The following is a 257,952-nucleotide window of genomic DNA, read 5'->3' on the forward strand; positions in this document are numbered from 1 at the left end:
GAGGGCCAGGCTGTCCTCACTGCTCCCGGGATTCCACCTCCACGTAAGCGTCACCCAAATGTCACCATTAACATTGAGATCAAGTATCTTCCGCAGAATGGGTCTACAAAACCCACTGGGGGGAAATTAGAAGGTTGTCTTAAATATCTTGTCAGAAGCCTTCCTGTCCTCTGGGGTCGAGAAAAGTGACTGCCCCGTGACACCGGTCGGTAATTACAAGGGGTCAGGAGCACAGCTCTCTCACTTAAGTTCTCCCAGGTGGGGCCTTTCGGTTCTCGGCCTCCTGCATTTTGAGCACCTCGTATGCCAGGCTCTCGTCCGAGTTGTGGGCAAGTCGAGGCCCCACAGCAGCCAGCCTTGTCGAGAGGGAGAGTAAAGAAACGGCTTTCTGGGCCATAGCAGCACCGTGGTGACAGAGGCCCTGAGGCAGGTGCAAAGAGGTCAGAAGAATCCTGTCCGTTCCCGGAGGGGGGGCAAACCAGCGTCCCAGCTCCACGCATCTGCCCATCGGGGGGAGGCACCAAGATTCGGGAGGGGTGAACATACGGTCCCTCGGGAAGTCTGGGTCTCGGGTCTCAAGCTCAGTGGACTTTGCCCGCCTGTGGGCAGTGAGTCCTGTCTGCTCCGACATTTCCCCGGGTCTGCTGTCCCAGGACTCGACACCAACAAGAGTGTGATAAAGCTTTTGGTTTCCATGAATCCAGATTTCAGTTAAGCTTTCCGTGCCCATGGTGATTACAGCATGAAATGAACTTTAAGAGAACATCCAGGGGCGCCTGGGGGGCTCAGTGGGTTAAGCATCTGCCTTCGGCTCAGGCCATGATCTCAAGGTTCATGAGTTTGAGCCCCACGTCCAGCTCTGCGCTGACAGCATGGAGCCTGCTTGGGATTCTGTCTCCTTCTCTCTCTTTGCCCCTCCCCTGCTTGCACATGCTCTCTTTCTCAAAATAAATCAACTTAAAAAAAAACAGTATCTTGTTCAAGAGGCAGGATCCCCTGGGAGGCTGTCCTGCCCCCGCTTTGCCCCCAGGTCCTCAGCTCCTGGCTTGTCCACCCACCCCTGCGTTCTGGGCTGTGGGTCCCCAGGACTGAAGAGTGGTGGTCCCCAAACCACATGCACGTGTCAGCCCCCAAAACCTGTGAGTGCAGCCTTCCTCGGAGAAGGGTCTTTAACAGATGTAGGTTAAGGATCTTGACACACCATCATCCTGGATTGTGCAGGTGGGCCCTGGGCAGTGACGAGGGTCCTGACAGGAGGAAGCATGGGGATGTCTGAGACAGACTGGAGAGGAGGCACCGTGACCGTGGAGGCACAGAGAGGCGTGATGCAGCCAGCAGGTCAAGGAATGCAGACAGCCGTTAAAGCTGCAACCAGGAAAACGCAGACCCTCCCCCGGAGCCTCCGGAGGGAGCGCAGCCCCTGCCAGCGCCTTGATTTGGGATGTCTGGCCTCCGAAGCTGTGAGAGAGTAGATTTCTGTTGCTCTGAGCCCCCTGGTTTACGGTAATTTGTTAGGACAAACCTGGACAGCTACTACAGAACGCTTCGCCCCAGGCTGGGTCCCAGCTGTTCCTGTACATGCTCACAGCACGCAGCTTAGTTTTAAATGAACAGTCTCCTTTTCCAACACAATCGCAGTAAGTGAGAACAATTGCTTAAATTAAGGTGAGGACATGGTCTTAGGTCAGCCCTGGGCATTCGTGGAGTGTCCCCATCTGAAACCTCTCCCGTCCCCAGAAGCCCTGTGGGCTGGGGTCTGCCCTCACCACCCCAGGCCCACAGCCAGCCCTAACTCGGCCCCGAAGCGACCCTCACGTGCCAGCTAGCCCGTCCCCACCACCAACTCCCGCCCAGTGCCGGGCACCTTGAGGTCCCGCTCAGCCTCACGCAGAACCTGCCGGTGGCTTCACAAACATCCCCACCGCGGGGGCACACGGTGAAAATGCTGGGGCTGAACAATCTGGCTGAGACCACGGAGTCTCCACGTACGGCACCCCGAGTGAGCCCAGGCGGCAGGCTCTGCGGTGGGAGTCTGTTTGGCTGGCCCCTCAGCCATCCACTTGGGCAGAGACCCCTGGACCTTCAGTGATGTTTGGAGGCTGGTGCTGGGGCTGGTTCCCGTGTTGGAGGCCATCCCACGGCTTTGCTGGAGGGAACAAGGACTTCTAAGAAAGAACTTGTGCTGGGGTCACTGTTTCCTGCTCTGAACATTCCTTCAAGGGAATGTATCCTCCTGACTCCTGTCCACTCCACTCCACACGCACACGGAAGGCACCAGGGCCATGTGGTCTGCTCCGAAAGGCATTTAAATTGTGTGATTCTTGTTCCGCTTGGAGGTAAACACAAGCTGATGTTGATAAGAAGTGATTGCTCAGTAAACAGGAGCCCACATTTCTGTGCTAGGACACGAGGCTCGTGAGCTATGAAAGTCTGTGTGGAGGCAAAAAGTGCTCATCGCAAGCACGACAGAGGGAAGGCCGGGCCCCGGCTGTCAGCCCCAAACCTCGCCGTGTCCCCCGCCACCCGTCTCCTCCTGCGTTGGAAGCACAAATCCCCGTGGGAGGTGGGACGCTTCCCTTGTGGGCTGCATGGTCCCCAGTCACCGGGCAGACACCCACAGACAGTGGGGGGGAGGCGCTGACACCGGGGCTGTCCCTCGGCCCACAGCCCAAGGTCCCGGGCCGGCGGACTGCTTCCCGTGGGGACCCAGCAGGACTTCTCTCTGCCTCGGCTCCTTGGAAGGGCAGACTGTGGGCAAGTGTGAAGTCCCAGCCGGGTGGGGGCTTCTTTGCAATTTGAGGCGAGGAATTCTCAGGAACGCATCGAACACGGACATCCCCCAGACTCAGCAGGGCTCAAACCACCGCCATTTCCACGCCCCGTGGTTCTCAGGGCTCAGCTGGAGGCTCTCCTGTCTCTGCTGGGACTCGCGCTTCTGCTTTCAGCCTCGGCCGGAAAAGCTCGTGCCCGCCACGCAGGCCCCCGTCCCCTGGCCACCGGCTCCGGCGGGCTCGCGGTGTCCCAGGGCTCCAGGACGGCGGACAGGAGCCACAGGCCGCGAGAGGCTCAGGCCAGAACGGGTATCACATCACAGCCGCCACAGACCGTTCGCCAAAGCTGGCCACCGGGGCAGCGCAGATTCAAGGGTGAGAGGAACCACGGAGCCCGTGGCAGAGAGGCATGGACAGGGGAGAGGCTGCAGCCGTTCCCAAAGACGACCCACCACAGCAGGTGAGGGTGCGGATGCTGGTCCTGAACCAGAGCCTTGGGCAAGGAGCCTGCGTGTACCTGTGCACCTGTGCAGGCTGAGGGCACCTGGTAGCTGTCCATCTCCGGAGACAGTACCTCTGCCAGCTGGGGGTCGGGAGACTTCTGCCCTCTCCTGTCCTCCCATCAGCAGCCAGAGCTGACAGCCTCCAACCCTTCAGACACAGACGCCCTTGACCCCATATGCCCTGCAGTCACCCCTCGCCTCTCCCCACTGCCCAGCCCCACAAGCTGAGGCAAGGTCCCTCTGGCCCGACTGGGACCAGGCACTGAGGCAGACAGGGGCCTTGCTGGGGTCAGAAAACCACCCCAGCCATGTCCTCTGGCACTTGCTTTGTATCACCAGGTGAAACCTCTCTCGACTCGGCAGCCACAGGGGCCCCAGTGGGTCTTTGCAGCCAGCCTGCCCTGCCGTGAACACACGCAGCTATGTCCTGCTCGCACGCGGCGTGCCGCCTGGACCCCGCTCAAACACGTGGCAGGTGCAGGGTCACAGGGCAACTGTCCTGCCAGAGATGAGAACACGGGCCATCTGGTTATAAACAAAGTGTGGCTACGGGAGTCAAGGAAGGAGCTCCCGGGGCAGCTGGCCCCGAGGACGGGGTGGAGGGAGGGGGGACCAGAGCTGCGCGGAGTGAGGCCGGGCGCTGGCCTGACCACACGGTGCCCGAGCCAGAGGCCAAGCTTCTCGGGGCCTGTTTGGGGCATCTGGTCGCGGGCTGGACTCCCGTGTGTCGTGGCCTCGTCTGCTGTCTGGAGAGGCCAGCTGACGGCTCGTGCTTCTCGGCCAGACTCCACTGGCCCCGCCGACCAGCCACTTGAGTCAGGCTCTGGGCTGCCCACGCAGCCACGGGGCCCTGGGAGCCCACCACATCTCTGGGAGACCAGGAGAAGCCGAAATACCGTGCAAGCAAGGATGGCAGGGTTGGGGGGCACAGCACTGTCCTCCGAGACCGTGGGTCTTTTCTTCAGAAACAACTGCCCGGGTCCTTGATTTGGTGGGTCTTTAGGAATTCTGTGCACACACCTCAAGTCCTGAATAATGAATCAAACCACCCTGGCGTGATTGATTTTTTAAATGAGCCATTTGCATATTGTAATTAATCATGCTGTCCCTGGGGGCGGGGGCTGGAGGAGCCATCGGGAATGTCAAATGTCGGCTCTCGTGTCCTCCGCCCGACCCGGGGCTCGGGAAGCAAACGCGAGCCCAGAACAGCAGCGCTTCCCAGGGCAGCTGCTGGACTGAGGCTTCAGAGACGGGGTGGACGAATGTCGAAAGGCAGGGCACGGCGGCCAAGACTTCCAGGAACCAAGGGTCCAGCACTGCCACTCTCTGGGTGTCCCCGCCCTGGGGACAGACGTCCTCGGCCGGGGGCTGGGTCCTCCAAGGCCTCTCACAGCCCCAGGCTGGTGCTGGCCTCCAGACTCTCAGCCCAACTACCACCCAGGCCTCTCCTAAGCAGGACCAGGGCCCGGAGATCGAGGTGCCTCACAGTGGTTGGGCCGGACGGCAGCCGTCCTGGCCTGGGGCAGCCAGGAGACCACGTCTACCTTCAACACTGGACAGTTGTCCCTGAGACATGGACCGAGGCCAGACCCTCGGGACAGGAAGGAGCCAGGGCCTGACCTCAAGTGTGGGTGTCTGGGGAAGGGGGCCCATCTCCCCATCGTGCCAAGGGCAGAGTAACAGTGGAGTATGGCTGCCTGGGAAGAGCCCCCCGCACAGCAGCACAGCCCCGCCCCGCCCCAGTCCTGCTGGCCTGTAGTCCTTCGGACACATCCTCTGGGCGAAACCTGCACCATAGTGTCCCCACTTGAGTGGGAGCAGGGCGGGGCCTATGCCCCCCGGGTACATTTCCACAGACACACGGCAGGCGTCCAGGGTGACAGGGGTCCCAGCATCACCACCTGCCCAGGGTCCGTCGGTGCAGACATGTGGGCAGGAGTCCCGGGGATGGGCTGACATCTCCGACGAGAGCCCTTCCTGGTACCGCGTGGGTGGGACGGGTGCCGCAGGAGAAGACGGCAGTGATCCTGGAGCCTGAGAAGCCGCACAGCTAAGACACCCAGATAAACCTATTAGCACATTTTAAACCATTGATCAAAGCAGAACACTGCAAAACACCCTGGGATTCCACCGAGCACGTCATTAATTCGAGCCTCGCGGCGGAAGTCAGATCGCACCCGAGGAGACTCTAACGGGTGTTGGCCTGGAGACGCCGGGCCCGGCACGAGCCTGCAGGGCCTCGAGCCTGACGCCACTTCTCACACCCGAGTGAAGTTCCTGGGAGGCAAAGCCCAGACGCCGCCCTCCCTGCGAGCCCGGAGGCCGCCCTGCAGAGGCGCCGGCTGTCAGGCTTTGCAGTAAGTCTGCAGCCTGCACGGAAGTCCTGAGCTCAGGAGCTGGTGGGGGACGAAGGTCTCCTTCACTCCCTCACGCACGTCTTCTGAGTGTCCTGGGTGCAGCAGGGGCCCCGCCTGCAGGGTCTCCAGTAGCGGGGAATGGAACGGTGGGGCCCGTGCGGCTAAGGGGAGGGGGGCTGTGCTGGACCACGGAGGGGTCTGAGGCCCAGAGCTGCAGGTATTCATGGGCGGCTGAGACGGGACGTTTTTGGGAGTGTGGCAGAGTGGGAGAGCGCCCACCGGGGCCTCAGGGTGATAGGACGCGCTCCGTCACCCTCTGTCGCTGTGTTCACCCACTGCAGGTCAAGCCAACCCGTATTCAGCCATGCCACAGCTTTGGTGACTCTGCCAGCTGCAGGGTGGGGACGTTGTCCAGCAGCGTGGGGGTGTGAGCTAGACAGGGTCACCCTTGATCCCACACAGGAGCTGGACAGGCTCGGAGGTCTCCTCTGCCGGCCACAGGGGGCTCGGTCCACCACCATCCTGCACACAGTTCAATGGACCCCCGTTCCCTGGCCGTCAGGTTGTCTGTCCCTGTCCCCCACCCCCAAGGCCAGTGCCAGGGGGTCACACGGACACGAGAATGACAGGATAGTCTTGGGCCCGGGGAGAGCCGGCCGTGGCCCGCCCACCCACCTGCCCACGCTGGCTGCCGGGGAGCTCCGTGCCCGGGGACCCAGAAGCTTGTAACGGATGACACTCCTCATCTGTGACTCTCCGGGCCTCTGTAATGAGCAAAAGGTATCTCCTTGCCTTGACACGTTCTCAGATTTACTCAGGAGACGTTCTGGAGCCACAGCATCGCAGAGCCTGGGGGGCCCCGGCCTCACCCTGTCCAGCGCCCGGGGTTAGTCGCCGGGAGGCCTGAGATGGGGCCCTGGCCCGGCCACCCACCCTGGCCGGCTCCTCGGTGCTGAGCTGAGCACCGATCTTGCCACGAGCAAGTCATAGGCAGGCCTGTTTCTAGAACTTCTCTCCTTCCCACATGCGTCCTGTGACCTGCAGGCTGAGCATGTGGCCGGAACATGCCTGGGCCTGGCTGGCCCAGGCCATCACCCCACTCTTACCGTCTGCCCCCGACTTGTCACACAGGCGGTGACAAGCACGCAACTTTGGGGTCTAATCAGGGGTCAAATGTCCTCTGCCGCCTGCCCATTCAGTGATCCCGTACTGAGTCCGTGAACTTCACTGGGCCATAAAAACGTGGGGAGAAACCCCAGCAACAGCCGTGACGTGGGTGACAGCCAGGCACCGTGGGTGCAGGGAGGGAGACCCTGGGGTGGCCCGTCCTGGCCCCGCTGCCACCGGCGGCCCTGCCACGTCCTCCTCCTCCTCCTGGTGGCTCCAGGTCAGGTGGCTGTGGCCTCGCCCTTCCAGCAGCCACCAGAGACCCGCCTGCCCACGGGGCAGAAGCCACGCTCACAGCAGCTGGAGTTGACGAGCAGGGCGGCCCACGTTCCGAGTGTCCTGGCCGCTCCTAAGGAACGCGTTCCTCGTAAAACTCGAGGGAAAGGAAAAGCCCGGGGACAGAGCAGACTGTTGGCCACTCTTACGTGGGGAGTTCATTTCCCACCACGCGGCGTGTCCGCCCGGCCGTGGCTCTCTGGCGGCTCCACGTCGCCGTGGCTCGCCGGCCGGCACCGCACCGAGCTCGCTCCCCCCGCTCCCCGCGCCTCGTCTGCCATCCAGCCCGCCGGGGCGGTGACGATCAGGAACCAGATCCAGACGGACGATGCCACCCTCGGAAGCCGCTTTCGCCAGGTGGTTTCGAGGCGGCCTCCACAGAAGTGCTTCCAGGAACCACGGCCCCTTTCACGGGCAAGGATAATGCCAGGTGAGTGCCGTCGACAACGTGACGCGAGACCCGGGGCCTGTGGCTCCCGGGCGCCTCTGGCACGGCATCCTCCCGGCGGGAAGGTGGGTGGGAGTCGAGCCCGGGGGTGGGGGGTCGAGTGCTGGGCTCCCGGGACCCCCACTGCTAATGTGAGCAGCTTTGAAAGAGCCACGAGGGCTGAAGCGTCCCCGTGCTCGCCGAAGGCCGGAAGGCCGGCATTTCTCAGGGCTGACCGGGCAGGAGGGAGAACACACGGCGGGGCCCGTCCCCTCCCCGCGGGGCCCCCCCAGCCGTCCAGGCCGGCTTCCAGGCAGGCTCGCTAATGCCAGAGGGTGCCGGACGCCGTGTCCCCAACTCTCCCCGGTCCGTGCCTTGGGGTGCGCCTGGGGACAGCGCCACGATCCCGTGACCTGGCGCACCCCCGCGGCCCACGGTTAGGCCCTCTGTGCCGGGCGGCCCGGGACCCTGGCAAAGGGCACGCTCCCTCATCTGATTCCCCCTGCACCTTGTACTTCAGCTTGTGCTTTCAGCAACCAACCTCTGCCACATGCCTCTGCAAACCCTTCCAGGGGCCCCGAGCACGCCCCACAAACTGCTGCACTTCCGTGACCACACAGGACAAGATGCAACCCCTGGGAACAGCAGGCGAGCCTCCCCGCCGGTGTCCTGAGAGTGGCTGGGCTCATCTCGCTCACCCTCCTAGGGCTTTTCCTCCTCCTAAAGGGGGAAATCCCATGGGATCCAGTAAGATGACCCTGTTTGGCGATGAGCCAGGCTCTGGGCAGCAGGAGGGAGAGCCAGACAGAGGGACCGACCACGGCCAAGGCCGAGGGAACCCCAAGGGGGTGCAGCCATCTACAAATCTACAAGGTGGGTTTTTGTCAGGGATTTTGCCCCCTGGGACAGCGCCCGGTGCCTGGCCACCATAGAGGACACAACCCAGGTGTGGACACTACCAGGCATGCGATGAGGGCACCGGGCATGTGACGTCCCAGGGAGCAGGCCCCGGACCCTGGCCTGGACCAACCTCCAGGGCTAGAGCGTCAGGTGACGGCTCCCTGAGCACCTGTGGGCAGGGCTCTCTGCTGATCATCTGGCTGAGACCAGAGACCAGAAAGAGGCCACCCTCAGGCCCTGTCCCCAGGTCACAGCCCAGTGGCCCTCCCTGCAGACACCCAGGTCTGACCCTCTGGATTCAGAACGGGCGCTGGCACAATGTGCCTCTGAGCAGAAGGAGCGAACTCTGCCCGGGCCCTGGTTTTGCTCTGTCCGCTTCTCTGGTTCCTAACCTGTCCCCAAGACAGGTGCTCGCGTCTGCACTTGCCATCTGTGCGTCCTCACAGACTGCAGACACGGCTTCTTAGAGAATGAGGCCATCGCGGGCGCCCAGACAGTGCTTCTCCTGGGGCGGCCCTGTCATCCAAGAAACAGGCAGGTCTGAGGGCAGGTGCAGGGCTCAGTGCCGGCCTGGCTCTGCGACCTGGGGGTGGGGAGGCATGAGTCCAGAGTCACGTCATTAGGCTAAGACATTAGAGAGAGACGGAGAGGACCCAGGATGGGCTCTTCGTGGCTCGGTGGGCCCAGGCGAGACACAGGCAAGCCAAGGGCACAGGCGGCGAGGCTGGGCCCTCCACACCAGAGAGGCTGCATGGCTCTGAGCAGGGGCATGAGGGTCTCGGGGACCCCGCCTCGGGAAGCATCTCAGAACAGCACTGAGCAAAGGGTTTCGGGAGGAGGACAAGAGGGACCCCGGTTTCCATGGCGAGCCCCAAGAGGGCTCCTCCTGGGGTCCCACCGTGGCCTTCCGTCCCGGAACCTCAGGAAGGGGCCCGGGCCGAGCCTGGCCTTTGTGGGAGGTAAGGAGCCTGGGGCGCCTCCACAGGCCCGCAGACCAGACGCTGTCCCTCGGGCATGGGCTCCCTGCCGCAGGCTGGTGGCGAGCTCCGACCCGCTCCAGCCCCACTCCGAGTCAGCACAGAGACCAGCCACGCCAAGCCCGCGCTGCCAGACAGGCCAGGACTCGCTCGGAGCGGGCCTGAGCATCACCTAGTTGACCCTGTGATGCACGTAGAAGCCAGGGGCTTGAGTGCACAGGCCCTGGAGCCCAAGGTCACAGGGACAGACCGCATAGGAGGGTGGGGCTGTGAACTCGCTGTCCACGCCGGGCCGGCGTCTGCACCCAGGGAGAGGGCGCGAGGGCAGCCTACAGGGGTGACAGCAGCAGGTGGGAACGATGGTGGAACATAGATCCCATCAGAGTCGCAGACCACTGCTCCCAGAGCGTCCTTGCAAAGGCTTTCGGGGAAGAGAGCTAATTTAGAAGGAATAGAATAGGTGAGACCGACCTTGGTGAAAACCTTGTGCAGAACAATCTCCTTCCCGGTGCCCACTCCCAGGAGCCCCTGGGGCCCAGGCTGAGGCGGGGGCTCTTCAGGCAGGGGTCCTTGAGGGGCAGCCTCTGTGTGTCCGTCACAGGCTCCGCAGGCAGCTGTTTGGGGGGCAAGCATTTCCCGCTTTCCGATGGCCGTGGCGTCACACACACAGGGAGCCCATCTTGCCCCTCGGTCACCATGGGTTCCCTGTGCCCTATAGGCCTGATGGGTGGCAGCAGAGGTGCCGCAGGGGCAGGACAGGAAGCGCAGGGATGGCCGGGCCCCCCGAGCCAACGAGGAGCCAATCGTGAAGGATGGAAGACAGTGGACACAGAGGAGGACACGGGGGATGGGGGGCGGGCAGGACGGAGGTGCAGCCTGCCTCCCACAGAAGCAGGGGGCCTGCACGCTGTGCCCGGGGCTGGGGCTGCCCCTTCTCACCGGCAGCATCAGGCAGGGGAGGTGGAAGGTGCGTCCGCTCCAGACAGGGCTCCCTGGGTCCAGCCCACGAGCCGTCCGAGTGCCCAGGGCCGAGATGGACAGGCTCATGGGACGGCTCCCTGCAGTTCCCCAAAGGGCTGTGATGACAGCAGGTGCATGCCCCTGGCCTCTGCGCGGACTGTCTCCGCACAGAAAGTAGGGAGCTAACTGGACATCCAGTCCAGCACAGAAGGGCTGTCACTTTCCCCAGCCCAGGCTCAAGTCGGGGCAGAGGCAGAGTGGCCTCCTTGCCGGACGCCGAGAGAGAGAAGCAGCTGGCCTTGGAGAGTCACCTCCCGTCCCTGCATCTAGTGCAGACACCTCCTGAGGGGCCAGTGGCTTCTACACGTTGAATATGATGGCGCTTAAAAAATAATTCTGCTGTTTGAATTTGGGGCCTGAGAAACGCTCGGTCGAAGAGGGAGCCACGGGCTCCAGGCGGGTACCGGAGCCCCGACGACGTCAGCCACTTTGTCTCACCGCCCGCCTCACGGTGCTGGGGTCAGGGACCTGGCTTTCCACAGAGGTGCCCATCGGGCCAGCGCAGCCGTGACTGCGCACGGACACCGGAGACCTGACCCCTCGCTGCCTCAAGGCACCTCCCCACTTTCTCACGAGAGGGTTTCTCTCCCCCGGGAACCCATCTGGAGGGATGGGCCGGCCCTGACTTGGGGGCATAACGTGCTCACGATGGCGTTCTGTCTCCAGGGCGATCCGAGGCGTGTGGGGGCGCCAGCGCCACCTGTGGAAGCATCCCCTTCCCGGCCTGTCTTGGGGACGCCCTTGAACCGTGAGTGGAATTGTGCAGCTCGTTTCCTGCCTGGAGCGGGAGGCCTCGTGTGGCCCGCCACACGCCTTCTAACTGCCGCGTGGCCCCTTATGTGAGCGCACCACAGCTGGCCCAGTCCACCCACCCCGTGAACATGAAGGTGCCTCCGATTTCGGTCTGTGAGCGGCAGCGATAGGAACACCCCTGGCCTTCCTTGAAGACGCGCCAGTCACTTCTCCGGTCACTCCCAGGGCTCCCAGGGTTCAGCCGATGTGCAGCCAGTGGGAGATACTAGGAGGTTTAGTGGAAGGAGTTGGCTCATGTGGTGAGGGCTGGCCAACCAGCTGGCCTTGGACAGACAAGCTGGAGGGATGTCTTCTCCCCAGCAGGTGTGGGGAGTACTGGGCGGAGCATGGGGGAGGGGGGCCTGGGAGTTGACCAGGGTAGAAAGTGGGTCCGAACCCCCAGGTGTGTGAGAGCCGGGCTCGGGGTCTCTCTGGAGGTGAGTGATCTGACCCCAGACCCGGCCAGGTTGCCTTGTGTTGGGACCCTTCCTTCTGTTCAACAGAAGGAGACCCCAGGACTCCAGGTGGCGGTCCCCTGACACCCACCCCAGGCCAAGGGTGCCAGTTTTCAGTGTCCCCTGGGGACAGCCTGAGGGAATTTTGTCCCGCATTGCCTGAGGGCATCTTCCAAGCACCAACTCCCACAGAGCTCCCACAGGGCCCTCCTACCCCACCCTGGGAAACGCAGGTGGCCTCAGGCAGAGGGACCCTCTCTGGGGCCTGGGACCACCCTGAACCCCACTGTCCTGACTGTGGCAATCTCCTGGCACTCTAGGCCACTAGACAGGCAGCACCCGGCAAGGTCCGACCATCAGAAAAGCCTCCTCTTGGCCTGTGGGAGCCAAATTCCAGCCCCGCCCCCCATAAGCCCTGTTCCCATGGCCCCAGCCTCATATATTCATCCACACAGCCCCATCCCCACTGGCCCATTTACATAGATCCCTCCATACCGACCCATCCACATAGGCCCATCCACATTGATCTGTCCACATAGACCCATCACCACGAGACCATCCCCACAGACCTCATTCCCCTTTCACATAGACCTATCCGCATAGGCCCAACCACATTGATCTGTCCACATAGGCCCATCACCATGAGACCATCCCCACAGACCTCATTCCCCATTCACATAGACCTCTCCGCATAGACCTATCCACATAGGCCCATCCACATTGATCTGTCCACATAGGCCTGTCCACATAGACCCATCCGCATAGATCTATCCGCATAGATCTATCCACATAGACCCATACACATAGGCCCATTCACATAGACCCATCCACATAAACCCCTCCACATAGGCCTGTCCACATTGATCTGTCCACATAGGCCCATCCACATAGATCTGTCCACATGAACCCCTCCACATAGGCCCATCCACACTGATCTGTCCACATAGGCCTGTCCACATAGACCCATCCGCATAGATCTATCCGCATAGATCTATCCACATAGACCCATACACATAGGCCCATCCACATAGACCCATCCACATAAACCCCTCCACATAGGCCTGTCCACATTGATCTGTCCACAAAGGCCAGTTCCCTGCATTTCCAGAGGCTCTGGTTTCCAGGTGCTTTGCTCTATAAATTAATACATGACAATTATGACTCTCCTGTCATTCTCTAAAGCCGGGTCTGGGCTTCAGCGGGAGACAGGAGAGACTTTCTCACTGTGGAAACTATCTCTCAAATGGCACCTGTGGCCAATGTGACTGGTTTTTCATTATTGCGAAGTCTTCACTGACCTCTCATCTGCTTCAGACCAAAACTAATAACACATTCATTTATGTCTGAGTGATTTGGCCCGAAGGTCTCCGGGCAGTCCTGCGGCCGGGGCATCCCTGGGGGGACCCAACCATGTCCTGCACGGGCCCAAGCCCAGTCAGGGCTGTGCTCTTGTGCAGAGAGGGTGTGGCTGTCCTCGGCCCTGGGCCGGCCTCAGCTCCTGCCCGCTGCTCACCCTGTCCCTGGGCCCCTGCTGGGAAGGTCTGAGACAGGGACTTCCATCTAGTGTGCCACCAGCCTCCTGAGCCCTCAACACGTTTGCTCAACCCCAAATGAAGAAACAGAAAAGCATCCAATGTTTTCTTAGAACAGTGAGAAACCTACTCGATGATTTTAATTGTGTTTGCCTCGGGGCATTTAAATCATCCCAGAGCAAGGTGTGAAAATCTGCCCCCATTGGTTAGGGATTGAGCCTTGACGGGAGCAGCCCCTGTGGAGTGTGGTCTCGGAGCAGAGGCCTTCCTGCTGGACTCTTGTTGTCCAGCCTCTAAGAAGGCCTCATGATTGGGAGCAGAGCCCAGTGAACCCGGTGGGCTGGGGCAGGGGTGAGGGACCAGCGGCCTGGGCCCTGGGCTAGAGCACACCCTGGAGGAAGGGGTCCTGTGCCTGAGATGTTGGCAGCTTCCCAGTGCCTCTGAGAAATTCCCTTCTCACTGGCCTTTGAGACGTCCAGTCAGCCGAGTGTCTCTGTGCCATTGCTCACGGCCTGGCCAGACCAGCCACCTCTGCAAACACAGCGGCCCGGCCTGCTCCCCGCCAGCCACGAAGTCTCTCCCTGCTCGGTGAGGTCCTATTCTTCCCTCAAGACACAGCTCAAAGGCTGCCTCCTCCAGGAAGCCCTGCCTGCTGGCTCACCCTGGACAGTCAGACTGCTGGCCAGCAGCCCTGTGACCCAGTGCTGTCCCTCGTGCCTTAAACGGCAGCCATTTCCTCCACCGGCTCCAAGCTCTCCAGACCTGAGCGGAGGGCCCTGCACCCCATCTCTAGGAGCGACCTGGCCTCTCCATAAGGGGGGGACCACCTGCCAGGATCGATGCATCACCATGGAAACCAGTTACCGTGAATCCGATGTCTGCTGCCAAGAACACAAACCGCACACGAGTTCTCGTCACCAAGAGCACGTGACTTGATAGTTGCCTGGCCGGCCGGACACAGGCCAGGACATAGTCGGGGCGCCCAGGGACAGACGGACGGCGCCTCCAAGGACAGCCATGATGACTCCACCAGAGCAGAGGTTTCTGAGGGGCCTGAGCCCCCAGGCCCCCCCAAACCCGAGTTCGGCTGTGACAGCAGCCACGGGGCGGGTGCTGGGAGGGGGGGGCGGGGGGGCGGGTAGGAGGGCTTCTCAGACCCTCCTTCCAGCTCCACCCAGGCCCCTCCAGGGCACAGCCTCCCAGGGAGGTTTCCTCCCCAGGCCTCCCATCTGTCTCTCTCTGTCTCTGTCTCTCTGTCCCTCTGTCTCCCCCTTTGTCTCTCTCTCTCTCTCTCTCTGTCTCTCTCTCTGTCCCTCTGTCTCTTTCTGTCCATCTGTCTCTCTCTCATGACCAGCAAGGCCTTTGCCTGTGACTGTCCAGAGGGGTATGGCTTGGGCCTGGCATCAGGAGTCACAGCAGGAGAGGAGGGAGGACGGCGGCCCTGGTCCTGGCCCCCACGGTGCCCCCAGAGGCCCAAGAGGAGAGCGTGGGCCTCGTGAGGGGCAGGACGGCCGGCGAAGCAGGGCCCCTGGGGCATGGAGCCCGTGGCCAGGAGAGGTGGCCAGCAGTAACCTGTTCTGTGAGACAATTAAAGTCAGCCCTCGAACCAGGCACCTGCTGGGTCTAACCTGGGAGCTCAGCGCCTCTGACACGTGGGAGGAGAGGCAGGACCCCCAGGAGCTGGCGGAGGACGGTGGGAACCAACGGCCTGTGCCTGGAGAAGTGACGTGCTCCCAGAAGTAGGCCTCCTCCCAGTTTCAGAGCCTGGGTCAGTCCCCGCCCCTGAGAAGCCTCCCGAGGCAGGACGTTCAGGTGCGGCGGGCCGGGTCTCAGATGGGCCTGGTTTGGAGCCTGCAGAGGAGGCTGGTGACGAGGGCTCTCGGCGAGGGGAGGACCAGAGAGGTCACGGAGCGCTGCTTACAGGTTGGCACTGGGGGTCCTGGAGACCTGGAGACGCAGAGCACACGTGAGCCTCCTCCTGAGGGGAGCTGGTCTCCGTCAGTTTGGGGGGCAGACCACAGGGGTGAGGACCTGCCGTCTGGAGCCGCAGCCACGCCCCAGGCAGCGACGCTCGGCTCGCAGACACGCTGCACGGGAGATGGGGCTCCAGGGAGAGGCCCGGGGGCTGCGTGCCGCCTGCCGGGGACGCAAGGGCCTGGCCACGGACGCATCAGCCTCGCCGCAAACCACCCGATTTACACACGTTTCTGATGCCTCATCGAGAACTTAAGAGCCATAGTATCTCCTTCACAGAATCCAAACATTAAGCTTTTCGGGTTCATTTCCAATTTAACATCCTCCTTCCAAAATGTCTCTCTCCTAACACAGTCTGCCAAGGCCAGAGAGGATGCTTGGAACCTTCCAGCACGACACCCCTCCTGGTGCACGTGGGGGTCTCAGCACACGGTTTTGCTAACCGCCCAGACGGCAGCCGGGAGGTCATACGGAAGGAGATGCAGATGTTCAGAGTCTGTGTTTTTCCTGAGTTTTCTAAGCAACAGATAACCAGGGTCCAGCCACTTGCCTGGGGAGTGATTCCAGGTGCAGCGTCCTCTTTGCTTCTGTCTGGTGTCCATCCCTTCCCCATCGGGGTGGCGATGCACATGTGTGGGGCCGGCCCGGAGCTGGGTCTCTGCGGCTGCCTGCCGGGGAGGGGGGAGGGGTCAGAGGCGGTGGTCTTTGCACACAGCTGGGCCCTCCGGGGGCCCACGGGAGCTCCTGGTCAGGAAGTGCCACCAGCTGACACGGGCCAGCCTCCCCCGGGCACAAAGCACCTCATCCTTATGACAGTGACCTGGGCGGTGCCGGGCAGGGGTCTGGTCCAGGAACAACCTGGGCCCACCCGCCCTTCCCCCACAAGCACCACCCACGAAGGGCCCGGGACCTGGGTGCGCAGGGCCGTGGAGAGGCACCTGCACCCACACCGGGAACGGAGAACAGGGCGGACGCTGAGGCAGGTTTCAGAAGTCATCTTGAAAGCCTGATTGATGGATCCGGCTGTGTCCCAACTGCATTTGGAGAAAACTGCTCAATGGAGAATCTTTTATTAAACCCAGGATTAAGAAGGCTTGTTTTATCAGAGTTTCAGAAGTGACAGAGGATTAAACCAGCAGGATGGAGGGATTCGAAGTAGGAGACAGGAGGTCTCTGCAATGCTGCGCCCTCACGCTCCAGGGGGCACGGGGGTCCTGGGCGTTGCAGGCCTTGGCCAGACTCCCTAAAGATGGTCAGGTCTGGTCCCGGGGCCTACACGGCCCGTTCTCCACCCGGTGCGGTCTGTGCTTGGCCATCACTTCCCCGGGTCACCAGCTGCAGGACAGGCACCTCAAGGTCAGGTCGAGGCGGGGGACACAGCTCCCGACTGCTGGGCGGCCCCGGGCCCTGCACTTCGCACCCCACAAGCCCAGGGAGCCAGAGCATCCTGCCCTCTGCAGGGCCTTGAACCCCTGAGCCGGGGCAAAGGGTGCAGCCTGCCCGGAAGAAGGCTGACGTGAGCCTGCTCAGCAGGGACTCCCGCCCGGCCGCCCTTGGGGTCTCAGGGCATCTCTGAGGAGGTCTCGTGGAGGGAGGTTCAAGCCCCTCCAGGTGCCGTGGGTCTGGGCCTGGAGCAGGTCCAGGCTGATCGGCAGGGGCAGCTTGAGGGCGAGGAGGAAAGAGGCCAGCATGGCCCATGAGCCCCGCCGAGGGAGGGGAGGGAGGCCCCTGGGCCCCACAGAGAGAAACGGACGTCCAGGGGGCAGGGATGCTGGGGACAAGCTGGGCCGGGCTGATGGCGGCACCCGCAGCTCGGCTGCGCCAGTGGGGTCCTCCTGCCACGGACGGCCGCGTGTGCCTTCTGCTTCCTCCACCCACCTCCCACTCACCGACGTTTTCCTAAGTTTTTCCTTCTCCTGCTGCTCTAGCGGGAAGACGTAGAACATCTGGGCTTACCGGTCACATAACTGTCTGTGAAACGCACTGTGAAATTAATGAGGGTCTGAGCCTTTACAGACTTCCGGGAGCCAGAGAAGCAAGCCCCCTTGGGAAAGAAGGACTCCCAGTTTGGGGGGAAACCAGCGCTGCCTAGCAGCACAGCCAGAGCCACGGGCGCCCGGCCGCGACAGGTGCGTTGGAGCACGAGCGTGACCTGGGGCTCGGCATTGACTCTGTGGTTCCGTCCCCGAGCAGACACGGTTCCCGAGAAGCCTGCGAGTTTCTGGCAAGGCCACCCTTGCTCCCGTCCTCACGGTGCCCGCTGTCCTGCACACGGTCGGTTCCACGTTGGTGTCATCAGAGACCCCGCGGGGCCCAGATCCAAGAGCGCCAAGCCCTGCCTCCTGTAGGACTGTGTTTGGGTAAATGTTCACTATATTCATGAGTTCTTCCTCAGGATTCCAGTGGCTTTCCACCTTTGTTCCACGATGTTTGCCTTCTACTCATCCCTTGGGGGGGGGTTGGTGTGTATAGAATTAATTTTAGTTATGTCTCCTATCCTGCTTTGTGATCTAGGCAAACAGTGGAGCCGACCAAATGACCACAATAAGGAGCTAATTGAAAAAATCTAAATGTTACAACTATAAAAACATCACGTCGTTTGTTATTGTTCACACTGATTTTGTTGGGGGTTTTCTTTACCAAAAAAACCTACATAGACTCAAGAAGGTAATTTCTGAAAGTATGGATCCAAAACAATAAGCTGACCAACACTCATCACCCTGCCCGGCCTCGGGCACCGGTACCAGTGCCCCACGGTGCTCTCGGCCGCCTCACTGCACACGCACCTGCACACGCACACTGTTGCACACACGTGCACATGTATACACTCCGTGCCTCACTGTGAGGTGTTATTCCAATCCTGCCCCGCTCTTAGGTGCCCAGATCGTCCCAAACCTCTGCTGTTCCAACAGCTTAAAGCAAGAATATCTGGCTGACAAACTGTTGGAAATTAAAAATAAAGATTATTTTTATGCTTAAGGATATTTTAAAAGGAGAGGAAGAAATGCTTCAAGATATCAAGCACTAGAAGACTGTCTTGTGGTGTGCCAAAACTGCTAATACCAGAGAACCAGTGACTCGGGAATATTAATTTTCAGACAAATCATTATTTTAACAGAACTGCCAGGCGGAACAACTTGCTTCTGACCACGTCTAATCTGGTGAAATTGCTTTGGCCCAAGCGCAAGAAGCCTTGGCAGGAGGCACCAGGCGGCAGCGAGGAGGAGGCTGGTGAGGCCGGGCTGAGCCGGGCCGCGTTGGACCGGCAGCCTGGCAGGGCCACGTGCCCCAGGACCTGCGCAGGCCAAGCAGGTCAGACGGCGGGGCCAAGAGGCTGGAGCCGGGTCGAGGGCTCCTCGGTGGCTGATCTCCCGGGCCGGTCGCCAGGAAGAGGCTACACCCCGCACAGCACAGACACATCCCCTCGGGCGCTGCACGGACTGCTCTGGGCCTGACCCTCACAGACACAGGGCACCAGGGGGTGACAAGAGACGGCAGCAGACGCGGGTGCTGGACGGAGGGCACGTGCGAGGGGGCAGGACTCCCAGGCTCCTCTGAGCAGGACCCCGAGCTCCGCCTGCGTCGGCCACCCTGAACGGGGCTGCAGGGAACGACCCTCGTAGAAGGGGACCCCCGGAGCCACCCCACCCACAGGGGCCCCAGATGGGAACCTGGGCCCACAGAGAGTGTCAGGCCCCAAGACACCGGCCCCCGTCCCAGCCGGCCCACAGTCTTCGGGAAGCACTAACTTCTGGTTAACTGTTCAGGTCTGGAAACTGGACTAGTCCTGGTGTAAAACCATCGGAGCCCTGGGTGTTCCCGCTTCTGTCTTGGTCCCGTGTGCAGCCGCGATGCCAGCTGGGCGGGAAGCAGTGGTCTGACCGGGAAAAGCCCACACACAGGCCCTGGTTAGGACGGCCGCACGTCTGCAGGAGACACACACCCTCCCGTCTCCACGGAGCCAACTCCGGGCTGGTGCCCTGCCGCCCCTCCTGGCGGCCCCGACCCCCAGGTGACCAGCTCTCACCCTACGAACACACTGCTGTGTGCGAAGTTCCCCCCAGCAGACTCACCCCGTGCCTGTGGCTGGGGTTCTGGGCCACCGTCGAGCCCAGGAGGTGTGGGTGCGGCTCCCTGAGTTCCTGGTCACGGACAGCACCCCTGGGTGGTGCCCATGTGGCTGCTGTGTGTCCTACCCCTGGGGTCAGAAGACTAAGAAGGGGGAGAAAATGTGATTTGAGGGAGACGAGACTAAACATACAAGAGCAACCTGGGGGCTGCTGCGTGCCCCCCCCCACCGCCTGCTCCCCAGAGTCTGCAAGGGGCGAGGGCCCAAGGAGCCCTGGGGGGGCCCTGCTCAGACTACCCCCACCCTGGAGCCCGACCCCACAGGACACCTTCCAGAGGTGAAACCTGAAAACACTCCACTGCCTGCCGACTACGAATGATCTGGTAGATGGGAGGTAGCACGAAATGTCCCGTGGCCTCCCTGTGACCTCCCCGTGGCCTTGGTCAGAGGCCTGACTCCTCCTGGGAGCCCGACAAGTTTGTTAGTTTCATTGTTTGGGTCTCAAACTAGGCTCCACTTCAGGGCAGAATGAATCTGTTGAGGCAAATCTTTGTTAGAAATGGTCTGCACAGATGCAAACTGACGCCTGAGGGGGCGGGGCTGGTTGCCACGGCAACGGGAGAGCCGGTTTTGATTCTGCTTCGTGAGCCTCGGATGCTAAGTGCGCCGAGAGCGGGCGTCCTGCACCCCCCAGGGCCAGGCTGCGCTCTCACCCGGAAACACGTCGCCAGCAACCGTGGGCTTCTGCTTTCGGGTTCCCAGGACCCTTGCGGTGGCTGGAAAGCGGGTACCCGCAAAAGTCCCCAAAATGTTCTGAGAGGAGGCAAGTCTGGGCTGAGCCATTCTAGCCACCTAATACCTGAGCTGGCGCTCCCCACGGACAGAGGGAAGTCAGCGCCGGAGTTTCCCCGAGCCCCTCTGTACTGGCTCTGTCACCGTGCTGACACCCCCAGCCGTCCGTCACCCTTTGATTCCATCCACTGTGAGGCTGGTCTTGAGGCGGCCCCACCGTCCTCCCCAGACTGTTTCCTCCTGTCCCGTGAATGGCTGCCGGTTCCGGAAGCCGGCAGGTGCAGAGAAAGGCCACCCCCCAAGCACGTGCCCTGGTCGTAGGGACCCAGGACACTGGACACTGGCCGTTCAGCACGGCAGAAGCATCCAGCCAGCTCGATCCGAGCAGCAGGGTGGACTCGGCCCCCTGGGGCTACGCTCCCTGACTAGGCAAACCCCTAGTTGGAAGTCCCACACGGGGCCTGAGCAGGCCGCCCTGCTGTCCTGCACAGAAAGCCCCAGCCATCCACCTCTGAGTCAGAAGCAACTTTCCCCCGACAAAGGAAACCACTCTCAGTGGAACGAACAGCTCAGGCAGCGGATAGGAGGTCAGGGCTGGACGTCCGGAGGTCAGTGTTGCCTCCCACACGGACAGAGTGCAGACCCACGCCTGCGGTGAGCCCTTCTGTACAGAGGCCTGAACTCAGAATGTGCCAGAACCCTGGCCTTCCTGCAGGAAGCGGAGCCAAGAGCTCCCTGGGGAGACGCTGGTCCTGGAAAGAACCGAGGCACGCCCCCCCACCCCGCAAGTATCAGGAGCGAGTGCCTGGTGCCGTAAGAAGGCCTGAGCCCCAGAACACTTGTTTCACTCAGAGTCTTTGGCGCGCTGGGAGCGATGAGAAGTATGTGACAACTGTCTCTGTGGCCCCGATCCTCTGAGGCCCCAAGAGCAACGTGAGGGCACGTCCCTCCCGAGCAAGCATGGTGCCATGACTTCCGTGCAGCCACATCGAGCAGGGTCCCTCCTTGTTCTCCAAGCCGAGGACGTTGTCTCATTAGAGAGAAGATCTGAGGCTCTCCACAATGGCCGGTCACACTGAGCCCTGGACCCACAGTCCCTGACCCTCCGGGGGCGGGGGGGGGGGGGGCAGGGGGACGACCAGGCAGGCTCCGTGGAACGACAGCAAAGGGAGTCTGACCGCTGGTGCCCCTGTTTCCCCATCTCACAGCTGTGCTGCCCTGTGCTGGGTACAGATGGCCTCTGGCATGTGTGAGGGGATGCCGTGCCCCGCCCCCACCTGCTGCCCCAGGCCTGGGTCTGTAACAGATGTCCTGCCGTGTGCAGTCCTGAGGCTGTGCACCGGGCACCCGGAGGGGCGATGGCAGGGCAGCTGTGGGCGGGCGGGGGTAGCGCTGCCCCTCACAAAGCCAGAGGCCCTCCGATGAGGCTCCTCCGACAGCCCTCAGTGTGGGGCAGCCCAGCGATTCCAGAGGGACACCTGCACCCAGGTGTGGATTCTGGGTGTGGCCCCTTGGATGCAGGCCACAGAGTGCAGGGTCTGGACGTGCCCTTCGAGGGCAGCACTGAGGCCTGGCTAGAGGGGCTGCTGGGGGCGTCCAGGACTGGGCTGGCCCGGTCCTCTGCCTCCCAATAGCCTCTTCTGTAAGTTCTCCCAGAAGCTGCCTTTTTGGGATTCAGGAGGCCCCGATTCTGGTCCTACCGCCTCTGCTCTGAGGCCAGGGCAAATCACAGGCTCTTGGGACAGAGCACAAGGCTGTGCACAGAGCAAGAGACTGCCGGCGGCCGCCAGCAATGCCCCTCCTCTGTGCCCTTCCCACCACCCTTCTGCCATCTCCGGGCTGGGAGCCCTGGTGAGGGATTGGCCCGTGTTCATGTCATGCCCTGAACGTGGACAGTCTTTGTGAAGGGATCGACAGGTGGACAAGCCCCATGGGGCCGCCCAGCAGTCTGGGCTGAACCCTGAGCTCACAGCGGGCTTTCCCACCTTCCTCCTTGCCCCACTTGTCCAGAACAAAAGCCGGGGCCCCCCACCCCCAGGGGAGCAATCCCGGAAAGCTGGGGCGGGTAAGGGCTTGGGGACGGACACCCACATTGCCGCACACTCTTCACCCCTCTGGCTTTCACATTCCTTGTCCAAATCCCAGGCCTCATCACTGTATCCACAGAGAAGCATGGGGAACACAGCCCCCAGAGGCAAGGGCCACGAGCTGAGAAAGTCGTGAATCTTAGTGATGCCCCAGAGTCCAGGCCCAGGCCCTCCAGAATCGGGGGGGGGGGGGGGCTCTCCCGAGCAGGCACCAGTGTCCTGACCTTCCAGCCGGGAGGGAAGAGCGTGGGCCTCCCCCAAGCTCACACGTGTGTGCCGAGCACAGTCCCCAGGCCCCCCAGCCGCACCTGACTGGGGGCACAGAGCCAGAAGCCCTCACAGGGGTCGTGCTGGCTGCAAAGCCCACCCGCGTCCCCGGGTCTCACCTGTCCTCCACCCCCCAGCACCCGGCCCGACGGGGGGCTGGGCCAGGACCCTGGATGGGGACGGGGGCCTCTCTGTGCAAGGCCACGGCCCACCCACACCGGCAGGCAATTTGGATCTGAGAATATTTTAATACAAGGACTATGAGAATTCCTCTGAACTCCGGTTCCTTGCTCACATTTCTGTTCCTGGAGCCTTCAACGGACGAGGATTTTCTTTAAAAATAAAGTGAAATCATCCAGTCCTCCTTCCGCCTCCTTTCAGGGAAGTGCTTTAATGTGAGTTGTCCGATTCTGTTGGAAGCGGAGGCAAAACCTGGCCGGTTGTCTCTTTAAATCGGCTCTGCAGTGTGCCGGGCGGCCGGCGGGGCTGGGAAGAACCATTCTGCCCTGCCGCAGGGAGCCGGGCCACAGCCCGCCCAGCGCCATCAGCGCCTCCCCCATCCCCATGGTTACGGCTCCTGCTTCCCGGCCCGGTCCCCGTGCCCGGCTGTCGCCCGCCCTCCGAAGCAGGCGCAGAGGCGGCTGGCGGTCCCCACGCGGAGCTCTGGAAGCCACCCGCGGAGAATTGCATTGAATGTCTGCGGGTCCTGGCTCTGACTCACTCTCTCGGTGCAGTGCCCGTGGCGCCGTGGCCGGGCTGCAGTCTTGCAATCTGTTGATAACTCCACTTGCTAGCTCGGAATGGAAAACTGCTCCCCGACACAGAGAACTCGCCACAGCCCGTCGGCACCGCGCGGCGCAGCGCCGGGGCTCCCGCTGCCTCTGCCTGAATAGGTGAGAAGTTGGGCTGCGTTTCCCGGGGCTGCGTGGCGGGTGGGCCCGGGCAGGGAGGCAGCGCGGCGGGCAGGGTCGGAGCCCTCCGGCCGGCCGCGGCGTCCACTCCCCCAGCCGTTGCTCGGGCAGCAGCGCCGAGCGGGCTGGGGCGGCTCCTGCTGTTCCGGAGGCAGATGCTGTATAACTTTGGGTTCCGCGGAAGGCGCGGAGCCGCCACGGAGATGGCGCGTCCGGGGGGCGACGCCGGCCCCTGTGTCTGCCGGCCCGGGGCTGGCCGATCGTGGGGACGGCGAGTCGAGGCTTCTTCGGTTCCCTGACTTAAGCTGACAGACATGTTTCGGGGCCGAGCTGCGTGTGCTGGGCGGCGAGCCGAGGCCGGCTCCCAACGTGGGGAAGGCAGTGCTCCGGGAGGGCTGCCCGAGGTCCCTGCGGCTCCTGAGCCCCCGGCCAGCACCAGAGCCCGGCAGACACGGCAGGCCCCCTGCGTGCCCCTGGCGACGCAGCCCCCGGCCCGACGCTCCGACCGGCTGGCCGGGTGGGATGGCCACGGGGGGGGGGGGGGGGCGACGCCGCCTGGCTGAGGCCCCGGGGACCCTCCGCCCTGCCCTAACCGTGCCCTGTCTTCACAGATGGGGACAACCTCGTGACCCTCACCCGCCCCACCGTCGCCCTGAGGCCCCTGGCCCCGGGCTGGACCCCACAGCCACTGTGTGGGACCTTGACCTTCGGGACGGCCATGGAGGCCGGCGGGGAGGAGGGTGCCACATAATCGGCTCGGCGGCGACCCCGCTCCGTCCGCACTCTGGCTGCAGGAGCTTCGCAGGGCTCATGGTGAGTACGCGCCCCCCGGGCAGCGGGGCCCGGCCACCCCTGTCCGTGGAGTTACCACGTGGCCAGTTAGCAGCATCGGGCCCCGGTGTCCAGGGCTGCCCGCCGGCTGCTCTGCTGTGGGCTTGCTCGGCGTCGATCATACTAATTAGTGGCAGGCATGCTGCAATGTGGAGCCATTTAATCATGGGAGGAGATACGGCCCTGGGTCCCTCCCCCAGGGCTCGGGTGCAGGACCGGGGAGGCCCCCCCTGGCCCCTGGCCGGGGTCGCTGCCCCTCCTGTCCAAGGCCATCGTGTGCAGCGCTCCCAGGGCAGCTCCGCCAGCCCCTTCCCGTCAGAAAGTGGGCTGCACGGCAGGGAGACGCGGGTGGGCTTCGGAAGCACGTAGAGCAGACGGGGGCAGGACGCCTCTGTCACCAGAAAAGGGGGCACGGCTGCTGTGGGCAGGGCCATGAGGGGACTCGTCCCGGAGGCTCGTGCAGCCTGGATGTGGCCGCTGCCGCTTGCGTTCCGGGAAGGCTGGTGGCCGGGTAAATAATGCATTGTGTGTGTTTGTGAAGGACGGTGGTGGGGGGCCCAGCGCGTGCAGGGAATGCCGATGGCCACAGGACACGTGGCCGGCAGCAGCCGTGGCTTGGACGCCAGCAATGACTCAAATGCACACCGATTGTCTGCTTCATGGGGCGGGGGGGGGGGGGGGGTCTGTCTGAGTCACTTGTTCGTTTCCTTCCTGTTCTGCTCAAGACGCCCAAACAAGGTCGGGCTTGTGGCCAAGACTCAGCATTGTGCATGCCACTGCTCCAAGCCTCGCCGGCCCGGAGGGTGACAGGCAGCCTAGAGGTTGTGCGTCCAGGCTCACCACTCCTGGGGAGGCTGCCGGCCTGGCTGGGGCCCCAGCTTTTCAGGGGACCCAGGGTGCCTTGCCCAACAGGGCTGCCCCCCCTTGGTATTTTTCCAGCTTTCCACCCTCAGGTTAGAGCCTTATTTGCAAATGGAACCTGTCATTTGCAGACAAAGGGTGAGCTCAGAGGTGTTTCAGGAGGCTGGGGGGGGCGGGGGCGGGGTGGGGGGGGGACGCTGCAGCAGCTTCCCTGGCCTCTCCGAGCACCGCTGGGTGACCCTCCCCATGTCCGCTCTGCGTCCCGTCTACACTCTGCCTTCAGTCCCCAGTGACTGTGTTCTGGTCCCAGACGCTGGACACTGGCCAGCCCAGGACAGTGAAAACTGGCGGGTTACACTTGCCCGGAGGGTTTGGGATCTCCGCAGCTCGTTGGGCTTTGATTCTTAACAAATAACGTTTACACTGGAGAGTCTCCAGAAGAAATGGAGAGCCCAGCCCAGCGTGGGGGCCGCTCTGCTGCAAACGCTTCCCTGCGTGTGTCCCTGAGACTATAGTGCGGACACCTGCGTGGCTTCGCCCCAGGGGCCCAGGGCACAAGGAAGACCAGAGGCTGTGGCCAGCAGGGTAGCCCGCCCCTGCCCACCCACACTGCTGCACTCACACCGCCAGCCAGACGTGTGCCCGGGCTGGCGGTCCGCTTCCCTGACACCGAGGCCAGCCACCCGCTTTCTGGCTCCTGAGCGTGAAGACGCTCGGTCTTGCGGAAGCGCTTCGGGGGCCACGCTGACGCCTGCGTTACACTGAGGCTCTGTCCTCCCTCCTGGACAGGCGCCCCGTCTGCTGTCAGCGTGCCGGCGAGACCGTGAAGGCACATGCAGCCCGGACGCTCCCCTGTGGGGCCTGCAGGACACAGGCCACCAGCACGGCTGTTAGCAAGCAGGGCAGGTGTGGACAGTGGCCCTGTTGGTATTCACGTCCGAGCAGCTGCCAGACGGGCATTGCTTTGCACCCCATGGCCTTCTGTGATCCGCACACTTTCCTCCTCAAAGCTCGGTGGCATCTTGGAAGGGAGTAAGAGGTTGTCCGAGGTTGTGTGCTTTCTTCCTGTTTCCTTTCACAGCGTAGGTCTCGTGGTTCACCCGACAAGCGGCGTGGTCGCTGTGAGGGAGGCCACGTTCATTTTGTACAAGCTCTGCCTTCCCGGCCACACCCCCCGTGGCTGACAAGGCGTCGTGGGGACTCCTCTGATCACCGGGACATCAAGGGGACCTCAGAGGGCAGGTCCGTCCGCTCACTAATGTTGAGCCCGAGAGGCAGAGACCCCCCTTCAGTGGCTTCACTTTGGTATGACCCAGACCCAGCAGGTGCCAGCGGCTGCCAAGGACCCCACGGAGCTCACACTCGCCCTGAATTCAGGGCTGACCGCAGTGTCATCAGACTATCCTTTGTCACGTCCAGCAGAGGCTGGAAGCCAGGACAGGGTGAGAAGCCAGGCCTGCCCCCAGCTCTGCTTGGAGCAGAGGAGTCCCAAAGACACAGGGCGCTCAGGACACCCCTTTTCTGCACATCAGCACCTCACATTTGAAAAAGCAACAATGGAATTAAAACCCCTGAAAAGACCATGGACGTGGAGGCCTGAGGGGCAGGGACCGGCGCAGTCCCTGTGCTATATTTCCCACACGGGGAAAGTATGAGAGAAACATGCACCAGCTGTACAAATGTGACGTCCAGTGAGGATAATTTGTGCTCCGGAGGAATAAATTACTTACCTTTTGCCTCTGCGGCCCCCCGGGACGCTGCCATGGACGGACCAATAAGATACAGTGATCATTAAAAACTCAGACAAGGGGCGTTGGGGGCTAACAGCGAGATCAGTCTCAGTCGGTACAGAGCAGAGGCAGAGAGGACGGCGAGGAGGGTCTGCGCCTCCTGGGGAGAAGAGCCCCTTCCCTGCACCCCGCGGCCGGCCCCTGACTTAAGACCTCCCTCCTCCTTCCTTCCTGTCTCTCTTAACGTCTAGGTGATTTATTTGCAAAACATACCAAAAGACACACCCAACTAAAATAATAATAAAGCATAAAAAGGGGTAAGCCTCAGGACCAGGGGAAATGCCCGCAAACCCCAGACCAGGGCTCTGCGCCTCCAGGCTCCACGGAGGACGCAGGCCAGCCCGTGGGACGATGGAGCCTCGGTTTCCCGGAAGGAGAGACATGGCCACGCAGCTTGGAAAGGCAGAGCAGTGAGCAGGCACGGCGGGCTGGGGGCACGGCGGTGGGAGCGGCTGTCTGGACTGAGCCCAGCCTCTCGGGCGTGAGGTCCGTTCTGGTCTGAAGGGCCCCGGAGGGATGTGTCCCGGGGAGTCAGCCCCGCACACCACGAGGATTTTGTCCGTGGGACACTTGCAGTGCAGGCCCTCCGGGAGGAACCTGTGTACGTGTGAACCCTAAAATATAAAATGGTGTCTCCCTTTTGCCTTCCCTACTTTGAGTTTTAAGCGTCATCTCTAAAAATGTACAAGGGCACCCTTGGTCACTAACTTGCAGGAAGAAAGCAGAAGCCGAAAGGAAGTGAGGCTCTGTTTCTGCGACAACTCACTTGGCACAGCTCTTCTGGGATCAGAAGCCTCCCTTGCTGCCTCGCTCAAAGCCAGGCCCTCGGATGGGAACGCATCCCTGAAGCAGGGTGACCTCGGCCGTGCGTGAGCTGGCCCGGGCGCCGCGATCGGGACACGCTGCGTCTCGAACTGACCTCCCGACGCGTTTGCCTGTGGCGGGAACGGTGGTCTCATTTCCCCTGGCTCAGCATGAAGTGTGTGTGGATAAGACTTGGAGGGTAGGATGCGCTCGAACGTAAGCTCTGTGATGAGGGTCCTGGCCACCGGACGCACTTCTCCGACCCTGGGCACACATGCAGGGCGGGGACGCAGGGCACCAGGCATCGCTGCAGACTACGCCTTCCTCTCCCGCCATCCCTGCCCCCACCTCCAACCAAGAGTCAGGGCTGCGAACACGGCAGGAAGGCGGGGGTCTCTGGGGGAGTGGTGACGGAGCCCCAAGACAGGGCACGAAGGGACTGCGAGTCCCCAGAGGTGTGGGCCCACCCCAGGCCTCAGCCCGAGGCGTGCCGAGCACACTGGTGAGAAAACACGCTTGGGTCGGGCTCTGCCGGCGGCTTGCTCACATGTATGCGCACAGGAACCCGGTCCCGGCAGCCAGGGGGCTCCAAGAGAAGTGCCAGTGTTTTTTAGACACCAGGGTAAAAGCCATCGTCTTTGTGAAAAGAACTAATCATGCACACGAGGGCCCGGGCACGTCTGTGGGACGCGATCAGGCCTGACTTGCGGAGAGCCTGCCGGGCCCACTCCACGCCTGTCAGCAGTGTCCAACTCTCAGAAGAAATGGACCGTGAGAAGATCATCCGATATCAGGATCTGACCACAGAAACTTGCTTTCCTCGACTTCTGCAGTGATTTTCCACTGGCTGGAAGCTGGCGCTGGCCGCCTGTGACAAGTGTCAAACCCTTGGGGCTCTCCGGAGCCACAGGGCGCACCCTTCCCACCATCACGCACGGCAAGCGCTCCAGAACTTGGGATGCCGGGTGTGTGAGCACTTCCAGTGGACCGGGACACCAACGGGAGCCCAGCAGGCCCGTTCAGCTGTGACGCCCGGCCCTGCTCCACCTTTCTTATAAAACACTTACTCTTGGGGGGCCTGGGTGGCTGAGTCAGTTGGGTGTCCTACTTCGGCTCAGGCCATGATCTCACGGTTCATGAGTTCGAGCCCCGCGTCTGTGCTGACAGCTCAGAGCCCGGAGCTGCTTCGGATACTGTGTCTCCCTCGCTCTGTGCCCCTCCCCCACTCGTGCTCTGTCTCTCTCTCAAAAATAAATAAAAACATTAAAAAATTAAAAACAAAAAACACCTGTTCTTTCTTCACCAACAGGCAATTAAGTCCCACATCACAGAAACCTGTCCTCACACGGACAGAAGTTCTGTGTTGCAGGATGGAGGGCCCAGCAGGTGCCCGCCCCAGCCATCGAGGCCTGCCTGACGTGTGTACCTTAGGAGGAAGCCTCCATTAGCCATGGGTTAGTGGCCAGGGTGGGTAGCCCTGCAGGGACCCAGGCCGCAGACCCTTCCCCCGGGGCTGAGCCTCGGTGTTGGGGGGGGGGGGGGGGCCTGGTCAGCTGCATCAGGGAGGACACTCACTTCCCCAAGAGGGCCCTGGAACCCTGTCACCTTGAGGCCGGCCTCCTTGGCTGTCTCTCCTCCTGGGCTCGTAATTTCATGGGAATTGGAGCCACATGTGCAGCACGGGTCCTGCTGAAACCCCAGTCGTCCCGACAGGAGTCCTCGGTGTTCTGTGCACGTCCACACCTGCCCTTCAGGCTTCCTGGCCGAAGGACAGTCAGGACCATAAGGGGATCACCACGGTGTCCAGCCCACGGCCTGCCGAGTGACACAGTGCCCCTCCTTCGGTCACATCGGGTCATCTGCTGGGCCAGGGGTGCTACTTCCGGCTCTGGTAGTCAGCTAGATCCCTCAGCGGCCAGACAGGGAGGAGTCTGGGTCGTGTCCAGGTCACTTGGAACCTTTTCCCTGGTGACAGGATCCCATCTGCTATCATCATGGCAGCAGAGAGACCTCCTTGGAAAAGTCCCTGGCAGGAGCAGATCAGGGGACAGAGGCCATGGCTGGACACCAGGGTGGCCCTTGGCTGTCCCCCGGCTGGCCAGGGCCTCATCTCAGCTGGACTGACAAGAAATTATCCCCCAGGAAATGAAGCAGGTTGAGCTCTTGGACACAGAAGCTTCCCGGCCATGGCGAGGCCAAGGGCCCTGCAAGGACGATTTTCTCTCGATTTCCCACGTGACTCAGGCTGGGCGCCTTCCTGGAGGACCACTGGCCACCTCCCGCTGCGCTGACCACGCATCTAGACACGGCCCAGGGTGGGCACATCCACCACGGGCACGGCTGCTGACAAGGCTGCAGAACCCCCACCCTGACCACAGCCTGTCCTCACAGCTGGGCAGCTCAGCACTGTCTCCCCGGGGTTCCCCAGGGCAGCCGCCATGGACACAGCCCTCACCTGCCCTCACCTGCCCCCCAAGCCTGGCAAGTACCAAGGCCATGCTGGTAGAGCCCACGGTTCAGAACATGAGCTGAGGGGTCAAGACCTGGGGAAGGGGGCGGAGGGGACACAACCAGCACCCTGGGCTGGGGAGGGGCCTTAAAGTGCCCGGTGAGTGGGAGGGGGAGGGAGGGGGAGGGAGGAGGTAACCAGTGCCCCGGGAAGGAGTGGGAGTCCATCTCCAGAACCCCTTGGGAGGCCAGGGGATCTGCAACCAGCACCCCAGACCGAGCAGGTTAAAATACAGAATTGTCTTTCTCTCTGTCCTGGAGCCTGGAAGTTCAAGATCAGATGTCACAGGGCTATGAGAAATAGCCCGCCGTGTAGACGGCTGCCTTCCTGCTGTGTCCTCAAATGGCCTTCCTCTGGGCAGGTCGCGTCCAAGTCTCCCTCTTATAAGGACGTGGGCCCTGTCGAACGAGGCCTCACCCTATGACCTCTTGTGATGGCCATCACCTCTGTGACAGCCACCTCCACTAGTCACATGGGGCACAAGGATGTCAGCCTGTGCTTCCGGGGACTTGGCTCAGTCCACAGCGGGGCTTCCCTGTGACGCTGCGAGTTACAACACAGCGTTGCTCGGGGGGTCAGAGGGCAGAGGGCAAAGATGCACGAGGCCAGGGCTCCTGACTCCCAGCCCGTGGAGCCCGCACAGCAGACGAGGGTCTGTGCACCGGGGGCCCCTCCTCCAGGGCAGAAACCTCCCGGCTTTGGAGCTTGGAGCGCAGGCCTCGCCAACCCGCCCACATGACCATGGGCTTTGCGGCCATTTTTCCTGTCGCTGGAGTTTGGGAACGTGGTCCTGGCACGTAAATCTCGTGCCAGGCGGGTGCTGTCCTGAGGGCCTCGGGGCCCTGCCGACCTATCGCGTCAACCGCTTTTCCTCCACCGACCTGAGTCGGCTCCAGGGACTCGCTTGACACAAAATTCTCCCGGGGGATCTCGTAAAGCAGGATCTTGATGCGCGTGAGGCGGGACATCTGCACGGCTCCATCCGGACCCTCGCGCGGGCGGGTTTGGGGAGACAGCCGTGCTCCGAGGAAGCGGGGCGCCCGTCACAAACCTCCGCTCCACTCAGGAGACACCTCCGGCCGCTTTCAGGGGAGAGGCCAGACCCGGGGGGAGCCAGGTGGCTCCGCCAGGTGCACAGTTCCTCGCCACGTTGCCCACTCGTTCTGCTCTGTGCTCTATCCAGGATTTGAAAACCGTGCTCTCCCTGCCCCAGGACCCAGGGGAGTTCCTGCACCCCGTGGTGTATGCCTGCACCGCCGTCATGCTGCTCTGTCTCCTCGCCTCTGTCATCACTTACGTCGTGCACCAAAAGTAAGGCCCCACTCGGCACCAAGACTGCATGCTTCTACCTTCAAATGCAAACCCTGAAACGAGACCCTCCCCACCCCACGTAGTGAGAAGTCCCTGGCAGGTACTTCACGGACCACCTGCCTACGTGGCAGGCGTGGCCAAATCCTCCGCCGAGTTTTCAGGGACAGCCATGCCCTTCCGCTCCAGGCCTCCACCAGGGCCACCTATGTTCTTATCAAAAGGGGTGAAATAGGTACTTCCTCCAATGGCCCAGGGTCAGTTCAGGTGCTCCAAGGGCCCACAGCCTTGGGAAGTTAGCATAGCTCGCGGAACCCTCACACACCTTTTCGTTGTGCCTCTTAATCTGGGGCGGGGCAGGGGGGCGTCTAGTTGTCTTTCTTCTGAGCTGGTTTCCTGGCCACCTCTGCCTGTGCAGGGAAATGACCTGGGGGTGTCTGCATCACTTGAAGATGCACTGTGAAATGTGAGGAGGGGTCTCTGTCATGGTCAGGATCAAGCCCATAATCAAAGTCATGAGCAAAGCCTAGACTGTGGGCATAACCAGTGATGAGAAGAGGCTTGGGTGTGTCCAAGGCCACAGTCATGGGGAGAGTGTTGGGCATATCCAAAGCCATGATCATGGGGAGAGGGTTGGGCATGTCCGAGGCCGTGATCATGGGGAGAGGGTTGGGCATGTCCAAAGCCGTGATCATGGGGAGAGGGTTGGGCATGTCCAAAGCCGTGATCATGGGGAGAGGGTTGGGCATGTCCAAAGCCGTGATCATGGGGAGAGGGTTGGGCATGTCCGAGGCCATGATCATGGGGAGAGGGTTGGGCATGTCCAAAGCCGTGATCATGGGGAGAGGGTTGGGCATGTCCAAAGCCATGATCATGGGGAGAGGGTTGGGCATATCCAAAGCCATGATCATGGGGAGAGGGTTGGGCATGTCCAAGGCCATGGAGAAACTGTGGCCACCATTACAGCTGTAAGAATAGGATGAGTAATCTCTACCATGGCCGTAGCCAGGGTGAGGCCAAGTCATGGAGGTGGTCACAGCCATAGGCAAGGTCCTAGGCCACAGACTACAGGGGTCTTGCTTCCAGTCAGTCACAGTCATGCCCTCTTCTTGAGGTACCAGACATCTGCTCAGAGAGGGAAGAAGAACTCCATCCTGGGAATCAGGAGGTGTGGCCAGGTGTGTCCCACCCTCTAGCTCTGTGACCAGACAAGGCATAGAGTCTCAGGTTTCAGTATTAGCATCTGTCCAATGACCAGGTTCGAGATTTCTCAAAACCCTCCAGTCTAGCATTCCAAGTCGATTTAACACAAAAACGTCCAACAACCACACACTGAGGGTGCCACACACACCCTGTGTGTTCCCATCCATCTGGTCCTTTGGGTGGGCTCCCCCGGCCTCTTTCGGTGACACCTCGGGGGTCTTCAGCTCTGTCCCCACGTGGACGGAGCATGGCAACTGGGGAAGAGGGCTGATCTGTGCACCTCGCTCTGCGTGCTGGGTCCTGATGGGACATCTCCGTCTCCCACAGTGCCATCCGGATCAGCCGGAAAGGCCGGCACACGCTCCTCAACTTCTGCTTTCACGCGGCTCTGACCTTCACAGTATTTGCCGGCGGCGTGAACCGCACCAAATACCCAATCCTGTGCCAGGCGGTGAGTGCCATCCACACCCTCATTTTGCTACAAAATTTAAAGTGTTTATCGCCGCTCCTACCAAAAGGGAAATGTATGATAATTGTCTTGTTTATGAAAAAACACTCGAGTATTTGTTCAGATGTGTCTCCTGGAGGGAGTAGTTCAGCATCCAGGGCACCTGTATTACAGCCTTTTTGCCACGTGAGGCTGACTATTCTGCTCAGCACTGGATCGTGTCAGGTACTTTGCTTTTCGCTTGACCAGGTGGCTCCGAGGCGTCTGGTCACATGCGAACTGGACGCTTCCCGTCCGGCAAACGGTGCTGGTCCCCGGAATAGGGTCAGGAGCTTCCCGCCTCCCAGAGACTGGCCCAGAGACAGGAGCACAGAGAAGGGGCCAACTGCCACCCCCCGCCACCGCCGTCCAGGTATGCTCTGGCACCAGAGCAGGTGGCTGGGGAGTCCAGGCCGCAGAGGCCCTGCCCCACACATGGAGCTCACTCTGAGAGGCTCTGCTCCCATCTCAGGTAGAATAGGGGCTTCTGAACATCGCAGCATTGAGAACAAGTCACCAAAGGGCCTTCTTTCCACTCCATGGCCTCACCTGACTTTTCCTTCAAAAGGGGGGAAACGCCCTTTGGTTCTGACAGAGCTCGGAGGGGGCCTTCCCACCAGCAGCACCTGCTTCCTCCTGCTGCTCTGTGCGGCCCTGGCCCAGGACAGGCGGCCCCACACCCAAGTCTCTCTGTTGGCTCCGCCCTCCAGAGCCTCACTCAGACCCCTTGCTCCTGGCTCCAGCTCAGCCCAGGTGGATAGTCACCTCTATGTGGACAGTGACCTCCAGAATGAACAGCGATCTCCAGGTAGAGTTTCCTGTGATGTGGACAGTAGTCTCCAGGTGAACAGTGGCCTCCACGGGCAGGGTAACCTCTAGGTGAACAATGACCTCCAAGTGGACATTAACCTCCAGGTGGATGGTGACCTCCAGGTGGACAATGACCTTTAGGCAGTCTCCTCCAGGTGGACAGTCTGCTGCAGGTGGATAGTGATCTCCAGGTGGACAGTGACCTCCAGGTGGACAGTGACCTCCAGGTGGACAGTCTCCTCCAAGGGGACAGTGACCACCAGGTGGACAATGACCACCAGGTGAACAGTCTCCTCCAAGGGGACAGTGACCTCGAAGTGGACAGTGACCTCCAGGTGGACAGTCTCTTCCAGGTGCACAGTGACCTCCAGGTGAACAGTCTCCTATAAGTGGACAGTGACCTCCAAGTGGACAGTGACCTCCAAGTGGACAGTGACCTCCAGGTGCACAGTCTCCTCCAAGTGGAAAATGACCTCCAGGTGGAGAGTGACCTCCAGGTGGACAGTGACCTCCAAGTGGGCAGTGACCTCCAGGTGGACAATGACCTCCAGGTGGACAGTCTCCTCCAAGGGGACAGTGACCTCCAGGTGGACAGTGACCTCCAGGTGGACAGTGACCTCCAAGGGGACAGTGACCTCCAAGGGGACAGTGACCTCCAGGTGGACAATGACCTCCAGGTGAACAGTCTCCTCCAAATGGACAGTGACCTCCAGGTGGACAGTCTCTTCCAGGTGGACAGTGACCTCCAGGTGAACAGTCTCCTCCAGGTGAACAGTCTCCTCTAAGTGGACAGTGACCTCCAAGTGGACAGTGACCTCCAAGTGGACAATGACCTCCAAGTGGACAGTCTCCTCCAGGTGGACAGTGACCTCCAGGTGAACAGTGACCTCCAAGTGGGCAGTGACCTCCAGGTGGACAGTGACCTCCAAGTGGGCAGTGACCTCCAGGTGGACAGGCTCCTCCAAGTGGACAGTGACCTCGAAGTGGACAGTGACCTCCCGGTGGACAGTGACCTCCAAGTGGACAGTGACGTCCAGGTGGACAGTGACCTCCATGTTGACAGTCTCCTCCAAGGGGACAGTGACCTCCAGGTGGACAGTGACCTCCATGTTGACAGTCTCCTCCAAGGAGACAGTAACCGCCAGGTGGACAGTGACCTCCAGGTGGACAGTGACCTCCAGGTGGACAGTCTCCTCCAAGTGGACAGTGACTTCCAGGTGCACAGTCTCCTCCAGGTGGACAATGACCTCCAGGTGGAGAGTGACCTCCAGGTGGACAGTGACCTCCAAGTGGGCAGTGACCTCCAGGTGAGCAGTGACCTCCAGGTGGACAGTGACCTCCAGGTGAACAGTGACCTCCAGGTGGACAGTGACCTCCAGGTGAACAGTGACTTCCAGGTGGACAGTCTCCTCCAGGTGGACAGTGACCTCCAAGTGGACAGTGACCTCCCAGTGGATAGTGACCTCCAGGTGGACAGTGACCTCCAGGTGAACAGTGACCTCCAAGTGGGCAGTGACCTCCAAGTGGACAGTGACTTCCAGGTGGAAAGTGACCTCCAAGTTGGCAGTGACCTCCAGGTGGACAATGACCTCAAGGTGGACAGTCTCCTCCAAGTGGACAGTGACCTCCAGGTGGACAGTGTCTTCCAGGTGGGCAGTCTCCTCCAGGTGGACAGTGACCTCCAGATGGACAGTGACCTCCAAGTGGACAGTGACCTCCAGGTGGACAGTGACCTCCAGATGAACAGTGACCTCCAAGTGGACAGTGACCTCCAGGTGGACAGTGACCTCCAGATGGACAGTGACCTCCAGGTGGACAGTGACCTCCAAGTGGACAGTGACCTCCAGGTGGACAGTGACCTCCAGGTGAACAGTGACCTCCAGGTGGACAGGCTCCTCCAAGTGGACAGTGACCTCCAAGTGGACAGTGACTTCCAGGTGGAGAGTGACCTCCAAGTGGGCAGTGACCTCCAGGTGGACAATGACCTCAAGGTGAACAGTCTCCTCCAAGTGGAAGTGACCTCCCAGTGGACAGTCTCTTCCAGGTGAACAGTGACCTCCAAGTGGACAGTGACCTCCAGGTGCACAGTCTCTTCCAGGTGAACAGTGACCTCCAAGTGGACAGTGACCTCCCGGTGGACAGTGACCTCCCCGTGGACAGTGACCTCCAAGTGGACAGTGACCTCCAGGTGGACAGCGACCTCCAAGTGGATAGTGACCTCCAGGTGAACAGTGACCTCCAGGTGGACAGTCTCCTCCAATTGGACAGTGAATTCCAAGTGGACAGTGACCTCCAGTCCCCAGGCAGGAGCCAGATGGGGGCTGCCCCATGGACTGAAGAGCCATCTTACCAAGGACTCCCCTCTTCGGTTCTGCCATTGGTGGTGTGTGTCTGCCGGGGCCACGTGGCGGGAGGGTCTCAGCCTGGCATCCACGGCGCTCGTGTCGCTCCCCTTATAGCCTCTGTTGCTGTGAATCCTACAACCATTTACTGATGCTGTGGAAGCTGCTGAGGCCTAATTATCTGACACTCGGGTGCACCGGTGGCGACCTCGATGGCAGTCTGTGCACACAAAATGACCTGTCCCCTGCACAGATGGCAGGCGACTCACCCTGGGGCGGGAGGGTGAGAGGCTGTTCAAGCAGGGGTGGCATGGGGAAGAATCGGGCTGAGCTCCGGCTCCAGGCACCGGCCACCAGACAGCACCTCGTCCCAGGGCCCAGGCAGCCTGACATCCGGCTCGGTTCCCTGCGAATCCCCGTCCAGGCCGTGCACCCCCCCGAGAACCGGATTCTGCCATCCACGCTGGAGCCCCAGCTGCAAAGCCGCCAGCAGGTGACTAAAAACCGCACTGAGGGGCAGTCACGCTTCCTTAAGCCTTTGGATAGGCACGGCAACAACCACAGCACATACCCCGGGAAACCCAATCCGTGTCCTGCCTGGAGGTGCCTGCCGAAGAGCGGAGCCCGCCGAGGGCGGTGAAATGTCGCGCTCGGCCAACGAGGGCTCTTGCGCCGGGTCCCTGGCGGCGAGGAGCCGGCTTCAGCACCCCCTCCCCCCAGGCTCCGCGGTGCCGCTGGGGAGCCCACCCCCTCCCGAAACCCGGGAACTGTGTCCATGCTCCAGCCTGGATGGGGGTTCCTGGAGGCCAGGGACCTCGTTAGCCAGGTGGACACCCTAGGAGCGTGGCAGGTCGGGGAGCGCTCCGGGCCTGGAAGGGTCCGGGGAGGCAAGGTCTGCAGAGGTGATGACGGTAGTGTGAGAAACGGTTGGTTCTCCTGTGGTGGCCACCCTCAGGAACCCCGTCGGGGGAAGCCAGCCTATGAGCTCCGGAGTAGATCCCACCCTGACCTCCGGACTACGTGTCCCCGGGAGCGGGGCGTGATACCTTCGGTCATTCATTCGCGAATTTCGAGCAGAGCCGTGCTAACTCTGGCTGCACTGCCCAGCTTTCCGGCAGGGGAAGAGGGACAGAGAGCACCATGTGCACGAGAGAGAACAGTGACCTCTGTTCTCTGGACAGAGATGGGAGACGCCTCCCAGGTGAGGAGACGGGGCTGCAACCCCAGCGAGCCCTCCAGGTGGCATTCTTGAAGTGACTCCCCCGACATTTCTCTAAGTCGGGCCTGTGCCTTGCAGACGAAGACAGAAACGTCGCTACTGTTATGGAGGGTAACCCAGCATAGACACCCTGTCCTCTGCCCACCGGAGAGGAGGCAGGCCTGACGAGGCACAGCTGGGAGACCACAGCGTCAGAAGCCGGGACAGTTGACTTTAATGTGGCGATTTGACTGATCACGGGGCCGACATTTGGCCGACATCATTCTGGGTGCGTCCGTGCGGTGTGGATGCGGTCAGTGCTGGAACCGGTGGGCTGGCTCAGGCAGGTGCCCTCCCCATCATGGGGCTCATCCTCTCCACCAGGGGCCTGGGGACGATGACAGAGGAAGGAGGGACTCTCTCTGTGCCTGTCCAGGCTGGGACATAGGTCTTGGCGGGAGCCACAGTCGGGTCTCCTGGGCCTCCAGCCTGCCCACCACGAGCCACGGGTCTCAGACTTCTTAGCCTCCACATCTCCACAAGCCAATTCATGGTAAATGTGGTTTTCCTCCAGGGGGCAGCCAGGCCTGCCCCCACGCTGACAGGGGACAAGCTGGCGACCACCCTGGCACCTGAACACGGGATGCCCCCGCCAGCCTTCCCTATCCAGGTGTGGCTCACACTCATGCTCTGTGGCCCGAAACTTGGTCGGCTGGAGAACAGATGGTTGCTATGGCAACAAGAAGATGACCGGGCACCTCATTAAAGTCCTAAGTGACATCGTGAACACAAACGGCCGGCCGCCAGTGGCCCCATATGATGATGTGCGTCAGTGCCGGGTTGGGGCCGAGAGTGGGGCAGCCTGCCGGTCCTGGTGGCGAGCCGAGGTGGGGGGTCCTATGACCTCTCCACGTGTCCGGCCCAAAGTGGCGTCTGGGAGGGGGAGGCTGCAACCCCCCGGCAGGCGAGGCTCAGAGCAGCCCATCGGGAGCATAGCCGGCTCTTCCCACCCCCTGCTGACCCTGGGGCTTCTCTGTGGACTCGGTGTCTGTTTCCAGTCACCTGTGGTGACGGCCACGCTGCTGTCCCCTCAACAGAGAGCCCACGATCCTTCAGTTGAGGGCCAGACGGACACGCCCCTTCCTTCCTCCTGGTTCAGGTGCAGAGTGCCTGCCCCCCAGTTCCCAGGCTGGGGTGAGGTCCGGCACGCGGGCACCCACAGGAGGCCCAGGCCAGGCTGCGGAAAAGGCCGCGGAAAAGGCTGCAGAAAAGGCGGCACTCACCAGGCGTGTGCAGGGAGGCCCCTGAAACCACAAACAGCTCCGGGGCTCCCACCCCACCCATCCCGTTCCCCTTGGTTATTTGAGGTTTTCTAATAAGTGAAACTTGAATTCCAGATTCAGTAAATCATTGTAATGCAATGTTAGCTTTATTCAGAGAATCACCTTTCCGATCACAGCCACGATTTACTTGTCATCGTGAAATGTCAGGTTCTTGCTTCGTAGGTAACCTCGTTTTCTAGAAGCAGGTGGAGACAGAGGAGCATGATTAGCTAACACAGTAAGTGCTGGGGGAGGGGTAAAAGCTCGGCCAGCAGCTCCCACAGCAACCAGCAGCTGCGCCTGTGGGAGCGGACGTCAGCGGCTGATCCTGGAGGTGCTTTATGTCACACGCAACCCCAACACCAGCCTCGTGGGGAGACCCTGCTGCAGGGCCGCCCGCCCCTCAACTGGTGGCACCCGTGTGGGGCCCAGCCCAGAGGACGTCCTCCCTGGAGCCCTCGGGTTCCCGCGTCTGGGCCAGGCTGACCATGGGCACGTTGGCGGGCACTGTGCACGCACAGAGGGGCACCTATGGGGCCAGCCTCTCGCGGACCGCCCAGGAGGTACCGTGTGTGCGGGCCCGGGGGTCCCCGGCCCCATGTCTCCTCAGGACACAAATCTCACCAGCTCCAGAGTCCTGGAGGCCCGGGCAACTCCCTGTGAAGGGGACATCGGCGCTGAGTGAGACCCCCACGTGCCCTCCTGCGGGGCTCATCCCCTGTCACTATCAAGCTGAATCCTGAGGACGCGAAGGGAGCAGGAGGGCCCAGGCCCAGGCCTCGGGGGGCACACGGTCTCCGGGGCAGCACGCTGGGGGGCGGCCCTCGGAGGCGCTGCTGACCGGCCTCTCCCCGCAGGTGGGCATCCTGCTGCACTACTCCACGCTGGCCACCATGCTGTGGATCGGGGTGACCGCCAGGAACATCTACAAGCAGGTGACCAAGAAGGCCCCGCCCTGCCCCAGGCAGCCCCTGCTCAGGTACCGAGCACGCACACCTGGCCACCTGGTCTACCTTCCGGGGGGTCTCGGCACACCGGCTCAAAGGGAAACGGGGTCCGGGGACAACCCGGTCTGCACAGGTGGCCAGGGCCAGGGCGGGTGCTGGGGGCAGGGTGGGGTGCCGGAGAGGGATGTCGGGGTGCTGGGGTAGAGCTGGAGCCAGATCGGCAGGTCCGGGGGCCGATGTGTCCCCCTGGGGGCTGGGCGTGCCTCTGTGCTAGAGAGCTCTGCGCCCCTGGGGCTACAGCAGAGACGGCCCTGGGTGATGGGTCAGTGCTCCGGCCTCGGCGACAGTTCACTCACGAGCCTCAGTGAGCCAGGGTACCTGCTCGTTAGCTGGGAGAGACCCAGGTGGCTCGGTCGCTGACCCCAAGGTGACCCCGTGGCCTGGGCCTTTCAAGGCTGGTGGCAGATGGGTCTGGAGAGGGGCCCCTGCTCCAGCCAGTGGACTGTTACTTGGACAAGCTGGGAAGGTTCAGGGTGGACAGGTGGTCCCTGTGAGGGGCAGCGGATGTCCCTGGGAGGTTGTGGCCTGGTCCCAGGGCCATGGACACCCAGCCCCTCGGGCTGAGCTCTGTCCGGGTCCAAATTTGAAGGGCCACCTGGGAGTACCTCTGTGCGCCTAAAAACCGTCAGAAGAACTCATTTTGAGGCAGATAAAACAATGCCTCATCGTTTAATAAGCAAGGTGACCTTCCCCAGAGGTTTTCCGACACCGTCTGATTTTCGGAAGCTAGCAGACCCCTGACCACGCAGCTGGTGCTTCTGCTGCGGGCAGGGGCCAGAAGGCAGGACTTCAGGGCCTCGTTTCTCCTGCCGGGGAGGCCCCAGGTCCCCAGGGTTTAAAAATCACTCTCAAAATGAATTTCCTGGCCTATAATTGATTGAAACGCTGCCTGGCTTTTTGAAGAATGAGATGGAGGCCACGGAGCATTCTGGCACTTGTCTCTCTGACAGCCTCAGAACGCGTGTGACTGAGCGAGACTCCCAGGGGCTTCCAGGAGCAACAGGTCTGTGGCTCATGGGCCTGTGCTCCATGGGCTGTGGGCTCCAGGGGCCTGGGGTCTTGTGGCGCTATGGGCTCGGTGGGCCTGTTCTCTGTGGGCTGTGGACTCAGGGAACCTCGGGTCGTGGGGGTCTGTGGGCTCAGAGGGCCCGAGGCTGGGGTTACATGGGTTCCATGGGCCATGAGCTCGAGGGTCTCAGAGCACCCGGGTCTAGAGGGGTCTGGGCTCGGTGGCTATGCACTGAACTGGCCATGTCACAGAGACAGATAACTCTGAGATACTTACTCCTTTTGTTGTGTAGCCTAGAAACCGCCAGCACCTCTCCCCCACGTCCCCTTCTTTGGTGCAAAAAGCTGGACACTGGGGGGGCGGGGGGACATGGCGATGTGATCCCAACAGCACCCTAGGGGACTGACCTCTGTCAGGTTCAGACTCAGGAGGGTGGAGACATTGACTCTGGGCTCTGCGGAGGGCCCGTCCTCCCCCGCTGCCTATTCAGGCCACGCCTGGCCTGGGGCTTGTGATGGGAACCCCAGAAGCTGGGGGCCAAAGTCTTTTCCTCCCAGAGGCCCCTCGACTTGCCATCCACGCTCACCCTGCAGGCCCAACACCAGCCGGGGCCATTCTTACCAGCGATGGCTCTTCCTGCTGGCCCCCAGGAGGCATCCTTTTATCTGGCCCCTGACCCCATGCCCAGCGCTGCAAAGTAGCCTGTGTGTGCCCACGTCAGCACAAATGTAGTTCTGGAGTCTTCTGGGGAGGGAAGGGCCCCCGGGCCACACCGTATGCTGAATGCTGAGCAGAGCATCACATCACGTCCTGCTGACCCTTGGCGAGGCCCGGGCAGCGCTGGCAGCGACCAGAGCTGGTGCTGCGGTCTGCAGACAGGGGCCCCTGTGTCCTCCCTCTGAAGTTTTCCGATGAGAAGTAAAAAGAAAATAGTTGTGGGTTCAAACCTTCTGTGTGAACTCAGAGCACACAGCTTTTTGAGAAACAAGGGGCCGATTGTCTAATTTCTTATGTTGGCCCGGCGGCCAGTTGGCCACAGAGATGCCACCAAGGGGTCTGCCGCAGGGGAGTCCGTCTGTGGGGCCTGAGAGCCCGCACTGGGGTCTGCCCGCTTGCTCCACAGGCCCCTCTGCTCAGCCTTGGGGAAAACCAAGCCCATTTGGAGATTTCAAGGAAACCACAGCCACATAAAATTTTACAGGACTCTGGAGTGGAAGACATCTCAGGCCAGATTCTCCTTCCTGCCTGAGCCCCGGGGGTGATCCCCACTCAGCAGAGGGGACAGTCCCCACTGAGGCCCCCGCTCCGGGGGTCAGGCTCACCACCCTCCCGTTAGGGCCGGTTCCAGGGGCAGAGAGGACAGATGGATCTTGTGTTGCAAGATTGGTCTGGCTACTCATGGTCCCCTGCACATGAATATTTGGATCAGTTCCGCACACACGGCCACTGGAGTTTTGATGGAAGCTGCCTGGCATGGAAAGAGCATGGCACATTAACATTCACAGCATCACGCAGTAACACAGGACATCTGTCCCTTTATTGGGGTCCGCGAGATTTCTGTCGGCAACATTTCTGGCTCTCAGCGCACGCGTCTCGGGCCGCCTACGGAGGACTTTTCCCGAAGCATTGTCTTCATGCTGTTGTGAATGGGATTGTCTCCTTAATGTTCTCTTGGGGTTGATTCTAGCTCACGAGTAGAAACACAGCCGGATATCGTGCGGTCTTCCGTCCTGGGGGTTTGCTGAATGTGTCCAGGAGCTTTCCCGTGGATCCCGTCGGGTCATGTCTGTACGACCGCGACCCGGGCACTCCGGGACTGCTTCCTGCTTCCTGTCCAGTTCTGGTGGCCTTTACTTCTTTTCTGGCCTAATTGCTCGGGCCAGAACTGCCACACAATTCTAGTCCTCTCTCTCTGTCTTAGTCTGTCTGTTAGACATTTCTGCCGATGAGTCTGGACATGCTGCAGGGTTTTTCACTCATTTTAAGTATTGTCTGATTTTCCTGATTGTTTTTTCTTTTTCTTTTCCTTTTCTTTTTTTGGCCTGTTGGTTGCATGAAAGCGTGCTGTTTAATTTCCATATATGGTTAGGTCTTGGGGTGGGGGGGTCCCCTCGACACCTGTGCACTTCAGTGGCAAGCTGAGGGAAGGAAATTCCAGCTCGACCAAGGTGGCTGGCGGCCTCAGGGGGAGGTCCCCATCACAGTGACAGGAGCACACAGCCCCTCGTTCCTACCCTCATCCCTGCCCCGGGGCGCAGGTGTGGCGGGGCAGCCTCGAGGGGTAGGTTACACTGCTCGGCCTGCTGGCTGAACCCCCGAGGCCAGGCTGGCCGTGTGGGCTTTCTCCGCATGGGGTTGGGGGGCACTGTGGGGCTGCGGCCCAGTGGATACTTCCATCTTTAGGGAGCACCTTGGCTGAGGCCGTGGCCGGCCCCAGGCATCACCCACCAGAGCGCTGGCCCTTCCGGTATGTCCCCACAGGTGTGGCTGTGCACTAAGTGTGAGTCCCATCCCTGTCCCTCAGTGGTGCCTCCGTGCCTCTTGCCAAATGTCACTGCCTGGAACCAAGGGGTAAATCTCACCAGAAGTATTGTCCCATGGCCTCGGAGGTGCGGCTCGGGGATAGGACAGACTCAGAGCCTCAGCTTGGGGTGCAGGGTCCCAGCCCCAGGGTCTGGCTTTCCCACGCAGGAGGGCAAGACCAGTGCTAGGCAGTGCGTGTTGAGAAGCGATGGCCTTGAGGAGAGGGGATGCGAGGGACAACAGGAGATGAGAGGGGTCAGCCCCAAGAGGCCAGCTACTCTGTGGGGTCAGGGCTGGGTGTCAGACAGATTCCAGGAGCCCACCTGATGTCTCCACGTGTCCCCCAGGAGCTAACCCCACCCCACGTCCCCCATGTGTCCCCAGGAACTAACCCCACCCCACGTCCCCTGTGTGTCCTCAAGAACTAACCCCCACCCGATGTCCCCCGTGTGTCCCCAGGAACTAGCCCCCACCCCACGTCCCCCATGTGTTCCCCGTCCCACCATTCATGTCAAAGAGCTATCGCTGCTCCTGATGGTCCCTGTCCCCCGACCCAGATCAGGTGGTCCCCAGTCCCTGACTCTGCCCCAGTCTGTCTCCAGCCCGCCCCCCAGCCCAGTCTACGGACCCGGCCGCTGCGGGCAGACTGCGCTGCATGTGTCCCAGACATGCCCGCCGGCCCCTGCTCATGTCCGAGCACGTGGTAAGAGAAGGCAGACGGGCCCAGAAACACTGAGACAAGAACAATGCTGCGTGTTCTCTGCGCCAGCCTTCTCCACAGAGAACAGGACTCATGAACGGCTCCCACGTCTGCGAGGTCGCACCGCGCTGAGGGCTCCAGGCCAAACCACCGCGGGCCGTTCGTCACTGCCTTGGATCCCTTTAGCTGCTACTCAGATGTCTTCTCTTCCCGCGTCTGTGCTTTTCCAGCCGGCCTCACCACCTCACCACCACGGTCACCAGTACAGACAATTTAAGGACCACAGCCCCTCACTTCCCGCACAGCGGCTCTGCGGGAGCAGCGTCAGCCCTGAGCACGCTGGAGCGTGGCGGGGAGAGCAGTGCACGCCCTGGGCAGCAGTGCTGTGCTGGCCGAAGCCGTGGTGCCCCCAACGGCGCTACTCAGCCCCTTCAGCAAGGTCTCTCAGGAGACAGACCTTCTCAAGGCTTCCACACCTTCTGTTAGGTCTCCATCCGTGCTGGCTGCCTTGACACAATGCCACCGACTGGAGGCTTATAGACAGCAGAAATGTGTCTCACAGTCTGGAGGCTGGACGCCTGGGGTCAGGGGCCAGCACGCTCGGTTCCAGTGGGAGCAGACTTCTTGCTTCACAGGCAGAAGGGACAGGGGGCTGTCTGGGGTCAGACCTTGTCCATGAGGGCTCCACTCTCACAGTGCACCCACCTCCCCATCACCTGGGGCTGGGGCTTTGCTGTGTGGGCCTGGGGACACACACGTTCAGCCCCTCGCAGTTGGCCGGGGGAGGTGTCTCCTAATGAAGCCGGCCTCCCTGCTGTGATTTTCGAGATCCTCAGGGCCAGTTCCCAATTTAGCTGCCTGTGATTATGCCCTAATTTTGCAGCCTCTCCTGGCCTTTCTGATACAGTGCACCAAGGTAGGTCACTATTATTTAAAGCCTGCCGGTAGTGTTTCTACCTGAAGAAAGCTGCACTAAAACCCAGGCACTCACGCTCTAGACGCCGCGAGCCCTGTGGTGAAAGGCGCTAGCTGGCCCGTTCACCCAACATGCAGCTGGTGCCGAACTGGACCGCCCGGCCCGGCGGGGGGAAGGTCCCGGGGCTGCCTCTGCAGGAGCCCCTTCCGCGACGGCAGTGTGTATGCTGAGAGACGGCACAGATCGGCACTTGCTCTCGGCTTCTCCGCCCCTTTGGCGCGGCCGCGGGAGCCCCCAGGAAGCCCATGCAGGGCCCAGGTGGGAGGCTGTCCTGCATGGGGGCAGGGGCTCCAAGGCCATTGGCGAACCGAGCCGGAGCCACCCTGGCTGATGCCCGTGGCCTCCGGTGACCCCGCGATGCTACACGCGGGGGGCAGAGGTCCTGCTTCACAGGCCGAGCTTCAGAAGTCAGGACCGCTTCTCAGGCAGAAGTGGCCACGCGCCCCCGGGGCTGGCACCACCAGGGCGAGTCCCGGCAGGCGGCACTGTGGTGTTTCTACGCGGAATCTTGGAGCGTCCCGGCCTCACGCTACATGTCAGGGCACATTTCTGGACGGGACCCCAGGCAGAGTCGTGTGCACACACACTGTGCCCTGTGCTCGGCACAGACATCGCTCTGGGTCTCTGCGTGAGCCCCGGGGTCTCGTCAACAGCCCCCCTCCAGGCACCAAACCCATGTGGCTGTCGCCGCCACTCGCCCTCGGTCGGCGCAAGCCGTGGGTGACTGTGCCGCGCATCTCCAAGGGCACGGTGGCTTTACCAGCAGCACACTCAGACAAGTGTGTAAGTGCTCTGTGGTCTCCGACGAAACCATCGATCTGGTGGCACGGAGTGCTAACCGGACCCGGAGATGGGCGTCTCTCAGATGGATCCCGGGTCGGGGTAGCGCCTGGGCCCGGGTCCCGCAGCCCCCACACCTGCCCATGGCATACGCGTGGTCCTCAAGCTCGCTTGGGCTGCGTCTCCTCGTGCCCAAGCGTGGCCTGGACGAACTCCCCGGCACATCGAGGGTGCTCTCCTCCCTGAGTGCCGCAGGGCGGCCCCAGGGCCAGGCAGTCCCGGGGGACGCTCTTCAGGAGAGGAGGTGCCTCTCGTGGGGGTGGTTTAGTCGGGTCCAGCCCCCGGAGGGGTTCTGGGCCTCTTTCTGTGACTGAGCGAGGCCGCACCAGCCTGCAGGCCGGGGACCACGCTCCCGTGCCCCTCCCGCCCCCTCGCCTCCCTGGCCTGTGTGGACGTCCCCTCGGGCAGGGTCCACCTGGTGGTCGGCGGCAGGCTATGGGACACACTCCAGAAGAGAGAGAGGCGTCCAAGGGCTCGGAGTCTGCAGAAGCCGGGCCCCAACTCTGGACTCAGCCGGACGCCTGGGCCCTTTGGTCTCCGTCCCAGCAGGGCCTGCGGGATGTACTTAGCGCTCAGCCTCCTCCATGAAGACTTGTTGCCCGTCCAGGGAGGAAATGCACTAAAAGCCGCCAAGGAAAGGCACTGACGGGCGTGCAGGGAAGACGCCCGGAAGAGAGGCCACGAGGGTGTAACGGCCGCCAAGCCGAGCACCAAAGGGCTCCTCGCGTCCGGGGGCGTCCGAGCGGGCTCCCAGGGCCTCGGGCTCCCCGCCTGGGCCGCCTCCCCAAGGCTGCATCCCACCCCCAGCCCATCCATCCCCCAACGCGTTCCCACAGCTGCCTGTCTCCTCCTTCAGAACCCAGGAGGGCCTGGCAGCCAGGACCCCACCGAGAATCCCAAATATTCTCCTGTCCCTGCAACTCACCTGCAGGCTGGTGACTGTCACGCCCAATAGCAGTGCCTCTGGCTGTGCTGGGGTGGGTGGGGGGAGAAGGTCTCAAGTACGGCTGGCCAGTGGACAGAACTGTCCAGGAGGGCAAGGTGGGCTCACTGCCCCCGTCCAGCTGTTGGGACCCCGTCACGTGTCCCCTGCTGGCTCTGAAATCGGGGGCTGGGGCTGCGGGGAAACTGTCTGCTGTGCCCGGTCTCTCCTGTGGCCCCCGAGACTCCGTCCGGCATCGCTCACGGATGGAGGCAGGTGCCCGGGTTCTAAGGTCAGGTTTTCCCGCAGCTCCGGAGGCTGCGAGGCTCGCTGGACACACACGCACACAGAGGGAGCCCTCAAATGGCCCGTTTATAGCATCAAGGCCGGCTCAGCAGGGCTGGTGGCAGGAAAGTTCACGTCTGGCAAAGCATCGCTGACAATAGATGCTGGTGAGTGGCGTGATGTGTGGCACCAGAGACGCATCCTCCTGGGCCCTCACAAAGAGGGACACCGCCACGGAGGCCCTGCTCCCCTGCGTCCACGGCTGCCTGTCCTCTGAGAGGCAGACAGACACCTGTGGACAACGACCCTGTGGACTCTGTGGACCCCGTGGACCCCTGGACCCCCAGCACAGGCACCACCCCGGGGAGCCGGCCGCAGATCAATGCGGCCCCCATGCCCCCTGCCCCCTGCCCCAGGTGGCTGGGCCCGGGGCCACCACTGACAAGCGCCGCTTTGGTGGCAGAGAGGGAGTGAGCCACGGATGGGATCGTGGAAGGGGTCGGACTGTGTTGCAGCCACACCTGCTGACCTCGGCCGACCCTGACACAGGCTTCTGGATCATTCTCTGGTCTCTACCTCCAGAACTCCCGGGTTTGCCCTTTCATTAAAAGCCCGTGCCCGCTGCCTGGACTTCTGCCGTGTCCCGGGAGCTGGTTCGTTCCTGCTTCAGCCCTGGTTCCCGTCGGCCGCAGGCGAGTCAGGTGCCCACGTAGGAGCCGCGCTCGCTCTGCCCGGGCCACGGCTCCGGGAGACACCTGCTCCTTTCTGGAGTGTTTGTCTTGTTTTAGTAGAACATTTACACCAAAACATGCCAAAAACATGCGTGCGAGCTTACGAAACTTGTCACGTGCCTTCAGGGGGAGAAACGGAAGCTTCCCCTGCCAGACGCCTCCAGGGTTGTGCCCACTTGCAGCCCACACCCCCGTCCTGGCTCTTGACTTCTGTCTCTTTCTATGGCTTCACCAGCCAAGTGTGAGCCCTCCAACTCCAGTTTTGTCTGCAGGGACTCTGAGCTGTGTATATGTCGCTCGCTTTATGTTGTTTCTACCTGGTTCTTCCACTGCACCGTCCACGTGACGTCCACGTTGCCGTCTCGCCGACTGAGCTGGGCTCGGGCCCAGGGCTCGGCTCAGCCGCCCCTTCCTGCAGCCCGGACGCCCCCGCTGGCCCTGAGATCTCGCCCGCACAGGCTCCCCCTCGCCTGTCCTCCACTCACTCTGTCCCCTGCCCCAGCTGGGACCCTGTGGGCACCGGGCTTTCTCTCCGTGCACTGCCTGTTCTAGCCCCTTTCTCATTTTCCGTCGGGCCGTCTGTCTTTTCTCGGTGAATTAGAGGAGTTCCTTGTACGCGCCTCACATGAGCCTGTGGCCGCGTGTGTCACAAATAGCTTTTCCTGCTCACAGCAGCTAGAAGCGTGTTTGCGCTTCAACGAGCCTGATCCTCCCCAACCCACCTTCGCATCCAGCTCGGTAATTCCCCCTCCCGACCCGCGTGGTGCGGTGGTGACATCAGAGCAGAGTGTGGCTGGGAACCTACATGGCAAGGTGGTGACATCAGAGCTGTGTGTGTGGCTGGGGACCCATGTGGCGGTGGTGACATTGGAGAGGTGTGTGTGGCTGGGGACCGTACTCTCATTCTGCTCCTGATGTGACTTAAAACAGCACACTATTTCATTACCGTCCTGGTGGTCAGAAACCCGGAACCGGTGTCCTGGGCCGCGTCCAGGTGAGGGCAGGTGGCTCCTCTGAGGCTCCAGGGGACACACGTGGTCTTGCCTCTTCTGGAGGCACCACGCTCGTCGGGGGCCTTCCTCTGACTCACAGCCAGCCATGCAGCGTCTTCCCTCCTGTCTGACCTCGACCTCCCTTTACGAGGACCTCTGTGATGATGTCAGGCCACCCAGGTCACCTGGACCATCCCTATCCCTGTATCTGTCCCTAACCCTAACCCTAATCTCTTTACCGTGCAGGCGGCACAACCCCGTCCTGGGGGCCAACGTTAGCCCGCGGCAGGGACAGACTTCACATACCTGGACGTGCACATCACGTGCCCCGCTCCACTGACCCCGCGTGACGCTTCGCCCTGGGCCGAGTGTCCTTGGTTCAGGCCACCACTGGGCTCCCCGATCTGCCCTTCAGTGGGACACTGTCCCCGTGCTTCTGGGGGAGCCCAGGCCAGTCAGGCAAGGGCCCCCTTCCGCCCTCCTCCCCAGGTGCCTGCATCTCTGGGCCCTGTGCGTGTCCAAGGGCCTCTCGGGGTCCAGCGTGGTGCCTCGGGGTGGCAGCTGGGGTCCCACGGAGGGTCAGCTTCACCCTTCTTTCTAAAAACGTCCCCCTAGAGGAAGAGACAGGTCTGGTCCCTGGGAGCCACGTGAGCTCCCAGAATCCCAGCTGACTTGCCCTGTGTGGTCCGTGTGGGGACACAGAGCACAGAGACGTGGCTGGTCTTAAACGTGCCAGTGTCTCCTGGGGTCACATCAGGGGACGTCCTACAGTGAACAGGGGTTTCAGTGCCACCAGAGCTGGCCGGTCAGCGACAATGCCAGATGGGACGCCCGAGACTGGGCTTCACGCCTTATGGGGCGGGAGTGGCTGGAGGGCACTGGTGACCAGGCCCAAAGGGTCCCCGGCCACCGGGCGAGCTGAGGCTGGTACAGGGCAGCCCACCTCGGGGACGGCCGGGGCCCCGCAGGTGTCCCGCATGCCCACGCCGCTGGCTGCCCACAGCCGCAGTGAGAACGGCCATCCCAGGTGGGGCACCCGAGGGGCCACCGGCACCCTCTGCCCACACAGCCGGTCCGGCACCAGGAGCCCAGCTCCCCGGCGGTCCCGTGGGCTGGCGACTTGGGGCTGGAGCCGCTCGGGCAGAGGCAGGGAGAGCCCCAGCCGAGGACGAGGCGGCCGCCGGCCTGAGGGGCCCGGCCGGAGGCAGTGGGGGCTGTATCACCCTGCAGGATGTGTGAGCCAGGAGGGCTTGGAGGACGCAGTCCCCCTGAGCCAGGGGTCCCCTGGGAATGGTCTGTGGCCACTGGAGCTGGACAGGAGTCGAGGGGCCACACTGGCCTGGGGGGACCACAGGGGGCTGTCCAAGGCAAGCCACCCACGTGGGTGCAGCTTAGCAATGCGGCCCCTTTGTCTTCCCAGGACACAGAGCGACGCGCTGGGGGCTGCTACTGCTGCTGGAGCAGGGCGAGCGCCACGCTGCTCCCGTCTCGGCGCTCCCACGTCACCTCGTGCACTTCCTCGCGCATTAAAGGGGACCTCCTGGCCGGAACCCCAGGATCTCTGTCTCCGTGGAGGGCGGAGGCACGGCTCGGGGGACGGCGACTTTCTGCAGGTTCCAAGGGGCTCTCGAGCCTGGTCAGCCCTGGGAGCAGAGCCGCCGCAGCCAGGCGTGGCAGGCGACGTCACATGACGTCACGCGTCCCAACCGGCCGTGGACTCAGCCCAGGCCGGCGCCTTTCTCCGTACTATAGGCTCTGGACCCCAGGCCAGGTCCCCAAGCACACGCTCACCGGCGGCATTTTCCTCCAGCCATCGAAAGCAGTCGGGGACATTTCCCTCGCAGCTTTGCCGAGCTTGGCTCACTGCCCCGCCTTTTGTGCTGTGCCGGACCTCACAGGGTATCTCCGCCTCCACCCGCCTCGCTCGGGCCCCTGGGCCGGCTGCTTGCAGGCCCGGGAGAGGCACGCGGAGCCCCTGCCTTACGTGCCGCTCGGCAGACCCAGGAGACTCCGTCCGGGCCGAGCTTGCTGAGATTTTTCATGACGAACGTGTATTAAATCCTGTCAGGTGTTGTTACTGCATCTACGAGCCAATCGTATGTCCCTACTGTGCTCCACGACGAACTACGTCGATTTTATGAAGAACACGCTTTGCATTTCTGCGATAAACTTACTTGTGATATTTTATCCTGTGCATTAAGTCCTCGATTCCATTTGCTGATACACTGTTAGAGGGGCTTGTGTCTGTTCAGGGGGACACTGAGGGCAATTCACTCTTTTCTCATGCATCTGTCTGGTTTTCCTACCGGCTTCTGCTGCCCTGTAAACTGAGTCAGGAGGTGACCCTTCTTTATTTTCTGGAAAAGCCTGTAGAAGATGGATCGGTGTCGTCTCTTCCTTAGACGCGTGACCATACGCACTGCTGACGCTCGAGGGGCCTGGAATCTCCTCTGCTGGATGTTTGTGAATGTTGGAACCAACCATTTTACCAGATACAGAGTATTCTGATTTCCTAATTCTTGTTTCGATCTGGCTGATTTCTATTTTTTTCAAGGAATTTGGCCACTTCATCTAAGCTGCTGAAGTAATGGCCACGGCTGTTTACAAATCGCCGTCCCCGCCCCATGGGAGTCTGGTTCTCTGTGGCCCCACTTCCTGTCAGCCCGGGCAGGCGGGCACAGGGTTGTCGATTTTCTGCGGAAATCGACGCTTGGCTTGCTGTTTTTCACTATTGCTCGCTGTCTGCTCTCCTCCATGTCGTCTCCTTCATTCTGGTGACTCAGTTTACCCTGCCCTCTTCCTTTTCTGCCTCGTCGAGTGGAGCCCTGGGTAGTGAATGTCAGGCCTCCCTGTTTTTCCCACAGAAGCATTTGCTACTATGAATGTTCCTCTGAGCCCTGCATCCCAAAAATAGGTTGTTCCTTTCTCATCGTGTTTAAGACGTTTTCCAGATTCCCTCGTGACGTCTTTTTAGACCCACGAGTTATTTAGAAGTGTGCCGTTTCACCTGCAGGTATTTGCGGTTTCCCTAGTTTCCTCACTGAATAATTATTAATTGTTAATAGGACTTCATGGAGGTCAGGCCACAGGCTCTGGATGATCACAACCCTCTTAACCTGACCGAGGTTTGTTTCGTGGTGCACACGTCATCCGCCACGGTGAGCAGACCGCGGGTACGGGGCACGAACGAGCGTCGTCAGTTACCGGGTGTGATGGTCCAGGAAGAGCATTTGTGGGGAAGTGATTCATATCATTGTTCAAATCTTCTATTTCTCTACCGATTTCTCGCCTAGCTGCCCCAGCAACTGCTAAGAGAGGGGAGTTTAAATCGCCAGCCGTGATTTTGGAGTTGTCTGTCTTTCCCTTTACTTGTGTCCCTTTTTGCCTCCCATATTTGAATCTTTTCTTGGGCCGCACACGTGTGCGCCCGCGGTGTCTTCCCGTGAGCCACGCTGATATCGCCATAACACGGGCCTCTTCAACTCTTCCCCTTGAAGCCCTTCTTCCCTGGTATCAGGGTGGCTGCCACAGCCTTCCTGGGCCCCCGTCTCCATCAACGTCCAGAGGCTCTGCAGCTCCGCACGGAAGGTGCTCCCGCCACGGACAGGGCGGTCTCAGCATGCCGTGGCGCACCTGCCCGGCCCACCTCTGCGTGAGCTGGGGCATTCCGTCCCGGAACGCTGAGCGGAGTCAGGTCTCCATTCCACCACCTGTCTTCTGCTTTTACTTCTTTTTTTTTCCTTCTCTTCCTCTTTCCCTGTCCTATTTTCTTCTTTCGGATTATTTTTTTTAATGTTTTACATTTCATTTTAATTTATCTATTAACTTTTCCCTATCAATGTTTCGTATTGCCGCGGGGATTGATGTGCACCAGCTCTCCGCACTGTCTTTGGTCTGACAGGTATACGCGTCCATGTGAAAGGTATACAGAGATCCCGCCCGTGAGGCTGTGCCCCCGCCATCTCGGTGCTAAAGACACAGCATCTGCTACTCAACATGGATTATCAACTCCCCTAGGCAGCATTAGAATCTTTCTTTAAGCAATCATATATTTTTTTAATCAAGAAGAAGGAAGACCTTTTATATTTGCCCCAACATTTGGCATTTCTGGCGTCCTCCATTCTTTTGAGTTTCCATCTGGTGTAATAGCCCTTTAGCCTGAAGGACGTCACTCAGCATTTCTTGAAGGTCAGCTGGCAACAAATTCACTCAGTTTTATTTTTGTCAGAAAATGTCCGTATCTGTCCTCGTTCTGAAGGACGCGTTCTCTGCATAGAGAACTCTGGGAGGCACAGAGTCCCCAGGTCACCCTGCTCCCACCCACAGTCCTGGGACCTAGGCCATTCCCCTCATCCAGGAGGGTGGCGCCCGCTCCCTGTGGTCACCATGAGCTGGTGCCTTGGTCACCGTGGCCCCTATGGTGCACTCGGTGGCCAGGCGCTCGTGGACCATGTGCTTGGCCGCTCCTCACGTTCCCAGGATCCAGCTCACTGAACCGGGCACTAGAAGGCCCTCAGACGGAGCCGCTGGCTGAGGCCCCGCTGGCAAAAAGGCCAGGCCAGGCCCAGAATGGGGGTCAACTTCCATCCAGATGGGTCCCTGACCTGAGGGGAGTGGGGGTCACAGGTCAGAACTCCCCCCCAAGGAACTGAGAAGCCAGGCTGCCAGGCGGTGCACAAAGATGTGAGGGGGGGAGGGACAGGGGAAGGGGAGTGGAGGAGGGGAGATGCTGGGAGGGGAGGAGGAGGAGGGAGGAGGGAGAGGAGGAAGGGGGAGGAGCGAGGCCGGCTCTGGTGGGGGCTCCCCTGTTGGGTGGGTGTTTGTCAAGGACATGGGGCCCCTCCTTTTCGGGAGGAGAGCTAGTACAACAAGGTCATCCTTGGGGGGCTCAGCCGGTTTCTCAGGCCATGAGAGGGTTTCTCTCCTCTTGTAGGTTCTACCTCATCAGCGGAGGGGTGCCCTTCATCATCTGCGGGGTCACGGCCGCCACGAACATCAGGAACTATGGGACAGAGGATGAGGACGGGCCCTAGTGAGTATCTCCCCGTCAGTGGAGGACGCCCCAGCCCCCCCCCCCCCGCAAGCCCTGAGGCCCGGAGCACCGCGCTGTGGGGGGTGCCCAGCAGGACCACCGCCTGCCCCCCACATGTCCCCCCCGCCCGCCAGCAGACCCCTCCCGGACACTGAGGGCCACATCTCCGGGGCCAGCTCAGAGCGTGGACAGGTCAGGAGCAGCACCCGGCACTCGGGCCCTTCCGGTCGTGCCCCCAGAAGGTCGGCCCTGCTCCCTTGGGGCTCCGGCACTGGGTCTGAGGCCTTCCGGGACAGGGAGAGAAGGTGTCACCGAAGAGAGGTGGGCGCGGGCCCCACACAGCCCCGACTGCAGGCGGTCCGGGTGCCGGCAGGGTGGCGGGCACGGCCGAGTCTGCGTCCCTGCCGTGTGAGAGGCCTCGCGCTGCAGAGAAAGTCTCCCCGTGAGCTCTGGGAGGCAGGGACCGCGGGGCCGCCGGGCACTTGGCCCCAATGCCACGACTCACTGAGCCCTCTCCTCCCGCAGCTGCTGGATGGCCTGGGAGCCCAGCCTGGGCGCGTTCTACGGGCCGGCGGCCTTCATCGCGCTGGTCACCTGCGTGTACTTCCTGGGCACCTACGTCCAGCTGCGGCGCCACCCAGAGCGCAGGTACGAGCTCAGGCCGCGGGCGGAGGAGCAGCGGCGACTGGCAATGCGCGAGGCTGGCCACAGCCCCGGGGCTCCGCCCGGCACGCCGCCCGCCTGCGACGCCCTGGCCGCCTCGCTGCTGCAGAACGAGCACTCACTCAAGGCCCAGCTGCGGGCCGCCGCCTTCACGCTGTTCCTGTTCACGGCCACCTGGACCTTCGGGGCGCTGGCCGTGTCCCAGGGCCACTTCCTGGACATGATCTTCAGCTGCCTGTACGGCGCCTTCTGCGTGACGCTGGGGCTCTTCGTGCTCATCCACCACTGTGCCAAGAGAGACGACGTGTGGCAGTGCTGGTGGGCCTGCCGCCCCTCCCGCGGCATCGCCACGCTCGGCGCCCACCCCACGCTCGACACCAACGGGGACGCGCTGGGACCCGTGGCCTGCCGGCGGGACTCGCCGCATCCGGGCAAACCGCGGGGCTTTGGCGCCCCCCCCGCCGGCCACTGCAAAATGACCAACCTGCAGGCGGCCCGGGGCCACGTCAGCTGCCTGTCACCGGCCACGCCGTGCTGCGCCAAGATGCACGGTGAGCGGCCGACGGAGGACGCGGCCCACGTCCACATGCACGAGGAGGACCCCTTTGGGCACGACCCGCACCTGCACGGCTGCCTCCAGGGCAGAACTAAGCCCCCCTACTTCGGCCGCCACCTGGGGGCCGCAACGCAGGAGTGCGCCTACCACGTCCCGTCCAGCCCGGACGGCAGCCCCCGCAGCTCGCGCACGGACAGCGCCCCCAGCTCGCTGGAGGGCCCGGTGGGGGCACACGCGCTGGCCTGCTGCGCCCAGGGCGACCCCTTCCCCCTGGTCAGCCAGCCCGAGGGCAGCGACACGGCGCTCTACGGCTGCCCGCGGAGGCCAGCCAGGGCGGTGGCCCACGGCCCGGCCCACTTCGAGATGCTCCGGAGGACGCAGTCCCTGCCCTTCGGCGGGCCCGGCCAGAACGGGCTGCTCCAGGGAGACATGTGTGAAGTCCTGTCCTTCAGCGCGGACGGCACGGGCAACATCCGGACAGGGCCATGGAAGAACGAGACCACCGTGTAGCAGCCCCTGGCGGTCCCGCCACGTGAGGCCGGTGGGACGTCGCCCCCCACAACCCCCTTCTCTGCGAATGACCCACGCGGGAAGACGCCGTGGGTCACCTCCGCGTCCACCGGCCCTGAGGTCAGACAGGCCGTCCGTGTCTCAGTCACTGGCTTTCCGACCCCCGTGCCCAGTGTCCGGGCTGGCCCGGGAACAGAGCAGGGGTTCCATCAGGGGAATCACCCTCGGCGCCTGGCATGTGCCCCATCTGCCCCACCGGCCTGGTCACAGCAGAAGACGTACCACCCACGTCTTCCAGTGGCCGGTGTGTGTTTCGTCGAGCTTTGTTCCAAGACGCAGGTGGGCCTGCTACTGCCCGGTACAGGGTGCTCTGGACCTGGGCCGTCACCACCAGCCTCTCCGCCAGCCGCCGTCTGAGGCAGAAGGCCACGTCGGCGCCTCTGCTCAGCACCTGTCCTACCTGCGGCCCCCACAGGCCTGAGAGCGTCACGGACGCCGGGGCTTGTCACCACAATCCGGGAGCGTGTGGGAACCGGGGCGGGGGCGGGGGGGGCTGCCACTGTTCTCCAGGGCGCCGGCTGGGGCCTTCGAGGGGGCCCGCGCCTTCCGAAACGCCCCAGTGTCCTTCAGCAGACTTGACCGTCAAAGCCAGCCACTGTTGGGACCATACCCCGCCCCAACGAGGGCATTTGGGGCCATAAAGTTCCCTGCCCCGAAAAGAAGGGGCTGGCATTTCCGTGAGCACCTGGGCACAAGCCCAGACTCGGTTTTGGTGAGCCTTGTGTGCAGTAAGGGGCCCGTCCCCGGGCAAGGGAACATTCTGAGGAACACGTGTGTGAGACTGTGCACGGCCGTTCTGTGGCACACATACGCGCACATGTGCACACGCATGTACACGCATACCACACACCGTGCACACAGAGTTCACGTTGCCCAGACATCCGAGCACCGGGTCCCACTGCATAGCCGTCATCTCCGTGCCTCCTCCGTGTGCCCCGCTGTCTGGGCAGGGGTGCTTCACCAGGAGCAGGCCCTCCTAACGCACGCGGGGAGGCGAGGGGGCGTGTCGGGGGTCCCCAGGGCCGGCAACGCTCAGTATCTGAGCACAAGGAGCCTTGCTTCCCAGGATTCTTGCAAACCTGACAATGTCCTGGACCAGCCACAAACCCGCGTGTCCTCACAGGTCAACCAGATGGGCAACCAGATGACCGCCGGGCAGTTTCTGTCTCTGTCCAGCCTGCTCGCCTGCTTCCATAGCCGATAGGAGCCAGAGACCCGACGCTGTGCTGTGTACACGCTGTAGATGCAGAACCTCACACGAAATACAGTATTTTGCACTGTTTGCCTTTGTGAGGCTGGTTAATGGCACCCGCGTCTGTCTCTCATCCGCGAGGGGGCGGGCCCGCCTCAGTGCGTGGCTCCCGCGTCTGCACCGGGACCCAGCCGGGACCGGGGAGCCCAGACAGGCTGTTCTCCCTGGACACCCCGGTCCTCTGGAGGCACCCACCGTGGTCCTTTCTGCCCCCAGCAGCCCCAGCAGCTCCGCATTCAAACCAAAGAAATTCAACACTAAACATTAAACCTCGTGTGTTTCAGTATTGATTCGGCCTCCTGAGTCCACTTGGGACAGTGTTGTGACATATCCCATCCGCATGTAATGTTCTCAGAGCATAAATCCACAGCTCACCGCAGCACAGACACCCCACACGGAACACACTTCCAGAAGGATGCGGGACGGGAGGTCGGAACCAGATCCAACGTCTCTGGTCTCGTGGTATGTCACCTCCGTCCTTTGTGCGTGAGTGTGTATATGTATACGTGTGTGGGTTGTGAGAGTCGGGCGCGTGTTGTCTGTGTGTGCATTTGAGCGTGTGTGTGTGCACGTGTACATGTGTGCAGGTTGTGACAGTTGGGCGTGTGTTGTCTGTGTGTGCATTTGAGCATGTGCATGCGTCCACACGTACACGTGCGCGGGTTGTGAGAGTCGGGCGTGTGCTGTCTGTCCGTGCATTTGAGCGTGTGTGTGTGCACGTGTACACGTGTGCAGGTTGTGACAGTTGGGCGTGTGCTGTCTGTGTGTGCATTTGAGTATGTGCATGCGTCCACACGTACACGTGTGTGGGTTGTGAGAGTTGGGTGTGTGTTGTCTGAGCGTGCACGCGTGCACTTATGCACGTGCGTGTGTGAGAGACGTGTGCCTGCCCTTCCCAGAGAGCATGTGAGACACACAGCGATGCCACGTGGGGGTGCATCTCACTCCCCCGGGGTAGAGGGACACCAAGCTCTCCCCATCAGCAAAGCCTCTGGAAGCCAGACACGTCTGGACCGCATCCCTGCCGCGGTTCGAGCCGAGACAGATGGCGGCCAGGGCCAGGCTGTGCATCTGCCGCTGCTCTCCGGACAGCATCTGCTGCGGCCTCGGTCGGCTGCCCCCGCGGGACCCTGGGAGGCCCGGTTTGAGGCTCGGCCCTCCTCCGGGCATAGCTGGCGCTCCGGGCCTGGAGAGCACAGGCACAATGACAGACGAAAGGCACCCCCAGCCCTCTGACTCTCCCGAAAGGCCTGCTGAGCCACCTCTGGACGCCGGTCCCCTGGGGAGCCCCTGCCGGCTCTGTGGGGTGGGGGCTGGGTCAGGGATCCGGGCTCAGCAGCCCTGCCCCTCACCCCATTGCCCCATGCCCTGCCTGCCTGGCTGGGACTCTACAGGATGGTCAAGGGTAGCCCTGAGCCTCAGGGACCCACCTTGGGACAAGGATCAGCTCGAGGGTGTGAGCTCAGGCACCCAGGAGCAGCCTCTCGGGTGGGGGCCTCCCGAGAGGGGCCAGGCTTTGTGCTGGGCTGGGGCGGCCACCTGCCCCCCGCACTCAGGGCCCCAGACAGGCACGTAGGGGGCCGCACGCAGAGGTGGTGGCTCCAGCCCGGCCGTGTCCGCCCCACGTGCTGCCCGTGCCACGCCTGCCATCCTGCCACTCACCCTGAACCCGCAGGGGTTCCAGGGTGGGAGGGGGACAACGCGGGCCACGGCAACCAGACCCGCCCCTTCTGAGGATGGCACCACCTCCCGGGGCAGCTGGGCCCGCCCACCCGCACGTGACCCTCTCACCTCCTCACCAGGCTGTGTCGACCACCCAGAGGCTGCGGCAGAAGGTTTCATTACACGACTTATTATCCAACAGGCACTTGGGGTTAAAATTTTGCCCACTGGATCCAAGATCAAAGAACGTTCTGCCGCCCACAGGTCAGGGAGGAAGGACATCCAGGTCTGATGTGCAGGGGTGGGCATGCCCGGACGGTGGGGCAGGAGACAGGACCAGAGTCCCCAAGGACACGGGGCACAGTGCACAGGCACACACACACAAGCACATGTGTGCCCACTCGCTTATACACGTGCACACACGCTTACACACGCTTACACATGTGCACATGCACAGGCTAAAGGCTTGATCCCAGCCCATCTTCCCCCAGAAGCTGGTCCCACCGAGACCCCACCTCCCATCCCACGGGGCCAGCGGCCCTCCCTCCGGGGTCACTGGAGAAGGGAGCCCAGTTCCCTGCAGGGGTCCCCCAGGCACAGCCAGGCTCCTGCCCCCCATTCCTGCCCCAGGGGCTGGCCTAGGGCACCACCGCCCCACCTCGGAGCGCTATGGAGGCCGGATGGGGAGTGTGGCAGCCCCTCATGCCGCAGAGGGATGTGGTTAGAGCCAGGAAGAATTTCCCTCCAGAAGCCCTGGCTGCTGGGGAGCTGGTGTGAGTCCCAGTGGACCCCACTCAGCCGGGCTGGTCCCGGGACACAGAGCAGAGCAGACAGTCTAAGGGCTGACACCCCACAAGCTCCCACAGGTGGCATAAGCAGGCGGGGCGCGTCCACGTCGCCCCTTCAGGCTGTGCAGAACGCAGCCGCGTGCTGTGAGGTGGGCAATCAAGAGTAAGGAACAGACCAGGAGCAAAGCCCTGGGGTCCCCTGTGTGTGCAGGCGCCTGAGGGAGAGTGGTCCGAACGACACCGATGCCTCACAATTTCTACATGGGTCACCCCCAAACCGAACATGTCCCCACGTCAGTGGGCAGAGGCGACCTCAGGCCGTTCCAAGATCCCCAGGTCTCGGGAGCAGCTCGGAACGTCGCACAGCAACAGCCTTCGAGCCTTGGCCAGATTTGAGCCCACGGAGCAGACTGCACTTCCGTGCCCCGTGCACACCTGGAGCCGCCTCCTGGTGCCACCGTGGCTGCAGGGGGATTTGAGCCAGCACCGCAGACAGACAGGATGGTTTTGAACAGAAGTCGTGTGGATTCTGCAAACACAGGAACCCCCACCGGCACCTGGGTCGGAAGCACGACCTATGACACCCCACAAGAGGATTCCGCACCCGCAGGAGCACGGTGGCCTTGGGGGACCGCCCCCGGCAAGCCTGAGGGAGCGGGAAGGGGCCTGGCTCAGGGTTACTGCGGCAGGCGACGGGGCCGGGTGAGGGTCTCCACACGCAGGCGGGAGCTCGTGGGGCTTGAATCTCCCCCGGCACCCAAGTGGAAGCCCTTGCACAGGTGTGGGTCAGACCCCATCACACGGCACCGCCATGGCAGCCGCTCGGGGACGTCACGGACAGTGCTGAGGGCCACGCCAGCTTCAGGGGCACACCGTTGGTGTGGGCTGCTAAGAAGGAGTCCGGGACAAGCGCTCGCGTGGCCCAGGGGGAGAGGCCAGGCTCTGACATGGGGGGACGGCCAGGGGAGGACTCTGGGCCCCAGTGGATAGGTCTGAGCCCCGCACCAGGGGTCTGGAACAGCGGGAGGATGGTCAGTCTCTGTCCCCAGGCAGCTATGTCCTGGGGCTGGAGGGCCCCCACCGTGGGGCCGGGGACCCGGCAGTGCTAGGAGCAGAGCAGCACCTCCCCCCGCCCAGGTCGCAGTCTGGCCCCCCCACACCCCACCCACCCCTCCAGCACTGGCTTCTCCATTTGGCCTCAAGCAGGATGATGTGCAGAGGACAGAGCCAAACCTCGTGGGGCTGGTGGGACGGAACGCGCTCTCTGTACAGAACATCTGGGCTTCAGAAGCAGGTGCAGAGGCTAAGTGGCCAACTTCAATTTAGTCCAAATCTAACCAGATTGAAAATTACTCTAATAAGATCGATAAAAAATGAGTTTTAGGACGCCTGAGTGACTCAGACGGTTAAGCGTCTGACTTCGGCTCAGGTGATGATCTCACGGTTCATGGGATCGAACCCCACGTCAGGCTCTGTGCTGACAGCAGGGATCCTGCTTGAGATTCTCTCTCTCTCTCTCTCTCTCTCTCTCTCTCTCTTTCTCCCCCGCTCATGCTGTCTCTGTCTCTCAAAATAAATAAATAAACATTTTTTAAATACTTAAAAAAAACAAGTTTCTGCATAATGAGTAACTTGGTGGCCTTGATAATTTACCACAGGAGCCTGAACACACTCGGGGACTCTCGTGCTTGGAGGAGGCTTGCTGAGCCCAGAGCCACCCACTTGCTTGTTCCGCACGTCCCTGGACCTGGTGAGCCCGGTGAGGACAGTGCCCCGCATCCCACGGTGTCCTCTAGGGAGGGCCTCACCCTCTGCTCTGGCCTCCTGCTCCTAGTGTGCAGGTGTCCTTCCTGGCTGTCCAGTGGCACATCCCTCCCCACGCTATGTCTCCCTTGAGCCCATCCACTGCTCCCAGAGGACCCCCTGCCCCACTGGGCCAGCGGGACGGCTGTGCCCACTCCCGTGCTGGCCTCCTGATGTATCCACGCGCATTTTAAATACACACAGCCCAGGGTTTGTCAATTCTACTGCAGGGGAGGGCGAGGGTGGGTGTGGGAGAGGGCGGGGGGCAGGGGCCACACTTGGGCCTTGCTGCGTTACGACATCAGCTGCTGGTGGGAGAAATGGACCAAAGACGGACATGAAAGGCTCACTGTGGGCCAGAGTGGGGAGGTACCTGGGGCCACCCTGAGAAGATGTGCTGGGCCCCTGGCAGAAGGGGTCACCAGTGAAAGTGAATGAAGAAAAGTTTGTGGCCGTGTTATGTCTCCTGGGCCTCAGATGTGCGGGGGCGCCCTGCTGCTGGACCCTGGCGGGGGGGGGGGGGGGGGGAGAAGGGGCACAACAGCCATCCTCCCTCCCGAATGCTGGGGCCCCTGGGCCTTCCAGCCTTTTCCATCTGGTTCCACACGCCGCATTTGGTAATGGGCCATCCACCTTACGCGCCTTCGCAGCTGGCACACAGGTCAGAGCCGTCATTAAGGGGATCAGGAGAGAGGAGGCGGGCAGACCAGAGAAACCGGGACCCTGGGCATTAGCCAGCTCCTTGCGCCTCCTGCCTGGGGGAGCTGGGCCTGAACCACTTAGCTCAGGCTCTGATGAAGGAGGGAAGGGAGGGGAGGGGAGGAGGGGGCCAGCTCAGGCCAGGCTGCAGCTGGGGGCTCTCACGGGAAGAAGCGGGCCCTGGAGTCAGCCCAAAGCCCTCCAGGAAGGAGGAATGAAACATTCCAGACCAAGGGATGAGTCCAGACCTGGGGGTGGGGGAGGGCAGGGTGGGCCTGGGTGCTCCACCCTTCCTCTTCACTCTTCCAGCCTCCCTACTGTGTTCAGACAGGGATTAGGCTCAGGTCCCGCTGCTGGCCAAAGACAGAGCCAGGACCTGTGAGCCGGGGCCTGCCAGAGCCCAAATGCAGCACGGAACCCGGTGGCCCCCTGGCTCCTCCGCCGCTAAAGCATGGCCTGGGGGGGGGGGGGTCCGTCGGGACCACTACAGACCCTGCACACCCCAGGTGCCAGCCCAGGCTGAATGGTGGCCACGGCTAGGCATCCGAGAGCCCCAGGGCCTGGTCCACTCCCGTAAGGTCCAGCTCCCCGGCAGCGAGCTCAGGCCAGGATCCGGACAGGAGGCAGACCCTCACTGGGCCAGGTACAGAGGCAGGAGCCCCTGGCCGCACTCCACCGCTATCCTGGGGACCAGGGTCCACGTGGGACCCCACAAGCTGTGCAACAAGAAGCCTCTGCAGACACACAGCAGGACAGTCTGAGGTCGCAAGGTGTGGGGTCACGAGCCCAGGGTGACCAGGGTGACCCAAAGGCCCGTCCCGGATGAGGGTCCCTAGCAGGAGACCCCAGCGCCACCAACCCCGGGCCCTGTAGACCCTGCTGGACCTCCCGGGGAGGGCCAAGCCGCTTGTCCTTCCACAGAAGGGTGTGTCCCGCACAATGCAAGTGGGCTACACAGTAGGTGCTCAAGAAATGCTTGTGGAGTTGAAGTAAGTGGACACCAAACACGGGGCTGTGGCCAATGGCTGCAAAGAGCACCAGGGGAGCGGAGTCCCCTTGGGGCAAGGTCTTGACCAGGTCCTGGACCTGGGGCTGCCCCGTAGATAGCTGTGGAGCACATGCCCCTCCCTGGCAACAGTGGGGGCTCCTGACAAAGCGAAATCATTGAATGACATTTACATTCAGGGTGGACTGCGGCGGGGTCTTGCGGGGGAGGCAAGAGGTGAGGCTCCCCCCCAGGACGGCATGGGCAGACGGGAATCTAGGGAGCGGGGCAGGTCTGACGGAGGTTCTCTCCTCGGCCAAACCTTCCCCGGGCCCATCCGGTTGCAGCAAGAACACCGCCCTCCAAACCTGGCCACCCTGGGCCGCCCTCAGCAGGAATCCTGGGAGGTGGGTGTGGCCAGAGCCCCCAGACCCAGGGTCTCCTCCCGGTGATTTCCCCCCGCCAACCTTCCTTGGCCGTCACCCCCTGTGTCGGTGGTGCCTTTGGAATAGAGCCCAGCCTTCCCCACTCAGTCGCCCTGAAGACAGGCGCCCACACTGCCGCGGCCTCTGTCCTGCTCTGCTCTCTCTGCCAGGGTTGGGGACGGATGGCCACTGAAAGGAAGAGTCAGGGGGAGCGGTTTCTGGCTGAAGTGACCGAATAGGGTCCCTGTGAGAGGCTGCCGGGTGATGGCACATCACGGCAAAGGAGGAGGGGCCCAACCCGCGGCCGGCGTTCTGGCCAGACTAGCTGGCAGGATTCTCACTAAGAGGGGATGGTTTGGGGGCGCCCGGGGGCACCGTAAGTTGAGCATTGGACTCCTGATTTTGGCTCAGGTCGTGATCCCAGGGTCGTGGGATCACGCCCCAAGTCGGGCTCCTCACTGAGAGTGGAGCCTGCTTGGGATTCTCTCTCTTTCTCTGTCTACCCCTCCCCCACTAGCACTTTCTCTCTCTCTAAAAAAAGATACACATATATATGAAAAATCTAAGTTGATGCACAACAGCCCTTTTGAGCCGCCTCCAAATCTTAAAAAAAAGACAGGACAGAGTTGCTGCTGCCCTCCCCCAGCTCAGGTTCCGTGCAGCACCCGGGTGCTGCTGGGGGTGCTGGCCTGGAGCGCCCCCCAGGGCAGCGTGACCCACCTGGGTCCGAGGAACAAGGTCAGCGAAAAGTGAGCGAACCAGGTAAGAACAAGAAACCACCTGCAGACACGGCCACACCCAGCTCGCCTCTTAAGCTGCACACAGGCCCCCAGGACCCCCGCACTGGAAACTAGACCACAGGGAAGGCAGAAGCTTGAGGAGAGGCCACGGGTCTCCCCCCCGTCCCTGTCCCATCGCTGGGACCCGAGGCCCAGGAGGCCGAGGGCCCCAGCAGGACGCGCCACACTCAAGAGTTTACAAAGTGCTGGCGGCTGTCCCTGCCACACCCCACGTCTCACGGCCTGAGCTGGGGCTGCGGCGAGGGAGGCACTGGGGGGAGGTGGCCCGCCAAGAGTCTGCGGCCCCTCCAGCCTTCCCTGGGTCCCTGGGACCCTGTCAGCAGCAGGAGACACACTGAAGTCACAGCAGGCGTCGGCCCGACCACCCGGACCCGCTCTCCCCCCGCCCCCACGACCTCCACAGCAACCAACTCAGTGTCGGGAGTCAGCCAGTGACGGCCGCCTCTCTGCCCGGGTCTTTCCCCCACCCAACTCAGGAGCGGTGAGTGGGGAAGGCCGAGGACCGCGTCCCAGCCTCCAGCAGGGCGCCTGAGCCCCCTTTCCTCTGGGGACTCTCCCACTCCCTGCCTGCCTTGGGGTCTCTGCCCAAGACGAGAGTCGCGGGACCCCCGCGCGGTGCGCTCGCCGTATCAGCCCCTGCCGTTCTCATCCGGGGGAGCACGCGCCCTTTGCCAAGTATATTCGGAAGCCCCGGGCCACGTGCCTTTCACGTGCCACTCGTCAAATGCTGACGTCGGCCCCGTGAACAGGCTCGGAGAGGTCAAGTGACCTGCCCGGGACCACACGGTCAGGGCGCGGCAGCCTGGCTCTGCCGGAACATCCGTGAGCCACGTGCCCTGCCGGCAAAGCCCTCCGGCCGCTCCGAGGAAGCAGCTCCGAGGCCAGCACTCACCCCGGGCCCAGCCAGCCTCCGCCTCCGCCCCGTACCTGCGGGAAGGAGGGACGGAGCTTCACCTGCTGCGCAGGCCTCTCTCCTCTGTCTGCGTCCGTTCCCACACGACGCCCCTCCTCACAGCGCGCTCTGTCGGGGCCCCAGCGACCACCAGGGCCGACAGCACGGGGGTGGGCAGAGCAATGTGGAGGGACAGCGTCCCGGACGAGGGCAGTGGCCTCAGTCACGTCCTGAAGGTAAACCCTCTTGCACGACGACGTGCACACTGAGCTCAGGAAGCTGAAGGCAGCAGGGTTAGTTCCCTCACTTCCCGCAGATGCACCAGAAACAGAGGCAAGTGACTATGAACACCTGGGGAGACGGCATTCTGGAATGTTCATAAACACGTGGAATTCGTTCCAGAGCTGCGTGGAACCATCCTGAACAGAGAACGTCAGCCTGAGGCCCCGGGAGGCCACGAAGGGATCTCTCCCTGGAAGAGACGAATCGGGAAACGGAGGTGGTGCCTGCCTCATGGCCAACAGCCCTCAGACGAAGGTGGGGGAACCCACCGGTGTTTCGGGGTAAATGATAAGACGGAAGTCCCGGCACAGAAGGAAAAGCCCATTCACAAACCTGCCCGTGAGAAACACTGAGCGTTTGGGGGGCGAAGGGGACCCCTGAGAAGGCCACTGAGCTCGGCCTCGGCCCCAGGGCTCTGTGGAAAAGTCGCCAAAGCCGTGGCCTGAGAAGCTTTGGGAAAGCCGGAGAGCACAGGTCACGGGACGTCCACGAAAGGAACACACTTGCATGCAGTTCGGGGCAAAGAGGAGAGGGAGACCCCAATATGGCAGGAACGGGTGTGCCTTACCCGAGGGTCCGGGGCCCCGGGGCGTGGCTCCCTGCCGGAGGCCGTGTTCATCGGGATCTGAGTCTCAGATCTTTTCCTCTTTTTCTGAGAAACGTTTCCCAGTGAAGTGAGTGAAATGGAGTATTTCGTTATTTTTCAAGAGACATAAACATCCATCCGGGAAAGATGTAGCATTTTAGCATTTCATCGATAGGGACCCACAGCGTAAAATCAGTTTTGCTCTCCATGCAGGAGGGAATACCATAGCCAGAAAGCTCTTGGCGATTTCTCCTTTAAACTGGCTTTAGTTGAATTTAGTCTGGAATTTGGTTTTTAAAGACCAATGTTTGTTTGTAACGGGTTAGGGTTAGTGTACTGGCCAGAGAAGCCTCAAGTGGGCCCGGGGGCCCTGGAGAGAGCGAGCTAACTTTATGTTACACAACGGCCACCGCCTTCCTCTGGCTGCAGACTGACCCACAAAAAGCCCTATTTGAAATTCGGTTCCACGAATAGAAACAAGGAAAAGAAGTGCCAGTTCCCAGGCCCAGGGCTTCCTCTGCCTACAGACCCAACCCCCAGCCACGGAGAAGGGCTAAGCCTCGCAGGGACCCTCCAAACGCACCCCAAAGCCCACACCGAGTCACTGATGGCTTTTTAATTACAGAGAATCCTGGGCAGCTGAGGGAGGGGAGAGGTGCCAACAATAACAGTGGGGGGGGCGTGGAGAGGAGGCATCTGGTGCCCCCAACCCACAGCGGGCAATCCCGCCCCCCCACCACCACCTGCTGGCGCTGAGATGTCAGAGTCAGAGCCGCCCACGCCTGCATTTGTCCTTGGCAGAAATCACTCATGAGCGGCATGCGGTGAAAACACAAGCTACCACGCCGCAGTGGGTTTGTCATTAAACCTGCAGTTAGCACAGTGGCCGCCCCGCCCGGGAAGCAGCCGGGCGCTCTGGAGCCCGGAGGAGGGGCGCTGGCGCCCGGGAGCTCCACTCAACACCTGGGCCACCAGGTGCACCGGCCCACGCCGAACAGGGCGATCCCCCCCGACCCCCGGGCGACACCACATCTGTCCCTTCACTGCACGCAGCAGGACACTCGCTGGCCGGGGTCCTCCAGCCCGGGAAGGCTGTGCCACACGTGACCGTAGCCCAGGAGAGGCTGCTCTCTGAGGCTCTCCCGGCCGCAGCAATGGAAACGCAGACACACGCGGCCAGCTCAGGGGGCAAGGAGGGCCGCATGTGCCCAGAGCGGCACGGGGACCTGCCACGAGCCGTGTGCCCGCCCGACACCGCACTCCAAGTGGCAGACACGCTGCTCTCGGCCCCAGCGGAGCTCTGAGTGCAGTAATCAGGCTCCCAGGGGCGAAAACAGCTTCTTCTTGGTCCCGGGGCCAGCTCTGAGGACAGGGTTGCGGGTGGAACTGTGTTCCCAAAAATGACATGTTGAGGTCCTAGCTCCAGGTACCTGTGTGACCTTATTTGGAAATCAGTGCTTTGTGGATATAATCCAACATGACTGGTGTCCTTATGGAAAAAGGGACAGCCACGATAATAGTCACAGAGTGACAACCACAGGGTGACAGCCACAGAGTGATAGCCACACAGTGACAGCCAGAGTGACAGCCACAGAGTGACAACCACAGAGTGACAGCCACAGAATAATAGCCACAAAGCGGCAGCCACAGGCTGACAGCCACAGTGGCAGCCACAGAGTGTTAAGAGGGCTCAGGCCCCTCCAACAGGAGCCATGTCAGTGGCCCGCCACCCTTGGGTGTCTGCCTGCAGCCCCAGGAGAAACATGGTCGTTTACTTTTCCAAAAGACTCCATACTGTAAAATGAACCCTATGGTCACGGGAAACAAAAGAAAATTTAAATGTTTTTGTTTCTTGAATATTTGTGGTGTTTTTAAGTCTATTTATTTATTCTGAGAGAGAGGGAGAGAGAATCCCGAGCAGGCTCCACAGTCAGCGCAGAGCCCAATGCAGGGCTTGAATCCCATGAACTGTGCGATCATGACCTGGACGGAAATCAAGAGTCAGATGCTTAACTGACTGAGCCACCCAGGCGCCCCAGTTTATTGAATATTTGGTTTATGAAACACTACATGCGTTTTTGTTGCAAAGATGTGTAATCGGGGTCTACAGACACTATGAAGCATGAAAAGATATCACAGGAGGATACAATTCTGGCCACAGTTTGATGTCTGTAATTTAAGGGAAAATACTATGATGAAGATTTTGGACTGGTAAAGAACGCGTTTATGTGATTTCTTAAGTGACTGACATGTGGTATCGACACCTGGCTGGCACCGTCGATGGAGCATGCGACTCTTGATCTGAGGGTCGTGAGTTCAAGCCCCATATTGGGCATAGAACCTACTTAAAAATAAAAGTGTAAAAAAGCAAAACCATTTTGGTATTTAGCTTCTTGGGTACATTCACAAGAGTAACAGCTTTATTTCAAAATATCAATATTTACCACACCAGAAATTACATTCTTTGCATTATTTACATTTGTGATTTCTTTAACAATTTAAATGTTGACTTTGAAATGTTCAAACAGTTTGACAGCTTTTCAGAATTCATTTAAGGAAAGTGAGAGCCAGGACCCAGAAGAGCCCACTCCGCTCACCTCAGCACACAGCCTGGCCATGCTGAGTGCCGACTGAGCACCCCAAGACCCAAGCGAGCCCCCATCCGAAGGAGACGCCCAGCTCAGAAGGACAAGGCAGAGTCCTGCCAGTGTCTGTGTAGGACAAGGGCCCAGCAGTCAGCACGGAGCTTTGCAGGAAACAGCGTCCATCAGGGATGTCCTGACCTGACATTGACCAGGAGGGAGGTCCATGGAGGGTGGAGGGCAGAGGCCAGAGGCAGGGAGGGCAGCTCAGGCCAGGATCTGCAGGGGGGGTGGAGGAGGGGGGGGGAGTCTTGTGGGAAAGTGAGGTGGGGCAGAGAGTGAGTAGAGAGGTCAGGGAAGGCCACTGAGAAGGCTGGGGCACCACCACGTCATGGCCTCGGACCTCTGACATCACCCCAGAGGCCTCAGGAAGAAGGCTGGGCATGGGCTGGGCACACTGGGGTGGTGGCAGGGGCAGGCATGGAGGCCAAAACTGAGAGGCTATTCCAGTGGTCTGTTCGCCAGGGCTCTTGGCCCTGAGTTTGGAACTCTTTTCGAGTGGACATCCAGGGGCCACCGGGATGTCCTCACACCCAAGTGTGTTGCTCTGGGGTCAAGAATCATGCCTCATCCAACATTAACGGAGCATCTATTGTGTCTAAGGCACCAAAACACAGAGCCAACACCAAATCCTTCCTTGGACCAAAGCTGGCCACAAAAGCCGGCTCTATGCAAACACTCGGACTAAGCAAGCTTCCAGCGGGGGTGACATCACTCACTGAACAAGACCAATGACGACAAACTTTTAAACGAAGGAAGGATAGCAGTGTGGCCTCAGCCCCACGGGGTCTCCCCCCCCCCCCCCCGCCCCCCTCGGCTCCTCCCCTCAGCTGCTCCCCAGCCCCTCCCCCGCCCCTCCCCCCCAGCCCCAGCTCCTGCCCCCTCCTCTCCCCTCGGCTCCTCCCCCCGCCCCTCCCCCTCAGCGCCTCCCACCCCGCCCTGCCACTCCCCCTCAGCTCCTCCCCTGACCTCCCCGCGGCCCCTCGACCCCGCGCACCCTGGTCCGTCTCCTCCGAGCAGCCGTCTGACCAAGGAGCCGGGAAGTGTCCACTAGGCGCCTTCAGGCTGCAACAGCCAAAGCTGAGTGAGCCGCATCAAAGCCTGTCCGTCACCCAAACTGCACGCACCTCTTGCTCAAGTAGACCGTGTGTCCTCAGACTCAAGACCGCTCCCCAGCTGTGGGATTATCTTTACCCTCCCAATCGGCGCCTCAGTCCCCACCCCTGACCCCTGGCCCAGGGGCGCAGCCACCGCGGAGCCAGGTGACAGAGCCCACACGCACCCCCGTGAGGTCCCTGCAGCCCGTGGGGGCGCACGGGGCACCTGCGCTGGGCGGCGGGTGAAGGGCATCTCCAGCCCTCGGCAAGGGAAAGCGCGGCCAGGGGGAGCCCGCGGGCAGGGGGCTCAGCTCTGTGGACTCGGAGCCTGGAGCGGCCCGCCTGCCACCCTCTGCCTCCTTCTGAGGCCTGGGTGCTGCCAGCTGGCCCCCACCGCACAGCTGCCAGCTGGCTTCTGCAGCTCCAGCCACGGCCACCCACCCCACCCTGGCTGCTGCCCTGAGCTTCCCAGAACCCCCAGAAGTGGGGAGCGGCACCCACAAGTCTGCTTGACTTGGGTGGCTTCAAGGATCAGCATTTTGCCGCGGGTGAGGCCGGCCAGCACCCACCTGGCTGCCAGCCTGAGGCCTATTTCTTTGGTGACTCGGATGGCCCTCGCATGCTTGGGTGTCACGTGCCAGGGCCCAGGGTCACAGTGACCTGACCTGGGCACAGAATGCTGGGAATCCGTGCCCCAGTGCTTGCTCGGACTTGGCAGGCCTTGCCACAACACCTGCCTCGTTCACGCGAGAATTTGGGGAGCACCCGCCGGTGCACCTGGCGGGGGGGGGGGGGGGGGGGGGGGGGGGGGGGGTTTGCTGGCTACATGTGCACATGTGGAAACCCACAAGCCTGGCCAGTAGCACCTGCTCTCCTACCAGGGCTCTGGCCCAGAGCTCTGCTGGGAGCCCGGCGAGGACGACGTCCACCAGGGTGGTGAGACTGCCACCCACCCTCCCGTGGAAAAGGTGGTAGGGGGTGCTGTCTGGCCCTTTGCCGGCCTGTTTGCCAACCACAGGCCCCAGGTTGGGGCAAGGCTCACCCCGGTGCTGTGCAAAGTCCAGCCACTGGACCACAAATGGGGCGACGGAGGGGTTAATCAGGAGGCAGCAGGACCGCCAAATTGTGGGGAGGGGCTGTGTGGCGTCTCCTACGCCCCCAGGCTGGCTGGTAAGGTGTGGATGAAGCTGTAATCCTGCCTCCGCACAAGCATCCGGGAGACCCTCACTCAAGCGAGGAGGCAAGGCCAGACCCCAAGCTGCCCAGACCGGCCCCCGCCGGATCTCCTGCCCCCTCACTCCCGTCTCCCCTTCCCCCCCCCCCACAACCGCGCGCCTCCGCAGCCGCCACCCCCAGCGAGGACTGCGGCAGCCGCGCCCCTGGGCGGCGGGGGGAGGAAAGGGGGGGGGGGGCGGACGGAGGGTCCACGTCCCACCCAGAGCCCTCCTGGGAGTGGGCCACGGCCCTCGACCTCGGGGCCCCAGGTGGGCGCAGACCCAGGCAGCAGCCTGCGGTGGCGTCGCTGAGGACGCCGGCCACACGAGAGGCCCCGCCCCAAACGGTGCCAGCCGCTCACAGGCCGCCGGCTCCGTGCAGCTGCAGAAGCAGCCAGCGTCCCCGAGGAACAGAGTCCCCGAGAGCGCGCAGACCCCAGTCGCGCCCAAGCGCCCGCCAAAGTGAGCCCGGCCTGGCGAGTGCCGGGACCCCCGGTTCCTCCCGGACACCCCGTCCCCCGCTCGGGTGACACTGCGGCAGGCGCGCGGGCGGCGCGCCGAGGGCGGGGCCGCGGGGGGCGGGCGCGTTGCCATGGCGGCGGGGCGCGCGTAGCCGGAGCCGGAGCCGGAGCCGGAGTCCAAACCGAAGCCCGAGCCCGGCCGTGCGCGGAGCCGGAGTCCAAACCGGAGCCCGAGCCCGGCCGCGCGCGGAGCCCGGCGCAGGGCCCGCGGGAAGGCCCAGGCCGGACGGGCGCGGCGGGGCAGGGGCGCCGGCCGGAGCGCGGAGCGCGAGGCCCCAGCGCTGGCCGAGTCCGAGGCGCCCCCCGCGCGCCCGCACGATGCAGGCCATGGACGCGGCCGTGGCGGATTTGTACGAGGAGGACGGCAAGGACCTAGCGGGCTACGACTTCGAGCCGCTCCCCACTCTGCCGGAGGACGAGGTGAGCCCGGGCGCGGTGGGCCCCGCCTCCCCCCACCTGCTCCTAGGGAGAGTACGGGGGAGGGTGCCCCGGCTCCCAGGACCCCTGCCCCTGGCCCAGGTCTTGGAGGCCGCTCTCAGCAACGCCCCGTCAGCCTTAACATTTTCGCCTTGAGAGGACAGGACCCTTGGAATGTCAGCCCCACGGGACAGCAGTGGGTGGGTGGTCACTGAAGAAGTTGGGTCCTTCCGCGGGGAGGGTGGGGGCTCCTGATTATAAACGTTGGATGGATGAGTGTGGGGTGGGGCGTCGTGAGCGGGAGGGGGTGGAGCACTGTCCTCCTCCCTGCCGGCACCCTAGGAGGTCAGTGGGAGGCACTGGCCAGCAGAGCGCAATCAGGCCGGCCTGCTCAGGAGCTGGGTGGGGGGGAGCCCCCGGGACTGAGGGCCGCCGCCTGCACACAGAACAGCAGAGGCCTCCGCCCAGCATCCCGAGTCCCGAAGCATCCCCCCTCCCAAGGCTCAGAGGGACCAGCAGTCTCCGCCACATAGAGCTTCTGGTCATTAACTGGACAGGTGCCCACAGAACCGATTTGCCTGCACCTCTTGCTTCCCCACGGCACCCGCAGGCTGAGGCCTGGGGCCAAATCAACAAGCCGGGTCCCTCCATGTGATAGGTGGCCCCCCGAGAAGGCAGCCACTCCCAGGAAGACCCAAGGCTCTGGGGTCTTGGCAAAGGAGGGCCTTCCAAGCCTCCAAGCAGGCAGATGCCCCAGTCCCTGGGCTTCTGTGCTCACTGTGGAGGGATCCTGGCATCATGCAACCATCCACGGAACGGGCTGTAACCGGCATGTTGCTGATGAGGACCCTCCAGTGCCCACGTGGGCGAGACTGGTGGCCAAGACTTAGACACGGCCACCACCCTCCTAGAGCAGATAAGGGGGTTCCTAAGGACCTAGCCACAGCCCCTAGGGCCCTCTGCCTTCTGCCTGCCATTCCCCCCACACACACACACACTTTTGCAAGAAGGCTGGCTGTTAAGGGCAGGGTTCATGACATGGTGGCCCTGTCCTTCTGGGGAGCAGAGCCTGCTGTGGGAACCCCGTGGCTGGCTTGCCAAGAGCCGCTGAGGCCGGACCCGAGGGTTGGTGTGCCCCCCCCCCCCGCCATGGTGGCCTGGATTTGGTGAGAGACAAGGCTGCAGAGAGGGAAAGCTAGAGAATAAATAAACCTCTGGGCATTTCCATGGCTTTGATGCAAAAAGAAAGGGGGCGCCCAGCCCACAGCCTTCAAAACCTCCCCCAGAGGACACATTTCAGTGTGTCTGTTAGAAGATTCACCTCCTAAGTCACCGTCCAAAGCAGATGGGGAACGTGGATCTTTGTATCAGCGACCCCATCCTCTTAGGGCCTCCTTCGTGCCCTGTGGCTCGTGCCAAACAAACAAACAACAGCAGAGCCGGGATTCAGAGCCAGAGCCGGATCCCCGCCCACGGCCTGTACCCCCGTGGCCCTCTGCCTTCGCTGGGTTGGAGGGTTCCCTGGTGCCCCTCTGGGTTGGAGCAGCCCCCTAGCTGTGCACAGTGCATACGGCTGCGGGGTTCCCGTCGTCCTGTGACCGAGGCCTCCAGATGAAGTGGGATGCCACTGGGTTAGTAGCATCCATTGGGAAAGCTCAGATGAGCCCTTCAAACTTCTTTCACCTTTTGGGGGAGACAGGCACCGTCTTTGGGCATGCTCCCGTAAAACAGGAAGCCTGTCCAGCTCAAGCCTTGGAGCCAGACCAATGTCCTGTGCCTGTGAACACACCTGATCCAGACTTTATGCTTCCTGCATACGTTCAACTCGGTTGGTGTTGAAGGTTTTAAATCCCCATCAGAGTCGTGTGACTGTACCTGCTAACATTATGGCGTCAGGTTGCACCTGAAAAGCCATCCCGTGTAAGGTGAGGGGGTAGCCAGACTGCAACATCACCCATACTGACGGAAACCCCGGGAAGAGCCAGGACAGAGAAGACATGGGGCATCTTCTCACCCATGGAGGGGTGGTGGGTGCCAGACCCAGGACATGGACAGACTGCACAAGACATGGGAATTCACCATTTTTATAGCTGATTATAACAACAGACTGCACGACAGGCCAGGACTCCCCACGAGCCCCAGGGAATGTCCTTCCCTGGTTGTAACCCCAGGGAAAATCCAAATGGCCAGTGAACACATGAAAAATGTTTGACTTCATCAGTATCAAGGAACGCAAAATACACCGCCGTGAACACCTGTCCACGAGTGCTAGATGGCAAAAACTGAAAGACTGTATGGTGGCCACGTCAGCAGGGACAGGCATGGTGGCAGACCCCCTTGCTGGTGGCAGTGTCCCAGCGCTTCCACTCTGGGTGTGTGCCCCGGAGGGTTCTCTCAGCTGCAAACCCCCCGGGCCCGTGGTGAGCGGGTCTGAGGCCCTGGGGGCTGTCGCCCCACCTGTCCCGCTGCACTGGTCGCAGCAAAGGTCAGGATGAGGGACCAGGCAGAGCAGCGGCTGCCGGAGGGGCAGATGCCAGGCCTTCTGGAGGCAGGTGATGTCGCCCTCAGGAGCCTCCAGGGGACAAGGACAGGGCAGACTTGGAGGTGAAGTTGGCACCGGGGCAGGGCATCTCCGGGTTTCTAGACTTCCCTGCGGTGTAGGGGGCTTTCCTATCCCTTCCGGGTTCTGTGAGCATCTCCCCAGCATCCATGCACCGGGCGCCAGGCTGGGCCCGGGGATGTGAAGGTGGGTGGGGGGCAGCCTGTGCTGCCTGGAGGCACCCACGGCTGTGGGTGCCCTGTGAAGAAACAGATATTCCCACTGGGCCCTCCGGGTCCACGTGATGACCCCACCCAGACGACACAGAGCAGCAGGCGACTGGGGAGGTGAGGAGAGCTTCGTGCTGGGTGACAGTCCGGAGTTGGAGGGGGGCGCTTTAGGGCAAGCACCCCCAACGGGGTACTATGCAGACCTCCCCAGCTTCCTCCAAGCTGCCAGCAGGCCCCGAGATTGTCCACAAGTGTCCTCAGCAATGATTTGGGTTTGTGTTGGGGGTTCCCATCACGATGCTCCAGGGTTGAGAAAAGTAACATACGAGAGTATGTTTGAAATGGACAATAACCATCCACGGTCCCTGTGGGTCCCCACGTAACCCTGACTCACAGGGTTATCTCTGATGGGGTGGGGGGGGTCTTCGAGGCACAGAAGCTCCTGGATGGACCCACTTTGCTATAACCAGACAAGGGTCGTCAGGTGGGAAGCCAGCCCTGCCCTGTGGCTGGTGAGGGGCTTCCCTGGGGACCAGCCTCCCTGAGGAGCACCCCTCCTCCCAGCCTGGACGGGACAGGGTTTGTGTCTGCACAATCTCTAGGGAAGGACAGTTCACAGGCCTGCTCACAGCCGAGGCAGCACCTTGCTGGCCAACAGTGAGGGGTGGGGTTCCAGGCCCTGTGGGCTCTACTGGGTTTTGAAGAACCTTCTGGGCCTGCGCTGGAGTCTGGGTCTGTACCCGAGAGGTAGAGCCACCAGAGGCTGCCCAGCAGCGACAAGGTCAGGTCACGCTGGCAACGGCAGGGGACGGCTGCGGTGTGGGAGGCCACGAACCCTCTGGCCTGTCACAGGCCCTCATGGGTGCGGGTCTGTGGCTGTGCTGGACGGGGGACTACAGACAGGCATCAGTGGGAGCTGCGGCCGGTGTTTCTGTTCCCAGCCCGTCACCTCCTTCCGAAACGTTGCCGCGGCCAGTGGAGCCGCGAGTCCTGCCCTGGGGCCCGTGGTATCCGGATCCGGGCCCCCCTGGCAGCAAGGCTCAGAGCCCGCGGGACCCGGAGATGGGCACAGACGGGCAGGACGCCCATGTGGCTCTTGTCTGTCAAGGTGGCTGGGGGTTCTGGTGGGGATGTTCGCTGAGGGAGCAGAGTGGCTGGCATGGGCTTCCCCGTCTCTCACCCCTGCCCGGCCCATTAGCCAAGCCTCGGCCCTTCTGCCCTCCTTGGGCCGTGGATTCAGGCAAGGGAGGGTCATTCCAACAGCCAGGGCTGGAGCAGGCGGAACGGAAGGGTGGGTGGCAGGCCCCAGAGGACAGGTGACCAGGGAGGCCATGGGTCAGGGTCCCCAGCACTTGGTGACCCCCCCGCCACCATGCTGGTATATCGGAACCAGCGGCACATCTCAGCCCCGCCCTGGAACCGTGTGTCAGCTGAATTGTGCCTTCCCGTTGCAACAGCTGGGCTTTGGAGGGGCCGAGAGCATCTTGTCCGCGAGTGGCAGCTTCCGCCGTGTGCCGGAAGCAATGACCCACGGAATCCACCCCGTAAAGTCGCACAGAGAATCCGCACCCCACCGTTTAGATGCTCCCACCGTGAACAGGCACTGGGGGTTAGGGGCCTCCCCACTCACGGGGCATCTTCCAGCTGGGCCGGGGGCCCTCGACCTGAACAGGAAGTCAGGCTCTGGGCCGTGAGATGCCCCCGGGGAGCACCCGACCTGGGCTCCCTTCTCCTGGCGGCACATTCAGTCAACAGCCGCGCAAGCTGGTGCCTGCAGCCTGTGCAGACACCGCGAGCACAGCATCAACAAGGTGCCTGCGGTGGGGACCGGCTCACGCTCGCGCCGTGGGCTTCACTCTCCTCAGGAGCATAAACCCAGAGTCTTTGGGTTGTTGGTTAGTGTGTGTCTACTTGTGTGGTCGCGTGCATGTGCGTGTGCACGCGTGTGTGCCGTGTGTGCACGTACACACTGCCAAGACGCCTCTTTAACGAGGCCCCACGAGCATCACTGGGCCCTCCTGCGTCCTGGGGAGCCCACGTGCTGCAGCGAGGGCCCTAGACTGAGCCAGATCAGACAGACCTTTCATCCGTGGACCTCAGAGGCTGGGAAATTCAGATTTTCCGGTTTGCCAGCCTCCTCCACGCCCGAGTCTAATCCTGTGCTCTGCTTTGTGCCCTCATTCTCCTTTGAAAACTCCCAGACCACCTTCATCACAGGGCCGCACCCATTTCTGGAACCTGGCTGGCAGCTCTGACTTGGATGTGGGTGAACCCCGTGGCCCCGTCTTCTTGAACCAGCTTCCAATGGGCTGGCTGCCCTTCCCTCATCCATCTACCTCACAGAAAGAGCTGGAAGGGCCTGGGGAGTGACGTGGAGACCTGTGCTGAGCTCTGAGGAGGAAGCAGATGGTGGGATGTGCCAAGTCACGTGGGCACAGGCAGCCCAGGCCCGGGTCCCCTCCTGTCACCCGCACTGCTGAACCCCAGAGGTTTGGCCAAGGTGCTCATGGGGGCCACTCCCTGATTTTTCCTTCTTCTTTCTTTCTTTCTTTCTTTCTTTCTTTCTTTCTTTCTTTCTTTTTCTCTTTCTTTCTTTCTTTTTCTTTCCTTCTTTTTCTTTCTTTGTTTCTTTCTTTCTCTTTCTTTCCCCCTTTCTCTTTCTTTTTTCTTTGTTTCTTTCTTTCCTTCCTTCTTTCCTTTCTTCTTTCTTTCTTTCTTTCTTTCCTTCTCTTTCTCTTTCTTGGCTTAAGCTCTTTGTCCCCTTTGTCTGTGGTTGTGGGGATTCCTGCAATACAAATGGGGGAAATTCAAGGGCAGGAGCTAGGAGACTTTCCAGGCCTGGAGGGCTTGGCCACATGGGGAGAACACTCCTGTGTGCTGGGAGGGCTGGGCAGCTGAGGCTGGAGAAGGAGGGGGCTCCGTCTGTCTTCTACACCATCTCCCCTACCCTCCACCTCCTCTCCTGACCCCACGCACATGCTTCCTGCAGGCTCCAGCTCCCAGCCTGGCTCCCTGAGCTCCTCCCTCCCGAGGGCCAGTGGAACACAGTCCCACAGATGCACAGAGGTGACTAGGGCATTGAACAGCAGGCCAGATTAGGGCCTCAAGATCCAAGGTGTCTGACGTGTGGCAGTGTGTGTGTGCACACTCAGGGTGCACGTATGGGTCTGAGTGTGTGCACACAGGTATGTTGTGCACGTGTGAGGGTGTGTATAGCGTATGTGTGAATGTATGTGGGTGTGTGTGACTCGGGATTGCACAGGTGTGCATTTAAGTGAAAGTATGGGTATCTGAGCGTGCGTGAGACTGTGTGGCATATGCCTGACCACTGAGGACACATCAACTCATTTTTTGAGCGTGTTGGTACATGTGTGATTTGCATGTGTGCATGTGAGTGCACATGTTGGTGTAAACCCACGTGCGTGCATGCACAAGGGAGGTGTGTGCGTGTCTGACAGCGTGCGGGTGTCTGACGTGCATACATTCGGGGTGCGTGTGTGCGTGCTGGTGACATAGTCACAGCGGAGTCTAGTCAGACGTGAACGCTGAGCCCGGCACAGGGAGGCCTGGGGTCTGGCCTGCAAGAGAAAGCCCCTTGACCTGGGTCCTCCGTGGACTGACTGGAGCACCTGCTCTGCTATGGGCTTCCCACACACTGTGCATTTGTACACGTCGGCTCGTCTCCACCGGTGCCCACGGCTTGCTGACGACCTGAAAGCCCTCGGCGTGCCCACCGAGCCACGGGTGGTGAGCCTGTGGGCCGGGTGCCTCCGCCAGTGGGCTGTGGGGCGGCCAGAATTTCTGGGACAAAGAGCTAGGTCCCGACCGCAGGAGTAACACCTGTTCCCAATGATATGCTGGTCATTTTGCCAAATACTCTGTGGCTTCTGGCATCCAGGGAACAGTGGGCTGGGTGACATTCTGGGTTTGTTGTTTTTCCTTAAAAAGCCTTTGCCTACAACCCTGTTTCTGACGTAAAGTGAAACGTCGCCGCGTGCTGTCTGCTTCCCTGGAATCGGTCTCGACGTGGGGGTGCCGGGCCTTCCCTGGGGAGGGGGCCCTATGGCGGCCTGGGCCCGTCCCCAGACCCGTCTCAGCCGCGGCCTGTCTTGGCAGGAGAACGTGTCCCTGGCCGACATCCTGTCGCTGCGGGACAGCGGCCTCAGCGAGCAGGAAGCGTGGGCCGTGTGCCTGGAGTGCAGCCTGTCCATGAGGAGCGTTGCCCACGCGGCCATCTTCCAGACCCTCTGCATCACGCCCGACACCCTGGCTTTCAACACCAGCGGGAACGTGTGCTTCATGGAGCTGCTCAGCGGTGAGCCCGGGGCGGGGCAGCGGGGGTGGGCTGCGGAAGGTAGCTTTGGGGCACAGTGTGGACACGGGCGCCCTGGGCCGGCCCAGAGCAACAGAGCCCAGGCCTCCCTGGTCCCCTGGTGGGATCTCCAGCCCCGAGGACCGCTGAGGGAGAAGGAGGCGGGAGGGCCCTCGTGCACGGCCCATATGGTCCCCGCAGGGACGAGCTGGGGGCTGCCAGCTCCGAGGCATCCGGTCCTGCTGGCCCCCAGGGAGTGCACGTGCAGAGGGCATCGTAGCGGGCACAGGAGGCCGCCTGACATCTGCCTCCAGTGTTCCCGTGGCCTCCCCTCCCCGCCACTGTGCTCTTGGGACCGTTTCCCCACACTTAACAGTGAAGAGTGAAGTTTTCCCTCTCAACCGCTGTTTCCTCAGGGACGCGGGGACAGAAGGGGGTCGGGAGAGAGCCATCGGCCCCCGGGAAGCAGGAGGCGACGCGCCTCCCTCCGGGCTGGCGGGTTTCTCTTCACCCTGGGCGTTGTGGGCGTGTGACCAGAGCCTTCTCTCTTCCGTCCCCAGATGACCCCGAGGGTGCCTTTGTTCCCCCCGAGTTCGATGTGACCGGGAACACCTTTGAGGTGGGTGGCCAGGCCGCTGGGGCTGGGGCACCTCTGTGCAGGGTCGGGGGGGCTGTCTTGGGACACCCACCTTTGTCAGACTCAGGGTCCCGATGGGGCAGCTCGGCTCTGGTGATGGCTTGCTGTCTGGATGCGCGCTTGTCATGACAGCTGTAGGGTATGTCTCCCGAGTGCGAATTTACTGGATTTAACTTGCTAAAAGCGTCTGGAACTGGCAGTGGCGGCTGGCGGGAGTCACAGTTTCTCGGGGAGAATTAGCGGAGGGTGGGTCGTGGCATCCAGAGGAAACACGTGGCCTCTGAAGCATCAGTCCCCAGGGGGAGCAGCAGCCACAGCAGGCTGCTGTGGGCCAGCATCACCAAGGTCCCCCGGGCGCCCCCCCGATCCTTAGAATGGACCCCGGGGCCCTGCTGTGTGCAGGTGCGGGAGGTCCGGGTCGGGCACGAAGGAAGGGCTGGAGAGCCCAGCTTTCCGCAGAGCCCCGGCCCCTAAGACAGTGGAGAAAACGAAATCACTTGTTAACAAGTAAGTGTTTAGTTACAAACTCAAACTGTAGATGAAAACACATTAGCTTAGTGACGTTAGGCTACGTTTTCAGCCCCAAATGAGAGTTTTAGGATTGGCTCCTCCTGTGCCCAATTTTCCTTTAAAATAAGCTGGAACCCAGCCCCTCGCTGAGAGGCCCTTGTCCCAGCTCCGCTGGCAGCAGGATGCAGGCCCGAGTCGCTGGTGGGTCAGGTCCCTGGCTTCCCTGAAGGGTCAGCACCAGGCCCGCGTGCCCTTCTGTTTGTGGCCGTTCCCGTCCCTGGTCTGTGCACAGGCTTCTGCCTTTTCACTGCATCTTTAATGTTTATTTTATTTTATTTTATTTTATTTTATTTTATTTTATTTTGAGAGATAGATAGATAGAAAGAAGGAACAGGGGAGGGGCAGAGAAAGAGGGAGACACAGAATCAGAAGCAGCTCTAGACTCTGAGGTGTCAGCACAGAGCCTGACGCGGGGCTCGAACGCACGGACTGCAAGGTCATGACCTGAGCTGGAGTCAGATGCTGAACTGACTGAGCCACCCGGGCGCCCCTTCACTGCATCTTTAGATCCGGACCGGACGCGACACTAAAGCCCAGAAAGTAGTGATGGCCTCCGCCCCCGCCCCCGGTCCGCCGGCCAGGCTCCTGCACTCCTTCCCTGTCCCCTCGCGGCTCTGTGCCTAAAAGCAGTATCGTTTCGTTCGCGCTGTTTTTAACATTCTAAAACGAGCATCAGCTGCGATGCGTGCCATCCTCTGGAACTTCCTTTTACGCACTTCCACGAAGATTCATCGGACCACGCGCGCTGTCGTTGTCACCCCTGTGAAGTAGCGAGCCTCTCCGCCCGCGCTGCGCCTTCTCCGTGGGTCTGGGCCGCAGCTCCTCCGGGGCGTGAGCCCAGCGACGCGGCGGCCACACGTGCGCTCCGGCCGCCCGCAGGCCCGTCTCCTCGTGCTTTTCTTCAGAGTCTCACCGTCTTGCCGGGACCGTAAAGGTCTCGTCTGTAACTTGTCTTCACACCGTCTTTAAGGCAGCGAGCGGCTCTCAGCCTCTTTGGCTCTCGGGACCCTTTTACGCCCCTGCAAATCGCAGAGCAGCCAGAGCCAGAGAGCTCCTGTTTTTGCGGGTTACGCCTACCGGTCCGTGGTGTAGACCAGGGCTGAGACGTGGGAAGCGGTTACCTGGTAATTCACTTAAAAATAGCAATAAACTGCTGACTGTTGACACACAGGCCGTATTTCTATTAGCAATAGCAGCATTTTCCCAAGAAAACAGCGAGAAGAGTGGGGCTGTTTCACACGTCTGCAAGCCCCGTAGCGCCCTGCTCTGTGGAAGCCAGCGTGGTTTCCACGGCAGCGTGCGGCCTGTTGCGATGGCACCGCGGGTGTACCCCGGAAGGTCCAGGGTGCGCTCGGACCGCACGACACAGAGGCGGCAAAGAGCATGACCCGGTCACCCTGAAAACCGTTCGCCCCAGGAGGGGCCCCTTGGAGGTCTCCTGCCTTAGTATAATCTCCTCTCAGCCTTAATATAGTCAAATTTATTCATGTTTTCTCTCGTTGTTAGTACTTGTTGTACCTTAAGAAACCTCGCCACCCCCAAGGGCTAACAGAGACGTGCTCATAATTTCTACATAATTGACTTTTTTCTGTAGCTGAGGTAAGGGCCCGGTTTTATGCGTTTCCCTGTGGATACCCGCTCCTGGACCTGCCAACCCCGATGCTGGCCACAGCCGCTGTGCACCCAGCTCTGGACAGCACGGTGGGCTTCCCGGCTCCGTGCTCCCGGCCCCTGCCCCAGACCCAGCCCTCCCGGCTGGGCACCCGCCCCTGTCCTTTTTCAAGTGTTCTGACTCTGCTCAGCCTTCACTCTTGCACGTCAATCTGAGAATTAGCTATCAGGTTCCACAAAATCCTCTGCTGAATCAAGGGGCATCTGGGGGGCTCATTCGGTTGGGTGTCCAACTCTTGGTTTCGGCTCAGGTCACGATCTCACTGTTCATGGGATCAAGCCCCACGTTGGGCTCTGTGATGACAGCACAGAGCCTGCTTGGGATTCTCTCTCCCTCTCTCTCTCTACCACCCCCCCACACTCTCTCTCTCTCAAAATAAATAAATAAACATTAAAAAAACACCTCTATTGAATCTGTCAGTCACTTTGGGGAGAATTCAGTCGTTATAAGTTCTTCTCCATAAACACTTCTTCCTTTTCATTTATTTAGATCTCAGTAACATTTTTTCACTGTAGGAGTCTTGAATATCACTTATTAGTTTATGCTCTGGAACTGGATATTTTCTGCTTCTATTCTAAATTGATGGTCATCTTGTCATTGCATTTTTCTGCTTGTTTGTTGCTAGTCTTTGGAAACACAACTCACTTATTATCTCAATCTTATGTCCATCCACCTTGCTAAACTCTTTCGTTATTTCCCATAACTTACAGATTCTTTAGCTTTTCTATCTAAGTAACCAGGTCACCAGCCTGTGCAAAGGTTTTGCATCACGTCTCCCTTCCCATCCTGCTCTGTGCCCACAGGAGCCGCAGCAAGGTGCCAGGTAGCACAGTGTAGCGGGCCCGCATCCTGCCTCAGGGACACGGGGCTCAGAAAGTGCTGCTTCTCCCCTTCTGGGGGGAAAAGCCAGGGTGGCGTTTGCTACGTGCCTGCCTTCTGTGCCGTGTCCTATCACGAATGTACCTTAGGCTTTACGAAAATGTTTCTGCACCCTTTGAATTGATCATTGAGATTTTTAATACTTACGCATTTATTTTCTAATGTCAATTCATCCTTTCCTGTTTAGAGAAACCAGGCCAGCTGTCTTATCTTCTTGGTGCACTGTTGCACTGGATCTGCTGGTGCTTACTCTGGGGTTTTGTGCCGTTTCCGACTGGTACTGGGGGCAGGGCCCTCTCAGTCTGTGCGAGCGCCCCTGCCCCTGCCTGGGAGGGTTTATGTAACAACAGGGCACACCGCTCCTGGAGGGCCGGTCCCACTTACTTATGGGGCCACCTGTTCCCTTTGAAGGAAGTTCTTTCAGTGCTGCTCAATTTTTAACAGTTACAGGGTCCATCTATTTTGTATTTCTCATTGAATCAGCTCTCTGGTAAGCTGAATATTTCTGAAATGTACCCATTTTTAATTGTTTTTTAAGTCATCAGCATTTGGTTGTAGACAGTGTCCCTTCTTAGTCCCTGCACTGTCTGTGGGACATTGGATAATTTAAATTCTCTTCCCTTGCACGTGTCAGTCGCATTGGGGGGTTTTACTTTGTTAGTTTTTTCAAAGAGCCCACTTTATACCACATGATCTTTCCTGATGTGGTTTCATTTTCTTTTTCGACTGATTCTGCTCTACTTTCCATTCTCTTTTCCTTGTTTTGAGTTTGGTAAGTATTCCTTCTCTAAAATAAGTTGGACACTCAGCTCGTCTGTCTTCAGCCTATCTTCCTTTCTAATATGAGCATTTATATCCAAGGCTATGAATTTCCCTCAAAACATGGGTTTAGCTGCATCCTGCAAGCTTTGCCTCGTAGCATCTGCAGTATTTTCTACTTCTAAGTATTTCTTTTAATTCCCACTGGGATTTCTTCTTTAGCCTATGAGTTGTTTGGCAACAAGAATGGGTTGAGTTTTTTCTGCCTTTTTTTGAGGTGTAATACACATACAGAGACACACATGTCACAAGCATGGCAGCACCCTATGGGGTGCAGGGCCAGGTGGGTCCATGATAGAGTCCACAACCCAGCCTGTCCACAGTGACAAGCAGGGTTCCCAAGTCTTAAATGCTTCACATCTCTAAAATCTTCCTATAATGAAAAGTCTTGTTTTCTGAGTTATCTTAATTCCCAACGGGCGATAGGTGATTTTCTTTGTTTTTCTGTCCATGGAGCAAACAATCCTTCTTACCTGACACGTGAAAGGGGACTGCAGAGTGCACTGATGCCTTGGTCCCAGTGTTTGCATGGGGTCCCATGCATCCCCCATCAGCCCTGTGATTCCAGGGTCTCTGTTCTACTCTTGTATTAGCTTCATGCTGGTGCCTGTTCCTGGGGCTGTCAGAACATCCCTAAGCGTCACATCTGGAGGTCTCCAGGTCTCCAGGAATAACTGCACATGTCACATGGGCTCGTCAGGCCTGCCCAGGCACCTGCTCCTGCCTGCGTCCTGGGGTGGCAACCCCCTGCCCATAGGAACCATGGTGGCAAATGTGTTTTCTTCGTGCCACTGCTGCTGTTGGCACCAAGACGCCTCTGGCCCTGACCTCTGTGTCTCTGCACTATTGCGCGGGTGCAGCCCGTTGGAACACTTGCTGGGCATGTCAGGACTGAGCCCATCCCCTTGCCCACCGCACGCCTTCCAGACCTGTAGCTGGCACAACTCATGCTGCTGCCCACCAGCCCCTGCCGGCCTGGTCTTGCCCCCACATCTGCCCCGGAGAGAGGACAAAGATAGGTAGCAGTCCTCAAGTCCTCATACTGAATTCCCCCTTGTGACCCTACCCCACCACCCACCCACTGCTGGGCTGACCCTTCAGTCTCCCTAAAACCCAAGATGCATGGAAGCTGGCCCTCCTGGGACCATCCTCTGAACATCTCAACCCTTGCTCAGGAAACCCCAGAGATGGGCTAGTTTCCAAAAGCTAAAACTATGACCCATGACCAACATTCAAGGCCTGCCCCAGGCAAGCCCCCGACTGCTACAGGAGTCTTCTCTGGACCTTATCACCCTGAGTATGTTCGGGTTCCAGTGGAGCCTAGCCAGGATGACCTCAACATCCGCCACCCGCTATTACTGCCCACTGCCATTTGTCCACAGACATGTATGTTAGGCCTCACAGTGAACAGAACAGATGGGCTCCTGCCTCATGGGAGTCATGGTCTTTCACAGGGGATAGACTTGATGTAGGCAGTGGGCTGGGTCCTGAGAGAGGAGAATGGGGTCTTTCAAGGAGATGACAGGGTCCCCAGCCAGGTCAAAAGTCCCTGGAGGCCACTCTATGAGAAAGTGATATTCAGGTTGGAACCTGAAGGGTGAGTAGGGTTCACCAGATTGAGACCTGGGAGGGGCTTCCAAGACAGAAGGAAATGTGCAAAAATGCTTGAGTGGCAAAGATGCTGATATTGGCCAGTATGTCATGGACAGTGTCATCCAACAACCAATAAGAAGTTTATTTGCTGAGTTATTGTCAAACTAAAAGATATGGAATGATGGATGAGTGGATGGATGGATGTTTGGGTGGGTGGGTGGGTGGGTGGATGCATGGATAGATGTGTAGATGGATGGATGGATGGATGGATGGATGGATGTGTGGGTGGGTAGATGGATGACCATAGACAGGTGGTTGGATAGATGGGTACCAGTGTTCCTGAAGGGAAATAAGGAGTGGTAAAGGCAGAAGCAGATACCCTGGCCTTGCAGGCACAGAGACAGGTTTTATTCTCAGAGCTGTGATGAGGGTGGTGGGCAGAACTGCACCCCCACAGCTCATAGTCCCGGCTGGAGTCCTACAGGTAGGGCCTCATAGGGTTTGCCTCTCCTTCTACGCCAAGCATTAGCAACCAGCAATGTCCCTAAAACAAGGCATCTGCCCGAGTCCTTGAAGCCCCTTGACTTAAGTTTGGCCCCTTCAGGAAGCCCTGGACACTGGCTGTGTGGGACCCCAGGCAGGGGCCCCGGGGTGTGATCGACATGGTCAGTGTGTGAAAAGAGAGAGAAGGCTGCCCTCTTCTTGGGGACCAGGGCTGGGAGTTCTAATGTCTTCTGTGAGAGGTGGGGTAGTGGCCCAGCGGCCCAGCTTTGGGCATGGGGAGAGTGGATGGATTTGGGAGTCATCAGTGCAGCTCAGCCATGTACATGGGGGCCCAAGCAGGCAGCGGGATGCCAACACTGATTGGTGTGTGGGGTCAGGGGACAGGATTGCCTTGTCTGTAGAGAGCAAGTTTGTGGGCCTGAAGTCTAAGAGGCTTCAGTGGAAAATGACAGAATAAGAGGCTTCAGAGGCCAGGTAGAAACAAGATACATCCCAAAAAAATAAGTAGCTTCTCTTTGTATTGGTAATTACTGGTTAGAGATGAAATGGAAAATGTTTCATTTATAACAGCAACAACAACTATAGAAAGTCCGGAGTAAATACAGCAGGAAGGATAGAAATGTAAAGTGAACCGCTTTTCCAAAGGTAAGAAAATAGGATGCGAGAAAAGGAGGAGACAGACCCCATCCCTGCATCTGAGTTTGCCCCAGCTTTTGGGAGGCATAACTGACGTATGACGTTGCACAAGTTTGCGTACAAACGAATGACTTAATACATTTGTATCTTGCAAAATGATTCACACTACTAATAGGGTTAATTAACACCTCCATCACGTCATTACCATTTTTTTGGTTGTGAGAACACTTAGCATCTACTCTCTTAACAACCTTCAAGTGTATAATACAGTGTTGTTCACTGTAGTCACCAAGCTGCACGTTGGATGCCAGGAACTTACACATCTTATAAGCGTGAGTTTCGGTCCTGTCTCCAACATCTCCCTGGTTCCTCCACCCCCAGCCCTTGGCAACCTCCACTCCACTCTCTGTTTCTGTGAGTCTGGCTTTTTTAGATTCCACGTAGAAGTAAGAGCACCCAGCATTTGTCCTCCTGTGTCAGACTTATCTCACACAGCCTAATGCCTTCACGGGCCATCCTTTCGTGTGGCTGAATGATGCTCCTTTCTTTGCTGATTCTTCCAAACACAGACAGGCTGCTTCCACTTCTTGGCTTTTGTAAGCAAAGCTGCGTGAGCATGGGGTGCACACAGCTCTTCGATTGCCTGATTTCACTTCCTTTGGACATGTACCCAGAAGTGGGATGGCTGGATGATAGGGTTATCCTGTGTTTAATTTTTGAGGAACCGCCGTGCTGTTTTCCACATTGGCTGCACCAGTTTGCATTCCCACCAGCACCACATCCACACCAACACATATCACCCCTTGCCTTCTCAATAATAGCCATCCTAACAGGTGTGGTTTTGATTTGCGTTTCCCTGATCGTGAGTGATGGTGAGCATCTTTTCAGGCACCTGTCGGCCATGCGGATGTCTTCTTTGGGAAAACCTCCATTCAGTCCCTCTGCCCATTTTTTAAATCAGATTGTTTCCTTGCTGTTGAGTCGTCTGAGCTCCTCATATATTTTGGATATGAACTGCCTGTGAGGCAGGTGGCTTACAAATATGTTCTCCCTTTCTGTAGGTTGTCTTTCCATTATGTCGACTGTTCCCTTCACTCTTCAGAAGCTTGTTATTTGCTGTCATCCCACTTATTTGTTTTTTCTTTTGTTGCTTGTGCTTTGGTGTCGCATCCAAAAACTCATTGCCAAGACCAATGTCTCAGAGCTTCTTCCCTGTGTTTTCTTCTAGGAATGTTATGGCTTGGGGTCTTATGTTAAGTCTTTAATCCATTTTTTGTATATACATACATACATAGGATTATATAAATAGATGAATCATTGACGAGTAGATAGGAGATGATGATGATAGATAGATAGATAGATAGATAGATAGATAGATAGGAAGGGAAGGGAAGAAAGAAGGGTTATTTCCTCAAATTCTCCCATGGAGTAGACAGATACATTTTGTAGCTTTGATGGTATTTGTGATCTCACAATTTGGATAGCACATTGCAAGTCAAAAGCCCCAAAGAGATAACTTGGGCATCGTGGGATCATGCTCCATGGGATTCATACTGAAATGTATCTCTGCATGAGAAATTAGTTTTCCTTCCAGCACCTCCCTAGGCAAAGGCACTAGGCAGAGGTCACTGCATGTTCCTCTCCAGGCCCATCTTGTCCAAAAATACACCTGAACCAGACCCTCCTCCCACACCACTCCGCACACACCGCTATTAAGTCCTTGGTTCATTCTGCTGATTGTTTACTTGTTCATCTGCCCCTTGGTCCATGACTTCTCTTCCTGTGCTCTGACAGTCAGGATCATGTCTCTTCTCTTCTTGATTTTTGAATTTTTCCACAATATAATCATGCCCACAAAAACATCATATTAAATACACTTTGGTGGTAAGAGCTGTCGTAAGGATACATGGCAGTCACTGATTGCCATGTCACCATATGCCTCCTTCTGTGAAGCTTGGTTAAGAAAATCAAAATTGAGAAATCCAAATGTATAGCATCTAGGATTCTGCTCAGGGCTAATTGTCTAGAACTAAATCCTCAAGGTCTGCTTCTCTTGGTGCCCTTTTGTGACCTCTGCCTGACTCTAGCCCCAAGCCTTCAGTCTAGATCTTTCTATATTAAGATTCAATCCAAAGAAGATAATTCTGGGGGCACCTAGGTGATTCAGTTCATTAAGCGTCCAACTTCAGCTCACGTCATGATCTCACAGATTGTTGGTTGGAAACCTGTGTCGGGCTCTGTGCTGACAGCTCAGAGCCTAGAGCTGCTTTGGATTCTGTGTCTCCCTCTCTCTCTGCCCCTCTCCTGCTCACACTCTGTCTCTCTGTCTCTCAAAAATGAATATATGTTAAAAAAATTTAAAAACAAAGAAGGTAATTCTGGTCGGCTTTGATCTTGCTGAAAAGTCTCAAGCACTTTGGGATTCTCTGGTTTTGTCTGAGATTCTGCCTATTTTAATTTTTTTTCTCATGTGTGAACAAGAGTGCATATCACACTGTTATCACTGAAATAGCATTGGAGGAAAGGTGATCAATTATCTTTGCTTTTATACATCTTTGTGCAGCAATGTTCCAATTGTTCCAGTGAGATTGCATTGCTATTTTAATTTCAACAGCTCAAATAAAAAAAAAAAACTTTAAATTTTTTTTTAAATATTTAATCCATTTTGAGTTCATTTTTGTCCATTTTTGTAAGTGGTGCAAGATAGTCCAGCTTCTTTGTTCTGCAGGTAATTATCCAGTTGCCCAACATTTATTGAAGAGATTGTCCTTTCCCCATGGAGTATTACTGGCTCCCTTGGCAAATATTGGTTGACTGTATAGACTTGAGTTTATTTCTGGACTCTCAATTCAGTTCCATTGGTCTGTGTGTCTGTTTGTATTCCAGTACCATGCTGTTTGGACTGCTATAGCTTTGAAATCAGGACATGTGATGCCTCCAGCTTTATTCTTCTTTCTCAGGATTGCTTTGGCTATTTAGGGGTCTATTTCTTTCTATTTCTGTGAAAAATGCCATCAGAATTTTGATAGGGATTGCATTCAATCTATAGATGACTTTGGGTAGTATGGACAAATATTTAACAATACTAATTCTAAAAGTACTAACAATACCAATACAAAAATTTAACAATACGAATTCTTCCAGCCCGGGAATATGGCGTCTCTTCCCATTTATTTGTGTCTTCTTTAATTTCTTTCACCAAACTTTTTTGTTCTTAAACTTTTTTTAAATCTTTTTAATGTTTATTTATTTTTGAGAGAGAGGGAGAGAGAGGGAAAGAGCGTGAGTGGAGGAGGGGTGGAGAGAGACACAGAATCCAAAGCAGGCCCCAGGCTCCGAGCTGTCAGCACAGAGCCTGATGCGGAGCTTGAATTCACAAACTGTGAGATCATGACCTGAGCCAAAGTCGGACGCTCAACCGACTGAGCCACCCAGGTGCCCCAAAGTCTTAAACTTTTAAATGTACAAAGTTTTCACTTCTTTGGTTAGATTTATTCTTAATTATGTTTTTGACGCTATTGTGAATGGGATTGTTTTCTGTATTTATTTTCCTATATTTCATTGTTAGTGGACCAAAGATAACTGGCTTCTGCATATGGATTTTGTGTCCTGCAACTTTACGGAATTGTTGATCCTTCTAACAGGGTTCTGGTGGACTCGTCAGGCTCTTCTGTATGTAGGATTATATTGTGTGCAAATAGAGACAGTTTTACCTCTTCCCTCCTGATTTGGATGTATTTTATTTCTTTTTCTTGCCTGATTGCTCTATCTGGGACTTCCAGGGCTGTGTTGCATAGGAGAGGGGACAGTGGGCACCCTTGTCTTGCTCTGATCTTAGAGGAGAAGGACTCAACCTGTCACCGTTGAGTGTGATGTTAGCTGGAGGCTTGTCACATGCGGCCTTTGTTATGTTGAGATATGTTTCTTCCCCACTCAGTCTCTTGAGAGTTTTTATCATGAAAGATGACGAATTTTGTCACATGCTTTTGCTGCACCTACTGAGGTGGTCGTACAATTTTCATCCTTCATTCTACTAATGTCGTCATCAAGTTGGCTGATGTGCAGGTGCTGAACCACCCTTGCAACCCTGGGACAAATCCCACTTGACCATGGTGCGTGATCCTTATGATTGTTGTTGAATTCAGTTTGTTGACATTTTGCTGAGAATTTATACATCTATGTTCGTCAGGGATATTGGCCTATAGTTTTCTTTTGGTTCCTTACCTGGCATTGGTATCAGAGTAGTGTTGGCCTCACAAAATGAGTTTGCAAGTGTTCCCTTGTCTTTAATTTTCTGGAAGAATTTAAGAAGGATTGGTATTAATTCTTCTTTAAATATTTGGTAGAATTCATTAGGGAAACCATCTGGTCCTGGGCTTTTCTTTGTTGAGAGGTCTTTGATTACAGATTCAATCTCTTTTCTAGTAATGGTCTGTCCAGATTTTCGATGTCTTCATGGTTCAGTCTTGGTGTGTTTTATGTTTCTAGGAATTTATCCACTTTTTTCTAGGTTATCCGATTTGTTGCCGTGCAGTTGTTCGTACTAGTCCCTTAAGATCCTGTGGATTTCTGTGGTGTTACTTGTAATGTCTCCTCGTTCCCTTCCGATTCTGTTAATTCGAGTCTTGTCTTTTTTTCCCGGTTAGTCCAGCACTAGGGTCCACAGCCAGGACCGAGGTCTGTCTTGCCTATTACCTGACACACAGGTGGGCGACACTCCCTCCAGGTTCCCTTGGTGGGAGACACTGGCTCCCACAACCCCCACAGAGAGGCTCTTGGCCATGGACGGAGGTTGAATTGCTGTTGAGGAACAGGCCCTGGGACATGTTGGTGGCCATCTTGGTGACATCCTAAGCATTTTATCTTGTAAGAATTCTGCGATGTCAGTGCAATTACAATAAAATCCCAACTGTTTTTAGTTTGTTTTCTCAATGGGAATAGGAGAACTTATATTTGTTTTCTAAAACCTGACAAATGTGAAAATAATCAAACTTTTTAAGAAAAAAAAGGAATGACAACTTGTCCTCAGGACGTGAAAATACACTCTGAAGCTACTATAATTAAAATAGCACCGTCTGGACAGGAGGACAGGAGGAGAGGCCAGCTGGTTCTCAGGGTCCCAGGGGAGCCAGCGGGACGGGCAGTGGCTCAGCAGCAGAGGGTGGGATCTTCTTTAAATGGTGCCAGGGGGTGCTCTCTACCAGGAGGGAAAGAAGCCCAGACCCTGCAGCACGCCAGCACTCTGACACACTTCAAATGGATCAGAGCTGGGTGTGTACAAATTATAAAATATTGGAGGAAACAAAAGCAAGCTGTCTTTATCATCTCGGGTTAGGGAGGTTCCTCCTAAGAAGCAGCTGAAGAAAAAGTGTCTGATTTCACAAACTAAACCTTAGACATTATGAAGGTCAAGGGGCGCGTGGCTGGCTCAGTTGGAGGACCGTGCGACTCTCGGTCTCGGGGTCGTGAGTTCGAGCCCCACCTTAGGTATAGAGACTACTTAAATAAAAGTAAAAACTTAAAACAAAAGGAAGTTTTGAATGTCAAAAACTGCACGAACCGCGTCGAAAGCTAAGTGACAAGTGGAGAGAACATATGTGTGGCACACAGACCAGGAGTCCGATCCCCAGTGCGCCAAGCGTGCGCCCCAAACAGGCCACGACGCGGTGGAGGTAGGGAGTCCGCGAGTGGGCAGAAAGAGGAAAAGTTAAATCCGTGCCCAGCGATGCTCAGTCTCATTCACAATGAGAGAAATGCAGGTTTAAAAATAGAAGACTCCGCCCTTCAGAGACACGGCAGCCTTCACAGGTGGGACCCTAGCGTCTCTGCACCCTGGGTGGGGGCTGGGGTGAGCCGGGAGCCCGGGAGGGGCACCGGTGGGCGCAGCCAGGCCAGCACAGACCCCACACCCACGCGCCTGGGGCCCCGCGGTGGGGGGAGGCGCTACCTTGGCCGTGCTTGCGCCGGCCCTACAGAGCAGCCGTGGTCCCCGAAAACACCCGTTCCTGGCCAGAGGAACAGAGGCCGTGTGGGGACAAGCCACGCTCCACGGCACCGACAGGCTCTTTGGTGCCGCAGGCTCACATCTACTCTCTGGGGGCCACGCTGAAGGCGGCCCTCGAGTATGTGGCCGAGCCCGAGCCCGAGCCCGAGCCCAGGCTGAGCCAGGACCTGGAGGCCTTACTGAGCCAGATGCAGGCAGAGAACCCCAGGGACCGGCCAGACCTCCAGGTAAAGACTCGTCGGCCATCCCCGCACTTCACCCCCAGGCCGAGACCTGAGACCCTCCCCACGGCCCCGATGCCCCAGCACACACCCACGGGACCCTCCTGTCCCCATACCTCACCCCTCTGTCATACGGGCTCTCCCCCTGGGATTCGGTGGCATTGCATTTTGCTTAAACCAGAACTTGATTTCTTATTATGCATTGTTATTATGAAGAGGTGTGGCTTATAATTCTCGTGGGCTAAACAGAATCTCCTGGTTTCCCGTAATCCCAGGACACAGGGTGTTTTTATGCCAGAAAGTAGATGTGGCGGGCGGGCGGGCTGTCGGCCACAGGGCTTCCTCGTGGTGAGCGGTCCCGGCTGAGGCGCTCACACACATGTCTGCAGAGCATCATAGCGCTGTGTGAAAAGAAGATGCTTTTCACGTCCTCCTGCCGCCTGTGCCGGAGCCTCTCGGCCGTCGGGAGGAGGGTGCTCTCCATTGAGTCTTTCGGAGCATTTCAAGGTAAGCACACGCACACACGTACGCGCACATGCGCACAGATGGTCACGCATACGTGCGCACGCCTGCACATACCCACTCACATACGTGCCTGTGAACGTGCACAGGTCTCAGCACAGATCACACACGTGTTCACACCTCTGTACTCTCACACCATGAAACACCCACGTGTACACATGCAAACAGACCACGTGTGCCCCACAAGCACACGTGTTCACACTCACATTAACACGCATGAAAGTGCAAAGTCGTACACCTCTTCATCCTCGTACACAAGCATGCACACTTGTGCACAAAGACAGTACTCTCCCACACATACAAACCCGTTGTGCAAACGTGCACGCAGATCAACACGTACACACTCACCCTCTCAGTCACTTTGTGCACGCTTTGCAGATCCCCGTGCGGCTGGGGGTGAAAACCCAGGTCCTGGTGAGAAGTGACCGGTATTAGGCCTCTTGTCTCTGTCCTAGTCTGTGAGCAGGTCAGTCCCTGGACACGGGGACATTTCACTCTTCGTTTCCGTTTGCCAACACCACGCAGTGTCTCTGAGGCCCATTGCTTCTCTGCTATGGAAGCTGTTGCTGAAGCACCTGGGACTTTCTCAGCTCACGTGAGACTCTGGCACGGTCTCAGGTGGCCTTCCGAACAAATGCCCGCATCGCTCTGCCCTGTGCCTGCAGCGAGGAGCCTGGAGGGCCCTCGGGGGAGGCACATGTGGCCGGAGGGACCCGCCACACCGGGGACCACGGGCCTGAGGCGTGGCTCCAACAGCGAAGCAGAGAGAGGTCACCACCACGCGGGCTGCAGGCCACAAAAGGGGCCGTGTGTCTGTAGCGTGGTTCACACAGACACAGACACGTGTGGGGGACATTGTGCACCAGGACAGGGCAGGGTTGCAGCCAGATTCAGTGTCTTCCTTCGGGGAACATCACTATGTAATTGTGCCAGAAAGCCAAGGCTCTTTGGACAAGATGCTTGGGTGACCTTGGGAAAACCCTGAAGGGGCTCAAGGAGGCTGGGGATGTGGCCCGGACCCTCTGCAGTCTCAGTATTTAGAATCAGCTGGGTTTTGTGATCAAGGAGGTGGATGAAGACGGGGAGGCATATACACGCGCACACACAGATGGTGACGCAGGTGGGGGGGAGCAGTGGGGGACCCAGGAGTGCAGCAGAGGAATCCCCATCCCTTCTGGTGACCGCAGGGTCACTGGCCACGTCCCCCACAGCAATCTCCTTGCTTTTGCCCAGATGTCAGCGAGAGCTCCTGCAGCGGGAGGCCGGCGACAGGAAGCACAGGGCCCAGAAAGCAGCCCGGGGGCCGCACCGCGGACCCAGAAGGCCCAGCCCAGCGCCCCGCCCACGAAGCCCACGGCGCCCCGGAGCAGCCCGTGGCCCTGCCTTCCAAGCCCCTACTGTCGGCCCCCGTGAGAAACGGAGAGCGGCTGGCCAGCCTCGTCTTGGATGCCCAGCGCCCCCTGGGTGACCCGGAGAGGAGCTGCCTGAGGAAAGTGCAGACGTTCCCCAGGCTCCTGCCCGACGGCCCGGAGGCCAGCGCCCTCTGCCTGACGCTGGGCCCCCAGCTGCCCCCATCGGAGCTCTTCCCTCCAGACCCCAGGAAGCCCTTTCTGGAGGGGATGAATGGCCTTTCCAGCTACAAGACACAGCCCTCGGCCAGACTGCGGCCAGAGCAGGAGCCTGAGATCCGGCGGGGAGGACCCGGAGGCACCGGCAGAGGTGGGGACGGGGCGTCTGGGGCGCCGGGCTGGGGCCCCACGGAGGAAAGCCCCGCGCCCCGACCCAAGGCCCCTGGAGATGCAGGCGGAGAACCGGGGACTTGCAGGGCTGAGGAGGGGATTCTGGACGGAGCTGGGGAGCCGGCTAGCACAGCCACAGAGCAGGTGGGTGACGCGGTTCTCCTCCCGCGGAGCCCCGGGGTCGGGGGGGGTGGGCAGCACACAACACACACATCCACTGCTGGTCCTTTACCACAAGGAAGGGAGTCAGCCTTCACCCCTGCTCAGGAATGTGCAAGCTACCTGGGTTCTGACGGAAGCTGTGACTACCGCCTCCCCCTGCCGCAGGTGTGGCCCCAGGCGTGGCCCCAGGTGTGACGCCAGGCCAGAGCCTCCCCTGTGGCCCCCCTGGGGGTGCAGGGGGGCATCCCACAGAGCACCCCACACGCCCAGGCCTCACCTGGCTTCACCCAGCACGCAGCACCCTGCGCATTCTCCAAAGAGGCACACCCCTGCCTGGGGGGTAATGCTCTTTTATCTTCTTTAATTTAAATTTTAGTTGGTTAGCATGCAGCGCAACGTGGGTTTCAGGGGTAGAACCCAGTGATTCACCCAGCGCTCACTCCAGACAGCGCCCTCCTTAATGCCCATCACCATCCAGCCCATCCCCCACCCACCTCCCTCCATCAACCTTCGGTTTGTTCTCCGTATTTAAGAGTCTCTTGTGGTTTGTTTCATTCTCTTGTCTTCTCGCCCCACTGCCCCTATGTTCATCTGTTTGTTTCCCAAGTTTCACACGCGTGAAACCATAGGATACCTGTCTTTGACTGACTTCTCTCGCTTGGTGTCATACCCTCTAACTCATCCGTCATTGCAAATGGCAAGATTTCATTCTTGTTGGTGGCCGAGGAGTATTCCATCGTGCCTGTCAGACCACCTCTTCTTACGCAAACAATGCGCAGGGAGCTGCCTCCGCAGGGGGAGGCGGGGCAGCATCAGGCCCAGAAGGGGCATCCACCTCTGGGACCCCGCCCCCAGCCCTGGCGCTCCACCCCCCAGCCCTGGCGCCCCGCCCCCAAACCCTGGCACTCCCTCTGAGGCTTGTTTTCAACGTCAGGCACTAACACCACGAGTTGGGATTGCTCACGGGTCAAGCGTGGCGCCCTGCGCCCTCAGATCTTCATCGATGCTGGGGTTCTGTGCAGCTGTCAGGACGGGGTCTCCCAGGGCAGCTGGGGTCTCCCAGGCCTGGTGGCTGCACCCCATCTGCTGAGACGGACAGGCATCTCCGTTCTGGGAGTTTGCACTGTGTTTAGTTGAACCACAGGTGCTCTGAGGGGCCTGCGGCCCTAGGCCCTTCTGTGTGGTGACACCTGGGCTCAGCAGGTCCCTCCCCAACGCTCTGTCCCCATGAGGTCCTCAGGCAAAGCCACCTAGGGGGCCAGTGTGCTGCAGGGCAGCGCTGGGCCCTCACCAGGGCACCAAAGGCCGTGTTTCCCACCACGCTCTGTTGACCCAAAGGACAAAAGGTCAACAGTCTGTGATTTATATTTGTATTCATATCCTGGTAAGGACCCGAGGGTAACTTACATAAAAAACATAGTTACCGTAAGGCAAATGTCTGTCCTGACGACCCCAGTGCACTGACACGTGCTTAACGTGCACATGCATGTGTCCCCACTCAGCTCACACGGCCTCCACTGGCCTCCTGCGTCCACCCGACCTCCACACCAGCTTGTGCAGAGAGAGCTCCCAGTCACACACACTAGCCCTGGACTTGGCTCACCTTCCCCTGCCCAACAGCCTCACAACGGCCCGCCTTCCAGATGGGTAAACTGAGGCACAGAGTGGCCATGCACCCTCTTGGAGGGTGGGCAGCCACTGAGGGGCAGGGCTGACTGGGAGCCCAGCTACTGTCTTGACCACTAGGCTTCCCTGCCCCAGAGGCCCCGTGGGACCAGGGCCACGCAGACCTCCCCCCACCCCAGGCATCAGGGCACCCAGATCTCCACTGCGGAGCGTGAACAGGGTTCAGAGCTGGCTGCTTCAATCCCCACATGTAGCAGGAGGCTTGGGGTGCACCGCTCCCGGAACGTGGGCCGCCAGCCAGGCACTGCAGAAACGGGGCTAGAAGGAGCAAGGCGGCTGCACCCCGCGTGGAGCGGGGTCAAGGGTGGAGACACTGCCTCTGGAACCTTCCCTAGAGCGTGCACTTCTGTGTCCCAAGTGCGGAGGCTGTGGTCCTAGCTCTTCCCGTGGCCTCGAAGTGGCAAACTACCTTCCAGCAGAGTGCGTTCTGACTCCAGGACTTTTCCGTGTGTAGCAGGGACGGTGGGGGTGAAGCAAAGCTCGTGTCACATAAACTTTGCCCTCTCACCCGTTGAGCATGCGGTCTGGAGCACCCAGCACGGTCACCCCGCAGGCAGCCACTCCCACCCTCCATCCCCAGGACTCTCCCATTCCCCCAAACCGAAGGTCTGTCCCCGATCAGGTCCCCATCCCCTCCCCGCCCCTGGCGCCCACCATCCGCCCTCTGTGTCTGGAACGTGATGGCTCTGGGGACCTCGCGAGGGTGGAGTCACACTGGGCCTGTCTTTTTGTGTCCAGCTTCTGTCACTGGGCATCGCGCCCTCAGGGCTCATCTGCCCCATGGCAGGTGTCTCCCTCCCGTGAGGCTGGGGGACGTTGTGCCGTGTGGACGGGCCGCTGCGTTCACCCGCTCGTCCACGGTGGACACTCGGGTCCCTTCCACCTGTGGGCTCCTGTGAATCTGCTGCCGTGGACACGGGGGTGTCTGTCTGAGGCCCCGCTTTCAGTTTGGGGGGGGGCGCCCAGAAGTGGGATCGCCCGATCATGTGGTGATCCTGTGTTTAATCTTGAGGACCCGCCACACCGTTGTCCACACGGCTGCACTGTCTGACATCGCCACCAGGGGCACGGGGTTCTGATCCTTCACGCCCTCCCCCCTCGTGTCCACGCGGGGACTTGGCCCACTTGGTCAGGAGCGCACTGTGTGGGAGGCACATCCCACCCTGATTCGAGGTGGTTCCCGCCCAGTTCCCTTCCCCAACGGTGGGCTGAGCTGACCCCACGTACCCACTCTCACTGAGATGTGACTTCTCCCCACCAGGGCATCTCCCTGCAGGACCTCCTGTGCCAGCTGGGCCGGCCCTTCAAGGAGTATGAGCTCTGGGCTCTGTCCCACGCGTGTCTCAGTGCTCTGCGTGCACACAGCGAGCACCCAGGTGAAGTTCTGCCCCGCGGTTCCGTGTTCAGCCCGCCCCCCGATATGTTCCAAGGCCAAGACCAAGAGGAGCACCTGGGCCATGGGGCCGGCCTGGGGCCAGGCGGCTGTGTCCTCACTGTGAGCCAGTGGTGCCCTGGACATGTCTGCTCTGGTCTCAGGACCAGAGGGGCCCAGGGCAGAGTGTGAGCTGTGTGGATGGCCCACATCCCCTCATTGGGGCGACACTGTCCCCAAGGAAGCAACGTTGGCCAGGGAGAGGGGGGGATTTCAGACACTACCCCGATTCGCAGCCCCCTGAAGCACAGCCCTCCCGGACAACGTGGTGGCCGACAGCCCTTGAGATTACCAGGTCCTGGGGAGGGCGATGAGGAGAAAGTCTGCTGTCCGGTCCTGTGACCCCCAGGCCTTGGGGGTGCAGCCTCGACGGGGGCCCCTCAGGGGGGCAGCGCTGGGTGCTGGGCCATGTCCCCCCCGTGCCCCTCCTCTTCCTTGAGCTGCTTGCAGTTCCCAGCTTGATGTGCCCGGGGAAGCCTCGAAGAGCCCTCCCCGGGCCCTGTCCAGCCTCTGGCCCCTGTGCTGTGCTCCCTGGAGACTGGGGGCGGGGGCGGGGGCGGGGTGCTGTGGGCTGGGGGGGGAGCTGCCCCACCCTGAGCACACCACTGCGGGTTTTCTGGGACAGCCGGGTCCCCACGGTGAGTCTGGCCACCCTGACCCCACCTTCTCTTGCAGCGTACCTGTGCCTGGACTCCGTGCTGGTGGCCGAGGACGGGGCCGTTCTCTTCGGCCCACCCCCTGCCAATGGTGCGTACGCGGGGACACCCTCAGGAGCTGTGCTCCACCACAGACCCCCAAGGCTGAAAGGGAAACTAAGAGCTTGGGCCTTTCTCTCTCAGGCACTTACGACACGTTTTTTCTGGCTCCTGAAGTTGCAGACCAAGAGCTGGTGACGGAGAAGGTAACTGGGGCCTTGCCGTCCCTTCCCAGGGCCTCCTGCCCCACACCCTCGGTGGCGCCCCCTTCTGCCCAGAGAGCTGGGGTTGGGGGTGAGGCATGGGCCCCTCACCGGGACTCAGGGGGAGTCAGGGAGCCCTCCCCCAGTGCAGGAGTCGCCTCCCCAGCCCTGGCTCTCCTGGCCTGGGCAGCGTCCACCCAGCAGGTGCCTCCCGAGGGCGGCAGGGCGGGGGCTTCTGCATGGACAGCTCTGGGCGGTATGTGTTGGCTCAAGAGAGCTCAGGGCTGAACTTTCAGGAATATTTACAAGGCATTTGTTAAACAGAGTGTTATTAAAAATTAAATTGTACACACTTACGGGGCGCCCGGCTGGCTCAGTCGGTGGAGCATGTGACTCTTGATCTTGGGGTGGTGCGTTCAAGCCCCACGTTGGGCATGGAGCCCACTTTAAAAAATAATAACAAAATGAAACAAAAATTAAATTATACAAACTTTAAATTAAGTAAATTATATTCAAAACCAAGGTAGAACTCCACTTCCCTACTCCCCGACTAAGTACAGCTAGAAACCCCGCGTCCCTAAAACAAACGTGAGAAGTGTGCAAGGCAGAGAGCAGAAGGCAGCCTGGCCGGGGCCTCGGGCTGAGGAGGGCACAGTGGTAAGGGCCCTGCTCCTTCTCTCTGCCTCATGCGTGGAGGCAAAGGTACTGCACTCGAGCCAGAGGAAGGGGCGAGGAGAGGGGCGGGCCTACCCAGGCGGTGCCAGAGGAGGCTGAGCACCCCCACCAGTCTATTCCAAGGACCCCTGCCCATTAAGCGGTGAAGATCATGTATGTGGGGAGCCTGGACCCCCACCACTGCACCCAACCCCCTGCAGTAGCAAATGCCCTTCGAGGCCGAGTGTTGCCAAAGGAGGCCTCATGGAGAGCTGGAACTCCCACCGTCACCCAGCGGCAACAAGGCCACCCCTACCTCGTGCTGGGAGTGGAGGCAGGTGAGGAGCAGAAAGGATGTCCTCCCACCCCTCCCGGCCAGAGGTGTGACACCGGAGGCCCAACAGGGAGCCAGGATTCCCACCCCCTCCAGCAGCAAAGACGATCCCCCTCCTCAGGTGTCAGTTGAGGCCAAATACAGAACCTGGACTGTGCCCCCACCTGGCAATAACAAGATGGTGTCTCCTTTTCCGGACAGTGCTGTCAGAGAAAGTCAGGTAAAACAAGTTAAATAAGATCTAGAGGCTTACAACATGAAAATGTCCAGGTTTCAACCAAAAGTCACTTGCCACACCAAGAACCAGGGAGATTCAAACCTAATGAAAAAAGACAATCAACAGATGCCAATGTTGACACTGTGGGATACAGCCAAAGCAGGGCTAAGAGGGAAATTCGTAGCACTAACTGCATATGTGAGAAAAGAGGTAAACGCTCAAGTCAGTAATCTAAGCTCCTCAAGAACCTAGAAGAAGAGCAACACAGACCCAGAGCAGAGGAAGGAAGTCATGAAGACGAGAGCAGAAATCAATGAAAATGGAATAACAATAGAGAAAACAGTGAAGTGAAGAGGTGGTTCTTGGTAAAGACCAACAAAATGTGAAGACTTGCAGCAAAACTGACAACAATAAAAAGAAGACACAAATTACTAATATCAGGAATGACACAGAGGATTCCCCGACAAACCCTTCAGGCATCGAAAGAATAATGGAATACCACAGATAAGTCTACACACATAAATTCGACAACTTAGATGAAATGGGCCAGTTCTTCAGAAATCATACACTACCACAATGCATTCGATATGAAATAGATCTTTGAACAGCCCTTGACTATTGAGGAAATTGAATTTGTACACTTAAAGGTCTCAAAAAATAAATCTTTGGGCCCAGCAGTTTCACGGGGGATTTCTACTCAATGTTTAAAGAAAAATTACTACCATTTCTACACAATCTTTTCCAAAAAAGAAAAGAAGAGAAAACACTTCCCAATATATTTAATTAAGCTAATATATATACTGTCAATGTAGATAGATAGATGAAAGATAGATAGATAGATAGATAGATAGAGGCATCTGTACACACACACACAGCAACATCTCTCATGAACATAAAGGCAAAAATCCTTAACAAAATATGCAGCTAGAATTCAGCAATATATAAAAACTATGCACCATGACAAAGTGGGGGGGTATTCTAGGGATAAAGGGCTGGTTTAGTATTTGAAAATCAATTAGTCCAACATATTAACCAGCTAAAAAAAGAAAAATTCCATAATCACATTAATTGATGCAGGAAAACCATTTGGCAAAATTCAACACCCATTCATAATAACAACAAAAACCTGAGAAAAATACAAGTAGAAGAAACTTTCTCAGCTTAATAAAAAGCATCTACACACACATGCACGCACACACACACACACACACACACACACACACATACACACACACCCTATAGCTAACATCATACTCAATGGGGAAAGACTAAATGCTTTCCCCACGACTGGGAACAAAGCAAGGATGTCCACTCTCACTGCTCCTACTCAACATACTGCTGGAAGCTGTAGCCACTACAATAATGCAAAAAAAAAAAAAAAAAAAAAAAAAAGGCAAGTAGGAAGCATAAAGGCCAGGAAGAAGAAATAATACCATCACAGAAGACCTGTCTATGTGGAAAACTCCAAGGAAACTCACGGAATCTACCAAAGGACTCCTAGAATTAATAAGTGAGTTCTGATATAAGATAAACATTCAAAACTAAGTTGTATTTCTATATATTAGCAATGAACATGCAGACTCCAAAATTAAAAATACAGTGCGTGCTCTCAGCACTAGCACCATCTCAGAAACCTCCAGGCCATGAACCAAGTGGAGGAAGAAGTAAATGCACAGGCTGAAGCATAAAAGAAGAATGATGAGGCAGAAGTTCAAGTAAACCACTAACTTGTGCACCCATGGAAGCTACGGGAGGGGAAACAAGGAAAGCCAAAGTCCAGGGACACTGGCACAATTATTGGACTGCACACCTACTTTCTAGATCTTGTTTCAGAAACAAATGGATCTAGAAACATCCATCCTCATCTGATTGCAACAACCACCTTTGAGAGACCCACCTTGCTCATACAAAAACAGTCCCTTTTGGTCCTTTGCCCTGGATCTGTGATTTTCAGGACTAATCCTGTACTCAGAATGCAACGTGTACAATAAATCATTTCTTCTGTTGTCCTAGCTGAAATATACATATAAATATAAATTTAATTAAGATACAAACTTTATGTAAATGTACAATCACTCAAAAATTGAAATACTTACATGTAATCTAACCAAGCACACACAGGACTGAATGCTGAACGCTACAAAATGCTGACGAAAGAAATCCAAGAAAATCTCTGGGATGGAGAGCCAGGCAGAGAGCTTTTATCCTTGACACCAGAAGCAGTATCCTTACATTTTTCACAAAAGGAAAAGTGGGCAAAACGAACTTCATCAAAATTAAAAACTGACCAAGTGGGATTTATTCCATGCCTGAAAGGCTGACTCAACAATGGAAAATCAATTAATTTAACACATCACATCAATGGGCTAAAGAAGAAAAGTTGTGTTTGTGTTAATAGACGCTAAGCTATTGATGAAATTCACTACACATTCAGGATGCAAGCTCTCAGCAACCTAGGAATGGAGGGAAACTTCCTCAACTTGATAAAGAACATCTACTAAAACCTACAGCTCACATAATTAATGGTGAGGAAACTAGATGCTTCCCCCCTAAGATTGGGGAAAACTCAAGAATGTCATTCTCACCACTCCTATTCAACATCATACTGGTATTCCTAGCTAATGGAGTAAGACAAGAAAAGAAAATGTGTACAGATTGAGAAGGAAGAAATAAAACTGTCCTTGTTCACAAGTGACATGATTGCCTATTTAGAAAATCCCAAAGAATCAACAAAAATCTCCTGGAACTAATAAACAATTTTTTAAGTTTATTTATTTATTTATATTGACAGAGCGAGAGGCAGGGGAGAAACCTAAACAGGCTCTGCACTGACAGATGCAGGGCTTGAACCCACAAACCATGAGATCACGACCTGAGCCAAAACGGAGTGTTGGACGCTTAACTGACTAAGATCCCCCAGGCACCCCAATAAGCAACTATAGCAAGATTTCGGGATAGCAGGTTAATATGCAAAAGTCGGTTGCTTTACTGTTTACCACCAGTGCACAATTGGATTTTGGAATTACAAACACAATGCAATCTACATTCATACCAAAAAAAATTACTTATATATAAATCTAACAAAATATGTATAAGATCTATACGGAAAACTACAAAACCCTAATGGAAGAAAAGCCTACATAGAGAGACATTCCATATTCATGGATAGGAATATTCAATACTGTTAAGGTATCAGTTCTTCCAAATCTGATGTATAAATCAGATGCAATTTCAATCAAAATTCCAGCAAGTTACTCATGGATATCAACGATCTGATTTTAAAGTATGTATGGAGAGATAAAAGACCCAGAACAGCCAGCAAATATTGAGGGAGAAGAAGAACGTCAGAAAACTGACAATACCCAATTTTAAAACTTACCGTAGAGCAATAATGGTCGAGACAGGGTGGTGTTGACAAAAGAACAGACAAATAAATGGAACAGAATAGAGGGCCCAGAAATAGACACACACAAATAGAGTCAACTGGTCTTTAACAAAGGAGCAAAGGCAATTCGGTGGAGAAAGGGCAGTCTCTTTAACAAATGGCGCTGGGACAACTGGAAGTCCGCATGCAAAAAAAAAAAAAAAAAGAATCTAGACAGAGACCTTGCACCTTTCACAAACATTAACTCAAAATGGATCACAGACCTAAATGCAAAATGCAAAACCATAAAACTCCTAGAAAATAATGGAGAAATCTGGCAACAACTTCTGGGCGCAACACAAAATCATGATCCATGAAAGAGAAAATTGATGTCAGACTTCAGTAAAATTTCAAACTTCTGCTCCACAAAAGATATTATTGAGAGTGAAAAGACAAGCCAGGAACTGATAGAAAATATTTGCAAAGCACACACAAAGACCTCTTAAAACTCAACAATAAAAAAGCAAACAACCCGGTTAAAAAGTGGGCCCAAGGTCTGTGCAGACCCTCACGGAAGAAGACAGAGTGTGGTTAAGGAGCATGTGGAAGATGTTCGACCTCCTGTGGCACCTGGGATTGCAAAACAGGAAGCGGCCCCTGGGCCCCGGCTGGAATGGCGACAACCCAACACCGACCATACGCGTGCCGGCCAGAATGTGGGGCCGCGGGGGCTCTCGCTCATCGTGGTCGGCACAGCCCTTCGGGAGACAGCTCGGCAGATTCTTTGACCACCCTGCAGCCCAGAAACTGCCTTCCCGGGTGCTTATCCTGGAGAAATGAAACGTCCGCACAGAATCACGCACACGAACGACCACGGCAGCTGTACTCAGAATAGCCCCAAACTGGAAACAACCCAGATGTCTGTCTGGGGTGAATGGTAAAACTGGCTGTGGTCCATCCACACCATGGATTGCTACCCAGCAGTCAGAGGAACGGGGTATTGATAAGGCAGCAACCTGGAAGGATCTCCACTTAATTAAAAGCCAATCCCAAAAGGTCACATATTGTGTAATTCCATTTATGTGAAATGGCACAATTAAAGAAACAGAGAACAGATTAGTAGTTGCCAGGGATTAAGTACACGTGGCTGAGGGCTGTTGCCCTGCCTCATGCAGGAAGCGCTCTGTACCTTGATCGTGTGGATGCCTCGTCTTGGCTGGGACGTTGTCCTGCAGCTTTGCAAGATGTTACTATCATGCAGAACTGGTCCGGGCACACAGTCTCTCTGGACTGTTTCTTACAACTGTATGTGAATCCATAATTATCTCAAAATAAGAGGTTTAGCTTTTTAAAAACGTTCATAAGTATCTACAGCTGATAACTTCATTCATGCGTGACTGTCGTGCACGGTGGCCTGTGCTCCTGGCGGTGGGAGCGCTCCTGGAGGGCACCGCTGGCACTGCCCCTGCCCCCGCGCACTGGCACCACTTGAGCAGCTTGAAGGTGGCCTCGCGGGAGCGTCCACACTGGGGAGATCGGCACACGCGGTCTGGTCAGCTGCACAGACTTAACGAGGGGACGGAGGAAATGTTAACGATGCAGCTGAACGCAGAGGTGCTCCGCGCCTGCCGTGACCCTCCAGAACTGCTGGTGGCGGGACAGCAGCCGGCTTACAGCAGCGAAGCTCGCACCGGGCCTTCCTCGGGTCGCTCTCATCCCGCCCGTTGAGTTAAATGAAAACGAAGCCAGCACGCCTGTCGGGCCACCTGTGTGACTTCCGGTACAAGAGCTGGAAAATCAGTGCCCACGTCCGGTGACACCCCTTGGCTCTCTGCAGCTGACAAAAAAAGAGTATCACACCTTACCCTCTTTTTTAAACTGTGTGGTTCCCATCATTTGCATCAGGAACGTTTAGAGTAAACTGATGTGTGTAGACACGGGTATTTTTTTTAACGTTTATTTACTTTTGAGAGAGAGTCCGGACTTAACCGCCAGAGCCGCCCAGGTGCCCGAGGAAGGTGCTGTTGCTCAGAGAACCTGCTGCTAAATAGCAGCACACTGCTGGCTTGGGGGGCTCCTGGCCTCTGAACCCGAGCCGCGGCCTCCAGCTGCCTGAGGACAGCGGAAGGTGGGAGGGTCCCACGGAGGCCTCAGGTCTTGGCTGCTCACACCTGAGGGTGATGACCCGGGAGTGCTTGGTAAGCACGCAGGTTCCCAGGCCAGTCCCCGCTCCCCCAGGGATCTGACTCAGGGTCTGGCGGACCTCCAAGCTCCGAGGAGGTGCGAACCGGGGGTGCGGATCAGAGCCACCGTCCTGCTGGCGCCCCGGGTGCCCCTGGGGGACCCCCGGGTGGGGACGTGCTGCTGAGCAGGGCTGGCCTTTCCCTCCCCCGCCCCCAGGCCTCCGTGTACTGTGTGGCTGCGGTCCTGTGGACGGCAGCCAAGTTCAGCGTTCCCCGAGACCACAAGCTGGCCCTGCCTCGCAGGCTCAAGACCCTCCTCTTGGACATGGCTAGACGCAGCGCCCAGGAGCGGCCGTGTGCGGCAGAGGCCATCAAGGTAACCACACTGCGGTCGGGACCCCAGCTCACAGTCCAGGGCCTGAGCGATGGCCGACAGGGGACACAGGTTCTTGTTTCCAGGAAGAGTGGGTGCTGGACAGACGGCCATGGGTTTCATTTGTGAACAGGCGGTAGACGGTGTCTGCTGCTCACCCCCGGACCACCCCATTGTCTCCATGGGTTCGCCGGGCCAGGGTGGGTGGGGAATGTCCTGGGGCCAGCCCGACCCCTGCCCTCATGCCCTGCCAGACGGGACAGAGGCTTCTCCCCAACAACCGACTTCCCACAGCAACTCTGAGGGTCTCTCGGCCTCCCCTCTGGTCTCTCCAGACTGGGCGGGGGCCTGATGGGGCCGGATCCTGACCCTCCCAACAGTGCCCACGTCTGCCAGCAAGAGCTGGACACCTGAGGGGGAACTGGGCCACTGTCTCAGTGACGGAGAGGCCACAGGAAGGCCACCTGTGGAGGGAGAAGCCCTGTGCTGGCCTCCTCTGCCCCTGACTGCCCTGCTTCACCAAGTGAGGAGGAGCCCTGTGTCAAAGAGAGACACTCAGACATCAGCTACGATGCCCAGACACGCTACCCAGCAGCCACAGACAGACAGACAGCCGGGGGACGGCCCGCAGGGGAAGGAGTTGCGCTCTACTCCAGATCTGCACGGAGGCGGCTGGAGGTTACGGGGAGAGTGGGGACACAAGCGGAAACTGCCCCGGGGCGGGTCAGCACCAGCACACGGACGCTGGGAGCCGGGACCCACCTTTCTTGATGGTCGAGCTTCGGGGGATCAGGCATAAGCCCCTGAACAAGACCGTCCTGGGTCGTGAGAGTCACATACGCCCCACAGGGGCGGAGGAGGGGTTCACAGCCGTGACCTTTGATAGTAATTGCTCTAAGGCAGGAGGGCATAGCCTCTGCCTGGCGTTGGCTCGAACAAACTGAGGTTTTCCAGGCAGGAGCCCGAAGGGGTCGGGGCCGTCCCTGACTTCGGCCGCCCCAAGCCGCGCTCTGGCTGGCCAGCCTCTGTGCAGGGCTTGGTTGGGGCTCCCGCCAGCAGTTAGGAAATGACCTAGGTGTTCCGGGGGAGGGAAGGTGCTTACACGGTAGCTTAAAAAAGAATCTTTATCTTTCTTAATCTTCACTGTCAATACCGTCCATGACCCCAGATGAAAAGTAGACGTTCTCATCATGACATTCTCTCCCCAAATATCAGAATGTTTGAGCTTGTAGAGTCAGTTCCCAGGGGTCAGCTGCATTTTCAGGGTCCACCCCCCATCCCAGAGCGTTTCTTCCTGTGCACGCACAGGCGGGGCACACGCACAGACGCGGGGACAGACAGCTGGCTTCAAACCTGCCTGGGCCCCATCCACATTTGTCCTGCAAGCAGCCACTGCCTTGTTGTCAAGGTCACCGAGGACTCGGGCCTGCCTGGGTCAAATTGCAGTTAATTGGAAATGTCTACAGAAGTTTTCTCTTGCCTGTTTTTTTAGGTTGCAGTTTTGGGGTTTGCTGTCTGTGCATGTGGGAGCTGACTGGTCTGCCCCTAACTCCTCTGTGGTTCTGTAGCATCACCTGTTCTTGAAGTCTTTAGAGGGACAGGCTGGAAAGGTCATGTGTCATTGTGCCCTCCTCTCCGGCGCTGAGGCAGCCCCTCAGCAAGGGGTGGGGGGCATTTCTGTTCAGCCTTTATTCCTTCTACGTGGGGCTGCAGAATTTCATCCCCGGCTGCCCGAGGCTGGGGTCTGCTTCCTGTACACGAAGCCCCCAGGCCCTCCTCCCTGCCGCTGTGCACTCTCTCAAGGGCTCCTGCCCAAGGCATGCTCCCCTCTACGTTTGGAGTGACGTGGGCCCGGCCTGCGGCCTCCCAGATGCCGGACACGGGGCTCCTTCTTTCAGATATGCAGCACTTACCTCCTTCAGCGAGGCATGGACAGCAGGAAGATTTTAGCCCACCTGAGGGCGTCCACCTGCAAGGTAAGACGGTGCCCTGCAGAGTGTGTGTGAAGCCCCCTCGGTTCTGTGCTGGGGCCCGGGCCCTGGGGAGACGAGGACGCTTGTTCTCGCCGTTTACTGTGCAGGTGGAGAGCGAGTTTAGGAAAGGGGGGGCATACCCCACAGTGACCCTCAGGCACAGGTGGCTGTCAGCCTCCTGGGCCTGCGGGCCCGGCGGGCCCCGTGGATGGCAGACAGGCACACACACTCCCCCGCAGCGACGGTGCCCTAGAAACCTACCCACACTTTGTTGAATTGGGAAGCAAGCGCCCCCAAGGCTCCCATTGGAAAGAGAAGCAAACCAGGGGGCACCCGGCTGCCTCAGTCGGGGGAGGAGGGGACTCTTGATCTCAGGGTTGTGCGTTTGAGCCCCACACTGGGTGGAGACATAACTGAAAAATAAAATCTGAAAAATAAATAGAGAGAGAAACAAGTCCAGTGTGTGAGCCAGTGCCAGCTAAGAGCTCCGCTGAAAAGTCGGGGAGCGCTCCACGGCGTCCACTCGGGACCGCCGGGCCCCTGGACTCATGTTGACTGGGGCCATCCTGTTCTTCTGCCTCAGGTTGACCAGGAGGAGGAGACCATCGGCCTCCAGAACGCTCTCTCGGTGGTGGAGCTGAACCCCAGTGCGATGCCGCCTCCCGGGCCCAGCTCAGGTGAGCCGCCAGGGCCTGGCCCTTCCTGCCCCCGACGCCACGGCTACCCCCGCTGCTGACCCCCCAGCCCTGGGCGGACACCCACAGGCAGCCACCACGGGGCCCCGGAGCAGGGTGTCCAGGACCTCCTGGCGGCCTGGCTGTCCACCTCTGGTCTGACGGCCCTGTCACGCTCCCGTGTCCACATCCACGTGCCGCTGCCCAGCTCCTGTCCTGCCCCGTCTTCCCCCCAGCCTGGCTGTCATGCCGGGTGGTAACCCCCATCCTGCAGCACAAAGAAGAGCCCCTCCTCCCATCCGTGGCCTTCTCCGTGGCTCCCAGCTCTGCCACCCTTGGCCCTGGCCGCCTCAGGCCTGTCAAAGTCCCCTTGGAGCCCCACGGGGGGAGGGGTGCAGCACCCGCGGGGGCGGGGAGGAGCCAGCGCACCTTATGGCAGAGGTGGGAGCTGCTCCAGGGCATGTCGGGGCCCGCACTCACGCGCAGTCTGTCCCCAGGCTTTGTTCAGGTCGGCGGAGACACCAGGCTGGTGTCAGTGCAGGGGCCCGTGCCCACTCAACCCTCCTGCTGCGAAGCGGCCGCCTCCCTGCCGGCCGCCTTCACCTCGGCAGCCACACACTTCAAGCCCATTGTACTGGCACCAGATGCAGGTGACGCCAGGTGAGCAGCCCCATCCCGGAGCTGGCGGGGTCCCCGAGCCCCTCCTCAGCGCTCTCTCCTTCTCTCTGTGTTCTCAGGGACCGGGAGGGCACTGCGAAGCAAGCTCCCGAGACCCATGGAGCAGCCCCCAGCCAGAAGATTCCTGACCAGCTGGTACCGGGTGCCGGACCACAGGGAGCAGCCCCAGAGCCTCTCAGAGAGTCCGTGCCGAGAGACACGGGCCAGGGGAACCCCTGCACCCCTCCCCCTGCCCCGGCCAGCCCGCCGGAGGAGGCTTCACCAGCGATGCCTGCATCCTCTACGGCTGTCCCACCCCTGAAGGCACAGGTGCCCCCCACGGAGCAAGGGCCAGACCCGGTAGCCCTGCCTGGAGCCTCTTCCGAGGGCCTCAGGCCTCGGCCCCCAGGGTCCAGTGCAGCCCGCCATGACCTGGGTCACCCAGCCAAGCCGCCCAGGAGCAAGGCCACTGAGGGCCCAGACCAGGAGCCGGGGGGTCCCCCGTCAGCCCCGAGGGACCCCTCCCTGGCCAAGGCGAGTCCAGACAGCCCCAAGGGCACCTCGGTCCCAGAGCAGGATGACCAGGCCCCAGACAGTCACCGCGAGCGGCCCCTGCCAGCAGACCGCAAGCTCTGTCCGCCCAGTGTGGACGCCTCACCCCTCCCGAAGAGGACGGCCTGTCCGTCGCTGCAGGAGGCCATGCGCCTCATCCAAGAGGAGTTTGCCTTTGACGGCTACTTGGACAACGGGCTGGAGGCTCTGATCATGGGTATCACGGGGGGGACCACAGGGCTCCCCGGAGCAGCCCCAGGACCAGGGAGAGGCCATGGGGGGACGCAGTACACTGTAGGGGGTCCGTGTGAAGGGGGAACTGGGGTCGTCACAAAGAGGGGGCCCCCCACTCATCCATCTGCACCAAGAGCTCAGGGGGCAGAGCTGAGCCCCCCAGGATTCGGCCGGCAGCAGAGTCTTAGGCAGGAAGAGGGACTTAGAGCCCTGGCGCCCCCGCCCGGCCCCCTGCCAGCTCCTTCCGCCCTGGAGAGCGGGGAGCACGGAAGGTGCTCTCCCACGTGGTAACTGGCCACTGTCATTTTGCAAACCCAGGGGAATACATTTACGCCCTGAAAGACCTCACCTACGCCACGTTCTGTGGGGCCATTTCGGAGAAGTTCTGTGACCTGTACTGGGGGGAACAGTTGCTGCACAATCTCTTCCACGTGGTGAACGGGAGGGCATCGGCCCCGGAGAAGTGAGTCCCCCACCCTGGGGCCTTGTTCCGCCTCCTCTAGGCCCCGGGCTGCCTTCCCTGCGCCCCCTCCCACCCCCCTGGGCTCCAGCTCCCCACCCTCCCCAGACTCGGCTGTCCACCAGGGTCCCCCTTGCCAGGCCTGCAGCCCACCCTGCGGGCGCCGGGCTCCTGTGGGCAGGGAGAGAGAGTGTGGGAGGCACAGCCCCTGCTCAGGTACCGGCCCGAGGAGGCAGAGTGACCCGGGGCCCGGAGGGGAGGACGCCCCCCAGGGAACGGGTCAGCGCTGGGTGACAGCAGGTGGATGGGGACCCTCCCTGTGCTGTCCCCCCACCCCCTGCCCCTTCAGAGACTGCCCTGCTGCTCTTCTGCCGGGGCCGGCCCATCCCCTCCTGGAGGACTGTCCACAGCGATGTGGGGGGTGCCTGGAGAGGCCCGATGCCCCGACACCCAGTCCCTGAGCCCCAGGCACACCTACAGCCCTCCCCGCCCCCGTCCCCGTGACTGCACCAGGCAGTGGGAGCCGCGAGACCGCCCTGCGGTGTTCACTGCCCGCCCCGTGCAGACAGGTCAACACTGCTGAACACCCGGAACCGGTGCCTGCCCCGCCCCGGGTCCCAACACTCACAGGCCCACAGGCAGCCAACGCCCCGCATTCTCACAGCACTGACCTCCAGAAAGCCCTGTGCCAATTATTTGGGCCCCTTAATTGTTCTGGAAGGAGGGTGCTCTGTGACAGCCTGTGGCCCGCAGTCAGGGTGTCCTCGGGAAGCTGGGTGGGGCCTCTGCTAAGTGGTGCGTGTTGGGCGGGGGGGGGGGAGGGGGGAGGGCCAGGTCACCGGTGGGCCCCCACCGCAGCCCAGGTGTGTTTACGTCGGGTGAGCTCTGGGGGCTTCTGCACATCCGCCCAGAGACTCCTGCTGGAAGGCAGTGCAGGGAAGCTGTGGCATCGTGGGGGGCCGACGGGCCAGGCCACAGGGGCGTCTGAAGCATCTTTCCCTCTGATGGCAGCGCTTCAGAGGAGGCCGTGTCACAGCCCCAGGGTGACGGGACTAGTGCTCCAAGTGGCTGCTCACTGTCCAGCAAAAGGCCGTCGTTGCACGGGGCGGGTAAGACATGGGCTCCATTGGGGCAAAAACTCTCCATGGCGGGGTCCACGTTGACTCTCTTGGTGTGGCTGGGTAATTCCAGGAGGGGCTTCCCTTTGCCCCGGGGTACCCCAGTGTCCTCTCAAAGGCACCCAGAGCAGGGCTCGCCAGCTGGGGACCTTGTGCCAGGAAGAGGGGGCTCTCCCACGCCCGCAGGTGGGTGGCACGCAGGAGCCCAGTGCACTGGGGGCCGGGGGGTCACATTCTGCTTCCTGGAGTCGCTGGCCAGCAGCCTGGTGATGGGACAAATCTTTGCTTCTTTCCTGGAAACATGTGCCAGTTAAAGAGTCTGAGGGTTATTTTCCTGGATTGTTAGCACAGGCTGCAGGATGCCGGAAATCTGTGTAATTTCACGGATCCCGTGGGAGTGGGGCATGGCTGTAGGAGTCAGGCTGCGTGACTGTGATCACACGTGTCACGGCCATCGGAGCAGGTGGCGAGCACAGGCACCTCACCCCACCCTTCTACCGCGTGCGCACTCCAGGAAGTTTGAGAGCAAAGTGAGGGCGCCCACCGGGCCCCCAGCGCCCTGCTGGCCCTCCGTCCATTCTGGTTCTCCTCATCTACACACAAGCAGCTCACGACCCAGGGGTCTCCTCCCCCACCCCGGGACAGCCCGTGTTGGGAGGGGATCTGAGGGATCCTCCTGGGAGGCAGGACCCCTGCCCTGAACCCTCAGAACCCTCTTCAGGGGGGCACCCTGCCGTCTCGAGGGGCTCGTCTGAGCGCAGTCAGCTTCTCTGTGAAGAGCTGGTGATGGACCCTGCCACTCGAGCTGCATTTTCGAGGGTGGCCATCCTCTCCTGTGCAGGGAAGGAGAAACCGGCCACCGCTCGCGTCAGCCGAGCCCCCTGCCCGCCCCCGCCGCTGTCCGACGTGGACGCAGACGAGCTCTCACGGGGTAACTTTGAGGTGGGATTCCGGCCTCAGAAGTCGGTCAAAGCCGAGCGGGAACAGCAGCCGGAGGCCGGAGAGCACGGGCAGCAGGGTGCGGGCCCCGAGGCAGTGGCCCGGCTGCCCCGGCCCAAGGACGGCGGCCTGGCCGTGAACCCCGGCCCGGCGGAGCTCCAGAGCTGCAGCCCCGGCTGGTGCAGTGCCTTCTACGAGGCCGACTGCTTCGGCGCCGACGTCTACAGCTACGTGCGGGAGTTGGCAAGGCAGAAAGCCGGTGGGGCCATGGATGCCGACGCCCAGAGCCCGGTGAGTCCTGGGCCGCTGCCCGGTGCTGGGGGAGGGGGTGCAAGTCCCGCGTGGCGGCAGGCAGTGGGGCATGGTGTGCACAGAGCCCCTCCCCGTGCCCCATTCCGTGGCCCCCGCCCGCCACCAGTGGCCCCCGCTGGTCTGGGCACCCCCTCCACATCTGGGGTAGGAAATGGCTTCTGTCTCTTTGTGAGCTGGGCAAGTGGGCCACGCGTGGCGGGAGAGGACCTCGTGAGGGCGACCACAGTTGGGTTCAGGCCGCGTCTCTGGTGGGCCAGGCAGGTGCAGCTCCCTCCCCCCAGGCAGCCTCCTGCCCCTTGGGCAGCACACCCACCGTGATGAGAAAAGTGCCGTAGGCGCCTTGCCCATGGCAGTCCATTCAGCCTGGGCCCCGAGCTCCATCTGGCCCCGCCTGAGCTTCTCTTGCGAGCAGCCCACCCCTCCCCCCGCGCCATCCTGGTCAGGGCAGCCCAGGCTCCTCCCGGGCCAGCAGGGTGACAGGAGGGCACAAACCTGAGAGTGGTCAGGCCAGGCCAGTCCTTAGGTGAGGGCAGAGCCCCAGAGATCTGGACCCGAGGTTCCCCATAACCAGCCGCTCTGACCTGGGCTGTAGCCTCCCCCCGGGACCAGGGGCTCCCACGGAGGCGCACGAGGTGCGACCCCCCCCCCCCCCCAGCAGAGCAGACGGGAAGGAACCGTCAGCGCTCAAGCATCCTGCCCTGGCGCCTCTACCCGCCCCTGCTTGACTCACCTCCTCTGGCCTCCAAGCACAAGCCCCAGAAACGTTGCGTCGCCCCGGCCCTCACAGCACCATCTGAACCTTTCCCAGGTGTTTTCGCCTTGCTGGCCTCCGGCCACTGCCTCAACTTGGCTGCACTGCTCAGCCCTGCGCTAGACAGAGGACGGGCCCTGCCTGGTCCTGACGCACGTGTGGACGGCGGCCGTGCCCCGTGGAGCCGTGCCGCTCCTCCCGGCGTCGTGCCGCAGGCCCTGCATGTGCCGCCTCAGGCAACAGACTCGGAGGCCTGGGCTCGTGCGCTGGGGGCCTCCTGTGGGGACCCGGTGCGCAGGGTGGCCCCCATGTAGGGCGCCCTCCTCTGGGACCACAAGGAAGCTCCACACCACTGTGTTGGAGTCCAGTGCCGCGGGCAGAGAGGACAGCTCCCAGGCCCGACGGTCCCCTTCCTTCCGCTGGGGGGCCTGCAGACCTCGCTCGCACTTCCTTTCCTGTAACGTGTATTTGCGCTTGGAGCTGGCAGCCCTGGTTCTGCACCCGCGGGGGCCTTTCCCAGAAATAGAAAGTGAACAGACTACATGTGGCGGAAGGTGCCGGCACGACTGTGGGCCACATCAGACTCCCGGTCATGGGAAACGGAGGGTACGGGGCTTGCACAGGTGGTGAGAGAACAGAGCGGGCACCAGCGACGGGGTCACGGCTCACGACACCCCAAGACGAGCGTAGGCCTCGTCACCAAGAGCGGAACAGCTTCCCCTGACACGGGATCCTGAGCGTCCCAATGCTCGTCCCCATGAGAAGAACCCACAGACCGTGAGCGCTGGGAGGCGGTGAGGAACAAACACGCTTCACGGAACACTCACGCGCGCACACTTCCCAGCTGTGTTGCCGATAGGGCCCAGAAGCAGCAGCGAGCACACTGTCCTCCGGTCAAAGGGACCGGGGCTCCGGGGAGAAGTCGCCGACCCCGGGACGCGTGAAGATGAGCTGGGGCATCTCGTGCCAGAAAGTAAGGAGATGACGAAACAAGACGGGAGACGTCCAAAGTCCGAGGAAGCAGCTACAGGGCTCCGGCGCCCGGAGCGGCAGCAGTCTGAGTTTCCGCGTGGAAACTAAAGGAACCACGCGGGTCTGTTTTCTGACTCGAAGTGGCGCGTACCCACACGTCCGCACTGAGACAGGTGGCTGACCCGAAAGGAGAGCAGTGACCCGACGGTGCTTCTGGAAGAAATAGAAAAGCCACCCTTAAGTTCACGTGGAATCTCAAGGAAGCTCAAACAGCCAAAACGATCGCGACAAAGAAGACCGAAAGTGGAGGATCCGCACCTCTGGTTTCAGAACTTGTCACAAAGCTGCCACCGTCCCCACCGCGTGGTCTCGGCACGGAACAGACGCACAGGCCCGTGGGGCAGGATGGAGAGCCCGAAACAAGTCCCCGCCGACGCGAGTGCCGACAGGCCGCCAGGCCCGGCCGGCGGGCAGAGGGCAGAGGGCAGTCCGCACGGCGAATGGCGCTGGGAAGACAGGTGTCCGGCTGCACAAAGGAGCGGTCGGGCCCGGACCATACAGCACTTTCGAAAATTAGCCAGAACGTCGGAGACCGAAGCACAAGAGCTAAAACCCAAGGAGGAACACAGGGGAGGAGCTTGGTGACACTGGATTTGGAAATGATTTCTTGGACACGACACCAAGATCACAGGCAACAGAAGTAAAAATAGATTCACTGGGCTTGATCAAGATGAAAACCTGCGCATCAGAGGACGCCACCAGCAGAGTGGGGAAAACAGTTACAAATCCCACGTCTGAGAAAGGCTCAGGCTCCAGAGTATGTGGGGAACACAGAGGACTCCGCAAGCACCGAACAACGGACGACAGACTTGCACAGACATCGCTCCGAAGAAAACACACAAACAGCCAAACTCACGAAAAGGTTGCTCAGCGTCGTGAGTCGTGAGGGAAAAGCGAATCGAAACCACAGCGAGGCGCCACCTCACGCACAGTAGGGTGGCCCGTACCGGAATTTGGAAAAGAAAGAAAGGAACACGTGTTGGGAAGACGAGGAGAAGCTGGAACCCTTGCACACGGCTGGCGGGAACGCGAAATGAGGCCGCCGCCGTGGAAAACGCTGGAGATGCCTCCAAACCCTAAGCACAGAATTATCAGTGGGTCGGCAGCCCCACGTCTGTGCGCCCGGAACAGCCGGAGGCGGGGTCTCGAGGGGACGCGTTCGCTCGGTGTTCCCAGGAGCCAGCAGGTGTGAGCCGCCCAAGTGTCCATCAGCAGACGAGTGGATAAAGAAGATGTATGATCTGTGCACAGTGGGACGTCCCCCAGCCTCGCGGGAGGGAGACACCCGTCACGCGTGGAGGAGCCCCAAGGGCATGATGCCCAGTGACAGAAGCCAGAGGCAAAAGGACAGGCCCGGTGTGACTCCACCCTCGCAAGGTCCCCGGAGCCATCACGTTCACAGCCACAGAGAGAGGACAGTGGTTGCCAGGGACGGGGGAGGGGACGGGGATCCGATGTCTGATGGGGGACAGACCTGCCAGGATGAGACAGTCCTGGGGATGGGGGGGTGAGCACACTGGATGCCACGGAACAGCTCGATGAAAATTTGTTAAAATGGTAAATTTTATGTTATGTTTATTTTGTCACAAAAAAATTTCTAAATAAAAATTTTAAAATTAGTTGAGAAAAAAAGGGGAGCGACGACCATCGGTCCCGGGGACCTGAACTGACACCTGCAGATGTCACCATAGGTGAAGCTCTGAGTGACAGAGAAGACACGGGCAGCATCCCTGGGGAGCCCCCTTCGCCCGCCCCTCAAGCCCAACCCACCACCATCCCACCACCCTGGCCACAGCGGGACCGCGACCCAGGAGCCCCACTGACCTGGGGGACAAGGGTGGCAGCCAGGGCGGCTCGCGGTGCCCACACCGACTCCCCCGACAGCTGTGGGGACGGGGGGATGAGAAGTCCAGCTGTGCCGCCTGTGTCGGAGGTCACCTTCTGCGGTCACAAGTCATGTCCTCTGACATCACAGGTCACGCCTGCTGGGCGGCTATGGACCGGCTGCCCTGTTTCCAGCCCGTTGAGTTCAGAGCCACAGAGGGTGGCTCTCACCTGTGCGAGTGCCTGGCCCAGGCTGACGGGGCCCTGTCCTCAATTCTGTGTTGTCTTCGGGGTGGTGGCCCCTTGCAGGGAGATGCACCCACTGGTGAGCGTGGGTGACCCATGCACCGTGTGCAGACTGTTCTTGAAAGTGGGCTCGGAGACGTGCTCAGCCCAGAAGGCTGCTGGCACCCGCGTCCATTCTTATCCGGACCATGACCCTGTGGTTGGGACGAGGCTCCCCGGGCCTGCCACCACTGAGAGTGGGGCCCGGTCCCGCGGCCCTCGGCGGGCGGCTCCCACGGGGGACGGTCTGCAGGAAGCAGGCAGTTTGAGGGAAGCTGTGGAGTGACGTGTTTTCCCTTCTGTTCCTGCTCGCCCGGGAAGGCGTCTCTGCTGGAACCCGAATGCCGCCAGGTGAGTTTCCCGTGCCCTTGTCTGCATCCTGGGTGGGCTGGATCAGGCCGCCAGTTTCACGTTTCTCTCTGAGAACCACCATGTCTGTTTCAAAACAGGAGCCCCAGACAAACTCGAAGGGTATAAAACAACCATTAGACACACTTCCACATTTGCTGCCCAAACAGAGCGAGTGTGCAACAGGTCAGGCGTTGGGGTGGGGGGTCAACCAGAGGGCATCATGTTCCCTCCGTCCGTCCCTGACCGCACAGCAGCACCTGCACACCCAGTGCGTGACGACTGGCGCCCCAGCACGTGCCGCGAGTGGGGGCTGGGAGCCCGCCTTCCGCGTGGCCACAGCATCTCTGAGGCGGCACACGGAGCGCGGAGGTCCTCTGTTGCCCTTGGCCTGCTGTTAAAACGGGCTTTGCTTTCAGTGCTGAGGTGAATGGCGCTGATCTCGGTTCATCCTGTTATGCCCAGAATTCGTGATCCCCAAAGACCAGGGAGCCGAGTCCGATGCAAAAGCAAAGAGCCTTTATTCGAGCTAGCTCGAGCTCCATCCCCTACCTGCACTGAGGCAGGGGTGAGATGCCGGGGAGAGAGAGCGAATTTCAAAAGCACAAAGGTTTTATAGGGGTCTAGGGGCAGTTGGTGAGGTAATGGCCGTGGCCTCAGCTGATTGGCTGGGGAAGGGTCGGAGTCCTGTTACGCAGGTCGCCGGGCGTGTTTTGATCGGGAAATTTGAACGGGTGAACGGGAGGTCACTCAAGGGGAGGAGGCGTGGTCTGAGGTTTCTGCGATTTTCCCAGAAGGGGGCCATGTCGGGGACATAGTCACTCAAGGTGAAGGACACAGAACAAGATGGAGTCAGCCGGCGTAGGTCCGCTCTTTCAATCCCTCTTTTCTCTCTTTGCCTACAAGTTCTGGGTTTTCCAGCGTCCTTCCGACTGTGGTTTTGTCTCCTCCCCAGCACTGGCCAGCTTTCAGGCCTGTGTAAATCAAAGGCCATGGTGTGTGATGAAAAAAACCCTCACTTGGGTTCGGCCAGGGGAAACGCCTAACCTCGAATGATCCTGGGTGTTTTATTTAGACGCAGCCAGTCCGGCTCAGCCCGTGGTCCAGGACGCCTTCTGCTTCTGCCAAGTGTGGCCATGGTCGTGCTGCCCGGCTCCCATGTTTCTTCTCCATCATCCGTTCTGTGTGAATTTTAATTCACATAGATTTAGTTTAAAATCAGTCAAAATGGTCCTTTCCAAAGAACCAGGCTGTAGTTCAGTAGCGTGAGAGGTGTTACTGACAAACTTCACACCCAACCTTAAAACCTGAGGTTGCCGAGACGCTCACCTGGGACGAGACCGTGTGAACCCCGTTCTGGCAGGTGTGTGACCCATCGGCCCCAGTGCCCACAAACCCGCTCCAGGAGAAGGGGTCTTATCAGCATCTGGACAAGTGTGCAAGGGGGCGACAGGGCTGGACAGGGCCTCATGCAGGGTGGCCTCAGAGGGTGCTCTCCCCATGGCTGTTCTGAGCCACGCAAAAGGGGGGGGGGAGTCCTGGAACACGGGGCCCAGGCCATCCTTCCCCTCTCCGGCAGGGGCCACTGCATCATCAGAAAGCCAAGGTCACAGAGAAGCATGCATGGAGGGCAGAGACACTCAGGTCCCTACACCCAGAAGGCAGAGGAGGAGTCCTCCGCGAACACAGCTCTGCGGGGCCACCTGCATCTGCCGCTGTGTGGAGATTTGTGCCATCTGACGGGACTGCCGTCAACGATGAAATGTTCCAGATCTGCACCATCCATCAGGGCAGCCACCAGCCATGTGTGGCTAACTGAGCCCTTGAGGTGTGGCCCACGTGACCGAGGAATTGACATTTTCGCACCACTTAAATAGAAGAGCTGCCACACACGGCCAGTGGCTCCCACGTCGAGGCGCACTTCAGTCCTGCCCCCATGTACCCTGGGGGCCCGTTCTCCTCCGCACCCTGGCAGCTGGTGACCAGGGCCTCCAGCTGTCAAGTAGGGGAGGAAGATTTGGACCCGGGACCACGTGGTGTCAAATCCCACGCTCTGCTCAAACACAGGCCCAGCCAAACGGTGCATCGGCAGCTTTGGGGCAGCTCGAGATGCCCTCGGCAGGCTTCCTCCCCTGCCCTTGAGGGTCTCCCCTCGAGGTCTAAATCGACCTCCTCCCCATGCGTGACTCCTCCCCTGCCCTCGGCAGCTTGCACTCAGAGGCCGTGGGGGATCTGATTGACCAACCGAGATGTGGCAGGGCCATGTGGTTGTGTTTGCACCACACTCCCCAACACCAGGCACGGCCCCTGCCCCCCAGCTGCCCTGGGCCTAGAGGCTCCTACCATCTGCTGTGGCTGTTGCCACCCCGTTGTTAACATAGCAGCGTGAAGAAGACAGCCACGTGAACCTCCTTTCAGTAAAACCACCAGAGAGAAGGGATTCAAATATTTAAATTAAAATATCACCTGCATTTTTTATTTTACAAAATCATACAGAAATAAATGCTACCAATAAAGCAAAGTCCATAGTTGTAGCTAGATAAGATCAGGGGAAAGCTTGTTTGGGTTTGAGGTGATTAAATGTCCCCAAGTGAAGACCACAGTGTATTTGACTTTCAGATTAAGGTTCTTGTCAGTGTGGCCGCTTCAGGGCCCTGGGGCCACCTTGAAGCTGTTAACAGGAAGTTATTTCCCAGGGAGTCTGAGACCTCCCTGAGCCAACACCTACCTTTCGCTGGTCCCCGGCCCCAGTCTGGTCCCTCACTGTGCCCACCCACAGGAAAAGTCACCCCACAGCCCCAGCTGGAGACCCACGCTCAAGGCCGGCTCCCAGGGACCTGCCTGGCTTCCGGACCCCTCACTGCTCCACGGTCACATCCCTCCTCAGCCCTGGGCTTGGCCAGGTGGGGGCAGTGGGCCAGGCTGTATCTGTCAGCTCCCTCCTTGAAGGGAGGGGCCACATCTGGATTCTGGTCCTTTCCAACATTCCCTGCCCTGAGCGGGCCTGCCCTGCGGCCTTTCCTGCCCCCTCTGTGTAAGAGAAGAACCCAGACTGTCTGCCCTGGAGGACAGAGCCAGGGGGATACTGCCCCTCCGAGCGAGCACCCTTGTGGACCCTCCCAGGAGGATGCGCCTCCTCTCCCTGAAGATGCAAATTCTCCTGGAGGGAGCGGAGACCTCTGTCGCTGGGCTCCCTGGTGGGCAGTGACACGTGACCCAGCGGAACTTCCGCTGGCACCGCGGCCCTCTGGACGGTCCGCAGGCGGCAGCGTCCACACGTCCAGGCCACTGTCCCCACGCAGGGTGGCCGAGGGGCCGCGGCAGGAACTGGGGCCAGTCGCCCCGAGTCTGTGGCAGGGACTCCGTGCTGGGGTCCCCCGGGCAGCGGGGCCGAGGTGCGGGGTCGCATGGGGGTCCTGCAGGGACCTCCCCGGGCCGCAAATGCCCCCCCCCCGCCCCTCCCAGGACCAGGAACGCGGTAGGCATGCGCCAGGCCCCCTCCCAACCGGCCGGAAGTAGTATCTGGAGAACGCTCCAGAAGGACAGACCCTCCGTGGGCCAGGGCAGGTGTCAGGGGTGGAGCCAAGGCCAGGAGGCAGGGCCTGGGTTGCAAAGGGATAGGGCGAGGCCCAAGCTGTGGACCCTGTCCACCAACCCCCTCCTCTGCGGGGATCCTGGGGGCTGCTGGGGGCCTGGCAGTCTGTAATCTTCTTAAGCGGCTCAGTGGAATCCCTGTCTCTCATTGGCTGGGCTGTGGCAGCCCCTCATTGGCTGGGTTATGGCAGTCCCGCCTTGGTTGGGCTCTGGCAGTTTCTCATTGGCTGGGCCATGACTACCTCTCACTGGCTGGGCTGTTGCCAGGACAGGAGGAAACCTTCCTTCCTCCTGCGGGGTGCTGAAGTGTGTCCACCTGCAAGGTCCCTGCTGGGTCTTTACTTCACCGGGCGGTGGGCTGAGAACTCCCTTGCTGGCCTCCCCCCGCTGTTTCAGCGCGGTTTCCCTTCACATTTCCTAGTGTCCTTGCATCAGAGCACAAGGCCTCACAACCCAGCTCGCGGGCACAGATAGTCCTTCTGTGGCTGTTTGACAGCTTTCCTCCCAAGAACTTCCACATGATTCACGTGTGTGTCCCTGCATGCTAACGTGTTTTCCGTGTGTGCATCTTGGGTAGGCCTTGCTGAGCAGTTGCTTTCGAGACAACAGACGGAAAGCCTGTTGTGAGTGGAGCCTGGGCCGCCAGCACCTCCTGCAGAGGGAGGAGGGCGGTCGCCTGGGCTCACGGGCTCTTTCCTCACTAGGAGCTGGAGCAGCAGCTCATGATAGAGAAAAGAAACTACCGGAAGACTCTGAAGTTCTACCAGAAGCTCTTACAGAAAGAGAAGCGAAACAAAGGTAGTGTTGCGTGTCCACATGCCAGAGCACAGAGTTGGACAAAGGGGGCCACCCCCCGGGAGCTCAGGGGACCACTTTGTGCCACCTCTTCCTGCCCCCAGGTTCCGAGGTGAAGACCATGTTGTCCAAACTGAAAGGGCAGCTGGAAGAAATGAAGTGCAAGGTGCAGTTCCTTGGACTGGTCAAGAAGTATCTTCAGGCAAGTCCCCCTGCGTCTCTGCCCCTCCCACCCCTGCCCCTCCCATCCCTGTCCCTCCCCTATCTGCCCCCTCCCATCTCTCCCCCACCTCTGCCCCTCCCACCCCTGCCCTTCCCATCCCTGCCGCCTCCCATCTCTCCCCCCATCTCTGCCCCTCCCATCCCTGCCCTTCCCATCCCTGCCCCCTCCCATCTCTCCCCCCATCTCTGCCCCTCCCATCCCTGCCCCTCCCCTATCTGCCCCCTCCCATCCCTGCCCCTCCCATCTTTCCCCTTCCCTCAAGAGGCCTTCATGCTCTTGTGGATGGATACCCGGGAAATCAGTCCCTGGAAAAAAAAAATCATGAAAACGTGACGCGATTTTTGAGAAGCCACAGCCATGCAGAGTGACTCAGCACCCGTGTCCTGCAAGCCCCCGGTGGCAGCAGGTCAACCAGAGGCAGCTAGCTCCCCACCCCACACACAGGTCATGTACGCCGAGCGGTGGGGCCTGGAGCCCTGCGCCCTGCCGGTGATCGTGAACATCTCGGCGGCCCACTGCGACACGCTGGATTTCAGCCCCCTGGACGAGTCCTCGTCCCTCATCTTCTACAACGTCAGCAAGCACCCGCGCGGCGGCAGGCAGAGGAAGGCCCGCGTCCTGCAGGCCGGCACGCCCCTGGGGCTCATGGCCTACCTCTACTCCAGGTGCAGCCCCCGGCCCCTGGGGGGGTGGGGGGGGACTGTGGGCTCCCCTGGGCCCCCGCGTGCCTTTTGAAAGCAGGAGGGAGATGGAAACAAAGAAACAGGCCCCCGGAAGGCGAATGAGGTGAGCAAAGTCTTTGCCTCATCGGAGATGGGTTGGCGCTTCTTTTAATTTAGAAAATTTTGAATCAGAACTTTAAGCTGCCTCGTGTCAGCGGCCGCTTGCCTCCTTTGCCAGGCTCTTGGCTGGACGTGCACCTGTAGACCTGGGCGTCTGGGTCTCAGCTGTGCCGGGGCAGGTGCCTTGGAAGAGAGACAGGGGATGTGGGATGCACAGTGAACAGCCCAGGGGACTTCTGAATTTAAACACACACGGGAGCCTCAGAGACCTGCCTGGATTCCATCCGCTTTGCCGGGTCAAAACACCCCTTAATTAATCGTGTGGCTCCCCAGGGACCGCCAGTGCGGTTGGTCTCAGCCACTCATTGAACTATTTCTGCAGCTACCGCCTCTCGGCAGAGCCCTGCACTGGTGCCTCAGACACTCTGACTGATCCGCGCACAGGGGCGCGTTCACCCCGCAGCATGGAGGACCAGTCCACTCACACCCAGGCTCGCAGGGATCCCCGGGCCGCCCCCTGGCCCCTCCACCCTTGTGCCCGCCCTGTCCATCGGCACAGCCACGTGTCCCCCTGGTACAGGCCCAGGGCCTCCTGGCAGGTTCCCTTGACCCGATGGCCCGGCCCACGCCACGGGGGCCAGCAGGTCAGGGCTGGGTACAGACTACCTTCCCAGACAATGGTGGAGGCCTCCCCCGGTTCTGGCTTTGGGGGGCCCGTGACACACTTGGGGGCCCCCGGGGCCCTCTTTGAGCTGAAGGCTGTGGTGGTCCCAGAACTGATAGTCAGGTGTCAGCAGGGGACACTGGGGGCTGTCAGGGGACGAGGGAAGTACCCTGAGAGCAGAGGCGTCCTGGGCCTCCCGGGATGGCAGCCTCTTCCCGTGTTCTCCCGAGGTGGGCTGTACCCGACTGTGCTGGGAGACTTCCCCTGGCGGGGGTCCTCCGACCAGCCCTGACCACGCGCCCGATGAGGGCTGGCCGTGCAAATACAGGAGATGTGCACGTGTGCGTGTGTGTGTGGGGTGTGTGTGTGCTTGGGGGGGTGTGCGTGTGTGTGTTGAGGGGTATTACGCGGCGTGCTGTGTATGTGCGTGCACAGCACCTCCAACAAGGGGAGAGCCCTTGCTCAGACCCCGTAGGCACCCCCTTCGTGGGGCAGGCTGGACCTGACCCCGGCCGCAGCAGCCCCATCTCCCAGGAGCCCCAGGGTGACCAGGTGGCTAGGCTCCCTCACCCTCCAGACACCAGGCCTCCACCCCGAAGCCCCTTCCAGGAGCCTTGCCAGGACCCCTGCACCTTTCTTTCTGGGACTCAGTCACTGACCTGCATGGTATCGCCCGCCCTGGGGTTCCCTGGGGCACCCCTGCGAGCAGGGGACGCTCATTCCCTCACCTACCTGGTTTTGCCCTGAAGAAACTGAGAACTTTGGGGCACAACGAGCAGCTCTCCTTTCTAATGTAGTGACTTCCAGTTTGGGGGCGGGGGTCACTGCCTGCGCACACGAGTCCCCCCAAACAGGTTCTAGAAGCGGATAGCGAGGGTGCCTTAAAACTCGATGTTAAAGAAGGTCCTCCCGCCAGAAATGGTTGGGAGTCCCTAACGTTACCAATACCCGCACACACCTTTTACTTCTCCAAGTGCTTCTCCTGGCAAGGGCCGCGCATATCTACGTGCTCACACACGCGGAACGCACACGCCTTCTCGCTCACGCACATTCACATGCTCTCTCTCTCACATCTACCTCAGAACTGCTAACGGGGGCTGTGGGGAGCCGGGCCCTCCCTCCCCGCTTACCTGAAGCACAGGTAAGGCCTCCTGGGAGGAGATGCCTGCCCAGCCCGGGGTGGGGGACAGATGGAGCTAGGAGGCGGGCGGGCGGGGCCGAGCCTTGGCCTTGCCAGTGTTCTGAGCACCTCCTCTCCGCCCCAGCGACGCCTTCCTGGAGGGCTACGTGCAGCAGTTCCTGTACACCTTCCGCTACTTCTGCACCCCCCACGACTTCCTGCACTTCCTGCTGGACCGCATCAACAGCACCCTGTCCAGGTACGGCCCGGCCCACGAGGCGCCACACAGACGCACGGTGGACCCCGTGGCGCCTTGTCAATGGCTGTCAAGGGCAAGGGGGGCCCTGCCGACCCTGGCCAGGATGATGGCTGTGCCCGGGCGGAGAAGGCAGAGCAAGAGGGAGGGTGCGAGGGGAGGAGGAGCCCAGAGAAGGGAGGGAGCAGCAGGAGGGGAGAGTGGCTGGGGCACCCGGGTGGCTCAGTCGGTTAAGTGTCAGACTCCAGCTCGGGTCCCGATCTCGCAGTTCTTGAGTTCGAGCTCTGTGCTCACAGCTCAGAGCCTGGAGCCTGCTTGGGATTCTGCGTCTCTCTGTCTCTCTGCCCCTCGCCCGCTCACGCTGTCTCTCTCTTTCTAAGATAAATAAACATTTAAAAAAAAAAGCTTTTTTTAAAGGAGGGGAGAGTGGCCAGAAGAGACCACCGATGCTAATGGAGGAGGCAGGGAGGGGATGGCCTGGGTGGGGGCAGGGGCAGGTGGCCTGGGTGGGGGCACAGGGGGAGGGGGGTGCTGTCCTGCAGGCCCTCAGCCCTCCTCAGCAGCAGCGCATAGGCAACCCAGGACTGCAGTCAGTGAAGGATGTATGGACTTGTTCTGGCCTGTTCTCTGACCTGGCCTGTCGTCACCACAGGCTCCCTGCGCCTGCCTGGCCCATCAGCCATCACCTCCCTCCTTGGGGCGGGGACTCGCAGGGGAGACCTCCGTACCCCTTACTCCTGCACGTGTGGAGCCAGGCCCCCACTCTGCCTCTCGTGGCGTGCGCTCACACCGTGTGCCAGACCCCTGGCATCTCAGCCCGAGCTGCAGGGGTGACGGGTGCCTCAGGACTGGCGCCAGGCAAGGCTGGCGGACAGGCAGCAGGCCCCTGTCCCGAGTCGCCGAGCCCGAGGCCCAGCTATGCGGCCACGGCCTCTCTCTTCTGTCCCCCGACACAGGCGAGATAGGGCTGAAACACCCCTCGAAGGAGAGCCACGTTCAGACCCCACTCACGCCCCCTTGCTGGGCAGTGCGTGACCCCCAGCAGCAGACAGACCCGGTAAAGCTTAGGTCTCTGCCGTCTGCCTCCAGGGCTCACCAGGACCCCACCTCGACCTTCACCAAGATCTACAAGCGAAGCTTCTGCCTCCTGCAGGCCTGGCTGGAAGACTGCTACACCGTGGACTTCACTCGGAACTCCGGGCTCCTGGGCAGGCTGGAGGACTTCCTCTCTTCCAAGGTGAGCGCGGCCAGAGCCGGCACCGGGGCAGCCCCCGCGTGCCCGTGGGCAGGACTCGGGGTGAGAGCCACCAGCCCTGTCTGGGTGACGAGTGACCACCCTGTGCTTCTGCCCAGATCCTGCCCCTGGACGGCTCTGCAGAGCACCTGCTGGGCCTCCTGGAGGTGGGCACTGACCGGCGGGCCGAGGGCACCTCACGTGGCACAGACCTGGAGGGCCCCAAGGAGGCAGAGGAGGACACCAGGCCTCTCAACGCCCTCTGTAAGAGGCTCTCGGAAGACGGCATCTCCCGGAAGGTGGGGGCCTTTCCCGGACTGGGGGGACGGGGGGTCTCCTGGGGCAGAGGCAGCACAGCCCAGAGAACGCAGTGCACGCACGCATGCACACACACATTCACACACGTGCTTGTGCGCTCACACGTGTGGACACATGTAAAGACACACGCACGGCCCTGTGAGGCTGGCACTTCCTGCCCGTCCTCGCCCTGGACGAGGACAGTGCAGGGGCCCCGGCCAGGTGCTCAGATGACCTCACGTTCCTGATGAGTGGAATAAATCATTGCCAGGAAATGGCCTAGGATGGGGGCTGGGTCTGAAGGGACCTGCCCATAATATATGGGGACAGCGCCACACTTCGGGGGGGGACCTGCTGAAATGACCAGGACAGGTGTCCCAGAGCGGTGGGTGGGAGAGATTGGCTCTGCGGCTCTCTCTCTGAGCAAGGGCCTGGAGCCCTCCTGGTCCTCCCCACCCCCACCCCCTCCCCTCGGGGCTGCTCCTCCCGCCCCTTTAGCACCTTCTGACCTCGCCCTGCAGAGCTTCCCCTGGAGGCTGTCCCGGGGCAACGGGCTGGCGCTGCCCCACCACAAGGAGCGCCAGTACACCATCGCGTCCGCCCTGCCCAAGCCCTGCTTCTTCGAGGACTTCTACGGCCCCTATGCCAAGGCCAATGAGAAGGGGCCCTACTTCCTGACGGAGTACAGCACCCACCAGCTCTTCTCCCAGCTGACGCTGCTGCAGCAGGTGACGGGGCCGGCCAGCCTGGTGCGGGGACGCCACGGGGAGGGATGCGGGGAGCCCTCGCTGGCTCTCTGGAGTTGCTGGGCGGACGTGCGGAGGGCAGTGAACTCGGCGGGGGTGCTGCGCTCTGGAAAGGCCCGGACTCTGCTCCTACTCCCACCCCTCCCCCTGCCCACCGGCGCCCGCGTCCCTGACACTCCCGCCTCGCGAGCGCTAGAGGGCGCCCTGTGGGCCTCCTCCTTCCTGGCGCCCTGAGCCCCGCCCCAGGTGTCCCGCCATCCTGGGCCCCAAGTCACTTGGCGGGTGAAGGTGGTGATGGTGACCCAGTGATCCTACCTGCTGTCACCACGGCTGGGCAAAGAGGCCCCCAGAGATGCTGCCTTGTCCACGAGGGCCCTGGGAAAGGTGCCCTGAACATCTGCGTCCTTGTCTCCGACAGGAATTGTTTCAAAAGTGCCATCCCGTCCACTTCTTAAACTCCCGGGCCCTGGGCGTCATGGACAAAAGCGTGGCCATCCCCAAGTGAGTGTGCACCTGCGGGGCGTCACCCCAGAGCTCTGGGACAGACAGATGGCTGGTGGCAGGGGCTTGGGGGCTTCCCCTGAGTGTCTCGTGGACACTCTTGGCCAAAGGGAGACGCCGATGTCACAAACGTCCTCGGAGCCAGACGCTCCCCGCTCCGCAGAGCCCATCCTGCTGGCCCCACCCGGGTCCGGAGAGCCCCCTGCGGCCCCGGGGGCCCGGGCAGGGCCGCGGCCGCACGTCCTCGCCGGGATGCACATGCCTGTCTCTTCCAGGGCCAGCTCCTCCGAGCCTCCGACCGCCAAGACGTGCAGCTTGTTTCTGCCCAACTACGTCCAGGACAAGTACCTGCTGCAGCTTCTGAGAAGTGCGGACGACGTCAGCACCTGGGTGGCCGCTGAAATCGTGACCAGCCACACCTCCAAGGTGGGTGCCCGTCTCACAGGAGGGCCAGGGTGTAGACGCAAGGGCGCGGCGCCTCGCGGGGGGCCCCAGTCATCCGTTCTCCGCGCACGTTCTCAGACTCCGCCCGAGCAAGGGTGAGAGCCGTGTCACAGCCTCTGTCGACAGCATCAGGCACACCACCCGGCTCGCCCGCCGGGCACCGTCTGTCACACCCCGACCCTAACACCGCAAACGCGCACCGGCTCTGAGCGCTGTGGCGGCCCCTCGTCCGTGCAACTTCCACGTGTGTGCCTGTGCACACCTACAGTGTCACACGTGCACGTGCAGTCTTACACAAATGCACTCCCTCACACACATACCCCCTCACACACTCACAGCCACGTGCTCATTCCCTCACACACACCCACACACTCACACTCCCTCTCACACCCACTCCCTCTCACACTCACATACGCAGCCACAGGGCTGGGAACTGTGACTCCCGGCCTTCCCGCTAACCTGAACTTTTCGAGGGTGGGGACCAGCTTGGTTCCTGTCACAGCCCTGCAGCCAGTACAGTGCGTGTTCTCAGCAGGTTCGTGGGATAAACAAAACGGGTCAGTGGTCCAGTCAAGGTGAAGGTCTTGCCGTCCTAGGGCCCCTTCTACGCCCCGCCAGCCTTCCCCCTGACGGCCAGTCTCTCAGCCTGAACTAACCCACCTGCTTCCGGCAGTGCACCAGGCTGGCCAGGAGGGACAGTCACCTGCCTCAGAGCTGGCGCCTCCCTCCGGGTTCCCACTCACTCACGAGGGGCTGGGGGAGGACGGAGTCCCCGGGCCCCGGTGCATCCCGAAGGCCTCCGCTTTCCTGCCACCTGAGGCCAGCCCTGGCACGGGGCATCGCCGAGTCCTGCCCACTTGAACTGCCACACTGGCATGCTGAGGAATGAGGTTGGGACCACAAGGGCTCCTCCCGTGGGCGGATTCCCACCACTTCGCAGGCGGCGGCAACCTGAGGGCAAACTCTGGCCCAAACATAGGGCTCCTCCTGCGAGATCCCCATCACCGCTGCCCCCGGGCTGAGCATGACAGGGGAGCTCAGGGGTGGGGGACGCCATCGTTCTGCCCCCGGAGCCGCCCCTGAGCCCACAGGGGCCACCACCCCCCCATCACATGGCAAAGCACAGAAAGGTCTATTCCAGCACCTGTCTGCAATTTCTTTTCTTTTTTTAATATTTCTCTGCGTCCCCCTGACCCCAAGACCCATTAGCAAGTGCAGAGTTCTCTACATTTTCCCCCGTCGGGGAGAATTTTCGCACTTCAGAGATTTATTAGCCCTCACTTCTCCAAGATGTGGGAACAGGGAGCCTGGGCTTACCCGGTCTGTTCTAATCCACGACGTTACAAATATCCTGACATCGGAACGTAGCTTCCCTAAACCAGGACTTCAAACAGGGGCCTGTGTGGTTAGTCCTCACGAGGACTTCCAAGGACCGGTCCAAGGACAATCCACAGCCACTCCACGGCCCTCCCGGGATCATCCCTATGTGAGTCCCCAAAAAGAGGGACGAAGGCCCCCTCCCGGCCTGAGAGGGAAGGTGAGCTCGGTGTCCCGAGTCTGCGGGTGCCTGCCCAGCAGGCCCACACGGGGCGGCACGACACCTCTGCGGGCCCGGCGGTCAGCACGATGGAGCGGATCTCTGGGCGCACACCCGGGCACCCAGCCTGGAAGGACAGTAGGGATCATGGTGTCACGGGGGCAGAACGCCTCCTGTTGTCGCAAACGGGCCCTGTGTCCCCACGAGCAAAAGACAGAATCATCCACACGGGCAGTACTCAGCCGCATGCAGGAACCACCGGGGACAAGAGCCTGTGCGGCTCATCGGGGGACGTGTTTCCAAGGAAACTGCACGCGAACCTTCGACAAAAGTGTTTGTCACGTTCCGACGTATGCGTTGTTTCACGTGTTGTGTGTTATTTACCGTAATGTCAGAACAATCCAGAAGACTGGCTTCTCCATTTGTCAACTGTGGTCACAGAAAACTGTCAACATTCAAATTCTGAGGCAGAGAATGCAGCGGGGCCCTGGGGACAGCATGCATCCCACGCACGTGACGCGCTGGGGAAAACGGGATGGAAGTACGAGGTGAAGAACAAGAAATGGTGTGGAGTTTGTCACCTTCAAGAAAAACTTGTTGACTTTTTTTAGGTGAATAATGGTGGGTTTGAAGGCAAAACCGCATTTCGACTTCTTCAGGTAATTTTCCAAGTGACAGAATACAACAGCCAAGAGAAAGAAGCAGCCCAAAGGTCCATCCACGGACAAGTGGGTAGACAAAATGTGGCCTATCCACACTAGGGAATAAAGTCGGGGTGCCTGGGTGGCTCAGTCGGTTAAGTGTCCAACTTCAGCTCAGGTCATGATCTTGTGGTTCACAAGTTCGAGCCCCGCGTCGGGCTCTGTGCTGCCAGCTCGGAGCCCGGAGCCTGCTTCGGATTCTGTGTCTCCCTCTCTCTCTGACCCTCCCCCCATTCATGCTCTGTCTCTCTCTGTCTCAAAAATAAATAAACATTAAAAAAAAAAAAAAAAAGGAATAAAGTCATGATACAGGCTCTGGCGTGGCTGAGCCTGGAGCACGTCATGCTCAGGGAACAAGCCAGTTCCAGAAAGACAAATGCTGTGATTCCACTCTAGGAGATCTCTGGGGGTGTTCCAGCCACACAGACAGCAGGTAGAAAGGTGGGGGCAGGAGATGGGGGTAGCTGTTTGACAGTTGTGGCCTCAGTTTTACCAGAAGAAAGCTCTAGAGATCTGTGACACAACCCAGTGTCACTAACGCTGCGGAGCTCTATTAAGAGTGCTTACAAGAGTAAATTTTCTACTGCATATTTTTTACCACATTTTTTTAAAAACAAAAATGTGATGGAACAGTTTTATCTGAAAGTGCTGGAAATTACATATTTCACATCTATTTAAATACTTATTTTTGAGAGAGAGAACACGCAAGCAGGGAAGGGGCAGAGAGAGAATCCCAAGCAGACTCCGTGTTGTCAGAGCAGAGTCTGGCACCGAGCTCAATCCCACAAATCTGAGCCGAAGTCAAGAGTTGGACACAACTGACGGAACCACCCAGGCACCCCTATTTTGCATCTGTTTAAATATATGAAGAAAAAAGTGGGATGTCAACTTAAAAAGTATGAGCGAGTAAATGTTTTCCAAGACTCTTTAAGAAGCACTCAGGCCAGACAGCTGGGAGGCCACCGTGGTGGATGAGCTCCAGGGGCCCATCTGTGTGACCTTCGATGGCATCAGAATCACCGCAGACAAGGTCAAGTCCAGTGGAAAGGCATGTGGTTGGGACCCACAGGCAGGCAACTGTTCCCGCCTGAAGGAAGGCCCTGGCCCTGGTGACAGTTTATAAGGTGAGGCAGTTCTGAAATGAGGGGTCAGCTGAATTCTCTAGAATCTTCTAGAAGCCTCTGGAATTGTGTGAAATCCAAGTGCTATCTGTGGGTCCATGAACCCAGGACCTCAGGCCTCTGAAATGGCACATGCTGTTAGGAAAGAGAATCCCACCGGGTGTTCCTATCAACTCTGGTGAATTTGCCAAATCTGCTGACTGGCCACCCGCAGAGGAGCAGTGGGGCCCGTGGACCCACCACCCCTGGTCAGGCGCTGAAGCCCTTCCTGCAGTGGAGTCGCGCCAGGCAGATGAGAAGCTGCTCTTGGCCACGAGATGCATCGGCTCCGGGGTGCCCTTCCGGGTCCTAAAGCTGTGCCCCCTGCCCCGTGTGTCTCACTCCTAGAGCAGAGGTTTGTCCTGGGAGAGATTTTGCTTTGGAGAAGGGAGGCTGACTTCTTTTCACATCTTCGTGCCTACTGGGTGCTTGCCTTTTCGTTTTGTGTTTCCGAGTCATGAGCGTCCTCCTGCCCCTCACAGCCATCCTCTGAGACCGGAGCCCACCTGCCTCCTCCCCACATGGGTGGTGGACCTCCTGTCCTGGGTGCCCTGGTGCTGGGTTACTCTAACGGGTCCTCAGATATAGCTATCTACCGGCTCGTCTTAACCCGGAACACACCGAACGTGTCATTTTCTGGTTTCAGTTGCAGGTGAATTTACTGTCCAAATTTTTGCTGATCGCGAAGTCTTGCTACGAGCAAAGGAACTTTGCGACAGCCATGCAGATCCTGGGCGGCCTGGAGCACCTCGCAGTGAGGCAGTCCCCCGTGAGTCACCTCCGGGGGGTGCTGGCCAGGGGCGGGCGTGTGGGCACCGGCACGGCCACGGGGGTTCACTGTGCTTTTCTTTTAGGCCTGGAGAATTCTACCCGCAAAGATAGCAGAGGTCATGGAAGAGCTGAAAGCCGTGGAGGTACTGGTGCTGTGCCTGAGCTTCTGGCAGCTTCTGTCCACCTGGGGCTTCCCCTAAGGACGCACCGTGTGCACCTCCGCGGGGCTCACCGGGCAGAGTCTGCATCGTGGCCCCCAGGCCACACGGCCCCCTCAGAGTCGTGCGTGGAGCAGCCCGGCTAGCCTGGTCTTGCACGCCTCCCCGTGAGGCCTCTGCCACTCAGCTGGGCAGAGACCGAGGGGCCAGTGCCCAGGGTACAGGTGCCCAGAGGACCAGACCGAGCTGAGCTGGCCCTCTGGCCTCGGTGCTTCTCCCCAAGTACAGAGGCACTTGCTCATGAGATCAGAAACGAGGAAGCGCTGGAACGGTGGGCATTTCCCCAGGTGCGGCAGCAGGAGCAGAGGCCCCGCGGCCCCCACCCCGGGCCCGGCCCCCTGCAGGGCGGGAGGGCTGCTGCGTGTCCTTGGTTGACACCGGAAACAGGTCCCTGAAGCCGGCCGGCCTGGGTCTTATTGTCACTTGGGCAGCTGGGTCACCTGGCTGTTTTCTGGAGCCCGGCAGAGAGTAGGTTAGGAAACGATAGCGGGACGCGTGCGGCTTTCTGCTGGATGTCCGGGTCCCCCGTGTCTGCCAGTCTCAGACATCCGCACCGCCGACCCCCGTCCAGTCATCCCAGGCACGCTTTGGATTGGATGTAAATCAGTGCTGTGCAGCCCCATGCAGGGGATTGGCTGAGCTGAGGGCCCTGGACTGACTCTCACCTGTCTCCCCCTGCCCACGCCCCCGGCTGGGCCCCCAGGTCTTCCTGAAGAGCGACAGCCTGTGTCTTATGGAAGGACGGCGCTTCCGGGCCCAGCCCACTCTGCCCTCGGCGCGCCTCCTGGCCATGCACGTCCAGCAGCTGGAGACGGGGGGCTTCACCATGACTAACGGGGCCCACAGATGGAGCAAGCTCAGGTGAGGGCCTTGCTCCCCACGGCCCCATGGGCCCCTTGCCCTAGAGCTGTCTACACAGCCCGCTCCTGCGGGGCCGTGGTTCCCCTGCCCGACACCCCTGGGCGCTCGGCATGCCTGGGGGGTACAGACCGGGGGCCGCTTGTGAAAGCCACCGCGGCAGTCCCAGCCAAAGCGGGCCATTGCTCATTTCTGCCCCGGAGGATGCGAGCGTGCCCGGAGAAGCCGGGCCTCCAGCCCACCTCTCCTGGGAGCTCCGGGCCTCCTCCGAGACGCCCCCGCGTGTCTCAGGACCGGGCCAGCCCTTCTCCAGTGGGCCTGCACCCACCCCCCCCACACAACCCACCCCCCAGCCTCACACCCACCCTGCTCTCCTCCCATCTCTTCTCCACACCAGCCACGTGCACAGTCAGGTGGAAGCTGGTCAGACCACAGTCCAGCTGCACTCAGGGTGGAGGGCGGGCCTCAGCAGGCACGGCCCAGGGGCCTTGGAGCCCAGCGGTTCCAACCTGCTATGTGCAAGGCCTCCTTTCGGTCACCAACTTAAAAAGTGCTTAAGAGACACCACAGTGCACGTTAATCCATGTCAGCAGAATGGCAGGCCACGATCCAGAAGGCACAGGGGATGAGACCTAATGAGGCCTCTTCTTAACTCTATTGCACGTCTGGATCCAAGAGCCTGGTCCCCTACGCTGGACCATCTCCGTCCACAGTCGCGACGGGAAGACGTGCCTGGAGCCCACGGCTTCCCCCTTTCCTGGACGACCCCCACCCCCACCTCCGGGGCTGTGTGGCCTCTGTTTAACTTGCAGCTCTGAGGGGAGGCAAGCCCCGCTCCACAGTGTCAGCCAAGCCCCGGGGTGTAAATGCCCCCACGGTGGTGGCTCTTGAGCTGTCAGGTGATGTCCCTGAACACAGAGCTGAGGGGAGCATGTGCCCAGTGGCCCCTGCATCTCCCTACCTCACGTTTCTCCTCTGCGGGCCCTCGATGGCTGACACTGGGGTCTATTCACGTCGGAACCCTCAGCACTGACCAGACCCGACACAGACGTTCAGTAAATGTTTGTGGGACGAAAAGTGGACGGATGGGCAGAGGGATGGATGGGAGTGTGGGTAGACAAACAGGCCTGAGTAACGAAACGAGGTTTGGCCGTCAGAATCAATACGGAAACTCACCCAGAGCTGATACCAGAAGAGGTTTGGGTTAGACGTTTCCGGTGACACGCCGGGAACTCCCAAGCCGCGGCCTCGTGCGAACTAACGGTTCGCTTCTCCCCGACACAGGAACATAGCCAAGGTGGTGAGTCAGGTCCACGCGTTCCAGGAGAACCCCTACACGTTTGCCCCCGACCACAAGCTGCAGTCCTACCTCAAGCAAAGAATCGCCCGCTTCAGCGGGGCCGACATCTCCACATTGGCGGCCGACAACAGGGCCTCCTTCCACCAGATCACCAGCGAGAAGCACTCCCGCAAGATCCAGGACAAGTTACGGAGAATGAAAGCCACGTTCCAGTAACGGGACGGTGGATGTGATGAGAATGCCAAATCGAGGACAGGACTGGGGCAGAAAAGAGCCGCCCGCTTGCCGTCCAGGCCCAGGAAGTCCGTGCAGCCCAGCGTCTGCTGCCCCGGACGGGGGACCCCCAGTGCAGGAGCCAGGGCCCAGCCGAGGCGTCGGGGTGCATGCCCGGGGGGCTCTGGGGGGTGGAGGCTCGAGGGCCTTGCCGAGAGGGAGAGGATGGGGGCTCTGGTGGAGGTTGGGGTATTGCTGCTAGTTTAAAACTATATTTTAAAATTAACACAAAAATAGAATAAGTTAACTCCCCAGGAGCCACATACCCATTTATACTTCTTAGAGATAAACCGCTCCCTGCCAACTCTCCAGGGATCCCGCCCCCCCAAAACCCCACAGCCACCCACCCTGACTCAGAGCATTGTTTTCTTGAGTCCAGCTTATGTCTGCCCAGCAACCAAGGACCAAACTGACCTCTGACCCCCATGCCAACCATAGGCTCCAGGGGCGTCCGAAACCTTCCCCTGGGGCCCTGAGGCTTCCTTCCCAGTGGCCCAAGCCCCAGCCTGGGCCCACACTCCTACCCTCAGGCCTCCTCCCACCCCACAAAACCCCCCTCCCCACCCCCAGACCTCCCCCATACCTCACACCTACCCCTGTCTCCCAACCTCCCGCTCCCCACCCCAGGCCTACTAACCCGCAAATACCCCCTCCCCAACCCCAGACCATCCCTCAAACTCCTCCTCCTCCTCACCCCCAGACCTCCCCCCACACGCAACATCCCCCTCCCTTCCACCCAGACCTCCCCCAGATCTCCTCCCACATCCCAGACTTCCCCCCCCACACCTCACACCTATACCCATCTTCCACCCAGACCTCCCTCTCCCCACCCCCTGACCTCCCAAATTCTCCCTCCCCACCCCCAGACCTCCCCCCACACCCAAATTCCCCTTCCTACCCCCAGACCTCCCCCACACCCCCCTTCCCCTGACCCCCTCCTTCCAGACCTCCCCTTTAGGGGCCCAGCTCAGCTCACCCCCATTCCTGCCAAGTGGGGGTGCCTGAGTTTTGCAGCCCTTGCCCCAGCAGGCAGCCCCGCCTCTGGTTGCTGGTGAGGGAGCACCTCACGGCTCCACACCGGCAGCCCCCCAAGTGCCCGCGGCCTCTGCCCAACCCCCACCCCTTAGGACAGTTCCTGGTGAGGCCCTCGAGGCTCTGCTTCCTGGCAAAGCACACAGGATACAAACAGCGGCTCCAAAGCCGACTCAAGGCCTCAGGGGCCCTGAGAGCCTCCCCCAGCCCCGTCTGGGGGCCTCAGGCCTGTGGCCCAGGTCCATCTGCCGCCAGCAGCCAGCATGCGCTGCACACGCCTACGCCCGGGCTCTCACAGCTTGCCTTCGCTAGCGCTCCGTCAGAACCGTGGGGGAGGTGACGTCAGAACGCGGAGGAGGTGACGTCAGAACCGCGGGGGAGGTGACGTTCGCCGCCTGGATGCAACCAAGCTCTTCCCCGAGGCTTGGATTCCAAACAGCTGGTGTTGAGCATTTGCTCAGCGGCCAGAAGACCCCCTCGGCCAGGTGTACAGGGACCAGGAAGGTGTGGTCACGGCCCCCACACGGGGAGATCAGGCTCCCCGGCACCGTCCCAGGCGCCACCGATCTTAGGTTGCACATCGTTGCAAGACCCAAGGCTGTTCTCTAGAGTCTCAGAATTGGAGATTCTTTAGAACAACCAGCTGTTAGTATTTCTGGGAAAACAGTTACTTGTGATAAAATACGGAGTTTGTAATGTCAAGATGTGTTTCCCACACAAATTCATTTGCGACACATAGGTCCTGCTTAAACGGAATATAAGAGGAACTCGGCACTCCCCGCCACGCAAGTTCGGGTTTTTTTCTGGCTTTTATATGAGGATTATGTTCTACCAAACAACACTTACACTTACATTTTCAGATTTTGAATTTAACAAAGGTGGTGTCACAGAGCCTGAAACTGCGGGTCTGGCGCAAATAAACATTCCAACCGTAACAGTTTATTCACGGGGAAGTGACTGGGCTTTCAGCTTAAGCGCGATCGTCTGCATGTCGCCCAAATGTCACTGGTACAGATTTCTAAATAAAGTCATTTCTACCAAGATGGCTTCCGTACGGCTTGTCTCCAGACTGACACTCGCACCGGGAGTCACGTGGGCTCCTCCGTGGCCGGACGAAGACAACTTCAGGGGTGTTCGCGAAGGCACCAGGGGGCGAGAAGTACCGGCCACAGCCAGTATGTCCTTGGGTGGCACGGAGAAGGGCCAGGTCTGCCAACTCGTTTAATTCCAGCCCCACCACAGCGGAACCCCAGAACTGCTGGGCCCATGAGCGCGCGGTCTCTCCGTTGCCATAGGAAGCGTTTGCCTGCAAACCACTCAAACAAAGCTCGTTCTGCCACGGACTGGGCGTCCCCAGCCGGTTCCCACCCGAAGGCTGCCGGCCTCACCCTGAGCCTGAGGGCAGGACGGCCGGGTCCTCCCTCACCAGGGCAAGACAGGGATGTTCCTTGAGGCTTGCTTGCCACCGGGAAGGGTCCTGCCAGACACCGCGAAAGGAGGGTCAGGAGACCAGGGGTTCGAAGAATTTGGGGACATACACGGTTGTTTTCTGCGGAAAAGCCACCCGGGGAGTCCCTGTAATAAAGGGTAAAGTCCCCCGCCTGGCAAGAGCGTCCTGTTAGAGTCACGTTACCGCGCACGGTGGCTGCACGGGTGGGTCCCAGTGTCCCAGTCGCGGGTGGGTGGGTGGTTTGGGTCCTCACCCACCTTAAAATCACTAAACCCTGGTCTCTCTTCCCCCCTGAGGCAGGAGGACCGGGATCTCCTTCCACTGCACTGGGTCTAATCAAATCAACAGGTTTTCCTTTAGGACAATTGACAACCAGTGACCCCTTAGGCCCCCAAGCTAGCCATGCTTCCCAGGTCCCCACCCTGGGCAGTCCACTCCTATGCCGATGAAGGCTGGCCCGGTGTATCCGTGCTCTGGGGAAAGGCCCCACCACGGGCAACGTTTCAGTACCCCGAGACCACCATGCTGGAGCAGGCCCAAGGCGGCAGTCCTGAGCGGACGGAGCGGAGACGGGAGAGACGGCCGGCCGGCCCCGGAGCCGCCCGGGCACCAGCACATGCCGCTTAGAGGCCTGTGGGGCCCCAAACAGCCAGGCCAGGGCCCCGGAAACGGTGCCACACCCGCCCGCCCCAGTCCCAAGGGAACGCCCAGCAGCCCGCCCGAACCCTCGTCCCAGCTCTGACCACGGAATCGGCGGCATAACCAAACAGGGCCAGCGCCGGCCAGTGCTCAGCGTCACTGGTTATGCCGTGGCGCACGACGCAGCTCCTCGTTGCGTGCTGAGGGGCAGACGGCTCCCCACGCCGAGGCGGTCGTCTGCTCTGTGAAAGAGGACCCCGTCAGCTGGCCCGCCCACCGGCCTTAGCCCCCAGACGGGTGGTTTGGGGTCGTTTGCCGGGGCTCCTACTGCTGTCTGAAGCTTGCTCTAAAGGCAGGAGGGATTCGCACGGGCACACTGTGCCTGGAGCTGCCCCGGTGTCTTCAGCTGCCTCCCACCCCTTTGGGGGGCTGACCTAAGTCTCCCTGGAAAACAGTGTTTTGAAAGGAAACTGCGAGGCCAAAGACCATATTAGGCCTGCACCCAGTCGATGGACTGACTTCTCCGGGGAACTCGGCTCAGCGATCCTAAAGCTACTTCCCTTGCACACTAGGGCTGATCCGTGAATACGTAAGCTGTGGATAAGGGGGCCGGGGCCTCCCGCTGTCAGAGAGAGAAGTTGCAGCAAAGCCAGTGGGGAGGCCAGGTGCGGACACGTGGGCGGGTGCACATACACAGGCTTCCTAACTCACCCTCCACGGGCCCAGCACACAGCCCAGTCACGGCCCCACTGATGCGCCGGGCAGACGGGCCATCCTGTGCACTGTGGGGTGTTTCCCGGCACCTCTGGTCTCTACCCCCTACATGCCAGCAGCAGCCCCCAAGTTGTGACAGCCAACATCTCCAGACATCAACAAATATACCCTGGGCGGGGGAAACCATTCCCCACCGAGACCCAGTGGCTGGGAAGCAGTGACACCCCGGTAGCAACAGGCACACCCGTATCCAGATCTTGGATTCCAGATACCACTCTCCCCAAAAGAAGGAACCACAGGTTTTTGGAGAAATGGCAAATTGCTTGACTCTAGGGCTGGAGCGGGGAAAGCACAAGATGATCAGAAGTCTCTGGTAGCGCCACAAAGCAGAGAAGTACTGGGGGTGGGGGGCATGTCAGATGGACACAGGACAAGAGGGAAAGAGAAAGAGAGCTGGGGCGATCCGGGCGCCTCCAGCTGATGGCATGGGACGGCACCCCGTCATGTGGGACGGCACGAGTCCACTGATAAGGAAGAATTACAGGAGAGCCCCAAACAACACGTGACCACCCCCCTCAAAGGGCAGCCCGCTCACCCCCACGTGTGGGGTGCACTTGGCGACCGGACGGTGGAGAGGTGGCGGGCACCCCGGCAACGTCTGTCTTCTTCCCAAACGCCCACAAGCCCGGGCGCATCATGAGAAGGCATCTGACACACCCAAGGTGAAGGACACCCACAAAGCACCGAGCAGTCTCCTCAAAGTGTCCAGAACGTGGACGAGAGTGGGAAACTGCCAGGGTCCACAGGGGACAGAGGAGGCGAGACGACCGCACGCGGTGCGGTGCCCTGGACCAGGTCCTGGGACAGAACAGGCTCGTTTCTGGGAAACCTGCTAAGACCCAAGTCAAGTCTGTGGCTCAGTCAATGGTGTCCTGCCAACGTGAATTCCTCGGCTTTGACAAAGGTGCCATGGTCCCACGAGACGCTCCTCTGGGGGGGGAGGGGTGGCACAGGGTCTCCAGTCCCTTCTGTGCCACCAATTACCCCAAACTAAAAAGTTGTAAAAATGACTATAGCTAGTATATGGAAATACAATTGATTTTTGTTTATTGTTGTACTCAATGACCTTGCTAAACTCATTTACTAATTCTAATAATGTGGTTGCAGATCATTTTGTATTTCCTACATTTACAATCATATCACCTGAAAATAATGATGGTTTTACTTCATTTCCAATTTTATAAACCTTACTCCTTTTTCTTGCCTTATTGCTCTGGCTACACTTCCAGAATGATGTTGAATAGAACCAGTGATGCTGGGGCATCCTTGTCTTCTTCCTGGTTGCAGGAGGAAATGCTCAATACTCTCTATTAATCTGATGTTAAGGGTAGTTATTAGAATAAAGCAGTTTTTTCCTGTGAAGTGTGTGTGTGAGAGAGAGAGAGAGAGAGAGAGAGAGAGAGAGAATGAATTATGACACCAATTCTGAGCTCTGGTCATAACTCAGCAGATCCTGCCCTGAGCTGGCTGCACGCAGCGGCGACCACACCTCGGTGCTCACACCAGAACCACGGCAGGTGGGGGCGGGGCCCAAACACCAGCGCCTCCGCGAACCACTGGCGGGGACGCGCCTGAGGCAAATGGGAGGGGCGCGGGGGCGCCTTTGGGAGCTGGAATGTTCCACGGCTAGGTCAGCGCGGCGGTGAAAGGGCACGGCACATGCGTAAAAACGAATCGAACCTTGCGCGCCTCGGGCAAGCTGCCGTATCCTTTAGTTCGTCAACTCCAGAGTTTAAAAAGTAGAGCTGCTGTGGTCTGTTCCTGGCCAGGGCCCGGGCCAGCCCAAGTTGAAGTCGGCTGGCTGGGTGGGGGCGGGGCGGGACGGGGCGGGGCGCGCGGGGGCGGACGGCGTAGACCCGCGACGGCTCTCGCGGCTCTCGCTCGGGCTCCGGCTCCCGCTCCTTCTCCGGCGAGCGTGCACCCTCTGATCCCGTGCCGGCGGCCTCTCTCGGGCCGCGGCCCCGACCCCACGCGCCCCGCCGGCCCCGGGATGCTGCTCCGGCCGCGGCGGCCGCCGCCGCCCGCGCCCCCCGCGCCGGCGTCGCCGGCCAGCCCCGACCCCGAGCTGCGGCCGGCCGGGGGCGCCCCGGGGACACCGCCCCGGCGGCCCGCCTCGCCCGGCGCGCTGGCAGCGCCCGCGTCCCCCGCGTCCCTCGGGCTCCCCGGGTCGCCCGTGTCCCCGGGCTCGGCGCAGCGCACGCCCTGGAGCGCCCGCGAGACGGAGCTGCTGCTGGGCACGCTGCTGCAGCCGACCGTGTGGCGCGCGCTGCTGCTCGACCGCCGCCAGGCGCTGCCCACCTACCGCCGCGTGTCGGCCGCGCTGGCCCGCCAGCAGGTGCGGCGCACGCCCGCGCAGTGCCGCCGCCGCTACAAGTTCCTCAAGGACAAGCTCCGCGACGCCCAGGGCCAGCCGTCCGGGCCATTCGATGCGCAGATCCGCGAGCTCATGGGGCTGCTGGGCGACAACGGGCACCGCCGCGGCCGCCGCCGTTCCCCGGGGCCCGGGCGCCCCCCGCGCGGCCGCCGGGCGGCCGCCGCCGCGCACCTCTCGTCCGCGGGACCGGGTAAGCGGGGACGGGGGCGGGTGGGGGAGCCGGGGCGGCAGCAGGGGCCCCTGGGCGTAAGAGCCGCGGCGGGCGAGGCCCCGGAGCCCGGCCCGACGCCCGCTCCGCGTTCCAGACGTTCCACCGCCGCCCGCCGCCCGCGACCCCGACGCAGACCCTGCCTGGACGCTGAGGTTCAGCCCGACGCCGCCCAAGTCTGCAGACGCACCGCGCGCTCCCGGCTCCCCGACGGCGTTCTCCACGGTTGCCGCCGCGCCCGGCCGCCCCGAGGACCACGCGCCTTTCCGCGCCGCGGCATCCCCGCCGCCGCCGGCCCTAGATCCCGCCCGGGAGGACCCCGACTCTCCGTCCGGCCGCCCCGAAAACCACGCGCCCCCGCAGTCCGCGCCCCCGTCGCTGAACGCCGCCCTTCTGCAGACCCTGGGGCACCTGGGCGACATCGTGGCCATCTTGGGTCCGCTGCGCGACCAGCTGCTGACCCTGAACCAGCACGTGGAGCAGCTGCGCGGCTCCTTCGACCAGACCGTGTCCCTGGCCGTCGGCTTCATCTTAGGCAGCGCCGCCGCCGAGCGAGGCGTCCTGGCCGACCCGCGAGATTGAGGCCTGGCTGCTCCGATCCTTTCTGTACGATCACGTTCCCTCCGCCCTGACCCCATCCTGCGGCCCTCCCCTACTCCAAGTCTAGGTATGTTCAATAAAAAGATTGTTTTTTTCCCGATGTAATTTTGTGAACGCGTGCACGTCTTGTGTTAGATAGGAGTGGTCCCTACTAAAACGGCCTGCAGAGATCGGCCGAGGTTAAAATGTCTCCCTGTGGGGTGGGGGGTGGAGGGCCTGGGCTGTCTGTGCCTTGGGGCGTGCTGGGATGCTGACTAGGACCTTCCCTAGGAGGCAAGGGCACATCGAATGGGAAGTTGGGGTCCTTGTAACACTGGCTTTCCCCGGAGCCTCCCAGACCCTGCCCGCCAGAACTTTGCACCAGCCCAGCCTTGGTGGGTGAGCATTTTCTGCCCTCCCTGGGAGCCCAACTGAGCGGGACCAGGGGGGAGATTGGACCCCCAGGGAAAATAGCAGTGACCGGACTCTGCCTGAGCCATTGGGGCATTAGAGGGTCTCCTCCACTGTGGGCACGCTCCCCCAGCCTGACCAGAGCTGCCGGTAGGGTGTGCTCAGAGCCCCACCCTGACCCCAGTCAGGCCTAAACCTTCCGGCTGGGCTCTGGAAAAGCAGGACTCCTTAGAGGCAGCTGGCAACAGGACAGCCAATGCATACCAGGAGAGGGGCTCCTTTTGTCCCCGGGGAAGTGACTGCTGTGGGTAGCCCAGGCTCTGAGACTTTGGCCGAGGACCACGTCCTGCAGATTTGAGAAGACTTGACCAAAACTGCCCTGGGAGCATTTTCCAAATAGTAACTGACCCCCACCCTCTTTCGGTGGATCCAACGAATGAGAACTGGGTGGGCCGGGAGGTGCTCCTGCCCTGGGGAGATAAGGAAGTAGCCTGAGGCAACTGGCCAGCATAACAATACAGTTCCACCAAGTAGGGGTTCTTTTCAGGGACAAGTGATTGCCCCGAGGCCACAAAGCTAAATAGTTGTTCTTGCTGGCCCTGTGTTCCAAGGTTCCAGCAGTACCTGGGGCTTGGGGTGGGGGTGGGGGGTAAAGCCCCTCCCCCAAGCCCTTTTCAGGAATCTTTGGAGAAGAGACCCCAGTTGGACCCTTGGCCTGCAGAGATCCCCAAATGGGAGCAGGAGTGGTCTCCCAGACCCCAGAAGCTGAGCCCACCCGTGGCTGTATATTTATGGCAGGTCGTGGGGCCTCTGTGAGACCAAAAGCATAAAAATGACTCAAAGCGTCACCTCCCTTAAGACACACTTTCTTCTGCTTCACGATGCTGTCTATGCTATGATCCCTGAGAGTGTCTAGGCTGCCAAAAACCTGCTATGGGTTGATTCCAACTTGCAGACCTACCCCCCCCCCCGCCCCCACCCCACAGGCCACTTCCCACTGGAAGGTCAGAACCACAGGCTGGGGCAAATATGTCAGCCTCCCGGGGTGGGGGTGATGCCCGGGGACCCTCTGCTCTGGAGGAAGGCTATTTTGTGGCTGAAAGAAATCTGTGGAGGTCATCGAGTTTGAGAGGTTTGAAGGCACCTCGGAAAACCCATCTGCCTTACTGCCCACCTTACAAATGGGGTGCATCCCATGGCCTCCTCAGGCCCCTCATGCTGGAGTAAGGAACCTGAACGTACCTTCTCTGCCCATCTTCCGTGTCTTCCAGACTGAGGAGGGAGTTTGGGCTGTTCATGTTTCCTTGGCTCAACCCAGCTGCTTGGCCGGGTTCTCTGTTCCTTAAACCTGCTGTTGTGGATGCCCCAAAGATTCCCAAATCCCTTCTCGCTGTCCCTCCCCTTCGTCCGGGGCTATATTGTGGGTCAGTGAGGTGAGGCGTGTCCGCACCCTGTTCTGTGATGTGCATGTCTTATGCTTGGTTCTGGGCACCGGGACAGACACGCCACAGTGGCGATGCTTTCACTGGCCATTAGCAATCCTTCCCTGGGCCTGACCACGAGCACAGGGCAGGGTCTCCTAGGACTACTCCTCAGATTAGTGCCCTCTCCCTAGGAGCCCCTGGACAGCAGGTTCATACCCTTCATTTCTTTTTTAATTTTAATTTTTTGTTTCTTTGTTATTGAGAGAGAGAGAGCATGAGCAGGGGAGGGGCAGAGAGAGAGCGAGAGAGAGAATCCCACACAGGCTCCGTGCTGACTCGGGGCTCAAGCTCACCCCATGCGGGGCTCAAACCCACGAAATTGTGACCTGAGCCGAAGCCGGATGCTCAACCGCCTGAGCCAATGAGGTGCCCCTCTGTTTTTCGTTTGTTGAGGAATCTCCATACTGTTGTCCACATGGCTGCACTGTTTCACATTCCCGCCAACCGTGTACAAGGGTTCCAGTTTCTCTGCATCCTCGCTGACGCAGAGACTTTTTTTTATAGCAGCCACCCGAGTGGCTGTGCAGTGTGCACCTTCAACGACCATTCTTACAGCACGCATTCTGGCAGGTGCCAGAGTGACTGTCGTGCCCAACTGCTTCCTTGCCTGGGCGACCCACCCGCCTAGTGTGGAGCTCCCCGTCGTGCCATTCTGTTCTGTGCTGCCCTGCGGGCCAGGGATTGTGCGCATCGCCTGTGCCCTTCCTCAGTTCAGCCGAAGAAGCTCTGTGGCTGAGGGTCCTCTCCGCCCAGCTTCGGGGCCGCCCGCCCAGCCCAGCCCAGCACCTTTGCATTCTGGGGCTGGAACCAGAAGGAGTGTTTTCACATCTTGCTGATCCGTCAAGGACCAGTGCTGTCCAGGGCCTTGTGAAGTAACCTTTATCTGGTGATCAATCTGTTGGTTACAAGAGAACACCTCAATGTTAAATGCATTTTTCTACAAGTAGGCAAATAACCCTATCAATGTGCGGGGCTGCTTTTTTACTCCCGAATAGCTCAACACTCCTTATCTGTAATTAGCTCTGGTACCTGCACTCTCTCTGATGTCCAGTTGTGCCTCAAAACTTAACAGAGGTTGGGGCACCTGGGTGGCTCAGTCAGTTAAGTGCCCGACTCTTGATTTCGGCTCAGATCACGATCTCACAGTTCCTGAGATGGGAATCCCACACTGGGGGAGCCTGCTTGGGGTTCTTTCCCTCCCTCTGGCTCTCTGCCCCTCCCCTGCGCTCTCTCTCAAAATAAACATTTTTTAAAAATTAACAGTTAAAAAAACAAACTTGGGGCGCCTGGGTGGCTCAGTCGGTTAAGTGTCCTACTCTTGATTTCGGCTCAGGTCATGATCTCATGGTAGCTGGGACTGAACCCCGAGTCAGGCTGAGCTGAGCTTGGAGCTTGCTTGGGATTCTGTCTTCTCTCTGCCCCTCCCTGACTCGTGCTTTCTTTCAAAATCAATCAATGAATAAAAATAAAAAAATTTAACAGAGGTAAACTTCCTTTGTAACTTCATGTTTGAAATTCCGGTCTTCTCGGGCACATGCACCCCAATGTTTATAGCAGCGCTATCCACAATAGCCAAAGTATGGAAAGAGCCCAAATGTCCATCGATGGATGAATGGATAAAGAAGACGTGGCATATATATACAGCGGAGTATTACTCAGTGATCAAAAGGAATGAAATCTTGCCATTTGCAACTACGTGGATGGAACTAGATATTATGCTGAGCAAAATTAGAGAAAAACAAATATGATATGACTTCACTCATATGAGGGCTTTAAGATAAAAAACAGGTGGACGTAAGGGAAGGGAAGCAAAAATAATATAAAAACAGGGAGGGGGACAAAACACAAGAGACTCTTAAACATGGAGAACAAACAGAGGGTTGCTGGTGGGGGTGTGGGAGGGGGGATGGGCTAAATGGGGAAGGGGCAGTAAGGAATCCACCCCTGAAATCATTGTTGCGCTATATGTGAACTAACTTGGATGTAAATTTAAAAAAATAAATGAAAATTTTTTTTAAAAATAAGAAATTGTCATCTTCTTGACTGTCATTGTCTGTCCGTCCAGATTCTTGTCTCTTCCACGCTTGTTTCCCTAATTACATTGATCTTTGGAACATTCTCAAACCTGCTGCTTTTGGACTCTGCTGGGGCTCTGAAACCTGCATCTTTTTCCAAGTCAAAGCAAACAGGGCTGAGTGATCTTGACCTATCATTTTTTTCGCAAAGAACACATATCTAAGATTTTGGTAAATTGGCTTATCCTTCATATGATTTATAATGAGATAAGATAAACTCCTATATTCCTTCAGTCTTACCAGAGGCCTAATTCCCCCTTTCTTTCCAGGTTCAGTGTCTGTGATTTCTTCCTCTGGTTTTGCACCCTGGAGGCCGACCGCTTTGACCATATTACTGGCTGCTACTTAACCTTCCACACCGGTTCTGCTGCTAAATTGTTCTGTTAGAAGCCATATTGTTCTGTATTATGGACTGGATGTTTGTGTCCCCAGAATGTGTATGTTGAAATTCTAACCCCCAATGTGATGGTGTCAGGAGACGGGGCCTTTGGGACAGGACTCAGTCCTGAGGACGGCGCCTCGTCGTTGGGATTGGTGCTTTCTGAGGACAGCAAGGGAGTGGCCATCGGCTTGCCAGGAGGTGCCCTCACCAGAACCCCACCGCACCACACCCTGATCTTGGACCTCCAGCTGCCAGAGGAAGAAATGTCCTTTTAAGCCCCCAGTCTGTGGTGCCCTGTTGCGGCAGTCAAGCTCCCCCAGTCACTTGTCAAATCTATCAAACAAGTGCATTCGAATCCAACAGTGAGTCCAATGTTCCAGAAGTCTCCCCTGCCCGCCCCTCACCTTGTTTCCCATGATGCCCAGCAAGGCAGCTCACTATTCACATCCGTGTGCTAGTGCCTCCCAGAACTGTCATTTGCTATCTGAATCCAGAGAAATCCTAACATGTTTTTTGTTCTTCCGCTTTACCCGTGGCTCTGCCAGCGTGAGACTCCCTTCCTCACCTGGCCCAGACCCAAGCCCTGCTGGGTCCCAGGCACGGACCTGAGTCTGACGGTCCTGCTCTTCTTCCCAGGCCTCACACCCAGATGCAGCCCAGCACCAGTAGGTGGGGAGTCTGCTTGGGGTGCAAGCATTGGCCATTTACCCACATGCGACAAGCCACTGTTCCTTCCAGCGGGTTTTCCTGCCTATACAGTGAGTCTAATTTCTTTCACCTTCAGGACACCCAGCGGACACTCCATTCCTTCCCTTATTCTCTGAGCCCTCGGCTCTGACATAGTCCTTCAAGGGCCCTTCCGGCCTCCCCAAAAACGTCAGATCCCTAAAGAGATCAACAGTAGGTCTCACTTCCTTTTGATGCAATGGAACCTGATTAACCCCGCCTGGTTTTCTGGTTATATCTTCTACCAGATAGTTACCTGTATCAACCCTGCGGTTCTCCGAACTCCCGCGTCCCCCTCCCACCTGCCTTTGTAAACAGAGCTGGAAGGTCGGGAGTCCTTTGGCCCTGACACTAACTCGCTTCTCCACCGAGGTGGGCAGGGGAGGGGAGGGGGAGGGGCCTCTGCCTCATCACACCTGCAGCCTGGGAATCCCACACCCCACCCACTCTGCTCTCTTCCCAGACTATTACCCAGCTGAGTGCCCCACGCTCACACCTTGGTTCTTTCCGCCCGAAGCACAAACAGGGAAGTCAGGGGGCTCCCACGGGAAGGGAGGCCGGCCGAAGGGGCGTCTGAAGGGCAGGGGGCCGTCGAGGGAAGTCTGGGGGGGGGGGGGGGGGCAAAAGGAGGGGGAGGGGTGGAGAGGGAAGGGGAGGAGCCGCCCCGTGGGTGATCCGACGTGGGGGCGTGGCGGGCGGGCCGCGCGATGTGGCTCTGGTTTCCCCGAGAGGCTGGGGTGGCCACGCGGCGCTGGAGTGAGTCTGGGGACCGGAAGGGCAGCGTTGCGGCCGCAATGGACTAGCCGGCGTCCCCCAGCACCCGCCCCTTCCTCCCCACTTCCTAATGGCGTGGAGAAGGGGGTCTTGGGCGGGGCCGGCCTCCGTCGGCCGCACGTCCGGGTTGGCCCTTGCGGCGCGGGGCGGGGCGGAGGCGTCTGGGCGGCGGGACACAGTGGACCCGGAGCCCAGGCGGGTGGCTGAGGCCAGGAATGTCCGGTCAGGGGGATGGGGACTTTGGACGCGAGTTGGGGGCGGGGCTGCCAGGACTTTGGAGTGATAGACTGGACTCCGCGCGGGGAGCCCCGTCTCCGAGGCGAGCAGGTGCGGGATTCAGTGGCGAGGTCAGCGGTCAGAGCCAAGGCCACTTCGCATCTGATCGCGAGCCTCGGAGGCAGGCGGCGGAGGACGGCAGAGGGGGAGCAGACCCGGGGACGTAGGTCCCCGAATCAGCGCAGGGACAGGGCCTGCAGCCCCAGAGTGAGGAAGCTGAGGTTAGGGTGACACATTTGTCATTGGCTCGAGATGCCGGGGAGAGGGGGGACCCCGACGGCCGCGGGGAGGGGAGAAGCACCACCAAGCTCCGGATGAGGGGAGAGGGGGCCTGAGCCCAGGGAGGTGCTGGAGGAAGGGTCCACCGCAGGCACAGCTGGCAGCGGCGGGGGCTGGGGGGGGGGCGGTGGTTCAGGTAGGGGAAGGTGTAAGCCGGGAGCTGGGAATGTGTGGGCCGGAGGGTCCCCTTAGTGAGGACTCGCCCAGCAGAGCTGGGGGGGGGGGGGACCTGAAAGACTGGAAATGAAGACGAGAAAACTGGGTTTGCAAAGGTGTGGCGCTCTTTCCGGGTGGCGTGCGCGAATTCTGGCATCTCATCAATTACCGCTTGTGAGCGCACCACACACGAATTCCCCACGAGCGTTCCTCTTTCTCTCGAGGTGCTTCTGGGGCCAGTTCCGCGCTGCCTGAGCAGTCTTGGGGGGGGAGGGGTGTCTCCCTTGGTCGGGTTTGTGTGGCGCCGCCCCCGTGAGCGGTGCGGGCCCCCACCTGCGGGGCCTCTGTCCCCAGGTAGCGGGACGGCTCACTGCCGCTGGCGCGTCGCGGTTCCTCCTCTGACCCTTCGCGGGCCGGGGTCAGCGCCTGGCGGTTCCCGCTGTGCCCGCGGGAGTCTCCCCAGCCCCCGCCCCCGCCCCCCCCAGCCCGGCCGGGGGGAGGGGGGGGGCTTGGGGGGCGGGGCTGGGGGTGTTAATCCCCGCGAGGCCCCAGGGGCCTTTGATCCCGCAGGGCGGGGCGGGCGTAGAGGCTGGCGGTCCCGCCCAGGTTGGCGCCGGCGCCCCCGGGAGGCCGGCCTGTGGGCTAGGGCCACCACGCCGCTTGTCGGTGCTCCCGCCGCGCTGCCCCGGGTCGCCCTGAACGCGGCTCGGGCTGGTCCTTGGGGTCGTGTCCCGGAGACAGACGCGTTGGGGGGGGGGGCGGGGGGAGAGGAAGGTGGACGGGGTCCGTGACCCCGAAGGGCCCCGGCAGGTTCGCTGGAGCGCCCGCGGGGGAGGCCTGTGCAGCCCAGTCACTCCTGCACCCTCCCGGAGCTCGAGGCCTGCATCGGCCACCGTGGAGACAGCGCTGCAGTGGAGGGCAGTGGCTCCCCCCGTCCTTCCCCGCAGGGTCCTCCATGCCTTCGGCGGGCAGACGCCCCTCCTTCCTGTCACTGGAATCCAACTCAAGGGCCCCAAAGTGAAGCCTGGGGCGAAATGGGGTTGTGGGGGGGGGGGGCGCCGAGTACAATTTGAGAGGGAAGGGCCAACTGGGACCAGAGGGTTTTCCCCGGGCAGCCCTACGCGGCCCGCCGCCTGGTCACAGTCCCCTTCCCGGATCCCACCCAAACAGCCAGAGGCAGGGGACTCCTGGCCTGGGAGCCCACCCGGCCCTGGGAGCAGTAATGCTGACTCCCCCTACCTGAAGCACCCTCTGCCTCAGGTGTGCACACCTGTCACCTTTGGCAATGCAGATCCAAGGGGCAGGTTGGAGGGCCAACCTCGGGAGAGGACAAGCCTCCAGCAGGAGTGCTAGGCTGCGAGGGGGGCCATCGTCACCCTCCCCAAGCCTAGGCCAGCCGGGGGGTGGGGGGAGGAGATGAAAAGATGTGACAAGTCCCCAACCTGCACCACTTCCCAAACTGGTGGACACAGCCCCGCCCCTGCCCAGACATCTCGGAGCCGGGGGAGGTGTGAATGGCCTTCTTTGTGCCTCTGAATTGGAAGCAATTAGGTGCTACTTATCTGGGCTGGGAGGAGGATTGGAGCGGTCTTTGCAAACCTGCTTGCCCCTCCCTCCTCCTGAGCTCATAAATGCAGCTCAGCCCTGCTAAACCCTCACCTCCACCCTGCGCCTCACCTCCACAGTCTGTCCCCTACAGCCATGTCTCCTTCCTCTACCCTGCCCAGTGGCTTCAAGCCGTCCAGCTTTGGCTCAGTGGACTGGCTTTCCCGGAGCAGCCACGTGGGGCCGGCACACACCATCAGGCCCGCTGAACTCTCCTGGGGGAGCCTGTCTGCTCCAGCCAGGGTGTCCAGCAGCGGGGAGCTCCCCCAGACCGTGGGCGTGGAGGAGGTGAAGCCCTCGGAAGTGTCTGCGCCAGGGACACCTGCAGCTGGTAGGTGTGGGATGGGTGGGGAGGGTGCTCCCCTCTTCCCAGACTGGGACGGGAGCCTGGAGGGTTCGGGAGGAGGGAGGCCCTAACACACCCCACTACATCCTGGGTACTGGGGCTGGAGGTGGGGGCTGGGATTTGAGGTTCCACCTGACCCCCCCCCCTCCCCCGGCAAGTAAGCACTTCCTCTCGGAGGCGAAAGCCGCAACGGGGGTTTTCCCTCCTCAAGTCCCGGGGGCTCCTGTTCCTCCCCCACCTCCTAGAAGGGCTGACCCCCTGGCCTCTTCCTGGCCTGACTGCCTGTGGACTGTGTCCCACCGCTGCTGCAACTCCTGTCCTGTGAGCCCTGACTGCGACATTGGTGCCTTTGTGCAACTGACTTTCTAGTTCTGCAGCAAGTCTGGGGGGGGGGCCAGTTCTACCCGAGTCACAGGGCTCTGGACGCACGTCTTAAATGAAACCTGCCGGGTTCAGAGGGGTCGTTGTGCTTCTCCCCTCAAAGCTGGGCGCCTCGGCTTGGCGTGCAGAGTTGACCCTGTTCACAGGCAGCCTGGAGCCCCTGCAGGTTTGGGTCGGGGACAGCCCTGGCACTTCGGTTCACAGGGATTCCAGTGCCTCTGTGGCTTGGCTCCTGGAGGTTTTGGTGGCTTCCTAAACCTGGTCTAACCCTTTGTCATTTGCTCAGGAACCCTGGTTTGTTCTTTTAGTCTTTGTGACTTTATCATTGCTTTTAAGTTTAAAGCCCTGCCTAGTCAAAGTGGGGTTGATATTATCTGTAAGTTTTCGTTTTTGAAAAGGTTTAAAAAATGTTTTTAATGTTTTTATTTTTGAGAGAAAGAGAGGGAGCACAAGTGTGGGAGGGGCAGAGAGAGAGGGAGACACAGAATCGGAAGCAGGCTCCAGGCTCCGAGCTGTCAGCACAGAGCGAATCCGAGAACCATGAGATCGTGACCCGAGCTGAAGTCGGACGCTTAACTGACTGAGCGCCCTTCATTTTTGAAAAAGTTTAAATAATCCTATGGAACAAGTTTATACTTCCATGAAGTGAAATTTTAAATTTATTTTCTGCAACCAGCCCCCCCACCTCAAAAAAGCCAACCAAATCATCAAATCTTTCACACTGACTAGTTCCACTCTCCCCACCCCCACCTCCAAAGCAAAGCGTGTCTTGTCTTGTTGCACTCTCCCAGGTATGTGTTCAAAGTGACTTGGTAAAATCTGACATTCTGGCCAAACATGTGTTGAGAAAAGACAGGTGACCCTCCTCACCACACAGGGTACTTAGTGCCATCTGCCACCGCCGATTTAGATAGACACAGACTGGCCACGGACGCATGGTTGGTGGCAGGGGAGACTGGGGGTCTTGTGACCACGGCCCCAAGCCCTTACTGCCGACTGGGTTCAGGTTCCTTGTGAGCAGCCAGAGGAACTGCTTTCCGGAAGGATGTGTGGGGCTCCCTTTCTGGAAGTGACCACGTGCCCCAGTGGAAGGGTGAGGGGCTGCATCAGAACCGCTGTTCCATTCCAGAATCCTCTTTCTCCAGTATTTCCATCCTGGCCACCCTCCCAAATTTGAGCTGGGAGGGGAGGAGGGGCTGCCCCCTCATCCACATTTGTGCAAGGACTGCAAGGGACAGCAGAGCAGTGAAAGTGAAGGAGGGGGGCCCAGACTTTCCTCTCGTCCCTGTGGCCACAGAGCTTGGGGCACTTCCGAGCTAGGGGAGCAGGTCCCACGGGAGTGGCACTTTTATCCTAAAGGATTCAGTGCCTTCTGTCCTTCCTCAGGGGTGAGGAAGGAGGCCGACAGCGGGCGGGCGCCCCGGGTCCGCACGGCCTTCACGGCGGAGCAGGTCAGCACCCTGGAGAGCGCCTTCCAGCACCAACGCTACCTGGGCCCCCTGGAGCGCCGGAAGCTGGCCCGGGAGATGCGGCTCTCGGAAGTGCAGGTGAGGGGGGGTTCACCCAAGTGCAGGTGAGGGGCCCGGGACGCATGGGCCAGGGCGGTGGCTGTTCTCGCCCTTGTTCTGATCTAGTTTCCCCCACAGATAAAAACCTGGTTTCAGAACCGCCGCATGAAGCACAAGCATCAGCTCCAGGACTCTCAGCTGAGCTGCCCTTTCTCCAGAACGCTCTATACGCCAGTGGCTTTCTGCCTGCCACTCTCTGCCCTGGCCAGTAGCTTACCGCCACTGTACCCTTGGGCTTCCCCGCTTGGGCCTCCGGCTCTGGGATGGCCCCCTGGCTCCTTCTGGGACCGCTGCCAAGTGGAACAAGCCTCCCTGGCCTTGACGTGGGCCTCGTGCAGCAGACAGCCTCCAGTGTGCTGCCTCCCAGACCCTGGGGGCCTGGTGCACACACTGGGCCCAGCTTTGTCCAGGGGTCCCTGGGGCCTGTGTGCCTTGCCCCAGACCAAGGATGCCGTCTGAGGAAGCATGGTGGCCCAGAGGCCTGCAGCTGGAACGTGTCACACACCGCCACAGACACAGACACAGTAGGTGTGTGTGGAACTGTGCCCGGTATCTCCCTGGAAAGACGCTCACCAGCGATTGCTGTTACCGTGACATCTGGCGTGAGCCTTGGGTCTCCACAGGGGGGACCTGGAACCCTGACCTTCCTTAGGACCTCTTACAGCCACTCCCTCGTTGGAAACTACTGCAGGTTCGGTTTAGGAACCACACACGATGGGTCAGCCAACAGAATCCAGTGCCAAAAGTGGACTCGCCAAGTGTCAGGCTTGTAGCATATGATACAGCGGTAATTTATTCAATGGAAAGTGTTGGAAAAATAAAGATGGGCACCCGGCTGCCTCAGTCGGTGGGGCCTGTGACTCTTGGTCTTGGGGTTGTGAGTTCGAGCCCCACATTGGGTGTGGAGAGTACTTAAAAATAAAATCTTAGAAGTCAGGATGGATACTTTCTTGTGCTGTATGATCATAAGCTTTGGGTGTAACCATGGAAACCACGGAGGGATTCGGGCCAAGGGAAGATGTTTGTTTTTATCACCTTGGGGTTTGGGTTCCGTGTTAACAGTGACCCCAAAGTGGGAAGCCAGAAGGGAACGGGGATGGTGGCTCTGCCCACTGCCACGTGGAAGGTCCCTCCGTGGCCACGTCTTGCGGGGCGCCGTGCTGTGTGCTGCTCCGCTCTTCACGGCGTGTCCAGACCTGTGTCTTACCTGGCTCGGGGCTCAGCCCTGTGCGCTCCCTGTGGCCAGGCCGGGCTGCAGTCTGGCCTCCTGGGCGCCTGCAAGGAAGGAGGCTGAAGCCCGAGGGCCCAGCTTGCTGTCTAGGCGGGTTCTCGGCCCAGAGTTTCTCCACCCAGTCTCAGCAGCGGAAGCCCGGGCACCAGAACCAACTCTGGCAGGGGCGGCAAAGCCACGGACCAGTTATAGGCGCCGGTGGACCGAACCATCCCGTAGGGACTCTGTGTCCCTCCTGGGGGTTGCTGTGCAGCAGTGGGACGTCTGCTATCCTGTCATGGTGTCCACCCAGGATTTCTTGTGGTCAGGACTTAAACACACTGTTCAGGCTCGTGTTTTCATTTGTCTTAACCTCTGGTTCAAACCCACCTGCTGCTTTCGACACCCCTAAAACTTGAGTGTCTTCTTACCTTGTTACTTCCAAATTGCCCGCTGTTCCAGGGGAAACTGAGTCATGGTGTGTTTTCTATGGTTTGTGTCCTTTGTGTTCTGTGTCCTGTGTGTCCTATGTCCTGTGCCCCTGTGCTCTGTGTCCTGTGACCTGTGTGTTCTGTGTCCTGTGTGACTTGTGTGTCCTGTGACCTGTGTATCCTGTGTCCTGTGTGACCTGTGTGCTCTGTGTTCTGTACGACCAGGTGGGTCTGCTGTCTCCTGTGTGCCCAGGATCCACTCGCCCAGCTTGGGGCATCACATGTTTGAAACATCGGCTCACTTCTGAGCAGTGGACACGCCTTTGCCTGGTCTTGCCTGTAACCCGAATGGCTTTCGTGACTAGTAGTCCCCATGGGCTTGGGGATGTGGACAGAAGGACACATGCTTCCTAAGCCCTCCCCTACAGAGGCGTGGCCTCTCAGAAGGGCAGGGGCTCCACCCCCTGTGGCTCAGACACTCTAGCACCTATGAAATAGTCTTGCCAAAAACCTAAATTCCTGTTGATAGAAAACGGACATCAGCCGGGGCTTCTCCGAAGTCCCTTGTCAGAGGGGCAGGGAGACCCGGCCATCCAGGTGAACCCTGGTTAGAGCCACATGAGCACAGCTGTGAGGCAGGGAGGCCTCCGGTCTGCCAGGACTGGCTGGGGTGGCCCACCCATCTCTGCTCACAGGACCAGGTGAGGGACAGTGATGATCTGTGGGTCCCGTGTCCGCAACTCTCGCTCACGGGGTTCAAGGGCAACACAACAGAGCACAGACGCAACATCTTGGCTGTGGAGCCAGGTGGTGGGTCCGTGGACATGGGGCTTCTGTCCCTGAGAACTTCTCCGTCTAAAACCACAGCAAGTGGCTAGATTGGGGGCATGCCCAGACCAGAGGCGGTGGGCCCCGGGGGGGGGCTCTCAGTCGGGCCACCCCCACAACCCTGAATCAGGCAGAGCGGAAGTCATGGGCTTGCTGTACCAGTGCAGCCCCCGCACTCCCACAGGGGTGAAAACATGCAGCTCTCTCTGCTGCGACACTGACTGTCCACGCACATCCCATCTCACGGCGCCCAGGGCAAGAGGAGGGGCTGTCCCCAGGAGTCCCTCATCGCCCAGCAGTGCCCTCAGGTCCAGCTCGCAGAAATCTGCAAGCGGCAAGGGAACAGGTGAACAGAAACCCCTTCCCCAAGGAAGGTACTGGGAGGGGTCCCCGGAACCCCGCCCCACTGCCCGGGGGGAAAAGGTCCCCAGGACTGAGGACCTGTTGGTGGGCGCTTCTGAGGGCCTCTCCAGCCCCAGTCCTGGCCCCGGGACTGCCTCAGGGGGCTCCTCAGCCGGCTGGACCTGGATGGCTCTGCCCCACCTCCCAGTGGACCGTCCTCCCTGCGCAAGGAGCAGCCCACTCAGTTCCATGCTGTCGACAGGGGCCCCCACCCCAGGGCTGGGGTGAAGCGTGTGACCCCCAGTCAGCCAAAGACCCCACCTCTAGCTGCAACGATGCTGAGGGACCCCCTTCCCTGTGCCCAGAAGCTGAGCCCTGTCTGCTGCTTCCACACAGAGTGGAACCAGGAGCCAGCCCCCAGTGCCCCACCCCCACCTACAGGGACAAGCACCGTTGCGGGGGGGGTGGGCAGCGGGCACTGGGAGGGTCTCCTGGAGGCTGCCCTGCCTTGCCACCCACCCAGCCCATCCCTTCCCAGGAGGCAGTGGTCCTGGAGGGAAGGACAACCAAATGAGATTAGGGACAGGCCGGCCCAGTCCACGGCTGATAAAGGGGCGCCTGTAATTGCTGGGCCGATTAGCTGACAAAGGCCAACAATCATTGTTTAAGCTCTCCGCTCAGCAGGGCTTCTGTCCATTTTGCTACACCAGGAAGTTGAGACCACAGGCTCCTGGGACGAGGGCCCCCACCCTGACCCGAGGGGCCAGTGGCGGGCAAGGTCTGGCCCACCCACCCCACCATCTGCTCCCAGGCACCCTGGGGACACCTGCCCCGGCTGGCCCCGGTTTTCAGAAAGGCGGCTGCACCCTCCCAGCCTGGGAGCCATTTCGCTCCCTTCACATCCACGATTTCTCACTCAGTTCCTTCAAGGCCGCGGCAGCTTCTTCGTGCCCCCACCCCACTTGCTGTGTGGCCGCAGCAGCTTTGATTTAAACTCTGATTGTCAGAACTACGTCACACTTAAGTTCACACAAAATTAGTTTTATTGACATTTCTGGCCAGAAAATCAATGCACACCCATGATTACAAAACTATAATGAAGGGGTAGGAAGCAGAAATCTCCATGGCATCCTCTGCAGAAGGCGTCCTGAGCCCTGGGGGCAGATGTCAGCCAGGGGCAGGACCTGACCACATGGTCCGGACACCTCGAGGGCGCACATGAAAGCCAACGTTACCCAGCCTTCTTGTCCCCCAGGGAAGAAGGAGGGCAGCAGCTCCACGGTGGGGGAGGACCTCGCTGCCCCATTTTCCCATGCCTTACACCTCTTTAGGCCTGACCCTCAAAGAAGTATATGCATAGGAAAAAGGAACAGCGAGCAGCTCACGAGGGTCCTGGAGAGGGTCCTGGGCGAGGGTGCTGGCGAGGGTGCTGGGCGAGGGTCCCGGGCGAGGGTCCTGGCGAGGGTCCTGGCGAGGGTCTTGGGTGAGAGTCCTGGCAACGGTCTTGGGCGAGGGTCCTGGACGAGGGTCGGGGAGCTAGCCAGTCCTGGGCGGCCGGAGTGGGCAGCGGAGGCATGGAGCAGGAGGAAAGCCCCTCTGCTGACTCTGCCTCGGCCAGCCGGCCTGCCCCTTTTATGTGAGGCAGAGACCTTGGGGCAGGGCACACAGCAGCCGCTGTCACATGTAGTCACAGGCCGAGCTGAGCCAAGGACCCCGTTCCCACCCCCGCACCTGCGAGATTGGGGCACAAAGACCTTCTCTGAGCGCATTGCTGAGCCGGGCGGGCGGGCGGGCGGGAGGGCGGCGAGGCCCACGGGGCCCAGGGGCTGCTGGCTCGGGACCTGGGGCCGGGCCAGCCCTGGCCAGTACTTATCTGCCAAAGAGCTACTGCTTGCGTCAGGGCCCGGAAAACGCACGGCTCTCCCCTCTCCCTCCCTCCCTGCCCAGGGCCTCACTGTGCACGGCCCCTCCCCCCACCTCCCCGGGCCCTGGGCACCAAGTTCCAGAGGGTCAGGTGGGTCAGCTCTCCCAGGGCCCCACACACCTGATGTGTGCTCAGCTCTGCTCCTGAGCCCCCGGGGGGTGACTGGAGAAGGCAGAGCTCTGCAGTGGTGGGGTTGGGGGGGGGGGGTGAGAATGCAGACACAGGTGAGGGACATGGCCCAGGGGACCGCTGACCAAGGACAGAGACACACGCACTTGTAATGTTGACACCACAGGGCCCGAGGGGAGGGCAGGGGACCATAGGTTCCCCTGGGGAACAGGTGGGGACCAGAAGAGTGTCCGTTTCAGACCCAGGCTGCCACATCTGTCCCTCCCCACAGTCAGCAAGCTCTGTGAACAGAGCGGTGGACACTCGCCCGTGTGGATGCAGCTGTCCCCCAACTTGGGCAGGCGCTGACCGGGGACATACTTCCACGTGGCAGGAGCTGAACTGCCCTGCTCTCAGATCCTTGGCCCGGGGGCACCTGCCTAGGAGAGGGGTGGTGTGCGTGTCTGTGTGTGTGCACGTGTCCAGGCGGGTGCCTGTGCGCACACAGCAGCCCCCGGGCTCTCCCCGACCGTAGGGCGGGGGTGGAGGCTGACTCCCATGAACCTCTAGCTGGACTGGCCGCTGGGTGGGCAGAGGCAGGACCCCGCGGTGGGCACAGGGGGTACAGGACAGCAGCCCCACGTGAGCACAGTCATCAGCGTCCCGTGGACATGTCCGGGCCCTGCCGACTCACCCCACGGTGGCCTGGACCGAGGGGTGGGCCTGAACAGCCGCAGACCCCTGGCCTCCGGAGGGTATGGTGCCCCCCGTGCTGGCGGGCCTCGGGCCTCGGCCGCGGGCTGATGGGCACAGAGGCGCAGAGGCCAGCAGCTGGGTGGTGGGGGACGGATGCTCCGTGAGCCCGTGATGAGCCCGTGATGAGGAAGGAGGCAAAGCAGGTGCCGGCCCCCATCCTCTGCTGGGAGGAGGCCGGGGTGGGGGAACCTTAGGGAGGAATCCCCCCACAGCTGCTCACGCCGGCTGGAGCGGGAGCGCCTGTTGAGTCTGGGGCTAATGGGTGAAGCCCCTCCTCGCCCCTGGCCCCCCAGCCCAGTGGTGACTCAGGGGCCATCTCTCCCAGCCACTGTTCTCTGTGAAACTTGGGAACAGTGTCCTGGGTCCTGCTCTGTGACCCAGGGTCAAATTCCCCCTTCAGACCTGCCCCAGGGCTTCTGGGAAACCACTGTCACCCTTGACCTTGGGCTCCTGGAAGTGGGTCTTCAGGAGAGGAGGAGGCAAGAGGCAAGGGACAGAGACAGACAGACAGACAGGGAGACAGAGGGCGGGGGGGGGGGGGGGTGGGGACAGGCCCTGCCCAGGTCCAAAACATCGGGACTTTGCCACTTGGTTTCTCAGACTTGTTTTCCTGGTTATAAATCAATGCCTGCTAATTATAAAGCCCTATAAAGGTCCAGAAAGGTATAAAGAGACAATGTCAGGCACGGACCCCTTAACCTGCCCACAGCTGGGTGTCCACGGCCCCCTCCAGTCATCTCATGACCCCCCAAGCCGCCTTCCCTCCAAGTGGGGTTCCAAGGAGCCAAAGGGTTTGTCCTGACGGTGGGGTGTCTGATCTCCCACTAGCTGGGGGGAGGGGCCAGGTCCACTGTCTGTGTCTCCGGAAAGCCACAGGGAGCTGGCAGTGACTCGGTGGCAGATGCTGTGCCCAGGAGCCCCCCTCCGCCGCCCGCTGTGGGGAGCCGGATGCTCCGTGGGGGCTCCGATTCCAGCCAGCCCAGCTGGCCGTGGCCCCTGGACAGCCCGACACTTGGGTCTCAGCATCCCTCACGCGTGTGTTTGGGGGCTCCAGGAGGTGAAGGAATGGATGCAGAGACAGCCTGAGGGAGCTGTCAGGAGGGTCCCCGCAGGGGAATGCTGGGGCCGTGCACTGCCCGACAAGGGTACGCCACCTGCCCGCCCTGTCCTGGGCTGCCCAGCCTGCCCCTCCCTGCAGCCTGGGCTGCCCAGCCTGGCTCTTGCCCGGCCGGGGGACCCCGGGTCAGGCTTTTCCGCACGCCGGGCACAGTCCGCTCCTCAAGTGGTGAGGACAGTACCCGATGGGCAGACACTGAGGCTGGATTCCAGGGACACCAGGTAAGGGACAGGGCTGCAAGTCATGTGGGTTCTTCACAGCCCTCCTGGGCCCTTTAGGCAGCCGCCACCACCAGGAAGCCTTCCCTTTGCCAGCTCCTTGGAGTCCATGCCGTCCTGGGCACAGTGTCGTGGTCCCTATGACCTGGGGCGGTGCCCTCTGCCAGGTCCAGTCAAACCCTGGGCACTGTAGACCCCAAGAGTCCCCTGTGACACCAGACACACTGGGCCCGGGCCTCCCTTTGCCTATAAGACAGAAAACATCCCTGTTGGCCCTGGAGGACGTGCTTGGCACTGAGCTGAGGGGCGATAAGGGGTGGCCTTCAAGACTTCGCACTCCCTCCCTGTGCTGTATTCTGGGGGGGGGGGGGCGCTCCCACTGCTGTCTGCTCAGCTCAGACCACCTTCCAGCCCCCAGAAGCCGGCCTAGGTTAACCCTTGCTGGATTCTCCCAGTCTATCCCTGAGAGGGTAGCCTGCTGGTCTGTGGGACACAGAGACCTCGGACTCAGCTGCCCTGCACCCCCGCCTGCCCTCAACCCACACCTGCCTACACCCCTGTTCTGCCAAGCACCAAAGCCTACCCTGCACCCCGGACTGCCCTCACCCCCAACCTTCCTGCACCGCTGTTCTGCACTGCATTCCAGCCTGCCCTGAACCCCGGCCTGCCCCACCCCAGCCTGCCCTCACCTCCAGCCTGCCCCACCCCCACCCTGCCCTCACTCCAGCCTGACCTCACCCCCAGCCTGCCCGCACCCTCAGCCTGCCCCCACCCCAGCCTGCCCCCACCCCAGCCTGCCCTCACCCCCAGCCTGCCCTCACCCCCAGCCTGCCCCCACCCCCATCCTGCCCTGTACCCCACCCTGCCCCCACCCCAGCCTGCCCTCACCCCAGCCTGCCCTCACCCCCAGCCTGCCCCAACCCCAGCCTGACCTCACCACCAGCCTGCCCTCACCCTCAGCCTGCGCCCACCCCAGCCTGCCCTCACCCCAGCCTGCCCTCACCCCCAGCCTGCCCCAACCCCAGCCTGACCTCACCCCCAGCCTGCCCTCACCCCCAGCCTGCCCCCACCCCCATCCTGCCCTGTACCCCACCCTGCCCCCACCCCAGCCTGCCCTCACCCCAGCCTGCCCTCACCCCCAGCCTGCCCCAACCCCAGCCTGACCTCACCCCCAGCCTGCCCTCACCCCCAGCCTGCCCCAACCCCAGCCTGACCTCACCCCCAGCCTGCCCTCACCCCCAGCCTGCCCCCACCCCCATCCTGCCCTGTACCCCACCCTGCCCCCACCCCAGCCTGCCCTCACCCCAGCCTGCCCTCACCCCCAGCCTGCCCCAACCCCAGCCTGACCTCACCCCCAGCCTGCCCTCACCCTCAGCCTGCCCCCACCCCAGCCTGCCCTCACCCCAGCCTGCCCTCACCCCCAGCCTGACCTCACCCCCAGCCTGCCCCCACCCCCATCCTGTCCCCACCCCCATCCTGCCCCCACCCCCATCCTGCCCTGTACCCCACCCTGCCCCCACCCCAGCCTGCCCTCACCCCCAGCCTGCCCCAACCCCAGCCTGACCTCACCCCCAGCCTGCCCTCACCCTCAGCCTGCCCCCACCCCAGCCTGCCCTCACCCCAGCCTGCCCTCACCCCCAGCCTGCCCCCACCCCAGCCTGACCTCACCCCCAGCCTGCCCTCACCCCCAGCCTGCCCCCACCCCCAGCCTGCCCCCACCCCAGCCTGCCCTGTGCTTGTTTGGATTCACTGCAGTTCCTGGGTTCTTATCCACTGGAGAGCTCCAGCCGGTGCCAGGCGGCGTTCACAGCCCCTCCACAGAGGAAGAGCTGAGGCCTGGACTGCAGCCTCATAGTGAGCTGGGCCGGCTGCCTCCCCTGGCCTCGGTTTCCCCACCTGTCAGTGGAGGTGCTGAAAATGGCCAACCCCTCTGGAGGTTAAATGTTATGTGCCTGCGAAGTGGCAACTCTACCCCAGGTGTGTGCCAGGAGGAAGGGGGCCAATGCCCCTAGAACCAGAATGTCCTTCCACAGAGGTGTGGGGAAAGATACACGCGGTGCAGCTCCGCAGGGCAGAGGACATCGTCACCATGGGTCGTTTTCGTTCATCTGGCTTGGCGTTGAGCTGGGTGTCCTAAACCCATTTACGGCCGGGATGAGGGCTCGAAGGGTGGGCTACACAGGAAGCCAGTGTGGGTCTCCGCCCTCAGCCCTGGGCTGGGAGAGGCACCAGGGCAGAGACTCCTGCGCTCCTGGGGCCGCCTGGGCTCGGGGTCTCCTGAGTGTGATCTCCGCTGGGGGCTCCCGTGACCCCGGGCACCCCCTAGGAAGCCACCTGTGCGTGTTGGGTCCCCAGAACCTGTGCTCCGGGCCAGGCTGTGCAGGGTGCCAGCTGGGTGGGGGCCATGCCCAGAGGTTCCCAGGAGGACAGACGGGCCCGCGGGAGGAGGTGGGAGGGGGAGCAAAGGGTTAAGCCAGGCTCCCGAGGCCCCTGCCTGCCTGCGTCAGGGCTCAAGGCTGCTCCTGTGACTCCCTCCCCGGGGGAGATAATCGTGGCTTCTTGATATTTTCTTTCTTCTCTCCCATGCCGTATCGGAACACTGGCCCAGCCATGGGAACGTTCCTCTGCCCTCCAAGGCCACTGCGCACACAGCCCCTCCCAAGGCACGCTTGGCCTTTCCGAGACCCCCCACCCGTGGAGAAACTGTGGCCCAGTTTGTTGGGACTGCTGGCCAGGCAGCCCCACCTCTGAGCATATAGCCCAGAGCCTGTCCTACAGATGTGCACACGCACACGTGCATGCACACACCTGGCCCGCCCCCCTCCCACCTCCTCCCCCTGGGTCTAGACACCAGGCTCACTGAGCCCAGGTCCAGCTCCTCACCTTGACTCCAGCTCGGTTCCTAATTTCCTTGACCTGGGAGCTGGGGGCCTCTTTCCCACTGAGAAGGGGGCTCTCCCCCCGGGCTTGAAGAGGGGCCTGCCACCTTCCAGCCTGCCCCTATAATGGCCACTGCCATTCTCTCATTGTCTCCTCGGGTCCTAGGCCAGCTGACCCACAGGGAAATGCCCTCCCTCAGGCTCCGGCTCAGGATCTCTACCCAAGGCCCCTCGGCGGAAGTCTGGGAGGTCAGCTAGGAACTGGAAATGCTGGGGAACCCAGCCCCAGACCACCCACTCGCTGCTTCCATTAGCTCCGGCTGGGCCTATGGGGCCTTGGTCCTAGGCCCCACTTTGCTGAGGGGAAACCGAGGCCCAGAAGAGTAGGGTGAGCTTAGCGTTCAGGAACAAGGGCCAGCCAGGGTCAGACACAATAGTCTCCCAGCTCCAGGTGCTCCCCAGGAGACCCCTTCCTGCTCTCCTTGTAAACAGAGAAACTGCCTGGCTGGGCCGGGTGGGGGGGGGCTGTGGGTCACCATCTCCCCAGGGACCCCTGCCCTGGGTGGCAGCTGGAAAGGCTGAGTGGCCCCTGGATCTGGGGAAGGGGCTGGGGCTGTCGGTCCTGGCTGCAGGGTAAGGACCACGCGGGTGGGAGTCCTGTGCCTTCCTCCTTGTGGCTCTGGGTCACGGGGAGAGGACCAGTCCAGACAGTCTGGGCAGGAGACCATGGGCCGTGGGAGGAAAGGACAGAGGCCTGGGGGGATGAGTGTGTACTTACACATGTGCAGGCACACGTGTGTACACTTGGGGTGTGCATGTGAGTACATGTGAGCACCTGTGGGTCTGGGGGCCCTGCGGGGGAAGGGGCGGTGAAGGGCGTGTGGGGGCAGCGAGGACTAGGGCTCGGAGGCCTCTGGGCCTGAAATTGCAAGTGAACAGAGCCCCTGCCTTCTTCCCCACAGTGGGGGGGGGGGGGGGGGAAGGGTGAAACAGGGGCGTGAGGACGCTGTGAAGAAGGAGTGATCAGGGCAGCTGCCCAGGGCTAGGGCCACCAGGACGTTGGGTAGAGGGGTAAGGGACCATCGGGAAGTTCAAGGCAGACTGTGGGAGGGTGAGCCCTTCCTGAGTGGGGTGGGGACCCCAGGAGCGGGGAAGCAGGTGTTGTGGTCTTTTGGAGGGACGCTCACTCCTGCTTGGTCTCTCCCGGGGCCCGGCCTAGAAGGGTGGGCTCTCCTCCGGGAGCCCAGGGAGGGCTCAACACCCATCAGCCAGCCACCTGGCATGGGCCGCCTGCAGGGGGCAGGGTGGGCAACCTGGCACAGTGCCAACCAGGTCCATCCAGGACTCTAGGCGTGGGTCTGGCACACCCAGGCAGCTGTCACCATGAGGGTGTCCAGGGAGGCCCCCACACGCCCTCTTAGCCACTAGGCTGGCTTGAAGGATGAAGTCAGGGGCACAGAGGGTGGGTATCCCTTTAGTTCACCGCGCGGGAGGAGGGGAGGAGGCGAAGACCCTCGGAGAACAAGCCGGGTTCTGGACCTGGGGTCCCCACTCTCCCCTGGGGCAGGACCACCCTCCGGGACACCCCACCAAACACGTCCTGGCCCCAAGGCTCCGTGTTTCCTGGTGGGGTGGGGCCCCGGGGCAGTAGGTCCACACCTGACCGTTTTGAGCACTTTGTTTAATGGGTCTTTGAGCATTTTTCTCTTTTCTAGAAAAAATGCAGAGTCTCTGAGAAGACTGGAGGCGGCAGCAGCAGCAGGTTTCTGCATCTCCAAGGCGAGCTTAACAGAACCATCGTTTTCATTTTTTCCCAGTTATAGAACAAGACGTGGCTATTACAGAAACCGTGAGCAGCACAGAGAAGAAACCGCCGTGTGCCGCCCCGAGGCGGTCCCCGGTCACCATGTTGGGTCCAGGCATCACTTGGCCTCCGTGCTCAGCACCAGTGCTTTCCTGGGTGCCCACGGTGGGGGGGGGTCCCCGAGACTCGGGCGGTCTGCAGGCAGCCTCGGGCCTCACACGGGGACGCTCGCTGTCCGGCAAGTTCTCTTCCTAAATTTTCATTTGTGCTTTCATTTCTGGCAACTCTAGCCCATCACAACTGGTCTAACTGGCTGCTTGCAGTTATCTAAAGCTTTGATCTAAATTTGATAGTTTAACTTTATAAGGTAGTTTTATGAAAGCAGATTGTTCAACAATGTGTTCTGATCGTCAGTTCACATTTCCACACCTTTTGTGCATCCCTGGGTGTTTTTTTCCCTAAAAATGTTTTTTAAGGGGTATCTGGGTGGCTCAGTCGGTTGAGCGTCCGATTCTCAGTTTCGGCTCAGGTCATGATCTCAGGGTCATGAGTTCGAGCCCTGCCGTGGAGCTCTGCACTGACAGCGGGGAGCCTGCTTGGGATTCTCTGTCTCCCTCTCTCTCTCTCTCTGCCCCTCCCCCTCTCAAGCAAGTGCACCTGTGCTCTCCTTCTCAAAACAAATAAACTTAAAAGTCTTTTTTAAGTGTTACAAAATACTTAACACTGCAAAAAAGCTGTGCTTAAATGCTATGAAGGGCACGCATGCAACCACTTTCCAGCTTAGAAACACAACCTGAGGAGCTCGTGCAACGTCTGAACCTCCCAAGCGAGCCCTGCACTTTGGGGTTCTCATTCAGCCTGAGAACAGCTTTATGACCTTTTAGTAAAAGCACCCACTCACTTTCCCTGTTTTCTGGAATTCTGAATGTGCTTCATCAGTGATGCTGAGGACATTTGTGCTAACATTTCCTTCGGAGCCGGGCCTGCTGGCTCCCTGAAGACAGCTCAGACCTCTGCTGCTGCTTCCCAGGCCTTGTCCAACCAGGGGCATCCAGGTGTCTCTCAGCCCCCAGGCCCTAACACACTGTGGTCACAAGGACGCTGACAGAATGCTGAGCCTCTTGCCTGCCCAGCTGTGACCCCCTCGCCCGCAGGCTATAGGTCGTGAGCCCCCTGACCCCGGTTCTCCGGGGCCTCCGACCCTCTGCTCCCCTGTGTGAACCACCAACGCCCACATTTTCTTCATAGTCTTAGTGGGCTTCCCTGGCCACCCCCTCTGCAATGCCCCTGTTTTGATTATTTCCTGGTCCCTGCTCTGTTTCTGGTTGGTACCCCCGCCTTCCTGCCTGCAGCCCCCTCTGCCGCTGGAGGACCAGAGCCACAAGGGTGCGGGTGGAGGGCTTGGACTGGAACAGGGACAGCAGGGAGAGGGTTTTTGCGGGAAAAAGGAGCTTGTGCAGCCCTGTGCTCCCCCCACCCCGCCCTGTCCAGGCGTGTCTCCCACAGCACCCTGTCCAGTGCCTCCCCAGCCTCTGGCACTCACTCAAAAAACACATCTGGGAACAAACCCTGTGTTCAAGAGGATGAGAAAGTTGGATTCATTGTTTCAAAATTTATGAAAATATACACTCGTGAGCAGGCAGAAGGCAGCCCGTGGGCAGGGGGCTCCCCTGGAGTGCAGGCCATGCAGTCTGTGGGGTATCTGTCCACACAGGGGCTCCCACCACCCCTCCACCGACCTCCTTCAGGCATCGGCGACCTCTCCTCTCCGGTCTCTGGCTGACGTGGGAAGGCGATGGGAAGGCCAGGCATGCAGGCCAACAAAGCCCAGAGCTGCAGGTGTTTACAAACCCTACCAGCCTATGGCCCATTTTTAAGCGTCAACAAGGCATGATTTCCACACTGACCACATGGGGGCACCCCTGGGCCGGCCCATGGGGGCTGGGAGTGGGGCAGTGCAGGTGGCGGGGCACCCCGCCCAGTGGAACCTGCACTTCCCCATTTTACGAATGAGGAAGTGGGCTGGGGAAACTCAAGCCACCCCCGATGTTCCCCGATCTTGGCTGACGCCAGGCAGGGGCGGGTCAGTGCCGCGCAGTGACGCCCGGCTGCACACTCAGCCGGTGGGTTTCTGACCGTCAGTTCCCACGTACACCTCTGTGCATCCTAGGCTTTTCCCTTTAAGAGTGTTAACAGTTACAGAAACCCATGGGGGAGGGGAAGGAAAGAAAAAAAAAAAAGAGGTTAGAGTGGGAGAGAGCCAAAGCATAGGAGACGGTTAAAAACTGAGAACAAACTGAGGGTTGATGGGGGGTGGGAGGGAGGGGAGGGTGGGTGATGGGTATTGAGGAGGGCACCTTTTGGGATGAGCACTGGGTGTTGTATGGAAACCAATTTGACAATAAATTTCATATATTGAAAAAAAAAAAAGAGTGTTAACAGTTACGAAATATTTCACACACGCAGAAAGACCTGCCAAACGAATCTCCGCCCTCCCGAGGTCCACCTCCTGCTGTCCAGGCTGGGGGCGCCCAGAGGCACTCCTTTTAAACTTCTTGTTCGTTCTCAGATGACTGTTTATGGTGTGCACGGTTTGTCCAGGACAGAGCTGGAGTGACCTAAATCCCTCAACTAGGAATGCTGGGAGCCCGTGGCCAGACCCTGGGTCTGTGTGTGCGGGACCCCAGGGCTGGTGAGGGGAGCGGCTCAGCCGGACCGCCTCCGGGCCCAGAACCCGCTGCCCCGGGAGGTGCTGTGGGAGGGGACCTGACCCGAGAGGGGACGCGCCAGAGGTTCTGCACTCAGACCACCGAAGCCCCCTTGCCCTGCGTCATCTTTGGACACAGAGATGAAGGCGTTTGTTACCTTGGATCCCTTCTCTCGGGCACTCACTTGGTTCTAGCACTTTCCGTGTCAGGTGCATCTGACCTGACACAGGAATAACTGGAAGGATTGGTATCTGATGGCGTCTGGGCCTCGAGGAGGCCACCTACGAGAGTGGGGGCGTGGACGGTTCTCTGCTCTCTGCTTTAGCAGTGAAACCGTGAACTAGACACAGAGCAGCTGCAGGGGGGGGCTGACCTGGCTTCCAATTTTGTCCTAAATTTACCCCAGGCTCGGTCCTTTCTAGGGCTACATGGGAAACGGCACCTGGCTGGTGTCACTCACGCATGATGTTTATCACACAGCCTGTTTCGTCATTAAGGCGTCACGGCCAGGCTTTCCACACGGCTCCTTGGAGTTGCGGCTCATCCAGGCCGTTGCCTTGAGCCACGGCGAGCAGCCGGCGGTGAGGCCACAGGTCACCTCCGCTTCCTGGTGGGGCTGCAGACCCAGGGGGGAGCCCACAGCCCAGCCATGCGCGACAGCCGCGTCCCATCTTGCTGGCCCTCTGCGGCAGCCCCCGAGGTGTGTGTGCCCGTATCCAACCGGCAGCTCAGACCCCAGGTCCTGAGAGCCCTGTGGTCCCCTGGGGAGTACCCTGTGGCCTGGGTGGGGGCCTCCAGAACTGGGATGGGGACCCTCAGAGGGAATTGTGGCACTGTGCTAGGGTCCTACCTCCCCACAGAAGGATCCAGAAGCCTCTTGGGGCTATGTTGTGCTGGCCTGACCATGAGGTTGCTCTAGGGGCCCGGGGAAACAGAATGGGGTGGGGGGACCCACAGCGGCACCCTCATGTTTCACTTGTCATCAGCTTTGCGCAGGCCCTAAGGGAGCCCCCAACTCTGCAGCCTGTGGCACCTCCCATCACCTCCAGCACCTGCACCCCCAGCCACAAGCTCACCGGGGAGGGCCTGAGCGGGCACAGGTGGTCTGCTCTCTGCAGGGGCTCCACCCCCACCCCACCTCCAGTCCTGGGGGCCCACGTGGAGTGCCTTGGACGACACCCTAACCCCACAGAAGAGACGCAAGCTGGTCACAGGAAGTCCTGTGACATCACAGCCACCCAAGATCATGGGTGCTGCCGAACCAGAGGGAGCCCCCAAGGGTGCCCTCACTGGAGCTCCAGTTTGGGGGTCTTTGCTGGGGAAGGGCTTCCCATACATGGTAGCCCAGGATCCAACACAGGCTGGAGGGGCGAGTGGGAACCCGAGGGCCTGGCTTCACAGCTTCCCCCATCACTGTCCGGCCCAGGCCTGAGTCAGCTCCACCCACGGCGAGGAACTCAGAACCTACTGCCGGAACCTGTCAACCTGTCCACTAGGTCTGCCGTCCGGGGTGTACGTGGTGGGGAAAGGGTGTCCCTCCAGGAGCTGGGCTAAGCCAGAGGGTGGCTTTGGGCCCTTGCACCAGAGATCTGGCCCGATGTGCCCCTGGGAACCCGGACCCTCACCTCGGGTGGTTCAGCCTGTGCTGGTGGCACAAGGCTGAGCTGCTCCTTCAGCCAGGGTGGGGCCCTCACCCCCCCACCCAGAGGTCTCCCTGCCTTGTGCCCCCCTGGCCCCTGGTCAGCCCCCTGCCTCTCCCCTCAGCCGTGGGGCTGACCCTCTCGAGGCTGCAGCCGAGGTCCAGCCCACAAGCCCATCTGCAGGCCAGCAAGCTGGGCCTGTGTTTGGGGTCCTCATCTGCAAGCGGCCCCCACCTCCAGGCACCAGATGCTCAGGGCCCACTCCCAGGTCCCTGCGGGGGACAGGTTCCCGTCAGGGCAAAACCGTCACCTCCAGCCACGCTCCCCTGGCTCCAATCTCCGTCTCGAGCCCTTGGGGCCACCTCTACCGGTGAGCATGTGGGTGTGACCAGGCACACACACAACCCTGCTTCATCAAAGGACCAGCCTCTTGAGTGAGCACGTGTCCGCACACGTCTGGGCCCTGGAGCACATCGGCAGTCCCCCCGCTGTCCCCCCGCAGCAGCAGAGTGCAGAAGCACCCCCCCCCCCACACACACACATATCCTGGCTCCCGCAGGGGCCCGGGCAGGAGCAGGCCTGGGGTCTAAAGCCACCTGGGCCTGTCCTGACTCAGGCTCCAGGCCATGGGAGCCCCCATCTCTGGGCAGATTTTCTGGCTCCTGCCGGACACCAGGAACAAGCAAGTGACATCTGTAGCCCAGATGCCCACAAGTGGTGGGGTCTGGACCCTTGAGCAGAAGCCCCCCCCCCCCAACTGAGCTGTGAACGCCCCCACACTGAGGTCTAGGAGCCCTACTACTTCAGGCCTGGACCCCCCAAACCCTCGTGCTCCAGGGGCAGGCTGCACGGGAGACCTCCGAGACTGCCACTCCCAGGCCCTTCTGGCAGCAGAGGGCTCTTCCAGAACGGCTCCCCTCCTGGATGTATGCCCCCCAACCCCTCACTGCCCCAGCCCACCTTGGGGCCCTGGTTGCTGGCCAAGACCACTTGACCCAGGAGTCTCCACGTGCCTCCTGGCTGGGGAGCAAATCCTTGGCCTCAGTTGTGCTTCTAAGCAGTTTAGCCCCAGTTCTCTCGACAGTAGCCTCGGACCCACCCTCTGAGCCTGAAGCCCTGACCCGTGCGTGCTTCAGTGGCTTCAGAGGCCGAGAGACATGCTGTCTGACTCAGGGAGGCATGGGCTGTCTGACTCAGGGCTCTGCTGACTCTCAAACCCTGGAGGTGGTTTGTGGCTTTGACGCAGCTTCCTGAGTCCCCGAAGGGGCTCGGGACCCAGAAGCCGGCGGGACAATGCAACCCCCTGCCTGTCCCCTCCAGCGTACTGCCCCGAAGTCCCTGACCCAGGGACAGGGCCCCACGTGCAGGAAGAGGGTCTATCCCATGGGGAGAAGGCCACGGCGATGCTGGGTCAAGTTCCAGCTCCATCCTGACCCCCAAACTCTCCCAAGCAAAGTGCAGGAACCGGTCAGTCCATCTGGGGGTCTCTGCAAGGCACCCCAACCCAGCGCCTGCACAGCAGCTCGGATGGCCCTTCCCGACACATGGAATCTTCCATGAGACTTGGGTTTGGCTGACACAGGATGTTGCTGGCTGGCCCAGCCACCCCCCTCCCCTGCCACTACACCAACGCAACACCCTACAGACTGGAACTTTCTGTGCTCACAGACACAATGAGGACAGGACACCTCAGGGGCTCAAGGGAACGAGACCAGGTCTTCATATCCAAACAGGTCTCTGGGGTGGGCTGGAACCCCCGGCCTCCACTGCGTGGATGTCCACACACCGAGGCCCCCTGAAGCACTCTGTACATGGGTGTCCCCGCTCTGCGCCTGCTGGACAGCACACAGCCACAAGCAGAAGGACCCCTGGTCTGGGGGAGTTCTGTGTGGGCTCGAGTCCAAGGTCTAGTAGACTTGGGAGGGGTGGCCCCTCGAGCCTCTCGGAGGAGCCTTTCTCTGCTGCCACTCTTGGTCACTGGGGCTCGCCCCCGGCTCTCATCAGCTCTCCAATCCGCTGGTCCTTCAGCTTTACCAGGTGCTCCAGCCTGACCACCTTCATCTGCAAAATCTTCAGGAAAGCACACGTCTCCGAAAGCAGCACGCTGGGTGCCAGAGCTGCGTGGCCAAGCGTTCGGGGGCTCCCAGCAGTAGCACAGCGTGAGGGAGGGCGGGACGTGAGAAGAAGGTGGGTGGTTATGGGAGGGGCTGGTTTTCCTGCCTCACCCTTTCTGGAGCACTTCTGGCTCCCGGCTGGCCAGAGCTGGCAAGGCCTCTTGGAGCCCCCCAGCCTGTCCCCTCTGCAAACGGAAAAGCCTTGCCTGGTCCCCTGGCAGGTTTTCAGAGCATGCTTGCGGAATTAATGTTGACTGAATGCATGCACTGCATCTGGGGAGCGTGTGCAACGTTTATTTCTACAAGTTAAGAGCCAGGGGCGCCTGAGGGGCTGCGCCGGCTGAGCTCTGCCTTCAGCTCAGGTCGTGATCTCATGGTTCATAAGTTCAAGCCCCACATGGGGCTCGCTGCTGTCAGCGCAGAGCCCGCTTTGGATCCTGTGTCCTGCCCCCGTCTCCTTGTGCTCTCTCTCTCTCTCTCTCTCTCTCAAAAATAAATAAATAAATAAATAAATAAATAAATAAATAAATGAATGAATGAATAAATAAATAAATGTTAGGAGCCTAAGGGTGACTGGCTGGCTCACTCAGAAGAACAGGTGACTCTTGATCTCAGGTTCATGAGTTTGAGCCCCACACTGGGTGCAGAGTTACTTAAATAAATAAAACTTAAAAAATAAATAAGTTGAAAAAACAAGAAACAGCCAAGCAAACGTTCTTGGGCGCGTGTTCGTGCAGGAGGAAGCACCAGGCTCCACACCCCCTCCCCAGGCTGTCCTGCCTGGGGTGCCCTCCCGAGCCACGTCACAGACCTTCCCTGCTGGAAGCACAGACCCTGCCCGAGCAGCCCAGAGAAAGGAAATAGCTGGACGTGAAAAACCGTGTCTGCCCCCAAACTCCAAAGTGAGGTCAACGGCGTGACAGCCCATGCCCCAACTAAGGACAGATGGCTCCGGCCCGTCAAGGCGGGCAGCTGGCGTCTCAGCCGACGAGTCCCTTCCCTGCTCGCTGGACAGCGTGGGCCAGCACGCCGCGGCACGCCATCATCCCCTGCAGCTGGCTACGGTGGCCCCACGCCAACGCCAGGCCACACGCTGACCAGCGCAGTCCACTGTGACAGACGTCCTGCTCCAGCTGACACGGGGGGCTCCTGCCGGCCCCGCAGCTGCTGCTCCCAGGACCCCCCGCACCCCCCGCCCCGAGTCTACTCTCTCTCAGGGGACAGCGTCCGACCGTGCCGAGTGCGGCCACCTTCCCTCCAGGCGCCCTACAGTGCAGCAGTCAGGATCCACCTTGCCACGGGTGTGGGCACGAGGGTGACCTCACCGCGGCAGCAGCTCCATTTCTGCTTATCACTTCCCTCTCTGCTGCCCTTTGGCAAACTCAAACCGCACGATGATATCACCTTCCTGCTTCCTCAAGAAAACAGCTCATCGACATTTGGGCATCCGCTAGGGAACTGCGCTGTCTTCACAATTCTTGACAGCCCCTTTCACGCTGAGACCCGACTGGGGTGGCCTGCACACCTCCCACCAGCCCTGCACTGACTCAGCCCTACTACCTGACTCAGTGCCCCCAGACCCTGGGCCTGCGATCCAGCACTTCTGGGTGGTGGCGCCTGTGACTGTCCACAAAGCCCCTGTGGGCTCCGAGGGCTGGTAACCGGCAGGGCTGGGCGGCAAGTCATAGGGGGCTGGAGGTCCACCATACCCCTCTGCGCTTCTGGGTATGTTTGGAACGTTCCATAATTAAGCTGTTTTCTAGACAATAAAACTAAATGCACGCTCTCCCAGCACTGCCAAACTTCATACTGAGTCCAAGTTTCAAGAAGGCGGGGGTGGGGGGCAGCACCTCCCCATAACGGTTACAACCAGTCCCTCCCCTTCCTGGGGGGTATCTGGGCATCTGGGGCACCCAGGTCACTGTACCTTGACCATCTCCTGCAGGAGGGCCAGTGCCTGCTCCTTTTCCTTCAGTAGTTGCTGCACTCTGGAGTCCAGGTGCCCCCAGGGTCCACCAGCTGGGTCCCAACTAGAAGGCAAACACCCAGCCTTTAACCCACAGGCTGGGGGGGTGGGGGGTGGGGTAAAGGTGGAACAGCAGACAGGTCAAGAGACAGGGGCCTACCCCGTGCACACACAGCGGCCTGTTTTCTCTGGAGTCCTCGGACTCTGTGGGGTCTTCGCACTGGAGGGCGCCATGGGGCCCGGCAAGCCTAAGGGGTAAGCAGATGTTTATCTGGGGTCCGCCCCCCTTCCCCCAGAAGATCCTGCCCCATGGCAGCACGTGGGGTGGGGGCAGGGCACGGAGCCCCAGAGGGCACCATGCAGGCACGGTCTGGCCTAGTTCAGCCAGATGCAGCCTGGATGTCCCTGAACGGCACGGCACCTGCGTGGGGTGTAGACAGGCCTGCGGGCCCCCCTTGGGAAGCTGCAGCCTGGGGGGCGTTGGGAGCAAGGATGCCCCTGCCCTCCCGGAGTGTGAACTCATCTCTGACGCAGCCCTTCGTGGAAGGCTCTGATGGGCCTCAGTTCTCCAAATCTGGGGATGTGGAATACTACCAGTGTGCGGAGAGGCGGTGAGCTCTGCCCGTGGTCTGTCAGCAATCCCGCCAGAGGGTCCTGGGCCCTGTAAACATTTTAAAGGTCATATGGTAAGGGCAGGCCGAGGAGAGGCTGACCTTGTTCAGACCGGGGGTCGGGGGTGGCAAACGGGAGTGGAGAGAGCCCGGGCTGGGCTGGCCTGGGCGGGAGAGATTCTGCACAGGGAGTTATCATGGCCCTGGTGGGTGAGGCTGGGAGGCCTGAGGGCTCCAGAAGGTTGCAGGTATCTGCGGTCCGCAGGCCAGGGCCGTGGGGACCAGGGCCTTCATCACCACCTGGTTCCTGATTTTACTATCGTGACAGATAACTGGGTCACATCCCAGCACGACAAACACAGCAGGGTCAGAGACCATACAAAGGTACCAACACGTACGGCCGGGTCAAGCAGGCACTGGTGGGCAGCACCATCCGTCACTTTTTCTCTCAGTGCACACAAGATGGGCTCGATGGCTCCGGGCGTGTTGGCCACCACCTTTCGGATATCCGTCTCTGAGACCCACAAACGCAGCTTGTGAAAGACTTTCCTGCGAAGAAAGCGGGGCCACAGCCCTCAGGGTTGCACCTGTAGGGCCAGGTGGGGGGTCTGGCTTTCCTTGGAGGGGAGAGGCTGGGACTGGAGCCCCTTCTTGCCCTGCACCCAGAGGAGCCCAGCAGCCATCTTGCCCCCAGCTGTCCCCTCTGGGACCAGAGCAGTCAGGCCAGGGGTGTCCCAGCCTGGGCCTCGCAGCAGGGCTGGCCTTCTGGGCTGAGTGCCCCCTGGCCCTGTGAGGAGGTCCTGCTGGTTCCCCTCCAAGGTGCTCAGAATTGGGACTTGACACACACTGCTAGAGCCACTGACCTCTTGTGTCCCTGGAGTTGAGCAGTGGCCTCTCCCTGCCTCCCTATCCCAGCACAATCTGCCCAGGTCTCAGCCCTGTGCTCCCTCTAGCCCTCCGGGCTCCGAGCCAGGTCTGAGCCAGGTGGTGGCCTTGGCCTCCAGAGTCCCTCCAGAGTCTCCGGGGAAGCCTGAGCTCCCCTCCCCATCCAGCCTCAGGGGCTGAGGGACTCTGCAGCCTGCTCCCCACTGCACCCCTAGGTCCCCCACACCTCACTCTGCTCTCATTTTCTCAGGGTCCTGGTCCTTCGTATCACTCGTTACAACTGATGCTAGTTACATCTCCTTATTTATCTGTCTCCCCACTGTACTGCCAGCCCCATGGAGACAGGGGCCCATTCACTTCAGTGTCTCCAGTGCCTGGAGCAGAGCCGGCCGTCCACCTGCAATTTCTGCGGAGTCAGGAAGTGAGAGGTGTGGTCAGCAGGAGCCTGACTGACGCCCTGCTGAGTGGCTCTCAAGCTGACTGGTGCCGGCCAAGTCCTCTTGGCCGGAAGCCCCTGGGAGTCCGTGCTGATGGGGAGACCCCAGGGGACAGGGGGACACACACGGACGGGGAAACAGCCCAAGAGCTTGTCCCAGAGCCCAGGAGGGTAGGGGAGAGGCCGCCCACCCAGGCCAGCCTTGAGGGGAGGGCCCTCGCAGAGCAGGGGCTCCGACGCGACAGGCAGGGAGGCGGGAAGCCCGCCTGTTGAGGATGCTCCAGTTGCTGAGTTTCTGGTCAGTGTTGCAGGTGGGGACCTAGTTATGCAGGTCCACGAGCCGGGGGCGGAAGTGCTTCACGATCTCTGCCAGCATCACTGGAGGGGGCAGGGGGTGCAAGGTGGGCTGGCCTGGCGAGCTTAGCGCCCCTCCTTTCCTTACACATCCGTCTCCCATGGCAGGAGAACCGGGGAGGGCCCTCGACCTGGGGGAGCGGTCACAGGGGCCTCCGGAGCAGGGTGTGGGTGCCCCAGGGGGGCGGGCTAGGAGCCGGCCTGAGGTCGGAGGAGCTGCTGGAGGGAACCCTGAGGCTGCCCGCATCCTCCCCCAGGAATGCTGAAAGGCGAGGGGACCTCCCCCCCAAAGGCGGCCCCTCTCGGCCACATTCATCCTCCTCCAGGGGCCGGCAGTGCAGCCGTCCTGCCCCTCCATTCCACGGCGCCCGTCACGCCCCCCGCTCTGGTGTCTTCCTTCCTTTCGGGGAGCCTGCTGACGGCCGGCCAGGCACCCCCCCAAGCCCCCTGCCCCTCCCCGGCCCTCACCGCCGTCGCTGAAGTCCCGGGCCAGGTGGCGCTTGGGACGGCTGAGCGGGAGCCCGTCCAGCCAGGCGCAGAGGCCGCGGAGGTCGCCGGGCGGCAGCGGCGGTGGCGAGGCCCGCGGGGTCGGCCCCGCTGCGCCCAGCATGGCCGCGGGACCGGCTGTTGGGGCGGTTGCCGGGAGACGGCGCCCAGGGGGGGGCCTGGGGCCGGAAGGGGAGGGCCGTGGGGGTCGCCAGCCACGCCCCCCGGCCGGTACCCTGGGGGCGGCGGACTTCCGGCTCAAGTCTGGGTGGGAGAAAAGGTAGGGTTTTGGCGTTTTTTTTCCAGTGTTCATTTTATTTTAACAAGCACAGGGCCCTTACGTGTTATCAGTTGAATTCCACGTTATTGAGCACACACTCTTTCATCGATTTAATAAGAATCTCGCGTCATTGAGAACTCGATCAATAACTGTCATAAAATACACACTTTTCATTGCGGTTTCGGTTGCAGGCGCGCCAGGGGCCTCCAGAGCAGCAGCGGGGGCCGCAGGTGCCTCTCGGGGTCCCGGCCCTGCCAACTCTGTTGGCACTTCTCACAGCGGACCCGGCCCCTCCGAGGGCGAGGGCGGAGGGCAGTGAGCCCGGAGGTGGGGGTGGGGGGAGCGCGAGGATCCGGGCAGGGGGCACGGCGGGCGGGGTGGGGGTGGGGGTGGAGAGCGAGTCCGGCCCAGTTAGCAGTTCTCACAGCGACCCGGCCCCTGGGACAGAGAGCGGGGCAGGCCCGGTCCCTTCAACATGAAGGACATCTGCCCCGCTGCGGCGGGGGCCTGGCACCCGAGTCACCTTCTCTGCACCGGTGGCTTCAGAGCAGCCTTGGGACCGACTACGCCCTGGGAGAAGGAAAAAGAACCGATGCCGAAATCCACCAGCTTCGCCAGGAGCACAACTTAATCTCACTTCCTTTCACATTTCTTAAGATGCAGGTCTCGGCTCAGGCAACATGCAGTGGCTCCGGTGCAGTGACAGCAGTGAGGGCCGCAAGCCATAAGACCGACAGCTGACGTCTTGTAGCCGTTAGACTTTCTCACTTGTACTAACAGGAAGAAAAGGCAGACTCGCAGCCGGTAGGAGTGGTGGTCAGGGAAAAGCCCGCCCTCTGACCGAGTATAAAGCGGATGTTATATCTACGGCCCCTAACTTTTCCTTTCCTCGGACAGGGACAGTGTCGGGACAGTGTCAGGGCAGTGCGGTGGGGGAGAGGCTCACCCTGCTACCCAGAGCCCTGGGTGTGAGAGGCTCACCTGTGGCGGCGGTCCAGGATGGGCTCCTCCAGCCCCAGGCTTGACCGGTGGCATCGGGGGTGGGAAGATCGGCTTGACAACCTGGAGGACACAGCAGACGGTGGACACCATCTGACGGCCCCTTGGTGCAAAGCTCCCCAGGTCTGCCCTGCTCCTGTGCACCTTGCAGAGTGCCCCCAACCCGTGGCTGCCACCGTGGGCAGCATGAAGCCCAAACGTGGCAGAACCCCATTCCTGGGCCCATCACCACCTCCCCCTCTCCCTCGACATCCTTGCCCCCACCCCTCCCAGCCCAGTGTTTCCCAAGAAAAGCTCTTAAATTGCCAGAAAGTGGGTCTTGGGAAGTTCAAAAGCCAAGAATTCACTAAAACTTGCATCTGTGTGCTGGTCAGGTTCAGGAGGAGGCCTGGGGAGGTAGGGGTGGGCACTGGTCACCCATCCCCAGGGGAGACCCTGGGTGTGCCGTTCCCAATCACCACTCCTTGGCCAGAAACCTTTCTGTCCCAACTGCCTCCGTTTTCCCGTCAAAGTCCCTCCTGAGGCTATTTTTGCAGCTTTACTCTAAGTCTAAAGTTAGTTTAAAAAGTTACAAAGAGAAAGAATCTCCATCAAGCAAACGCCACAGTAATGATTGCTGCTGGCAGGCCCACGGACAGACACAGACACGGGGGTCACAGTGGAAGGAGTAATCGACTATGTATCTCAGAGCATCTCCAGACGTCAGCTCCAAAGGGACGCCAAGGGCTTTACGCAGAGAAACCGCAGACACTGGCCACGGAGCCCCTGCCACCAGCGAGGGGCACAGGTGTAGCTGGGGGAGGCTCTCACCTGCTTGGACTTCAGTTCAGGGAGGGGCTTGGCAGGCGGAGCAGGTCTGAGCTGGTGGGAAGGAGGGGCAGCGATCAGACTAGGCCCGAGCTCGCCTACCTAGGCCCCAGGTCTAGCACTCGTGCTGTCCCTCCGGGCTGGGCCATCAGCCCTCCCGAGATCCCTGCCCACCAAATCCAGTCCCCAGATGGCCTGGCTGCTCGGGCCCACCGCTGCTCACCTGGTCTGGGGGCGGCCAGGTGTACACAGGAACTGTGGAGGGGGGTTTGGACGTGGCGGCTGGAGGCTGGAGGGAACGGACAGGTAGCCTGGGTCTCACAGGAGGGCTGCCTGCCTCCAGCTGCGCTCCCAGCGCAGGACCCAAGGTTCCCGCCCCTCCCAGAGGAAGAATAAAGTGTGCGTGGAGGGCTCTCCCTCACCCCGCTGCCCAGCAAGGCCTGAGCCCGGCTGGGCCTCCCATGCTCCCTTTCCTCAGCCTTGTAGGGGGCTCGGAGGAGGTGGACAGCAACGGAGGGGATCTGGGCCTTAACACCTTCTGACTGACCGTGCAGAGGCCAAGAGTCTCAGGTTCAGGTTCAAGCTCCAGTTCTGTCACTGGCTCACGTAGGTTCTCAGACTGCAGGCCCTAAAGCCTGCCTCTGCTCTGCAGGCCAGCTCTAAGCCCTGTTGTGAGGGGTGGGGTGGCCTCCAAAGCCCATCGGGGACAGTGGGATGCAATGCTTACAGCAGGGGGCGGCTGCTTGGGGGTCGCCCTGGGGACCGCGGGCCTGGCGGGCTGGCTGGGGTGGTGGGGGGGGCCCGGAGCCCCACCCTTGGCTGGCACACCGCGCCCCTCGTGGAACAGGGGGTTGGAGAGCCCGATGGCGGTCTTGGGTGCTGCAGTCCTGGGGAGAAAGCAAGACTGGTCAGTGTGTCCTGGCCTCAGGGTCTGACCCAGGGACCCAGGGGCTCCTGGCGTGTCCTGCATCCAACAAAGTGGTGTGAGGTCCCACGGCAGCTCGGACCCTGGCTGGTACGGGCCGGCTTCTGCAAGCCCATGTCATCCCACGTGTTCTGGTGCCAGCAGAGGTTGAGGGGTTGTGTGGGGGGACAGAGGGGCAGACCATCCACCTGTCACCAAAGGTCATCACCTGTTCCCCCCACCCAGTGAGAGACAGAGGCCCCAAAGCCCTCTCCGGGAAGGGCTATGTTTCTTCTTCCTCAAACAGCAGCGGGCATTTCCCAACTGTGAGCAGAAGGTCTCCCTGCACATGACAACGTGTGTGTTGCAACCCCAGAGCAGGCTCACCCCCAAGGGTTGCGGCCCCAGGCCTTTCGGTAGATGACTGCACCTGCCAGGAGGGCCAGAGCCACCAGGAGCACCGCAGGCACCAGCACGACCATCAGCAGGCTCCTGGACCCTGGAGGGGTGCACAAGGCCAGATGTCAAGAGGGTAGTGAGGGCTGGGAGGGCCAGTGAGCCCAGAACCCTGGGACCCTCCCTAGAGCCCAGGGCCTGTCTGAGGACCCTCAGCATAGAGACCCAGTACATTACAACAGCACTCCAGGCTCTCAGATGATGAGTTGGAGGGCTTAGTGGTAGCTGGCCCCGGGCCCACAGTGACATGAGCCAGGTCTGGCCAGGCCCTGGAGGGGGTGGTGCTGTGGCCGGCTACACGCACAGTGGTTGCTGCAGAGGAAGACACGGTGGCAGTGGGGGCCCACAGACTCAGAAGGGGGCTGAGGACCCGGCAAAGGGGCTAGCGCTTCCTGTCACTGCTCCTGTGCCCTCCCTCTAGGATGGGCCTCTCGTCTGTCTCATTGGGGCCCAGGTGGCCACACAGGCCCAGAAAGCGTGGGGTTGAATCTAACAATGCCCGGAGGGACCTGTGGGCACATGGTGTCCTTGTCAGCCCTGCCCATGTGGTCTGGACCCCGTCAGGTTGTACAGACGTGCGGGCCCCAAGGCGGCCGGACGTACCTGTGTGCACGGAGGGCAGCAGCTCTGTGCAGTGGGGTGGTGCCCAGCCCGGGTGGCACTGGCACTCCTCCTTGTGGTTGCACACCTGGGGGTGAGTGGGGGGTCAGGGCCAGGCCTCAGGCCCAGGAGGGGCTCTGCCGCGGCCCCCACTGATGGAGGACAGGCCGAGCTCACCCACGAGCTGCCACGACCAAGGCCGAGGGAACATGCTGACAACAGAGGAGGGCCCTGCTTCCCAGCACCGCAGGCGCGGGAGGCGCAGGCCGGGCAGCTTCTTGTGGGCTGTTCTCCGGGCCCACCCCCAGGCCTCCCTGAGACGGGAGCCCCCGAGGGGGGCGCTCCAGCCCCTTGTTTCAAGCTCTGGGTCCCGGCATCACCACACAGGTTACTGAGAGCTGACCACAGTAGCCACATTTCACAGCGGGTCATTTCAACCACAAGCAGCCCACAGGTTCCCCAGCACGACTGCCCTGGGCCTCAGTGCTCACATGGGACGCCCAGATCCCCACCAGCTCAGTCCCTCAGCTGCTGTTCAGCCCCCGGGCGCTGGCCCTGTCCCCTGTTCACCCGGGCTCATCTTGAGCACCGCCTACCAGTCTCCTTCAGCCCCAAAAGGCAGGTGGCGGGATGTCCCGTGGACTCACGTACCCCGTGGTTGTTGCACTGGGCGGAGCAGTTTCTGGACCTGTAAACTTGCAGGTGCTCGCAGCGTCCTTTCCAGCAAATCTGGAGGGCAGGGAGTGTCTCCTCGGGCAGCCATTCTAGGGCTGCTTCAAGCCCCTGTACCCCAACTTCTAACGTCGGCTGACGCTGCCCCACAGCCTGCCCGGTGAGCTTTGGGGGAGATTGGCTGTGGTCCCGGCATCCAGGCTTGGTGTATATGCCCTCTGCCAGCTGGCCGGCCAGCCCACCAGGGCCAGAGGACTGGCCCCACCCTTCTAGGGGTGCGGTGGGTGCCTTGGGGGGACTGGCCCAAGAGAAAGGTGAACAAACCACACGAACAAAGGACAGAGTCCCTGCGCACAGTCCTTGGGTCACAAGTTTAGGACCTGTGGGTCTAGCAGCCTGACTGCCATGTGGGACACGTCCAGGCTCACAGCCCTCAAAATCCCCTAAAAGCTGCAGCCAGCTGATGTGCCCTCCAGCAAACGGGGTCGGGGGGCTCTGGGCGCTCACCCTCTCCTCGCCACACTTGGTGCCTTCAGGCACTGGCTCGTAGCCAACACCTTCCTCCAGGACGAGGGCCTGGCAAGCAGCCGAGGAGGAGGTGAGGGTGCAGGAGCTCTGCTCTGGGGGTTTCTGTCCCCCCTCACAGTACAGGACGCCACATTTGTTGACCCTGTGCAAGAGGAACATGCATGCTCTGCTGGGTCTCCTGTCTGGTGCGTGCTGACCGCACCCCCCTTAGGAGGACCGGGGGAGCTGCGGGAAACGAGGTCCAGAACCCTTGGACAGGCTGTGGGGTCCACTGATGGGTACTCCACCGAAAGGCAGGCTGGGCCCCCCGGAGAACCCCCTGACTCGGTCCCCGGGCAGCCCTGCTCACAGGGACATCCTGTGGTCCCGGACCCAGGGCAGTCAGGCTACAACCGCTCACCTGCTGGAGCCAAGGGGGATCCCGCCCTTACAGTCGGGCGAGATGCTGTAGGTGTAGCATCTTTCCACGGCAACCCGTGAGCCTGTGGGGGCAGGAGGAGGTCAGTCCTCCCGCTCAGGACCCGCGGCCGCCCGTGGGCCTGGGGTCCCCTGCCTCACCTGGCCCCCACAGGTCCTGGCACCTCTGGGCCAGCGTGGGGCAGGCTCCGTTGTAGCAGTAGCCCCCCGGGCAGGGTGTGCCGTTCTCCTGGAAGGCGTCCTCTGGGCACCCCGGCTGCCGGCCGTCACAGTGCTCCTCAAGGTCACATGCGTCCTTCGGGTGACGGCACAGCTCACCGGCGGGTGTCACCTGCCCGGAAGAGCAGAGCTCACCTGGGGAACACAGGCCCGCAAACAGACCCGTGCCTCCCGCGCTGGCAGGCATGTACCCGGGGCCCTTCCCACCCGCTGACCTGCGGGCACAGCCGGGCTGGAGCAGGAGGTGTCGCACTCACCCTGCACTCCCGGCAGCAGGCGCCCTGTGCACACTCGGCCCCGTGGGCCAGCTGGCAGGTGGTGGCGTTACAGCAGGGGTTCCGACAGTCCTGGAGGGCAGGGCCGGACACAGCAAAGGTCAGAGCGGGCTCCAGGTGGACCCCAGGACCCCCTCCCCAGCAGCCCCTGCGGGTGGTGACGGGTGTCAGCGAACAGGAGCGTTTTCTGCCGTGTGGCTGTGGCGCGCAGGGCACCTGGTGGGTCAGGCGTGGACGCCCCCGCTTGCAGGACGGAGACGGGGGCCTGTGTACCTGGGGTGGGCCGCAGTCACACTGCTCCCCATGTTCCACGAACCAGTTCCCACACACAGGGTCGCCCACCAGCCGGCCAGGGTCTGGGGCGTTGTCCAGGCAGCCCGTCCGGGGCTTCTCCACGAACAGCTCCAGGTCGGCACGGCTGCACTGGCTGAACATTCTGGGGAACTTGACGCTGGGGGAGGGGGGTGACTCTGTCAGGGGGTGCAGGTGGGGGGCACTGGGACACCCCGCTCCGCAGGCAGACCTGGGCCTCACCCGATGCTGGCCGCCATGACGCAGCCGCCACCTTCCCGCGGCACGGGACAGTAGCAGCCTTGAATGTTCTCGTCATGGGCCATGCCCAGGTTGTGGCCCATCTCGTGGGCCATGGTGGACGCCACACCGATGGGGTTCTGGTGGTGGTCCTACAGGGAGAGGCTGTGCTGGCTGGTGCTGCCTGCACCACCCCCACCCCCACCCGCGCCCCACCCCCACTGCCCCAGGTAAGGCTGGGTGCTGGGCGCGGCCTCCTGCCAACCACGCTTCTCAAAGCTCCAACCCATCCTCCAGGGGAGGTGGCCATCCAGGTGTTCCAGCCCATGTGGATGGCTCGGGGACGAGCAGGTGGACCTAGGTCCTCGGGGCTCCCCTTCACGCACTCCGCTCCAGCTCTGAACCGGGCTCCCCACCCAGAAGCCAGCAAGCCTAGGCCAGATTCCCTGCACACCTGGTTCACAGCCCCTGAGCCCCGGGAGCACATGGACGACACCTTGGCCAGTCCCACGGTGGTCCCGGTGAAGTCGACCCCGCTGGAAACAAGAGGCGTGCGTGGACGTGGACGCCCTGAAAGCCGCCTCCCTCCCGCGTGCCCCTCGTTCTCACACAGCCCTCCCTGGCTGCAAGGGCCCAGCTCTCTGCGTCCACGGCCCACATACGTGATCAGCTGCGCGTTGTCGTGCTGGTAACGCCCCGCCAGTTTCTGCGCCCGCCAGGTGAGGAAGTTCTCCAGTGTGGTGTCGGCTTGGGAGCTCACGTGAATCCCGTCCCTGTGGTTCCAGATCTCCAGGCCCACCAGGACCACACGGACATTGAGCTCCTGATAAAGCTTCGGGCAGAGAACCCCTTGGTCAAGCTCAGGGACAGCAAGGGCCAAAGACACAGAGGCCACTCCCTGCTCACCTGGCCCACGGTCCCACCTGCTGGCCGTGCCCCCCCATCTCTACAACCAGGGTTTCTACTGAGCTGGGAGGGAGCGGCCCCCACCTTGTCCACATGGTTCACCACCTCCAGCACCCGCCTGCGTACAGCCTCTCTGCTCCCCAACAGCTGGAACTGAAGGACGGCAGACCGTCAGGTGCACGCAGCCCGCTGGCCTGCCCCAGCCCCCGCCCCAGCCCCCGCCCCCGCGCCCCACCCCGCACTACCTCCGTACTGTCCGTGACCACGTACAGCTCCACGTAGCGGGTTTCCCGGGGCAGCAGCCAGTTCTGGGGGCACAAGAAGCTGGTGAGCCGCCCCAGCCACCGCCCTGCCGACCGAGGCCCAGTCTTCACATACCGACCCTGTCCCAGGGACCTGGAGCTGGCACCAGCCCCCTGCCCACTCCTGGGGGGACCGTCCAGGAGGCTCCAGTGCAGACTAGAGCTATCTCTGCAGCTGCCGGTGGAGCCAGGTCCAGGCCCACTGGCCAAGGGGACTGCTCGGAGACACCCTGACTATGGGGATGGTGGACAGAACCCCCACTCAGCTTCAGCTGACCACACTGCAGTCTAGGGGACGCACAGCCCCAGCAGACAGGAGATGATGAAGCTGGTGGGGGGGGGGGGGGGCGCCCGCTCACCCGGGGCCTGAAGGCTGCTGAGATCCGAGGCCCCAAGGCCTTCTCCAAGCTGGAATCGCTGACCCCGCAGGTCCCGGCCTTCTGCTGCAGGTGCTCTGCCTGGTACAGCGCATGCCGCCCCTCTTCACTGGCCCCATCCAGGGGCTCAATCAGGTGGACAGTCGAGCCAGCCCGGAAAAAGCCCCTGAGGGCAGAAGGAAGCCAGCAGGTTCCAAATTAGCACATCCCCCACACCCCATGCCCATCTGGGGAGGACAAACCCTTGCAGGACAGAAGGCCTCCTTCTGGTGCCCGAGGACACAGGCCCCCCAGGGAAGTGGTACACTGGGGACAGCACCCACAGCCCTAGGAGAGCTGCATAGCTTAGGGGACCCGTGACTTCTAACAGGACAGACACCCGTGTGCAGAAAGGCTGCCGTGTGAAGCCCCGCTTTCCTTGGCCTCGGTTTACCTCCTTGGGGCATGTGGGGGAGGGCTGAGGCACCGATGTGCTGACACCCCCCTCCCCGGGTGTGCAATGCCCACCCACCTGAGGCCGGCACAGGTGCTGAGGCTGGCGGCAGAATGCTCGTGCCCCTCCACGTGGCCCTGGTAGAAGCAGTGATCCTGTGGGAGATGGGAGGGTAAGTGGTGCACAGCCCTGTGCTCCCTCTGCCCACCACCGTCCTTGGGGGGTGCTGCCCAGGGGCCTGTACCTGCCTCTGTAGCTGCTCTGTCACTTGGGAGCCGTTGGCCGTGCTGTAGGTCTCCGTGTAGCCCGAGCCCACCAGCTCCCTGGAAAAGAGCCACCAGGTGCTGGGGGCATGTGTGGGACCGGCGTGGGTGTGCTGAGACCCTGCAGGCCCGGCCTCCACTTACCTGTTCTTCCGCAAGTGCAGGGTGAAGTTGTGCCCTTGGGCCCCAAGGACATAGCTCACACTGTCCGGGTACCGGTCCTGAGGCAGGGGAGAGGGAGGGGTCCAGGGTGAGGGGTGTACCCCACCTCAAACCTGGGGGCAGTGGAGCTCGGCTGGGTGGGGATGCTGCCCAAGTCCGGAGTACTCTGAAACCTGAAAGACCCTCAGAGGAGGCCTCGGGGTCATTCAGAGTCAGGCCGGTATTAGGAGGTTGGGGCTCTAGATCTCATTTTCCCCATCGGTCCACACAAGGGTAATGACTGGGATCCCATTCCCCAGGAAGCAGGGGGAGGGGAGACAGAGACATGACCCTGCCAGGCTGCCCTTAGAACCACTGCAGCAGAGGAGGTGGGGGCAGGGCCCATGAGGGGGCACCCCAGGGGAGAGCCCCGGCGGCTGACCTCGCTGACCTTGGAACCGCCCCCAGGGTGGGATGAGGGCCCAGGGTGGAGGAAGGCTTTTCCCAGATACTGAGGTCAGGAGAGGGCGGTCTCCACACTCACAGGCACACCCACGTGGATTTTAAGAATGCCCCCAGGCAGCCTTGGGGAATCCCAGGCCAGCCCCAGATGCCTCACAAAGGTGCGTCACCATAAACACGCCTCTGGTGAGCCATCCCCTCTAGCCTAGGAGAGATTTGAGGATCCAGCCCTTGAGTGAAACTGGGGCGTGGCCAGGGCCAGCAGGGTTCCTGAAAGGCACCCCCACCCACTAGAGGGCAGGGCGAGGCAGGAAGTAGGAAGGTGAGGCCTGGGGGTGGAGGCAGTCCAGGCGGCCCAGGAGGGCTATGAGCCCTCTCAGAAGCCCACCTGGCCCTCAGCCCCACAGGCTGCCTCTTCATAACTGGCTGGGCCCACTGGGAACTACAGGAGGGACCCCAGGCCAGCTTCCCTGGCTGAAACTTACCCAGTGGGAGGGCAGGGCTCGGCGAGCACGGGGTTGTGGCAGACGTTGGGGCCACACCACCTCGTACTGCTCCACATGGGGCAGGGGGACACTGGGGGCGGCCACTGTGGGAGAGAAGGGGGTCAGCAGGCCTGTGGTGGGTCTGTATCTCTGCCTCTGGGGGAGTCCTCTAGCAGCGCAGGGACCAGAGATTTGGAGACCCAGTTCTGCTGCCCAAGGACCAGGTGTCAGGTTCTGGGTTCAGAGGCCACAGGACCCTGCCCTGGCTGCCAGGACAGCTCCTCCCTCAGAGCCCAGGGCTGACCTAGACGTCCCCTCCCCTCCCTTGGGTCCAAGGGCGCACAAGGGCCCTCCTTGCCATCTCAATGTCTCCCATAATTGCGCCTAACTGGGGAGCCCACTGGCCTGCCTGGCAGGCCGTTCACCCAGCCCAAATCTAGAAGCTCCCAGGTATCCGACAACAAACAGCCCAGGGAGTGGGGGTGAGGCCCAGAATTGGAGCACCAGCACACCCTTTTCTGTGTCTCTCTCAAAGTGTTAGGCCAAGTGTTTCCATAACCTTTATCTCGCAAACCTCCTGAAGAAAGGGGCCCTGCCTGCCAGAGAAATGACCCCCTCCAGCCTGGGGGGCTGGGACACCACCGCACCCCAGCCCAGAAAGCGCCCAGAAAGCTCCCAGGAGCAGCGGTGAGGGCTGGGGCCAGTAGCACACTTGGCTTCTCCCCCCACCAGAGGTGGGTCCCCTGTGGGGGGGCAGGGTAGACTACCACCTATACCCAGCCCCAGGCCATTGCTCCTCGGTCCTCCCTTCCTTGCCACGCTGGGGAGTCCAGGTGGGAGTGGGCACTCACCCCAAGGCCCCAGGGTGGGTAGGCCATGGGGTTCTCCACCTTGCCCTGAATCCTTGGCGGGACCAGCGCTGGCGGGACCAGCGCTGGCGGGACCAGCGCTGGCGGGACCAGCGCTGGCGGGACCAGCGCTGGCGGGACCAGCGCTGGCGGGACCAGCGCTGGCGGGACCAGCGCTGGCGGGACCAGCGCTGGCGGGACCAGCGCTGGCGGGACCAGCGCTGGCGGGACCAGCGCTGGCGGGACCAGCGCTGGGGACACGCCCTAAGCTACTTCTCCCTGGTTCCCTTTTGAAGTTTCTGCCTGTCACCTGAGGGCTCTGAGCTGAGGGCTCCCTTCCAAGCGCCCAACCGCTGGGTCTGTTCCAGAGCTCGGCGGGGTGCAGACGGCCAGGGGACAGCCCCTCGCCTTGGGGACAGCCCCTCGCCCTGGCACTCACCTTGCAGCCACAGAGCGAACAGCGGGAGTCCGAGGCGGCGCATGGGGGACGCACACAGGCGTCCGGGGCGGGAACAGGGAGCGTACAGAGGGTCGGGGGTCCGGGGTCCGGGGTCCAGGGTCCAGGTCCAGGACACAGCGCGAACTGGGGACAGCCCCGCGCTCGAAACTCGGTCTGGCCGCCGCGCTCTATGCTGGAAGGGCCCTCCCCCGCCCCGGAGCCCAGCCCCCGGCCCGCAGCCTATCGGCCCCTCTGACGGCCGGGGGGGGGCGGGGCTTGGGCCTCGGCGGGGGGAGGCCCCCGTCCCCCGCCCAGACGGCGTCTACTCCTGGGCCCCTGGTGTCCACGACGAGGGGGGCTCCCGAACGGCCTCTGGTGTCCACAAGGAGGAACGTCATAAACGTGGACGGCACTAACGAAGGGGGCCGCGAACGGGCCAAGCCTGGCCCCCCCCCTTGCAAGTCTGCACCCTCCCGGGTGCAGGTGAGGAGCCCAGGCTCGTCCTGCAGCCTGGCGGGGCAGCGGCTTGAGTAACGCTCAGAGGTTGGGGGATGCTCAGGTGCGGATGTGCCCTCGGACTTCCTGGAGAACAGAAGCCCACACGGGACCCAGTACTGCTTCCTGCCCTGCCGGCCCCCACGCTGACCTGGCCCCCGGGCCGGCAGGCGCGGGCCGGAGGGAGGGCGGTCCCTGTCATCTGCCGCTAATCCAAGAGGGTTTGCCCTCAGCTCAGTGGCCCTGGAGCCACGTTCTGGACAGGCTTCCTGAAATGGTGCACATCAGTGCAAGTCCAAACCTTGGGCGAGGGTGTGGTGCCCCAGGCAGTCCCAGACCAGAGGTCAAAATTTCACAGCCCAGTAGTTCCCCCAAAGCAAATGGAAAGAAAAGGAAAAGCAGCAAGGGGTTGGCGGGCTTTGAGGCATCTTGGGCAGAGGTGGCGGCGGGGCCCCGTGCCCCCGCGAGCAGAGCAAGACACAGAGACGGTCTGGGGTCTGGACGTGTGGGTTCCGTCCCTGTGCTCACACACAGCTGGATCAGGGAGGCTCGTGAGCCCCCCTTCCCAGTGAGCTCACTTCTCTTCCTTAGCTGTGCAATTATTTGGGAACAAAAATTAAAAGGCAACAGTCCCTGTAAAGGCAAAACCCAGAGCTGTCGCAGACGCACTCGCTCCTCGGCCAGCAGACCAGACCACCCATGTGCAGCCAGACCAGCAGGGGTCTGCTCCTCCTCCGACACAGGACCCCCCCCCCCCCCCCCCGCCGCCAAGGCTCCTCTTGTCCCACCCTCACCACTGGCAACCCTAGGGTGCAGCGGGCAAGCCTGTTGCCCAGAGCCCAGGACGGGGACACAAAATTTCCGGGTCTCAGGGCAGGGCACGAGGGCGGCAAGCCCAGGGCCAGTGGGCTCCTCAGCTCGGTAAGAGGTTAGCACGACACCAGGGCTCTGGTAACACTGGCGGCAAATAAGCGAATTTGCCACTGCACACACAGCGGCCTGGACAAGAAAGCCGTCTGTGGCTTGTGAGTTGGACCCCCTCCATGGTGCCTGTTCTTCAAGGCAGCAGCTGGACTGAGTGCCCACCACCCTGCCTCCAGGAGCCTGCTTCCGGCCCCTTCCACCTGCCCCCCAAGACCCCCTGCAGCAGGCAGGCAGAGCCGAGTCTGGACAGCAACACAGGACATTTGGCGGGTGGGCAGCATGGCTAGAGTGGGGAGCAGTGGGGTGGGGGTCACAGCTGTGCCACCCAGGGCCGAACCCGCCCTATGGGTTCCACTCTGCACTTCAGCGGGTGCTCCTCAGGACTCCCCCACCCTCCTGCCCAGTCCTGCGGCAGGACAAGGACCGTGCTGCCCCCTGGTGCCCGGAGCCCAGCCTTGCTGATTGCTGGGACACCAGGTGTGCCCACCTGGACACCAGGCTTGGATTTCGTCCCCTGCGAGACCTTGATAATCATCCTGAAGTTGCTCAAATGCTGCGTGTTTTCACCTTTTTTTTCTTTTTTTGAGACAAAGAAGGTGCCCAAGTGAGCGAGGGGCAGAGACAGAGAAAGAGAGAAAAAGAGAAAATCCCAGGAGGGGCAGAGAGAGAGAGGGAGGGAGGGAGGGAGGGAGAAAAGGGCGCATCCTCACCCAGAGCTGGGACACGTCCCCACCTGATGTGGGACTCAAACTCACCCATGGTGAGATCACGACCTGAGCCAAAGTCAGGTACTTAACTGACGGAGCCACCCAAGCGTCCTTCACTTTGTCTTTATTTGAGAACAAAAACATTTTTAAAAACTCACCCTATTCAATAGAAGAACTCACACAAACACACCTATGGAGGCACCCGGCCCGGTGCGGGTGGCTGCTGTGAAGGGAACCTAGCGCCCTGAGCAATGACAGCAGCTTGGCAAGACGCCCCTCGGATTTTATATTTAAACAGTAACGACACACACAAACATGTGGTTCAGCAATATTCATTCACGTGATGGCTTCTGAACTCATTCTTCTGCAACACCTGCTGGCCTCACTGGGCGGTGACGGCAACCCTGGGCGCAGATGCCGGGGGGGCCCCGTGGGACGGGCACTTGGGGCGCTGCCTTCTGGCTCCTCTCTGCAGACAGACGCTCCAGGCGCTCCGTGTAGAAGCCATTGAAGTCAAGTCTGCGGGAGGAGAGGGGCTGGGCTCCTGCACCCCCAGGTGCAGAGGCGCCCTCCCTGGGGCAGCCTGTCCGCCCCACAAAGGGGGAAGGGTGGTCTCTGCACCAGGTGCGAGGGACACGCACCCACACGAGGGCCTCAGGCTCCATCCGGCCTCCGCTTTTTCAAGCAATACTGACACCAGAACTCAGACACACGTGAAAATTAAACAACAAGCGTCCCAGGCCCTGTCCTTAGGACATCCGATGCCCAACATAGGACACCTTCCCAGGCAGGGACACCCCCTCAATCTCCTGGAAAGAAGCTGAGCCACTGCCTCCCTTCGGAAGAGCTGTGTGTCCAGGATTCACGGGCAGTGGGAACCTGACAGCCCCAGAACCACAAACTGGCTGAGCGGCCTGCTGGTCCCCCTCCCCACGGGGCCCCTCCCAGAGTCACCAGGAATGTACCACCACACCCACCCCCCACCACCCGAGAGTGACAAGGCACAGACAGCCCCAGGAGCCCAAACGGAGCGGGTTTAGTGCGTGCCGCCACGACCCTCACTGTGTGCTCACAGCCCACGGCAGAAATGGCATCCCCGGTCCCATCCTCCCTCCCGTGGCCACCCCTTGGCTGCTCATCTGAAAATGGGGGCAGGGGGTGGGGGGTGACGCGGCTGCCGTGCATAGCCTAGGGCTACGGGGGCACTGACGGGGCAGCCCGACACACGCTGGCGCACACACACGAGTGAACACAAACCGCTACGCACGCCCGTCTGTGACTTCAGGGGGTGACGCACAGGAGGCTAAGGACAGACACCCTCACGCCCGAGCAGACCCTGCCTCAGTGACACCTTCCTGAGGTGGCCCAAGGCTGCGTGGCAATGGTGAAGGGGGAGCCGGCGAGGGAAACCCGGGAGTCCCATCAGGCAGGGACAGGATCGCGCCCGTGGCCACGCGGGAAGCCGCCTGGAGATGACGCACCCACCTGGAGATGACGCTGGCCATGCTGTGCTCACAGTCACTGGTGCTGTAGAGGCTCAGTCGGGCCAGAAGGTCAAGCAGATGTGCCGAGAAATTCTTATCAAACTTGTTGATGGTGGCCTCGAAGCTGGAGGCCAGCTGCGGGGCGTCCACGTGCTCAGCCAGGTACTAGAAGACAAGTTTGGGCACCGTGAGCGCCCCCAGCCCGGCCTCGGCACTGCTCTCACCAGCTCAGCTTCCCTGTCCCTTTATCTCTAATAGAAGAAAGGATCTGGGCAAGTTTTTGCGTGATACAAGGTGAAAGAGTTAGGACAACATAAAGCTTCCCGAGACCACAGGACAGAGACACAGTCTGGGCAGCTGGCACCCTGCTTTGCTCCCACCCACACGCGCAAGCAGTAGACCCGCCCGCCTGGGGTGTTTTTTCTGCAACTCAGGTTTTCGAGCTAATGCAGCATTCTCTCCTGGCTCCCTCTCAGTGGAGGGAACGGACCCAGGGGCCCGGGAGCAGGGGCCTGGGCTGGTGCTGCAGGGCCTATGCCCCGACATCCTCTCCAAGGAGGCCCCTCTAGTTAAGGCCGGGCTCTGACCATAAGGACGGCAGGGCCCACAGCCCCACGCCTGCTGTGTGCCAGGCCCTCCAAGGGGCGCCCACACCTGGGCGTTCCTCCCCTTGGGGGGAACCGTGGCCTTGCCCTCAAGCACAGAGGGGCTGAGGTTTGGACAAGTCGAGCGAGAAGATTCTCTGGGACTCATATTTAATATCTAATTCAAAGCAAACTTTTTTAACCAAAAGAAGAGTGAAGGGCGGCAGCAGGCGCGCCTGCTAAGCTGCAGGCCCGGCGGTGCCGGACGAAGCACACCTTCCTGGCGAGCTCCTTGCGGGTGCGCTCCTCCGCCCGCTCGGCCTCCGTGGGCGGCCCCAGCATTGTGCCATGCTCCAACATCAGGCGGCCCAGCTCACCGTCCAACTTCATGCTCTGCGTAAATCTCTTGGGGTCAGAAAGAAACGCTCCTGTTAGCGTCAACCCACCCGGCCCAAGTGAAGGGTGGGCCTCCGCACAGCCAGGCGGTGTCTGCTGTGCCCACGTGACCTTACGGGCGCCTGCCCGAGGGCTGGTCCACTGACTGACTGAAGAACGTTTCTCCCCCGATGGAGCCCCACGTGACCGCGAGAGGTCTAAGGAACCAGTTCCCAGGCTCCTGTCCTCTGGAGGCTGGCCAACACCTCGCACGCTCTCCACTGGCCCCGCCGACTCAGACCCCCTAGGCCCTGGAGCCCCAGTGAACCCCCACCTCACCCCCTCTGCCTTCCAACACTTCTATTCTGTGCCAATACTTTGGGGCAGCTGCTTGTAACTGAATCAAGTAGCTCAAGTCGGACAAAAAGAACAGCAGGTGTCCAGAAAAAGGCCCAGAACAGAGGCCCATACCGGCGGAAGGGGACTCAGAGCAGCACCCCTGCAGACAGATGGCAGGAGGCGAGTGGGCTGTGGGGTGGCCGCACCTGCATGCAGTTGGTGAACATGACGCACACGGACATGAGCCTGGAGAACACCTTGAGTAGCTCCGGGTTGGTCAGCATGCAGTCCTTCAGACAGTTGTCCAGGAAGCTCGTGTGGTGGCCCAGCACGTCATCGATGTTGGACGCCTGTGCGGAGAGAAGGACCCGGCCTTCACTCTGGGAACGACTTCGCAAGCAGACGGACTCCGCGGGCCCGGCTTCGGCTGCAGCTTTGCACGCTTCTGGTCTGTCGCCATTTTTCAGATGACCCTGTGGCCTCTGAGGGACAACATCACCCCCAACACGCCTGCTCTCACACACGCACACCCTCACCGTGCTCGTAGGGAAGCCTCTCGTGTGTGCGGAGGGCTTCGCTTCCTCCCCATCAGCCTGCGGCCGGCGCTGCTCTCACCCCTGACCCCTGACCTGCTACGCTCCCTCCTCAAGAACCCGCTGGAGCCTCTTCAACGTTCCGACACGCCAAGCTACGACTCACAGACTTCAGGTTCTTCTCGAGGACGTGCCAGGTCGGCTCCATGACTTCAAACATCATGTAGTACTGAATGTTCTGAACAAAGTTGAGCATCCGCTGCCGCAGAGTGAAGGCGCCGGCAAACCTGAGCGAGCAGACGGTTTCAGCGCAGTTGACAGGGAGTCGGCGCATCTACAGCATGTGGGGGCCACCCGCCTTGTCGTCAGGGCGTCTGCTCCGGGCTCATGCCCCTCCACGGGGGCCCACACGCGGGCACAAACACCACCAGCGTGTGGGGCACCCCTGGCCGACAGTGAGCAGCTGCGTGTGAGCCAGCAGGAGGAAGCACACGCCCCCAAACCTCGAAGGGCTCACGCTAACGGGCCCGACCCCCCCAAGTCTGCATAGACGGCTGAGGGACAGAGCCAGTGGCCACCGCGGTCGGCAGTGGCCCTGCTCCGCAACGTGAAACATGTCACGGATCTATAAGCTACAAAGGTGTGCGACAAATTGCCTTTTTGCAAGAGGGGAGCGCGTGCGCGCAGACGAGACGCACCACTTAGCGGAGTGCAGGGAGCACTGCTTGGCGGCCTTGTTGCTGATCCAGACGCTGCAGAGTTGCCGCTCTACGTGCTTGCAGTAGAACATGTGCCTGAAGAGCATCTGGTAGCGCGTCAGGGCTTTCCTGCAGGGAGCGGGAGGAGACAGGCGCGTAGGTAGGCTTCTGGGCGGCACCAGAGCTCATGAGGCTCGCAGCAGATGGCGGCCTGGGCTTCGGCGGCACCGAAGCGGTTCTGCACTCCGGCCGCCAGGCGCCAGGCAGCCCACCCTGGACACAAATGGGTGTGGAGGCAGCTTGGACGTTCTGCAGAACAAGGCAGGTGCCGGGCGGATCCAGTCCCTTCCTCCCGGCAGACCTGCTGTAAGGTCTAGAGAAGCTAGTGCTGGAAGGGTCAGGAAGGACCAACGCTCACCTATTGATAATCAGCGACAGGGGCCACTTGACGACGTAGTCGAAAGAGAAGGCCTCGAGGCCACTCAGCGTGAGCTCGGTGGGGTCGGCATGGACCATCGCCTTCTCCTGCTTGGTCTCGATGGCCAGAACCCGCAGGAGCTGGGTGATGAGGTCATGCGGCATCAGGTCAATCTTGGGAAAGACAAAGAGAATGGCGTCGAGTCCTGACCACGCCACCAATCCAGCTGCAGCACAGGCCAGAGAAGCAAGTCCCTCCGGTGGACTCCCTCTCCGAGCCCAGCTTGCAAAACAAGCGCCTGCCAAGAGACCCCCACTCAAAAAGTAGGCGTCTTTCCTCCACCAAAGTAGGAAAACAAACGTACAGAGAGATCATTTAAAATACACCTGACGATATAAATGAAAAACCATGAAGTCAGAAAGGCCTGAATCCCTCCAGATTTACAACTTTACCGCAGGTGCCAGGCTCAGGCTGAAAGAGAAGGTACGTGGGTCTGGAAACACAGCACAGCTGACCCTTAACGTCGGGGGTCAGGGCGCCAACCCGCCGTTCAGCTGAAAATCCACGTGCAACTTCTGACTTCCCCTCCCCCGACCACCGATAGCCTACTGCCGACCGGAAGCCTTACCGGGACACCTGACGGACGCACGCTTTGCGTGCCGTACGCCACACACAGTGCGTTCTCGTAACAAAGAAAGCTAGAGACAAGGAAACGTCACTGTGCTGCATTTACCATAAAACACCCACGTGCGCACACCCGGGCTGCGGGTATCACCGTCAAGAGCTGGTTCCTCCCGTGTCTTTACCTCAAATGTCTTTCTCAGGCCGCTGCTCCAGCCCTCGGGACACGGGCAGCGGCCCGAAAGGTGCTCCCCCCGCCCCCTCACCCCCAGCCCACCTTGAGATCGTCCTTGAAAGGGTCCGTGTTGGCAGTGCTCATGCGCAGGGCCAGCTCCAGCAGCGCCTCCAGGCGGGTGGGAGTGATGTCGTCCACCGGCTTCTTCAGCTCCTCCTCGGTGAGGTCCATGAAGTGCACGAAGAAGTCCCCCTGGTCCATCAGGAAGTAGCGCTTGATGGACCTGCGGGCGGACGCAAGGTCATCGGGAAGACTGGCCGACGCGCACAGCGGCCTGGACTCGGAGAGAGGCAGGCGTCTGACGAGGAAGAGCTGCGTGCTTGCAAAGGGCTCCCACCAGAACCAGCGGTTTTGATGATGGGGGCGGCGGGGGGACAGGGGGAAGCCAGGAGGGGCCGCACGGCCCAGGAAGGACGTGTCAAGCACATGGCCAGCGCCCCACACCAGGAAACGTGTCAGAAGGGGGAGACCGGCGGTCAGCTTCAAACAAACGGAAACAAACAGCTCTTAGGCAGGGGCAAAGAACTCTGTGCCCGGCTACGCCGCCTGGAAGGGGCTGGTGGGGCCGGGGGCAAGACTGGGAGGCTGTGTCACTGCAGACAAGGTGACACAGGCAGACACTGCCCTGCTGGGCCTCGGGGAGTTAGGACCACAGTGGCAGGGTCACAGATGTGCAAGGTTCTCAGGCTGTCTTCTCAGGCAGGACAACCTGGCAGTGTGCTGGTTTTTACATAAATAGGACAGAGCCACTAAAAGTTAATTTGTGGCCTTGGTCAGACACCCCCGATGGTTACACATGCTGAGCTAGGAGGCCAAGGACAGACGGCACACCTCAGGTGCGCCACAAGCTCCTTCTCTTCCATCAGGAAGGCCAGCAGGACCTTGCTGGCATAGTTGAAAGCCTTCTCGATTTGCTCAACATATGCCCGCTCCTTCAGAGTGTAGATGATCTCCTTGGCCACTGGGCAGGTGACATCGTGGCCACACTCTCTGACTACATTCAGATATTTTCCTGAAAAGACAGGGAGAAAGCAAATTAAAATTTTCACCATAAGTACAATAAACCACAGACCTGAACCTCGGATGCTGTAACCCAAACAGTAGCTAGAGAACTGGAAAGAGAGGTTGAGAACAGCCTACAACCCTCTACACATGGCAGAGAAACACAACCAACTGACACCCACGGAGCACAGAAGCGCTAAGTGCTAGAACAGGCTGGACTCTCCAGATCTTCTAAGAACACAGAAATAATTTCAAAAATATTTCAGAGAATGAGACTCTAAACCCTCTTCCGACCCCGTCCCAGACAGCACAGCTCCCAGAACCAAAGTGCCGAGTTCCCGGCCAGCAGCGTGTCAGGTGCGTCAGTCCGTGTGATGGTGACAGGACCATCACTGGCCCAGTGAGGCCTGCATCCTCGGCTGTTTTCCTGTCATGGTATGAGACCAACCCAGTGAGAAACAGATCTTTGGTCTCTGTCCCTGGTTGCTGGCGCTGAACTCCTAAAACTCTTGGGATTTTGTTACTCATGAAGCCCCTTCTGACCACACCTGAGTTCAGGCCAGAGAGGGACTCTCGGCAGCTTCCCTAGACAGCTTCAGGGTGAGGGCTGGTGGCCAGGGGACCCAACCCCGTCATCACCGCCCACTGAGGTCAGGATCGGGAAAGGCTGAATAAATCACCAACGGTCAATCATTTCATCAATCATGCCTGCATAATGGGACCTCCATAAAATTCCTAAACCAAGGTGTCTGAAGAGTTTCCAGGGAGGGGTACACATCCACACGGGGATGGTGCACCCCAAATCCACAGGCACAGGAGCCCCTGTGCTCGGGACCTGCCCAGACCTCGCCCCATGGACCCTTCACCTGGCTGTTCGCCTGTATCCGTTATAACACACTGGTAACCTAGAGAGTAAAGCGTTTCCCTGAGTTCTGTGAGCCGTCCTCGCAAATGATCACACCAGAGGAGGGGGCCATGGGAGCCTCCCGTTTGCAGCCACTCAGACAGGACCCAGTACTTGCTGATGTGGGGGCCGCCCCAAAGGACTGAGCCTCAAACCAAGGAGCCCGCCACAAACCCCGGGTGGATGGGATGAGGGCTAATTTACAGGATGCCCAGCTTGTGTCCACAGAGAACAGGAGAGCGGGATGCCGGTGTGGAAAAGCCCCGCGTCTGGGGTCAGCTGGGAGCAGGGAAGCAACTTTCCTGTCAGTGATAACAGAATTCTAGAAGCGAAGTGGCAAAGAAAAGGCGTCTGTGAGACAAACCCCCAGGGTCAGGGCACAAAGCAACGGCACCCAGAGCCACAGGAGTCGGACGGGACGGTCGCCAGGCAGGGAAGGCGCCACCGGGTACGGGGCCGTGACGGCAAGGCCACAGGCAGAGGCACACGGGGCCGCAAGGCTCACCTGTGCTGAGGACCTTGCCTGCCATCTTCTGCAGGAAGGAGGGGATCTGGTGCTGCACGACGGTGTACCTCTGGTCCCAGTACTTGTCGTTGTAATCCTCCTGGATCTTCTCCTTGCGCAGCTCGTGCTCTTCCACCATGAACTCGCTGCAGGCACAGCGGACGCTCTCGGGGTCTGGCCGACCAGAGCCCCCCCCCCCCAAGTCGGTCCCCGGCTGTGAGCAACAGTGAACCCACCCACACCCCCGGGGGCAGCTGTTTCGACCGGGGGCTCGGAGAAGACCCGGGGCCACGGGGCCACAGGGGGACCTCTACCTCCACCCCTCCCAGGGGAACTCGGCACTTCCCTCCATCACAGACACGGACAACACACGACCCCAACAGCAGGGGCGCGACCCCGGCACACCTGCTTCAGATACCACTCTCGCAAGGCAGGATTTTACAACTTGTTTTCTCAAGTTTACTTAAAACTTTATTTTATGCGAGAGACAGAGAGACAGGGAGAGTGCAAGCAGGGGAGGAATAAAGAGAGAGGGTGAGAGAGAATCTCAAGCAGGCTCTGTGCTGTCAGCCTGACGCGGGGCTCGAACTCACAAACCCTGGGATCATGACCTGAGCCGAAACCAAGAGCCGGACGCCCAACCTACGAGTCCCTCAGGCGCCCCGCGTGAGGCACAATTTTAAAATCGTGTTCCTGGGGCGCCCGGGTGGCTCATTCGGTGAAGCGTCCGACTTCGGCTCAGGTCACGATCTCACGGTCCGTGAGTTCGAGCCCCGCATCGGGCTCTGTGCTGACAGCTCAGAACCTGGAGCCCGTTTCAGATTCTGTGTCTCCCTCTCTCTCTGCCCCTCCCCTGTTCATGTTCTGTCTCTCTCTGTCTCAAACGTAAATAAACGTTAAAAAACATAACAAAAATAAAATAAAAAAATTAAAAAAAAATAAGTAAATAAAAAATAAAAAATAAAAAAAAATCGTGTTCCTTGTAAGGCCCTCCCCTCAGATTGTTATTTGCACCATTAGCAGAGAAACGCTACCCCAGCCACAGACTTATTTTTAAAGTATTTTAAGAAATCTACCTCAACACAATAGACTCCTTCGTGAGCTACCCAAGCTCCGTTTACGTATTTAAACGCGTGATGCGGAGAAGGAACGCTCAAGTCTCACCACTGGGAAGGAAGGAAGCTCAGGCCAGGAGCCGCCGCTCCGGGCGACTCTGACGCCTTCCGCTCGACAAGATAAAGCCTCCCGGGGCTCGTGTGGGCGTGTGCCCCTCGCGTACCTCACCGGTGTTCTCCTCGGGCCCTGCGAGCCTACCTGTACGGGTCGTTGATTATCCCTCTATAGATCCACTTCTCCAGGATCTCGAAGTAGGGCACGCTGGCAGCCTTGGTGAGGTACAGACACAGCTCCTGGGCCTGGCTGTCCCCCGTGTAGTTGAAGCTCCGGTCGTGGAGAAGGCTCAGGGTTGACCCCCCAACACACTCGCCTTTATCCACCGAGGTGGCTGCAAGGAGGTGGAGGTGGCGCTCAGTGCGGCGAAGGGGGTGCCCTTGGCGCTCGAGGCCATGTCACGAGAGGCCAGGGCCTCAGTTCATCTCCGGTCTCCCGGGGACAGGTGGCGCTCTCGCGGGACACACTCAAACCATAACGCTGTGATCGCTAACTAAAGCCTATCAGGAAGAGCTTCCAGAGTTTTCCTGCCACAGACTAACACCTGACGCCCCGCGGGCTCTGGCCGCACAACACGCCGGTCCTGCCGATGCTCCCGCGGGAGGGCCGGCACGTCCCCGGGGGCGGGAGGGCAGGCACGTACCCAGGGAGGCCAGGATGTCCAGGGTGCGCATGGCTGGCTGGATGTAGAACCAGAGCTTCTGCAGGGACAGGAGGCCCTGCCTCTGCAGCTGCTCCAGCTGTGTGACCAGGATCAAGTACTCCTTCACCAGGGCCCTCATGGCGGCTGCCAGGGCGTGGTTCACCTGCCCGTATTCGAAGGAAGACTTCTCTTCAATGAACCTAGGAGGGAGAGGGCACCTGAGCAGGTGAGGCTGAGTTTTCAGATCAGATGTCACAAGCTCTGGGTCCCCTCCCCACTCAAGCTCTTACCCTTGAAGGGAACCTGTAGACACCAGCCCCCTGCACTCGTCCCCAGGCCCTTCGGGACCGTGCCAGGAGTGAAACCCGGTCACGACAAGACAAGCGCGCTCTTGGGGTTTTGTTTTTGGGGCGCGAGGACTGAGCTGCAGGGATCAGGAGCACCTGGGAAGGCGGGCGCCCACCTGGTCACCGTGGAGTAACTGGCAGCCACCGGGAGGACCCTGTTCACCAGCTCCCGGATGGACAGGTCGAGGTTGGGGTCCACGAGGAAGGTGCGGCTCTGCCTCCCGGTGAGAGGCTGGGCGGTGATGTACCTGCCGTCCACACCCACCAGCACGTAGAGCAGGTCCTCCACCACAGCCGACTCCTGGGCGGTCAGGGGCAGCGTGCCTGCGGGCCGTGGACACCGCTGGGCCGTGGCCTCGCGTCCAGGGTCCCCGCTCCCACAGACCTCGCTCCCGCCGGAATCTCCTCGGCACACCCCCCTCCCCCACCGGCTCCCCGGTGCTACGCCCTCCAGCGCTCACGGGCGTGAGAACCAGGCTGACGGGGACCTGACTGGCCCCGGAGCGGTGCGCCACAGCCTTAAAGTCCCGGGCGGAGAAAAACTCCCACTCAGATAAACGCCCGGCCTTAAAAGGACGTGGTTAGGAATTAAGGAGCACTTCTGCCGTAAGCTGTTCTCACAGCACCGGTCACGGCCAGCAAGTCTGGGTTGCGGCGCGACAAAAAGATTTCCTTCAAAGACTTTAAAACCGGGTACGCGCAGTATGAGGCGGTCCCCTCACAACCACGCCGCGGACCGAAGGACAGTCGCGAGCCATCCCCAGGGCCGCCCGCCAAACACCTCCTGACCCAGGCAGCCCCCTGCCTCTCTCGGTTCACGGGCCCTGACACGACCCCCACTGCTCCCCCCAACAACACCTGCCGGGAGAGACCGCCGTGCGCGGGCAGCCAGAGGCAGCAGCGGCAGAAAGGTGTCTCCACGAAGCCGCCCCCCACCCCAGCCTCGCACAGCCGGCCCCACGCGTGCCTGTGTCGGCCCCACAGTGCCCCAAACCGGGGCCTGGCGGCTCAGGGCGGTGCTGCACCACACGCGCGGGACACGGGCTCCGAGCAGGCAGCCGCCGTCTGTGGCCCGGGTCACCCGGCACGCGGAGGCGCACTCTGAGCTCTGGCTCCTCTCCACGAGCCCGTCACGACAAGATCACCCGCAGCTCCCGTTCCCCGTGAGCAGGGCCGTCTTCCGGGAACGGCCACCAGCCTCGGCTGCCGCTCGCTTGAAACCTGAGCGTCACCCCACTCAGAGCCCCGGCGCACGCTCTCAGTGGGGTTAAGGGGTGCAGCACCAGGTCAGCCGGTCCTGAGGGAGGGGACCTCGGCCTCAGGGGGCAGATGCCACCCTGCCCCTCCAGCACCTTGCCCACGTGTGGGAGAGAGCACCGCAAGCCGTGCTGCTGAGAGGCAGGCGAGACAGGAAGGGACTGCTCCGAAGGGGACGCTGCACCGCGAACCGCGGCCAGGAGAACGATCCAGCAGGGTCTCTGTGGCTCGCCAGGGTTTGGGGAGTCGCTGCAGAGGCGACGTGGGGCACACCCCTGCCGCTCAAAGCCGCTAGCTCTGGGACTGTGGAGAGCACCCCAGGGAGGAGGGACGGGACACGAGGCTCCGTGCCACCGGCCACCTGGGCCAAGTAAAGAGAGCAAAACACCTGTTCCTCAGCCACACTAGCTGCATTTCAATGCCCATGAGCTCCATTCAGCTGATGGCACCATACGTTCTGGATACAGCATATCCAGAACATTCCTCAGCACAGAAAACTCTGGGGAGGTAGAGGCCCAAGCCAGTGAGGGCAGGACAGTGTGTGAGCAAGAAGGGTTGGTGAAGGCTGGGCCCGGGACCAGGCTGGGGCAGCGGGAAGGAAATGAACACAGGGGCCACCCCCAGCTCCAGGACCTGACAAACAGCGACACCGGTCGTCACGAGAGGAGTGGGGACACCAGAGGGAAAGTCAGGAGCCCCGCGGTAGACACAAACGGCAGACAATGGGCCCCATGAGCCAAAATTCAGGGAGACATCCTAGGGATAGAGACCTGAGATCACAACAGGGGCATGATTCCTTCAAACTAAAAGGTCACTGTGGAGAGGGAAACAATCAGAAAAGACCCAGGGGCAAACCATGGGAGCACTTGGAAGAGGAGGGTGGGGGGCGGGGAGGGCAGACACAGGGAGGACACAAGAGCTCGGCGCTCCTGAGCACAAAAGCACAGGAAGAACGGTGCCCCACGCCGCTCACACACGCAGATGTGAGAAACAGACGTACCGCATACCTATAGGCACAGCCATGTCCGTGTTGACGCCCGAGCCAGGCAGGAAGTCCCCAAGGAGGGTGGGTCTGTCGTATACCCACGGTGGAAAGACGGGGAGGCGCTGGCCTGAGTTTTTTTTGTTCTGCTTATCTCGAAGCAACTTTCTTGTCAGTTCCAGAGACTGGCGAGGGTGTTTTCAAAAAACAAAAAAATATATATACTTTTAGTACAAACGCTTAACGCTAACACATACGGCACTGGAGAGATCGCCCACTGAACGCAAATGAGGAAGCGGAACGACTGTCTCCACGCCCATCACAGTGTGAGGAGCTGGGGACGAGACGGGAACCCAGCCTCTTGTCAGGGTCCCAGTCTGTGCAGGACCCACAGGTAAACCAGCAACACCAGCAACAGGCTGCACCCTTCTGGGGACAACTACACACGGACCCCGTCACTTTTCCCGGAGACACAAGGTCTAGTCACGACCTGATGGGTCACGGATGGGTCAAGGAAACCAGGCCACCCCCCCGCCCCTCCCAGCCAGCTGGAGAAGGGCGGGCGTAGAGGAGAGATCCACCCAGGGAAAGGCCGACCCCCGACACGCCCGGAGCAGCAGTCCTCCTGCGGAACCAGCCACCAGAAGCTGACCAGGGCAGGCCGAGGTGGCCCGGCTGTCAGGAGAGCCAGCTCAAAGGTGGCCAGGGAGAGAGGCAGGTGCAGACCATTTTCTCGTCGATCACACGGGGTGGCAGTGCGGGGACACGGGAGGTGCTGATAGGACACGCCCACCGGCACTGGCTGTCATGTGTCAGAGCCATGGTGCTCAAGAGGCACGCGCTCTGCTCAGACCCTCGTGGGGACGCAGCTCTGAGGGAGCTTGAAAGCCACAGAAGTTATAGCCTGAGAAGACAGCTGTCCCTCAAGTGACCAGGGCAGGACACGAAATCAAGAGCAAGGAAAAACAGTAAGCACAGAAGATAACACGACGTAGATGAAATTATCTACAAAATACAACCTTAAGAAACAAACTGTGAAAACCTAATGGATGGAAACGGAGAATCACAGTACACAGGGCAAGACCCACACGAGTGCCTCGGACACGCGAGCCCAGGACAGGCGAGCCGGCGCGGGTGACGCAGGGCCTCGCGTTTCTGACCTGCAGCGTGCGTCAGAACTGCCGTCCCTACGCAGCTAGGTCCCCATCGGGAGCGAGCCGCGGCCCCTCCACGTCCACGTTCCTCTCTAGCTCGCACACACCCCATCGCCGCACCTGCTCCCGCAGGCGTGGCCCGTGGACGGCGGGTGCAGTACCTGCTGCAGCGTGGAGCCTGTGGCCACGCTGCCGAGCTGCCTCCTCAGCTCTTCCAGCTCCTGCATGGAGATTTTGGAGGCCGTGGCGGGGCCGCTGAAGCCGCTGGGGCTGCTGCCTGCAGCGCTGGCCGCGAGCTCGGCTCTCTCTTTGGCGTTCTGTTGTAAGTACTGCAGGGTCTGAAAACACACGAGACCCTACATTACACGCCTGCGCTCTGCTGGGCACGGCCAGGCCCCCTCCTTCCCTCCTGACCCCAGCCACCCACGGAGGGCAGCGGCAACTCCCGAGTCTGTGGGCCGCAGTCAGTCTCTCCGCGTTTTCTGCCGTGAGGTGTCACATGCTCAGAGAGGGCGATACTCCCGCGGACGCTTGACAGCCAACTCCCAAACCCTGTTCCCAACTCAGCCTTTTCTCTACGCTCGGCCAGTCTCCCGTCCCGCACGTGGCAAGACCTCTTCCCTCTGTGTGACGGTCAAACATGCCTGGTGTGGCACCACAACCTTCTCCAGACCCTGGGCCTGAGGAGTGAGAGGCCCAAGCACATCCCCAGACGCCCTCGGGTGCAACAGCATCTCCGGCCTTGACATGACGCTAGGTGTTCTTCTTAGGGTCACAAGTAACATGCCCATTCAAAACAGACAAAACCCCTGCGTGAGACTACGAAATACAAAACCCTCCAACCACGGGGGTAACCGCGGTCAAACTTCCCAGGGGCACCGCCAACATGCGCTACTGTTCCTCCTGACGCACCACCGACACACCCCTGCGGTACATCAGAGTGCTGCTAGCACAAGGCAGGGAAGGAGCCCCGTGTTGGGTGCTGCAGGCGAGCAGAAAGGTGCCGTCCGACAGCAGACTCACGATGTGTTGTCGCAACTGAGCCAACCCACGTGCGTAGAACAGGTTAATCAGAGCAGCTCCACACACAAGCTCCGTCAGGAGCACGCATCACACTCTCGATGAGTCCACGGCCATTACCTCTCTGTCTTCCGTGAGTTTCGATAACAGGTACACCAGTGGGTCAAGGTTCCTTGTGTTTTTAGATTTCAGTTCATCATATTTCTTTAGAAAGTCTTCTGGAGTACGAGAAAATTCTGCTATTTTAACCTCAAAAGCATAAACATGAAAGATTTAGTGACAATAATAAACAACTGTTAAAAATCTTCCAGGGGCGCCCGGGTGGCTCAGCCGGTTAAGCGCCCGACTTCGGCTCAGGTCATGATCTCGCAGTCCGTGAGTTCGAGCCCCGCGTCAGGCTCTGTGCTGACAGCTCGGAGCCTGGAGCCTGCTTTGGATTCTGTGTCTCCCCCTCTCTCTCTGCCCCTCCCCTGCTCATGCTCTGCCTCTCTCTGTCTCAAAAATAAGTTAAAAAAATGTTAAAAATTTTTTTTTAAATCTTCCAGAAAATTAAACACGAAAACCAAAACAGTGAAATTAGGTAGGTTAAATAATCATACACCCCTGAAATAAAACTTAAACTCAACAAAATATCTCATTAAACCTACCCATGATCTCCCACAATTTCCCTCCTGTGTGCTTCCTCAGCCTGAGATCAGGAAATGACCATTTAGATCTTTCTACCAGTTTATGCATTCACTTTACACATTTAACTCTAGGGGCTCCTGGGTGGCTCAGTCGGTTAAGTGTCCGACTTCAGCTTGGGTCATGGTCTCTTAGTCTGGGGGTTTGAGCCCCGTGTCAGGCTCTGCGCTGACAGCTCAGAGCCTGGAGCCTGTCTCCCTCTCTTTGCCCCTCCCCTGCTCATACTTTGTCTCTTTCTCTCGCTCTCAAAAATAAATAAACATTAAAAAATATATATGCATTGGGGCGCCTGGGTGTCTCAGTAGGTTAAGCATCCAACTTCAGCTCAGGTCATGATCTCACAGTTCATGGGTTCGAGCCCTGTGTTGGGCTCTCTGCCCCTCCACAGCTTGTGTTCTCTCTCTTAAAAGTGAATAAACATTATAAAAAAATGTTTTTTAAGTTTACGCATTTAACTCTATTCCCTCTGGAACCAGGGATAGGCTCAGCGGTTATGTTCACTCACTGATTTATGGTGCTCCCCTTGTAATAAATTAAGATCACTTCTGTGTTCCCAGTCTGTCTGTTCAGTGAATTTTTCTAATTATCCTTGTGCCATTATTAAACTATTTATTAAAAAAAATTTTTTTTTAATGTGTATTTATTTTTGAGACAGCAAGAGACAGAGCATGAACAGGGGGAGGGTCAGAAAGAGAGAGACACAGAATCCGAAACAGGCTCCAGGCTCCGAGCTATCAGCACAGAGCCTGACGCGGGGCTCGAACTCACGGACCGCGAGATCATGACCTGAGCCGAAGTTGGACGCGTCACCGACTGAGCCACCCAGGCGCCCCATTATCAAGCTATTTAAATAATACAAGCTTTACAGAGTGTTTCTAAAAACAAATTTCAAAATTATCTCGTACTGAAGATCCGTAATTTTGAATTATATGCTATTTGAATAAAAACAGAAAAACCTGCTTTAGAGGGATTGCAATGCAGTTAATACAGGAGCTTCCTTTCCATCCAGAGGAATATCTGAGTCTCCTTCCTCAGGGGACTCAGAACCTGGGTTCTGAGGTCAGGGTGACAGCCCAGCAGTCTCCCTGAGCCACCATTTATTCATTTGTACAACAGAGTGAGTAACAAGGGCCGTTATGAGGAAGCATCAGAAGCATGGAGTTGAGCAGAATTCCTGGTCCAAGAAAAGCCTTTGACAAGTATTGTCTGCCATCTGCACTGGTAATGCTGTGGCTGCTCAGTCAGGAAGCTTATGAACTTTGTGCACAAACTGTGCCAAGGACAGGGCCCATCTTGTCCAGTGCACAGCACTGTACCAGGATGGGGCCCATCTTGTCCAGTGCATAGCACTGCTCCAGGACAGGGCCCACCTTACCTAGTACACAGCACTGTACCAGGACAGGGCTCACCTTACCCAGTGTACACAGTGCAGCAACAGGACGGGGCCCACCTTGTCCAGTGCGCAGTGCTGCACCAGGACAGGGCCCACCTTGTTCAGTGCACACAGTGCCGCACCAGGACGGGGCCCACCTTGGCGCTGTGTGCAGATACAGTGGTAGTGACATATGGGGTCCTATTCTTCTGCAGCAAGTCGATATAGACCTCAGCACCATCCCCTCCGTGGACACGCAGCAAGCTGAGCAGCTCATTGACGTCGTGGTGAATCCGAAACTCACTCATGGTTTTGGCTCTGAAACAACATCAACAATATGTTCTCCTAAAGCTAAGAGGAAAGCCGTCTACAAAAAACAAAACTGTGCTAACAGCTCTAGTGAAGACAAGGCCTGAGGTAAACGAGCAGTAGACATAGCACACAACCCATATGCTAATTAACTAATGAATATTAATTTGCAACTGGGCAAGTGAGACTCTAACCTTGTGCGACAGAGAACAAGTTCCGCACATACAAATATCATCAACTCATGCTAAACATTGAAAACTGGCCAGAGTCAGGGAATCTTCAAACAGAAAAGCAGAACGGTTAAGCGTCAGCAGGTGCGTAAGTCACTAGCACACACTTTTAAAATCAGGAGGAGTTCACAATAACCAGTTATGGGCATGAGGCACAGCAGGGCATGGGTTGCGGAGTCCCAGGCAGTCTGAACCCTGACTTGGCCAGTTCTGGGCTGTAAGGTCCTCGGCAAGGAGCCTGATCTCTCTAGGCTTCTTCTGCCAAGGGGTGAGTAGTAAATCCTACCCATAGAGGTGCTGCGGAGATCAAATAAAATCATCCTGATAGAACACCAAAGGGCCCATACGGAGTAAGTTCCCATGGTATTGTTACTAGACAAGCAGGAACAAATTCCGTTACTACATAGGGCCGACCACGAGGAAACGTTACTGGAGAAGTGGCTGGTTTTACCAAAGGAAAACTGGATCTGAGTCACCATCAGTTACCTTAGTGATCATAGAAGAGCCTGAACGAGGCACTGCAAACCACAAGCAAGACAGAAAAGACAACACAGAACTCTTCCGCTGAGGCCTCTTTGAATCTCAGGGCAATCGGTTTTACACACATTCTACATTCTACAAGGCTTCCCAAGGAATGTGGGTTGTCCTATAATGGCTAGACTAGATGTCCTATGATGGATGGACTACAAGGTCATGCTAGATGGCAAGGGCACTGCGTTTACCATGGAAAGAAAACACCTGTCCCCCAGATACAAGTAGGTGGAGATAGGGCTTCAGAAGAAAGATCATCTAAGTGAATGTGTATTTATTTTATTTTAATATTTATTTATTTTGAGAGAGAGCGAGCGAGTGAGCAGGGGAGGGGCAGAGAGAGAGGGAGACACAGAATCCGAAGCAGCTCCAGGCTCCGAGCTGCCAGCACAGTGGCTCTAAACCCATGAACCGTGAGATCATGACCTGAGCTGAAAAGTAGGACGCTTAACCGACCGAGCCCCCGAGGTGCCCCAACGTGAACATTTATTCTAAACTATCCTCACATGGGGCGCCTGAGTGGCTCAGTCGGTTGAGTGTGTGACTTCGGCTCGGGTCATGATCTCACAGTCTGTGGGTTCGAGCCCCCCCGTCGGGCTCTGCGCTGACAGCTCGGGGCCTGGAGCCTGCTTCGGATTCTGTGTCTCCCTCTCTCTCTGCCCCTCTGCTGCTTGCACTCTGTCTCTTGCATTGTCTCAAAAATAAATAAACTTCAAAGCTACCCTCACCAAACCGTACATTTGTGGCAAAAATACAAGTGCAGACATCCTCCCACTACAAGTGTTAATAATACTCCAAGGAAGCTGGTCCTCTGTGGGGATCTGGAACAATTCTTGCAAGAACCGTGGCTCTCACCTGCAGGCAGTAGCTCTCCTTAGAGGCCCTCTGGAAACGCGTAAGGGACGCTTCTGATTGTCACAGTGGCTAGAAGGGTGCTCTTGGTGTGTAGTGGGCAAGAGACCAGAGCGCCTAAACGTCAACAGAAGCGTCCCACCAAAACTGCCAGCAGCACCCCCGCCGGAAACAACTCGGAGGGGCTCACGACAGCCCACTCCGTCTTCCTGATGCTCCGGAGTCGTCCTATCAGTTGTCACAGACACAGACTTCTCTGGCGGAACAGAACTTCCCTCCTCGTGGCATTGAGTGCGAGCTACCAGAAGCCTCCTCCACATTCCCTCACCATGAGTTAGGCACACACGACCCCCTCCCACCCCAGTGAACATTTCAGGAAAACAGTCTTTGTTGAGAGTTCAAAACTAACTGCGGGGCGCCTGAGTGCATCAGTCGGTTGAGTGTCCGACTTCGGCTCAGGTCATGATCTCGCAGCCATGAGTTTGAGCCCCGCATCGGGCTCTGTGCTGACAGCTCAGAGCCTGGAGCCTGTTTCAGATTCTGTGTCTCCCTCTCTCTGACCCTCCCCCATTCATACTCTGTCTCTCTCTCTGTCTCAAAAATAAATAAATGTTAAAAAATAAAAATTAAAAAAAAACTAATTGCACAAATGGGCTTGTAAAACAAAATTTGTGGAAAAAAGGTCAAGAGCCCTGATGCTTTTTCAGAGACAGAAAAGTAAAACATAAGCGATGAATCTGTCCAGGGCTCTTCTTAGCTGTGAAACGGACTGGGGATGGGGCCACAAGCCTTTACTTCCAGGATGAAGGAGCCAAAAGATTTTTATTATGCTCTTTAAATGACAGCTCTAAAATTATCTTCTAATTTTTTAAAGAAACAGTACCTCACTTCCTGACTATATTGCACGCATGGGTGTACAGGTCCTATCAAGGCCGAAGTACCTGGGGGAGGAGGGGAGTCCGGCCATGGCCACCCCGCCCCCCCCCCCCCCCCCCAGTAAGTCTCAAGCGTCCTTGCGTCCCTTGGATCACCCATCGCTGTTTTAACTAGGTAACTTTCACCAGGTAGGCAGCCGTGTCCGCGGCTGGGCAGAGGCGTCCTCTGCTTTCTTCACCGGCGGGCACTGAGCACCGGGCACAGAGTCCTGCGCACCTCAGGAGCTGATGGGAGGGAGGAGACCAGAAAGGCAGGCGGAACGCGCAGGGCCTGACAGGCTACGAGAGAGCCGCTGGACTAAGGTAACGGGAAGCCACCGAAGGGCTTTAAACAAGGAAGCATTGCCGTAGGACGTGAATTTTGCAAAGACCACTCTGGCTCCAGTTTGGTTACTGGTCTGGAGACCGGCACGACCCAGAGGCCGCGCCAGCCCTTCAGGTGGGAGGCAAACGCGGCGTGGACAAGGGTGAGGGTAATGAGGGCGGAGGAGGGGTGGGAGTCTCCACAGCAGGGAGGCCGCACGGTTAGAGTTTGGGACGTGAGCCGTCGGTGGGGCAGCGCACAGGCCAGCACCGTACCCGAGCGCGGGGTCCAGGGGCGAGACGCCCGTCGGCCGTGCGCCCCTGAGCGGTCGGCGCACGGCCGGCGGCGGAGCGCGGGGAAGGGAGACTGAGCCCCGCCGCCTCCCCCTCGCAAGGCTCAGGCTCCACCGCCCGCGGCCGGACTCACCGCGCGTCCGGGCGCCGGTCCGCCTAAGCTCACAGCGAAACCCGCGGCGGCAGCGGAAGTGGCGCGAGGTCACTTCCGGCCCCGCCCCGGCCGGCTCGCGGACGGTGGCCGGCAGGCTGTGGTGCCGCCAGCGCGCAGGGCGATGCAGCTGCCGCCCGCGCTGCACTCCCGCCTGGCGGGGGGACCCGGGGCGGCCGAGCCGCTGCCGGTGGAGCGGGACCCCGCGGCCGGAGCCCCGCCCTTCCGCTTCGCGGCGCGCCGGGTACGCTTCCCGCGGGAGCACGAGTTCTTCGAGGTCTGTGAGCCCAGGAGGGAGAGGGCGGTTGTCGGCGGGGGCGGGGCCGGCGGGCAGGGCGGGGGGCCGTGGGCGGGGCCGACGCTCGCGGTTGGGGGCGGGACCGTCGGGCGGGGACGAAGCCGACGCTCGCGGATGGGGCTTCGGGCGAGGCGGGGGATACGGGCCGGGGCGCTCGTGGATGGGGGCGGGGCGGACGGGGGCGGGGCTGGCAGACCGGCCCCGCCCATGATGTGAGTTTCCTGCAGGATGGGGACGTGCTGCGACACCTCTACCTTCAGGACGTGCTCACACAGGTGACAGAGGCGCCGGAGAGGCCCAGGTACTCGCCTCTGGGCCCAGCGCTGCCCCCTCCCTGGATCCAGCCCGCTCGCTCCTGGGTGATCCGCCACCCTACTCTCTGCCAGACCACCGTCCTTGCTCCTCTGTTCTGGCTTCACTCCCTCCTCGCTGGTCTGTGAAAATTTAGTTGTTAAGAAACTAGAATTTGGGATTGCCAAAGAAACATCAGAGCTTTACCGTTTATCAGGCTGCTTAAAGGAAAGGTGTCAGTTGGGAGCGTAAGGTCCTCTGTCATCAGCAGGACGGCATTCCCACAAGGTGGTTTCCTTTGCCAGGGTGCCTGAGTTTACCTGTCAGGTGGCAGGCTGCTGCCAGGTGTTTGACAGCCTGGAGGACTATGAGCACCACTACCACACTCTGCACAGAAACGTCTGCTCCTTCTGCAGACGGGCCTTCCCCTCAGTGCACCTGCTGGACGTCCACATCCTGGAGTGGCATGACTCACTGTTCCAGATCCTGTCCGAAAGGCAGGACATGGTGGGTGATGTGTCCATGTTCCTTGGGGCCAAGGGCAGTCATCTCTGGCGGAGGAGGGGTTTGTCCCCAAGCTGTTTGCCTAGCTGGGGGGGGGGGGGTCAGCACACTGCTCCCAGCTGGAGGTCAGGGGCAAGGTGCGGGGGGACTCTGTGAGTCAGGATGGAGGTGACACTGTTTCTGTTTCAGTATCAGTGCCTGGTGGAAGGCTGTGCAGAGAAGTTCAAGACCAGCAAAGACAGGAAAGATCACCTGGTGAGATGTCACCTCTACCCTGCGGACTTCCGATTTGATAAGCCAAAGAAAAGCAGAGGGTACGCGAGGTGGTGCACGTGCCAAGCTTCAGGATGGGCCCCTGAATTTAGAAAAGCGTTTTGAGTGTGTGGACTTTAAGGGTGCTGTCGGGTGGGGAGTTCTCAGGCAGGAGGAGTGAAACCAGTAGGGGATGGTTTTGCTGGCCCTGTTGGGAATGACTGGGATCTCATCTTGCTGTCTGCCCTTGGGCACCTAGGAATGTCACCTGATTCTCTGCTCTACCTGTATCTCCTCTTGGGGGCTGCAGCCCCACTTGCTTTGCTGACCTGGCCCTCTGGGAATCTGTCCCAGGCTGGGAGGCCCTCCCCTCACGCAGACCCTCCAGCTCTTCGTCTGGTTGGTAACTTGGACAATGAAGCCATTTTGTTACCACCACTGCTCAGAACAGCCTGGGGAAATGCATCAGGAGTCATTCTTAAACTTGTATCTCTTTGCCTTTTGCAACTGGTTCCTTTGGCAGAGTCCCTCAGAACACCCTGGGAATCGTGTCGAAGTGTTACCAGGCTAGTAGTCCTCAGCAGGACTTTGCTCTTAAAGTACTGTGAGTCTGAGAGCCCACTGCAACACAGGAGAGTCACGAGGTTCTGAGTGTAAGGTGACTCTCTCCTCTCGGAGGGACCATTTCAAGGAAAGGAGTCCTACAATGCTGGATTGAATAGGGATTGGGGACGACACTCGATAGCAGGGTTAACATTAGCAAACTTCTCGTGGTTGTGGAAAGACAGCGGGCACCCTTGGGAGGCATTTACCACGTGGCACCACAAAAATACTTTTTTCAAAACATGAGGTGTAACTGTCACTAAATTTGCAAACGTGGCATCTGTCACATGACCATTCACTTAAGGTTTTGTTGTAACCCTTGTGCTTGTCCCAATAGTCTGGAAAGTATGCTTTGCCAAAACAGTTAAAAAACTTTTTTTTGCAAGAAAAGTAGTGTTTTTGTGGTCAGTCTGGGGGGGAAGACAGGGCCACAGGAGCCACCACTCACCCTGTCTCCACAGCCCAGCCACACCCGGGGCCGCTGTAAGAGCATCCGCAGAAGCTCCGGGGGATGACGGGGAGCAATCAGGAGGGGATGCCATGGAAGTCTGCTCTGAACACGCGGCCTCTCTCCCAGAGCCTGTGGGCGAGCGGCGGACCTCCGGCCACAGGTCAGTGCCTGGCATCCCTCTGGGGCAGGTTGTGAGCATGTGCTTTGTGAGGAGAATGCTGGGCTGGGCCCTGGGCAGTAGTCTCCCTGAGAGAAGGGGGTTGGAGTGTTGGCTTCAGCAGGAGTTGAGAGCCTGACCGGTCCTGTTTCTCTCGAGTCACTTTGTGTCTTGTGCACGCCCTGTTTTGGGCCCTGAGGCACCGGAAGGGAAGGCACCATCGCCCCCCTTGCATCGTGGCCTAAACTGGGATGGAAGGAACGTTGGCTGTAGTTGCCGAAGTTACGATCTACTGATCTGTTTTTCTATTGCTAATTGTGTTCTTATTGGGCTAAAGTTGTTTTCGAGTCTAATTTTGGGAAGGACACAGGACAGAAGGAAAGAAATTGCCAACAAGCGCAAACCGATAAGTAGACTCTTACCCCCAGCTGCCCTCACGCAGCCGCCCAGCCTTTGGCCTGCAAGTGGGTCCCGGATGCCGTGGCAGTCAGAGTTCCTTCCAGATGGTGGGCCACAGGAAGCCTGGGCCTGGAACCCATGTCAGGAGCGGCCCTCTTGGCTGAGTCTCCCAGGCGAGAGTGTGTTGGTGGAAGCAGGTCTGAGGTGGATGGCCAGGTGTAGGAAGGGAGCTGACCCCGGGGCCCAGGGCATCTTGGGAAGGGACAGCCCTGTCCTAAGTGTTCCTCAAAGTGGGAGAGAAGGAGCTCGCCAGAATAAACTCACGACGCTATTTTATGAGTTGGGTTCTCGTTGGGAAAAGAAATGGTTTAGTACGGAGATGACTCTTCTCTTTCAGAATACCTTCTACCATCTGTTTCGGTCAAGGTGCATCACGAGGATTTAAAAGCACCAAGAAAAAAAAGGGACACCAGTGACAACGTGGACGGAGAGCCACAGAACTCTGAGCTGACTCTGAGCGAGCGGTGGCCTTTCGCAGGATGGGGCGTCAGTGTTGCACTTTCTCTCGCCTTCTGGTGCGGCCGCCCTCCGACTCAGGCCTTTGCCACCCTCCATCTCAGCCCAGCTCCGTGTCGCTGAACAACTGTGTGACGGCAGAAGCAGTGACAGACCCACGGATTCCTGACACATGCTCTGGTGAATGAAATGGCCCGCCATGCCACCTCCCTATGCAGGGCCGTCCTGAGGATGTGCCGTATAAATACGTAGATATTTGCCATAACGGTCTCCAGCCGTGACTTCTCTGTGGTCGAGCTGCGTAGGGAAACGGGCAGCAGCTCTCCGTGGGGAATCTGTTTGCAGGGCTCGGTTTTCGGAAAGATTTACAAAGCCACAGAGCCTCTGGGGGGTGAGGATGTAGCACCTGAGTCGCTGACGCTCCTAGCTCAGCAAGAGGTCCCAGGGCCGTCTTCCCCAGCGGCCATCAGCTCAGAGCTGATGGTGGGGTGAGAAGCCAAGGGGCTCCTGCGTGGCAGGTGGGGCGTTAGGCGCTGGGAGAACCCTGCGGCCAGGGCCAGCCTCCCCGTGAATTGAGAATCCGGAAATTAACCCACATACTTGTGCTCAACTGGTGGGGAAAGAGTAGTCTTTTCAACAAATGGTACCGAGATAACTGGACATCCACACGCAAAAGAAAGCGGTATACGCGTAAGAGATGAAAATGCACGTCCCCCCAAAAACTTGTGCACCAATGCCTGCAGCAGCATCATTCACAATGGCCAAAAGATGGAAACAACTCACATGTCCCTCAAGTGAGGAACAGGTAAGCAAAACGTGGTGTATTCATAAAATGAAACACTGGCCAGAAAAGGGAATGAACCACTAACACTTACTACAACATGGACGAACCTTGAAAGCATCATGCTGAGTGAACAAAGGACACACACACACACACACACACACACACACACACACACACGGCCTGTATTCTATGATTCCATTTCTAGAAATGCCCAGTGTGCGGACATATATAGAGAAAGGAGGTTACTGGTTCTTAGGGCTGGGGATTGTGCGGAAATGGGGGAATAGCCAGAAAATACAGGGTTTTTTTCTGAGATGATGGAAATGCTCTGAAGTTGCCCGTGGTGAAGGCTGCACACATCTGTGAATCTGCTGAAAAGCGTTGAATCCTACACTTTAGATGGGTGAACCGTATGGTTTGTGAGTTTGTCTCCATAAAGCTGTTTGAAAGAACAAACACGTACCCGGCTGGCTCAGGCAGAAGAGCCTACGACTCTACGAACTCCCTGGTTGTGAGTTCAAGTCCCACATTGGGTATAGAGATTTAAGTATAAAAATTAAAAGTCTTACAAGTAAGTAAAAAAGCAAAGAAATCGCGAGGCAATCTGGGAAACCTGGACGCTGCTGGACACTCGACAGGCACCAGTGCTATTCTGTGGTGGTCATGCTGCGGCTGTTTTCCTAAGTAGTCTTTAGAAGGTACTTCCCGAAATATTCGTGAAGGAAATGACATGCATGATGTCTGGGGTCTGCTTCAGAATGATCTGGGAGGGAGGACTGTTTGGGGCTGAGATGAAACGAGGCTGACCCTGGGTAGATAGCTGCTGAAACCAGGAGCCAGGGGCACGATGACCCTGACCGTGCACACGCACTTGCCCCCTTCGACAAGTAAAAAGGAGGAAAAGGAAGCCAAGGCAGGTGTGGACAGGACCAGCCTCAAGGACCAGAGCTCCGGGTCATCGTGTCCCGAGGGCAGCCCCTCACACTCCCACAAGCACAGCAACTGGTGAGAAGCTCACACCCACCCAAACCTTGTCCCCGGCTGCTCGGAAGGAGCATGAGGCAAACGGCTTTCTTTCTGGACTCTGAAAGACAGAACCGAGATCAGGCCCTTGGGCGGGCATAGTGAGTGCTTACAGGGGAAGTGCACTGAGCCCCCGGGTGGGGGAGGGAGCAGCACCGACCCTGGAGAGATGATGAGGCAGCCTCTCCATGAAGTGGTCCAGTTAGACCACAGCAGGTGGGCGGGCAGGTGGGCAGTGGGCAGGCAGATGGGGGGGGGGGTGCCCCAGAGGCTTCCTGCGGCACTGCAAAGCAGGCCAGGCTTCCAGAGGACAGGACGTCACCCTGCCACCTCTCCCCAAGCAGATCACCTTACATGTTTCTCCTGATTTGCTGTGGACTTCATGTTATGGTATTTTGTTGTACGTAAGTTCTTTACAGTTATGTGGTCAGTCTATCATTTATTATCTTTATGATTTTTTTTAATTTAATTGTGTCAAAAGCTCCCCCCTCCACGGGTTTATTCTAGGAGTTCACACTTGTCTCAACACTGGAGAATCTGTTACTGTAATACACCACGTTAACAGCCTGAAGGGAAAATCATATCATCATTTCAATGTGTGCAGAAAAAGCATCTGACAAAAGACAACACTCATGGAGGAAAAAACTTGCTATTAACTAGTTGCGGAATGGAACCACAGTCGCCTGGAAGAGCTATTTCGAGACACCCACCACACCTACCATGCTTGTGCTGGGGTTAAAAATACTTCCTTTAGGGGCGCCTGGGTGGCTCAGTCGGTTAAGCCTCCGACTTTGGCTCAGGTCATGACCTCGCGGTCCGTGAGTTCGAGCCCCGCGTCGGGCTCTATGCTGACGGCTCGGAGCCTGGAGCCTGTTTCAGATTCTGTGTCTCCCTCTCTCTCTGACCCTCCCCCGTTCATGCTCTGTCTCTCTCTGTCTCAAACAAAACAAAACAAAACAACTTCCTTTAAAAATCAAGAATGAGGTGGGGGTGCCTGGGTGGCTCAGTTGGTTAGGCGGCCGGCTTTGGCTCAGGTCACGATCTCACAGTTGGAGGGTTCAAGCCCCGCGTCGGGCTCTGTGCTGACAGCTTGGAGCCCGGAGCCCACTTCAGAATCTGTGACATCCCCCCTCTCTCTGCCCCCTTCCCAGCTCATGCTCTGTCTCTGTCTCTCAAAAAATAAACAAACGTTAATTTTTTTTTTTTAAAATCAAGAATGAGGCAAAGATACCCCTTGTGGCAACTTCTGTGCACCCTTATGCTGGAGGCGGTCACCCGCCCAGTGAAACAAGAAAAGGGTCAGGTGTGTGCGGTGTTTAGTTTCAGCTCCGTTTAGCAGAAAGCCCAAACAATTGCTTCAACAAAGTAGGAACGGCTCATGCCCTGTGGCGTCCGTGGCCTCCCTCCGTGGCCTCCTGGGGTCGTGGGGCCCTCCCTCCGGGAGCTGCACGCACCATCCCGAGTTGCAAAAATGGCTTCAGCGAGGGCAGGGCGAGTGCATCGTTCCGCAGTCTACAAATTTTCAAAGTACAGCCTTCAGAACAAATAGCACCTTCAGTGTTTCAAGGAAGAGTGTAGCTGTTTGGTGTGGTTTTCATACACGCACCCCAGACACGCTTCCCTCCCCCTTGCTTCCCATGATGTCCTGCAACGCTGGTCATTTCAGGCGAATTGCTACACGCTTATTTTTCTGAATGGCCTAATCCACGGAATACAGCATATAATGGAGAATATCAGAAATAGCAAAAACCCCGTATTTTGGTGAAGGAGACGACACTTCTTTTAAAGTCAAAATGAAGGGGCACCCGGGTGGCTCGGTCAGTTGAGCGTCCAACTCGATTTCAGCTCAGGTTTTGATCTCACAGTTCATGAGATCGAGCCCCATGTCAGGCTCTAGCTGACAGTGGGGAGCCTCCTCGGGAGTCTCTCTCTCTGCCCCTCCCCAGCTTGTGCTCTCCCTCTCAAAATAAATAAATAAACAGTAAAGGTCAAAATGAAAGTCCCAGAACTTTTAGGCCATCTGACTAGCATTGTGTGTTATCACATCAGAAAACCAGCACAGCCCACATCCTCGGAAATACTATCCTGGAGCCGGGGAGCACGCGCAGATCGGAGCCTGGGGCCCGTGCTGGGGCCGTGCCCCAGTCCAGGAGAGCCTGCCGAGCACCGGGGTGGGTCCACGGAGCAGGTCACAGGGCTACTCAGGCGATGCAGAAATTGTGTTAGTATTTACATGTCCATCGTTTTACTTGACAGAAAATAGCATTTCCTTGTTAGGAAACAGCTCATAGGGACAAAAGCACATGTGAGATCGCACGTCCTGGCAGGGACCGTAGACACCAGTCCCATGACCCAGCCTGAGAAGTGCCCAGCGTTGCCTTTTCGGAAGCCCACGAGGAACCTCTGCCCTCCAGACTGCTTCCTTGTGATCCTTGGGATCTGACCCGCTCCACCCTGGGGGCCCATGGACACAGGACCTGGGGGCCGGGCCGAGGCCGGGGCCGGGGCAGTGCCCTCTGACCCCAGCAGGCGCTGCTGTTGCAGGGGTGCCTGCAGCTACTGTAGGTGCCCAGCAGGGGCTCTGAGAGCGCCTGGACCAGAACCCCGTCACCGCGCCAGCAGGACCCTGACTTTGGAGCCTCAGGGTTGGCTCCCGGGGCTCAGAGGGCTTCGGGTCACCCAGACCGCCAGGCCTATTTGTTATGTCACTTGTTTAATGACACTGATGAGACACCCAGGCTTGGTGGCCGGGTCACCGTCTGCGGTCTCCATGGTCCCACCCCCTGGTTTGGCCCTACCAGGGGTCACCCACAGTCCGTGCCATTGCACAGCTCGACCCTCTCTTTGTCCCCTGCACCCTCAAAGGGGCGTGTCCCCCTCATCCAGTTGGTCTCCCAGAGGCAGGGCTGCTGTCTCTGAGTCCACCAGCAGCGCCTGGGTGTGAAGCACGGAGAGGGCACAGACAGGGGTGGGGCATGACTCTGGAGTTCCGGGATGTGGGTCCTGAGACTGGGGTGGCAGAGGCCCCAGGCCTCTGTGCATGTTCCCGATGGATGAGCCCTTCCAAGTTGCTCTGGCAAGCTCAAGACCTCCTATGGGGGACACACTGGCTGGAGGAGGGCCTCAGGTCCACACAGCTGGGGTCCGGGCCAGGACATGCAGGGACCCAAGTCCTCCCTGGGAATGCAGACAGGCAGCAGAAGTCTCGAGGAGGGACAGACGTCTGCCCCGGGGCAGTACCCCTTTCCAGAAGAGCAGAAAGTCTTGGTCTTCACAAGCTGGCTTCAGCCTTGCCCAGGAACAAGGGCACCTGGCTGGGGCGGGGGGGGGGGGGGGGAGGGGGGGGCGGGGCACAGAGCTTTGCTCACTTTTGGGTGGTCTGTGTGCCAAGCCCTGGTCAGATGAAAGGGCTGTCGACCAGCTCGGTGAGGACACCTGGGCAGAGAACCTCCCAGGTAGGCATCTTGGGTCGGAAATGGTTATGGAGAGACACCTTAGCAAGCTGACTGAGCATTCCTGACCGGGTTGGGGCTGCTCAGCCAGACTGTGTGGGTGGAGTTGGGAGCCGCGTGTGCAGAGCCGTGCTCTGTGGCGAGAGCACCGTTGGGGTGGAGACCAAGGGACGGTGGACAGATGCCAGGCGGTGGGCACCTCGTGGTGGTTTTCCTTGTGTCGGTGTCTTGCTCAGCTTTGCCTTGGAGTATCTCAAATGACCACCATGATCCTCAAACTGTTTGCTAAGTGAGCCTTGTCTGGCTGTCCGATTTGGCCCTGACTTTCAGGTACTTCAGATTTGAGAAGATCAAAGTGCTGGCCCGCAGGAAGTGTCCAGACTGGGGGGCATGGCCCCTCGCCCCTCAGTGAGCTCCCTGTGTGCCATGGCCCCCAGCCACCCTCTCCGGTGTATTTACAGACCTGTGTCCTTGCGGATGGTGCCTGGAGTTGGGTTGTGAGTGTAAACAGCACACTGCAGGGGCAGTGGTGCACACGGGGGAGGTGGAAGGGGAAGGGGCTTCCCGGCCCTGTCTGGTCGCCACTGGTCACCTCAGCAGCTGGCACTTCAGGAACTGGGTTGGTGTCCCTTTAAAATCCATTGCGGGGCACCTGGGTGGCTCAGTCGGTTAGGCGTCCCACTTCGTTCGGCCCAGGTCATGATCTCATGGTTGATGGGTTCAAGCCCCACGTCGGGCTCTGTGCTGACGGCTTGGAGCCTGGAGCCTGCTTCAGATTCTGTGTGTGTGTGTGTGTGTGTGTGTGTGTGTGTGTGTGTGTCTGCCCCTCCCCCACTCACACTCTGTCTTTGTGTCTTTCAAAAATAAATAAATGTAAAAAAAATTTTTTTTTTTGTTTTAAATCCATCGTGAGTTCTCGTTTTCCCAGAAACCTAGGATGATGGCTACTGACAGGTAGGTTCAGGTAACGGGACTTTGGGCAGGTTCCTGCGCTGTTTCCCCGGGCAGCCTTCGCAGGGGGCAGGGCTTGGAGCCCCCGCCCGCGGTCTGGGCCCCACGGGCTGCAGGCGGGTTGGGGGGGCGAACGGGGGGCTACCCCCGCGGGCCCCCCCGGCCCCCCTCGTTCCCCCCCCCCCCCCCCGCCGCAGCGAGCGGAAAGCGGGCCTTGTGGGTTTTCGCGCCACCACCAGGCGAAGCGGAGTGTTGGGGACGCCGCGCAGTCCGTCCAAACGGGGGACCGTCCTCTTCCTCACTCGGCGCCCGATTCCCGAGTTAACCCTGCTGGTGGGAAAGCAGCAGGGTGGGCCGCGCGGGTCCCGCTCATCCCGCCTCCTCAGACGTGCCCCGCGGGCTCCCCCACCCCGGCCGAGGCCCTCGCGCGCACCCACCCCCACACGTGGACCCCACGCACGCCCCCAGACGGTAGTTCACCGCAGGCTGCTGGGCGCGCCCTACGAAAACCGTAAGTGTGGGGGGTCCCTAAAGTGGGCGTGCGGGTTTCCATGTGGTCGGGACAGCACCAGACCTCATCCGGGGACGTAGCTGGTGAGTTTCACGTAAAGGCCCTGGCTCCAAACTGTCTCCCCCGCGGTTCGGGCCTCAGTCTCGCAGCCAGTTCTGAGCGCCCTGCTGGCCGGGTTAGGGGCGCAGGAGCGCGCCGCGGAGTAAACCCCACGACGCCTCACGGTTTGCACAAAACGGGAAGCTCCGAGGGCGCTGCACGAAACCATTCACCGCTTTTCACGGAAGTGTGGGAGGCACGGGGTTTTTAACACCCGTTTTAAAATGTGTGTAAGGTGCCCACGAGTGCGCTCGAGGCATCGGTCATCACGTGTATCGACGACGGCGGAAACACAAAAACGGAAAAATGAGACACAAAGGCCTCCGGGAGGCCACCCAGGGCCGAGTTCCGCGCCCCGACGGACGCGGCCGGCGCGCTGGCGCTGGGACCCACGTCGCAGCCCCCCGTTGCCCTAGGACAGGTAATACATGCGGTAGGCAGCGACGGGCGCGGCGACGAGTCCTGGCGCCTGCGGCGGGGAGCCCGCTGCGCCCGCGTACGCGGCCGGGGGGCCGGGCAGGGGCGCGCCCAGGGCGAAGGAGGGCAGCAGCGGCTTGGCCGCCAGCTTCAGCTTCTCCAGCTCGGCCTCCTGCAGCCGCTTGGCCTTGGCGCGGCGGTTCTGGAACCAGATCTTGACCTGCGTCTCGCTGAGGCTCAGGCTGCTGGAGAACTCGGCGCGCTCGGCCACCGACAGGTACTGCTTCTGGCGGAACTTGCGCTCCAGCGCCAGCAGCTGCGCGGTGGTGAAGGGCGTCCGCGGCTTGCGGTTGGTCCTGTGCTTTCGGAGGGCGCAGGGCGGAGGGCTGGGGGCGCCTGGGAGGAGAGACAAGCACAAAGCGGATGCTCCGACGCCAGCAGCGCGCGCCCCTTGCCGACGCTTCCGAACCCCGGCAGAGCCCGGTTACGCGTGGCGGTCGCGGCCCTGAGGCACGACGAGACCCAGAAAGCACTGGGGTAAGAGATGCAGGCCTCAGGGGGACGGGGCGGGGGGCCCTGGACTCGGGGTCTGCCCTCCAGGGAGGGAGGACCGTGCTCACTCCGAGAAGCGAGGGGCTTGGGCGGGAGGTGGCCGCAAGAACTGAGCGGCGAGCACTGGGGCGAGAAGTTGGGGAAGCGGGAATTAACCGTCGCGGGGACGGACGGGGGCGGGGGCGCTGGCGCCGGAAAAGCTCTGAGCCAAGAAGCCGCGGGTTCAAGGGCTTCGGGCTCCGCGTCCGGATTGGCGCGCGCGAGGGGGCCCGGGTGGGTTCGGTCCTTTCTTTGCGCGCAGGCCAGGCGCGTTAGTGGCTACTTGGCGAAGTTAGGGGCGCCGGCGGCCTTTCCGCCCTCGTCCTCCCAGCGCGGGCCGGGGCGGGGGCTCCCCTGGCTGCCTGGGACCGAGAGACAGGGCACTTACGTGGGGAGGACGAGCGGGCGGCCGGCGGGAACCAGGCCCAGGGCTCCGCGGTGCCCCGTGGCCTCTCCTCCCGGGGCTCGGTGGGCCCCGCGTCCAGCCCGCGCTCCGCCTCCAGCAGCGACTCGACGCTGAAGGGCAGCGGGCCGGGCCCCGCGCGCCCCCCGCCGAACGTCTGGAGCCCAGCGGGGTTCATGCTGAGCGACGCCGGGGCCATGCGCCGTCAGGCGGGCGCAGGGCTGGCGAGGCCCGGCCGGCGCGCCGAGGAGGTGGCTCGCGGCGCGATCGACCCGGGCTTGGCGGCACCCCCGCCCGCGGAACCCTATAAGAAGGCGGTGCCCCTTTCATGCGCCGTCATCCAATCGCCGCGGCCGCTGCCGCGCGAGCCTGGGTGTCCATTGGCTTCGCTGACCTGGGAGGGCCGAAGGGACAGGCAGGGGTGGGCCAGCCTCCTGGGACCCCGTGCCCCTGTCCCAATCCCAGCGCCCGCCAGCCTCTCCCGGAGCTCTGCGGGCCGGGCCCGCGCTCCTCCGGTCCAGGAGGTGGCCGAGGCACCCGGGGAGCTCGTGGAGCGGGCCTCGGCTCCCCCACCCGGAGGAATCGACGACGGGCGCGGCCTCGGTGGAGCTGGCGTGGGAACACCGGCCTTGACCGCGCGCGGTTCCTGCGAGGCTGAGCGCGCGGCGCCATCAGAGGCGGGGTCGGCCCCGTGGCTCCCCAGCCGCTCTTCTGCTGCGCCCCAGCCGAGAGTTGGAACCCTGGGCCCTCTCTCCGAACCCTGGGGGCCGCGTAGGACGGACCCGAACCCGGACTGGCGACTCTGCTTCTGTCCCCTTGAAGTCGCCTTGGCCCTGGGTGGCTTTTCAGGCACCTGTAGCTGCTTAGCACCCTCCCGGGCAGGGGCCGCCCGTCGTGCTGCCCGAGTGTCCCACGGCCTGGGCTTAGGAGCCACCACGGTGCGGGTGGAAGGGCCCTGGGCACAGGGGCCGGGGGGGGGGGGGCGACCTCTTACCAACTCGGTCACAGGGTTTGGGACAAGCGCAGAGTCACTGGGTCACTGGGTGTTTACTGTTGGGCTCTCCCGCTCAGCTCAGCACTTTCTTCCCAGGCCCACTGAGACCTGGGACCAGGGCAAGATCCAGCGGGGAGGGGCCTCGGTGGGTTGGGCTTCCTGGGCGGGGGATGCTCCTGGGGAGATAGGGTTCCCCCCCTCCCCCCCTCGCAGCTCGGAGAAGTGGGAGCAGAGGCCCAACAGAGACCTGTGCTTATTCAGATTCTTTTTCCCAAACTGGACCAAATCTGGTTGAAAAGCCTTCTGTGCCATAATACTGAACCCTCCGTCTGCAGTGTCTCCCTGAAGTTTTGGAACAGATCATGAGGTGGATTGGCCTGTACCGACTTCTTGTCTGGTTAACATCCCAGAGCACAGAAACAGCAGTGTGAATCAGCATATTTTTAGTTTTGAAAAACCAAAGTTGCTTTAATGAGATCCAGCTTTGGGGGACAGTTAACTGTCTGGCTCAGCCAGAGAAACTCAATTAAAAAGTGTTTTCTCCATGCAAATTTAGAAGCGGGGCTGAAAGGGCTCTCATACCAGGCTCCAGGGCCAGGTCCGGTGTCTGGGGCCAGGCCAGCGCCTTCTATAAACCAAGACGGATTGCCCCTTTCTAACGTAATAAAGACGTTCCGAGTTGAATGACGATAATTGCATCATTAAAGCACTTTCTGTGAAGAACTCTCTCGGGGTAGTTTATCTTCAGCAGGCCACTCCCAGGAGTGTTTGAAGAAGAATTTTAATAAGGATGACAGCCAGCCGCCCTAGCCTGCCCCATGTCTGCCCAGGACACTCTGAAGGTGGCATCTGGGGGAGTGAAGCGGGAGTCTGTGCTGTGGTTCGGCTGGCCCGGGCAGAAGGATGGGGTCTCAGGGCCAACCTCCAAGAAAGTCTCGCCCTCCCCTGTGGTGTCCAAATTGGAGTTTGTCCCCCCTGGCAGGGCAAGGCCGGGCCGGTGCTGACCGGGCCCTTGCCGGGCATGGGCTCCAGCAAGGTGGCAGAGAAGGGAGGAAAGATTTGGAGGCTGGGGGGGGGCGTGTCCAGGATCGGACGTGAAAATCCAGACCCCAACACTCCGCACAAACAGGTCTCCAATGCAGCACAGTACCCTCCGCACCCCTGGGGCCTGGCCAGTAGGACAGGGGGTGGACTGACAGGGGACCCCGTTTCTGTCAGTGTAGTGGCTCTGGACGTAGAAACCCATGTCTCATGTGTCAAGAAAGACTGGACGCTGTCCTCGGCCACCAGGAGGGCCGAAGTTGACTGTGGTCACTTGGCTTCCCAGCAGCCCAGGAGCAGGCCAGCCAGCCGTGTTGTGTGAACAGGAGGCCGGGAACAGCCTCTGCCTGTGGGCCCTTCTTGAGGCCACTGCCCCGCCCCCATCGCAGGTGTGCCCCTGAGAGGGTGGCAAAACCCCACAGACTGTCCACCTCACCCCGCGCTTGGACAGACCTCTTCCCAGCTTGAGTGGCGCTGTCTCCCACAGTGATCTGCTCCCACTCTGAGCTGCGAGGGACAAAAGGTCAGGCAAAGGCCACCTCCTTTTGGTGCTGACTTCGGAGGCAATGAGCACATCCTTAGTTCGCAGAAATGAGTGGCAATCACAGAGCCGGAGGTTTGGAGGCCCTGCTAGGAGCTCCCGTGGGGGAATCAGTGTAATGAGATGATTTTTGAGAAGGGATTCATTCCGTAGGGTTTATATGGCCATGTTCGGAACCGCACCGGACTGAAGCAGAAATGCTGCTCACAAAAGTTGGCGGAGGGGAGTGTTGGCCACTACAGGCGTGAGGTCAGGGAAAGCCCGTGATGTCACTCTTCTGAAGAAAGTCATCGTCCCCTCTTGGATATTGGTGATGCGCATCCAGTCCTTGATGAAAACCCCCAGCGGACTTTCCCTCGTATAGCAGCTGGTGGTAATCAGTTGGCACACAATGGGACCATTGCTCAAAGGACGGGGCCACCTGCTGCCGGGCCTCTTCCAAAGGCTGCACTTCCCACACAGTGTCATCTTCCAGGAAAAGCCCTGTTGGAAACCACCATTTGTTCGTCATCCTCTTGTGTCGCTGTCGCCAGCAGTATGGCAGACAGCCTCCCATCCACCCTGAAGGGCCCGGACACCCCCTCCCCAAAGGCACGTGTGTTGGAGTTTGACTTTTTCCTTCTCGACTTGTTAGGAAATTGCTCCAGACGCCGGTGGCACTTTCCCCACAACTCTGGCCAGAGGGAGACCAACTGGCGTGAGCTCCAGCGGCAGTGGCACAAGAAGGGGGCAGCTGGGACACGAGGTCCACCTGGAGACGCTCCGGTGTCACGTCACTCAGGGGAGTGTTCCGGAGGGGGATCGTCAGAGGGGAAGCCCATCCTGGTTGAGCGAGCCCTCTGTCCAGAGCCCCCGGCTCCCGTAGCTTTGTCCAGGGCAGTAGAGAACGGCCCCTCCAGGGACGTCGCAGCCCCAGCTCCGGGCAGCGCAGCAGGGCCCTGGGCAGAGGCGGCGTTAAGATCGTTAGTCACCTGACCTGGAGATGCAGAGACCATCCTGCCTCGTGCAAGCAGACCCAGCCTCACCCTGAGCGTCCTTGAAGGGGAAAGGGAGAGGCAGAGACACGCACTGTGAGAAGGATGCAGCCAGACGCCGCTGGCCTTGTGGGCAGCTTCTAGAAGCCAGGGGCGGGCTCCAGCAGCCAGCGCCCCCTTCACTCTAGCCCCAGGGAACCATTTGCACTCCTGTTTGCGCTGTTTTATGCCACCCCTTTTGTGGTCACCTGTCACAGCTGTAGTCGGGAGTCCAACCTGTCTTCTAAGGCACCTGTCATCACCCTGCCTTTTGTGGGAGAGGAAACCGAAAGAGAGAGACAGGTGCCATGCTGGGGGCCGGGCAGAACGGAACCGGCCCCGTGTGACTGCGAGGTCCATGCTTTCCCTCCACAGCCGCGAGCCGGGCGGGCGGGCCCGGCGCTGCTCCCAGCTTCTCCTCCACAGCTCAGCCATGGGTCACGGGCGGCAGCAGAGCCCCGTGGCATGCGGGGACCCTTCCTCTGGCGCCACCTCTCCCAGGGTCCAGGCCTCCCTGACGCATCCTGGAGCCTCCCTCCCGGCCTCCCTAGCTCTGCCCGCCCGGCCCCATCTCCACAGCCCCTTAGGGGGGACGTGCTCTCAGGGGCCACTGCTCTGCTAAACTGAGCCCGGGACGCTGACTGACCAAACTTGGTGATAGAAGGCAGGTGACAGGTGGTTCTGTGCCTTTGTAAGAACCAGGCGCACCTGCTACTGCCCACCCACTCACAGCTGCTCGCTGTGAGCCCGAGACCCAACTGTCCTGGGCCCGAGGCTCTGGACGCCTGGGCCAGGTGGGGCAGAGTTTCTGAGGACAGATTCAGCTCCCTTCCGGGGCTTCCCAGAGGAGTGGAGTGGGGCTCCCTCTCAGTTCTGTCAGCCCCACATGCTGCCTCTGTGTACTTTCTCTCTGTCTCTTCCTGTCTTTCTGTTGTCTCTGCCTCTCTGTCTATCTCTGGCTCTGGCTGTCTCGTCACCCTGGGCCAGGGTCTGGCACTGGCTGACCTGATGAACAGGTATGACCCGTTGCACACACGGGTCCCGGGCACAAGGGCAGGACTCAGGCCAAGTGCACAGTGTACCTCCCCCTGCTCCCCATTTCTCTGGAGGCCTTGCTCCCGTCCCTCTCAGGGCCTCAGTGGCCCAGACCCTGGCCCAAGACTCCCTGGAATGCTAGGCAGTCCTTCCAGGAGTGGGAAATGCTACCACAGATGCTCAGCCAGCGTCCCTGCTTGCTGGGACACTGTCCCCTAAACTCGGATTCCTGGGCCACGAAGGAGCGGATCTCTGCAGGGCCAGGGGCCTGGCCGCGACTCCTTATCACATACATGGTGGTCACCATGGTCAGGCAGGGAGGAGGGGGAGTGTGGCAGGTCCAGGGAGGGATGCCTCGTGGGCCCTGGATGTCCGTGGAGGTGGGACCCCTCCAGGGGGTCAGACCACCATCAGACTGCACACGGCCAGCCTTGGCCCAGCCTGGATGGAGAAGCAAACGGAAACACAGACTGACCTTCTAGGTGGACGAGGGCCTGTGACTTGAATCCCTGCTTCTCTCCTCATACCCTGCTACTCCTTCCTTCACCGCACGGTGACCTGCACCTGACCCCTGGCCACCTCCTTATCTGTGGCCCTGCCCTGCCTCTCCAGCTGGCATCTGTGCTTTAGGAGACCACCCTGCTCCTCAGCCTCCTGCCTGGCAGAGCTCAGCGCCGAGAAGTGGCCAATGGGCCATCGCCTGTGTCCAGTGAGGGTGGGGCACTGTCTCCTGGGGGTCCAATTGCAGAGACTGGGTGGGTCGGGGGGCCTTGCGGGGGCACAGGGCAGTCGGCCAGCCGAAGCTGCCCCTGTGCAGAGAGAACCCACCCCCACAACCCCACTTTCCCTCGCAACCCTCCCCCTGCTGCGGAAAGAGCTGTATAGCCCCAGCTGCGGGCCGAGAGCACAGGGGCCTGTGGGAATCACATGAAGCTTGTGGATATTGACAGGATGCTGTTTAGGATGACTGAATTGCAGATATTTGTTTCATTTTGAGGATTAACAACTTTTCTTTGGTGATCCTTGAAAAAAGGGCAGTGGAGAGGGGAAAAATCCGCTCAAGCAAAGACAAGGGTGAGTGTGGGATGGTTTTAGAAACCAGGGGAGCCAAGCTGCCACTCCAGCCATGGCTCCACTCAGCCGCGGGGCCCCAGAGGGGACAGTGATTAGACCCAGGGTTTCCAGCACATGGGCAGTGGGGCACATGCTCCAGGCCAGGCCAAACAGAGACGGACGGTGGCGTGGACGTGAACTGAACCCTGGAGGTGTCGTGGCCACCAGCTCTGTGGGCAGCCTGGGGTTAACAATGCTGTTGATCTCAAGCGACCAGCTCTCAGATTCATCGCCTGCTGTTTCTCGCTGATTTCCACTGTGATCTTTATTGCTTCCTTTCTTCTACTTGGTTTGAGTTGTTCGCTCTTCTTTTTTTCAGTTACTTAATGTGGAAACTGAGTCATAGATTTTCTAACCTTTCTTCTTCTTTTTTGAAGTTTATTTTTGAAGAGAGGGCATGAGCAGAGGAGGGACAGAGAGACAAAGTGAGAGAGAAAGAGGATCCCAAGCAGGCTCCGCATTGTCAGCACAGAGCACAACTCGGGGCTTGAACTCATGAACTGAACCGTGAGATCATGACCTGAGCCAAAATCAAGAGTGAGACGCTGAACCAACTAAGTCACCCGGGTGCCCCACCTTTCTTCTTTTCTCGTACAGCATCCAGTGCTATGAATTTTCCCCTGAGTACTGCTTTAGTGGCACCCCAGTTATGCTGTTTTCATTCTCACTCAGTTTGGAATACTGATTTCCCTTTTGATTTCTTCTTTGACTCAGGGTCACTTAGAAGTGTGTTATTCAGTTCTCAAGTATTTGGGGATTTTCCAAGGATATTTCTATATTGATTTTCAGTTTACTTCCATTGTGGTCAGAAGACACACTTTAACATGAGTCCTTTTACATGTATGGAAACTCATGTTATGTCCCCAAATATTGTCTGTCTTGGTCAATCTTCTGTCGCCTTGAAAAGAACATGAATTTTTCTGTTGCTGAGCACAGTGGTCAATAAATGTCATTTGGGTCAATTTGGATGAAACACACCTATCGACTGTACCCATGCTGATTTTCTGCCTACTTGTTTGATCAGTTATTGAGAGAGGAGTATTGAAATCTTCAACAATAATTGTGGGTTCGATTTCTCTTTGTGGTCCTACCAGTTTTTACTTAACATTATCTTGAAGCTGTCTTGTTCGTTTCACAAATGTTTAAGATTGTTATGTCCTCTTAACAAATTGATTACTTTATCAATACGATGTGATCTTCATTTTTGTAATTTTTTGGCTCTGAGATCAACTTTGTCTAATATTAGTATAAAGACTCCAGCTTTCTTTTGACCAGTGTTAGCATGCTGTATCTTTTCTATGCTTTTACTTTTAACACAGTTGTGTCTTTATCTTTAAAAAGTGCTTTCTGGGGGCGCCTGGGTGGCTCGGTCGTTTAGGTGTCCAACTCTTGATTTCGGCTCGGGTCATGATCTCACAGTTCATGGGTTCGAGTCTTGCATCCCACTCTGCGCTGACAGCACGGAGCCTGCTTGGGATTCTCTCTCTCCCTCTCTGCCCCTCCCCCACTTGCTCTCTCTATCTCTGTCTCAAAATCAATAAATAAACTTTTAAAAAGTGCTTTGTGTAGGCTGCTTGCAGTTGTACTGGCGCCCCTACCTACTTTGACTCTTAATTGGGTATTTAGACTGTTTACGTTTGGTGTACTTATTGATGTGCTAAGGTTTAAATGTATCGTCTTTTTTTTTTTTTAACGTTTTATTTATTTTTGAGACAGAGAGAGACAGAGCATGAACGGGGGAGGGGCAGAGAGAGAGGGAGACACAGAATCGGAAGCAGGCTCCAGGCTCTGAGCCATCAGCCCAGAGCCCGACGCGGGGCTCGAACTCACGGACCGCGAGATCGTGACCTGAGTCGAAGTCGGACGACTGAGCCACCCAGGCGCCCCTGTATCGTCTTTTTTAAAAATATGTTTTAAAGAACCCAATAGTAAATAAGTTTATTTATTTATTTTGAGAGAGAGTGATCGGGGGAGGGGAAGAGAGAGGGGGGGCAGAGGATCTCAAGCAGGTTCTGCACTGACAGTAGCCAGCCTGGCGCGGGGCTCAAACTCACGAACTGTGAGATCAGGAGTCGACGTAGGGCGCTGAACTGGCCGAGCACCCAAGGGCCCTAAACCTACCATCTTGCTAATTGTTCTATAAAATCCCATCTGTTCTTTGTTCCAGTGTTTCTTCCTTTTGGATCAATTGACTTTTATTATTATTATTATTATTCCAGCGTATCTCCTTTGTTGGCTTATTGGCTATAACTTTTTTATTACTCTTATTTTAGTGGCTGCTTGAAGATTGGCAGCAACACACTCAGTTTATCACAACCTACCTGCTAGTGACATCATCCCACTTTGTGTTTAGTATAAGAACTTTACAATAGTGTCCGGTACCTTCATTTCTCCCTCCAGGCCCTAGTGCCATTGTCGTCATACCTTTCGCTTCTGTGCGTTAGAGACCCCATACTATATTGATATCGTTTCTGTTTCAATAGTCAGTTATCTTTTAAGGAGATTTAAATAATAAGAAAAAAGTTTGCATTCCTTCACATAGTTACAATTTTTGGTGCTCTTTACTGTTTTTTGTACGTTTATATTACATCTGCTATGACTTTCCTTCTGCATGAGGACTTTCATATTTCTTAAAAAACTTTTTTTAAGTTTATTTATTTTGAGAGACAGAGAGAGCAGAGGAGTGGCAGAGAGAGAGAGGGAGAGAGAGAGAATCCCAGGCAGGCTCCATGCTGTCAGAGCGGAGCCCGACGTGGGGCTTGAACTCACGAACTATGAGATCATGACCTGAGCCGAAACCAAGAGTCAGGTGCTTAACCGACTGAGCCACCCAGATGCCCCAAGGACTTTAGTATTTCTTATGGTACAAGTCTGCTGGTGAACGCTTTCAGGTTGTGTATGTCTGAAAAAGTGTCTATTTCTACTTTGATTTTGAAAGATATTTTCCTGGGTATAGAATTGTGACTCAACGGGTTTTGATATCGTGCATTTATTATCTGCACTGTCCCCAGTGAGACATCTGTCACTGTCCTTTGTTATCTTTGCTACCGTATACATAAGGCGTCTTCTCTCTGGTCACTTAAGATTTTGTCTTTATCATTGGTTTTGAGCTTTTTGGTTATGGTGAGTTTGGGGATCATTTTTATTTATGTTTCTTGTGCTTGGTTTTTGGTGAGCTTCTTGGATCTGTGGGTTTATAGTTTTCATTCAATTTGGAAACTTATCAGCCATTATTCAAATTTTTTTCTGACTTCCTTTTCATTTAGACTCCAATCATATGTATCTTCAGCCTCTTGAAGTTGTTCTGTGGCTCCACTGTTCAAAAAGTTATCTTTTCCTCTGCTCCTTTTGTTTTGTGGGAGGAGAGCTAGTTCTGAGCACTACATGTCCGTTCTGCCATTAATCTTTTTGAGTGTTTATTTGTATTTTGTTTTTGTTTTATCTCAGACGTTGCGGTTTTCATCTCTAGAAGTTCTATTTGGGTCTCTTTTATGTGTTTCGTGTCTCCACCGAACTTGTGAAACGACGGAATATTGTGGTAACTGCTGTGCAAAGTCCATCATCCATATCAGTTCTTGGTCGGTTATGATTTGATTTTTCTTTCCATTAAGGTCCACATTTTTCTGCTTTTTGCTTCTTGGTAATTTTTTGTCAGATGTTGCACTTCGGGAGTTTACCCTGTTGAGTGCTGGACGGTTTCACATTCCTATAAATGCCCTTGAGTTTTGCTCTGGGATATGGGTAAGTTATTTGGCAACAGGTGGTCCTTTCACATCTTCCTTTTAGGTTTCTCAGGCAGATTTGGAGCAGTGCTCATCCAGGACTATTCCCCTGAGGCAGGGCTCCCTGTCCCCCTCCCCAAACGCCGTGGATCATGGGATTTTCCATCTGGCTGGTGGGAACTGAGCGTCAGGTGCGACTCTAACACTCTGGAATGTTTCTATCCACAACCCCACGTGCATGCACTGATCTACTCTCGACTGAGTTCAGAGGGGGGCCCCTGAAGAACTCTGGAGCCCTCACTCTGTGCAGCTCTGCCTTCTTTGGTCTTTTGTGCTGCTGACCCCAGTCTCCTGTCTGCCTGGCCCCCCATCTCCACTTTCCCACCCCAGGAGCCCAACCACGAGTTGGGGCGATTGTAGGGCTCATCTCATTTGTTTCTTGTCTCTGAATAACGGGCTGTCCTTCATGGCCTCGTGTTCACCGCCTGGAACCGTTGTTCAGGTGTGTTGTGTGTATCTTATCGACCCCTTGAATGTTTCAGGTAGGGCGGTAGACTCTGTCTCTGTGGCTCCATCTTGGCCAGAAGTGGAGTCACCAAGACCAAGTTCTAGGTTAGCACCTACATGGGTGAGGTCAGGGATGAGGCAGCCAGCGCTGGTGGGAACTACATACATCCCAGCATGTCACAGAGACCTCTAGGGGGCACCTTCCATGAGACATGTGAGAGATTCTAGCTTGCAGGGCTTAAATGGGTGCTGTGGGAGAAGCCAGTTTAGCAGGTGGTGGTGAGTCCCTGAGGCCCGGTCCTTGCCAATGTCCGCTGGCACACACCCAGGGGTGCAGGAGTCAGCCAGGACTCAGAGGTGCCTGCCCAGGTGGTCTCTCCACCTGTCCTGGCTCCCCCACAGCTCATCACAGCCTACCTAGGAATCTTCAGGTTATGTCGTTCTTGCTGACCACCCCCTGCCACAGTAGGGTCTCAGAAGACTATCAGTGCCACTCCTGAGTGTGTGTAGTTTAAGCTACAATAGAAGCCATTTTTTTTGAGGTGATGCAAAAGAAACGATTATCATCGGGTCTTGAGATGTGGCAGAAAGAACTGAAGTTCCTGGGGTGGAACCAGAGTGATGCTTCCGCCAGTGAAGAGAGGGAGCAGGAAGTCCCGAGGGCTGGGCCCCCGAAGAGTGGCCCAGGAGGACCCCTGACAGGGGAGAGGGCAATGGCACACCCCCGGAGTGCTGGGGGGCGGCGAACCGGCAGCACAGGCCCCCTCCCCCGTGGGACCCCCACCTTCATGCAGGAAGCAGCCCCAGTGGGGCCCTGAAGCGCCAGCTGGCCTTGGCCCTCACCCCGAGCCCTCCTGTTTCTCCCATCTTAGCAGCGGGCCGGCCTGAGGGCCGGGCTCTGCCCCCATTTCAGTGGGTCCCACAAGAGCAAGAAAGGCCTCATAAAGGAATACTGCACGAGCGTCCAGATTTTGGCACTTAGGACTTATACCAAATCTCTGCCTTGCAGAGTCACTGGAGATTATGGGAAACTCGTCCCTAGCGTAAGTGCGTTGAGCTCCTCTCACGTGAGCCCCGACCCTCAGGCTCAGAGCAGAAACCACAGGAAGCCGTCAGGGTAGGTGCTCACTCCTGTCTGGGACCAGCTGAGGGTCAGTCTTGGTCCGGGCAAGCCGCGCCCGGCTGCCTTTGCGCAGTCCTTGGCCTGGAAGAGGTACGGGGAAGCTGCAACAGAGAGCGGGCAGAGGCTAGGGCCGCAGACAGGAAGGGGCCCCAGGACCCCGGGGGAGGGGCCACTGTGCCCCTGGGGAAGGCGGCAGGGGACCCGCGGGGGAGGGGCCACGGTGCTGTAGCGGACGAACCAGGTAGAAGGCTGGGGAGTCGGCGGCGGCAGGGACTGACTGTCAGGTCAGCGTTCTCCTGGGTGTTAAAAAGGCCCACCCAGAGCCTAGGGGACCCAAAAGCACGTACTGTTGGGGCCATTTCTGGAAAATGCAAACCGGCCCGAAGGTTTGTCTGGGGAAGAGCCCTTTGTCAGGACTCTCTGGCTGGGAAGGAGCTGGTGGGAGCGGCCGGAAAGGCAGGAGGCCTTCGGGGACAGGCTGTGGGGCTGTCAGGACAGCGGGGCACCTGGAGGAGAGGGCCGAGGCTGGGGCCTGGGGGGGGCGCCCTGGGCCCATCTTGCCTCCATGTGGTCTGTGAGTGGACTCTGCGGACTTGGGAAGCCCGTGGAAATGCGGACGAAGCAACAGAGGAAGTGACAGCCTGGAGGGTACCCCCCACTTCCCTCCCCTTCCCTTCTCCCTCCTCCTTCCCCCCTCCCTTCTCCTTCCTCCTCCCTCCTCCCCCCCCCCCCCAGCGCAGCAGAGGAAGTGACAGCTTGGAGGGTATCCCCCCACTTCCCTCCCCTTCCTCCTCCTTCCCCCCTCCCTCCTCCTTCCCGCTCCTTCCCGTCCTTCCTCCCCCTCCTCCCTCCCCCTCCCTTCTCCTACCCCCTCTCCCACTCCCCGCCCCCCCCCGCCCGCCCAGCAGAAGACGAGGGAAGGCACTGGGCAAAGCCACACGTTCAAGGCCTCACGCTTTCCTAGTGCTGCAGGAAGAATGGGCGTGGGGCTCTTCCCCTGCTGCCGAACCCACCGCTCACCCATGGGGGTGGGGAAGGGGAGTGGCGTTCGAGGTGGGGCCGCCCTGGCCCATACTAGGCAGACTTTTGGGGCTCCCCAGCCGGCTCACTGTTGGAGGGGCCTCTGTGAGCCCACCGGACCGCACGGCCGCTGTTGGGGCACCAGCTCAGTAGCAGGGGTGAGGAGGGGGTGACATCCCAGACCCCACCCGGGGAGAGAAAGCGGGGTCCTCCTGGGCCTGGCCCCCTCCCCTCGAGAGTTAGAGGGTCTTGTGGGGCTGGGGCCACGTGCTCCTCTTCCCCAAAGCCTTCGCCCCGCCCCCCGGCCGCCCGGACCGCCCCCACCCCCCTCCACCGCGGGGCCTGCGGGAGGGAGCCCGGAGCACCTTGACGAGTGAAGGTCGGATCTAAGTTTCTGTCTGTGGCGCCGGCCTGGGGCCTCGTCTGGGCTGAGCAGGATTCTCCCAGGCGTGCCCACACAATGCGGAAGGAGTGTTCAAAGGACCTGAATAAACAGGCGGTACATTTCGGGGACAATGGGCAGCCGCGTCTCCAGGCGGGGAGGGACCTCTGGAATCCGCGGTCCCGTGCTCCGGGCCCGGGGACTGCGGCGCTTTGTGCGCCGGGTTAATGAGCTGGAAAATACAATTGCGCTTCCCTGGCTGTGAAAATCGCTTTGGGGGCAGCCGAGTCACTTAGCTGCCGGGGGAACCGGGAATTGATTTCCTTTGTCCCGAGGACCCAGCGCGTCCTTGCGGAGGCCACGGGCTGGGGGCTGGGCCTCCGCCCAGGAAGACCCCAAGCAGGACAAGCTTCAGAGAGACTGAACAGGGCCAGGAATCCCCAGGGAAGGACGAGGTTTTACAAAAACGAACAAAACAGCAGACACCTATTCTCCTACCTCTCTCATCTTCCAGAGCCTCACCTCTTTTGGACCAGAGGAACGTCCCCTTCCCCTTGTTGAGCCAGCTATGAAGAGGCCACTGTCCCTGGAGGATGGCACTGGAGCCCTGGACCAGGCTCCTGTGTATGGACACTGGGAAGCCGGGCAGGCAGCCCCTGCCCAGGGAAGTCTGCTGGGCCAGCGCTACCCAAGAGGCCCCAGGACTCTGATGGTCACTTGAGACCTTGCTCCTTGCTTGCCCAAACACCATATTCACTGCGTAATAAATGGCCCAGGCCCACAGGGCATGTTGTTTTGGGCAGATTGTGGAAAGTTTCTTAATCATTTCCCAGATACGGGGTCACTAACGTTTAATCTCTGAGCCGCACAGACAGTGCCTGACACTTCTGTAGTAATTCTCTCCCATCTTTCAGGCTCACCCAGTGTGTGGCTTTAGAGGTTGATGAAGCTTTTGCAGGCTTGATTCTGTGGATGGTGGGGGTCTTGCTGGTTGATGGTCTGTGGAGACAAGCCCTGGGGATGGCGGGCTGTGCTCAGGGCCAGTCCACGGAGCCTCCCTGCTCTCTACTGCAGATGAGTCTGACGCCAGCAGCACGCCACCGAGGGGCCACTAGGCAGTGGCATCGGGGGTCCTGCCGGCCTGGAATTCAGGGCTGAAACCCCGATTCCCAAACTTCATTCCTGTGGTTGCCAGCAGCCCAGAGAAGCTGGAAGTGGTTTGAGGAAGGCCTGCAAATCCCAGGGGATGGGGCCTCAGGGGAGCCAGGGTTGTTGAGGGGCACTGGCTTCAGACGGACAGCCATGGAGTAAGAAACACGGCCAGAGTGCAATCCTTGAAAACCCCTCAGCTATGGGAAGAGGGAAAGAAATCCCACGGCTTCAAGTGCGGACGTTTTTCCTCGCTGAATTCTCCTCATTGAAGTACATTAATTTTCAAAACAAACGCAGCCTCAGTTTTGGTAATTTTCCAGCCACGGAGTTTCTGTTCTAGACAGAGGCCCTCCACGGAGTCCTGCACACATGCCTGTCCTCCCTGCAGCCACGACGGCCAAGCTGCTCACATCTCTGAGCCCGCTGGGCGGAAGCTTCTGGGGCTTGTAATCCGGCCTGATCCTGCCGGCCTCAGATCCCTGCAGGCCCAGAGGAAGGCCACACACAGCAGTCCCAGCTGAGGCTGGCCCTGGTGACAGGCCAGAAGAGCAGTCCCCTACCTGAGCCCTGAGCCCCTCAGGACAAGTTGACAGGTGGATGGGCTGGGTGGGTCCAAACCAGATGAGAGATATTAGGGTTCTTAGGGGGTATTCTGGAATTCTGGTTTATACAGAGCACTGCTCCTGCCTCAGGAAGTACATGAAAAGGCGTGGTGTCTCCAAGCTGACCACTTACGTTCATAAAAATGGCAAGTGGGAACAGTACCCCGGTATGAGAGTCGAACAGACCAGCCCCAGAAAGAGGTGGCCTCCTTGGCCCTCCTTCAGTGCCCCAGCCCATGCTTGGTCAAGGGGAAGGAGAGCCTTGGGCCACTTGGGCCCAGTCTGTCCTCCACAGGGGCTTCTGGGCAAGCCTCAACCTCTCCAGGGACAGAGTAAATGAGGGGCATTGAGAGACCAGTCACCCTAGTGCACTCCCCACGTTCAGGGAAGACATTAGGGCCGGGAACACATCCCCCAACAGCCCTCAAGTCACTGTGGCAAATAGAGGGGCATCGGGTGTGTGGTTAGGAAAACGCAAAGTGTGAGATCTGAGCAGAGACTCTAATGCCAGGGGTGTTTTGGGGACAGAGGCAAGGCCAATGAGTGTGGCGTTGTGGGAGGGGGCCAGAAAAGGGAATAGGATCTTGGGGTCATGAAAACTGATGTTAGGAGCATGGGTTTGGTGTAAATAAAGGGGGGAAGGGGTGTGCAGGGTCAGGCAGGAAGTTCAGGTGGCCACACCAGTAAGGTAGTTCTCTATTCGTGCCTCATAGGTTATGCCAGTGCTGGTGGCATGGCCTGGGGGACTGATGAGACCTTAGCAGGACCCCCACCCCTCACCCTCAGGCAGGGACGGGGACAGGGGAGCTGCATTTGGGAGTTCTGCAGAGAGATGGAGGGGCCTTGGATGTTTTCTTCTTGATCAAAGACACCAGGGAATGAGCTGTGTGCATCTATGGACAATTCATGGCCCAAGAATTGTTAAGTTTGAAAACAATCGAAAATGGAGGGTAATTGACAATCTAGTATCTAATTTAATCCTGGTCTAAAAGACCATTTAAGGCTGACATTTCTGGCAGTGGGTCTGACTGCCTACTTTCTTCTGCAGTCCTGGAGGCGGGGAGGCGGCTGGGCATGTGTGGACCCTGGGCCTGGGCTGCTGTCTGGCCCCTGCTCAGGTGGGCAGTCTCGGGTGGTGAAGGAAAACCAGGAGCTCTGCTTCAGGGATGCTGTGGCCACAAGGGCTCCCCTGCCTCAAGTTCCCCTCCACGTTCCAGAAGAGGCAGCTCTGGCTGCCCCAACCAGGATGGTGATGACCGGAGCCTCACACACCCCCAGCACTGGCCCCAGGCAGGCACTGAGCCCTGGGGATGTTCAGGCTGCAGTCCTGGGCCTCCTTCACCACCTCCCAGGGGAGGATGGGAGCCCACCACCCGCTTCCCTGCAGGAGCGTCCTGCAGTGCGGGACCAGAGAGCGCCCAGAGATGACTGGGTTGTGGCCGGGCAGCAGGGCCCAGCTCCCGCTGGACGCATGCACCGGCCACACTTGAGCGCTCTGGCCGCCCCGCTGGGACTGTTGGCCTCCAGGCCCGTGCCCCGAGGCCCCTTTGTCATGCACATGAGGGCGCTGAGGCTGAGAAAGGGTCCCCTTCAAACACCGAGTCCCCGATGAAGAGCACTTTTCTTTCCCAGTCTGCGGGCTTGGCACATGCCTGCTGTTTCCAAGTGGCCTCTCATTGAAGGGGCCAGCTCCCCCATTCTTTGTCCCTCTAGGTGCCCGGCTGACAGCCCCTGGCAGCTGCTGCGCTTTCAAAGGCTCTATAGAGCGTCTCTGCAGGTGAGCCCTCCTGCCAGGGGGCTCCCCGTCAAAGGCTCTTTGATACGTCACCGGGGAGCGGGCTCTGAGCGTGTAGCTGCTCACAGCGCCGGCACAAAGGCCGCGCCACTCAACGGGCGACCCCGTCGCCGCCCCTCCCGCGCGCGCTTCCGTGGGGAGGGGGCGGCCAGTCCCGGGCCTCGCGGTCCTTCCCCAGCTCTCCCGCGGCCCCGGGCCTCCCTGGCCTCCCGCCGGCCCGGGGTAATTGCTCCTGTGAAGCCCCCGGCCGGCCTGCCGGCGTCGCGGTGCCCTGAGCGCTCCCACCCAGCGCACGGGGGCTGCCGTCTGGCCGCCGGGTTCCAGCTCCTTTTCAACTTTATTAAACCGGGCCCCGCGCCGGGAGGGGGGGGGGGGGGGGGGGGGGGTGGGGGGAGGGAGCCGCTCCGCCCCACGAGAGGCGGCCCGAGCAGGGGAGGGGCCTGCGCCTCCGGGAAGCTCCGCCCCGCCCCGCGCCTCTCCCGCCCACGAGTGGGGGCAGGGTCCGAGCTGCCTCTGCCGGGTCGCTCCCAGCCAGCAGTCCTCGGGCCCCATGGCTACCAGGTGACACTCTGTAGGATTCACCAAGCAGCTCTGTAACCCCAGGCTACACCCCCCCCCCAGTGCCAGGCTGCACCCCCAGCCCCAGGCTGCACCCCTTAACCCCCCAGCCCCAGGCTGCACCCCCATCCCCCTAACCCCAGGCCGTACCCCCAGCCCCAGGCCACACAAGGGGTTTTCTTGCCCTGGGGTTTGGGTTGGGGGTTAGTCTCCAGGGGCTCTGGGAGGTCAGGCAACACTCTCGGACTGAGTCATGTGGTAAAGAGCACAGGGGACACCTTCTGACAGGACTTGAGTGAGTCCTCAGACAGATTTTTGGAAACCCAATGGTCACTTGTCACCAGCGTATCCACCCAGGACTGGGCAAACAGGCAGCCCTGGGTGGGGCCCAGTCTCTCGGACTTCCAGCCCCTTGGAATTTCCTGGGCCTTCCAACAGTGGCTGCTCCAGAAGCTTCTGCACAAGTGCTGCCCAGCCCCCCCCCCCCCCCCCCCCCAGCCCAGGAGACACACTCCTCTTGCTAGCTCAAAGAATGAAGTTTCCCTCAGGCCAGTCCTGAATCCCTGCCCACCCTGTCCTCTGCGCGGGATGTGCCCCTGCCCACTCTCCCATGCTGCTCTCCTCCCTACAGCCTCTCAACCCTGAGCCATGTCTCCCCACAGGCCACTTCCCCCCACCACTCATGTTGGACTCAGGCTCCAGTGACCTCCTAGGCAGACATCAGATCCTGGCCTTGCTCTATTACCAGACTGCTCAGAACAGCTAACTGTAGTCAGTGATCTTCCTGGTCGCCATCTCCTGGTGAGAGCCAGCCACACTCCCTTCATGGACCCAGGAAGGATGCTGGGATCCGGGGTGGGCTTGTGTGCTGGGGTGCATGGCAGCTCTTCCCAGACCTTGGAGCCCACTGGCCTTTATGGAGGGGTCTGTACCTGTTGGGCCAGCTTGGCTGGCCAGTGGAGCAGAAGCCCCTGGGTCCTGGAATCATTTGCCAGCGGCTGATTCTTGTTTGCTGTGTCAGCTGCGGGGGTGGGGGGCGCGGGGGACGGCAGGGCAGGTGACTCGGGTCTGTGGGACAGATGGTGTGTCCATTAGGCTGACGCGGCCCAGGGGACCCCGCCGCCATAGCCTATCAGTAGCCCACACCCGACTGGCCTCCTGGGAACCAGCCCCTGATGGCTCCTTCTCCCCCTGAGCGGGGTGGGGGCAGGGCAGCTTTCGAGGGGCCCTGCAGAGCGGAGCCTGCTCGCGGGGCCTCGCACCTAGGATGGGGTCCCGCTTGCAGCTTCCGGCTTCCGTTTCCCCTGGGCCTCGCTTGCTAGCTGCAGGTTGGGGTCTTCCTTTCTCTTCCTCTTTCCTTCAGCTGAGCGTCACAGAACGTGGGTTCCAGTCACTGGGAAGGCCTCCCAGGCAGTGGCTCGCCCCTCTCTCCACACACACCACGCACCTGCCGCTCGGGCGAGCCCGGGGACCTTGCAGGGCAGCGCCCTTGCCCCCACTTGCTGTTCGGGGCCTCTCTGCCTGGCCCGTTCCTCTGCCCAGGGTGGGGGCCCCTGTATGGGGTCCCCAGGAGGTGGTTCTCAGGTCTAGCACCAGCCTCCACCTTGAGTGGATCCAGGCCCTGGATCAGAAGGGGCCACTTGGCCGCAGGCGCCTCTAAATCTGGGCCCCTGGGGCACTCGGCCACCGGTGAACTTCAGGCCGACCCGACGAAGGCGTACCAAGTGCTGACCGTCACCCTTGCCTCCTGTAGGGCCTCCAAAGGGACCGTGGCTCTTGGGTTCCTGGCTCCCTGGTTCCCCACCCCCCAGCTGTGGCAGCTCCCCGAGGGAGCACGACCACCTGTGCCCCTCATGCCAGGCCATCACCTGGAACTCAGGCTCACCTTAGCCCCCTGGCCCCACAGTCCCCTCGGGCCCCCTTGTGTGCTCAGCCCTGCCCCATGTCACCTTCCCAGGGAGGTCTCCCCTGGTCACCAGTGGCCACATCCCCTGTCCTTCTCAGCCCTTAGGACCACTTGTAGGATGAGCCCTCTCTTTTCTCTGTCTCCCGACTAGAGAGGATGTTCCTGTGCTCGCCAGGTGCTCCTCGGCGTGGAGCCAGAAAGTGCTCAGCAACCATGGGTTGATGAATGAATGTTGAGGGTGGTGGGCACTCAGACCGTGCTGGGCCTGGGGCACCTGTCCTCTGCCCAGATCCCTGGGAGCCTGTGGGTGGCAGGAAGCCCAGCTCCGAGGATGCTCAGCCCCTGTACGCAGGGTAGGGCTGCAACGTGCGACACCCCGTCCCTGGGACACCCCCACCCCAGGGTCTGGTGGAGCCGTGACCAGGAGCTGCTCTGACCTGCCCTTCCTGCCCTGCTGTGGCCGCCACTGGACTCGTGGCTGGCCGGCCAGCCGTCTCCATGGGTGTGGTGGGGGGAATGTCCCCCTCTTTTGTCCCCTCTGGAGTCTGTTGTCCCCCTCGGGGGGCATGGCAGCTGCCTGGCCATTCCCGGTTCCTTCTCCCCCTGCTTCTGACCCTGACTGCTATCGAACTCCAGCACCCAGAAGCACTTTCTTCCACGGAGACCCTCCCCAGCACGGATCCTTCCCCAGCTCCAGCCAGGTGGCAATGTGAGGCCCACTCCGCCAGGCTCAGGTGCACGACCTCAGCTCCTGGGCTTCCGGGGAACACTGTTCGGAGCACAGCATACTGACCTCAAACGGTTGGGGGAGCCTCAGGGGCTCCTGGGGCCTCAGGTCAGGCCCTCCTCCCCACAATGGCCCCCTGAAGGGCCGGGCTGGGGACTCTACACTGTCCTGCCCAGGCCCTCGGGGGCTTGGAACCATCCTGTTTTAGGAGAACCAGACCCTGCCTGGAGGGGCCATAGGTGCAGGGACTCCTGATCAACAGGTCCTGCCTGAGGAGGGTGGTCTTCTCAAGTTTACCCACCTCCACTGGCCCCTCCATCACTACCTGGTGTCCTGTAGATGCAGCCTCTCCTGACCGTGTGGACAGCCCGTGACAGCAGCGTGTCTGCTCGAGCAAGAGACAATTGTATCGCATGTATACTTAAAACACATTTGGCAACAATTAATTAATATATTATTAATTATATATAAATCGTGTCATAAAGCATGGCAGGTTGATGAAGCTAGATGCATGTAGCCTGGCATGGCTGACTTGTGGTGACCACCGGAGGCCCCGGGTCAGCCCTGTGTGTATGCCCATGCCTCTCCCTGTGTCTCCTGCTCCCGCCCTGGCACCAGGCACACTGTGGAAGCCCGTGTGTCAGGCAGGCCCCCCTGGTCTGGGCTGCTCAGGCCCCTTCCTCCCCAGGGCGGTGGGCACTGGGGAGGTGGGCAGCTGAGGGCCTCGGTCTGCCGATGCTCAGAGATGATGCAGTATGAGCCCCACACGGGGCTCGGAGATGGGCTCACACACCACCTCATGTGCCTTGGGGAGAGGGAACTTTGTCGAACGATTTCCTTTGAGGTGGGGCGAGGCCAGGCCGTCCTGCCTCGGACAATAGCCAGCGTCGCGTCACTGCAGTCCCAGCTTGTTCGTAAGGATGTGGCCTCACCAGCACGCTGAGCCGACAGGTCTGTGCAGCCCCGGAGACAGGTGCTTCCCGGGAACCAGGTGGGCATCGGGTGGCTCGGGCTCCAGGCAGGGGCAGGGGACATCCTCCAGTAGGGCATGGTGTCCTGGGCTGGGGGCTGGTCCCCTGCCTGCTGGAAAGCGACCCTGTGGGCCAGCCCTGCTCTGCTCTTGCTCTGAGGTCCTGAGCTGCTGTGCCTGGGGGCACCTGACCCCGGCTCCCCACCTGAGTGTCCAGCTGCCGGCCTGGCTGAGCAGAGCAACTGAGGGGTCCTGAAGGCCCCCGTCCCTGGACCCGCAGACCCAGAAAGACACAGAAGGAGCATCTGGAACCAGCCTCAACAGCTGTCCGTCCTGGGCTCGGGGACAATCTGGGCAAGGAGACGTGGCCCCTGCTTGGCCTCTCCACCCCGCCTGAGCCTGGGGGCTGGCTCTAAGCCGGGCCTGTTTCCAGACCCTCTTCAGGGAACAAGCAAGGGAAGAAAGGAGCATCCAGGTCTGCCCTAAACTAGCGAATTACCACCGGGACCATACAGCCACCTCAGGAACCCTACTGTGCCACCGGAGTGGGAGACCAATTAACATGGACACAGTTTCTCACTGTCCCCGGCAGCCGGCCACAACCACTGCACTGCGAGCTCTGGGGCAGGATCTCTGTCCTCTGTGTGAGCCATTGTTCTCCCTTTGGAAAGAAGTCAAAAGAAATGTTTTGCTGACGCGGAGCAGATGTGAGCTTTTCCTCTGGGCTCAGACGTGAGCGTGAGGGGTGGTGAGGCGCCCTGGGGCCTGGCCTGTGCAGCAGAGCCCAGTGTCAGGTCTGACTTGTGGTCTCCTGGCTCAGGAGGTCACTTCCTGCCACAGGGGACACTGCCTGCCGGGAAGGAGGCACCTGACCTTGGTCACTGGGGTAAGATGGAGACGCCCCAGGCTTTGACCTCCCGAGGGCATGTCAGAGAGAGGGAGGGGTGTCAGAGCAGAAGCAGACACGATGCCTGGGTACCTTTGCTCCTGAGTTGGGGGATGGGAGCCCCAGAGCCCTGTGTGCCCAGCACCAGGCTGCAGGCCCAGAGTCTGACGACACGTCCCCACTTATGGGGATACTGAGCCCAGAGAGCATGGGGTTCTGCCAGCCAAGCCAGAGTGGGGACAGAACCCGGCTTCCCCACACGGTAGAGCCACCCCAACCTCTAGAGTGACGTACACAGCAGGGGTCAGGACCCAGTCGGGGTCGGGGAGCAAGGCAGAGTGGCTAGTGGAGGCTGGGTCTGGGAGGGCGTGCCCTCGTGTCCGACTGGACCCACACCACGCGCTCCTTGGCATAGAGTTCAGCTTCGGAGGAGGCAGACGTGTTTCCCCTCTCGCTGGTGTGGGGGAGGGGCAGAAACACCACGGGCAGGTGTACTGGCCTCACGCGGGGCACTGACCCACCAGGCTCTTGGGGCGGCTGTCACAACGCTTTCTGTGCAACAGGAGAAGCCTCGTGGGATCACCTGATTCCCCTTCAGGGGCCCCGCCCAGGGGAGGACTAGTGCCGTTTCCAGCTCTTTCTTTTTGGCTTTTCTAAGATTGAGTTTGGACTCAACCTAGACGCAGGCTAGCCGCGTTCCTATGGCATTCGAGCCTGGCAGTCTGGTCGGTACAAAACTGCCCAGGGGTGCATCTGGACTGCGTGGTGCCCACTGAAAAGGAAAGCCTAGAATGCTCACTGCCCTCTGACCTTCTGCCCGCCCCCCCCCCCCCTCCGCCGCCATGCCTGCCCTCCTTCTGGCCCCACCCTCAGACTCAGGGCTATATACATTCACATGGTATCTCAGTGGGGCAGGAGATGTCCTTGAACCCTTGCAGTGAGTCCTTGGAGAGGACTCCCCAAGAGGAAGGACCAGGGGCCAGTGCGAAGAGGGACCCCTCAATCTCAGGCCTCCTCCTGTTGCCCACGGCCGTGACCTGGGTCTCATGGCTGTGACCACATGGTGCCCCCACTGCCCCTGTGGCTGTGGCAGGCAAGGACACCTGGCGCCCCGAGTGACCCCAAGAACCTTGGCCAAGCTAGCCCAGACTGTGGGCCGCCTGTCCTCTACCAGCCACCGGAGATCCCAGCACCCAGGACCCCCCCTTGGCACAAAGCTGGCACCTCGCCTGCCGGCTGGTGGACAGGAAATGTCTGACGGAGGGCAGAGTGGCGGCATCCTGCTAGGACTTGAAGTGAGAGAGGAAGTGAGAGCCGGGCCTGGCCATGCACAGCCGGAGCTTCTGTTGAGCCACTGTGGAAGGGGGCACACGCCCCAGGGCCTGCTGCGCATCCTCGGGGACCCCCTCCGGCCAGGCTCTGGGACGGCCACCTACCTGGGGCTCTCTGCATTCTGGGGCGCAGGTTAGCCTGGAGCAGGGCGCCCGCACAAACTCTGATCCCGGTCCCCACAGGCCCCTCTCCACCTGCCCCCACCAGGCATGGGCTCCCCTGCCGCCTCCACATTAGAGGCCTTGGAAGGATTCCTTCTGGGGTGGGTGGGGCAGACCTGGAGCTGCACGCGGGAGCGGGCATAGTCCTGGTGTGGATGACCCATGGCCGGGCGGCCTGTCGTGTGCAGGGCTGACCGGAGCTCGGTTCTCTCTCCCTCCCTCCCCAAACATCGCTGCTGCTGGCCGGCCAGCTGTGCTGGGGTGGACACACGGCCACCACAGACACTGTCCGGCCAGGTAGGGCCTGTGAGCCAGAAGGCACGTGCTGGGGGCTGCCGGGGAGGGTGCGATGCCGGTGGGGACCTAACTCACAGGCTAATCTGGAAGCAAAGAGGGGAAGGGTGCCCAGCAGAGGGGACGGAGGCTTGGCAGAGTGGGGACACAGAGATGGAACATTTGGCGTGGCCAGAGCCCTGGGGGCGATGGGGCAAAAGAGGAGCGGCTGCTGGAGTCAGCAGGGTCCCCCCCACACCAGGGGAGCCCGTTGCTGTCCAGACACTGTTCAAAGAGGCTCAGACAGCAGCAGCCAAGGTCTCCAGTCCGGCCTTGATGAGAAGTTAGGAGAGGTGATGGGTGGCCAACCTCAGGGGAGAATGGTTAAGGGGGATGGGAGGCACTGGAAGTAGTGTTGGCTCCCTCCCTGGTTTTCCAGGTCAAAGGGGGAGGGGGGGCAGAGGATCATCACAGTCCCAGCCCTGAGCTGGGGGGCGGGGGGGGGGGTGGTGCAGGTGCAGGGGCTCTCACGGCTCTATTTCCAGAAAACACGCCCAGCTTGGCCCCGGGCAGGTGGCACTTGCCCCCCTGGGTGACCCGGCTGCATTTCAGTGTCTTCAGCACCTCTCCTCCGCCGGTGACTAGAGCTTCCGGTCTTTGGTTACAAGTGGGCGGCCCCAGCCCCATCATCCCTGTGCCATCTCGGTTACTTTTAGTTGAAATATAATACACACATAGCCTAAAATGTACCATTTCAAAGTATACATCTCAGTGGGTTTTAGTGTATTCGCACAGCTGTGCCACTGTCACAGGGACTAATTCCAGAACACCTTCATCGTCCCCATGAAAAACCCCATCACGCATTAGCTGCCATTCCCTGCTCCCACCCTCCCCCCACCCCGAGCCCTGGCCACCACAAAGAGCTTGTGCCCCCACAGCTGCCCACAAGGGGCCTGGTGTCCTAAGATTCCCCCAGTGGCTGCCCAGTCTCCAGCTCAGGGTAGATGCACTTGAGAGCCATTTGTCACCTCCAAAACTGAGGTTGGAAGACCCAAACCCCAACAGAGGCTTCCTGGAGTCCCTGTGTCATCCCTCTCACAGCATCCCCACAGAGGACCTCTGGCTGGATCTATGAGATGTCACATCCCTCAGGGCTTGGGCCCCTCAAGGCAGCTGTATGGGGATCCAGGCTCAGCAGTGACAGCCCAGACACTTCTTCATCCTAGTTAGGGGTGCCCACCCTACCCAGGGCCGTGCCACGTCCTTCCCTCCCCTTGAAGAGCCTACTGACCAGGATGAGGTTGGGAAACTCTGCAGGCTGAGCCTGGGTTAAGACCACAGGGCTCCACTCCTTAGCCCTATTCCAGCTTTCAAAACTCACCTCCCCAGGGGCGCCTGGGTGGCTCAGTCGGTTGAGCGGCCGACTTCGGCTCAGGTCATGATCTCGCGGTCCGTGAGTTCGAGCCCCGCATCGGGCTCTGTGCTGACAGCTCGGAGCCTGGAGCCTGTTTCAGATTCTGTGTCTCCCTCTCTCTCTGCTCCTCCCCTGTTCATGCTCTGTCTCTCTCTGTCTCAAAAATAAATAAAACGTTAAAAAAAAAAATTAAAAAAAAAACTCACCTCCCCAAACACGCCAGGTTCATGTACAATACACATGCAGCAGGAGCGCACGCACACCATAAACACGCACATACACACATGCCCCTCCCCACGTAGATGCATTCACAAACACGTATCTGTCAGCCGCTGAGAGGAAAGCACCTTTCAAGCCCCATTCTGAAAACGGAGTGTCAATTTCTCCTTTTAATTTTGCCAAGTTTTATTTTACCAAATTTGACACCATGTTGTTAAGTGCTTACAAGTTTAAAATTATTATATCATCCTGGTGAGTTGACTCCTTATCATCAAGTACTGATTTGTATTGTCTCCAATAAAGTGCTGATGTCGGGCGGCTGCGGGGCTCGGTCTGTTGAGCCTCCGACTCTTGATTTTGCCGCAGGTCATGATCTCACAGTTCATGGATTTGAGCTCCTTGTGGGCCGCTTGGGGTTCTCTGTCTCCCTGTCTCTCTGCCCCTCCCCCGCCCACTCTCGTTCAAAAATAAGCATTAAAACAAATTAAGTGCTGATGTTTAGACTGTCTAATAGTCACGCAGCTACACCAGCTCCTTTTCCATTAATGGCATTTGCTAAGTATGTTTTTCCCATCATTTCACTTCTAGCTTTTCATCTTCATGTTTCAGGTGGCTCTCTTGTAAACAGCTGGATTTTACTTGTTAGCCTGCTGAAAATCTCTTTTTGCCGATATATTCTTATATGTAATATAATTACTGATAGACGTCGTTGTGTGATTGTTTTTGTGCTATTTATTGTCCCACTTTATCTTTGCTTCTTTTTTCTCCTTCTCTGATTTCCTTTAGATATTCTTTTGAAAAAGAAATTATCCCCTCCCCCCCCCCCCCCCCCAGTAGTTTGGAAGTCGAACGCACTGTTTCTATTGTCTACTTTTGTTTGGGATATACTGTGTTTTTTGAAAAGACAGGTCCACTTTTTTCATCAATTCTGAGAAGTTATGAGCTGCTACCTTTTCAGATATTGCCATTTCCCTATTTTCTACCTGAAACTCCAATTAAAATTATGTGTGACCTCGTTCTATCTCTTGGTCTCCTAAACCCCACTTTATATCTCTTATCTCTGTCTGTATTGAGTTCTGGATCATTTCTTCAGCTATTTCTTCCACATCCCAACCTGTTTTTTTCAGCTGTGTTTAATGCTATTTAACTGAGTATTTAATTCTCAAAAATATACTTTCTTTCTAAAAGTTCTATTTTATTCTTTTCAAATTTCTCTATTCGTTTTTAATGCATTTTGATGCTATTTTGTATTTTCAATTCTTTTATTTCTGAAAAAAAATTTTTTTTAATGCTTATTTATTTTGAGAGAGAGAGAGAACACTAGAGGGGAGGGGCAGAGAGAGGGAGAGAGAAAATCCCATGCTGACAGCACGGACCCTTTAAAATAAAATTTTAAACACACACTTTATTTTTAATATCTTTAATTCCATTTTCTTTTTTTTCCTTTTTTTATTTGTTACTCTCAGAAAATCTCATTTTTATTTTTTATTTTTTAAAAATGTTTATTCATTTCTGAGACAGAGGAGACACACAGAGGGTGAGCAGGGGAGGGGCAGAGAGAGAGGTAGACACAGAATTCAAAGCAGGCTCCAGGCTCTGAGCTGTCAGCACAGAGCGCGATGCGGGGTTCGAACCCACGAACTGTGAGATCATGACCTGAACCGAAGTCGGATGCTTAACTCACTGAGTCGCCCAGGCGACCCAGAAAAATCTCATTTAAAAAAATTGTTTTTTATTTGAGAGAGAGAGAGAGAGAGAAAGCCTAACCAGCATAACCGCTGGTTCGGACCACGTAACCCTTCCACGCTTCACCCAGAGCATCGGCAGCAACTTCTGTGGCCACAGGCTCCTCATAAAAGGTATGGAGTCTGAGTTCCCCATTTCTGGCAGCCGGTAGTCGGGAAAGTTCATCCTGGAGCAGCCCGCCGCCTCCCAGATGCCACCAAGAAGCTCTCTAATTCCATTTTCCGAGCATGGTTGAGTTTGTTGCTTTGCGGCATCTTACTGGGGGAGACTGTCTCCTCTCCTGTCCCGTAACCGTGGCGTTCGTGTCATGTGGTTTCAGCCGTGGGAGTCCTGTGCAGTCTGGTTTGAGAGCTATGTTCTTCTAGAAGAGACTTCACTACTGCTGTGGGGGACCCCAGAACCACTCACTTGCTGAGCCACACAGCAAATGAAAACCCAACCCTCTGCGTAGCTCCGTGTGTGACTAAACTCCCAGCTGGGGGTGACAGGCTGTAGAGCACCCACAGGGTTGTTTTGCTGCGGGGGATTCTCTGTCCAGTCCGGCCCCTCTCGCGACACCAGCCTTTGGGGGCCCAGCCTCCTGCGGCGGCCCCCCTGCCGGCTCTACCCTGGCCTGGCTTGGCGTCCCGTCTTCTGACCTTGCGGGGCCACTAGAAGCCGCTCTTGGCCCCTGCGGTGGCAAACGCACGTGGGCCGCTGCAGCCAGGCCGCCGTGCTCCCCTCGGGGTTCAGCTCCCTTCTCCCTGGACACTTGTGTGCTCCTGTGCAGCCAGGGAGGCTCCAGACTTTCTAGGTGCCTTTTTGTGGAGGGCCGCACTGAGGAAGGAGGGCCCTGCCTGCCAGAACGTCCAAGAGCTTCAGAGAAGCTAGAAATCCTGATCAGTCAGCCAACTTCCTGCTTTTAAAGTGTGGGCAACACGTTTAATAAAACAACAAAAGTCCCAGGCACTCTGGGTCACACAAAGCCCCCTGCAGCCTTGTGTGGCCAGAGACCTGTCTCTGACCTCAGAGAGGCAGTGTCTGTGCTTTCTGGCTGAGCCATCTGACATTCCGGGGGTTTAAGGGTCTGTCCAAAGGCCACGTGGATAGTAAGTGGCAGAGCTTGGGTCACATGGAGCCTTAAAAGTTTGGTTCTTCCTTGATCGATCCAGTCCCCCCCCCCCCGCCCCCCCAGAGGCTCGATAACCTCGGGCTGGGAAATGATGGGATCACCAAGTGACGGGGCCAGGGCCAGCAGGACCACCCCGGTGAGACGGAGCCCCGCCTCTGTGTCCCAGCCCTGCACATTCTGGTCTCCAGTGTTGGGAGCACAGACTTGCTTTCCAGACCGTCCCTGCTAACATGAGGGTGGGGGGCCCTAGGATGCCAGGATGCGGTCATGTGCAGACTCATCTCTCCCACCAGACTGGGCTCAGGGGTGCACAAGGGCTGACGGCTGGCCCTTGGATGCACTAAGGACTCGGGAGTCAGGTCTGGCTGCAAGGACAGGCTGGGGGTCAGTGCTAAGCTGGAGGCCCTGAGTGTGTCTGCACGCGTCGGCCTGGGGAGCTGGGGTGACATCACCACCCGGACTCTGGCCAGCAGCCTAACGACCACCTTCTGAGCCCCACACCTGCTTTCTTGCCACCTTCCTCCAGCACAGGGTTCTCTCCTCCCTCTGCTCTCCTCTCCAGCCACCAGCACAGGCCCAGGATGACCGGGGCGTCCCTACCTGTGGGAGGCTGCCCCTAGAGGCAGCTGTCCACGGCCCTCTTCCCCACCCCCACCCCCCTCTTCTGCTCTCATTCCTTCCCCCCACTTCTAGGGCTACCAGTCTTGTAAACAGAGCTTGGATAATCAGTAAACTGGAACCAGGCGCAGAGAGGGGGGAGGGAGGAGGGTGGTACTTTGTTGTGGGTTGAGCAATGAGGATACAGACAAGTGAGGAGCGGGGACGGGCCCAGAGAGCCTCACAGCCCACTGGGAACCTCCCAGAATGCCGAGGGCAGGGCACAGAGTCAGGAAACCAGAGCCCAGGCAGGAGCGGGAAGCAGAGCTCCCGGCAGAGTCAGAGTCGCTAAGGTCCAGGGGGGGCAGTGGGGGCGCGGTCTGAACTGAGTGGGGTGCAGGGAAGGGGGTCACTCCCCTGCCCCGAGTGGTCGAGAGCTTTGTTACGAGGGAAATGTTGCCTGAGCCACTGACCAGGCCCCAAGGACCACTGCCCACGGCCCAGAGGGTCCTTGACTGGTGATGGGGAGGGAGGCATGCCCCCCCCCCCGCCCTGCCCACCCACTAGGGTCTGCATTAAGTGAGTAGCCTTGACCCTTGACTAGTGACCAGGCTGAAAGGAGCCCCGGAAGGGGCGGGACGGTCACCTCCCTTGGAGAGGTTCTCACCCGCTGGAACCTGCACCGACACTGTGGCCCCAGCCCACTCACCTCCCCGATTCCCGCGCGTGTCCGGACTGCCCTTTTTGGTGCTGGACGCCGATGACGTGCCCGGAGTGGGGGTGGAGGGGGCGGGCCGAGGGTGGAAGGCGGGGCGGGACTGGGATTCCCTCCCCCACCCCCCCAACAGCAGGGCCCTGCCCAGCTTGGTCCTTGGCAGGAGCTGACCTCTCAGCCCAGCCCAGCCCAGCCCCAAACTGGAACTCCGGGGTGGGGGCAGGGGTCCCGTGGTCATGATGCTCTGAGACCCCAGGGATCCGCGGGAACCCCCCCGCCCATGGCGCTGAACCGGTAAGGAGCAGAGGGTCGTCTGATAGGGAAGCAGAGTTCACAAGGAAGGTGGGGGGATGGGAGGAGGCCAGCGTTTGAGCCCCACGTCCCCCACTTCCCCAATCCCTCCAGGCTTGGGTTTGGAGACCCGCGGTCCGAGCTGGGCCTGGGCTCAGCGGGGCCCCCTCAGCAGAGGCCGGTGTGTGAGTGTGCGGTGTGTTAAACACTCGCCGTGACCCTCTTTCTTGCCCCGGCTGCCTCACGGAAATGAGCTCTGGGACCGGGACCGCCCGCAGAAACGCGGCAGTAATGTGGGGTGGGGGTCCATGACCGTGCGGGGCGGAAGGTGGTGGTCCTCAAGCGCTACAGCCTGGACCCAGCCAGGAATGCAGCCGAGAGGAGAGGGCTCCGGTTAGCACACCCGCCTGCCCGAGGGCCCCCTCCCGCACAGCCCTTCCAGGAGGACCAACCTCAGCCTTTGGCTTTGCCCTGAGTGCCCGGGAGTCATGCCCCAGCGCCCGACTCCTGGGCGCAGGAGCCCGGAGCAAAGAGCAGCGGTGTCTCCCGCCTCCCAGGGGCTCAAATAGCTTTCCCTGGATCTACTTCCTGCCATTGTGTTCCCAGCCTGGCCAGCTTCCCTCACTCCGTGCTTCCCTCCCCCTCCCCCCCTCCTTCCCTCCTTCCCTGGCTGGTGCTTGCAAGGGGAAACTACCCCTGGCCCCCACTAGCCCCCCGCTGCTCACAGGCAGGGAGGCCAGAGGCTTCTTTTCATTGGGCAGCAGACTCCCCAGGCCACCCTTGCTTTTGAAGACTGGGTGTTGGTGAGGGGTGAGTGTCCCTCCGACTGGGGGGAGGGGGGGGCAGGATGTGCAGGGAGAGGTGAGCCCCTCAAAGGATTTGTTGTTGGGAAAATCTCTGTCCTCCGAAGGCGGTATCACTGGATGTGCCTGCCCCTCAAAGTTCTGTTATTTCAGGCACGATCTCATCAGCTGGGCCTGTGGCTGGTTTTTCTGGGGGATTCTGTCCTCAAAAGGCAGACCCCTCCTCCGTGCCTCTTGGAGCGGTTACCAGCTTGTGCTCCGAATCTGTGGTGACACATCGCCGGCCCCTGGTCCATGCGGGATGTGCCAGCCTCGCCGGCATCATCAGCACCAGGCAGCTTCATCAATTCTGGGTGTCGCTGCTTTTCCAGGAACAAAATAGTCCGTGAGGGACTGTCTTCACCAGGGGTGAGTTCAAATAGCTATTTTCTTAAGAGATCACATGCACGTGATGGCTCAGATTGGAGAGGAGACTTTGGAGACACACCTTTGGCCCAGGTGGGAGGAGGTCTTGGAGGGGGACGGGGCCCCCAGGGACCCCGATGGCTTCTCCCTTGGGTTGCTGAATAGAACTGGTGAAGGGGCCGGTGCGAGGTGTGGGTGGGTTTTGGGAAACCAGCAGGAGGGCCGCAGCTGGCTCCCAGGCTGACCCCCTCCGCCCGAGAGGGCAGGAACAGGGGAAGTCACCTGAGCCCCGCGTGGCTGTTTGGGGAGGGTCGCCCAGCAGCTGGGGTCTCCCCTTCCTTCAAGGATGCACTCCCACGCCCCACCCTGGCCAGACCTGCTCGGGGAACCTTACCAGGAGGCACCGGTCACCCGGCCCTCCCCGTCACTCCTTCCAGCCGCAGGGCCTGGCCGGGCGGCCGGCAAGCCCAGCGGCCCGGCAGAGGGGCCTTGTAAGTGCCCCAGCATCACCATCAGACAGACTTCAAGAGCTCCCTGACCATCTTGCCCCTATTTCCAGACCTTGAGGCCCAGCTGGGTTTCTCAGAAGGGGCAGTGCTCTGCCTCTTCTCCCTGTCCACCCCTCACCCCCATTCTGCACAAGGGGCCTTCCTCAATCTGCTTCCTTTTTTCGGTTTCTCGCCCCTTGTGCTGTAGCAGAGATGCCCCTAGAAAGTATTGGCTGCAAACTTCCTTCTATGTGGGGACGGCACTGGGGGAGGGTCCCCAGCTGCCTCCCAGGCCTCCCCCGGACTGCAGTGAAGAGTGGGCGGCGTGGGTGGCCGGTGCTGGCTGGCTGAGACCCTCAATGCCCAGAACAGTGTCTGAGTCATAGCATTTAACAACGAGGTAAGTCAAGCGTGTCTGCCGGGGAAGCGTGGAGCGGGTGCAGGCACGTCCCGGACACGCGCACACCCTCACCCACTTTGCGGGCTGCCCGTGGGAGAGGCGGGGCGGCCAGCCCTCCATGGAGGGGGAGCCCTGTGAGACCAGGCTTTCAGATGTGTCCCCCAGAGCCTCGCCCACCTGACGTTCAGCCGTGCCACCTGGAAGCGGGGGTGGTGGTGTGGGGATGGTGCCCGTGCAGGAGGGCTTGCTGGCCAGGAAGGGTGGGCACCGCGGCCCCTTACAGAGGCTCCAGCTGTGCTGTGCTGGCCACGCTACGGGAGGAGCCCCTTGTCGACACTGTGCGGGTGCCTTCTTCCCGACCAGCTGGCAGAGCAAGTAGGGGTGGGGGGCCCCGTGGAAGCAGGGAGTGGGCAGCTGGGCTTCTCCCACCTCCATTTCCCAGAGCTGCTCCCTGGTCCTCCTCTGGGCTCTCCTGCCCCTGCTCACCGAGAGGGGACGGGTCTCAGCTGGGAACTTCCTGGCAGAGTGGCAGCACAGCCACTGACCAGCTGCCACATGGGGTGTGCAGGGCTCCAGCGGGCGAGGCCCCTTGGCAGGGCCGCCGGCCGGTCGTCGGCACATGAGAGGGTCTCAGCAGCGAGTGCTCTGTGGGCCTCCTTGGACACCAGCAGACAGGCCTCTGGTGGCCGCAGTTCAAGCTCTGTTCACTGAGTTGGAGCATTGGGATCTCGATGTGAGGGTCTCAGGCAGCACGGAGAAAGTTCTAGTGCTTCCTGGAAAGCGTCTGCCCTTCCTAGAGCAATAGAGCAAACGTTATAGAGGCGGACCCATCTTAGTCTGCTTGGGCTCCAGAACACAACACGACAGGGGCGCCTGGGTGGCTCAGGCGGTTGAGCGTCCGACTTCGGCTCAGGTCATGATCTCACGGTTCGTGACTTCGAGCCCCGCGTCGGGCTCTGTGCTGACAGCTCAGAGCCTGGAGGCTGCTTTGGATTCTGTGTCTCCTTCTCTCTCTGCCCCTCCACTGCTCATGCTCTGTCTCTCTGTCTCAAAAATAAATGTTAAAAAAAATTAGGAACACAACACGACAGTCTGGGGGCTTCAACAATAGACAGTCACTTCTCAGTCTGCAGGCTGGCATTCTGGGATCTGGGTGCTGGTGTGATGGCCACCTCCTGGCTTGCAGGTGGCGCCTTCTCACAGCATCCTCACTGGTGGCAGGGGCGGGGTGCTGTCTGAGGGTCTCTTTATAAGGGCACTAACCCCATTCATGGAGCTCTACCCTTATGCCCTAATCATCTCCCTGTACCTGGGGGTTAGGGCTTCCACCAATTCTGGGGACATAAACATAGCAATCCCTCAGGACCAGTAACCAGGTGAGACACAACTGAAGAGAAAGAAGGGGCTGGAAGATGCGGTCACTCTGTGCCCCGACCCTTTCAAAGCCAATGTCTAGTGGACATCAAGGAAGATGCCCCAGATGAGAACAGCGAGGCTGATTCCTTACAGCGCACCATATCGGGGGATCCCACGACACTTGGGTGTGGCAGAGACCCAGAGGCAGGCAGGCGAGTGGGAGACTCCACAGTGGAAGGGGGCTCAGGCACCCCGCTGGGGGCTGGGGGCGGGGAGCTAGAGCAGCGGCATCCTTGCGATTGGGAAAGGGAACGTGCTGGCTTTCCCCGAAGGGTCCTGCCTTGGAAGGGGGGCGGGCAGTAAGTAGGAAAGCTGGTGGTTTGGGCCAGTTGTGACCGGGGTTGTCTGTGGCTCCCCGAGCCGTGTGCTGCGGGTTCTCGACCTCAGTTCCGCTGTTGTCCATCCCGTATCAGTCCGTGTGTCTTGATCTTTTGCAGCCTGAGGGTGGTTTTCTTCTCCGGAGACCAGAGGCGGATTCCCAGGGCTGGATTCCCAGGTGGTGCCCATGGAGTCTGGCCCTGGGGAGGGAGGCGTGGCTCTGGCCATCCCCCCACTGAGGCCCAGTGAGAAGTTCCACCTGTTCGTGAGCTACAGCAGCGTGGACGCCACCTGGACCCACGGGCTCATCAGCCGCCTGGAGGCGGACCTCGCGGGGCTGAAGGTCTGCCTGCACGAGCGGGACTTCACCCCGGGGAGGAATGTGCTGGAGAACATGGCGGAGTGTATCCAGCAGAGCCAGAAGGTGCTGCTGGTGCTGAGCCAGGACTTCGTGCAGAGCCGGTGGTGCCTCCTGGAGGCCGACCTGTCGCTCTTCGGCTCCTGCCTGGAGAGGAAGCCGGTCATCCCGGTCCTGCTGAGGCCCTGCCAGGTCCCGCTGCACCTCAGCCACCTGACATACCTGGAGGCGGCAGACAGCCACTTCTACCGCAAAGTGGTGCAGCTCCTGCTCATGCCCAACCACTGCCTGGCCCGCTCCCTGCCCGCCTGGCGCCCCGCCGCCTCCCTGTACAGCGGGAAGAGCCTCCTGACCCTGAACTGCGTCAACAGGGACAGTCTGCCCTCGTGGAAGGTGGGCACCTTCAGCACCCTGAGCGTCCCCGACCCCCTGAAGGAGGTGCTGGAGGACCCCGAGGTGTACAAGCGAGCCGTGGGCATCCTCAACGGGGTGCGGTCCCCCAGGTCCTGCCTCCGCTACCTGGGCTGCAGGGTCACGCTGGCCGTCTTCCTGTTTCTCGTGGCCTTGGCCCTGCTCTCCCTGCCCCTGATTATGGGCCTCCTGGAAAACACCCCAGATCAGCGCTTCTTCCTCATCTCTGCCAACATATTTTTCTGCCCCCTCTTCTTCGTGTTAGGAGTCAACACCCTGTGCTGGTTCAGGAGGTTCTCTAAGAAGATGATGCAGGAACTGGTGCTCAGGGTGGGGGAGGCCAACCTCCTGCTGGCGCCCCACTCGCTGCTGATGGGCTGCGACACCATGAACAAACTACACTTCGTGTACGTGCTGCTGGGCGACTGCAGGCGGGTCTTCCTGGAGGCCGCGGAGGGCGAGGCCCTGTTCCGGGAGGCCCTGCTGCGCTTCTCCTGCAGCTACGCCTGCTGCGTGGCGCACGCGTACTTCCCCGCCTGCGACGAGGCGCACAGAGCCCGCGGCCACCTCGAGCTGGGCCTGTGCTTCTGCCAGTTCGTGTCCTTGCAGCTGCAGACGCACCAGGGGCGTGAGGTTAACCCCGTGTGACGCCAGCGCCGTCGGACGTCTGGACGCCCCTCAGCTGGCCCTGCGGACCAGGCCTCAATGAGGTGCGTAGGGGACCCTCCCCTGTGGCCAAGACCTTCGCCCGCAGGCCCCACACCAGCCGGAGGACCCCGCAGCCTGCTCTGAAGGCAGATAGGGGCTGGGGAGAGCGGCAGGCTGGCCTGTGACCCCAGGTGTCCTCAGGACGTGGCCTGCTCCTCCGAGGAAATGCTCACTGTCTCTCTCTGGACGGCTCGTTGGCGTCCAGGGGCCGGGACAGAACCCGATGGCTCGTTGTGGCCCCGCCCCGAGCAGCCCTTCCAGGCACCTGCCCCTCAGACTGGAGCATGGAGGGAGGAGGCCAGGCCAGCCTCCAGGACTGGGGGCCGTCCGCCCTTCACTGCCGGGGCGACACACACACACATAGACACACACACACACACCCGCCTCCCCCGCCCCCCCCCCCCCCCCACTGTCTACCCCGAGGGCCTGTGGGGCCGCCGCCGCCATCCTTGGCTGGAAGCCAGGAGGCCTCCGTTCCTCCTCAGCGTGGACACCCATCAGACCTGGGGCCGCGGCGCCACCTGCTGGTGCCGTGTCCTCCATCCGGAGATCAGTGCCTGGCGCAGACGATCTTCCTCCCGAGAATGAGAGGCCTCTGCAGACAAGAACCTGAGAAATGTGAACTGGTTCTGGATATGGGGACACAACAGCTAGTGTCCTGGCCAAGCTGCACATCCGCCCTGTGACCACCTTGTGTCAGCCCTGTGTCCGTCCGCCCTGTACCTGCCCCTGTGTCTGCCCACCCTGTGTCCACCCTGTACCTGCCCCGTGCCCACCCCAGCAGTGAGACCTTTGCACCTCACGCCCGCGCCTCTGTGAGCCCCAGTCAGGGTCTGCAGACCCTCGGCCCCAGCAGCACACCAGGGCAGGACTTCAGACAAGAGGAGTGGCCCCGGGGCACTGCCTCAGCTCACTGTGTCTGTATTTGAAGCTGGCGCTGGGTGTTCCCGGCAGCCCTGGGGAGACCTCCGCCCGCGGCCAGGTGCTGCTCTGGTTTGCAGCCTCACATCCATCTTGTGTGACCAGTGGCCCTCGGGGCCTGATGCCACCCCTTGTCTCTCCCATGAGCGCAGGCCCCAGACCACAGCCACCAAACGACAAGCAAATGAAGTCCCGGCTCTGACTCCCTAGCAGCCCTGACAGCCAACAGTGTGCCTGCCTCCCAAGACCTCCTCTTACGCACCCCTTAGAGCAGACCCCCACCCTGCACCATGGATCTTACCAAAACCCTGCTCTTTTGGTTTGAACGAACCAATGTGGTCCTAGCTCAGGAACCCAAAGCACTCCACCCAGAGACCCTGGCAGAGGCCAGAGTCTCAGATCCTGTCTACACCCTGCCTCGACGTGGTCTCTGCAGGCGCGCGTGCACTTCCTCCAGGACTTGTGAGCAACCGGCTTCTCTATTTCAACTTGTCTTGTGCAAGAACAGCAGGTCTTGTGATCTGTTGAAGTACAGCTCACCACCCAGCAGCCTGCACACACTGAACACGTGTTAACTGGACACAGAGGCTGGACTGCTCACCTGTGTCCCGAGGCCAGGACTGCACGGGGAGGGTCCCCCTTGAGAGGAGCAGAAAAGGGAGGGGCTCTGGTCACGGGGACAGTGTAGGCAAAGGCACAAGGCAGGACCCCAGGACATAGGAGAAACTACCAAGTAGGGGATGGTCCTGTGAACCCCAGGGCTCGCTGGGTGGCTTTGGGCGCTGGAACTTTCTTGGGGGCAGTGCTTGGCATCAGGATCCATTCCAAGGGGTCCCAGCACCTTGATGGACCTTGAGAGGCCTTCAGTCTCGGCCATGTCCGAAGCAGGGGGCATAGTCTGGGCCCCAGGCTGAGAAAGAGCCTCCCGGGAGCAGCCCCACAGTTGCAGCATAGGGTGACGACACAACAGGCCCACCCATACCCGCTCTGCCGCTCTGGGCACAGGTGGCCCCCATGAACACCGACGGGCCCCCTCTAGGCCACAGCAGCTGCACCCGCTGCGGCCGTGGATCCGCTCGATGCCTAGAACGTGGCTGTGCCAGCAGGTGCACGAATGCTGCATGGAGCTAGGTGACCAGCCAGGCCTTTTGGGACAGAAACCCCGGGGGACAGTGGCTGGGGGCCTGTGGGCTGAGGCCTAGCCGTGTGCACGGGTGCCCACATGTACACACAGCCCCTCCACTCCTCGGGCAAACCACGTGCTGACAGTGTATTCCTACCCCCACGGTGCTGTGCGGCCCAGAGACAGCAGAAGGACAAAAAGAGATGCCTGTCCCTTCAAAAGGCCGTGATACTTCAAGTCATGAAACACCACATTTGTGAGCACAATAAAGAGAAAAGGTTTAAATTAACCATTTTTAAGTCTTATTTATTTTGAGGGAGACAGAGAAAGAGAGTGGGGAAAGGCTAGAGAGAGAGGGGGAGAGAGAACATGAGCAGGGGAGAGGCACAGAGAGGGAGAGAGAGAATCCCAAGCAGGCTCCACGCCGTCAGCGCAGAGCCCGACTCGGGGCTTGATCCCATGGACTGTGAGATTGTGGCCTGAGCCGAAATCTCCAGAGGCTCAACCGACTGAGCCCCTGGGAGCCCTTACAGGAACCATTTTGCAGGATCGTTGATCTTTTCCTCGAGCTGTGGGAAATCCAAGTCTCTTTCAGATCCTGCCGGCTCGGTGTTCTGAGCCTCTGCTGGGGTCCGGAGGTGTCAGGCCGACAGGGGGGTACCATACACCCGGGGGGGAACGGCACCCCCAGCGCCCGCTGTGGAGCAGGGTCTGGAGCTGGCCGTCCCCCGCCATGCCCGCCAGCATCTATCCCCAGGACTGCACCATCCAGGCCTGTGGCTCCAGAGTGCCAGCACCCCAGCTGACCTCCCAGCAGCCTGGACACAGGGCTGTCCCAAGTCACGCTGCCTGCCCTGACCCCTGTCCTGACCCACGCCAGCAGTCGGTGGTCAGGGGGTTTGATGGGGCCCTGTCCTCAGGCTGCCGGAGTTCTCACCCACAGGCACACCTTTGCGCCCAGAAGCAGCGGTCTCCACGTGGAGAGAGGGGAGGCCACTGCGTGCCCCACCTCCACTGTCCGCCCCAGGGCAGCCCCTCAGCCGGCCCCGCAGAGCACACACGTGTACCCCCTGGGCAGGTGAGGGAGGAGACACGGAACTTTCCTGGGACCTCCCTCTCCTGAGATGCCTCACGAAGCGTTGGTGATCTGTCCTGGCTCGTTCTTAGTGGGTGACCTCAGGTGTGCTGGGGCCTGGGGACCCCAGGGAGGGGCCGAGGTTCTATCCAGTCCTGGGAGCACCTCACTAAGGCGCTGGTCTCGCCGAACCCCAGCTGCTGTCCACAGCCAGTCCTCCGTCGTGGTGTGTCACCCGCCGGCGCCCACCCCACGGGGCCTCTGCATGGACCCCTTCCAGGGTCCCCACATCATAGGGCGCTTAGGGAGGAAAAGCACATGTTCTGACTCCACCATGGGGTCCCACTGCGGGTCCCATGTTGGGGTCCCACCGCGAGGGTCCAGGCTGCGGCAGACTGCAGCGTGGAGTCAGTCCCGTGAGCTGGGCTTCCCTCCGGTACCGTCTGCCCCGCACACACTCACCTTTCTTCTCCACAGCAACCGGCAGGTGCCTGGCTGCGGCAGGTGCTCTGCGCCCTGGGACCATGAGTGGGCGCGCCGAGGTGTCCCGGCTCCTGGGAGGGTAGCACTGGTGAAGTGGCCTCCCACCTGCGGGATCCTGCGCTCGAGTCCCTAGGCCCGACCTTGGCGGGGGGGGGGGGGGGGGTGTGTGTGTGTGGGTTGCCTGATGGGCCAAGGCATTTAACCTTGAAACACCCTTGAGGAAAGAGCCGA

At 59.9% G+C, this 257,952-nt stretch overlaps 9 protein-coding genes and 2 long non-coding RNA genes across 16 annotated transcripts; 6 read left to right on the forward strand and 5 right to left on the reverse strand.

Annotated features, from left to right (window-relative positions):
• Positions 1–15,689: 15,689 nt before the first annotated feature.
• LOC122232087 lies at positions 15,690–19,012 on the reverse strand. The gene is made up of 3 exons (XR_006209435.1): positions 18,901–19,012; positions 17,041–17,134; positions 15,690–15,819 (listed from the first exon to the last, which is right to left on the reverse strand). It is a non-coding gene; the product is annotated as an uncharacterized LOC122232087 (long non-coding RNA).
• Positions 19,013–22,994: 3,982 nt separating this feature from the next.
• Positions 22,995–57,028, forward strand: ADGRA1 (adhesion G protein-coupled receptor A1). Its single transcript, XM_042960997.1, has 7 exons — positions 22,995–23,259; positions 23,889–24,090; positions 31,256–31,383; positions 32,911–33,034; positions 39,600–39,721; positions 53,661–53,759; positions 54,285–57,028. The coding sequence occupies exons 1-7, from the start codon at positions 23,060–23,062 to the stop codon at positions 55,486–55,488; spliced, it is 2,079 nt and encodes a 692-aa protein (XP_042816931.1). The 5' UTR covers positions 22,995–23,059; the 3' UTR covers positions 55,489–57,028.
• A 14,486-nt stretch (positions 57,029–71,514) lies between these two features.
• Positions 71,515–134,678, forward strand: KNDC1 (kinase non-catalytic C-lobe domain containing 1). Of its 2 annotated transcripts, XM_042960900.1 has the most exons (31): positions 71,515–71,616; positions 78,499–78,697; positions 79,255–79,313; positions 92,083–92,235; positions 92,619–92,736; positions 93,985–94,634; positions 97,600–97,714; positions 98,446–98,517; positions 98,610–98,671; positions 105,638–105,796; positions 107,692–107,769; positions 108,350–108,443; positions 108,938–109,100; positions 109,178–109,866; positions 110,202–110,346; positions 111,355–111,452; positions 112,303–112,691; positions 116,926–116,955; positions 121,251–121,344; positions 121,446–121,543; positions 122,009–122,229; positions 124,276–124,389; positions 125,476–125,623; positions 125,740–125,919; positions 126,439–126,645; positions 127,082–127,164; positions 127,440–127,590; positions 131,653–131,775; positions 131,861–131,920; positions 132,699–132,856; positions 134,138–134,678. In XM_042960900.1, exons 1-31 carry the CDS (start codon positions 71,515–71,517, stop codon positions 134,367–134,369), a joined length of 5,244 nt encoding a protein of 1,747 aa, XP_042816834.1. In that variant the 3' UTR covers positions 134,370–134,678. The 2 variants fall into 2 exon arrangements, with proteins under 2 accessions (XP_042816834.1, XP_042816833.1); XM_042960899.1 differs by lacking the exons at positions 92,083–92,235; positions 92,619–92,736; positions 93,985–94,634; ... (23 more) ...; positions 132,699–132,856; positions 134,138–134,678 and adding an exon at positions 79,393–79,459.
• LOC122231973 lies at positions 122,455–124,327 on the reverse strand. The gene is made up of 3 exons (XR_006209291.1): positions 124,141–124,327; positions 123,743–123,867; positions 122,455–122,529 (listed from the first exon to the last, which is right to left on the reverse strand). It is a non-coding gene; the product is annotated as an uncharacterized LOC122231973 (long non-coding RNA).
• Positions 134,679–140,311: 5,633 nt separating the features above from the next.
• Positions 140,312–141,603, forward strand: UTF1 (undifferentiated embryonic cell transcription factor 1). Its single transcript, XM_042960812.1, has 2 exons — positions 140,312–140,885; positions 141,001–141,603. Exons 1-2 carry the CDS (start codon positions 140,312–140,314, stop codon positions 141,483–141,485), a joined length of 1,059 nt encoding a protein of 352 aa, XP_042816746.1. The 3' UTR covers positions 141,486–141,603.
• A 7,854-nt stretch (positions 141,604–149,457) lies between these two features.
• Positions 149,458–152,835, forward strand: VENTX (VENT homeobox). The gene is given in 4 exon segments (XM_007079741.2): positions 149,458–149,706; positions 149,708–149,981; positions 151,764–151,924; positions 152,024–152,835. Coding segments are annotated over 4 exon segments (846 nt in total). The 5' UTR covers positions 149,458–149,676; the 3' UTR covers positions 152,405–152,835.
• Positions 152,836–175,056: 22,221 nt separating this feature from the next.
• Positions 175,057–186,361, reverse strand: ADAM8 (ADAM metallopeptidase domain 8). Of its 3 annotated transcripts, none has more exons than XM_042960196.1 (25): positions 186,107–186,361; positions 184,820–184,923; positions 183,876–183,952; positions 183,713–183,791; positions 183,547–183,623; positions 183,018–183,201; positions 182,602–182,664; positions 182,441–182,509; positions 182,113–182,282; positions 181,905–181,986; positions 181,454–181,602; positions 181,193–181,370; positions 180,902–180,991; positions 180,567–180,756; positions 180,409–180,490; positions 179,988–180,150; positions 179,460–179,537; positions 178,812–178,896; positions 178,386–178,520; positions 178,140–178,251; positions 177,576–177,735; positions 177,072–177,137; positions 176,852–176,902; positions 176,024–176,104; positions 175,057–175,612 (listed from the first exon to the last, which is right to left on the reverse strand). In XM_042960196.1, exons 1-25 carry the CDS (start codon positions 186,147–186,149, stop codon positions 175,562–175,564), a joined length of 2,619 nt encoding a protein of 872 aa, XP_042816130.1. In that variant the 5' UTR covers positions 186,150–186,361; the 3' UTR covers positions 175,057–175,561. The 3 variants fall into 3 exon arrangements, with proteins under 3 accessions (XP_042816130.1, XP_042816131.1, XP_042816132.1); XM_042960197.1 differs by having other exon boundaries at positions 175,057–175,815; XM_042960198.1 differs by lacking the exon at positions 178,386–178,520 and having other exon boundaries at positions 186,107–186,357.
• Positions 186,362–188,504: 2,143 nt separating this feature from the next.
• On the reverse strand, positions 188,505–206,502 carry TUBGCP2 (tubulin gamma complex associated protein 2). The gene is given in 19 exon segments (XM_042960304.1): positions 188,505–188,656; positions 188,658–188,751; positions 189,718–189,881; positions 190,577–190,705; positions 191,221–191,364; positions 191,714–191,834; positions 192,246–192,374; positions 192,664–192,836; positions 193,562–193,742; positions 194,351–194,531; positions 195,931–196,076; positions 197,245–197,434; positions 197,744–197,943; positions 198,207–198,414; positions 200,355–200,514; positions 201,645–201,821; positions 202,624–202,752; positions 204,718–204,877; positions 206,485–206,502. Coding segments are annotated over 18 exon segments (2,718 nt in total). The 5' UTR covers positions 204,868–204,877; positions 206,485–206,502; the 3' UTR covers positions 188,505–188,614.
• A 1,657-nt stretch (positions 206,503–208,159) lies between these two features.
• Positions 208,160–211,897, forward strand: ZNF511 (zinc finger protein 511). Its single transcript, XM_042960305.1, has 6 exons — positions 208,160–208,441; positions 208,690–208,763; positions 209,059–209,260; positions 209,447–209,571; positions 210,574–210,723; positions 211,517–211,897. The coding sequence occupies exons 1-6, from the start codon at positions 208,289–208,291 to the stop codon at positions 211,593–211,595; spliced, it is 783 nt and encodes a 260-aa protein (XP_042816239.1). The 5' UTR covers positions 208,160–208,288; the 3' UTR covers positions 211,596–211,897.
• A 6,970-nt stretch (positions 211,898–218,867) lies between these two features.
• LOC122231702 (homeobox protein MSX-3-like) lies at positions 218,868–220,086 on the reverse strand. Its single transcript, XM_042959777.1, has 2 exons — positions 219,852–220,086; positions 218,868–219,268 (listed from the first exon to the last, which is right to left on the reverse strand). The coding sequence occupies exons 1-2, from the start codon at positions 220,063–220,065 to the stop codon at positions 218,868–218,870; spliced, it is 615 nt and encodes a 204-aa protein (XP_042815711.1). The 5' UTR covers positions 220,066–220,086.
• A 28,568-nt stretch (positions 220,087–248,654) lies between these two features.
• On the forward strand, positions 248,655–254,521 carry LOC102967297. 3 transcript variants are annotated; one of them, XM_042960883.1, is made up of 4 exons: positions 248,655–248,815; positions 249,769–250,023; positions 250,717–250,908; positions 252,762–254,521. In XM_042960883.1, the coding sequence occupies exon 4, from the start codon at positions 252,830–252,832 to the stop codon at positions 254,057–254,059; it is 1,230 nt and encodes a 409-aa protein (XP_042816817.1). In that variant the 5' UTR covers positions 248,655–248,815; positions 249,769–250,023; positions 250,717–250,908; positions 252,762–252,829; the 3' UTR covers positions 254,060–254,521. The 3 variants fall into 3 exon arrangements, with proteins under 3 accessions (XP_042816817.1, XP_042816818.1, XP_042816819.1); XM_042960884.1 differs by having other exon boundaries at positions 250,720–250,908; XM_042960885.1 differs by lacking the exon at positions 250,717–250,908.
• The last annotated feature ends 3,431 nt before the right edge of the window (positions 254,522–257,952 follow it).

Source organism: Panthera tigris, chromosome D2 (genome assembly GCF_018350195.1).
Source record: "Panthera tigris isolate Pti1 chromosome D2, P.tigris_Pti1_mat1.1, whole genome shotgun sequence".
Taxonomy (NCBI): domain Eukaryota; kingdom Metazoa; phylum Chordata; class Mammalia; order Carnivora; family Felidae; genus Panthera; species Panthera tigris.

Coding starts and splice junctions, on each gene's coding strand:
- ADAM8 (XM_042960196.1), bottom strand. CDS start 186,149: ATGCGCCGCCTCGGACTCCCGCTGTTCGCTCTGTGGCTGCAAG. Junction 181,987..182,112: donor GACAACGCGCAGCTGATCAC/GTATGTGGGCCG, acceptor TCTTGTTTCCAG/CGGGGTCGACTTCACCGGGA. Junction 180,151..180,408: donor ATCCCCCTTGGCTCCAGCAG/GTGAGCGGTTGT, acceptor CCTCTTGCACAG/GGTCAACAAATGTGGCGTCC.
- ADGRA1 (XM_042960997.1), top strand. CDS start 23,060: ATGTCTGCGGGTCCTGGCTCTGACTCACTCTCTCGGTGCAGTGCCCGT. Junction 39,722..53,660: donor CCCAGGCAGCCCCTGCTCAG/GTACCGAGCACG, acceptor CTCCTCTTGTAG/GTTCTACCTCATCAGCGGAG. Junction 53,760..54,284: donor GAGGATGAGGACGGGCCCTA/GTGAGTATCTCC, acceptor CTCCTCCCGCAG/CTGCTGGATGGCCTGGGAGC.
- LOC122231702 (XM_042959777.1), bottom strand. CDS start 220,065: ATGGCCCCGGCGTCGCTCAGCATGAACCCCGCTGGGCTCCAGACGTTC. Junction 219,269..219,851: donor CGCCCGCTCGTCCTCCCCAC/GTAAGTGCCCTG, acceptor CTCTCCTCCCAG/GCGCCCCCAGCCCTCCGCCC.
- KNDC1 (XM_042960900.1), top strand. CDS start 71,515: ATGCAGGCCATGGACGCGGCCGTGGCGGATTTGTACGAGGAGGACGGC. Junction 92,236..92,618: donor GGGACCGGCCAGACCTCCAG/GTAAAGACTCGT, acceptor ACATGTCTGCAG/AGCATCATAGCGCTGTGTGA. Junction 92,737..93,984: donor GTCTTTCGGAGCATTTCAAG/GTAAGCACACGC, acceptor GCTTTTGCCCAG/ATGTCAGCGAGAGCTCCTGC.
- UTF1 (XM_042960812.1), top strand. CDS start 140,312: ATGCTGCTCCGGCCGCGGCGGCCGCCGCCGCCCGCGCCCCCCGCGCCG. Junction 140,886..141,000: donor CCTCTCGTCCGCGGGACCGG/GTAAGCGGGGAC, acceptor TCCGCGTTCCAG/ACGTTCCACCGCCGCCCGCC.
- LOC102967297 (XM_042960883.1), top strand. CDS start 252,830: ATGGAGTCTGGCCCTGGGGAGGGAGGCGTGGCTCTGGCCATCCCCCCA.
- ZNF511 (XM_042960305.1), top strand. CDS start 208,289: ATGCAGCTGCCGCCCGCGCTGCACTCCCGCCTGGCGGGGGGACCCGGG. Junction 208,442..208,689: donor GGGAGCACGAGTTCTTCGAG/GTCTGTGAGCCC, acceptor AGTTTCCTGCAG/GATGGGGACGTGCTGCGACA. Junction 209,261..209,446: donor TGTCCGAAAGGCAGGACATG/GTGGGTGATGTG, acceptor TTTCTGTTTCAG/TATCAGTGCCTGGTGGAAGG.